At 36.8% G+C, this 249,106-nt stretch overlaps 1 protein-coding gene, 1 long non-coding RNA gene, 1 other non-coding gene and 2 pseudogenes across 10 annotated transcripts; 2 read left to right on the forward strand and 3 right to left on the reverse strand.

The window, feature by feature from the left end:
* Positions 1 to 6,115: 6,115 nt before the first annotated feature.
* ITCH (itchy E3 ubiquitin protein ligase) lies at positions 6,116 to 178,872 on the reverse strand. 8 transcript variants are annotated; one of them, XM_074212123.1, is made up of 25 exons: positions 178,799 to 178,872; positions 156,611 to 156,765; positions 136,810 to 136,900; positions 115,045 to 115,186; positions 112,471 to 112,595; positions 111,535 to 111,672; positions 109,699 to 109,741; positions 93,743 to 93,900; positions 92,528 to 92,750; positions 84,121 to 84,216; positions 83,370 to 83,544; positions 81,492 to 81,561; positions 55,210 to 55,294; positions 38,277 to 38,405; positions 37,564 to 37,636; positions 36,141 to 36,212; positions 34,320 to 34,408; positions 32,327 to 32,486; positions 31,510 to 31,643; positions 31,007 to 31,147; positions 17,192 to 17,312; positions 13,326 to 13,430; positions 11,828 to 11,924; positions 8,750 to 8,822; positions 6,116 to 6,354 (listed from the first exon to the last, which is right to left on the reverse strand). In XM_074212123.1, the coding sequence occupies exons 3-25, from the start codon at positions 136,877 to 136,879 to the stop codon at positions 6,255 to 6,257; spliced, it is 2,619 nt and encodes an 872-aa protein (XP_074068224.1). In that variant the 5' UTR covers positions 136,880 to 136,900; positions 156,611 to 156,765; positions 178,799 to 178,872; the 3' UTR covers positions 6,116 to 6,254. The 8 variants fall into 8 exon arrangements, with proteins under 8 accessions (XP_074068224.1, XP_074068225.1, XP_074068223.1 ...); XM_074212124.1 differs by lacking the exon at positions 156,611 to 156,765 and having other exon boundaries at positions 178,799 to 178,868; XM_074212122.1 differs by lacking the exons at positions 156,611 to 156,765; positions 178,799 to 178,872 and adding an exon at positions 170,296 to 170,397.
* LOC141505872 (uncharacterized) lies at positions 178,830 to 223,990 on the forward strand. The gene is made up of 3 exons (XR_012473718.1): positions 178,830 to 179,159; positions 219,738 to 219,874; positions 223,730 to 223,990. It is a non-coding gene; the product is annotated as an uncharacterized LOC141505872 (long non-coding RNA).
* On the reverse strand, positions 205,349 to 205,452 carry LOC141510375 (U6 spliceosomal RNA). The gene has a single exon (XR_012474871.1). It is a non-coding gene; the product is annotated as a U6 spliceosomal RNA (small nuclear RNA).
* Positions 223,991 to 227,771: 3,781 nt separating the features above from the next.
* Positions 227,772 to 228,864, reverse strand: LOC141517821 (putative monooxygenase p33MONOX pseudogene; annotated as a pseudogene).
* An 8,524-nt stretch (positions 228,865 to 237,388) lies between these two features.
* Positions 237,389 to 238,424, forward strand: LOC141505871 (14-3-3 protein theta pseudogene; annotated as a pseudogene).
* The last annotated feature ends 10,682 nt before the right edge of the window (positions 238,425 to 249,106 follow it).

Raw genomic sequence — 249,106 nt, forward strand, 5'->3', positions numbered from 1 at the left:
AAGCCACCCCAGGATCTTGGCCAAGAAAACCTCAAAATGGGCATTAAGAGATACACAACTGAAAAGGCTGACCACGAAGAACACCAGTTAGCGCAGCATCCAAAACAAAAGATTAAGCCTCTTTGTTTTCTACCCTAATTGGACCATGCCTAATATATGATGAACTTCTGCACGTGACTTTAGAGAGAGTAAGAACAACTAAGCCAGTGAAATGTATAGCCTGCTCTCCGCAAGAAAAGGCTGGCCTGGAAAACATGACTGCTGCTGCAAAGTATCTGAAGGGCTAATAGGGCTAAATCAAGAGTGGCAAGTGGAAATTAAAGGGCCAGATGATCAGCCAAATTGCATAGAAGGAAAACGGAGATACGTGTTCCTGGACGTGGTTCCTGGAGGTTTTCAAGCAGTGGCAGCCGGTCTGGGTCTGTCAGGGATTATATTTGTTATATGTGAATTGTGTGTCCTGGTTCTGCTTCTTGCCATCTGTGTGACCTTGGGCAAGTCCTTTGACTTCTGTGGACCTCAGTTTCCCCATCTTTAAAATGAGAGACTTGACCTAAGTGACATCTGAGTTCTCCTGTTGATTAGATCTATGATCCAGATTTTCAGAATATACAAAGCACTGTTAGGAACTGTCAATAAAATGTAAGAAAAGCAACAGTAGACTGAAGGTCTTTACATTCTACTGGGGTCAGGGAGAGAGCTACATACACATAATACAAGGTAAAAGGATAAGGGGCTCTAAGATAGAATGTTGAGATTCCTGAAGTACTTTCCAATTAATAGGATTCTATGGTGCATAGATCAAAAAGATGATTTTTCCCTCTGATCCTGGCCACCTTTCCTATGACCACTACTCTAATCCAGGCCCTGATCACCTTCTGGAATGTTATAATAACCTAATTGTTCCTTCTAATATTTACATCTTCAGTCTATCCAGCACTCTCTATTATCTGATAATCGAGTAACAAGAGGATGACCCTTCCATATATTAAATTTTCAATGAGCTCTTTTTCCTACCACATAAAGGCCTCCAACTTCTCTTGCAGGCAGCTAAAACCTTGCTCATGTACCATCCTGCCTTTTCTAGCCTTCCCTTGTGCCTGAAATGCACTTTATTTTCCTGCCTCTGCCCTTGATTCAAAACAGGATCACAGATTCAGAGCTGAAGGGGATGGTCACCTAGGCCATCCACTTCACAAATGAGAAAACTAAGGTCCAGAGAGGCAGGGTGATTTCCTCAGCATCACATAGGGAAGTAACAGAATTAAGTTTCAAAGCCAGGTCATTTGACTCCAAACCCAGTACATTTTTCTGCTGCACCAACTGCCTCCCTTCCACCAGTAGCCATGTGAAATGCCATCTCCTCCAGGAAAAACATTTCCTGATATATTCAGTAATAATCTTTTCTTCGGGGACCTCATAGAGTTCTTTGAAATAAGGCGATCCCAGCTAGGTGGCGTAGTGGATAAAGCACCAACCCTGGAGTCAGGAGTACCTGGGTTCAAATCCAGTCTTAGACACTTAATAATTACCTAGCTGTGTGGCCTTGGGCAAGCCACTTAACCCCGTTTGCCTTGCAAAAACCTAAAAAAATAAGGTAACCCAATGCTACACTTTAGAGTCTGAACCCAAGTTGAAATCCTGCCTGAGATGCTTACTAGCTGTAGGACCATGGACAAGTCACTTAACTGCTTTATGCCTTAGGCTATAATGCCCAAGTGTAAAATGGGACTGATAGCAGCACTGGTTGTTATATAGATAGCATTTATTTTACAAACCTTATTATGTTTTATCTATTTCTGATGCACATCCTTTTTAGATTAATCTTTGAGTATTTCCCCCTCCCCACTATCTCTTGAAAGACTCTTTAAAAAATTTTTTTTTGTTATCTCCTCTACTGCCTAGTAACTTGTTCTGCATATATTAGATGCTTATTGAATGTTAGTCAAATGTAACTGGAGGTCTTTTGACTCTCTGAACCAGTCTAAAGTTTAGTCTCTTGCAGAAGATGGTATGTAAAACAACTATGAAAAAGGAGGGTTTCATAGAGATTAATTGCTGTCCCATTTATTAAGCCTTGAAAAGAGGGAAAGATGCTATCACTTTTATGAACTGACTTGTCCTAATTCCTTTATCCCCTAACATACTATTAAAATACAGAAACTTTAACACTTAGTCTCCTAACTCAAGAGAAAGAACCGAATTCCTGAACAGATCAGTTCCATGTTGAAAGGTGATCATCCTATGTTAAGTGGTCACATTTCAATGAAGCATTCCCATATTGAATGAACTTAAAAGTTGAGCTCTGCCATGGAACAAATTACCTTGTTTAAGCCTTAATTTGCTCGTGTAAAAACAGGGATAATGTACCTCACACTCTAGTGATAATGCTTTGTAAACTGTGAAGGGCTATGGAAATGTTAGTAATTATTTAAGAAAAATACTGAAAATAATCAGCACTAACCATTGTCATTAGTAACCCTTGAGGTTCTTACCCATAAACTCACTGAAACAGAAGCAATCTTGTTCTTTGGAATGAAACAGTAATATTAATAAGGAGAGAACAAAAGTATTTTTCCTTCTGTGTGTCCTTAAAATGAACAGACAAAATCAGATTACCATTGTGGTCAGAGAACCACCTCAGAGACCCAATTCTGAAGGTAATGAGCAGTGACCCTTTGCCCAGGACTCAAAAATTTTCACTTGAAGGAGCAAAAAAGGTTTAATTACAAAATCAGACTTAAGACTTCGTAAAAAAAAAATAAGCCAGCACTTGAAGGAACTTTATGAAAGTGCTTGAAACTTGTTCAGATACTTTTACAGTTACCTGGGTATTGAAAATTACAGTAAAATTCAACAATGAAATTTCAATATAGTATTGTATAATCCAGTGATGCTAGTCCATGATTAGTTAATGAGAGCATATATACAAATTAGAATTTTTTGGGGGGGAGGGAACCCCTAAATAACCCCCCTCCCAAAGGGGCTGGAGATGCCAATATTTGGAAAAGAGGTGACATTAATGATTATCAGGGAAAAAAGTATCAAAATTGAGAAAGAACAGAATTAAGGATTATCTTCATTAGAAATGGATAAAAAAGTTGGATAAAAAGCACATGATAGTATTTCCAATTACAAACTGGATAAGTATAAAAGGATAAAATTTTTGGTTGTTTTGACTGAAATATGTACTCTGGGGCTTTCATGTGACTTCCTTGGAGACATGCCCTAGTCATGGATCATAAATTTCTCTTGTCAAATAAAAGGTAAGGCTTGTCATTGGTTAGTTAAAATTCACTAGGGTGAAATTAAAATCTGAAAGCTAAAACTGAATTCTAATAGGGTTATTTGAAGTCCTACATACTTAATAGGCTTGGGTATTCTGACACAAAAATCATATAAAAGGAAGAATAGTTTTATTTGATATTTTATAACTATTATATTTGGATTAATTTGTGCTAACAATTTCCCTGGTCGACCCCTTCTCTTGTCTAAGGTTCAGTATTGTGCTCCCCAATTTCCCAGTATAGAGCAGAAGAATGCACCAACTGCTTATTTTACTTCCTTTTTATTTCAATATAACATGCGGTAAAAAATTAACAGGATATGTTAGCATTTATAATGCTTACAAAGAAAAAGGACTTTCTAAAAGCATTTTTAGTTAAGATTTAAGAAATCTCTCTAATTAAACACTTACAACAAATCTATTTTCAAATGTTTAGTTTGGACCCAAATGTAAGGTTTCATTTGGTTAAGTATTTGTATTTCCTGTATATCTTCAGTATTTTCACATAACCTCTGGTTCTTGGGATATCCAGCCCCCAGTTCCCTAGTACAGCAGGAAAGACATATACATGTGGCCACTTAAATTAAAGGAAGAAATGGAATAAAGGAGACCCCCCAGGCTGCAAAAATATATACAAGCATTTACCTTTTCTGGAACTAAACATTTCATCCATAAAAATATTTAACAGCCAAACCCTATAAAACTAGGGCTATAGCTATTTCAAATATAACTATTCTGTATCTTAAAAATATAAGGCAGAAAGCCTCTTGGGTGATATTTATACATTTTAACACAATATTTCTATGTAGATGAATCATGATGTTTTATGTAGAACAAAAAAAGTATTTTCTTACATTATCTCACTTAATTTTGTAAATTTCTTTAAATCTCATAGGTAACTAAATTTCAATATGATAATTCATCTCACCAGGAAATCTTTATAAGGCTTTGTCTCCTGCAGAGCTCATCACATATTGCAAAAATTTGGTCTTACAGAACTGTATTTGAGTAGTTGGTAATTATTTCCTCTTCTAACAAACAGAATAAAAATGGCAAATCTCTGCTATAAAATCAACTATGGCTTTTAAGAGACAAACTGGAATTTCCCAGGATATATGCAAGGGATGTGTAAAATTTATAAAATAATAAAATAAATTGAACAGGATTTGGAGAGCCTCTTCTCCCTTTTATTGCTGATGGGCAATTACTAGACAGAGCAGCCAATTCACTCATAGCAAATCTCTGTTTTGACATTCTAATCTCTTAAGAGAACCTAAATACATTTAATTTGATATCTTTACAATTTTTTCTTGTTCCATGATTCACTTGTGAAGGAAACAAAAATGTTTTCTTCCTGGTAGGATTGGATTCTCTTTCTGACAAGCACCACATTTTACACCTTACACTCCACACCTGTCTCCATAGGTTAAAACCCTTAACTGCAATTCACTTCCACATAGGCTCCATGGGGGAAGGTTGAGAAAAGAACATTTATATGAGTGTATGTATACATACACACACACACAGACACACACACACAGACACACACACACACACACACACACACACACACACACATATGTAAAAGACCCAAAGTGCAATTATTAATAAAAATCAAGTCTAATCTTAAATATTAACGGAAAATAGAAATTAAAACTGCTTGATTTTAAAATGATAGTAATAATTCAACTAAGCTCAGATACAATAAAGATCTGAAATGACTACTTTAAAATGTTGGGGAAATGATCAATCTGAATACAGAGAGAGGACATTTCACAGGTAAATGAGTAAACACAAATGGGCTTTCTGCAAGCCTTTTTAAAAACCAAAAAACCTCACATTGTCCTTAAAATGAAAATATAATTTCTGGAGATGTTTTTTATAGTTTGTATTAGAAGGTAAACAACATAATTTGGCCTGTTCAACACAACTTAATTTTCTTTTTAAAGGAAATTCATTTGAATATGACATAAGAGCAAAGGTCAAGCCTAACTTCCATCTCTCCTCTTCTACCACCAACATGAATCTGCAAAAGTATTGGACATATTCAACCTAGCTGATTTCAATTTCAGGTGAACTGCTATTATTAGCATACAACTATGGTGTTTATTAGAGGGATTCTTTTTGGCTACATAGCACCTCAGGATGCCCCTTCCCTCAATTAAACTGCATGTGATCAACTTTACTGGATCTGTCATACATATACAACCAATGTGAACAATTCATCCCATTCCCCAGCCTCTTTCCTAGAGTGTTAGCGATGTCTGGGCAGTTGAGCATTTATACTAAGATGAAAATTCCAATGAGGAGACAAATTTATAGTGTCATGTGCAGGCTGGGATTTAGTTCTGTCTGAATTCATTTTTGAAGTGGCACTGAACGGTAGAAGGTATTTGTGAACAGATGCAAGAGTTCTGAATCACTTCCAGAGGTAACATCAAAATGTTGTAAAATGGAAAACAGTCAAGCCAAGCTGCAGTGAGAATAGGCACATGAGCTGGACACTTAGTCTTGGTACCTCGGAGCTGGCTTAAGCTTGAACTGATAATCCCTCTTTATCAAGAGGTTTAAGATGAAGAACCTGCACATTGCAGAGATAAAGTGATTTCCCAGAATGTCGGCAGCTCCCCCAAAGAAAAACCTACCTCCAAAGGAAAGACTTGACCCAAATAAAAGGTTAAAGAAACATTCTTGTTGAGTAAAACGAGGCAGGTGTCATTGCTGTGTTAAATCTCAAGTTTAGTCAGTTTTCATCTGTAGCCTTGTCACTTGAAGATCTTATTTCTGGAAGAGCTCGGTAGAATTCCAGAATCACCGGGGCATCAATCGCAAGGATAACATTAATTTACTTACACACAAATAATTCTTTAAACAGTCAGTCCAATTTACAAGATGTGCAACAAGCAGAAGAGGTGAAGGACAAACATTGCAAATGAATTCGTGTCCTTCAGGGGTGCAAATTCTCAAGTTACTCTTGTCCAAATCCTTCTGTTTCCTCAATAGCAAATAACAATTTTTCTTTCAGTTGTTCATAGCTCTTGTAGGGTGGTAGATCCAAGCGGTTAAAACTAAAAGAAAGAATGAATCAGTATGAGGAAAACAAACTCTTAAGGAAATACAATAAAGTAACTGAAAAATGCTTTACTTTGGAGGCTTAGAGGTTGCTAGGGGAAAGAATGTTCCCTATGCAAAGATTTACATGATCCGTCCAGATTTTAGACTTTTCTCCCTCCTCAGTATACCCTGTATTCACTTATCAGAGTACGTATCCTGATAGTAAAATGTAAGCTCCTCGAGGGACTGTTAGAATAAGGAATAAATGTGTGGTGCATAGGTGGCAATCAATGAACAAGCATTTATTGAGGGCTTACTATGTTTAAGACATTTTCTCTACAAAGGCTGAGATTACAAAGAAAAAGCAAAAACAGTCCTTGCCCTCAAGGAGCTGCCATGATGGGAGATAATGTAATAGGTACAGACAACAGAAATCACAGAGCAGATATAACATAATAGAGAAAGGTATACTACATGCCTTGATTATGAGTTCTCTTGGCTACCACAAGGAAGTACTTGGCTAAAGTACTGCAAATTGATGTAATTAATAATGGCATTTTTTTCTAGACATTTTAGTCTGGACTTAGTGCCTTGTCCTCTGGAGGCAATTCCAGGAACTTAATTAAACTCATATGAAAATAGCTGTGCAACGCTAAGTCTCTTTCCCATTTCAGTTCTCAGTTTCAGAAGCAACAAAATGAAGAATCTGGAATGACCTGAATATATTTGTAGGCAGCGGGGAAGATGTCAGTAGATAAGGACAGAAAAAGATGTGAGAGGGATGACTAATGGGTAAATTGAATGAGATGGGAAGGAACAAGATACAAGGAGAGAAATCAGCCTTAACTAGGAGAAAGATCACCTCTTTTTCAAAAACTTAAGCGAAGAACAGGCTGGGTAAAGAAGTAATAAGGATTTTGAACTGTGGGGATAAGGAAAGGACTCCTGAAATGGCATAAAGTAGGGGGGGAGAATTCATTTACTGGGATAGAGCAGGCTACCAACGGAAGGGAGGCATCAGAAAATGAGCAAGTTTTCAATAGCTGCTGCAGACAATGTGACAGAATCAAGAAAGAATAAAGACTTTTCTATGCATTGGGCAGGAGTCAGTTGAGATTAAAAAATGAATCTGTAATGAACCCCAATTGATCTTACACATGTATTAAGCAGCAAAGAGGAAATTTGAGATTAGATTTTCTGACTTCTTGATTTCTTTCTATGAAACCTTAATAAATGTGATTATTTTCTTACAGAATAAAGTACCATGAAAAATAGAGGACTTCCTGCTTCAAGGTTAGTCTAGATGATTGCTAAGGTCTTTTCCAATTCTGCTCTGGCAGATTCTATTTTTTCCTTCTTCAGGAAAAAATATTTTTTCTCAGCATCTTATGTACCTAGCACCTACCTTTTCCCAGCTTGATTCATTGCCTTGCTCTGTCATTAGCTGAAAATTCAGTACATGACTAAACAAGTTGTGGCATGTGATTGTGACAGAATATCATTGTGTTATAAGAAATGACATTGCAGGATGATTTCAAAAAAGCATGGAAAAGACATGCATGAACTGATGCAGAGTGAAGTAAGCAGAACCAAGAAAACATTTTACAGAGTAACAGAACTGTGGATGACTTGGCTTTTCTTAGCAGTATAATGATCCAAGGTGATTAAACATGCCATCCACCTAGAGAGAAAGAACTGATATTGCTTGAACATAGTCTGGAGTACTCTATTTTTCTATTCTGCCTTCCTTTTTTTTTTTGTTTGAGAGTTCTTGTATAAAATGACTAAAATGGAAATGTTTTACATGATTGCATATGTAAAACCTATAATGAATTGCTAACTATCTCAGGAAGAGGGAGGGGTAATAGAAATTCGAACTAATTTTTTTTTTCAGGTCTTTGCAAGGCAAATGGAGTTAAGTGGGCTTGCCCAAGGCCACACAGCCGGTGCACCTGAAGTCAGGAGTACCTGAGTTCAAATCCGGGCCTCAGTCACTTAATAATTACCTAGCTGTGTGGCCTTGGACAAGCCACTTAACCCCATTGCCTTAACTAAAATTGTTTTTAAAAAATTAAAAAAAAAGTTTTAGCATATAATTGGGGGAAAATAAAGTATTTTTTAGAAAAGAAATGTCCTTTGTTGAAATATAATTAAAACAAACCAACAACATGTTATGCTAATATATGTCTCACCCTGATAGTTCCTCTCTTCTCAGGAGTCAGTATTAATCAAGGAACTTCTTATTATCTTTAAATCTGAGACTTACTTTTTTATGATATTATATATTTTTCTAAAATTCTGTATATTAAGAAATACCTTCAGTGGTATAATTTTTTCATTTATGATAAATAATTAGTATATGCCAAATTATCAGAAAGTTTTTTCCTTAGTTTGAATGATTTCACTCACCAGGTATGACTTCTAGGTAACCAATTTTCTTTCCCAACTTTTTCAATGCAAAACTTTTGTGGTCCATTGCTCCCTGTAACAGAATAAAATATTTATAAATTTTTGGTCTTTGCCAAGAAAATGAGGCCATATGCAACAGTTTACATCTGGGATAATATATTCTCTAACTGATAACAGAAAATACAGAAGTAATAATATATAATAAATTCATATAGTAATGCTTTAGAAAAAAGGAGAAAATAACAAATTCTTGTAATTTACTAGGATTAGAGCTACAATTACTCAACTTTTACCAAGAAAATTTAGAGAGCAACGTCAAAATTACTTTGGAAATTTGAGGTTTTTTTTTCCTTTCATGAACAGCATCATCCTTCGTAAGCTCAATAGTAACCCTACCTACTTATGGATGAAGAACATCCTTGTTAATCAATGTCAATCCAAACTTAAATTAAGTTTTTGCTATGGGGCAGGTAGACGGTGCAGTGGATACAGCACAGACCCTGAAGTGAGGAGGACCTGAGTTCAAATGCTGCCTCAGAAACTCAGAGATATATTGCCATTTTCTATTCAAATCAAAAGTGCTTATGATATACAAGATATCTGATAAATATGCTAGAGTGATAAGGATAAAAAAATGACAAAAAATGAAAATGTCTGTGACTTGAAGGAGCTGATAATTTTAGTTTTTAGTCCAGGATCTGGCACTGAGTGAGCATTTAATAAATGCTTGTTGACTTTCAATCTTTAATCTCTTCCCATCCATTCTCGTAATATTTGCCTTTAAACTGACAACTTTCCCTTGTAAAGCAAATGTGATTTTAAAAATTACTTGGTTTGTGTTTTTTTTCCTTCTTTGTCTCAAGATTCTCCACCCCCCCTCCCCGTTCTGATTATTTTTTCACAGCTTGATTAGTGTGAAGGTATGTTGAAAATAGTTGTACATTTGTGACCTATGTCAGAATGCTACCTGTCATGGCGGGGAAGGGAGGGTAAGGAGAGAGTAGTGGAAGGGTATGGAACACTAGGAGCTTGCAAAGGGGTGAGTCTTGAGGACTTGTCTTTCCATGAGGTTGAAAAAATATAATAACATTAAAAAAAAGTACATGCTTGACTCTACTACTCCTTTCAATTTCTGTCCTATTTCTCTTTCTTGTATCCATCATATTATTACAAAGATTATTTATCATCTCCCTTTCCTCATTATCCATTTTCTCTTTCATTCCCAATAATTCTGTTTCTATCCTGTCCTCCCCCAGGCTCAACTCAAATAATTTTCTCAAGATCATTCAATGACCTTTCCAACATTCTCCTCTTATGCTGCCTTTCTAAGGCCCAAGCTTTCTTTTTAGCACTGTCTCCCTTTTATAGCTCCTGTCCTACTGCACCATCTTGGCTCTTTTCCTTCTCTATGAGTTATTCTCCTATCTCCTTCATATGTTCTTCATTCTTAGTCTTCTGGATTCTGCTCTACTTAACCCTGGAGAGCAAATCTATCCTTCTACTTTCAATGATCAAATCCTCTATGTGAATATAACTCCAAAATCTAACCCTGACTTGGAAAGAAGCATGTACAATAAGCACCTAATATAGAATTAGGGGATCTGGGTTCAAAAGAGCTCTGCTATTTTACTTCCTGTGTGACCTTTGGCAAGTCACTGAATCTTTTTTTTTGTTTTGTTTTTTTAGGTTTTTGCAAGGCAAATGGGGTTAAGTGGCTTGGCCAAGGCCACACAGCTAGGTAATTATTAAGTGTCTGAGACCGGATTTAAACCCAGGTACTCCTGACTCCAGGGCCAGTGCTTTATCCACTACAGCACCTAGCCGCCCCAAGTCACTGAATCTTTCTAAAGTTGAGTTTCCTTTGTAAAATGAAGGTTAGTCTTGGTAATTTCTAGTGTTCCATTCAACCTAATTTTTATAATCTTATGATCTTAAATGATCTAACAGAGAGCTTTCCACTTGCAAGTATTATGACTTTTTTTAAATTTAGCATCTTCCCAAACAAATTCACCATTTTTCTTCTTTCCCTAAAAAAAATGAGGTTCTCAGAATAAAAAACAATATATATATATATCTATATCTATATATATATATATATATATATATCAAGAGCTAAAATAATGTAAATTCAGTCAGTGTTTAGAGGTGATAAAACTCTGGTCCAACTAAAGCTAAGAGATCCATCTTCCTTTTGATTACAACTAGTAAATAATTTTGCAGGTGTCATAGAAGATTTTTTTGGGGAGCATTAAGTGAGAAGTTTGTTTTGTCAAAACAAATTATCAATTTTTTAACAAAGCAATGCAATGATAGGGGATAAACAAGTTCCCCTTCTCATTTTCCTTCCCAGTTCCTGTCATGTACTCTACCTCAAAACCTTAAAATTGCTATTAATGTGCCTCTCCCTCTATTCTCAACTGTGTAATGACTTGTACTGATTTATCATTGCTTGCATGTGTCCTTTTTTTTTTGCAAGGCAAATGGGGTTAAGTGGCTTGCCCAAGGCCACACAGCTAGGTAATTATTAAGTGTCTGAGACCGGATTTGAACCCAGGTACTTCTGACTCCAAGGCCAGTGCTTTATCCACTACACCACCTAGCCACCCCTGTCCTTTTTTCTTTAAGTCTTCTTTAATTATTTCCCCAATGACTTCTGTCACTAGCAGCACCTAGCACAATATTAAGCCAACAAATGCTTAATAATTAATACTTTTTAAATTGAATTAAATAATTTTCCTAGAGATTAGTGTTATGTTAAGTCCTTAACATTATTTCGGTAAACAATTTTGACAAGATAGGTAATCACATTCAAATACTGATGTGAATAATAGGGTTTAATGTCTACAATGAAATAGAAGTGAGAGTTCAAAACATAAGGAAAACATACATAGAAAGGGTTATTTTATGCAACCCAATTAAGTCAAAATTACCTAAGAATGTTATTTCTTTATATTTAATTTCATTATTTATGACAAGATAAATACATACACATACATACATATGTACCTATATCTAGATCTCTATATATAAAAAGAGCTGCTTGCTTAACCAATTTCTGTATTGGAAACATTCGCTTACCCATGAGGTCAGCAAATCCCCCAACTGGCAACCTGCATGTTCCAGTAACAAACTGCAACAGCCTCATTCTCTTCTCATTGTCAATTTCTTTCACAAACTGTTAAAAGTGAAAAGGCACTTTTAAACATATGGAATTATTGTTCTTTTGAAACAACAAACATTGTATCAAGCTCATAAAAACCACAACATGTAAGATAACAATCATCCTGAAAAAATACTTCAATGCTACCAGTGATAAAACTAACCTCTTTCTAACTCACCCATGCATGTGTGCCATAAAAACTATTTATCCGGCATAATTTCTATGCTTTTGACTGCTCTTATCTCAATATTTTCAGCTATTGAGATTTTCAGGAACCATTTTAGGCTGCACAGAAACAGTCAAGAACAGACTAGATGACTCCTCATCAAGATGATACAGAGAGGATTCCTTTTTCAAATACTGGTTGGACTAAATGACCTCTTAGGTCCCTTTGAACTCATTTTCTATAATGGCCTCTTCTGCCACTCTCAGTGGGAAACAGCTTTGCCAGATGTGTCTTAGGCAAAACACTCTGGACCTTATTTTTCAAGATTCCTCTCTTCCCCCCCCAATCCCAGATACATGAGAAATGTTGCAGAAGTGCCCTCTGGCATTTCTATGCAAAGCAACCTGGTTTAGTATAGATTTTGTTTTATGAAAGAGAACTCTGATCCAGAAGGATTAATTCTGGTGCCCCTCTATCTTAAGGGGATGCCAAGAGATGGCTGCTGAAACATGATGTGGTTGACAGATACTCCATGTCTCCTTCCCCTCTTTTCTTTTTCTGGGATAGGAATATGACAGAGTTTAATATCCAATGATAATGTTAATTGGGAGCCACTCATTTGCAAATTAACCTTTTCTAATATGCAGCCTGATTTTCTTTTAGCTCTAAGAAATGTCTTTCAAAAAGAACAACTTATGTATTCTCTTTCTCAAGAAATTATTTCAGCCATTTTTACATTATGCAAGTTTCAATATTTTGATGAAATTTTCAATTCAAAATGCTTTATATAAACACAACCTCCCTCACATACACCCAGAGGTTTTTTTTATAATAACTATTCTTGTTTCAAAATCAAAGTCCTATTTATTTTGTGGAGAGATCCCAAGCCTCCATAAATTTTGTAAATAATGAAAAACTGGCATCACAAACAGTAAACAATGCTTTAGATAGGAATTCAATAGTCTTAAACACAAGTAAATGTCACAATATGGAAGAATATGGTATAGTTATATCTTATACCATGTAAAAAGAGAATGAATTACCCAAAGTCCTATAAGGATCTTATAATATGCCACCCCAAAAGAATAGATCAAAGGTCTGCAGTACAACCAGAATTCAGTGTATTTTGTTTTGTGACTGAGGTTCTCTATGATATAACATTTTTTTGTTTTTTTTTTGCAGAAATAACATTTTTTTAATAAATTATAAAATACTGACAAAAAATAAAAGTGAAGAAATAAGCTACAAACCTGCCAAAACCACATGATTTGTTTGCTTGTCCTAGTATAATGTCGGTAGATAGCATGTCTTTGCCAATCATTTAAATCAATCTCTTGCATTCCACACAAAAGTACCTTTGGTGACAGAAAATACATGGTTTTTTAAAGGATTTTAGAGACTTATTATGAGCATACTTGGCCCAGTCCCAACCGATAATAAAAGTGTGAAAGAAAATGACTAGCTCGACATGATAGCCTAGTACTGTTTGATAATTATAGTTTTCAAAGAGCCAAATCTTCTCAGAAGTATTTCAATTTTAAAATCATACACCAATAACTATCATCTGCCTGTGATAAAAGTTTCCAGGATATGATACTAATGGCAGAAGAGGAATATTCAGAGAAACAAAAAGTAACTTATCACAGACTTTACATACTAAAATTTACCTTTTACTTAAGGACCCAGTTCAGTTAAATGAATACATTTGAATAAATATTAAGCATATAATATGAACAACAAACGAATGGATAGTCAAACAATGTCAAATGCCACAGAAAGGACAAGGAGCATGAGGACTAAGGAAGCAACACTGGAGTAGATCAAGATCAATAGGAAAAGGGGCGGCTAGGTGGCACAGTGGATAAAGCACCGGCTTTGGAGTCAGGAGTACCTGGGTTCAAATCCAGTCTCAGACACTTAATAATTACCTAGCTGTGTGGCCTTGGGCAAGCCACTTAACCCCGTTTGCCTTGCAAAAAAAAAAAAAAAACCAAAACACAAAACAAAACAAAACCTAAAAAAAAGATCAATAGGAAAAAGAGACATGATTTTTTCACTAGAGCATATAACAGACAACTTGAATATTAAAAGAGGAAATGATGAGGAATAGTAGTGTGAGAGACTTTTAATTATCCAGACATCTATAAAAGCTCTGCTTAAAGGAGAAGAGGTAAAGGACACTTGCCTTTACAATAACATCATCTTTCAAATATCAGATGAACCAGCAAGAGCAAATTCCATTTTGACTCTGATTCTCACTGACAAGGAGGACTTTGTTGGGATGAAAAAGATGGAAGCAATCATGTCTTCTTGGAGTTTGAAACAGAGAGAGAAAAAATCTTTGGGCATCATCTGATGTATTCTAGATTTGGGGAAAGTATATTACAAAGAATTCAGAAGAAAGATACATAGCATTCCCATGACTAAAATTCTGTGCGAAAATCAGCCTGAAGTGAATGGAGAATGCTTAAGAATGAAATTCTGAAAACAAAGAAGGAAATAAACCCATGGAAGAGGAAAGGGAAACAAAGGTATTTGAAGGGGTGGCTAAGTGGCCCAGTGGATAGAGCACCGGCCCTAGAGTCAGGAGTGCCTGAGTTCAAATCCAGCCTTAGACACTTAATAATTACCTAGCTGTGTGGCCTTGGGCAAGCCACTTAACCCCATTGCCTTGCAAAAAAAAAAACCCAAAAAACAAAACACCCTAAAAAAAGTTATTTGAAATTCATAAAAGGGATGCAGAGACAATTCACCGAACAATTTGACTTTAAAAGAAATGGACAAAAGATCAAAGCATGGGTGGGTCACAGAAGATGAATCAAATTGCATGGCATAATCCTGTAAAAATGGTCAGGAGTACTAAAATTCACAACGAACTGAAGCTGATGAGGAAATAAAAGGACTACAAAAAAAAATGAAGTCTTTCTAGCTATATTGTGAGAAAGAATGTTTACTTATAGTGGATGGACTGATAACCGATAGAAGATCAGAGCAAAGGCTGGGCTGCTCAAGTCTTACTTTGCTTGTTTTCTTTGCCAAAGAGAATGATCTTTGAATTAGAAATGTCAAAACAAAAATGGCTAATTCAAGAAATGTGGCCCAAAATAAATGAGATAGTAAGAAAAGACCTAGTTATGGACAAATTCAGGTCCCCTGGCCCAGATGAATGACTTTCTCAGGTGGTAAAAGAACTGGCAGATAGAGTAGATAAACACTCATCAGTGATACTTGAGATGTCATAGGAAATGGGAGAGTTAACACGAGATTAGAGAAGTGCAAATGTCTCAATCCACGCCCCCCCCCCAAAAAAAAGGGAGGGAAGGAGAGGCATTTTATATAGTATTCAACAATGAACACTGACCCCTGGAAAAGTTAAGATCAGGTGAAGATCTGGCAGGTGAACCTCTAGAAAGGGAAGGGGTGATCACAAAGAGCTTCCTCAAGAACAGATGATGTATAATTGATCTTATTTCTTTTTGGTTTTGTTGGCGGTGTTATTATATTGATAGATAAAGGGAATGCTGTGGATATAGTTTACCTGTAGTTTAACCAATGTTGATAAAACATTTCATTCTTTTCTCATGGAGAAGACAGAGAAATGTGGACTGAATGACTGACCAATCATTTATGTTCAAAAGCTGCTCGATGATAACTCAAAGTGGAGTTATTTGTAATGTGATGTCATTGTGGCAGGAGATATCCAACAGAATACTCCAGGGATCTGTGCTATTAACAGTTTTATCTGCCATTTGGATAAAAGATGATCTGGATTGCAGGAGATTCAAAGTTGATAACTCACCACCAGAATCCAAAAAGATCTTATAAGCTAGAGCACTGAGTAAAGTCTAATAAATAAAAAATTCAAAATTCAATAAAATTCAATATCATGTTTTTATTTAGTTATAGAAATTCAACTTCACAAATACAAGGATGAAGGAGGCAGAAGAAAGCAGTTTGTTTGAAAAAGAACTTGGGGTCCTAGAAGACCATCAACTCACTGAATTAGCAATGTGCTTCAAAAGCCAAAAGACCTAAAGCAATTTTGGGAAGCATTAAAACAGACATAATAACTAGATATAAGATTGTCTTTTTTTTCTTTTTAGTTTTGTTTTAGCTTTTGCAAGGCAAATGGGGTTAAGTGGCTTGCCCAAGGCCACACAGCTAGGTAATTATTAAGTGTCTGAGGCCACATTTGAACTGAGGTACTCCTGACTCCAGGACCAGTGCTCTATCCACTACACCACCTAGCCACCCCTAGATATAAGGTTGTCAATCTATACTATAATCTGTCCTTGTAAATTTTCATCTAGAAATTTTGTTCAGTTTGTAAAGTCACAATTTAAGGCACTGACAAGGTGGAGAGGGTTGAGAGGTAGGCAACCAGTATGTTGAGTTTGTACTAAAATCAACTAGGAATGTTTAGCTTGGAAAAGAGAATATTGAGCATGAACTTCTTCAAGGATCTTAAGGGCTGTCACATGAATATGGATTATATTTACTATGGCCACCATAGGCAGAACAAAGAGCAATGGGGAAGAAATTCACAAAAAGGCAAATTTAGGGTTGATGTCAGGAAAAATTTACTTACAATTAGACCTATAGGACTGTATTGAACTATCACTACTTCATATTGCACTTGTTATGGTTGGGATTGCTTTCAGGTATGAATTGGACTAGTTGGTTGCTGAGGTCCCTTCCAACTTCCAAATTCTATGATCTGGCAATTAAGAAGTTTATATGTGACTTCTAAAAGTGTAATATGAAATAGTGATATATTATAAAGAGGTGATGGCAAGTCTATTAGTTAAATACATAAATGTGTCAGGCACTCTGCTAATTCCAAACTTTATACAAAAATATCCCCAAATTTTTAAGCTTTTAAAGTTTAAAAGTTATTAAAAGTTTTGGCACATCCTATAGAAATTAGAATCTACCTATATATATATAGCATTTATTTTACAATAGAGGTTCATATACACTATCTCAATTGAACTGATCCTTATAACGGTCTTTAGAAGTAGGCAGAAATAATTAGAAATTTGAATTGTTGGCTTTCTTAAGTATCAGAATCTATAATTCTTTATATGTCATCAAAGGAAAAAGAGCTATTTCTCACCTCTAGCTCCTTAGCATCAAAGTATTGCAGGTACTGCTGGGGAAGAATTTCATTGAAACCTTCAAAGAAAGCTTGTGTCTGTTCTTCAACACCACGAGATAATCTCCATTCAGCTACCATTCTGAAGAAAACGAAATACTGTGACTGAAATGCTCACTGACATTCAGGTACATAGTTTTAATGACTATTTAGAGGCAAAAGGGAAGAGAACAGAAGAGGAAAAGTATAGATCAAAGACTCTGAATATTATGAAAGTTTGAAAATGTTGGAGTGATAGCAATAAACCACCTATTCAGTAGGGTTCACACTCACACAGAGTCAGGATGATTTCATCTCAAATTGATTAAGGTTAAAAAAAGGCAATCAGAGGCATTCACTTCTAAAGTAAGCATAGTATTATTTTTTTTTTAGGTTTTTCAAGGCAATGGGGTTAAGTGGCTTGCCCAAGGCCACACGGCTAGGTCATTATTAAGTGTCTGAGGTTGGATTTAAACCCAGCTACTCCTGACTCCAAGGCTGTTGCTCCATTCACTGTGCCACCTAGACACCCCTCATAGTATTAATTTTTAAAGAAAGATTGTAGGATTTGTAGGGAAACCCTTTGGGCTGGGAGTGAGAAAGAATGGTCAATTTTTAAAATTTTAAACTAAATTTTATTTTTTTCAATTGACAAAAATATAACTCTTCTCATTCTACCTTCTCCTGGTTTCTTTTGAAAAAAAAAAAAAACACAACCCATGTAAGAAATTTTAGAATCAAGTGAAACAAATTACAGCATCAGCTATATCCAAAATACTATCTTAAATCAGTACTTCAAGTCAATCACTTCTCTCTCAGAGAAAAGTGACCTGTTTCATTATCATGCAGCCTCTGGAATTTTGGTTGGTTGTTATTAAGAGTATAGAAGGCTGGGGGCGGCTAGGTGGTGCAGTAGATAGAGCACCAGCCCTGGAGTCAGGAGGACCTGAGTTCAAATCCAGCCTCAGACACTTAATAATGACCTAGCTGTGTGGCCTTGGGCAAGCCACTTAACCCCACTGCCTTGCAAAAACAAATAAATGAAAAAAAAAACCACCTTAAAAAACACTTTAAAGAGTATAGAAGGCTGGGGGATTCTGGAAAGATGGCACAGTAGGTCATAAAATTCAAAGCTCTCTAGATTTCCACCATGAACTAGTCAAAAAAGCACCTTGGGATAGAGCAGCAAAAATATAAACAAGAGTTGCAGCAGAACAGTGGTCCTTCTAGGTCAACCCAAGAAGATGAGAAAAAAAGAATGTGTAGTGAAATGTGACGTGGAATCACTTCTGGGATAGCTCCTGAAACAGCTAGAGGCAAGCTCTAGGGGCAGTCAGATTTGGGAAGTAGCCTCAGTCTAAGCCATAGGAATTTTCACCTCCCCAGCAGTATGCAAAGTCCAGCATGTGAACAAGGAAGAAAAGGAACCCTTGCTGATAAGGAACTCCAAACCTAGTTGTGCTGCCAAGATGGTCCTGAGCAAGAAGCACCTGGCACAAGTCAAATGTGTACAGGAGCAGTGATGCCGTGATGCTGCTGGCTGTGGGCACTTATAAGAGAAATGAGTTCTCAGGGACTAAGATCATTTTGAGCAGTGTGTGAAGCACTTGTGGCTTGGGGGAGAAAGGAGTGCAGAATTGGGCCCAGGACAAAGCTCCTGAGGTTAGAGGTATCATCCCCCATTCAGCAGGATTAGAAATGAATATAATAAGAAGATGCCAATTTTTTTTTTAAATGAGTAGGCAAAAGGAGAAAGAACCTGAACAAAGACAGTTACTATGGGAATAAGGAAGACCAAGGCTCATCTTTAGAGGAAGATGGTAAAGCAAAAAAAAAAAAAAAAAAAAAAAAAAAAAAAAAAAAAAAAAAAAAGCCTTTCCTACCTTAAAGAGCCATCAAATGGCTCAAAAAGAATTAATATAAGAATTCATATAAGCCTTTAAAGATCAAATAAGAGAGAGATTGAGGAAAAATTAAAAAAAAAAAAGAAAATAAGAACAATTCAAGATAAACAAGATTATAAAAAGAGTAGACCAACTGGAAAAGGAGCTCCAAAAGCTTAAGAACAAAAAATGACTGACTTGAAATTAGAACTGGTGAAAGGGAAGTCAGTGAAGTTATAAGAGACCAAGAAATGATAAAAAAAAATATTAAGAATGAAAAAATGGAAGAGAATATGAAACCATTAAAAAAACCCCAACTAATCAGAACAGATCAAGTAGAGAAAAGGTAAGAATAACTGAACTGCATGAAAATGTCAATTAATCTTGATACAATAATATAAGAAATAATTGAGGAAAATGAACCTGAAGTGTTAGATTAGGGGTGATGAATCCTTTTCTGCCAGAGGCCATTTGGATATTTATAACATCATTTGTTTGCTGTATTTGGTCAAATATTTAATTATTCCTAAAAAGTTCCTAGAAATACTGAATTTTACATCCTGCCTGCAGTTACCATGGCATCACAAGACTAAATGACCCATAGGTCAGACATTTTTCACTCCAGTGTAAGGAGACTATATCAAAAGCAGAAACAAAAAATAAATTTAAACATAATGGAGCCACAATTAGAATTACACATGACCTAGCAGCACCTACTTTAAAAGGCTGAAGGTCTTGGAACACTTCTTATCAAAGAGCAAAAGAAGGAGGGCTGAGGCAAAAAACATCATATCTAGCAAAGTTAAGTATAATCCTGAAAGAAAAACTGGATGTTCAATGAATTGCTAGATTTTCAGAATTTTGTTGCAAAAAGACAACATAATAAAAATTTGACATCCAAGAACTAAGAGAAATAAAAGATAAACATCAAAGACTAATTACAAGGGATTCAATTAGGACAAATTGTTCACTATCCATACATGGAAACATAAACTACATATCCAAAATTTTTATTAGTGATTGGGTAGTTCAAAGGAAAGTTTGGAACAGTTGAATAGGATGGGATTCTTTTTTTTTTTTTTTTAAGATTTTTGCAAGACAAATGGGGTTAAGTGGCTTGCCCAAGGCCACACAGCTAGGTAATTATTATTAAGTGTCTGAGGCTGGATTTGAACTCAGGTACTCCTGACTCCAGGGCCGGTGCTCTATCCATTGTGCCATCTAACCACCCCTAAGATGGGATTCTTAACAAAGAAAAGATAGACAATTTTGAATACAATGTATTCTATACATTATTCTATACATTATACAGACTTTCTTGAAATGGAAATTTTTTGATTCATATTATGAACCCCCTCATTTTTTTTGCTGCACACATAACTTTTTTCCTAATAAAAAATTTTAAAAGAAAATGAAATAAGAGTATATGAGGTCTACAAAGTTGATTCTTTATAATATTGTTACAATTTAGATAGTTCTTGGGTTTTTATTTTGTTTTTTGCAAGACAATGAGGTTAAGGGACTTGCGCAAGGTCACACAGTTAAATAAATATTAAGGGTCTGAGGTGGGATTTGAATTCAGGTACTCCTGACATCAGGGCCAGTGCTCTATCCACTACATCACCTAGCTGCCCCAGTATAGATTGTTCTTGTGGTTTTGCTCCTTTACTTTGCATCAGTGGATAGAAAAACTGTTTCAAAATCATTTTTCATAGCACAACAATGTATGTGGGAAGGGAAAGAAAGGGTACTGAGTTACACAACAATTGTATGCTATCATCAGGCAAAAGCTAAGAGGCCATCACTAACATTATATGAAACTTACTTGAAAATATATCTGTGTTGAGGAGATCAAAGCGATCCATACTCATGAAAAATTTCTCTAAATCATTACTTATTAGAGAAATGCAAATTAAAGCTTCTCTGAGGTACCACCTCACACCTCTCTGACTGGCCAATATGACTAGAAAGGACAATGATCAATGTTGGAAGAGATGTGGGAAATCTGGGACACTAACACATTGTTGGTGGAGTTCATCCAACCTTTCTGAAGAGCAGTTTGGAACTATGTCCAAAGGGTAACAAAAATGTGCATACCTTTGATTCAGCAAAACCACTACTGGGTATATACCCTGAAGAGATGATGGAAAAGAGTAAAAACATCACTTGTACAAAAATATTCATAGCAGCCCTGTTTGTGGTGGCAAAGAATTGGAAATTAAATGTCCTTCAATTGCCGATTGGCTTAACAAACTGTGGTATATGTATGTCATGGAACACTATTGTTCTATTAGAAACCAAAAAGGATGGGAAGCTTGGAGGGATTTGCATAAACTGATGCTGAGCAAGATGAGCAGAACCAGAAAAACACTGTACACCCTAACAGCAACATGGGGGTGATATTCAACCTTAATGGACTTGTGTATTCCATCGGTGCAACAATCAGGGACAATTTGGGGCTGTCTGCAATGGAGAATACCATCTGTATCCAGAGAAAGAATTTTGGAGTTTGAACAAAGACCAAAGACTATTGCCTTCAATTTAGAAAAAACTCATTATCTTATTATGCTATTTTGCTACCTCTTATACTTTATTTTTCTTCCTTGAGGATATGATTTCTCTCTCATCACATTCAATTTTGCTCAATGTATACCATGGAAACAATGTAAAGACTGGCAAACTGCCTTCTGTGGGGTGGGGGTGGGGGTGCGGGAGGGAAGTAAGATGGTGGGGGGGAAATTGTAAAACTCAAAATAAATGAAATCTTAAGAAAAAAAAGGAAATCTGCCTGTGAGGGCAGAGTCAAGGTGGCAGCATGAAGGCAGAAATTCCTGGAAATCTGTTCCCCAAAAAACTCCAAAAGCCATCAAATTATGACTCTAGACAAAATTTTGAAAGGGGTAGATCACACATAAAGACTGATACAGAAGGCGGAGCCAAGATGGTGACAAGAAGGGATCGAGTCTTAGGCGCTCTCTGATAAAACTTGAAACGAAGGACTCTAACTAAACTTTCGAGAGACAGAACCCACAAAGGGACCCAGTGAGGCAGTTCTCCTACTCAAGGTAACCTGGAAAAGAGCAGAAAGGCTCTGCTCCCCGGGTTGGAGGGGCTGCCCGCCAGAGCGAAAGAACTTCAGCCTCCTGGAGGCAGCCCCAGGGCGCTGGAAGTCTCAGCTCACAGCAGTGGGGGAGTCTCCTGAGCTGCACCCTGGGGAGCACCGGACACAAAGTGGGGGAACAACGGGGGACCTCTGCCAGAGCAAGCATGTGGAGCAGGCGGAGCTGGTAAGCAGGAGCCTCCAGGGCATGAGCCCATTGAGCTGAGGGAGGGGAGTGAAGAGAGACTGCAGAGCTCTGTCCTCTGACCCTGGAACAGGACTCTGGGGCTCTGACCACATTCAGATCCTGATCGCAGTCTAGGCCCCCCATAAAACAGCAATCAAATGAGGGAGTTGTAAGAAAAACTGGGAAAAGAAAGGAGAGAGATGCAGGAAAAACATGAAAATGAAGTCAGCAGCTTAGTCAAGAAAATCAAAAAAAAAAAAAATGCTGAAGAAAATAGCATGCCTAAAACCAGCTTAAGTCAAATGGATAAAATAGTTCAAAAAGTTATTGAGGAGAAGAATGCTTTAAAAGCAAAATTGGCCAGATGGAAAAAGAGATAAGAAAACTTTCTGAGGAAAACAAATCTTTCAGACAAAGAATAGAACTCAGGGACATAGATGAATTTACCAGAAATCGGGAATCAATACTTCAAAACCAAAAAAATGAAAACTTAGAAGAAAATGTGAAATATCTCATTGAAAAAACAACTGATATGGAAAACAGACTTAGGAAAGATAATTTATAAATTATTGGAATACCTGAAAGTCATGATCAGGAAAAGAGTCTTGACATCATTTTCAAAAATTACTACAGGAAAATTGCCCTGATATTCTAGAAGCAGAGGGCAAAATAGAAATGGAGAGAATCCACCGATCCCCCTGAGAAAGAGATCCCAAAAAACCAACCCCTAGAAATAATATAGCCAAATTCCAGAATTCCCAAGTCAAAGAGAAAATATTACAAGCAGCCAGAAGGACAAAGTTCAAATATCATGGAGCTGTAGTCAGGATCACACAGGACTTAACAGCAACTACATTGGAAGCTCATAGGGCTTGGAATATAATATACCGGAAGGCAAAAGAGCTTAAAATGCAACCGAGAATCAACTACCCAGAAAAAATGGAATGTCCTCTTCCAGGGAAAAAGATGGACTTTCAATGAACCAGGGGAATTTCAAATGTTCCTGTTGGAATGGCCAGAGCTGAACACAAGGTTTGATCTTCAGATACAGGACTCAGGTGAAGCATGGAGATTGGAGGAGAAGGGGAAAATATGAGGGACTTAATGATGATGAACTGCATGTATTCCTGCATAGAAAAATGACACTGATAATACTCATATGAACCTTCTCAGTTAATAGAGCAGGTAGAGGGAGCTTTTATAGTTGAAGCACAGGAGAAAACTGAATTTGAAGATAAAATATGGTGTAAAAATGGAGTCAATAGAAAAAAAGGGAAATGTAATGGGAGAAAGAAAAATGAGAAGGGGAATAGGCCAAGATAATTCATATAATACGAATTTTTTTATTACAATGAGCTATTGCAATGATATGGAAGGGGGGAGGCAAAGGGGAATGAGGGAACCTTTGCTCTCATCAGAGATGGCTAGGAGAGGAAATAGAAAATATACTCAATGGGGTATAGACATCTGGATTAAGAAGGAGGGGGGAGCAGGGGGAAGGGGTGAGGATGTGAATAAAAGAGGAGAGGATGGACCATGGGGGGAGAGTGGTCAGATATAACACATTTTCTTTTTTACTTCTTGCAAGGGGCTGGGATTGGAAGGCCTGTCCAGGACCATAGGGCCAGGTAGATGCTGGGCTTAAGGGGTGGTATGGGGGCTCAGGGCTTCTTGGCCCCAGGACCAGGGATCTGTCTGCTGTGCCACTCAGCTACCCTACAGCAAAGTCAGAGTGAAAGAAGAGAGAAAATATAGTACATGGTAGTGGAGAAATAAGAAAGGAGGGAGCTGCGATCAGCAATGGCAACATTGGAAAAATATGGAAGTAACTTTTGTGATGGACTTACCATAAAGAATGTGATCCACCTATGACAGAGTTGTTGGTGTTGGAACAAAGACTGAAGCACATTTTTTGTTATTATTTGGGGGAGGGTGCAGGGCAAAGGGGGCTGGGTGGCCTGCCTGGGGCCACATAGCAGGGTGATCTTTGGGTGTCTGAGGCTGGATTTGGACCCGGGTGCTCCTGGCTCAAGGGCCAATGCTCTGTCTACCACCCAACCACCCCTACTATTACTATTTTATTTTATTTTGAGTCTTTTTTTTCCTTCCTTTTGGTTTTTGCAGGGCAGTGGGGATCGGGTAGCTTGCATGTCACACGGCTGGGTGATTGTTGGGTCTATGGGGCTGGATGTGGGCTTGGGTGCTCATGGCTCCAGGGCTGGTGTTTCGTCCATTGCGCCACCTGGCCATACTTACAATTATTACTATTATTTTTTTTAATTTTAATTTTTTTTCTCTCCCCTTTACTTTATCGCCCAAAGAAGTCTATATTCATGGGGAGAGGGGTATTTTGTTTACTCTTAAACAAGAATATTTTATTAATGTAAAAAAAACATTTGTACAAAATGAGAATAAAAAATAAAATAAGTGACAACATTTTAACATTTTTACTGTAGTCTTAGTCATTATTGTAAAAGTTCAAATTAAATAAAGTAATTTGGCTTAAAAAAAAAAGACTGATACAATTTCCTGGTCTAAGACAACTTAGAAGTTCTGCAGGAAAGGTCTGTTTCAATGGGAGCAGGAATTGGAATGAGGGGCTGCTGCAGCTGCAGCACAGCACAGTAGGGCTGGGTGCTTGGGTCTGTGGCAGAGGGTCTGGTTTTCAGACCTCTTAGCCCAGGGATCACCAGGACTGCAGGTGGTGAGCAAAGTCTGCCGCACCAGAGTGGAGCATCAGCCTTAGAGCAGCCCTACAATGAGAACCTGCAGCAAGAATCAGTTGAGTCACCCAGCACTTCCAGAGCTCTTAGCCCACAGATTTACTGGTAAGAGGATTGGGGAAGACTGCAGAGGTCTCTCTGCTTTCCCTGGGGCAGGACTCTGTTGGTTGCCCACATTCATATCCAGGTCATAGTCATCCTAACAAAGCCAAGCATGGATCATTCTCACAACTCCAGGGCAGAGGGGTAGGCCTGTGGTCATTCACATCCCACAGCACAGACAAGAGAGCCTCTCATAAGCCCTTGGAGGAATTAAGAAATAATACAATCGGGGGATCAGCTTGAAGGGGCGGTTGAGAGTGTGTGGAATGAGGAGCACCAGCCTCAGAACAGCCCTGTGGCAAGAATATGCAGCAGGCAGGAATCTGGGGAAACCAGCCTGTACCTCCAAAGGACAGCCCACAGACGGTAAGGGGGTCGGGGAGACTGCAGGACGACTTTCCATTCTCCCTGTGGCAGGACTGTGCTGTTTGCCCACACTCAGATCCAGCCTGCAGTTTGGCCTTCCATATAGCAGGGCCCCTCCTCATGGCTCCAGGGCAGAGGGGAGGGCCTGTGGATATCTACATATCAAGGCACAGGCAAGAGAGCATAAGACCTTGGAGAAATAAGGTCCCAGTGGGGTATTCCAAAAAATCCCACAAATTGGGTGCAATAATACTCAAAAACTCAGGAAGCACTCCATAACCAGGCACAGCCTGGAGAAAGGAGACAAATGAGGAACACCATTGAGAAATTCTTTGTCTATGATCCCAAGAAGGATCAAAATACTCAATCTGAAGATGAGGAAGTACAAACTCCTGCATCTAAAGACTCCAAGAAAAATGGAAGTTGGGCTCAAGCTCTGACAGAGTTCAAAAAAGATTTTGGAAATCAGGTCAGTGAGATAGAGGAAAAATTGGGAAAAGAAATGAGAGAGATGCAGGAAAAAAATATGAAAACGAAGTCAGTAGTTTAGTCAAGGAGATCCAAAAAAGTGCTGAAGAAAATAGCATGTTAAAAACCAGCATAGGCCAAATGGATAATAAAACAGTTCAAAAAGTTATTGAGGAGAAGAATGCTTTAAAAAGCAGAACTGGCCAGATGGAAAAGGAGATAAGAAAGCTCTCTGAAGAAAACAAATCCCTCAGATGTAGAATGGAGCTAAAAGAAGCTGATGACTTTACAAGAAGTCAAGACAGAATATTTTCAACACCAAAATAATGAAAAATTAGAATAAAATGTGAAATATCTCATTGAAAAAATAACTTATCTGGAAGACAGATTCAGGAAAGATAATTTAAAAATTATTGGGATACCTGATAGTCATGATCAGGAAAAGAACATTGACCTAATTTTTAAAGAATTCCTACAGGAAAACTGCTCTGATATCCTAGAAGAAGAGGGCAAAATAGAAATTGAGAGAGTTCACCAATCTCCCCCAGAAAGAGATAAAAAAAAAATCAACCCCCAGGAATATTAAAGCCAAGTTCCAGAACTCCCAAATCAAAGAGAAAATATTACAAGCTGCCAGAAGGACAGAATTCAAATACTGTGGAGCTGCAGTCAGGATCACATAGGACTTTGCAGCAACTACATTAAGGGTTCATAGGGCTTGGAATATAATATTATGGAAGACAAAAGAGCTTGGAATGCAACCAAGAATCAACTACTCAGCAAAACTGAACATCCTCTTCCAGGGGAAAGAGAAAAAATGGACTTTCAATGAACCAGGGGAATTTCAATTGTTCCTGTTGAAACGACCAGAGCTGAAGAGAAAATCTGACCTTCAAATACAGGCCTCAGGTGAAGCTTAGAGAGTGGAGAAGGGTAAATTGAGGGATTCGATGATGAACTGCATAGAAAAATGATACTGATAATACTCATATCTCATATGAACCTTCTCATTTAATAGAGCAGGTAGAAGAAGCTTTTATAGATGAAGCACAGGAGAGAGCTGAATTTAAAGATATAATATATTGTAAAAATGGAGTCAATGACTAAAAGGGAAATGCACTAGGAGTAAGAGAAAGGAGAGGTGGAATAGGCTAAGTATTTCATATAAATAAATAAACAAATATATATTCACAATGAGCTTTTGCAATGATATGGAAGGGGGGAAGGTGAGGGGGAATGAGGGGACCTTCATTCTCACCAGAAATGGCTCAGAGAGGGAACAGCATACCCACCCAATAGGGTATAGACATCTAGAAGAAAAAGGAGGGAAGGGGGAAAGGTGGAAGGGGGGGGGATGTGGATGAGAGAGGAGAGGGTAGATCATAGGAGAGAATAGTCAGACATAACACATTTTCTTTTTTCCTTCTTGCAAGGGGATGGGATTGGGTAGCCTGCTGGGTCTCAGGGGTGGTATGTGGGCTCGGGGCCTCTTGGCCCCAAGACTGGTGATCAGTCTGCTGCACCAGTCAGCCACCCTACAGGAAATTTTAGAAGAGGAACAGAGTGAAAGGAGAGAGAAAATATAATATATGGTAGAGGGGAGGAGCAGATGGAGGGAATTACAATCAGCAACAGTGGGAAAATATGGAAGTAACTTTTATGGTGGACTTATGATAAAGAATGTGATCCACCCGAGACAGAACTGATGGCATCAGAATAAACTGAAACAGATTTCTTTTCTCTTTCTTTTGCCTTATTTCTCATAAGGGTCTATATTTTTTGGGGGGAGGGGTATTATGTTTGCTCTTAAACAAGAGTATTTTAGTAATGTATAAAAAAAAATCACTTGTACAAAAATATATAGCAGCTCCAGTTGTGGTGGCAAAGAACTGGAAATTAAGTAAATGTCCTTCAATTGGGGAATGGCTACAAAACGTGGTATATGTATGTGATGGCACACTATCATTCTATTAGAAGCCAGGAGGGATGGGAATTCAGGGAAGCCTGGAAAGACCTGCATGGACTGATGCTGAGTGAGATGAGCAGAACCAGAGGAACATTATGCACCCTAGCAGCAACATGGGGTTGATGATCAACTTTGATGGACTTGCTCATTCCTTTAGTGCAACAATCAAGTACAATACTTTATTTTTCTTCCTTAAGGATATGATTTCTTTCTCATCACATTCAACTTAGATCAATGTATACCATGAAAACAATGTAAAGAGTAATAGACTTCCTTCTATGAGGATTGGGGGGGGGGAGAAGCAAGATTAGGGGAAAAATTGTAAAAAATTCAAAACAATAAAAATAAAAAATATATAAGACAGTAAAAATGCCCTCAGATCCTAGAAGTAGAGGGCAAAATGGAAATTGAGGGAATTCACCAATCACTTCCTGTTAAGAGATCCCAAAAGAAAAACTTCCAGGAATGTTCTAGCCAAATTCCAAAATTCCCAAGTCAAAGATAAAATACCAAAAGCTGCCAGAAACAAACAATTTGGCTACAGTGGCTCTACAGTTAGAATTACACAGGATGTGGCAGCATCTACATTAAGGGCTCATAGGACTTGGAATATGATATTCAGGAAGGCAAAAGATCTTGGTTTATAACCGAGAATCAACTACCCAAGAAAACTGAACATCCTCTTTCAGGGGAAAAGATGAGCTTTCAATGAAACAGGAGACTTTCAAATTTTCCTATTGAAACAGCGCTAAACACAGTCTGATCTCCAAGTACAGGACTCAGGTGAACCACAAAGGAGGTGGATGAGAAGGACTAATTATGAGGAACTTAATGATATTGAACTGTTTGTATTGGAAGAAGATACTGATAACTCATATGAACTTTCTCATTTACAAGGGCATTTAGAAGGAGCTTAATATAGACAAGGCACAGGAAGGAGCTGAATATAATGGTATAATATAGTAAAAAAGATGGGAGTCAATAGGTGATAAAGGAAAGGAAGAAGGGGTTAAGATATTTCATGTAAGAGTCAAGAAAATGCTTTTACAATGTAGTGCAATGGGGGAAGACGAGGGGGCAAGTGAGCCTTCATTCTCATCAGAAATGGCTCAGAAACAACATACACACATAATAGGGTATAGGAATCGATTTTACCCTAGAGAAAAATGAGAGGAAAGGGAAGGGATAAGGGGGAATGGGGGAGTAGGTGATAGAAGAGAGGGGAGATTGTGAGAGAGGGTACTCAGATAAAACATTTCTGAACAGGGAGAGTATGAAAGGAGAGAGTAGAATAAATGAGAGTGGGAAGGAATAGAGTGGAGGGAAATACAGTTAATAATAGCAACTGTGGGAAAAATATTGAATCAACTTCTCTGGTGGACTTATGATAATGAAGGGACAGAGCAGTTGGAATCTGAACACAAACTGAAGTATACTTTTTTTTTCTCTCATCCTTTTTTTTGGGGAGGGAGGTGGAAAGATGATGGTGGTTATGTTTACTCTCTACAACAAGATTATTATAAAACATAAAATAACCCCCACAAAAAAGAGAATATACCTGTGAATCATAATCATAAGACAGATAATTCTGCTTACATAAAATTAGTACATTCCCCCTTACCCCCTGAAACAAAACCAATGCAATTAAATTTTGCCGGGAAATAGCTGAAAAAATTCTTTGCAACAAGTTTCTCTGATAAGGGTCTCATTTCTAAAATTTAAGAAGTATTGATTTAAACTTATAAAAAGAAATGCCATTTCCTAATAGATAAATGATACAAAGAACAAAATAGTTTTCAAATGAAGAAATTCTAGCTATCACCAACCATATAAACAAATGCATCAAATTTGTAACAATAGAGAGATTTTTCATCTCTCAACATTGTTGAGGTTCAAACTAACACTCATCAATTTGATAAAGATGACAAAAAAGAAAATGCAATGCTAATGAGGTTACAGGAAAAGTGGCACAATAAAAAACTGTTGAGATATAAACTGTTTTAATCAGTCAGTAAAAAGCAATTTGGAACTACTGTTTAATAAGAAGTTACTAAAACTTCTTTGACTCTAAAATATGACTATTTGGCAAATGAGTCTGCCTATCTTCCTATGACAAGAGATCAAATGATGGAGGAAACGGATCCAAATATATAAAAATATTTAGAGATATTCTTTTTGTTGTAGCAAAAATCTAGAACTCAAGGGAATGCTTGTTGTTAATCAGGAATGGCTGAATATATTCCATTGAACGGAATACTATTATGCTGTAAGGAATGCTGAAAAAGATGATTCTAGGAAAATTGGAAAGACATTCTGATGAAGAATAAAGAGAGAAAAATGAGAACACCAACATTGACATCAGCATTGTAACAGTAATTCTGAAAGATTTAAGAACTTTGATCAATATGATGAGTATCATCTGAAGGAGAGTGTAATAAAGCATGCTCTCACCTCCTGACAGAGATTGACTAACTTAAAATACAGAATGGGACATATATTTTTGGACATGTTCAAAGTGAGAATTTGTTTTGTTCAACTTCATATTTGTTACAAGAGTTTTGATTTTGGTGTTTTTTCTTTTTAATTCAGAGGGCTGGGAAGCAGAGAAAAAAATGCCTATTGATTGAAAATTTTTTTAAAAAACAAACTATATGTGGTTAACAATAAAAACTCTTCAGTTTCAATAATTAAAAGACTTCAAAATATCAAAGTCTACCTTAAAATTAAAATTTTAATATATTTCTAAAATTGTTAGATTTAGGTGAACTGAACAGACATGTTAAAAATCTTTCCCAACACTTTGTCTGATAATCTGTGACAATCTGGTCCCTCTAATGAACATTTAAAAAACAACAGTAATCAACCCTTTACAATTAAATTAATATTATTGATTTAAAATTTCCCCAAAGACCATGTGTTCATTTTTTAGTTAACTTGCTGAAGTCCTGAGAAAAGAGTCAAGGTGATAAGAACAACAATATGAAGAGTATGTTTTCTCTTACCTAATGTATTCTTCTTTATTTTCTTCTGTTACTAGAATATTACTGCCATTGGGTTTTAGTTCATGACTCTTAATTTCACCAAGAATTTCCTTATCAACTGAGAAGTACATCTCTAAACCACATTCTTCGATATTGTTTTCTCTGTTAAAAAAATTAGCATAACACAGAATCCATTATTTCTTTCTGGAGCAACTCAACTGTGTTTTGGAATGACTGCATTTCTAACAACTGATCTCTTGCTATTAATTGGTAATTAAATCATATCAGCAAAATAAAAGAATTAGGAAATTATGTTCTTTAATCATTACACCTTTGTCCAAATCAAGTTCTTAGACACATTTCTGTCAAATTTATTGTAAAATATAATGATACAAAAAAAGTTTAGTGTAGGAAAGACTCAATTCCAAAAATAAATTATACTTCAATAGTTCTGGTAGGAAATTAGGAAATGAACTAAGGTATCTGGACAGCAATTTCAGAAAGCAAACTTATCAGAAACTTACTTAACCCAGATGAGAGAATTGTAAAATTCTGGATCGATAGATTCTAAATCTTTGAGTCCAACTGGTTTGTTCAAGATACGTTTATAGAATGGTAAAGAAAAGCCTGTATCTATGAATTTTCCATGGAATAATGCCTGAAGAATAAGAAAAAGAAATGATTAAATTCACAGAATTCTTATAATATGAATTCAGTATTCAAAATGTTAAATGCCACCATAACAATGTCATACAAACTGATATACAATGCCTTGATGATTAAGCTTGTTTTACTCTAACTCCAATGATCAAAGTACAGGGAAGCCAACTCAGAGAAAAACTTAATGAGAGTTACTCAAAAGTGAAATGGACATCCCTAACAATAACTGGTCACACCAATCCTATGAAGAAGGTAGTTACCATTATGTTTAATTTACAAATTAATAAAATGTTGCTCAGAGAAGGTGAATACTTTGTCCTGGCATATAAATAATAAATTTTCTTCTCAAAATCTCTCAAAATCAGTCTTTTGACTCTATTCTCCTGTTTTATCCACTATACCTGCCTCTTAGTACACAGTGACTGGCAGTTTTCAAGCAGAGAGTAGAGACCATTTTTTGCGGATTGTAGAACTGCAGAGGGGATTCATGCTCTAGTCTGAATATGTATTCAGATGTTCTAATTTAAATATTTTGTGGTAAATACAAAATTCTGGAAATTCACTCTCAAGCCCTATGTTAGAAGTGTGTAGTAATAATTTTATTGCTTTCTTGGAAATTTTCAAATAAGAGAGTTAGAAAACATGTCCTGTGAATATGCTATGCTTTCAACTTGCACTTACCATGGCAATAAACCTGCCAATAAACCGGAAGTATTTTAGATGATCTGGATTGATATAAGAAGCTGGGTTTATCTGCAAACAGTAGTTATCCTTCCCTGCATATTCAAACAGGCAATACATTGGATTCAGCACTTCATGTGACAACAGAAAGAACCATTCTCTGAAATTAAAAGAAAACTTAAGGTAAAAACCTTGAAAATAGCTCATTTACAAATCCAAAGTATAGACCTATCCTATAACAAATGGCTGACTTGTTAGCATCCCCCCCACCCCCATCAGGATGTTGACTTTACAGGCTTCCAATGAGATTTCAATTTCAATTATTTTTGTATGCATATATGTGGATGTGGATGTATAGACATAGCCAAGATTTTACCAACTTATTATTGCAAATATAAACTTATAAGTCTCTAAAAAATCGTTAAAACTCCCACATAGGTAAAGTGGGTCCTTGTCACCTTCACCTCAATGCCAATCAATATGGCTGGAATATGAATTCCCCATCCTCCTCTACCAATTCACTTTCTCTACCTGTCTTCATACACATCTTTAAAGGCTCCATTCAATCACTTCTTCCTTGACCCTAACTGACCTCTCTGTGGTCACATCTTCCTCAGAATTTTCACAACATTCTGTTTGTACATCTTTCCTTATGCAATTATTGTGTTTTTATATTTACTATTAGTTTCCTTATTCATCATTTCTACCAGAAGACTCCTTGAATGCAGAGACCTACATCTTAATAACTGCTGCATATCTCTGTACACAGTTCTGTACAATCATTTGATAAATTTTTATCAAATTGTGGAAAGGCACATGCGTCTTATTAGCCTTAACTTAGCTGTGGACTCGCAATAAGACTTCTGGCAATTTATAAATTTCTTATGCCTAAGTTTTTCTAACTCTAAGATAAATATGACCTTCCTTGTTATGGTAATATGGAAGCCCAAGTTCAAAGACTAGTAAGAAGACCAATTTGGTTAGAATATAGCAGTAAAGAAGAGTAGTGTAAAGTGAGTCTGGAAAGCCTGTAGAAGGACAGAATTTATGAGGTTTTCAATGCCATGCTTGAAGAATTTGCATTTTGTCCAAGAAGCAAGAGGGAGTGACTACAGATTCTTGAATAGATAAACAAAAGGATCAAGCCAGTAAATGAGGAAACTGTAAGTGGGAATATCATCAGAAAGCTATTGTTAACAGATGGGTGAGAGCTGATGAAGGCCTACATTATGGTGATGTCCATGAGAACAGAAAGAATAGGATGAATGGAACAGATGATAAAGAAGGAGAATGAACAAAATTTGGCAAATGATTAGATACAGAAGGGGAAGAAAACTGAAGAATCAAGGATATTTCTGAGGCTAAAAGTCTGGGTAAATGTGAAAGTGCTGGTACTGTTCAGAGAAATGGGAAATTTTGTAGAGGTGTTTGGAAGAGAAGATAATAATATTTTGGATAAATGAATGTGACAAGCTTAAATAAAGGTAATTGTTGCTATTATTCCATTTACAGCTGAAGAAACTGAAGGAAAGGGTTGTGACTTGCCCAGGGTCACAGAGGTAATGTCAGTATCTTGAACTCAAGTGTTCCTGATCCACTGCTCTATGCACTATGGTGTCAACTATTTGCCTAGACAGGCAGGAAGTGAACCAAGAAAAGGTAATATCACAAAAGCTGCAGAAGAGACTAAGAAGGATAAGGACTTTTTGGGAAAAGGTCACCCAACTTAACAACAGAGCAATAACTTCAAGAAAGCAATTTTTAGTTCACAAACTGTGTTGTTGGTTTTTTTGAGTGTAAAACATCGTATATACCTTTGATCAGATATTAATAAAGTAACTAAAACAGGAAATACAAGAAATTGAAATTTTTTAATTCTTATTCCTCAATTTTCCCACATCAAAGATGGGAGGACTATCCTAACAAAAAACAAAACAAAACTAATTCCATTGAAGAAAAGGAGATAAATTCCAAGTTATCAGGTTAACACTACCTCGCCACTCCTCCATAATCTAAACCTTCTTCTCCTGGAAAAATAACCCACAAACGTCTTCGAAGATCCTGGGGATTGAAACTCATTATCTAGGAGAAAAAAAAGAATATTTTGTTATTAAAAGTTTCTTAAAGAATTATGCAAATAACATTACTATTTAGGAGGTCTAGCTTCCTCTTAAAAGCTACTTATCTTCAGGACAGAAAGAGTAATGCTTAATATGTACATATACACACAAGCACATTAAGTGAGTATACAAGTTTGTTTTTTTTGTGAATCTACTAGTTTAATGTGACCAGTTGGTTTCTTTGATCAGAATATGATGCCAATTTAACCAGAATCATGACTTTGATTCTCTACAAGAAGCAACTAAAAGATAATCAGTAAAACAGCAAACAAACCACCCAAAGGAAACAAAGACAGATAATCAGTACCAAAGCCACAAATGACACCCCTAAAATTAGGTTGTTTTATGTGTTTGTGCCCATGGCTCCAGTGTATGGGTACTTACTTTCATCAGAATTCTATCATAATTGCAAAAATACTCTAATAATATATATCTTATTTAAGATCAATAATTCTTCAAACATGAAGTATAAAACATTATTGTGTCACAAAGTCCACAATATTAACTACTGTACCTTAGTTTTTTCATTTGTAAAAAAGATTACTAAACCTGCTTCAAATCTGATTGTAAAGTACTAAAAATTCTTAGAAGTCAATCAAATATCATTTTTTCTTAGAAAAAGGTCTAAGGGCAGCTAGGGGGCACAATGGATACAGCATGGGCCCTGGAGTCAGGAGGACCTGAGTTCAAATTCAGCCTCAGACACTTAATAATTGTCTAGCTGTCTAACCTTGGGGAAGTCACTCTTAACCTCATTGCATGAAATAAATAAAAAATTTTTAAAAAAGAAAAATGTCTACCAGGAATTGTGGTTGTAGTTTGTCTACAGCATATTAAGAACTAAAAATATAGTTTTTAAAAATCAGAGTAGATTTAAAAAAAAATTCTATTCACAAACCACCTGATAATGCTAGTGAAAAAATATTAAATTTCAAATATAGATCCATATCAAAGTCAAATAAAAAAACTAAATGTTAAAGACAATCAGAAAAGCTATGATAAGATAACACCACGTATAGAAAAAGTTTTAGGGAAGGGTCAATATGATAAATGTCAACATTAAAAAGAGTTAAGTCAGTATTCTCCATTAACATATCTAATACTTTTTTTTTTTAGATTTTGCAAGGCAATGGGGTTAAGTGGCTTGCCCAAGGCCACACAGTTAGGTAATTATTAAGTATCTGAGGTCAACATATCTAATATCTTAAAAAAAATTTATAAATATATTTTCCTCATGGTTTCTTTTAACAGGTAGATGCAATATATAGTAACAAAATAAAACCTGGTTTGTCCAGTTCATCATTTATCCTATTAATGTTAATTTTCATGTCAAATTTTTCACCTTTGCACTCTTAATAATGATCTGACGATTACTAGGTTCTTCCTTAAGAGTTTCTTTTTTTAAAAAATTATTTATTTTAAAATTTTAATTAATTTATTTATTAAGTATCTGAGATAGGATTTGAACTCAGGTCCTTCAGACTCCAGGGCCAGTGCTGTAATTACTGAGCCACCTAGTTGTCCCATTCCCTAAGAGTTTCTAAAAATATATATATATAGTAATACTTTATTGTTTTCCTTCTGTCCTTGGTTGTTCTACCAATCTTCAAAGTTTCCAAGAAATAAGAGAGGGAAAGGAGTTGTTCCTATACATGAATCCTGTTTCCATGCATTTAATGATGCACCACAAATACCTGCTGAAATGAATCTTCAAACAAAGTTTTTCTTGTCACTGTAATCTTGATGTGTTGTGGCATAGCCAATTGCTGAAATACAAGTAATTCAAGGAAAATAAAGTCAATTATCAAACGGAGGTGAAATTTACTTTTCATGTTTAAGAATAAAAAATAAATGTATGAATTTGATTTTTTTCAAAAAATCTAGTTATGTATTTAAGAGTCTCAATGAGAATTAAATTATATGTGCAAGAAACATATGTAAGTAAAACTCAAAATTACAGGTGCTTTTAAACTATTAATGATCAAACTATCAGTCAGTATTGGACCAAAGGTCTGAACAAATGTTTTATATCATCATTGATGGTAATGCCATAGAGTGATGAAAACTCCCAAGCCTAATCAGGTCAAATTCTATCAACAGATCAGGGAAAAGTTTCTTTATAATTACATAAGGAAATACTTTGCAGATTTTTACAAGGGTAGGAAGGTACCCAGAAGTGAAGCTCTAGTTACATAATTATCTTCCTCTGTGAAAAAAAACAGCCCCCCCAAATAATCTCTTGCCCTCTTTAATTTCTTTTGCAGTTACCTGATCCACATAATTTGTACGTGCAGAATGTATATTTGGCACTATTTTCTAAGAAAAATTTTATATATATATATATATATATATATATATATATATATATATATATGAAACAAACTGCTGAAATATTTTAAATGAGCACTTAGATAAAAACATTACCTATTAACATGATGATATATTAATTTGTACAGAGCTCAATTTAGTTATTACATAACTATAATATTGTCACTGAACCTAATACTGTCTTGTCCACTATTAATTGTATACTTCTTTCTGTGATAGGTAGTAACCATATCATTGATTTCTTTTGTACTCAAAGCATTAAACACAAACATTATTGGTGCTCCATAAATATCTACTGATGGACTGATACCGTAGGCAAATTAAATTTTTAATTAGAGAATAGCATGTTCACTTCTGGTACTAAATTTCTCCTGACAATCACTGATATATTGATCAATACTTGTGATCTAAAAAATAATGGCAAATGTGAATAGAGCTGGTAAAAAATACTTTGTAGGCCTTAAAATACCAACGATGATGATGATGATGATGATGAATGTTTCTATAAGTCTTATGATTTGAAAGAATCTAATCTCAAAAGTCTGACCTGGTAATGTGAAAAGATGCTTATGTACCCATTCACTTCTATACTATCCCAGATACTTTTTTGCTTAAAAAAAAATGAAAAAGGATTATCAAACTGGGATGGCATCTCCTCCATAAATCAAGAGCGAAAGAAAATATTCTATCAAATTCTTGTTTTCCATCTTTGTATGTGACAGTTATTACATAACTGCCTAATTATATGTAGCTTAAAAACAGCTATGAAGAAGCATTTTTGATACTGACCTGACACCAGAAACGAAAATAGTGAACTTTTGCCTTGAAATCCCTGACATAGGCTATTTGGGGTCCATTGTCTCTGAGAACAGAAATAAAAGAATTGAGAACATATCATTCCTGTCATTAATATACCTGTTTATTCTGATATAATTGAAAGAGAATTTATTTAGTAGCTGTAAAAATAACTAAATTATACAGTTTATTGTCTCTACATGAGTAGTATAAATGTCAAACTAAGAAAAACACAAATATCCTATGTGCAATTCAATCCCACCTTTAACCCACCCTTCTCAATAAGAGGTTTTGTAACTTAATTCCAAAGCCTTAGTTATATCCTAAAATAAGAATACTTTGGCATGTAATAGGAAAAATGTAATGAATATGCTAAAAATTTAAGAGACCCAGAGTAGAAATCAGAGAATTTGGATTCTTTCATTGAGTAGTAGTATGATAGTGATTTCTACAGAATGAAATGCAGTACTTTTTTGGAAGATGGTGGTTAAGTGGGTAAAAACTTAAATTTACAGTTTACAGTAAAATCAGATAAAAATATTAAATACTTAGTAGAAAGATAAATTCTAGAATATAGTTTCCCTAGGAAATAAAACTCCCAACCCTATAAATCAAAAACTGAAACAAAAAGCAAACAAAAATTTTTCTATACTGCAACATGCAATTCAAAGAGTTTAATATTAATTTGCAATTTTTAGAATGCTTACAGAGCAGATTTTCCTGTTCGGGGATCTATATATGTTGTTGTCCTCCTATTATGATCCACAAAATATGGAACCCCATCCACTGTAAATCTCATTTCCCAGCCTTCGGGTAAAGGCTTCTCATTTAACTGACTGAAAAAAATGAAAATATAAAACCAGTTAGACAACAATAACACTGTATGGCTGCCAAGTGCAGAAATGAGAAACAAGGGCAAATGAGCAGAAAAATCTTCTAGAATGCTGTCTCTAAGTTGTAGTATTTCTGTGACTGGCTTCATTCTATGGAAAACTCTTATTATTCCAACAAACAAATCTGTCCAATGAATTCGAGCATTTGGGCTTTTTCATGTATAGTCTGTAAATGAAGAGGGAATATGTAACACTTTCAAATGGTATTTGTTTTGCCTTTAAATACTAAAAGAGCATTTTGCTAATGCTGTCACTGTCACAAGAGTGATTTTTACATGGACTAATACAATTTTCTCCATTGTACTGCACAGATCTTACAGTCTCAAAGTTGGAAGAAAACTTAAGAGCTATAATCCTACCTAAAACAGGAAAATCCTCTTACGCTCATCACTAATAAGTCATCCAACTTCTTTTTGAACACTTCCAGTGACAAAAGAGCAGCTTAATTCATTTTTGGACAGTTGTGATCATGAGAATGTTATTCCATTTATGGAACTGAAATTTTTCTTTCTGTAACTTTTCCTACAACTTCTATCCTCCAGGGTCAAGCAAAAACAAGCTAACAAAATAATTTCCTATTTCATATGATACATTTCCTTTCCCCTTCCCCCTTGAAAGTTTCTTTTCTTAAAGTTACACACTCCTGATTCCTTTTTCACAGATCATCTGTTTCAACAAGCCTTCTCTTTGAATTAGGAGGACAGGGTTTAAAGAATAAGGACATACATAAATGCATATTGATTACTCTTATTGGAAACACAATTACAATTGTTATACCAATCAACAAGCAACTATTAAGACCTATTATGTACAAAGCACTAGGGTGAATGATTGGACTAAGTCAGAGATAATTAAGAGAGGAAACACAATAGCATTAAAGAGGGGCTGGAAAAGATTTCTTGTATAAGGCTGGATTTTATCTGGAACAATTAAGGAAGAATGAACCTAGATCAAAGTTCTTAAATGTCTGAAAACTTTTTTTTAAGTTCTTAAATAATTGTATTCCAATGTAATTGATTTCTTTTGCAACCTAAGAATTTTATTTTATTATATTTTTAAAAATTATATTCTGGAAAGGTTTTTTCAGATTGCCAAAGGTTCCATGACACAAGGATCCCTGCCCTAGACTACAGAATTCTCTAAGCAAATAAGATGTTTAAAAAGTTACTATATCTCAAGTAGGTTATCTGGTGACATGACTCATCTACCCTTTTCTTTATGCCTCATTCCTCTGACATCCTTAAGTTAGTCTCTAATAACGAGATGGGTTCATCTCCTTGTCAAGGTCATCTATTCCCCTTCCATGTACTCTTTTTTTTTGATTTTGCAAGGCAATGGGGGTTAAGTGATTTATACAAGGTCACACAACCAAATAAATATTAAGTGTCTGGGGCCTGATTTGAACTCATATCCTCCTGACTCCAGAGCAGGTGCTCTAGCCACTGTGCCACTGAACTGCTCCTCCATGTACCCTTGATATTATCTCTTTTTTTCTTGAACAAACTGCCCCCATTATCATTCCCAAACCTCTCTCTCTCTCTTTTTTTTTTAGGTTTTTTGCAAGGCAAATAGGGTTAAGTGGCTTGCCCAAGGCCACACAGCTAGGTAATTATTAAGTGTCTGAGGCCGGATTTGAACCCAGGTACTCCTGACTCCAAGGCCGGTGCTTTATCCACTACCCCACCTAGCCGCCCATATTTTTTTTTTTTTAGGTTCCAAACCTCTCTTAAATTTTTAACCTCTGCCTATCTACTGGATCTTTCCCTACTGCCTACAAATATTTTCAAGTTTTTGCTACCTTTAAAAAATTCCTCTGGGGGGGGTGGCTAGGTGGTGCAGTGGACAGAGCACTGGCCCTGGAGTCAGGAGTACCTGAGTTCAAATCCGGCCTCAGACACTTAATAATTACCTAGCTGTGTGGTCTTGGGCAAACCACTTAACCCCATTGCCTTGAAAAAACATCTAAAAAAAAAATTCCTCTCGGACAGAGTGAAAGGAGAGAGAAAATATAGTATATGGTAGCGGGGAGGTATGAATGAAGGGAGTTGCAATCAGCAATGGCAATGGTGGAAAAATATGGAAGTAGATTTTGTGATGGACTTATCATAAAGAATGTGATCCACCAATGACAGAGCTGGAGGTGGTAGAACACAGACTGAAACACATTTATTATTATTATTTTTTTGGGGGGGTTTGCAGGGCAAATGGGGCTGGGTGGCTTGCTTGGGGCTGCACAGCTGGGCGACTGTTGGGCATCTGAGGCCGGATTTGGAACCGGGTGCTCCTGGCTCCAGGGCCAGAGCTCTGTCTGCTGAACCACCTGGCTGTCCCTATTATCATTATTATTATTGTTATTGTTGTTATTATTATTGTTTTATTTTGGGTCTTTTTTTTGCAGAGCAGTGGGGTTGGGGTGGCTTGCCCAGGGTCACACAAGCTGGGTGACTGTTGGGTGTCTGGGGCTGGATTTGGGCTCAGGTGCTCCTGGCTCCAGGGCTGGTTCTCTGTCCACTGTGGCACTTGACTTTACCTATTATTATTATTATTATTTCTAATTTTAATTTTTTTCTCTTTATTTTATTGTTCATGTAGGTCTATATTTTTTAGGGGGAATTATGTTTACTCTTAAAACAAGAATATTTTAGTAATGTATGAAAAAACATCATTTGTAAAAAATTCCTCTCTGGTTGTCATCTAATAGGTCTCCTTTGTTTTTCACCTAAAATTCTTCAAAGAGTGTGATATTCTCAGTGCCACCACAACTTTTCACTCTTTTGAACACTCTGAATCTGACTTTCAGCCTTTCATCAGCAGATGTATTTTGTTTGACTATCAAAAATCAAGAGGACTTTTTTTTTGGGTAGACAATCTCTTGGCTTTTAACTGAGAGGACATGTAGAGATGGGAAGTTAGTAACACTTATTCCACTCCTGAACCTTGAAATAAAAGAAAAGACTAGATCCCATTTTTGTGCACAGGGCCCATTGGTTGGCAAAGGAGCTTTCCATGTGCTCCATTTTCAACTTAGGCCAGTCCAACCTCCTTAAATGACCTTGGGGTGCCCTAATATCTATGGACTTAATATATTAATGATTAAATCAATGAGGCTACCAATAAATCAATTAATCAATTGTTAAGCACATACCTATGTTCTTAATACTGTACTAAGCCTTGAAGATATATGAAGAAGCAAAAAGTAATCCCTGCCTTCAAGGTGTTCATAATCTAATGGAAGAGACAACATACAAACAGGATACATATATAAAAATTAATATATATCTATATCTATCTATCTATCTATCTAAATTAAGCAGGAAAGCATTAAAATTAAAGAGGGGATGAAGAATGCTTCCTATTGAACATGGAATTTTGGTTGGGTTTTAGGAAGCCAAGAAGGAGAAAATTTCAGGAATGAAGGATAGCCCAAAAAGCCTGGACTCAAAAGATGAAGCATTATGTTTGAGGAACAATCAGGAGGTCATTGTCCCAGGATCAAAAAGTACCTAGCATGGACTAAGAAAATGGAAGAGGGAGCTAGGTATGTGAAGCAGAGAATTTGATATTTGATCTGGAAAGTGATAGGGGACTTACGGCCAATATGGCTGAGAAGACAGGCACAGTTCTAAAGTCTCCTGGTCTTTCCCCCATCTATCACATGAAACAAACCTCTTAAAAGACATCCGACCCACAAAACCCAGAAAGAAAAGCCAGGAGAAAGAACATCTACCTCAGGGTTTGTCTCTGGCAGCAGCTTTGACCAAATTCGGGTGGGTAAATCTAGGCTCAGAGGGAGGATCAGTCCCGGATCAGCCAGATTAACAGCTGAATTGGAGCTGGGAGTCTGAGGACCCAAGAGCTGGACCTGCTGGATCAGCAGTGGGGCCCTGGTCGACAGGGGCTTGGATCGGCGGGGGAGCCAAGGTGCCGGTGTTGGTGCTATCCCCCTGGAGCTTGGGGACCGGGGGGGGGGGGGGGGGGGGGGGGGAAGAGAAGAGTTCTGGTGCAGGAGAGCTGCATACACCATCCTTGGGCTCCTCTGGTCTGAGGAACTCTGAGCCCACGCCTCCATTGCACTGAGGCCTCTTCCCAAACAAATGCAAACTACTTCTGCCTCAGGCCCAGGTGTGTGAGCAGAAGAACTAGCCCAGCTGAGGAATGACCTCAGGCCAGGGTAAAGCCCACCATTGATTGAAGGCAAAAGAATTCAATACCTCCAACCCCTCCCTTCAAGCAAGGGGAGAAGGCCTCTCAACCAAGGTCACAGACACCCCAGAGAGGGCAACCAGCACCTCCTACTGGCCAGCCAGAGAAACTGCACTCAGTAAAGCCTTTAGAGATCCCAAGCCCAGGTGAACCAGCCCCCCCCCCCCCCAACTCAAGGTCTTAGCAAAATGAAGAAGGGTCAGCGGAAAGGTGGATCCATAGAAAAATTCCTGGAAGGGAAAGACCCTAACTCAGAGAGACCTGGAACCTCTGAGGAGAATACAATCTGGTCTCCAGCACAGAAAGACTTCCTTGAAGAAATAAGAAAGGAGCTTAAAAATTTGGGAGAGACAATTAATACCTTGCAAAAAGAAAACAAAACCTTAGAAAGTACAATTGGACAAATACAAAAGGAGAATAAATCTCTCAGATCATCAATTGCACAATTACAAAATGAGAATAAATCTCTCAGATCCTCAAATGAGCAAATGCAAAAAGAAATTAATTCTTTCAAAACCTCAATTGGTCAAATGGAAAGCTCTTTCAAAAGTAGAATTGACCAACTGGAAAAGGAGTTGCAAAAGGTTAATGAAGAAAACACCTCCCCCCAAAAAAGAATGGAGTCTACAGAAACTAATGACTCCATGAGACAGCAAGAGTCAATTAAACAAAATCAAAAAATAAGAAAAAATAGAAGCAAATATAAAATACCTCATCAACAAAACCACTGACCTTGAGAACAGATCGAGGAGGGGCAACCTGAAAATTATAGGACTTCCTGAAAACACTGAAGAGAAAAAAAGCCTGGACTTAATATTACAGGATCTAGTGATGGAAAACTGCCTGGATATCATGGAATCAGAGGGCAAAGTAGTTATTGAAAGAGCACATCAATTCCCACCAGAAAAAGATCCTAAAATGAAAACACCAAAGAATGTTGTGGCGAAACTCCAGAACTATCAGATAAAAGATAAAATCCTGCAAGCAACCAGAAAACAACAATTTAAATATTAAGGAGTCTCAGTAAGGATCACGCAGGACCTGGCTGCATCAACATTAAGGGATCGAAGGGCCTGGAATGAGATATTTCGAAGAGCAAGGGATCTTGGAATGCAGTCAAGAATCTATGTTCCTGCAAAGCTGAGCCTTTTCTTCCAGGGAAAAAGATGGACATTTAACGAACTGGAAGAATTCCAAAAATTTCTGATGAAAAGACTAGAGCTAAACAGAAAATTTGAACATCAAACAGAAGGTTCAAGAGACACATGAAAAGGTAAAAAAAAAAAAAAAGGAGGGGGGGTGGTAAAAAAAAAAATGCAATCCAGTAAGTTGAAACTAGCTATATCCCAGCATGGGGGAAACAAAGATTCTCATAAATCTTGAGAATTGTAACTCTAACAGAGATAATACACCTAGCCAGAAATGATGGATATTCATGACCTATCCATGAGACTGCTATCTAAAGAAATGTAACTGGCTTTAACCCCACTTGGGAGAAAGACCCTAATAACTCTCATGGATTTTGACTCTATTCGATAGAATATACTGAATTAGAAGGGAAAGACACTCAGAATTTTCTATGACTTAGATAGAATGATCTAAACACTACCTCCCTAAAAAGGGGGGGACAGGAAAGAGACTGGAGAAGGGAGGGGATTGAATGGGGTAAATCTCATACTAAGAGGTACAAAAAACCTATGGTAATAGAGGGGAAGAAGGGAGCAGAGGAGGAAACACCTGAATCTTCTCATCAGACTTGGCTTAAAGTCAACCTACACATACTAAGTTAACCTATAAAACATCTAACCTTTCAAGTATTAAAAGGGGAAAAGGGGAGGGGGGGACGGAGAAAGGGAAGGGGAGTGGGGGGAAAAGGGGAAATAACAAAAGGAAGGGAAGGAAAAAGGGAAAGGGGAATGAAAGGGGATATAGGAGTGCAAACACACTGAAGGGGGTGGTATTCAGAAACAAAATACTGGGGAATATGGATAAAGGGGGGAAAGGGGGAAAATACAAACAGAGGGAAGATAGCACGGAGGGCAATAAAGAATTAGTAATCATAACCTTGAATGTGAATGGGATGAACTCTCCCTTAAAACGTAAGCAAATAGCAGAGTGGATTAAAAACCAGAATCCTACAATATGCTGCTTACAAGAAACTCATTTGAAGCAGAGAGATACATATAGAGTAAAGGTAAAAGGTTGGAGCAAAATATATTTTACTTCAGCTGAAGTAAGAAAAGCAGGGGTAGCAACCCTTATCTCAGACAAAGCAGCAGCAAAAATAGATAGCTTTAAAAGAGATAAGGAAGGAAACTTTATCCTCCTAAAAGGTACCATAGACAATAAAGTCATTTCAATATTGAATATATATGCACCCAGTGGGACAGCACCCAAATTCTTAGAGGAGAAGCTGAAAGAACTACTGGAAGACATAGACAACAAAACTCTAGTAGTGGGAGACCTCAACATCCTGCTATCAGATCTAGATAAATCGAATCATAAACAAGAAAGAAGTTAAGTAGGTAAATAGATTGTTAGAAAAATTAGATATGGTAGACTTATGGAGGAAACTGAATGGGGATAGAAAGGAATATACCTTTTTCTCTGCAGTACATGGAACTTATACAAAAATTGACCATGTACTAGGACATGAAAACCTAATGATCAACTGCAGAAAGGCAGAAATAGTGAATACATCTTTCTCAGATCACAATGCAATAAAAGTCATATGCAATACTGGGCCAAGGAGATATAGACCCAGAACAAATTGGAAACTGAATAACTTCATTTTAAAAAATGAGTGGACCAAAAAACAAATTACAGAAAGAATTAACCATTTTATCCTAGATAATGATAATAATGAAACAACATACCAAAACCTATGGGATTCATTCAAAGCAACTCTCAGAGGATATATTATAGCTCTAAATGCTTACATGAATAAATTGGAGAAAGAGGAAATCAATGAATTAAACATGCAACTAAAAAAATTAGAGAAAGAACAAATCAAAAATCCCCAATTAAATACCAAATTAGAAATTCTAAAAATTAAAGGAGAAATCAATAAAAGCAAAAGCAAAAAAACTATTGAATAAATAAAACCAAAAGTTAGTATTATGAAACAAACAATAAAACTGATAAACCTCTGGTCAATTTGATTAAAAAAAGAAAGAAGAAAACCAAATTGCTAGTATCATTAATGAAAAAGGTAAACTCACCACCAATGAGGAGAAAATTAAAGTACTAATTCGAAATTATTTTGCCCAACTCTATGCCAATAAATTTGACAATCTAAGTGAAATGGATGAATATTTACAAAATATAAGTTGCTCAGGCTAAATGAAGAAGAGATTAAATACCTAAACAACCCTATCTCAGAAAAAGAAATTCAACAAGCCATTATTGAACTCCCTAAAAAAATCTCCAGGGCCTGATGGATTCACAAGTGAATTCTACCAAACATTTAAGGAACAATTGGTTCCAATCCTATATAAGCTCTTTGGAAAAATAGGGAAAGACAGAACTCTGCCTAACTCTTTCTATGAAACCAATATGGTACTGTTACCTAAACCAGGGAGAGTTAAAACAGAGAAAGAAAATTATAGACCTATTTCCCTGATGAATATAGATCCAAAAATCTTAAATAAAATCTTAGCAAAATGATTACAACAAGTCATCACTAGGATAATACATTATGATCAAGTAGGATTTATTCCAGGAATGCAGGGTTGGTTCAATATTAGGAAAATTGTTAGTATACTCAATTATATCAACAACAAACCTATCAGAAATCATATGATCATATCAATAGATGCTGAAAAAGCTTTTGACAAAATACAGCGTCCATTATTAGAAATGTTAGCATCAGCAATGAGAGAAGAAAAAGAAATTGAAGGAATTAGAATTGGGAAGGAAGAGACAAAACTCTCGCTCTTTGCAGATGACATGATGGTCTACCTAGAGAATCCCAAGAAATCATCCAAAAAAACTACTGAAAACAATTAGCAATTTTAGCAAAGTTGCAGGTTATAAAACCCTCATAAATCCTCAACATTTCAATATATGTCTAGCAAGAAACAGCAGGAAGAGCTAGAAAGAGAAATCCCATTCAAAGTAACTTCAGACAATATAAAATATTTGGGAGTCTATTTGCCAAGACAGACTCAGAATATTTTGAAAACAATTATAAAACACTTCTCACACAAATTAAATTAGATTTAAATAACTGGGCAAATATCAACTGCTCATGGATAGGTAGAGCTAATATAATAAAAATGACAATTCTGCCAAAACTAAAGTCTGTTTAGTGCCCTACCAATCAAAATTCCAAAAAAATTACTTTAACGAGTTAGAAGTTATAAGTAAATTCATATGGAGAAATAAAAAGTCAAGAATTGACAGGAGCTTAATGAAAAAAAAGTGCAAAAGAAGGTGGCTTAGCCCTACCTGATCTAAAATTATATTATAAAGCATCAGTCATCAAAACTATTTGGTATTGGCTAAGAAATAAGAGTGGTGGACCAGTGCAATAGACTAGGTGTAAAAGCAGGAGATGATTATAGTAATCTGCTGTTTGATAAACCCAAAGAGTCTGGCCATTGGGATAAAAACTGCTGGGATAATTGGAAGTTAGTATGGAAGAAACTTAGATTAGACCAACACCTCACACCCTTTACCAAGATAAGATCCAAATGGTTACAAGACATAGACATAAAAAAAATACTATAAGCAAATTAGAAGATCAAGGACTAGTCTACCTGTCAGATCTATGGAAAGGGGAGCAGTTTATGACTAAGGAAGAGTTGGAGAACATCACCAAAAACCAATTAGATGATTTTGATTACATTAAATTAAAAAGCTTTTGCACAGATAAAACCAATGTAACCAAGATCAAAAGAAATGTAGTAAATTGGGAAACAATCTTTACAACTAATGATTCTGACAAAGGACTTATTTCTAAAATATGCAGAGAACTGAGTTATATTTTTAAAAGAAAAAGCCATTCCCCAATTGACAAATGGTCAAAGGATAAGCAAAGGCAATTTACAGATGAGATCAAAGTAATCCATAGCCATATGAAAAAATGCTCTAAATCATTAATTATTAGAGAAATGCAAAGTAAAGCTTCTCTGAGGTACCACCTCACACCTCTCAGATTGGCCAATATGACCAGGAAGGATAATGATCATTGTTGGAAGGGATGTGGGAAATCTGTGACACTATTACATTGTTGGTGGCTCTGTGAACTCATCCAACCCTTCTGGAGAGCTATTTGGAACTATGCCCAAAGGGCAACAAAAATGTGCATATCCTTTGACCCAGCAATACCACTACTGGGTCTATACCCTGAAGAGATGAGGAAAAAGGGTAAAAACATTACTTGTACAAAAATATTTATAGCAGCCCTGTTTGTGGTGGCAAAGAATTGGAAATCCAGTAAATGTCCTTCAATTGGGGAATGGCTTATCAAACTGTGGTATATGTATGTCATGGAACACTATTGTTCTATTAGAAACCAGGAGGGATGGGATTTCAGGGAAGCCTGGAGGGATTTGCATGAACTGATGCTGAGTGAGATGAACAGAACCAGAAAAACACTGTACACCCTAACAGCAACATGGGAGTGATGTTCAACCTTGAAGGACTTGCTCATTCCATCAGTGCAACAATTGGGAACAATTTTGGGCTGTCTGCAAAGGAGAGTGCCATCTGTATCCAGATAAGGAGCTGTGGAGTTTGAACAAAGTGCAAGGACTATTCCCTTTAATTTAGAAAAAAACAGATATCTTATTGTCTGATCTTGTTACCTCTTAGACTTCTCTTCCCTAAGAATATGATTTCTCTCTCATCACATCCAATTTGGATCAAGGTACAACATGGAAACAAAGTAGAGACTGACAGAGTGCTTTCCGTGGGGGGGAGGGAAGCAAGATTGGGGGGAAAATTGTAAAACTCAAATAATATCTTTAATAAAAATAAATTTTAAAAAAGAAGAAAGTGATAGGGAGGCCCTGGAGTTTACTGAGAAGAGGAATAACATGCTCACAACTTCACATTAGAACTCAATAGAGGATAGAGTGGAGACACTGGAGGCAAGTCAGCCCAGTAGCAGGCTAGCGCCAGTGGTCCAGGTGTCAGGAGATGAGGGCCTGTACCAGAATAGCAGCTTTGTCAGAAGAGAGGGGATTTCCCCTCATTGCCTTGGTAATATATTGTCTTAGCCCACTGCCCATTATAATCTCTCCACTCAAGAGACTCACTCAATTTGTAAACCTCAATCTCCTCCACACTGCCCTCTTCCCCCATGCTCAATGCATCACAATAACTGGGACCACTGAAACTTTTAAACAAACATACAGAAGAAAACAGAAGGAAATTCAGAAAAAGTACAGAAAAGCAAGATTTAGAAATTAATGGGTGAAATTTTATGGGCTTTTAAAAATAACAAAGTAGTATGAAATAGAGACATAAAGTTTTATATATCATCCCCTTTTTGTTCTGCCATATATATGGAAATTCTTTTTCAGAGTGTTCAATTTAAAACTTAAAAAGAAAAAAGGAAATGATTCTTCAAGATTAAACAAATTCTACAGTCATTTGAAGTTTCAGAGACAGAACCAAGGTATCAGAGAAAAGGTAGGGATTTGCCTGAATTTTCCCAAATTCTCCTCCAAACAACTTTAAATAATGCCTCAAAATGAATTCTGTAGCAACAGAACCCAAGCAAGGTTGGGGTGAAATAATTTTCCAGGGGTGGCTAGGTGGCACAGTTGATACAGCACTGGCCCAGGAGTCAGGAGTATCTGAGTTCAAATCCAGCCTCAGACACTTAATATTACCTAGCTGTGTGGCCTTGGGCAAACCACTTAACCCCATTTTCCCCTGCAAAAAAAAAAAAAAAAGAAAAAGAAAAAGAAAAAGAAAAAAAAGAAACAATTTTCTAGTCCAAGAAAAGACAGCAGGAAAGACGTCACAGCAGAATGATAATGTTACACAGACTGTGGCCTGGAACACCAGAAGCAAGCCATGGGTGCAACTGAATCAAGTGCTCCAGTGGCAGTTTCAGGACCTCTCAGTCAACAGAAGGTAAGGTGGTTAGAGAACTGGTCAGAAGAAAAATACAGAGTTTCCTTTGCTGGCATGGGTGCAGGAGTCTGTTGCATTGCTCATATGTAGATCCAGGTTGCTGTCATCAACTGCATCAAGGGCAAGAAGCACCAGCAGCCCAAATTCTGCTGCAGCAGGAAAGCCTGATCACAGTTCCAGTGAAGAAAGGAATACTTGTGGATATTCACAGATAAGAACACAGGTCAGCAGAGTAGTAAACATATTTCTCCTCAGGTCATGCTACCTGAGAAGAAAAACTTACAGACCTCCACAAATGACTGAAAAACAATTGCATTAAAAAACAGAAGCTTGGAACATTTACCTCTCCACCTCAAGAGCAGAGCTAAAGTCAAGAAACAGACGGAAAAATGAGCAAACAACAAAAAGAATCTGATGATAGATTTGTGACAGAGAAAATCAAAAAATATAGTCAAAACTGCTACATCCAAAACCTCAAAGGAAAATAAATGTAAATTGCTCTCAAGTCATAGAAGAGTTCAAAAATCAAATAAGAAATGGAGGAAAAAGTGGGAAAGAAATTAAATAAAAACATGAAAAAGAAGTCATCATTTTGCTAAAGGAGAAAAGAAAACTTAAAAGAAATTAACACTTAAAAAACAGAATAGATCAAATGGTAAAAGCAATGCAAAAATCCACTGAAGAGAAGAATGCCTTAAAAAGCAGAATTGAGGGATGGCTAGGTGGCGCAATGAATACAGCACCAGCCCTGGAGTCAGGAGTACCTGAGTTCAAATCTGGCCTCAGACACTTAATAATTACCTAGTTGTGTGGCCTTGGGCAAGCCACTTAACCCCATTGCCTTGCAAAAAAAAAAATCCCCCCCCCCCAAAAAAAGCAGAATTGGCCAAATGGAAAAAGCTACTCAAAAGTTCACCGAAGAAAAGATTCACTTAAAAAGTAGAACTGGCCAAATGAAAAAGGAGGTACAAAAGCTCAATGAAGAAAATAATTCCTTAAAAGTTAGAATTGGGAAAGTGGAAGCTGATGACGCCATTAGACATCATAAAAAGAACAAAACAAAATCAAAAGAATGAAAAAAAAGAAGAAAATTGAATTATCTCATTGGAAAAAACAACTGATAGGGAAAATACATCAACGAGAGATACTTTTAAAATTACTCAACTACCTGAAAGAATGATCAAAGAGAACATATTGTGAAATACTGTCAATAACCAGAACGAAACAATTCAAATTATCACGGAGCCACAGTCAGGATAACACATGATTTAGCAGTTTCTATATGAAAAGAATGAAGAACTTGGAATATATATTCCGAAGGGCAAAGGAAGAAGGATTACAAGCAAGAATCATTTACCTACAAAACAGTATAATCTTTTTTTTTGGGGGGGTGGAGAAATCGATATTTAATGAATTTCTGATTTAAAAAATCAAGAGGTGAATAAAAAAATCTGACTTTTAAATACAAGAGTCAAGAGAAATATAAAAAGGTAAACAGTAAAGAAAAACCATAAGGAATTCTGTAAGATTAAACTGTTTACATTCCTATATAAGAATATGTTATTTATAATACTAAGAACTTTCTCATTAAGGCAGTTAGAAAGAGAATGCATAGACAAAAGACATGGATGTGAGGAATCACTCCACACCTATCAGAAAAGGCAAATGAAAAATGTTGGAGGGGATATGGGAAAATTGAGATACTAAGCACCGTTATGAACTGATCAGACATTTTGGAGAGCAATTTGGAACTATGTTAAAAGATCTATAAAAATATATATAAAAATCCAGCAGTACCACTAATAGGTCTGTATCCCAAAGAGATTTTTTTAAAAAAAGGAAAAGAATCTATTTGTACAAAAATATTTTTAGTAGCTCTTTTTATATGGGCACAGAATTGGAAATTAATGGTATGCTCATCAATTGGGGAATGGCTGAACAAGTTGTGGTAGAGTTTGAAAAAGCTGGTAAGGTCTACATGAACTAATTCAAAATGAAGTGAACCCAGAACACAGTAACAGCAATATTTTATGATTACCACCTAGGAAAGAATTAGCTATTCTCAAGACAATGCCAAAGGACTTTTGATGAAAAATATCCCTTTCAAGAGAAAGAACTGATAATAGTCTGAATGCAGACTGAAACATATTTTTTTTTAAACGTATTTTTCTTGTGGTCCCCCCACCCTTTGGTCTATGTGTTCTTTTATAATATGACCAATATGGAAATGTTTTGCATGACTGCATATGTATAATATATAAAATTGCTTGCATCCTCAATATGGGGGGGGGGGGAGAAAAGCAAGGGAGGAAGAAAATTTGGAACTCAAAATTTTAAAAAGCAAAAATTAATGTGACAGCTAGGTGCATTAGTTACCTAGCTGTGTGACCTTGGACAAGTCACTTAACCCCATTGCCTTAAAAACAAAAAACAAAAATTAAAAAATTGTTTTTAAATGTAATTTGGGAAAAAATAAAAAAAAAATTTTCTTTTAAAGAAAGGTTTCCTTCTTCACGGTTCTTACAAATCTTGCTTCCCAAAATGTCTCGTGTTGCAAATATATCAATTTGAACATTTCTCTCTAAAGCAAAACAATGATTGGATTTAGAATTATGAACAAGTAATAAAAACTATTTCCAGCAGACTTATGCCTACAATATAGTATTAACATTCTTTTTTACCTTTGACAACATGTTCCCCATCCCACCCTTCCTTTAAAAGTCTTTCTGAGGGTATCACCATTTCCTCAGTTACTCAAGTATGAATTCTCAGAATTTTTACCCCCCCTCCTTTAAACTCTATCCTACAATCATATTCTTTCAGTTGCCTGGTCATACTGATTTTGCTTCCACATCATCTCTTACATCTATCCCATATTCAACCCTCTAAAGACTCAGAACTTTCTCACCTCTAATTTGTATTAATAGCTACTTAACTTGGGGCAGCCAGGTGGTACGTGGATAGAGTACCGGCCCTGGAGTCAGGAGTCCCTGAGTTCAAATCTGGTCTCAGACACTTAATAATTACCTAGCTGTGTGGCGTTAGGCAAACCACTTAACCCTACTGTCTTGAGAAAAAAACCCAAAAACCTAAAAAAAAATAGCTACTTAACTGTTCTTTCTGCCTCTGAACTTTCCATTTTCCAAGTCAGCACTGACACAACTTCCTAACTAACCTTCATAAGGCAAAGTTCTGACTATGGTAACTCCCTGCTCAAAAAATTTAGAGGTTATCTATTTTATTTAAGATAAAATGCAAATTCCATAACTTGGTACCCAAGGTTCTTAATAATCTAGCTCCACTCTATGTCAATAGATTTAATTCATGATTTCCCTTAACACAGTCCATGTTCTAGACAAATTGAATTGATATGTTCAATATCCCATCACATAGGAAATGTAGCTAATAAATTTCCTCTCCCTCCTCAAATACTTCAGAGAAGTCTATAACATTGCCTTGTACCCAGTTCTATATTCTAACTTACATTTTGTTTATTTATGTACAAATTGTACTACTTCTCCTCAGTAGGATTTAAGTCTAGGAGGGCAGGGACTGTTGTGTTTTTGTATCCTCAGTGCCTAACATAGTGCTTTGCACATACTAGGGACTTAACTGTTAATGCAATAAAATTGTGCTCTCTCTATAACTAGGAAATAGAATTCAGATTAGAAACACACTTCAATAATGGATCAAATCTTAATTTTTTTAAAAAAACTGAAATTTACAAATGTATATTTGAATGTTTTCATGCATACAGCTCAAGTTCTTTTTCTTCCAACTGTTCACAGATAAATATCTCCAACAAAATCTTATCAGTACAAATAACTCTTAATACTTTTTTTTAAACGTATTTTTCTTGTGGTTCCCCCCCCCTTTTGGTCTATGTGTTCTTTTATAATATGACCAATATGGAAATGTTTTGCATGACTGCATATGTATAATATATAAAATTGCTTGCATCCTCAATATGGGGGGGGGGGAAGCAAGGGAGGAAGAAAATTTGGAACTCAAAATTTTAAAAAGCAAAAATTAATGTGACAGCTAGGTGCATTAGTTACCTAGCTGGGTGACCTTGGACAAGTCACTTAACCCCATTGCCTTGCAAACAAAAAACAAAAAAGTGAATTATGTGTGTAAAGCCAACATTTCTTTTTGTTTTATTTTGTTTATGCAAAGCAATGGGGTTAAGTGATTTGCCCAAGGTCACCCAGCTAGGTAATTATTAAGTGTCTGAGGCTGGATTTTAACTCAAGTCCTCCTGACTACAGGGCCAGTGCTCTATCTACTATGTCACCGAGTTGCCCCAAGACAACATTTCTTATAAAAAAAAAATCTGGTCACAGGGCATCCTGGGCTTGAAATATGATGCTATGCTTTATATATTTTTGTTTTTTTTTAAAAAATGATAGTGTTGGGTCTTCCTACCTTGCTTAGGCAGGAAACAGGGACCAATCCTTCTGTATGGTCAGGGAGTTTAGAGCTTTTCTTTTCCTAATCTGGATCAGTCTGCCTCTCTTTAGACAACCTACCTAGTAGATGATCCTGTTGCCATCCCTTCCTCTTTCCCTCTCATCCTTCCCCTTTTGGGAGCTCATAACACATAATGGAAGACTAAATACAGACATATGTTCTGCTCAGTCCACTGAATCAGTCTTCCTGGCAGTTGAAATACCAGACATGTGCCCTCAGCCCTGACTTCATATTGATAATGTGAAAACTTTTTTATGAACTCCTATTCAAATTGAACAATTTGGAAAACACTACTCTAAGCCAAAAAAAGGAAGAACAAGATATGATTTTTATCTAAACAGTTAAGTAGAACCATAGATAGAGCCCTGGATCTGTAGTCAAGAAGACCTAAATTCAAATTTAACCACAGATGCTGATTAGTCACATGGTGTGTTTGCCTCAGATTCCTCAACAATAAAATGGGGGTGATAATTCATAGGCTGTTTTGAGGATCAAGTAATATAGAATCTTTAATGCACTTAGCACAGTGCCTAACAAATAGTAGTTATTTAATAAACTCATTTCTTCCTCATTCCTCCCCCTCAAAGATCTTCAAATTTCCTAGAAAGAACTGATGAAAATAAATAAAAACTGGGGTCAGCTAGGTGGCGTAGTGGATAGAGCACCGGCCCTGGAGTCAGGAGGACCTGAATTCAAATTTGACTTCAGACACTTAATAATTGCCTAGCTAGGGGGCAGCTAGGTGGCACAGTGGATAAAGCACTGGCCCTGGATTCAGGAGTACCTGGGTTCAAATCTGGTCTCAGACACTTAATAATTACCTAGCTTTGTGGCCTTGGGTAAGCCACTTAATCCCATTTGCCTTGCAAAAACCTAAAAAATAAAAAAAAATTGCCTAGCTGTGTGAGCTTGAACGAGTCACTTAACCCCATTGCCTTAAAATAAAAAAAAAAAGAAAAAAGAATCTGTAAATTAACATTCTTACCCCTGATTTCTGGGATCTTCCCATTGTGTAATACGTGTGTTGTGATTGACAAAATATACTCTGCCATTGTTGTCTGTTCTCTTCTCTAAAATAAAACAAAACAGAAAGTATTTTAGGACAGTTTTATATTTCCCCCTAAAATAATGATTTCATTTCTCAATTTTTTGCATCAGAGGTAAATTTAATAGACTTTGTTTCAAATGCTTATAAATACTACTTCCAAAACTGAGATAAGGTTATCATGAAAATTTATTTTTTCTGAAAGTTAATATTACAAAGTAAAAATGATTTATCTAGAAATAAATATCTTTAGAATCTTGAAGCACATTGCCAAAATGTAATATGTGGAGATAATCAAAGAGATAATGCATTTGATTCGCATCTGCTGCTACATACTATGATATAAAAAAATCTACTTATCTGTTTCTAATTAATTTACCATGTTCAAAACAAATTATCAATGGTACTGAAATATAAACCAAGAAGAAATAAAGCTAAGGAAAGAAACTATGGGTCAACATTAATATTTTTGATAGGGAAAAATTTCTAATCACATAATAGAAGTGATCATAAATGTTGTCTTATGTTTTCCTACATTCCAAATTTTGGAGTGTGTGTATTTTGTCCATTTTAGGTATAAGTAAGGTTAACTCCTTTCTCTCCTCTGAAAGCCATAAAAATATGTGTGCTCTACAGTATTTGTGGAACTCCTGCCTCTGCTAAGGTGTGGAGTTAAAGTGTCTTCTCACAACTCTTCTTTGAAGCCATGCTTGTTCATTATAATTGTGCAATTTGCCATTTAAAATTTTTTTGGTCACTTTTCAAATCAAAATGTTCTATCCATTGTGTCTTGTTTTCAAGAGCCTGATTATTCTGTATCAATTCTGCAGATCTTTCCATATTTTTCATTTTTCAAGTATTCATGTCATCCCTAAGGATAAATTTATTGTCCTTTAAGCTACTGATTGCAGTTGCTATATGAAGCTGCACTCTGCATTTACATTGGATTTCTGACTATTTTCACAGCTCTAAAATTCTATTTTTTTTTTAAGGTTTTTGCAAGTGACTTGACCAAGACCACACAGCTAGGCAATTATTAAGTGTCTGAGGCCAGATTTGAATTCAGGTACTCCTGACTCCAGGGCTGTTGCTCTATCTACTGTGCCACCTAGCTGCTCCCTAGCTCTAAAATTCTTAACAATGATCTGTATCATCTTGTTTCTATATATCCTTCAACTCCAGTTCCTGAATTGGGCTATCATACTAGGGTCAGATCTGTTTCTTGTTCAGTTTTTAGATGGGGTGGTTACCCCACTTGATCTTGCCTAGGGTCACTGGGCACCAGCTGACATCAACCACCTCAGGTTTAGCTCCCCTGCACATTTCTGGTTTACAGCACTGCATCTGCAAGGTCCTCAATGACAGCTCAGAACTGAATGCTAGGCCCTTAGAATCCTTGGACCAAGTATGTTTTGTTCAAACACTTGTGTTTCAGATTGATCAATACCATTATAGCTAGGTTCTATGGAATACTTAATGGATTTACAACCATAGGCTTTATGTGGTGGCCCTTCATTCTCACTAGGTCTAGATACTAAATACTTATAGATTCTACAAGTCTCCAGTTGACAGTCTCTGATCTCGCTGGTATGCAGAAGGTTTTTCTTAAGATTCCATTCCTTTATTGCATGTTGGCTTTTAGATGATTTTTTTGCAATGCTGGGAGGGAAGAAGTAATTAACTGTGGATTCCCCATTGGAATGGTACAACTATTTTGGGGGGAGGGATTCCCTGTAGAAGGATTATGGAATCTGGGCTGCTTGCCATACAACTAGAAATGCCAGAGAATACACTTTAAAAGTTGGAAAGTTTTTTTTTTAATGACAAAACACAATGTATCTAAATTTTTTTTTAAAAATTGTCCTTGGGGCAAATAGGTGATGCAGTGGATAGAGTACAGGCCCTGGTCAAATCCAGCCTTAATACTTGCTTACCTGGCTGAACTTGGGCAAGTCACTTAACTTCAATGTCTTGCAAGAAAAAAAACAAAAAATTGTCCTCCCTTCCTATCTAGTTATATATCTTATGTCCTTTTAGTCCAATAATCTTAAATTTATAACTGGGCTTAAATCATTTCGGGGAGAAAGTGGGAAGAAGGGTAACATTCATAGAGACACATATATACATACTTAAAAAATGTTTTTTAATTTATTTAAGACAATGGTTAGGTTAAGTGACATGCCCAAGGTCACACAGCAAGGCAATTATTAAGTGTCTGAGGCTGCATTTGAACTCAGGTACTCCTGACTCCACGGCAGATGCTCTATCCACTGCTCCACCTAGCTGCCCTTCAAAACATTTCTTAAAAAAATTTGGAGTTTCAAATTCTCTCCCTCCTACCACTCTCTCACCGAGGAGGCAAGCAAAATTATATCGATTATACATGTGAAATCAAGAAAAGAATATTTTCATATTAGCCATATCACAAAAAGCAAGAAAAATAAAGAAAGGGAAGAAACTATAATTCAGTTTCCTCTCAAAAGTTTATGGTTTTTTCCTCTAGAGGATAGTGCTTTTCATCATGAGAGCTTTAAAACTTTCTTAGATCATTGTACTGATAATATAATAAGCTAAGTATTTCACAGCTGATCACTACTGCAGTATTGTTTTAACCATGTAAATGCCTTACTGGTTGTGTTCATTTGACTTTATATCAGTTCATATAGGGCTTCCCATATTTTCCTGAAATTATACCCTCTCATCTTTTAAAAGCACTATTGTATTCTCTCTGAATCATATGCCACAATTTGTTCAGCCATTTCCTATGATGGATAACATCTCTACTCATTTTCAACTCTTTGCCACTACAAAAAAAAAAGTTGCTTTAAACATTTTTTTTTTGTACCTATAAGCCCTTTTCCTTTTCTATTTTTGGGACAAAGATCTAGTAAGTAAAATTGTTGGTCAGGCAAAGTTTTATGACCCATTGAGCTTGGTTTCAAATTAATCTCTCAAATGACTGAACCAGTTCACAACTCTATAAGTTCATTACTGTATCTATTTTTCCTCAATGCTTTTAGCATTTCTGATAGGTTTCAGAATTTTTTTAAATTGCATTTCTCCAATGAAGTGATTTAGAGCAATTTTAATATGATATTGATAACTTTGATTTCTTCATCTGAAAACTGCCTGTTCATACTCCTTGACAATTTATCAATAGGAGAATGGCTCTTACTAAGAATTTGACTCAATTCCCACTACATTTGAGAAAAGCAGCCTCTATCACAGAAACTTCTTGTAAAGATCTTTGATATTTGTTTTCCTGATTCCATTTAAATTAGGTTTATTTATGAATCTACTTTGTCTGAAATCACAATTGTTATCTCTGCTTTTTAGTTCAACTGAAACAAATTTTCCTCTATTTCCTCAATCTAACTCCTGAGTCCCTTTCAAGTATCTTTCAAACAAAATATCATTGGATTCTTTTTCTTTTCAATTCTTGTCTAGATTCTGCTGTTCGTCCATTTTTATAGATGAGCTTATCTGAATCACATATATAATTATGATTACTCTCTTAGATCATTGTACTGCTAATATAATAAGTTTCTTTTGTTTATCCCTCTTTTTTTATTCTATTCTTTCTCAAAAATCTGTTTTTGTTTCTGACCACTGCCTTCATCTGCCCTTTTTATAATCTATCTCCTCCCTTTTCACTTATCCCCTTCTTTTCCTGTTTCTGTGTTAGGTATGAGAGATTTCTATACCCAAATGAATGTGTGTGTGTGTGTGTGTGTGTGTGTGTGTGTGTGTGTGTTTGTGTGTACTTTTTTCTTCCCTCTTTGAAACAATGAAAGTTAGGGTTCAAGCATTAATGCTACTATGTCCCCTCATTTTCCCTTCCATTGTAAAAGTTCTTCCTTGAGTACCACTTTAATGTGAGATATTTTCTCCATTTTAATTCTCCTTTCCCCCTTCTCTGTTTTCTTTTTTGAATCATCCTAACATAACTCCTTTCTGTGGCTTCTATGTAGACTGCTTTTAATTATCCTACTGATGATAAAGTTCTTAGGTGTTGCATGTATTATCTTACCATATACGAATGTAAACTTTAATTTTATTGATTCTCTTATGATTACTCTTTCATGTTTACCTTTTTATGTTATTAAGATTTTTTTTTCAAGTCTTATGTTTAACCATTAGATTGCCTATTCAGTTCTGGTCTTTTCATCAGAACTTCTTGAAAGTTCTCTATTTCCTTAAATAATCATTTTTTTCCCCATGAAGAATTATACTCAGTTTTGCTGGGGTAGCTGATTCTTGAACGTAATCCTAGTTCCTTTGCCTTCTAAAATATATTCCAAACCTTTGGTTCCTTTAATATGGACACTGCTAAATCTTATGTGAGGACTGTGGTTCCACAGTATTTTAATTGTTTCTGTCTGGTTGCTTCAAGTGTTTTCTCCTTGACCTGGGGCCTCTGAATGTGGCTACTCATTCTGAGAGATTTCATTTTAGGATCTTTAAGGAGGTGGATTCTTTCAATTTCTATTGTACAATTTGGATATAAGATTACCAGTTTTTCTTTTATAATTTCCAGAAATATGATGTCTAACCTCTTTTTCTGATCATGGCTTTTAAGTAGTCAAATAATTCTTAAATTATCTCTCCTTGATATATTTTCCAGGTTAACTGTTTTCCAGTTGAGATATTTCATATTTTCTGTTATTTTTTTCTTTTGATTTTGCTTTATTATTCTTAATGGCTCATAGAGTCATTAGCTTCTACCTATCAAATTCCAATTTTTAAGGAATTATTTGACTCTCTGAGCTTTTTAATCTCTTTTTTTCATTTGGCCAATTCACTTTTTAAGGATTCCTTTTCTTCAATGAATTTTGTGCTTCTTTTACCATTAGACCAATCCTCTTTTTTAAGGTGTTATTTTTTTTTTAATATCTCTTTTAAGGTGCTGTTTTTTAAAAATAATTCTTTTTACCAAGTTGTTAATTCTTCTAGGAATTGATGTTGGACTTTGGGTCAATTAGTATTTCTCTTTCAAGTCTTGGATGTAGCTGTTTTCACACTGTTGTTTTCTTTTGAGTTTTTATCTTGGTCTTCCCTACCACCATAATTACTTTTTATAATCAAGGGTTTTTGGCTTTTTTTTTGTTTATTTGTTTGATTTTTCTCTTTTTTCCTGGCTTATTTTTTGACTCTGAACTTTATGTTTAAGTTCATCTCTATTCACCTTGGAGTGAAGGTATGTGGTAGTGCCTCAAAACTGAGGGTTTTTTTGTGATGCTGTTTTAGTTTTAGAGGGTTTGGCAGTGTTTCCAAGTTGGTATGATCCAGTGTGAGGTGTGATTACTATTTTCCTAATTTAGTGTTACCCAAAAAGGACCCTTGCTCCTTTGAAGCTACAAGTGCTAGCATTTTTTTTTTTTTGGCCTTGAAACTGTGCCCAGAGCCCTTGTTCTCTTGCAGGCACAACTGCTAGTCTCCTCTATGTCTTGGAATTGTGACCAGCTTCTTTTAGATGGTAAGTTCTCCTCACTGCCCTGGAACTATGACCAAGAACTGCATATGGGCAATAGAGTTGCCAATCAGCATCAACTACAACAAATGCCAGCAAAGGATTTCCTATAATCTTTTGCTGATTATTTATTGTTTACCATCTCTATGCTGAACGCCCCCAAATGTGTTTCTGCTGTTGTCCTAGTCATCCCAAAGCCTACTGCTTGGTGCTGCAAACATGGTCTATGATGGCCTCTATTCTTGTGTCAGAGACTTCTTCCACCAACCTCTAAAAGTTGTCTTAAGCTGCAAAAATATCTCACCCTGACCTTTTGTTGACTCTGCTACTCCAGAATGCTATTTAAGATGTTATTTTACAGTTATTTGGAGGGGTACATTGAGAGAATTTGGTTGGGTTGTTGCCTCTAATTTATGAGCTTCGTCCACCCTTCATTTTAACTTGCATTTTTTCCCTTTCCCTCATTCCTTTTGCTATTAATTTTTGGAAAGTGGTTTCATTTGAATTTTTCTTTTTGTAAAATGATAAGTCATTTTATTATACAAACTGAATTTCAGTTCAAAGAAACTACACCTTGTTTTTAACCATCCCTGTTTTATTAATTAGTTAGTACTTACAAATATGAGCACCTCTGTAACTTAGCTAAAAATATCTTAAGCTGATAAGTATTTTAAAGATAACAGAAGAGATCAAAATAACCATTTGGGAGGGAGTATGATAAAGTAGAAAGAGGGTTGTACTTGAAGTAGACAGAAACTTGAGTTTGAACTTCAAATAAGATATTGTGTGACTCTGAGTAAATCATCAACTGTCTAGTATTAGTTAGCCCATAATTTGTTATGAGGGGCAATTAAGATAATGTATGTTGAGTGCTTTGCAAATCTTAAAATGTAATGATAGTTAAAGCACTATAAAATTTGTATTTTCAAGAGTAGAGTCAAGATGGCAGAATAGAAGAAATCAATGCAATTCAATGTCTGTTCACAATTCCTCCAAACAGATCCATAAAATGCATCAGATCAAATCCCAGTGGAGAAATTCAACAAAAGAAATAGTCTTTTGTCTAGCCTAGTTCAACACAAGTGAACAGACAGAAAGTCTGAACATACTGAGGACCGGATAAAAGTAGGAACATCCAGCATGCAGAGAAAAGAGCCACTGGAATCTGAACATAGACTAAAGTACATTTTTTTTCTCTCTCTCACTATTCTTTAGGTTTCTCATCTTCTTGGGGCGGGGGGAGAAGGGTTTATGTTTACACATAACAAAATTATTGTAATATAAAATAAACCAAAAGAAAGATGTATCTGAGATGGTTGTTATGGAAACAAATGAATATAAAATTTATTTTTCATAACTAGGAGAAAGACAGGAAAAAGGCAGGATTCAAAAAGAATCAGACAAAAATGGATAAAAACTTAGTTGGCAGGAAAAAGGATCATAAAACACTTATGTATTATAATATTATATATTATTTATATATTATATATACCACTAAATAAATTGCTTCATCATAAGATAAAAAATATAAGCCTCATATCTCTCGCCACATTAAGCTATCCTTTACTCTCCTGTCAAGGGAATACAACAGAGGCATTCTTAGTAGAACACAAATGCTAAGGAAGGCTAAATTTTCTCAATCTGTGATTTTGTTTTTTATGATACTAACTCTATGGATGTCGATTGCAGAACAATTTTATGATTTTGAGGATGATCTTGGAGAGTTGCTATGTTTGAAAAATTCTATTACCTTGTAGTCTATTGATGATGAGCCATTCTAAACTGAAACAGAGCAGTCTTAACTGGGTCGACATGCCAGAGATCTAATATTTTAAGCAACAGCCCTAAAAGCAATTAAGCTCTATAATGTGATTTAGGAATAATACTTCATTGAAGGTCTCAGAATATTAATAAATAAAAATGCAGTAAATATAATAACAGTTAAAAAACTGTCCCTCTCATTTGCTTAACTAATCAGAAAGAATAAGAGGTCTGTGGGTATGATAAATTCTTCAACTACACTTGGCATAGTGTGATATCGGATCATTATACAATACCAACATAGAAAACAGTGAATTCAAAGATTAGCTCATTCTACAATACTTGAACAGAATGGTAGACAGAATCCCTCAAACTACTTAATTTCCTCCCACTTTTTTTAGCTAAGAACATAGCTGAATTTATATAAATGTGTATTTAAAAACATTATACTGAACGGTCCTATGATACAATGCCTAATTCTAAGACACAGAGGGGTTCTAACAGACATTGCTAGAACTACCACAGCAGTGTATAGTTCTTTAGAGCTATTCAAGTCATTAAGACTCACAAAATATCAAGCTATAAGGGACTTTAGTAATTTCCTAACAAATCTAAACTCATATAACATCTCAAGAAAGTGAGGCATAAGAAACTGAAGTGCCTTCACAAAAGTTGACAGTCACATAGTTCACACAGCAAAACCAAGGTATGTTAGTAGGAAACAAGCTTTCATTAAACTCTTACTATATGCCAGCTGCTGCACTAAGCACCAAAAATGCAAATACAAGCCAAAAAAAAAAACAAACCAATTCCTGCCCTCAAGGAACTTACATTCTAAGGAAGGAAGAAAAGCACCTAAAAGGAGCTATAAAGGGAGTGGAAGGGGATAGGGATGGGTACAGGTATGCTGGTGAGCTATCTGAAAAGGAATGAAGTTTGACTGGTCTGGGCCTTTAGCCAATTTAGAGGCCTCTGAAGGAATTCATCAGTGGGAGAAAGGTGTTGAAATGTTAGAGAGATGTTCCAGGGTGAGAATGCTTTAAGAATTAGAAGACAGACTGAGAGGTAAATTGGGAATTATGACCTACATCTTCACCTCAAAATTCACGGATCCTTCTATATTCCATACTATTTTAGCATTAGAACTATTTTATTTAGCTCCTATGCGATAGGTAAAAATTACAATTTTTTTTTGTCAAAATGGAATCATATAATACTGTATAAAGTTCTACTTCCCACACCAGCTTCCTATTTGCAAACAGGAGTAAGGAAAATGAAGAATACTGATGCTGCTAACAATGCTCCTATTTTTACGCATTCTCAGAAGCAACTCAGCATAGAGCAAAAGCAGAATCAAAGATCCACAGAAATTAATTATACAGAGAAGGAAGGGAGTCCGGCACAGATGATGTGCCCACCCTGATTTTGCTGAAATTCTAAGGACTGATTCTAGTTCTAATGAAGAAGACATACTGTAGTGCAAAGTCAGGCTACAAAGTATTTTATTCTATTTACTTACTTACTTGTTCATTCATTCATTTATTTATTTGTTTGTTTGTTTGTTTATTTAAGGTTTTTGCAAGGCAAATGGGGGTAAGTGCCTTGCCTAAGGCCACACAGCTAGGTAATTATTAAATGTCTGAGGCTGGATTTGAACTCAGGTACTCCTGACTCCAGGGCCAGTGCTCTATCCACTGCCCAACCTAGCTGCCTGCTACAAAGCATTTTAACTGAAATTTCACAAATCAATTTAGAGAAATTTTGACCATTTTAAACCCTACCACCATCAAATTTATATTTCCAAACACAGTTCTTAACATGAAGATAATGTAAATGAAGCTCAAAGGAGATAATGCAAAACTTAAAGCACTACATAAATTTCAATTGTTACATTACTCCCCACAAATTCCCTTTTTCTAATTCCAAAGTAATTACTCCAAATGCATAGTTAGTCCCAATACCTCCTTTACTTGCTATCTATTCCCAAAATACAGATTAAAGTATCTCTCTCCAAGACTGAATTGCAATTAGATTTGCTCTACATATGTACAGTGGTTATTAACGCTTACAAGAAGAAAATTTCTAATTTGACATCACTATAAAGTTTTCAAATAAAAGAAATGAAATTGAAGCATTTACTGAAAACATAAAGTTGATTTCTTACTGTCAAAAATCACAGCATGAATAATGTTGAAAATTACAAAAAAATGAAACTATATAGATGAAAATATTTCCCAATTTGATAACTAAAACAGTAAAAAGGACAGCTTCTAGAAAACTGTCATTCTAGAAATAACTTTAAATGTGAAGATGAGAAAATATCTTTGTACCTCCTCAGCAAGGCAATTGCATAGTTCAATTAAAGGATTCTTGGATCTCTGGCAGGAAGTATCCATCCCAGTGACTTGAACCACATTAAAATGTAATTGGGAAATGTTTAACAAAATAAACACAGATATAATACAATATAAATAATGTTAAGTTGTAGTTTTCTAAATCAATATGAATCTGTAGGGATCCCTTTCTATTTGAATTTAACACTGGTAAAACTTGGCAAGCTACTTAACATCTAAGGCTTGTCTCAGAAGAAAATTAATGGATTAAGAGATGAAGGATGATCACAGTCACATTAAAATGATGTTAAGATATTAAGTGCTGGGGCAGCTATATGGCACAGTGAATAGAGCCCCTGCCCTGGAGTCAGGAGGACCTGAGTTTAAATTCTGCCTCACTCTTAATAATTACCTAGTTGTGTGGCCTTGGGCAAGCCCCTTAACTCCACTGCCTTGAAAAAACCTTAAAAAAAATATAAAGTGCTGAAGATTGTCAGATAAGGTCAAAAGTGAGATTATGTTTAGAACTGACTATGTAACTTTGTTATAATGGAGAATTCTGTTTGGGGTAAGTAATGAGAAATGACAGCGATAGCAATAGTGTAGGATGATCAAGAGTGAATGACTTAGCTATTTCCAAGCACTATACAATGATTCCAGGCAACTCTGAAAGACTTAGGATGAAAAATGCTATCCATCTCCAGAGAAAGAATTGATTGTGACTGAATACAGACTGAAGCATGTTTTTCAATTTTATTTTTCTTGACGGTTTTTTTGGGGGGGCTATATTTTCTTTCACAACATGACTATTGTGGAAATATTTTGCATGACTAAACATATATAACATATCAAATTGCTTGTTTTCGCAATGTGGGAGTTAGGGGGAAAGGAGGGAGAGAATTTAGAACTCAAAGTTTTAAAAATGAATGTTAAAGAATCATAATGATTGCATATGCATTGTTAGTTGAGATCAAATATGTCAGTACTGAGAGTTTTGACCAACCTAATAAGATCTAGATCCCCAGGGAAAAGAAATGAAAGGCACACATCAGATTCATATGACAGCTTCAATTCTAAGAACAGGTAACCTAAAAATAAACAACTTGGAAAAAGACAAGAGGGAGAATAATGATGTTGACACTTGAAAAATCTGAGACTGGAGTTGGGTCATATGTCAGGGGGTTATCAGTATTAGCAGAAAGGAGGGAAGGGAAGGAAAGGAAAAAGACAATGATGACTAAGAGCAAGGGAAGACAAATTGTCAGAGACAAGCTAGTGGAGCAGCAGGAAGCAGTGCAGCTGAGTTGCCAGCCACAACTCTTCCAGACAGAACTAGAGAATGTAACATATCAAAAAGTGATGAGGAGGGGGTGAAGCCAAGATAGTGACAGGAGAGGACCATCTCTTAGGTGCGCTCTCTCCAATATTTCCAAACTTATAAACTAAGGACTCTAACTAAATTTTCAAGAGACAGAACCAACAGAGGAATCCACTGAGGCAGTTATCCAACCCAGGTAACCTGGAAAAGAGCAGAAAGGCTCAGCTCCACGGGGTTGGAGGGGTGGCCTGCCCAGAGAGAAGGAACTTCGGCCTCCTGGAGGCAGCCCCAGGGTGCTGGGAGCCTGGGCTCAGAGCAGCGAGGGCAGTTTCCTGACCTACACCCCAGGGAGCACCGGGCACAACTAGGGGGATCAGTGGGGAGAACTCTGCCAGAACGAGTCCGTGAAGCCCAGCCCTCAAGGGCACACAACGAGCAGCATGGCCAAGGCAGTCCAGATCCAGGAAAAAGAAGCAGGTAAGCAGGAGCCTCCAGGGCATGAGTGCTGAGCCTAGGGAAGGGAGTGGAGAGAGACTGCCCAGCTCTGTCCTGTACCCCTGGAACAGGACTCTGGGGCTCTGACCACATTCAGATCCTGATCGCAGTCTAGGCCCCCCCAATGAACAGCAGCCCCCCCCCACCTCAGCTCTGTGGCAGAGGGGTGTGCTTTATGGTCATTCACAGACCAGGAGGGAAGACAGAGCCTCACACATGGAGATCCTTGTGGGGTGTCCCACTAATACTCAAAAGCTCAGGAAGCACCCCAAAACCAGGCACAGGCTGGGGAAATGAGTAAACAGAGAAAAAAGAGGGAACAGCATTGAGAAATACTTTGCCTGTGATCCCAAGAAGGATCATAAAATACTCAGTCTGAAGATGAGGAAGTACAAGCTCCTGCATCTAAAGACTCCAAGAAAAACAGAAATTGGGCTCAGGCTATGACAGAGCTCAAATCTGAAAATCAAGTGAGGAAGATAGAAGAAAAATTGGGAAAAGAAATAAGATGCAGGAAAAACATGAAAAAGAAGTCAGCATTTTAGTCAAGGAAATCCAAAAAAATATTGAAGAAAATAACATTAAAAACCAGCTTAGGTCAAATGGATAAAGCAGTTCAGAAAGTTACTGAGGAGAAGAATGCTTTAAAAAGCAGAATTGGCCAGATGGAAAAAGAGATAAGAAAGCTCTCTGAGTAAAACAAATCCTTCAGAAGTAAAATGGAACTAAAGGAAGCTGCTGACTTTATGAGAAGTCAAGACACAATACTTCAAAACCAAAAGAATGAAAAATTAGAAAAAAATGTGAAACATCTCATTGAAAAAACAACTGATATGGAAAACAGATTCAGAAAAGATAATTTAAAAATTATTGGAATACCTGAAAGTCATGATCAGGAAAAGAGCCTTGACATCATTTTCAAAGAATTACTACAGGAAAATTGCCCTGATATCCTAGAAGCATAGGGAAAAAAAACCCAGGAATATTATAGCCAAGTTCCAGAACTCCCAAGTCAAAGAGAAAATATTACAAGCAGCCAGAAGGACAGAATTCAAATATTGTGGAGCTGCAGTCAGGATCACACAGGACTTAGCAGCAACTACATTAAAAGCTCTTAGGGCTTGGAATATAATATTCCGGAAAGCAAAAGAGCTTGGAATGCAACCAAGAATCAACTACCAGCAAAAACGAATGTCCTCTTCCAGGGAAAAAGATGGACTTTCAATGAACCAGGGGAATTTCAAATGTTCCTGTTGGAATGGCCAGAGCTGAACAGAAGGTTTGATCTTCAAATACAGGACTGAGGTGAAGCACAGAGAGTGGAAGAAAAGGGGGAAATATGAGGGACTTGATGATGATGAACTACATGTATTCCTGCATAGAAAAATGATACTGATATTCATATGAACCTTCTCATTTAATAGAGCAGGTGGAAGGAGCTTTTATAGATGAAGCACGGGAGAGAGCTGAATTTGAAGATATAATATAGTGTAAAAATGGAGTCAATGGCTAAAAGGGAAATGTAATGGGAGAAAGAAAAAGGAGAAGTGGAGTAAGCTAAGATATTTCATATAATAAGGTTTTTTTTATTACAGTGAGCTATTGCAATGATATGGAAGGAGGAAGGCAAGGGGGAATGAGGGAATCTTTGCTCACATCAGAGGTGCTAGGAGAGGAAACAGCATGTGGAGTATAAACAATGGGGTATAGACATATAGAATAAGAAGAGAAAGGGGATGGGGAAGGAGGGGATGTGAGTGATGGAGGAGAGGTTGGACCTTGGGGGGAGAGTGGTCAGATATAACATATTTTCTTTTTTACTTCTTGCAAGGGGCTGGATTGGATGGCCTGTCCAGGACCATAGGGCTGGGTAGATGCTGGGCCTAAGGGGTGGTATGGGGGCTTGGGGCTTCTTGGCCCCAGGACCAGGGATCTGTCTGCTGTGCCACTCAGCTACCCTACAGCAAAGTCAGAGTGAAAGAAGAGAGAAAATATAGTACATGGTAGTGGAGAAATAAGAAAGGAGGGAGCTGCGATCAGCAATGGCAACATTGGAAAAATATGGAAGTAGCATTTGTGATGGACTTATCATAAAGAATGTGATCTATCCCTGATAGAGCTGGAGGTGTTGGAACACAGACTGTAGCACATTTTTTATTACTATTATTATTTTTTTGGGGCGGGAGTTACAGGTCAAATGGGGCTGGGTGGCTTGCCTGGGGCCACACAGCTGGATGATTTCTGGGTGTCTGAGGCCAGATTTGGACCCAGGTGCTCCTGGCTCCAGGGCCAGTGCTCTGTCTGCTGTGCCACCTGGCCGCCCCTACTACTACTATTATTATTATTATTACCATTTTATTTTACTTTGGGTCTTTTTTACTTTTTCTCTTTTTTTTGTTTTTTGCAGGGCAATGGGATTGGGATGGCTTGCCTGGGGTCACACAGCTGGGTGATTGTTGGGTGTGTGGGGCCGGATTTGGGCTCGGGCGCTCCTGGCTCCAGAGCCGGCACTCTGTCCACTGCGCCACCTGGCTGCACCTACTACTACTACTACTACTACTACTACTATTATTATTAATATTAATTTTTCCCTCTCCTTTATCATTCATGCGGGTCTATATTTTGGGGGGGGGGTGGGAGATTTTTTTTTTTAGGTTTTTGCAAGGCAAACAGGGTTAAGTGGCTTGCCCTAGGCCACACAGCTAGGTAATTATTAAGTGTCTAAGGCTGGATTTGAACCCAGGTACTCCTGACTCCAGGGCCAGTGCTTTATCCACTACGCCACCTAGCCTCCCATGTTTACTCTTAAACAAGAATATTTTAGTAATGTATAAAAAAATCATTTGTACAAAAATAAGAATAAATAAATAAACAAACAACAACAACAAAAAAGTGATGAGGAAAACCAGAAAAGGTTAGAGTTGGACCTTAGTATGACCCAGGTTAGTCAGCTGACTGTGGAGACTGAGGAAAGGCAGAAACCATTGCTCACAAAGTATTATACACCAGGGAAACACCAGGACACTTGGAGGCTCAGGATCTGGGACGTAAGTGGGAAGCTTCTAGAGGGACAGGTGTCAATTAGCAGTTTTGTTGCCCATTATCCAGAATCAGAACACAAATATAGGGTAGACTGAGGAGAGGTCCTGGCATGGAGTGACATTTCCAGACTGGAAAGACCTGGCTGGTATATGGGGAAAGAAGCAGTTGCCACAGTGATGACAGGGCTCAAACCCCAGGAGCAAAAGGGAATCTCAGGTTCAGCATTTACTCTAGCCTGCAAAGGAATAACCCAAGGCAGAAATCCCAGACCAAAGGAAAGTCTGCAGTTCTGTCACTTTACCAGAACATCCCAGCTGGCTGACTGGGGCCAGAGTCTAGCATAGACTACTGTTGCTATGACTGCAAACTAGGCCTGAAACTTGCAGAACTCAGACTAGATGGGCAGCAGTCAGACTTTGCTCTGGTCAGACCCTTTTGGGATCACTCAAAGTTTGATCCTTAGCCTATCTGTAAGATCTTGAAATATCACAACACTCAAAACTTTAAGAAAGTAGCAATAGGACCTCCCTACACCTTTCCTTAGAAGTATGGCAAAACACAACTTTATCATCAAGACCAAAGTTAAGAAGTAGGCTAGAAAATAAGCAAACAAAAATGAATCCCTCCATAAAAAGTCTTTATGATATAGCAGGGATGCTCAAGATGCAAACATAGAAGAAAGACTGCAAAACATCTATAAGCAGCAAAGAAATACATTTTGGACAGTTCAACAAGAATTTTTCCTTGGAAGAGATGAAGCAAGATATTTTTAAAAAGAGTTTAAAAAAAAGATTTTATAAATGGAATGAAAGCCCTTGTAGAAAAAATTGGAAAAGAAATGAGAGCTGTAGAAAAACTGGAGATGGAAAATAGCTTAGCATATTATATTAAGTACAAAATCATATCTAAGTAACACTTTCTCTGAAAATTAGAATTTATGACATAAAAGCCAAAGACTCCATGAGTCAACAAGAAATATTAAAACAAAAATATGAATATAGGAAGAGAAAAATGTAAGGTAGCATAGGAAACAGATAAAAGAGAAAAAGATTTAAGAAGCATTCATAATCTGAACATCATAACCAAAAAAAGAGCCTAGACATCCTATTTCAAGAAAACTTAAAAAGAAAAACTGCCCAGATATCCTAGAAGGAAGAGGTCACTAGATACAAAATAAAAACTCTCTAAGATACATAGTCAAATTACAGAGCTTCCAGAACAAAGGAAAAAATGTGGCAAGAAACCAGAAAAAATAATTCAAATACAGAGGAACAATGCTTAGGATTAGATCATATATGATTTAGCAGACACTCCTATAAAGGAGCAGAGAACTTGAAGTATGATATTCCAGAAGACAAAATATATGGGCTTATCAGACAAGAATAACTTACTCAGAAAACCTGAGTATAATTTGAAAATGAGGGAAAAAAGAAACATTAATGAAGTATAGAACTTCTGAACATTCTTAATGAAAAGATCACAATTGGGTAGAAATTCAAGTTCAAATACAGTAGTTAAAACTGATAAACATAAATCAGTAATCATTAACAATAGCTGACCAAACAAGTATAAACTGTTTTAATCCTAATACAAGAAGATGAGACATTTCTATGTCCTGATGACCTTGAGAAAATGGAAAGAGATAGAAAGAGGAATAAATTTAGGGGTGGAGGAGAGGGAGAAGTAAAAGGAAAGTTAAGGAAGATTACCTAATATAATAATGAAGTTGCACATGCAGATGAAATGGGAGGAGGAGTCAACACTTCATTTTCATTTAAACTGATTAAAGGAAAGAAGAATATACATATATACAGAATTGGGTACAGAATACATTTCATTAGAAGAAAATAGGGGGAAAAAAGGGAGAAGAAAGATGGGAAATTAAGGAATTAATCCTAAACAAACTCTAAGGTTGTATAAAAATATTAAAAAGCTCATTTGAGATAAAGAAGCTTGAGAATCTGAAAGCATGCCCATAAATTGAAGAATGGATGAACAAGTTATGGTATAGAAGCATGAGGTTAGTGTTAAGAAATACTGAAGGGGATAATTTCAGAGAAACCCAGTTGCATTTGTATGATCTAATGTTAAGTGAAGAGAACAGAACCAGAACAATTTAAAGGCAAACAACTGGAAAGAATTAAGAATTTTAATCAGTTGTACATGTTCAACTTATATCAGATGACTCTCTGAAGGGGAGGAGGGAAGGGAGGATGGTAAAAAATGTGGAACTCAAAAGCTTACAAAAAGATAAATGTTGAAAACTTATCTTTGCAAGTAATAAAAAAAATAAAATAAGATTTAAAAAATTTTTGATAAGCATAATGACCAACCATGATTCCAGAAGACTAACTGATGAAATATGTTACCTATCTTCTTATAGATGGGTGAAGAACTCAGTGAAGAATGAGACATTTTTTTGAAATGGCAAATGTGGAAACACGTTTGTTAACAAGGTAAATCTTCAGTTCTAGAGAAATGTGTGTGTTTTGGGGTGGGAGGGTAAGAAGGCAGATTTTTATTAACTGAAAATAAAAAATATAATTTTTATAAAGAGTAAGTTGAGGCAAAAATGATTTTCTAAAGAAAAACAGAAAATACTGACTCATGATTCACACTCATTAATATCTAGACAGTCAGTGACCTATACTTTAAGTAAGAAAGACAGTTGGGGGGTAGCTAAATGGTAAGTAGACAGAGCACCAGCCCTGGAGTCAGGAGGACCTAAGTTCAAATCTGACCTCAGACATAATTGCCTAGCTGTGTGACCTTGGTCAATCACTTAACCCCATTGGCTTAAATAAATAAAATTAAAAGAAAAAGAAAGACAGTTGGGTATAGTAGATAGATAGCCTAGCAATATGGAAGGTATAGGTTAAAAATCCCATTTCTGACACATATAGTTGTCTTACCCTAGGCAAATCACTTAATCTCAGTGTGCCAAGCAAATCTCTAAAACAGTAAATTATAAAATAGGTGCTAATCTGTCCTAGTAGATGTTTATTTCCTGGGAGTTGACTATACTAAAGAAATCACAAATTCACTTCAAAAAACACTGAGGCAAAGGTTAAGCAAGTCTTTGCAACACTGGAACAAATGTTGATATGGCCTTGGAAGTGAAGTTTTCATTTTATGTTCCCCCCCCCTTTTTTTTAAGTTTTTGCAAGGAAATGGAGTTTAAGCAACTTGCCCAAGGTCATACAGTTAAGTATGAAGTGTCTGAGATCTTATCTGAACTCAGGTCCTCCTGATTCCAGGGCTGGTACTCCATCCACTGTACCACCTAGCTGTTGCCAAGTTTTTATTTTTATAAGTGTTCACATAGATTCTGGTTTTACTTATATTACCAAAAAGTAACTTCCTAGGAAGTTTTACATAATAACAATGAAACATGTTTTGTTATCAGCGATAATGTTAATATCTCCCCCCACCCAGGTTGTTCCCTCAAAAACCATGTCATATGCTATCACACTAACTCTAAGAAGCTGATTAGAGAGAAACTTTCATGAAGTTTAATGGGAAGTTTTGGTTGGTTTGTCTAGTTTTAGCACTCTACCTGACTATCAGAGGTATAAATAAATAATGTATGTAGCAATATTTTGGATTCTTTAGTTTTGTAGTCTTTTTTCATTAAATACATGTCATTATTATTGTCCAAAGCAATACAACCTAACAATCCTGATACTATTAAGTACAATCAAGGAATCTGCTTCAGGGACAAAAATTCCCAAGAGTTATAAAGTATTACCTATTTAAAAATTTTTTTTATCAACATTTAAATACAAACTATTTTAAATCCTTTTTTTAAAAACTGAAGATCTGCTTTTTACCCCTTTCAAACAAAGTAAGAAAGTAGCAAAAACAAAACCCATATTACAAACAAGCATGGTTTAAACAAATCAAATTCTAACATGGTCTAAAAAAATGAATCATGTTACAATCTGCACTCTATTGTCTACCACCAGGTGGGTAGCCTGTTTCATCATAAGCTTTCTGAAATTGTCACCACAATGATCAGAGTTCTGTGAGAGTTAATTATCCATCCTGTATTTTAGTCTGAAAGTGGTTTAGTCTCTATTCTATGTAACAAACCTAAGTCTCTTCTTTGTCTAAGAATAGGATTATGAAAAAACCAAAATTTTAGCCTTCTCCTCTAAAGTTAAACACATACATTTAAGCTTTCCCACAGCCACTGTTTATAAATGAAAAAAATTCTGTTCTATGTGTAGAGAGACAATATTCTTAAAACATTTTAACTCTATGGGAACTGTTACCTCAGCAAGACCTATAAATCACTCCTGCAAGGGACACCTGTGTAACCTAAGACTTCCATCCAGTCACATTATTTTCTATCTACTATGACACTTAAAGACTGTAGCTGATTATATTTTTTTTTAGGTTTTTGCAAGGCAAATGGAGTTAAGCGGCTTGCCCAAGGCCACACAGCTAGGTAATTATTAAGTGTCTGAGGCCAGATTTGAACTCGGGTACTCCTGACTCCAGGGCCGGTCCTCTATCCACTGTGCCACCTAGCTGCCCCTATAACTCCTTTTCTTTAACGTAATCAATCATAAACCATTAAACCCAGGTCAATTCCAGAACTAATTATATGATTTCTGTTCTTTGTTCTGTACTTATTAAAAAAACCTCTTCAGTTCTGAGTATTTGGCTAGGAAACTAAGGCAGCAATTCACCCTTTTATTAATAGATATGGCACCATATTAATAAACTTTATCTTGCTTAGAGAAAAGTCTTCAGTTTGCCTTTCTTTGTTAAATTTCATTTATGATATTTCTAAGAATTTCAAAATTGATTTTGACTGTTACAATAATAAATGGTTCTTCTGCCCACTTTACATCATATAAATCATCTCAGGTTTCTCTGAAATCCCTCATCATTTCATAGAGTAAAATAGAATTCTGTCACATGTCATAACTTGTTCAGTCATTTTCCTAATTGACAGATACCACATCCGTTTCCAATTTATTAGCACTGCAAACCAAATTCTTATAAATATCTGTTTATACCTGTGTCTTTTTCCTCTTTCTTTAATCTCTATGAATTTAGCAGTATGATCACTGGATCACACAGATAAACACAGTTTAACAACCTTTCAGACACAGTTCCAAACTACTTTCCAGAATAGCTTAGACTACTTCCCAGGTCCACCAACAATTCATACTTTCCCCAAAGTGCTTTCTACATTTTTTTTAAATCAATTTGCCAATTTGAGGGATGCAATCTAGAACTTCAGAATTGTTCTAATCTGCATTTCTCTAATTGCTAGAGATGTTTTTTTTAACGTAGTTTGCATTTCTTCTTCTCTAAAGTAACTATTCATATCTTTTAGTCATTTATCAATTGGGAAATGGATTTTATTCTTATAAATCTGAAGTGGTTCCAGATAAATCTCAGAAATAAACTATTGATGAGCCAAGTTACTGCAGAGATCTTTTTCCCATTTACCTCTTTCTAATCATTATTGCACTGGGATTTTTCAATAGTTTTTTTATTTTGAGCAAAATCTTTTAAGCTTTATGTAATCAAAATTGTCCCCTTTACTGTCTGTGATCTTGAATACTGTTGTGGTCATGAACTCTTCCCACCTCTTTAGATATCTTAGGTTTCCTAAGCTATTTTAATTTGTTTATGGTATCACCCTTTAGGCCTAAGTCATATACCCCCCCCCTTTGGTATTTATCATGGTATACAGAATGTATATAGAACACTTATTTTCTAATCTGGAAAATCAGACTTTTTCCAGTTTTTCCAATAAGTTTTAGTTAAATAATAAGATCTCATCCTAAGAGCTAGGACTTGTTCATTTTTCAAAATGTTAGTCTCATTTGCTTCTGTACCTTTTCTGTTCCATGGATAAACTTCTCTGTTTCTTAACTAGTACTATATATTTTTTTAAAGGTTTTTGCAAGGCAATGGGGTTAAGTGGCTTGCCCAAGGCCACACAGCTAGGTAATTAAGTGTCTGAGATCAGATTTGAACCCAGGTACTCCTGACTCCAAAGCCAGTGCTTTGTCCACTACACCACCTAGCCGCCCCTACTAAGTACTATATTGTTCTGATGATTACTACTTTGCTGTATAGCTTGAGATCTCAAACTGCTAGGTCTCCTCTCAGTATACTTTTAAATTTTTTCCATTAATTGCTATGACATCAGTTCCTCCAGATGAATTTTGTTGTAAATTTTTTTTCAAGTTCTGGAAAGGTAAACCTTTTGTACTCTTGACTGTGATAACACTGAACAAGTAAATTACTTGAAGTAATATTTTATAATATTGTTTCAGTCTACCCATAAGGAAATTAATTCTTCTCTTAATTATTTAGATATATCTTTATCTGTATAAAATGTTTTGTAATTGTGCTCATATATTTTCTCTGTCTTCCAAGTACTTTATGCATCTGGTTATTTTAAGTGGAATTTATTTTTCTTTCTCTTACTGTTAGATTTTGTTGACAATATCCATAAATGATGATGAATTGTGTGGTTTTTTTTAATGTATCTTCTAACTTTGCTAAGATTATTCATTCTTTTAATTACTTTTTTAGTTGACTCCCTAGGACTGTTGAAGTAATTCAACATATCATCTGCAAAAGGTGATAATTTTTTTTGTTATCTAGGCTTACTCCTTCTATTTCTTCTTTTTTTCCCCTTGTCTTATTGTTATGCCTAATAGTTTGAGAACTATAATGAATATAGTATTGGTGATAAAGGACATTCTTCCTCTACCTCGATCTACCAGAAAGGCTTCAAATTTATGCTCACAACTGTTAAGATACTGACATTCAGTTTACACTGACATTTATTATTATATTAAGGAAATGTTTCTTTATTCTTATATATTCTAGTGTTTTAAGAGGAATGCGTGGGGCGGCTAGGTGGCACAGTGGATAGAGCACTGGCCCTGGAATCAGAAGGACCTGAGTTCAAATATGAATCAGACTCTTAATAAAATTACCTAGCTGTGTGGCCTTGGGCCATCGGGTTAAGTGGCTTGCCCAAGGCCACACAGCTAGGCAATTATTAAGTGTCTGAGACCGGATTTGAACCCAGGTACTCTTGACTCCAGGGCTGGTTGCTTGATCCACTGGGCCACCTAGCCACCCCTCAATCTATTTTCTAAGACTGACTTGGTTATTTAAGCCTTCTTTTGTTTTATTACTCTGAGCAATTAATAGTTAATTGGTACAAAAGTGGAGAAAATAGTTCCTAATAATTTTTCATTTCTTTTTTATTGGTTCTGAATTTACCCTTTTCATTTCTGATACTAATTTGTTTTTTTCATAAAGTATTAGTTTATCTGATTTATTTTTTAAACCAATTCCTAAATTTATTCAGTTTTTCTTTCAATTTCCATATCTTCTTGAATTATGATGTTTAATAACAATTTAAAATTTATCAGTTTGCTGTGGTTTTTTTTTTTTGGTTGCACTACCAAATTTATTGACTGGTTCTTTGTCTTACTGATTGAACTGTTTATTTTTATTTTTTTAGGTTTTTGCAAGGCAATGGGGTTAAGTGGCTTGCCCAAGGCCACACAGCTAGGTAATTATTAAGTGTCTGAGACCGGATTTGAACCCAGGTACTCCTGACTCCAGGGCCGGTGCTCTATCCACTGCGCCACCCAGCCGCCCCCATGAACTGTTTAGATATATAAATTTCTCCTAAGGACTATGCTGTATTCCACATTTTTTTATATTTTTATTCCACATATTTTAATTATGAATCACATTGCTGTCGTTATTTTTAACAAAATCATTGATACATACTTTTTTTTAATCTGCTGATTTTTAAGATTAAGTTATTTAGACTCCAATTAATCTTACTGGTTTCTTCAGCATTATTTTAATGAATACATTTAAAATCCATTATGGTTTCAAACCATAATTTATACTTTTCTATACTTGTTTATGGAGTGTCTATGTCCTCATACATGGTCATTTTGTTAGTGGAGGAGTGATACAGAGCTGAAAAATATTCATATTCTTTTCTATTCCTATTCAATACTCTCCAGATGTTTATCAGTAGATTTCAGATCCTTTTTTCTTAAACTTAAGTCTGAAGAGGGGGGTAAATTTTGGTCTTTCAATATTAATTTTGCAATAATTAATTAATTTCCAATAATTGTTTTCCCCTACAATTCAGCTACCATTTTCTTTAAGTATTTAGATAACTAGGATATTTGATATATATATGTTCAATATTAATATTAATTCAAAATTTATGGGTACCTTCTAGCAAAATTAATTCTTGCTTATCTTTATTAACTGAGTCTATTTTTGTTGCTGCTTTGTTTGAGGTCATGATTGCTCTGCCTGTCTTTTTTTTAATTACAGCTGAAGCATAACTGATTTTGTCTCTATTCTCTTATTTCGAACTCTGAATCTATTTCAAATGTCTTTCTTGTAAAAAAATCCTTCTCTTCCTTTTAGCACCTTTATCCCACAATATAATCCATTTAGCCTGTCTTTCCTTCTTTTAAGATCATCAGAACAGAACAGAGTAATTCCCATGGCTTCTGTCAAATTAGATTCCTTCTTTGACCCTGAATAACAATATATGTATCAGCTGTCTATATTAGAATATAAACAATTTTCCTTTTTTATCCCCTAATGAATCGTTTCTTGTCTTTGTTCTTGTATTTCTTTTGACTCCTATTGTTTATATTTCAAAATTTCCACTTAACTCTTTTCATCAGTAATGATAGGAAGTCCTCTATTTCATTAAGATCTTCCTTCCCGGGGTAGCTAGGTGGCTCAGTGGATAGAGCACCTGCCCTGGAGTCAGGAGTACCTCGGTTCAAATCCGGCCTCAGACACTTAATAAGTACCTAGCTGTGTGGCCCTGGGCAAGCCACTTAACCCCATTTGTCTTACCAAAAAAAAAAAAAAAAAAAAAAAAATCTCCCCCCCCCCCCACATAGGATTATATGCAGTATTATTGGATAAATTATTCTTGGTTTTAAGCCCATATGTTTTGCCTTCTGGAAGACTGCATTCCAAATTCTCTACTTCTTAAAAGTTGATGGCAGCTAAATCTTATGTGATCCTGATTGTGGCTCCTCAGTATTTGGGTTTTTTTTTAACCTTTATTTTGCTTGCAGTATTTTTTTTTTCCCCTTTGACCTGGAATTTCAGGATTTTAATTATAATATTCTCTGTAATTATCACTTTGGTGTGTCTTTCAGGATTTTATTTTCACTTTTCTCTCTGATTCTAAGAAATCTGACAAAAAATTTTTAATGACTTCCTGAAATGATATCTAGGTTTCTGTTTTTCTTATTTTTAAAATGACTTTCAGTTAAAACCAGGGACCTGTAAATTACCTCTCTTCTCAATTAGTTTTCTAGATCAGTTGTTTCTCTATGAGATACTTTATGTTTTCTTCTATTTTCTAACTTCTTTTACTACTTTTTGTTTCATGGAAATATTCTTTCCATTTGTCTCATTCTAATTTTCAAGGCGCATGCTTTTGTTTTTCCAGTCAAACTGTTCGTTTTCCTATGAATTCTATAGCTCTAGTCTAGTATTCTGCATTGTCTCTCTAAGTTTCTATGTCAAAATGCCTCACTTAGTGAACCCCTGACTAGACCCTATATCTCCCAGATCCACCAAACTTTCTATTTGTCTTCCTATGCTGTTCTGGAACTGCAAAAAAAAAAAACAAAAAACAAAAAAACAAAACAAAAAAAAAACAAAACTGATTTTTTTCCTTAAGATTTTCTATTTAGGATTTGGTAAATATTTGGTTAAAAAAAATTCTTCCTGTTACTGGTAGCAGTTTGGATCTAAATCCCCTTCACCATAATTTTTAAGTTGAATTATAATGCACATGAAACCAATCCATCTGTTGATATGCAGTTTTATGACACTATTCAGGTTCCCATATTTGCCTAACTTTTCAATTTTTTCTGAGTACATTTTGCTGAAATTTATTGTTGTAATAAAACTATTCTAAGTACTATGAAAGAGAATTTGGAAGGTGGGCCCCAACTTTTATCCTATCTACCTCATTATAATTGCCAAAGGAATTCCTTATGTCACATCATTGTTTGGCATAAACTTACATTCTAGCAAGTATTCAATTATTAGTTTATAAAAGGTAAAAAGGTTGACCGGTTTCATATAGTCACAATAACTTTATAAAATAGAATAAACTTAAATCCAATTAAATTCTTTTAAATTCTTCTAATCTGAGAAACATTTACAATTTGAGACCTTATAATATCTATTGCCTATCTGTTAAGTTTAAATTTCGTAATCTGATATTTATGGCCCTCCAAAATATTGTGCTACTTTATCTTTCCCCATTTATATACAAGTATTTCCATTTATATTTCACCCAATTTTAACCAAAATAGACTATAAACTATTTTCAAATTACATAAGAAGACAAGTAAAGTGATGTTTACATAATGTGAATTTGTTATAGATGTGGGGAAGGGAGGGAGCATGCCCATGGAAGGTGGGCCCAGCATTCACTTTTCAAGGTCATGTGAGGACTAGGAATAGAGAAGGAAGATCAGGAGGAGGAAAACACAGCAGGGTTAGAGATTAGGTCGGGGAGCGCAGACATGATGGGGATGAACATCAACAGGAGAGGATAGGCATCTAACAGGAATTAGGGACACACACACACACACACACACACACACACACCCTCAAGTGTGAATGGATAGAAGACAGACATGCAGGAATAAACACAGTTTGAGTGGCTGAGTAAGGCAAAGGTCTCCTCTAAGTATTGAAGGTCTCAAGTCAAGCACCCAAACTGGTCGCAATAGTAGTAGTAGTAGTAGTAGTCTGTCTGCCCATCTTCTGATTTCAGTTGGAGGTTAACACAGCCATGGTTTAGGAATGCAGATGTATTTCCAAATTCTTTTCCATAAAGTTGAATTAGAGTAATGTAAATTTAAGTAAAGTGAGAACTACTATACAAGTTTCTGACTATTCTCTGATGATTAGAATTTTTTTTAACCACTTCTGCCTAGTGAATTCCTATTCATCATTTAAAGCTTACTTGAAAGATCACCTTCATGAAGCCTACACCTTAATCTTTCTCAGTCAGTAATTACCTTATCTCCTTAGGCCTAATGCAGTACTTTTGTTTGTACCTCTCTAATATACTTATAGTGAGACTCTATGAATATGTACAGAAAGTAGACCTTAGTAATCAAGAAGAACTGAGTTCAAGTTCTCTCTTTAACACAAACACAATATGCAACTCTGGTTAAATCATTTAAGCTGTCACTGACCAAATAACTTCCTGAGATCGTAAGTGATCTTCAATAGTGGAGTTAGTGGAGTAAATTTTTTACAACAATGAAATCACAACTCTAGACCCAAAAAAATACACATATCAATTTTGCTTTGTGTTATAGCTATATGTCTTTGTGTTCAATAATCTTAGTAAGCCTCTAAAAAGAATATAATCCATGTCATCTCAATTAATATTTCTTTCAGTATGTAATACACTGTTCTACAACAGAAGATATTTGATAAATGTTTGTTGAACTGAATTAGGGATACAAACCTATATTTAAAATTTTTTTTTTTTTAGATTTTTGCAAGGCAAATGGGGTTAAGTGGCTTGCCCAAGGCCACACAGCTAGGTAATTATTAAGTGTCGGAGACCAGATTTGAACCCAGGTACTCCTGACTCCAGGGCCGGTGCTTTATCCACTACGCCACCTAGCTGCCCCCTATATTTTAAATTTTAATTTTTATTAATGCAAGAGCAAAGTAATAACCATAAAGAGTTAGCAAACACAATTTGAATTAAACTTACCCCAACCTGGTGGCAGAGGTCCAAGAGGATCAAATTCTTTATTTTGAGTTGAAGTAAACAAATCTTGATTCTATGTAAAAATGAAAAGGATATATTAATATCTCAATATTAACATGCAGCATTTAGAAATTCTAAGAACACCACTCATTAAAAAAAATCATGTTCATAGATCTGCTGAAGCCTATGATGCCACTAAGACTTTATATTCCACCATATAGAGGAGAAAATGCATGGTACATATATTAAGTGTAATAAAGTTTTTAATCTCTTGGCACCAATAGTCTAAAGATTATAAAATAAAGCATTTATATATTTTGGTACACTTATACAATATGCCATCTCACTGCCAAGGGACTAAAAATAAATATAAGATCTTTATTTTCAGATAGCAAAGATTCTTTACCAAAAAAAAGAAAATTCATTTCTGAAATTTAGATGTAATTTTTTTTGTCCTGGTCTGTGATTTCATCAGTAAAAGGGAATTCCTGTGAAGAAACCCTCCCAATGGCCATCAACCATTCTCTACCTCAGAGCCTTAGGAATTTATCTTGGGGAACTAAAATGTGAGGTGACTAGGGTGACACAGAAAGTATTGGAACTAAGACATGCAAACCAGGTTTAAATGACTATAAGGCTGGTTCTCTATCACTATACCATGCTAATTCTCAGGATATTGTTCTTTTGGGGAGGGGGTTAAGTGACTTGCCCAAGGTCACATAGCTAGGTAATTATTAAATATCTGAGATCGGATTTGAACCCAGGGCCAAGGCTCTATGCACTGAGCTACCTAGCTGCCCCAATATCTTTTTAAATGTCATTCCTAAACAACTTCCCAGATTCTTACAATCAACTGGTACCACAAATAGCTACCCTTTGGAGGGTTTTTTAAGTTTTTTTTTTTTGGCAAGACAATGGGGAGTTAAGTGATTTGCCCAAGATCACACAGCAAGGCAATTATTAAGTGTCTGAGGCCGAATTTTACTCAGGTCCTTCTGACTCCAGGGCCTGTGCTCTATTTACTGTGCCACCTAGCTGCCCCTAATAGTTATCCCTTGTAAAAAATAATTAAGATTTTTATCAACAACAATTTCAGGGTTAGATATTTTGGACTAAAGCCCTTACTCAAAATAAGGTAAGAATGCTCTTTATTAAGAATTACTTAATTATTTCCCCCCCCAGTTAGACTACATTTATTGTGTTTTTTAAAAAAGAAGAACCAACTCTGTTCTAATCTTTTGGGACAATTTCTTTTTAATTAAAATTTTTTTTGTAATTTTTTTTTTTTAGGTTTTTTGCAAGGCAAATGGGGTTAAGTGGCTTGCCCAAGGCCACACAGCTAGGCAATTATTAAGTGTCTGAGACCAGATTTGAACCCAGGTACTCCTGACTCCAGGGCCGGTGCTTTATCCACTGCGCCACCTAGCTGCCCCTTTTGTAATCTTTCATGTTAACTTCAGTCCCAAAAATATTGTCCTTATTTCTTCTCCCCAGAGAGCCATCCCTTAAAACAAAGAAAAAAATCAAAATGATGTAAGAGAAACACTCAACAAAATGAATCAAAAAATACCACCTGAATCTAACATTGTTTCAAATCATTAGTCTATTTTCTATATAACCAGTGAAGAGAAGACATAAGGAGGTGACATAGAAAAGGACAAACCTATCACTTATGTTATATCTAGGATATGTAAAACAAAAATCTAAAATACGTATATTAAAACTCCACCAGTAAAAATGCTGACTTATGATCTTGCTTGTGAAATTTATCACTATTTTTGTGCTTTTCTCTCAGTGCTTTCTACAATTACTTTGACACATACAAAGAAAGAGGCCATAAGGAATATTTTATTAGTTTGCAGCATAAAGACTACTGCTCACCCCATAAATGAATCTCTGGTTAAACTGCTGCATTGCTCCTTGGAGTTGACTTCGTTGTAATTGCCACTGCTCATAGTTTCGAACTGACTCCAAAGTTGGCCGCTGCCAGGTGGTAGTTCTTGTGAAGTGGTCAACATAATAAACACGTCCCATGTTGTCAACTCGACGTTCCCAACTAATAAGTAAAACTCTCAAAATTAATGTCAGCTGCTAGGATAAACATATATCTGGATATCCCTTGGGTCAAAGAATAGGAATCTCTAAATCTTTCTTAAGGAAGGTGTAATTGTAATGTGTATGCAGAACCACTACCACTGAAAATACTCATTCTGTTAAACTATTAAAGAAAATGTTTGGCATACATGCTTTAAGAATACAGAGAGATCCAATTTTAACCACGCTTACAAATATATTTATGTCTGGTTCAGTCAGAAAAATAATGATTTTTTTAATATATGGGCCTAAAATAAAAACATTATATAATCATAAACCCAAGAGAGCAAACTTTTTTTTTTAAATGACAATGAAATATGTCATAGAGGCAGCATTATCTAAACAACCTCTAAGTTACAGATTCGACAAATGAAAGCCATTCATCAAATTCCTGCCTACCTCTGGTAATATTTCAAGGTTTGTGGAAGCAGATAGGAGTGACAACAAATCAGATCAAAAAGAAAGTAAATGGACTTGAAAAGATTTAAATTCCTGTCTCTGAAAAATTCTTCAAAGTTTTTCATTATTTTAGACTTACCCAGGAGGAAGAGGTTCTGGTCTATCCCATGATGTTCGTTTTTCAACATGATCAACATAGTAGACTCGTCCGTGCTGGTCCACTCTCTGTTCCCAACTTAAACAAGCAAAAATAAAATGGTTAGTGTGGCTTCAAACAAGGAAACTATTCCAAATATTAAATTCTTCAAACTATTTCATTAAAAAAGTACTCCTTTTGTATTGGGGGGGATGGGGAAGGGAAGGAAGAGAGGAGGAAAAAATTGTAAAATTCAAAACCTTGTAAAAAATGATTGGTAGGAACTACTATTATATATATAATTGGAAAACAAATAAAATATTTATATTTAAGAAGTTCTTTTGTTAAACTTTGGGAATTTTGGATAATAAACAATATAAAAATTTATATAAAAAGACTATACATTTCTTATATATTCAACAATTAGAGGTATCCTAAGTAATCCTTTTTTTTTGCAGAATCTATTAAATATTTAACCTTCTCAAATAATCATAAGTCTAGTTCAGTCTCGTCATCACTATCCTGCCCACTTGGTGATGAATACCTTTAATCGTAACAACTCATGAAATAAATAAAAATACAAAATTATTCTCAGTCTTGTGTAGCCAGCCCCTTTCTATTTCTGCAGTAATTGTATTAGTATGTCAGTAAAGAGTACAAACAATGCAAAGAATCATATAATTCTTACTTCTTCTTTAAACATTAACTTAGCTGCTGATACTCTAAATATGAGATACTTTCTTAATGACCAATCAATAAACATATCAAATAGAGAAATCAAATCTTATAAATCCTGATAGTCGTGCTATAAATAAAACCAGGAAGAAGTTACAGGTAAATGAGATGATGGTGTACAGATTTGGAGAGGCAAAAAAGGAATTTGAGAAGTTAGCTTTATTATATATTGAAAGGTGACAGGCTTATATTGCAGTAGTTATGGTAAGCATCTGGAAAAAGACCCTCAAGAAAATAATTAGCATATCTGCTCTAAATAATGAGGAAGAAAATTTCCATGGAGAACTACATAAGATCAACCAAGTTCAAGTAACATATACTTTGATATTCAGTGACTGTATTGCAAAGGCAGATGTATGAAAAGATGATAAAATGGGAAAATAAAGAGTTCTGGGGGGCAGCTAGTGGTGCAGTGGATAGAGCACCAGACCTGGAGTCAGGAGGAACTGAATCAAATTCGGTCTCAGACAAATAACTGCCAAGCTGTATGATCTTGGGCAAGTCACTTAACCCCATTACTTTAAATAAATAAAAAATTTTTGAAAATAGTTCTGGAACAAGAAATAAGAAAGTCCAAATATAATTCAGAGGCATCATACTGATAAGGAAATAATATTTTGAAATAAAAGATAAAAATGTTTAAAAAGAATCGAAAGTGATAGTCCATAGGAACCCCTAAGAAACTTGCAAAAATGAGAATAATTTTATTTTAGCAGATGGGAAATGACTCAATACTGGTGTAAGAAACATTGTCTAACCACCTTTTTGCTTACACCAATTTGCTGAGTTAAAACAAAGTAAAAACAAAAATTGAATAAAAATGGAAAAAAATCATCCATGTCAAAAAATTCTAACTTTACCTATTCAAACAATTTGAGAAATGAATGAATATTTGAATTAATATCATATCTCACCACCATTTCCTAAAGAAGAATAACTGACTTAAGTCAATTACTATAGCAAAGAGACAAAAAAGACAAAAAGATACATGGGTGGGGTGTCCAACCTTTTAAGTCTTCTGAGCTGCATCTCCCAACAAATCATGACAAGTGCAAATATAGAATTTAATACTTATCTATGACTACAATGTAACCCATATTACCAATGAATATAATAATAGAATATGATAATAAAATATAATAATGCTGCTTGAAAGGATTTTGAAGGTCACACACCTGTTAGAATTTTCTTGGCTACCAGACCTTCTACTCAAATAAAGAAATAATACAGCCTGGAGCAACAGCAATTTAAAAAAACTCACCTAAAAATCTTATGAAAAATAAACAGAAAATTATGAGTAATATCATCTGATAAAATAGTGAGAGAACCATTGGACAGAAAAACAAATCAATCAAAAGTTTGTTGTGAGATCCAACCAAATTAATCTAAGGACACTTAAGGATATACTTAAAAAACAACAAACAGAGGTAAAGTGGAAAAGATTTATAAATGTTTATGTAACAATATCTTTTCATCATTCAGAAGACTGAAACCACTACACCTGCCCTTAAATCATAGTCCTGGATGTATTGAAAGTAGTGAACATGGCAATAAAGAAAACAAAGCTAAGAACCTACATTGATGGATCTCCTGAAGTCAGAAATAAAATTCAAATGTCATTAGCCATAAATACCAAGTCAATGTTTAACATCTGTATCTTTTTTTAATCTACAATAACCATGGTTTGCCTAGTCCTGGTGCTGTCAGGAAGAACATTTCAATGGTTCCATTTCTGTTACATGGGAACTCGAGAGGATCAAAGGAGAAATATACACAATAAATGCACAGAAGTCATTTTGTCAACCACAAGTTGAGACCCCATTCAAATACCATTTACTCCATTATCACCCTATCCAAAAAAGCTTTCTTCTTAAATTCATAATTCTGAACTTCACATCAAATAAAATGGGCATTTCCATATACAGAGAAGAAAAAAAGTACATGATTCTAAATCAGTTCTATACTGCTTACTTTTCTTTCTATAGCACAATTCACATCATTTTAGTTCTCAATATGTACAATCATAATGCTATTTTGCCATCTTGTCTCATTTTCCTTAATGAATTGTCCATTCATTAGTGTTAAGAACCCCGGCTTTTCATTCTCTTCTATCTTCCACATTACTGTGTACATATTGGGTAATCAGTTCAATTCATCTGAGATTTCAGTAAGTCATATCTGGTCACCAGCATAATACCCAACAGTACTATGTAAACAGAAAAAGTGAGCTCTAGTTAATTTTTTTCTTCACCCAGTTCTCAGATATGAAGTCTTAAATGTAAGTAGGTCAAGAAGTCTACTTCAGAACTGGTCCTGGGATCACTTCAAATCAAGATTCTCTGATTCTTGGAACAAAAGTACTCTTAAAATTCAACAAGAATAATTTATATTTTTAAAAAGACCTCTAATTTATGTTTTTGTTTTTGCAAGGTAATGGGATTAAGTGATTTGCCTAAGGTCATGCAGCTAGGTAATTAAGTATCTGAGGCTAGATTTGAACTCAGGTCTTCCTGACCCCAGGGCCAAGTGCTCTATCCCCTGCACTAGCCAGCTGCTTGAAGGCCTTTAATTTATAAAGAGGCAATATGACATACAGAAAGAAAGTGCTTTGATTAAAGATGTGAGTACGAAGGCTCCCTCAGTCATGGGACCAGAGGCAAGTCACTTAACATCTCATGATTTCAGTCCTCTCTTTTTAAAAAAAAGATATGATATGATTAACATGGAAATATGTTTTACATGATTGCACAGACGTAACCTATAACAAGTTGCTTACCAACTTAGGAGGGAGAAAATTTGGAACTTATAATTTTATTTAAAAATGAATGTTAAAAATTATCTTTACATGTAATTGGAAAAATACTATTTAAAAGATAAACTAAAAAAAACCCCAAAATGGACATAATATTTCTACTACCTACATCAAAGAACTGAGAAGAAAGTACTCTGCAAGCCTTCAAGGAGCCATATAATTCTGAACTATTCACATTATTATGAACTAATTTTGATTTGGTTTTATTTAATGGCAATTTACTTTTTTTTATCCTTAACTTTAATCCAAATGAACATGTGCACAAAAGAAAAAAGATGATTTTATACAAAATGCCAAATCCTTAGTATGAACCATTCTTTTAAAGAATATAATAAATTTAACATGAAACTTTCAAAACTGATTTCCTTGTATATGAATCTCTCTAGTCTTACTTTTTTCTTTTTGGGGAAGGGAAGGGACTTCAAATATTCTCTTTGGTGTGGAAGGGTACGGGGCAGAGAGCAGAAATCCTGACCAAGTCTCCCTCTCCTGTTACCTCAACCTCTAATTTAGGGGTTGAGGTAAATAAAATAATACCATTGCATAAATAAAATACCATTACTGACTACCACTGAAGACATATTTCTTGTTCTGCATCTTGAGTCCAAGATACAGGATACAGACTAATTTTACTTTCACCTTAATTTCACTATGCCTGTGGGCAAGTGTTAAAAGTGATACATGCTTTAGTCACAAAAGAAAAAAAACATTTTAAAGGAAATGTCTTAAAAGTTCACAAAAATAAGATGTTATTTCCACAAAACTGTCCTAAGATTGTATCTTCCTTATGTACCTTCCTTATGTACATGTGTTAGTCTTTATTCTGTCTCCTTCTTCCTTCAAATATTATAACTTTAAAACTACATAGTGAACTCAAAAATTCAATATTTAAATAGATGTGATCTTACTGATTTCAATACTCTTCCTAACAATGAATACTGGAACTCATCTATGCCTATCCATCTACGATACCCTATTTGCCAAGTTGTCCTCTAAGTTCACCACAAAGGAGTAAACTCAACAAATTAAAGGTCTTCTTTTTCCTAACATCACACTAGTCATATAACTGGACTATCTTTTTTCCTACCATGCATCATTCGAATGATATCTAGGTAGTATGAGTGACCGAGTTCAAATCTGATCCCAGTACCTAATAAGATGGGAAGTTGGGCAAGTTACAACTTCTGTTTACCTCAATTTCTTCATCTAAAATTAAAAATAATAATAGCACTTATTTCCCAGGATTTTATTTTATTTAAGATCTTAAGTGGTATATATTCCAATTATTTAGTATTTTTTAATCGTCTTTCATGACTGTTCATTAAAGTTTCTCATTTGTTATAGCTTGCTCAAACCAAACTTGAACCTCTCTCTTCATTGATCTCTATATGATATCCACCTTCATTTATTTTAAGATTTTTGTGTTTCATGTCTCATAGTTATGCTGCACTGGTAGACCTAGTATTGAACAGATGGGATTTTTGCTTCTGAGAAAAATTTTTAATCAGTGTAAGAGTATGCAATTTCCAGAAAGCTATCTGGCTTGCTTTCTTCTTATTATTTAACTTTTGGTCCAATCCACTGTCCATTTACATTGTCTATCCCAGTAGACAATGAGGCTGGAGTTAGAAAGAACTGAGTTCAAATCTAGTCTCTTTTTTAGTTTTTTTTTTTTGCAAGGCAATGGGGTTAAGTGGCTTGCCCAAGGCCACACAACTAGGTAATTTTTAAGTGTCTGAGGCCAGATTTGAACTCAGGTACTCCTAACTCCAGGGCTGGTGCTCTATCCACTGTGCCACCCAGCTGCCCCTCAAATCTAGTCTTAAAACAAGTATTAGCATGTGTGACCCTAGGTAAATCACTTAACCCATTTGCTTAAGATTCCTAAACTATAAAATGGGGATAGTAACAGCACTTACCTCACAGGACTGAAGGAATAAATGACATATTTATAAAACACTTAGCACAATTTGCTTGGCAAATATCAGGTGTTTAATATATATTTATTCCCATCCCAGGGAGCTGTAATTATAGATTCCCTATATTGTCCATTCAGATGTTATAATCTGAGCAATACCTTTCCTACAAGGATGGTCATGTCAATTTACCAACACATTTATTATCTACTTTGTGCAAAGCATCAAGCTAGGTGCTGAGGAGAAGAAGGCAAAAATGGAACAAGTACTTCTGAGTCGTTATGGATCTCTTCCAGCAGTTTTCGCAAAATTCTAAGGCATGCTGCTATCTGCACATTATCATTCACAAACCCCGAGTATATGGAGTACTTCAACATTCATAGAGAATCTCTCTTCAACTTGGACTTTTTAATCGGATCTTCTTAATCACTGTGGTGAATGCCTCTGGAGAATACATGTCTCCTTTTTAGTCCTCACCTGATGGTTATGATCAGAGAGCAATAGAACAGAATGATCTTCATATGGACAAGAGGCCTTCTGTTGGAAGAGAACTTTTTGTTCTATTGAATAAATATGATTTACTCAATATAGGATTTTTCATAACTCACAAAAATTTAACACAGTAACATCTTCATTTCAATTCATCTTTCAGTTAATTGAGAAGTGGTAAACAGGGGTTTCAATGTTGAATTATACCTTACAAAGGCCTGCTTATTTACTAGTCATGCTTCATCAATTCATAAATGAATATGTCTCAAACAATTTCTACAGATGAGAAAGTCTAAAAGGTCAGTAGTTGCTGATGTTCTTCTTTTACTTTTTTCAGTATTATAATAAAAGTAAAGTTTTTTTTCCCAACTCTTTTGCATCTTCTCTCCTTTAAATCCTTCAATACTTTCACAGCTGTTACTTCTAACATAGATCTCTTTTACATATGATTCAATCTAGATGATTTTCTTGACTGTTCTCTTTAATGACAATCTTACCTCCCTTATAAATAAATCTGGCACAGTGGTGTTAAAATCCAAGTATGGTGATTCTATTGTCCTTAAAGGCGATAAGTTTGTTTTGTAAATCTTTGCTGATCTTTTCCATTTATCTTCTACTTGCTGTACTCCTTCCACATTTGTCTTTATATATCCTCAAGGTGACTTCAATTAGTTGATATTCTTGCCAAGTCTTCTTTAAAGTAGTTTTACCTTCCAATGCTTCTCTCTGTTTAATGAGGCAATAATGCTCATAATCATTCATCATCCATCTTCATAAAATTTTACATGTGAGTTTATATTCTAATACAGTGTTGCCTTTTGCTTCCATCTCTCTCCTTGTTGCAAATTAGTCAAAATAGTTGACTTGCTTTATGGATTGTTTTGGTCTTCCTGCTATGACAATTGATTTACACAGATTAATCATGGCATGAAATTATAATCGATGTTAATGTGATGTAGGTTGTCCATTACCCAGTCTTCATTACCAAATTTTTATTCAAATACTTCAAGACTGAGTTGTCTCAAATATATGAGCATTTTTTGTGTATTAATATTATTTCATTTAGCTTTTATCTCCGACCTTTTAACAAATATGTGGTCTAACTGATTGAATATGTGTACATTATTATTACTGTTGTGTTTGCTGGGTAATATTTTATGTCCCTGATTAGCAACTTTAAAATGTGATAACTGAAACCAACTTTAATTCTACACACACACACACACACACACACACACACACACACACACGAGTTAAGTTCACTCCTAGGTGAATTCAACTGTGGAAAATGTATATATAAGGACCACTTTATTGAACAGGAAACTTGTGAGGCCTTACAGAACTTCCAGGCAGACAAGTATTATCAAAGTCCCTTGGCCTGCAGACAACGACTTCGAAAGTCTAGAAGCACTGAGAGTGAGGAGGATAGTATGAGGAGGACAGTGTTCCCAGAGGCAAATAGCAGTGGAGTGAGCAGCAGTGATGCAGATTGGGGGTTCTTACAGAGTGGGGAGCATCACGAATATATGAGGCAGCAAAATAAAATAGAGCAGCAAGAAACAAGGGAATGAAGATGGGTAGCAGAGAAGGATCATAAAAAGAGGAAGAGATATGATAGGGAGCAGAAGAGGAAAGAAAACAAGCAGCAGAGGAATAAGGATGATGAGCAACAGAGGAAGAAAAATGTCAGGCAGCAAATAAGGAAGGATGAAAGGAAACGGAAGAGGGATCTTTAGAAGGTTACTTTCTTTGTGGTTTCTGGTGTACTGAGGCTCTCTCCAATTGGCTACAAAGATGAAGAGATGGTCATTTTTCTCATAAGCTGACATGAGTGAATCCTGAGGGTGCAGGGGGTATATAGGCCAAGATTCTAGGATCAAGACTAGAGACAGCTTGAGTTAACTCTTCATAATGCAGCCTCCCATGACTGCAGTAAGTCAGGTTTATATGATACAAATTCAGAGCAGTATGAGTTTATTCTACTCCCAGGTAGACCTGTGGACCCTTTGGGCAGTAAATATAAAGAATTGCTCTGTTGACCTGGAATTCTATGAGACCCCACAAAAATTCATTGAAGTCCACTTTTATCTGGAAGTCAATAGTTGTGTTTTGGGTAAGACAAAGGGAAGTGGGCAACACTTTGAACCATTGTATATGAGGCAGCAACATGGAATAGAGCAGGACATATAACTCAGTGTGGTAAAGGGCTTTAAGTGGTCCACTGAATTGAATGGGGAAATCTTTCTTGAATCATGGTTCACAACAGAAAAAAAATTACCTCCCTGAAATTTCATATTTAACTTGGAGTCTCTTAGAGACCTCATGACTTAGAGTTGCCAGAGATCCGCACATGACAATACTCAAAGGCAGATTAAACAATAAGTCATTTAAAATATGGAATTACCTTCAGAGGAAATAAAGGCAAAGTAAATAGGAAAAAATATATAAAAATACTCACCCAGGTGGAAGGGGACCTTGATTAACTGTATTGAGTTGCTGAGAAGCTGAATTAACTGGCTGAACTTGTCTAGAAGTTGGAGGAGTTGTTAAAGTCCCGGTGGTGGGAACCACTGCTCCAGCTGTTGCTCCTTCAGGAATAGCACTCATATTTGTTGACGGTGATGACTCTGTACTAGACACAGGAGTTTCAGAAGGTGCAGATGGAGAACCATTGACAGATGCTATAAATAGGTTGAATGACAAAAATTTTTAAGGTGCTATTATGTTTTTTTTCTTAAAACTGTGAGTGCAATTTTAATTTTTTTAAAAGTCAGTGAAGTCCAAACACTAGCAAACATTTAAAAGCAAGTGACCAAAAATTTACAAAATGAATCACAGGTTTACAAGTCTAAATCTTGAAGGGATCTACAAGGTCATATAGTACAATACAAGACGAGGAATTTAAGTTATTTTCACAAGAAAGACAGGATTTGAAACTAGTTCCTCTGAATTCAGTGCTTTTTTTTTTTTTTACTCTATCAATCTAGATACCAAAAAAACTGAAAGTTTGACATACAAACTTATACGTGTCTCCAAATCAAAATGTCTGTGGAAAAGCTGTTACCTTTTTCATTTTAAAAGTGATCATTCAGAATTTTCCGAAGTATATTACTTGCCATTTACTCATTCTACTTTAAAGAAAGATAATAGAAATAAGCCAAAGGACTTGATGATTTGATCCTCTGTGGTGCTGCAACCAAGTTATGGATCATACAACCCCCAAAGCAAGAAGGAACCTCAGGGAATTTTCAGTCTTTTTAACTCCTTTTAGACCTTTTTTAGTGCAAATGAAACCTGAATAATAATAATATTCTAAACAACATAATTTACTGAATCCAAAACTGAACACCCTGAGCAGGAGACACCATTATCTACAAAGATATAATACAAATCTAATTGTCACCTTTCATGGTTGCCTCGCTATAAAAATTTCAACAGTCCAAGAAAAAGTTATGAAAAGGCTATGAAATAGCTCATGATTCTGTATGGGAAGATCATTCTTGTTAAAAAAATGCAAAAGGGCAAAATCAGTCATGAAAACACTCTAGAAATAAGAAATGATGATTCTACTGATACAAAATAAATGAAAAATAGAATAAAATAATAATAAAGATCATAATCATCAAGTTATAACATTAACAGCTAATCCTTCATATCTCTTAACAAAACCAACCTGGTTTCCGAGGAGTGGGAGGAGGTGGCCGTGAAGGTCTTGGAGGTCTAGAAGGTTTAAAACTTCCATTTGTGAGTGATGGAGAATTATTGCCATTGACCTTCCTATTTTCACTGGGTCCTGGTTCCTCAGCATTTTCAGGTCCACTTGCATTTGATCTAGATGAAGGGTTTGGAAGAAGGAACAGAAAGAAAAAAATAAAGAATCCCCTCTAAATTTTGCAAAGCATGTTAGGAATAAAATCTTCTTTCTCTATCTGGTAAGACTCCTCATTTAGTCTTATCAAATATATATCAGGATGGTTTTTGTATAAACAAGGCTTCTTATAAATGTATAAGCCAGGTTTCTGGGTAAGAATAGCTTATCTGCAAATGAGCTGAGTGATTCTGATTAAATATATACACATACCATATACTAAAAGTATAGTTTATACATAGTAATATATAAAGTGCTAAAACAAAATAGAGGCCATCAAGCTAATTGTGAAGAAAAACTACTTTTTATTACCCTAATAAGTTTTAAATAGTATTATCTGGAGGGAGATATAAGGGGTGGGGGGGTAGCTAATATTAAAGTAACAAAATGGGAAACAATTTTGGTAATAGTTGGACTCCCCTCCCAGCAAAGTGTCACTCAAGGAAAAATTGAGAGCAAAATATGGCAAGTCATGGAATAATGGTGAAAATAACTGGCTTAGAAATCTATCTAAAGGATAAAGATCTTTTTTTGTTTTTTTTTGCAAGGCAATGGGGTTAAATGACTTGCCCAAGGTCACACAGCTAAGTAATTATTAAGTGTCTGAGGCTGCATTTGAACTCAGGTTCTCCTGACTCCAGGGCCTGTGCTCTATCCACTGTGCCACCTAGATGCCCCACATGGATAAAGGTCCTTAAAAGAACAAAATAAAGTGAAAAAAGGAATATACAGTAGGATCTCACAACATAAGAGAGGAAGCACAATGTGATGGGAAAAAAGACAATACACAAAACAATATTTTAGCTTTACTAACTAGCAAATATGACTTTGGGCAAAACACCATTATCCTAGGTCTCAATTTCTCCATTTGAAAGTTTCAGGCTTGACTAATTTATAACTTTAAAATTCTATCAGTCTATGCAAATAAAATGATTACAATCTCCACATATATCAAATATTATAGTAGTACTTTTTGTGAAGGCTAAGATGTCAGCTAGGTGGCACAGTGATGAGAGTACTGGGTCTGGAATCAGCAAGACTCGTCTATGTGAGTTCAAATATGACCTCAGATATAATAACTGAGTGACCCTGGGCAAGTCATTTCACCCTGTTTACCTCATTTTCTTCATCTGTAGCTGGAGAAGAAAATGACAAACCACTCTATTATCTTTGCCAAGAAAAACCCAAATAGAGTCACACAGAGTCATAACTGAAAAACAACTTTACATAATATTGGAAACAAAGAAAAGATGCTTTTTAAAAAAATTAATGTATTTATTTACATGTTACTAAAAAGTCCTATAAAAATAAACATAATCCTTCTCCCCCCCCCCCCCCAAAGGTAGAGAAAGCTCATGAAACGTAGAGAGAGAAAAAGGAATAAAAACATTGTACTTCAGTCTATGTTCAGATAACATCAACTCTGGCTCTGGGATGGATGGAATTTTTTTTCATAAGTTCATCTAAGAAGTTAGGAGACAGATTTCTTAAGAAACGATGTAGGAGGCCAAGATGGAAGAGAGAAGAAGCCAGGCATTATAATAAGGTCTCCTGGCTTTCCCCTCAGAATTAATATGAAAGAAACCTCTTAATGGAAATTTGATCAACAAAACCCAGAAAAAGAAGCTAGAAGAACATCATCTCCCAACAAGGTCTGTCTCAGGATAGTGTGGGCCAGCTGGGGGCAGGGGGCAGAGAGCCAGCCCAGGGGCAGTGGGGTGAAGCAGAGAGCCAGGCCAGGGGTGGTGTGAAGCCAGAGGACCAACCTAAGCCATGGAGGCTTTGACTGCAGGAGCAGATTCAGGGAAGATAATTTTAAAATTATTGGGATACCTGAAAATCATGACCAGGAAAAGAGCCTTGACATCAATTTTTTAAAAATTCCTACAGGAAAATTGTCCTGACATCCTAGAAACAGAGGGCAAAATAGAAATTAAGAGAATCCACCGATCTCCCCCAGAAAGAGAGTATAAAAAAAATCAACCCCCAGGAATATTATAGTCAAGTTCCAGAACTCCCAAGTCAAAGAGAAAATATTACAAGCAGCCAGAAGGACATAATTCAAATATCATGGAGCTGCAGTCAGGATCACACAAGACTTAGCAGCAGCTACATTAAGGGCTCATAGGGCTTGGAATATAATATTTCAGAATGCAAAAGAGCTTGGAATGTAACTGAGAATCAACTACCCAGCAAAACTAAACATCCTCTTCCAGGGGAAAAAATGGACTTTCAATGAAACAGGGTAATTTTCAAATGTTCCTGTTGGAATAACCAGAGCTGAACAGAAAGTTTGACCTTCAAGTACAGGACTCAGGTGAAGCATAGGGAGTGGAGAAGGGTAAATTATGAGCAACTTAATGATGATGAACAGCAGTATTCCTGCATGGAGAAATGATACTGATAATACTCATATGAACCTTCTCATTTAACAGAGCAGGTAGAAGGAGCTTTTATAGATGAAGCACAGGAGAGAGCTGATTTTGAAGATATAACATATTGTAAAAATGGAATCAATGGCAAAAAAGGAAAACATACTGGGAGTAAGAGAAAGGAGGGGTGGAATAGACTAAGATATTTCATATAAAAGACTTTTTTTGGAATTGTATGGAAAGGGGGGAGGTGAGGGGAATAAGGGAACCTTCACTCTCATCAGAAATAGCTCAGAAAGGAAACAACATACACACTCAATAGGGTATAGACATCTAGAGAAAAAGGGAGAGAAGGGGCTCAGGGGGAAGGGGGAAGATGTGGGTGATAGAGGAGAGGGTAGCTCATAGAGAATAGTCAGATATAACATATTTTCTTTTTTACTTTTTGCAAGGTGCTGGGATTGGGTGGCCTGTTTGGGACCACAGAGCCAGGTTGTTGCTGGGTCTCTGGGGTGGTATGTCAGCCCCAGGGCTGGTGGTCTGTCTGCTGTGCAACTCAGGTACCCTATAGCACATTTTAGAAGAGGGACAGAGTGAAAGGAGAGTGAAAATATAATAGATGGTAGTGGGGAGAAATGGACAGAGGGAATTACAATCAGCAACAGCAACTGTTGAAAAATATGGAAGTAATTTCTGTAATGGACTTATGATAAAGAATGTGATCCACCCAAGACAAAGCTGATAGTATCAGAACATAGATTGAAACACATTTTTTTCTCTTTCTTTTACTTTATTCCTCATGGGTTTAATATTTTTGTGGGGGCAGGGGTATTATGATTACTCTTAAACAAAAATATTTTAGTAATGTGTAAATAAAGAAAAAATAAAACTGACCAATTGGAAAAGGAGTTGCAAAAGGCAAATAAGAAAATTCTTCTTTAAAAAAGAATCTGTGGGGTGGCTAGGTGGCACAGTGGATAGAGCACCAGCCCTGGAGTCAGGAGTACCTGAGTTCAAATCTGGCCTCAGACACTTAATAATCACCTAGCTGTGTGACCTTGGGCAAGCCACTTAACCCTGTTTGCCTTGCAAAAAAAAAACCCTTAAAAAATAAACCAAATAAAAAAATAAAAAAGAATCTGTGGAAACTAATGACTTCATGAGACAACAAGAAGCTATTAAACAAAACCAAAAAAATAGAAAAAATAGAAAAAAATTAAAACACTTCATTGGCAAATGACTTCAAGAATAGATCCAGGACTTAAGAATCATTGGGATTCCTAAAAACAATGAAGAGGGAAAAAAAGCCTGGACTCAATATTACAGGATTTAGTGATGGAAAATTGCCCTGATATCATGGAATCAGTGAGCAAAATAGTTATTGAAAGAATACATTGATCCCCTCCGGAAAGGGATCCTAAAATGAACACACCAAGGAATATTATGGCCAAATTCCAGAGCTATCAGATAAAAGAGAAAATCCTGCAAGCAGCCAGAAAGAAACAATTAAGATAGCAAGGAGCCACAGCAAGGATTATGCAGAATCTGGCTACATCAACATTAAGGGATCAAAGGACTGGAATGAGAGATTCCAAAGAGGAAGGGAGCTTGGAATTCAAGCCAAGAATTCACCATCCAGCAAAGTTAAGCCTTCTCTTCCAGGGGAAAAGATGAACTTTAACAAAATAGGAGACTTTCAACTTTTCCTGATGAAAAGACCAGAGCTAAATAGAAAATTTGGACTTCAATCAGGAGACTCAAGAGACACATGAAAAGGTTAAAAAAAAAAGGGAATAAAGAAAAAAAAAATGCTAACCAAGAAGATGAAACTGCCTATATCCCCACCTGGGAAAAAGATTCTCATAACTCTCAAGAACTGTAAATCTATTAAGAAAGAATATGCTTAGCCAGAAGTCAAGCACACTCATGACTTATCTGTGACTCTGATAGAATGATTTAAAAACAGTATCTCAGGGAAGCTAGGTGACACAGTGGATAGAGCACCAGCCCTGGAGTCAGCAGTCCCTGAGTTCAAATCCAACCTCAGACACTAAAGCACTAAAGCAAGTCACTTAACCCCAATGCCTTGAATAAAAAAAAAATAAAAACAATTATCTCCTTAAAAAGGGGGGCCAATAAAGAAAGACGGAAGGATGGAAGAGATGGCGTAAATCACAATACATAACGAGGTACAAAGGACCTATTGCAATAGAGGGAAAGAAGGGAGGGGGTGAGAACTGACTGAATCTTACTCTCATCAACTTAGGGCTAAAGTTATCATGCATGCTCTCAGTTAAGAAACTTATCTTACCTTTCAAGTATTAAAAGGGGAAAGGGGGAAGGGGGAGGAAAAGAGGAACTAACAGAAGAAAGGGGTGAAGCGAAATGAAAAAAAAGGGGAGAGGGTTGAATACAAGGGGGCAAACACACTGAAGGTGGGGATATTCAGAAACAAAATATTGGGGAATATGAATAAAGTGGAACTATGCCCAAAGGGCCACAAAAATGTGCATACCAGGGGTGGTTTGGTGGTGCAGTGGATAGAGCACTGGTTCTGAAGTCAGGAGTACCTGAGTTCGAATCCGGCCTCAGACACTTAATAATTACCTAGCCGTGTGGCCATGGGCAAGTCACTTAGCCCCATTGCCTTGCAAAATCCTTTAAAAAAAATGTCCATACCTTTTGATCCAACAATACCACTACTAGGTCTATACCCTGAAGAGATAATGAAAAAGGGTAAAAACATCACTTGTACAAAAATATTCATAGCAGCCCTGTTTGTGGTGGCAAAGGATTGGAAATCAAGTAAATGTCCTTCAATTGGGGAATGACTTAGCAAACTGTGGTATATGTATGTTATGGAACACTATTGTTCTATTAGAAACCAGGAGGGATGGGAATTGAAGCCTGGAGGGATTTGCATGAACTGATGCTGAGTGAGATGAGCAGAACCAGAAAAACACTGTACACCCTAACAGCAACATGGGGGCAATGATCAACCTTGATGGACTTGCTCATTCCATCAGTACAACAGTCAGGGGCTCTCAGCAATGGAGAATACCATCTGTATCCAGAGACCAAGGACTATTACCTTAAATTTTGGGGAAAAAACCTGATATCTTATTATCTGATCTTGCTATCTATTATACTTTAGGTTTCTTCCTTAAGGATATGATTTCCCTCTCATCACACTCAATTTGGATCAGTGTATACCATGGAAACAATGTAAAGACCGACAAACTGCCTTCTGTGGGGGGGGGGGGGGGAGTAAGATTAGGGGTAAAAACTGTACTCAAAATAAATAAAATCTTTAATAAAGAAACAATATTATAAGCAAACTAGGAGATCAAGGAATAGTTAACCTGTCAGATCTATGGAAAGGGAAACAGTTTATGATCAAGGAAGAGATGGAGAACATTATTAAAAACAAACTAGATAATTTTGATTACATTAAATTAAAAAGCTTCTGCATAAACAAAACCCCTGTAACCAAGATCAAAAGAAATGTAGTAAATTGGGAAACAATTTTTTACAACTACTATTTCTGACAAAGGACTCATTTCTAAAATATACAGAGAACTGAGTAAAATTTGTAAAAAAGACAAGCCATTCCCCAATTGAGAAATGGTCAAAGGAAATACAGAGGCAATTTACAGATGAAGAAATCAGAGCAATTCATAGTCATAATGAAAAAATTTGTCTAAATCATTACTGATTATAGAGAAATGCAAATTAAAGCAACTCTGAGCTACCACTTCAAACCTCTCAGACTGGCCATTATGACCAAAAAAGACAACGATCAATGTTGGAAGGGATGTGATCAATCTGGGACACTAATACATTGTTGGTGGACCTGTGAACTTATCCAATCTTTTTGGAGAGCAATTTAGAGTTATGCCCAAAGGGCAATAAAAACATGCATATCCTTTGATCCAACAATACCACTACTGAGTCTATACCCTGAAGAGATCATGAAAAAGGGTAAAAACATCACTTGTGCAAAAATATTCATAGTAGCCCTGTCTGTAGTGCCAGAGAATTGGAAATCAAGTGAATGTCCATCAATTGGGGAATGGCTGGACAAATTGTGGTATGTGTATGTTATGGAACACTATTGTTATGTTAGAAACCAGGAGAGTAAGGAATTCAGGGAAGCCCGGAGGGATTTGCATGAACTGATGCTGAGCGAAATGGGCAGAACCAGAAGAAGGTTGTACAACCTAACAGCAACATGGGGTTGATGATCAATCTTAATGGACTTGCTCATTTCATCAGTGAAACAATCAGGGACAGTTTTAGGGTATCTGTGATGGAGAATACCATCTGTATGTATCCAAAGAAAGAATTGTAGAATTTATTTATTTATTTATATGCATATTTTTTAGTTTTTGCAAGGCAGTGGGGTTAAGTGGCTTGCCCAAGGCCACACAGCTAGGTAATTATTAAGTGTCTGAGGTAGGGTTTGAACTCAGGCACTCCTGACTCCAGGGCTGGTACTCTATCCACTGCGCCACCTAGCTGCCCCATGAATTGTGGAATCCAAACAAAGATCAACGACAACTACTTTTAATTTAAACAAAAAAGGTATTTTATTATGTAATTTTGCTATTTCTTATATTTTATTTTTTCCTTAAGGATATAATTTCTCTCTCAACACATTCAATTTTGATCAATGTATATAGCATGGAAACAATGTAAAGGCTATCAGACTGCCTTCTGTGGGAGATGGGAAGTGAGATTGGGGGGAAAACTGTAAAATTCAAAAAACAATAGAAAGAAAGAAAAGAGAAGGGGGGAGTGGGAAGGGAGGGGGAGGAAGAAAGAAAGAAGGAAAGAAATGATGTAGGAGCAGCTAGGTGGCCCGGTGGATAGAATACCAGCCCTAGGGTAACCTTGGACAAGTCACTTACCCTCATTGCCTTACAAAAAACAAAAACAAAAAAATGATCTATATGAACTGATATAGAGTGAAGTATGCAGAACCAAGAAAGCAATGTACACAGAACTATAACAAATTTAAATGGAAAGAACTATACACCACCCCCCCAAAAAAATCAAAAGTAAACCTAACAAAATTATAAAAATCAAACAGGGCTTAAATGAAGAGATATAAAGGACACTCCCAATCTACCCCTAGTACTTTGTGGGAGTAAGAGGTCCATAAATATCATCACTGTTACATATATTCAGACTTTTTGAAATGCATTTTTCAGTTGTATTATTATTTTTTCTTCCTCTCTAAAAAGTGCTATTGTTTTATGAGCTGGCTCTCTGGGCAGGGGACAGAGAGGTAAGTATACCTAGGATAACCGTAATGATGTAATGGAACAGAAAAGAATAATAAAACCATTTTAAAAATTGTATCACTCTTTTGTGACTGAGCTTCTTGATAAGTCCATTCTACAAACAATGCTTCCACTTCCTTTCTGCTCATCCCTTTCCTTAATTCTGTATCTGGTCTCCAAATTTCATCATTCAACTGCAATTCCTTCTTGACTGTTAATAACAATTTCATCTCTAGTTTTTTGGGTTTTTTCATTGTGACACTATTCTCTTCTGCTTCTCTTTCTACCTGATTGTCCCTCTCAGTCTCCTTTTATGTACATCATACCCACTAATCATGGGCTTCCCATAAAACTCTATCCTGGTGCATCTTCTCTTTTCCTTCTATGCTTTTTTTTCACTTGGTGATTTTATCAGCTTCTAAGAATGAAATTAACATCACTTTGCAGATGATCTTCTGGTTTTATTTGTCCAGCCATAACATCTTTCCTGACCTCCACTTATATACTGAACATTTAGAAATGGGTATCTTATAGATATTTAAATTCAAGGTATCCAAAACTGAACTCATTATCTTTTCTCCAAAGTCTTCCCCCTTCTTCCAAACTTCCCTATTACTGTTAAGGGTACCAATAACCTCTCAGCCTCAAAAGCTAGTGCCACCCCCAATGAATTAGTCTTACCACCCCATAACCAATCGTCAAGTCCTGTTAATATATCTTTATATGCCCCCTTTTCTCCTCTGATATTGCCTCCATCCTGGTGCATGCAAACCTTCATCATCTCATGAAATAAACTTTTGGATGGTCCCTCTAGCTTAAAAGTCTCTCTCCTCCCCATTCATTGTTGATCTGTCTTACAATCAATGGTCAAATTGAGCTTCCTAAGACATAAGACTGGTCATGTCACCCTTCTATTCAAACAACTCCACTAGCTGCCTATTCCCTCCAAGATCAAATATGCAATCTGCTGTTTGTCACTTAAAACCCTCCTTAACTTGACTTGTTCCAATCTTTCCAGTCTTTTTACATCTAACCTTTAACTTCCCACCATATATGGGATTCAGTCAGTCTATAAGCATTTAATAAGTGTATACTATATATCAGGAATTGTAACAAAGCTCTCCTTCCTGTTCCTCATACAAGATACACCATCTTCTGACTAAACACTTTCACTTGTCCCCTTCTGAAACTCTCTCCCTTCTACATTTTTGCCTCTTAGCTTTCCTGGCTTCTTTCAAATCTAAAAACCAGAAAATGGCCTTCAATGCTACCAGACAATCCTACTATAGCTCATTATTCCATTCTTTATAGTAGCTCTTCCAAAGCTTTTCAATAGTCCTCAAAGTTCTCATGGCTCCCCCTCCTCCCTCTTGGCTAACAACCTTGCTTTATGCTTTACTGAAAAATATTGAGGCCATTTGCCATGAGGTCTTCTCTCCTCTTTATCCTGCAAGTATTCTGCTACTATTTGCTAGAAAATAAGGGGGAAGGGGTAACCATCAATTGGGTAATAGTTGAACAAACCTGTGTTTTGATGAAATTGGAGACCAGATACAGAATTAAGGAAAGGGATGAGCAGAAAGGAAGTGGAAGCATTGTTTGTAGAATGGCCTTTTCAAGAAACTCAGTCACAAAAGAATGATACAAAATCAAATATTACTGCACCATAAGTGACTAAAGAGACAAGTTAAGTGAATTCTTGGTAGTACGAATTGATATAAAGTGAAGTAAGCAAAACCAGGAAAACAATTTATAGAAGGATAACACTGTCAAAGAGGGGAAAAACTTTGAAAAGTTTATGAAAATGAATAATGTAATTATCAACTGTATTTCATGAGGACCTATGATGAAGCTGGTAATCTATAAAGGCTCATAAAAAAAGACACCCATATTTTTGGACATGGTCACCGTATGGATTTCATTTCACCATGCTTCCCCCCCCTTTTTTTTCTAAATTTTTAATGGGGAAGGAGGAGGGTTGGCAATAGGGACACTAAAAAGAGAAGCCAGTGATACATTTTAAGGAAGTTCTAAAGAGCATAAAGTTTCAAAGTATCATGAAGAATTTATTACACACTTTTAAAAAAAGCAGTATGAGAGGTAAGGACCAATATGGTGGAGTAAAGGCTCCCCCAAAGCTCTCCAAATATCTTCAAATAATGATATTAAACAAATTCTAGAATGGCAGAACCCACAAAAAGACTGAATAAAACAATTTTCCAGTCCAAGACAACTTGAAAGATCCCTGGGAAGGGCTTATTGCACTGAGGTTAGAAAGGACCCACAATGCAGTGGTGACAGTTTCCTGACCACTCAGTCCAAGGATTACAAGGACAACTAGGAAGGTCAGCAGGAAAACTCTGCTGTACTAGGGTGACAGGGGAGCCCACTCTAGCATAGATCTGACTCCAATGGACCAAGAGTAGGCCTCATGAATCACCCAGCAACAGCTTCCAGAGCACTCAGCCAACTGGGTAAACGGGTCTGGGGAGATTGCAAGTGTTTCTGCTATCCCGAGGCAGGATTCTGTTGCTTTGGCCAGACTTAAATCTGGGTTGCAGTCTGGGAACCCCAGTCTCAGAAAAAGGACAACAGAACTTACTGCCTTAACAGAGCGGGAACCATTCTCACAGTTCCAGGGCAGAAAGGAGTGTTTGTGGTCATCCACAGACAAAGGCACAGGCTAAGAGAACAGCCATAATTTGCATGAACTGAGGCTGAGTGAGAGGAGCAGAACCAGAAAAACACTGTACACCCTAACAACAACATGGGAGTGATGTTCAACCTTGAAGGACTTGCTCATTCCATCAGTGCAACAATCAGGAGCAATTTTGGGCTGTCTGCAGAGAGTGCCATCTGTATCCAGATAAGGAGCTGTGGAGTTTGAACAAAGTTCAAGGACTATCCCATGCAATTTAGAAAAACACAGATATCTTATTGTCTGATCTCTAAGGATATGATTTCTCTCTCATCACACCCAATTTGGATCAAGGTACAACATGGAAACAAAGTAAAGACTGACAGATTGCTTTCTGTGGGGGAGTGGGGGGAGGGAAGTAAGATTGGGGGAAAAATTGTAAAACTCAAATAATATCTTTAATAAAAATTAATTAAAAAAAAAGAACAGCCATAGCCTCTCATAAAACCTTGGTAGAATTGAAAACTGTCAGGTTCATGAAAGTATCTCTGAAAATAGCTGCAAAAATGCTCAAAAGTTTGGGACAGTGCATCTTCTACCTTAGAAGCAGAGCCCCACCTTAACAAAGAGATAAAAAGTCAAGTCATAGGCGGGGGAAATGAGCAAACAACAGAAAACAGAAGAAAAAAAATCCAAACATAGAAAATTACTTTAGTCATATGGAGAAGCATAATACACATTCAGAAGATGATACCTTCTGCATCCAAAGCCCCCCCCAAAAACATGAATTGGTCATAGACCACGGAGAACTCAAAAAAGGTTTTGAAAATCAAGTAAGAGAGGTAGAGGAAAAATTTGGAAAATAAATGAGTGATGCAAGAAAATCATGAAAAACCAAGCCAGCAGCTTGATAAAGAAGGAACAAAAAATATCAAAGAAAATAACATCGGAAATACCAGTCTGGGCCAAATGGAAAAAGTGGTCCAAAAGGCCAATGAGGAGAATGCCTTAAAAAACAGAATTTACCAAATGGAAAAGGAGATACACAAAGTCTCTGAAGAAAATAATGCCTTAAAATATAAAATGGAAGGGGCAGCTAAGTGTTGCAGTGAATAGAGCACTGGCCCTGGAGTAAGGAGGACTTGAGTTCAAATCTGGCCTCAGACACTTAATAATTGCCTAGCTGTGTGACCTTGGGCAAGTCACTTAACCCTAATGCCTTGCAAAAAAAAATACAGAATGGAGCTAAGGGAAGCTAATAATTTTGTAAGAAATAAAAAAAAACCAATTAAAAAAACTAAAAGAATAAAAAAATAGAAGAAAATGTGAAATATCTCATCAGAAAATATAGTGACCTAGAAAACAAATCCCAGGAGAGCTAACTTAAAAATTACTGGACTAACTGAAAGTCATGACCTAAAAAAAGAGCCTAGACATCATTTTTCAAGAAATTAAGGAAAACTTCCCTGAGATTCTAGAAGCAGAGGATAAAATAGAAATTAAAAGAAGTCACTGATTACCTCCTGAAAGAGATCTCAAAATGAAAACTGCCAGGAATATTACAGCCAAATTTTAAAACTCCCAAGTCAAGGAGAAAATTTGCAATCAGAAAGAAACAATACAAATATCATGGAATCAGGTATATAACACAAGATATAGCAGCTTCTACATAAAGAGAACATAGGGCTTGGAATATGATATTCTGGAAGGCAAAAGAGCTTGGATACAACCAAAAATCAACTATCCAGCAAAACTCTTTCATGGGAAAAAATGGATATTCAATGAAATAGAAGACTTTCAAACTTTCCTGATGAAACAACCAGAGCTGAACAGAAAATATGATCTTCAAATACAAAGCTCAGGTGAAGTATAAAAAAGGTAAACAGGAAAGGCAAATTATGAGATATTTAATGATGCTGAACTGCTTATATTCCTGTATGGGAAGATGATACTGATAATTCATATGAACTTTCTCATTTATTAGGGCAGTTAGGAGCAGCATATATAGAAAAGGCAGAAGTGGAAGTTGAATTCAAGGAATGTACTAGGAGAATGGGAAAGGAGGGATAGAATGGAGAAAAGAAGCAAGAAAAAGCTTTTGCAGGAAGTGGAAGAAGAGGGAGGTGATAGAAGAGTGAGGCTTAATCTCATCTGTATTGGCTCAGAGAGGGACTAACAATTGCATAAAAAAAATCTGTCTAATCCTAGAGGAAAATAGGAGAGGAAAGAGATTGGAGAAAGGGGACAGAGGGAAGGGAGGGGGGGAGTGCAGGTGATCAAAGGCAGGAAGATTATGGAAGGGAGTAGTCATATACAAAACACTTTTGAGGAGGGATGGGGTGAGAGAAGAGAGAAAATAGAATGGAGGTGGGGGAAAATAGGATGGAGGGAAAATACAGTTAGCAAAAGTAACTAAGAAAAAAATATTGAAACAAGTATCTCTGATAAAGAGAAACTTCATTTCTCAAACACAGATTTTAAAATAAGAGCCCTTCCTCAACTGATAAATGATCAAGATATGAACAGTTTTCAGATGAGGCTATTTTTTTTTTTTTTTTAGGTTTTTGCAAGGCAAATGGGGTTAAGTGGCTTGCCCAAGGCCACACAGCTAGGTAATTATTAAGTGTCTGAGACCAGATTTGAGCCCAGGTACTCCTGACTCCAGGGCCGGTGCTTTATCCACTGCGCCACCTAGCCACCCCAAGATGAGGCTATCAATGAAATCCATTTAAATTATTTTTTAAATGTCCTAGCTCTATTCATTTGGGTTATTTTTTTTTTGGTTCCTAACTCACTATTGATAGAAAAAATGTGGGTTGGAACATTTGGAGGTATTACCTTATATCTACTGGATTGGTTAAAAGGACAGAAAGAGAAAATGACAAATGGTTAATTGAGATATTGATGCATTGTTGAAGTTGTGAAATGAATCAATTCTGTAGAGCAATTTGGAACTATGCTCAAAGGGCTATAAAACCATGCCCACCCTTTGGCTTAGCAGTATCATTACTAGGTTTATATTCCAGAAGAGAAGAATTATGGGAAGAAAAGAACCTTTATGTATAGGGTTACTTATAACAGCTGTTTTTGAATGGCAGGGATGTCCAGCAGTTGGGGCATGACTGAACAAACTGTGGTATGTGATTGAGATTAAATTCTGTTCTGTTATGAGCAAGGATGAACAGGATACTCTCAGTAAAAAAACTTACATGAGCAGATGCAGTGTGAAATTTATCCTATACAAAGTAATAACAATATTGCAGGATGATCAGCTATGAATGACCTACCTTTTCTCAGCAATGCTGTGACTCAAGAGAACTCTGAAGGACTTATGATAACCAAGATGGAGCTGAGGGTGTGTGAATATAGATTGAAGCATGCTTTTATTAAACTTTGTTTTTCTTGAGATTTCTCTTTTTTGGGGGGAGGGGTTATGTTAACTTTTCAACATGACTATTGTAATGTTTTTCATCACTACATTCTTTTAAATTTATTTATTTTGAATTTTGCAATCCCCCCCATCTCGCTTCCCTCCCCCCATGCCCCACAGAAGGCATTCTGTTAGTCTTTACATTGTTTTCATGGTATACATTGATCTAAGTTTAATGATAACTATACTTTTTTTTTTTCAGTTTTTGCAAGGCAATGGGGTTAAGTGGCTTGCCCAAGCCCACACATCTAGGTAATTATTAAGCAACTGAGACCAGATTTGAACTCAGATACTCCTGACTCCAGGGCCGGTGCTCTATCCACTGCACCACCTAGCCACCCCGATCACTATACATTTTTAATCTACATCAAGTAATTTGCTTTCTCAATGAGGGGGAGTAGGGTGGGAGGAAGGTAGAGAATTTGGAACTCAAGGGTTTGGAAGTGAAAGTTGAAACTTGGTTTTTGAATATAACTGGGGGGAAAAATGAAATTTAAAAAATCCTAAAAAAGCAGCATGAAATGGAAATGTATAGTGTTATATAAAATATTTTTAATATTCTGCTACATTTATGGAATCATCCTGTTTTTAAAGAGGCGCTTAAGTTTAGAATAAAAAAATTTTAATTCTTTTTTTGATAGTACTGCTTCTCTGCTCCTCCAAAAACATCAAATCCATTTAAACAAGAATTCCTGATGACTACTCCAAATAAGTTTTGTCCAGTCATGTTTGCCTAGACCAGCAATAACTGAACTCTGTATGATAAGGAGAACAAATTATCAACAGATTTTACAATATCAAAATTCTTATTTTCCACAAGCAAACTATAAAATATATTGTGTAATCATTTTTAACCTTTCCACACTGATTACATTTTGAAGTTTCTATGTTGTGCTATGACAAAAGACTAAAAATTTCTTGACCATCAGGGTCCAGATAGAACAATATATGTAAAACTTCAGAGAATATCTAAGGAACCCATGCATAAAAATTTCCATTTCACTAAAGGATTCCTAAAGAACACCTAAAGGTGACATCAGTGCCAATGTTTCAGAAGTTGCAATTGTATTATGTAATCTCTAAATAAGATCACAATAAAAGACTCAGTCAGATAACATGAAGAATTTCTCTAGATACAACATCAATACTATTCAACTACTGTAAGAAGATCTCAAGGCAATTAGAGCTAGGGACACTTCAGTGAGTTGCCTCTCTACCTGTTAAACATGTATTCTCCTCCCAGTTTACAAACTCATAGGAAACAGAAGACATTACCTTATAGCATGTCAAGATGTGGAAAAATCAAGAAAAGTGCTGAAATTTTAAAATTTCCTTTAAGATTGTTTTCTTGTCAGTTTAACTTTATTTTTTCCCCTTCTAGATGACAACCTTCTCTATATGACAACCTTCTCTATCCCAAAGACAAAAGTCATGACCTTTTCTTATTTTTCCATCCCCTGGATCGTACTAGACCCAAAAGCTGCTGAAAATTTATTAAATGAAGCAAAAAGAAATTGTTCCCTATGACCATCTAAATCTCAGAGCATAAAAGTCACCTAATGCAGTTACTATCCCTTCCAATAAGAATTAACTAGTACACTCAATAAACCAATGCCAAGAAGAGAATTCTCTTTGATTTGCCTATGCTCATATTCTCAGTTATAAATTTTAATTCATCACCAAAAAAAAAAAAACTTTCAAATGTCACAAAAAGTACTTACATTTCCCTTTCTTAGTAATACAGGTCATAGTGACTGCTATATTTACTCTTCTGTACTTGATTATCAACAAATTCAATTTTAAGTAGAAACCTGAGCATCTTCTAACACCTTACAATCCTGAAGTTTAAATCATAAATCTTTCAGAGTATATCTGAATTCATATGAAATTCTCCCCTTTTTAATCTTTACCACTCAATTCATTTGCTACAGTGTGAGTCTGAAAGTTGTTTTCTGTATTGCTTCATTATTAACTTTCCATCATCTAGTTCTGCAGTCCAATAATAACCACTCATATGCTCATGTGATATATCTTACCTTGCATCTTTTCTGGTTCTGGAATCATCACTCTGTGAACTACCTTTATCATCAGCAAAAACAAACAAACAAAACCCATGAGATTAGAGTCTTGCTTTCAAAATCTTGTTAATCTTAGATTGTGGTAACCTAAATGTATACTTAATCATTCTGATAAAAAACAAAAAAACTTGATCAAGATTCTAAGGTTAAAATCAAATTTAATAATTTAAACTGAGAGTTAATTCAATTAATTTATCAATAACAAACTCTTACTAAAATTTATATGTAACAAAAATATTTTTCTATTGCTTTTAAGAAATAAATTATATGTGGGTTACAGAATTAAAATGTTCTATGGACCTTCAATAAAACATATTACTTTTGGTTTTAATCTAAACCTAGTCTATTATCCTTTTACAAAGCAATAGTGCACATCAAAATGTGAGTTCATGAATTTTGAATATGGTAATGCCTCACTTTGTCTGGAAGTCATAAAATCAACTACCAAGAAAACAGCTGAGAATCAAAATAAAAAAGGCTTTGTTGCAACTGAAATGGATGACATAAAGTACATAACAATAATGAATTAACAACCATAAAACTATTAACAACTGTAGCTTATCCAAGCAAAACAATTCTGATCACAGAGATCATAAATAAGTTTCATTATGTGGGGCTTAGGACCTTTAAAATCCCTATTTAGAAAAAATATTTAATAATAAAGAAGTAAAGGAAAAATCTTAAGGGAATTCACAGGTAACATCCATTACTGAGGCAGTTACTATGTAGGAACTTAATGAAAGTAGTTCACATGACACTGAAACTGCCACTTAGAAACAATCTTGACATTTACATCATTATAATCTGAATTAGTTAAGAGCAGACTATTTTATTGAAAGCAATGACATACACTGAAGGGTTTTTAATAATTACATTTCCATTACAGGAAACAAAAAAGACAAACATAAAAATGCACTAAAGGTTAAGAAAACTAGAGAATCATAAATTCTCGTGGGGATTACTGAATCTTATTGGGACCTTACAGATCACTTAGTCCTAGTCCAACCCCTATCTGGAAGAGGAAGTTCTTCTACAATATTCTTCACAAGTGATCACACAATCTCTGTTTGAAAAACTTCAAAAACAGAGGAATTCACTATCTAATCCCAGGTGGTAAGAATGAACAAATTCTTCATTAATTAGGCATTAGGCTAGAGAAACTTTAAGCAGTAATATTCTAAAGTGCAAATTAATGAGGTCTGGAAGTAAATGGATTCAAAAGTCCTACTTGTTTAAGAAATACGACAATTTTAGAGTCAAATTATGATTTTACTAAACCATATGGATGAGTAGTTAGGCTTACATCATTCTTTTATTCCACATACAGTACACGTTTGTATATTTACTGAGGACTATAACTACTTATCCAAGTAACTTAATACAGTTTATTTGTATATGCTTAATATGCATATAGTAAATACGAAAAAGTAAAATCTTAAATGCCATTACATGATACTTAATAAAGCTTAAGTGACCCAGACTATAAACACATGAGACATAAAAACACATACCCTAGACTGAGAAAGCAAAAAGGATAACAGAAGTAAGAGACAAAATAAGCTAAAAGAAAACTAGAACCAAAAGAAACAATGTGGAGTCAAATTGCCTAAAATCAATTAGTTCATAATACATGGAAACTAACCAAGAGAAAAAAAGGGAGAATATGAAAAGTAATTTCAACTTGTTTAAAAAAATTTATGTTATTCTGACAAAATGATTGGAACTGAAAAATATCATTTACCCTTTGCTGGGAGAAGAGTGACCAAAGAGACTATATTATTACGTAATAGTTACCTTCTGAACATGTAGCATAGCCATTTGTTAGAATCTCAGGATCTACTTGGAGTCCATCAAGACAAACTGACAAGTCTCCTATGACTTCTGTTGGCTCCTTGTCACCCAGAAGTTGTAATGTCACAATCACTTCATCAACTAAGGAAAAGAAAGAAATCTTTATCTTTCAAATATCTTACAGAAAGTCTGTCATAAAAAAGCATAATATGACATTCATCAATTGGATACATATAAACTGTAATAATTTACTTAATGGTTCTAGTCCTTTGTAAACATCAAAGCATGTACTGTATATGGACTAAAACTAAAACTGGCTACTCATCCATATTGGCATCCATACCTTAAAAAACTGAATGTAGCATAAACTTAAATGCCTAAAAGCTATAAATTTCTTGGGCCAGGAAGGAATAGCAGAAGTATGAAAGTTTGTTTTCAGATGTCTTCATTTTTATAGCCTATTTTCAAAGTCACCATTTAATCTTTTTTTTTAAATCTTCTTCAGGCTTGTCAGTGATACAAATAATTCGAGCAAACAGGAAACTCAAGATCTTTTACCAAATTGAATCAGATTAATTTAATTAAAAGAGAAAATGAGACAATAGATTTACATAAAACTTAAGCTTGTCTCACACAATATCTTACTAGATCCAATGGAGAAGGAAGATTCTAGAAATGTTTTAGACAGGTAATATAAGAGACTTTCTTATGATTATTATTACTTTAGAGTAATCATTCACATATTTTTTTTGGATCTAGAACTTTTCAGTTTCCTTAATATGTGTGTTAAATTTCTTAAGTTTTTTCTTGTTAAGATTATATCCAGGTAAACACTGACATGCTTGCTACATTACAAGTTGTTTTGTAAGTTTGGTACAATACCTTATAGGCTATAACAAAGTACACATAAGTTAAATAAATTTTCATTTACATACATACGTTTCATATTATTTGACTTTAACGTTTCATGAATATCTAGAGCAGCACTTCCCAGTAAAACATCGGATTTTAATGTCTGGTGACTCCATACACGAAAATTTAATTTGCTGATTGGTGTGACAATTCTAAAAGGAGAAAAACAGTGAAGGAAAATGCAATCTTCACTAAACACCACATTGTGACCTGAACAAGTAAATTATAGTTTACATCTTTGGTAAAACATAACTCTTAATAATACCACTTGGATTATCAAGATTTAGACTGTAAACTCTACATGCCTTTATGGCTAATTTCACTTGTAGAGCAATCACCAACAAAAACACGTTTTTTCCCCTTGAAATAAACTGTTATTCACAATTTCACTATGTATTTGAAGAAAGCATCATACTCTGAAAGGCTGTCAGTGAATGATGCTCTCTATATGTGGGGTAGGAATTATAGGAATTATAAATGACACTGAATGTAACAAGAAAGCACAGCAATTCTCCCTCATATTGTTCACCATTCAACTCTTGAAAAATACTGGAGAGGATAATCATGGATGAGAGAGCAAAGGAAAAATCAAGTTCTGAAATGTCTTTTTCAGGTGGCACTTTCCACCTCTTTTTCACAAAACTTCAAAGGTCAATCGTGGCCATTCCTACTAGAATTTATTAAAACTCATAGATAAAACACATGCAAAAAATGTTTACTTCATAGCTCTTCCTTCTTTTTGTTCAACCTGAAGCTTTCACAGCTATAGGTTACTCCTCCTGAGACCACTCACACATGTAGATTAGCAATTATTCATCAAGATATAGTCTTTGGAGTTGCTTGGGGCACCGGGAGACTTGCCCAGGGTCATATATCCAGTAGGTGCTGGAGGAAGAAATCTGAACTTAAGAATCTGAGCCATCCTGTCTCACTTTACTTTCTTAACTTATCTCCATGAGTATGTCTTATGCATACACACATGATCATTTGGAGCATCACACTAAAGAAAACAATAACCCAACAAATACACTTTTTCATATCTAATGTACCCTGCCTCTATATAGAAAATACTGAATTATCCCAAATCAATTATGGGGGGGGGGCAACTAGTATAATTTCCTCAAACAAAAAGAATATAAAGAATTCAGACACTTGCTTTACTGTGCCTAAATAGTAAAAGAAATTATAAGCTAAGTCTCTAAAATATTTTAACTACAGAACAGCTGTGCAACTATCTAGGTCTGGTTACCAGACTATGCTTTCTTTCCTTGTTATGTTCCAATTATTAGGAAGTAAAAAGTCTCATTTCAGTATTTAAGATAGCATATGTCACAATGGAATTGGAATAAAAGTCAGGTTTAGAAAAAACTAAATCTGAATGCAGACCAAAACATACTATTTTTACTTTTTCAAATTGGTTTTATGTTTTCCCCCTTTTATTCTGATTCTTTTTTTACAACATGACTAATATGGAACTGTGTTAAACATGACTGTACATTTAAAGGCAGGAAGGCAAAAAAAAAAGTGGAACTCAAAAAAATCTTACCAAAAAAAATCACTGTTGAAAACTATCTTTACATGTAATTGAGGAAAAAATTTAATTTAATTTAAAAAAGACTTAGGTTCAAGTCATGGCTCAGTTTCTAAAATACAATCTCGACCAAGTCATGTGCCTTAGTTTGTGTAAAATGTTGATATGGTTTATAAGGTCTATGATCCCAGAAAGACTATAAGGTGGGTTTTATTTATTAATGTATAACCTTATAATATAATGATTTGGTGCTTTTATATAATAATTCAATCCCTTCTGCTTGGGGTCCAATAAAGACTACTTATATGAGAAATTCCATTCTGGAGTGCTAAACTTGTAAGTCAATATATTAAAAAAATGGAACATAACTATCATCTAGCTGCAATTAAACTTTTAGAGAATCATCTAAGCTGAGACACTGTGGCAAAAATAACCTAAGATTAAAGTTTTTTCCCCCCAAATTAATAAGTTCTAAGGAAATTGGAAATAGGTTGGACATTTTTATTTAAGCTGTAAATAAGTCATAATTTGTTCAGTTAATGCTATAGCATCTTTTCATTAACAGAGATTAAGTGTCCAGTGAGAGCTCCCCAGATTTGCATGTGTTAAGAGCAGCACAAAAAAAACAGGGAAGACTGCTTCCTACCAATCCTAATCAAGAGCAAGAGGAAAGGGAGAATCTGTTCTACAATGTCATGTATAATTTTCAGATACTCAAGTTCTTCCAATTCCTGAGGTATTACCCAATAGTGACAATAACTACTTGTTGTTGCCTCCACTTCCAACTAAGACATGCAAAGAGAAGAAAGAGATAGTAAGTGGAAAAACAGAAAATGAACACTCTAATAAGAAAAATAAAGGAAATAAAGGCTAATGACAGAAAAAGAAAAGACAAGTGAAAAAAAGGATAAGGAAATTTAAGAAAGAAGAGGAAAGAATGGAAAAAAGAAAGGGAAAAGTAAAAATCAGAGAGAGAAAGAAAAGATTGCATTTATGCTTACAGGCATTTAGGATTATACTTGTTATTACCTGCTAAGCAATTGTACTCAACAAAATATTTGCAAACCTACACAGTAAGAGATTGCTTCCACTTGGGACTGTTGGTATTGCTGCATTTTTCTGTCTTCTTTGACTGTCCATCTACTGAGACTTCCACATAAGGACTTGGTCCAAACCAGTTCTTTTTATTTTCTTTAAGTTTCGCTGAGATGACTATTTAAAAAGAAAAGAGAAATGTTTTCAGAGATTCTTCTCAAAAAAGGTTAAGAAAATTTCAACTGACTGCTCAAAAGAAAAAAATAAACCTTACATATTTAATAACCAATTTAATTTGCAAAAAATAAATGCAAAACTATCCATTTTACCAACAATACTTAGGAATACCAAACTGACTCATGTTGACTCATAAACATTTGATCTCACAGACTTTGCATTCATTTTGAGAAAAAAAAAATGAAGGTTTTTTTCTCCTCCCTCTATATTTCCTTCTGGTAGGTTACTTTTAATAAAAATAGTGCAGGATCTCTGAGGTATGTTACCTTGGGGCTGCAATGTTAACAGATATATCTCATTTAACATTACCCCAAGTCATTTTGTAAAACTATTGATGCAGTCAATATACCGAACTCTTAATATCATCCTCCTTTTCTGATTGCCTTTTCATTCCTTTGCATGAATGACCAGTACAGAGACAACTAGACACTTAAAATTCTAAATTGGGTTATATTGTACAACTGCAAAGAACTCTGCACAGAAAGATTCAGGTTCAGAGTCACCTATCAATCATTAAAGAAATCTCAGGTTTGGACTGCCAATCTGGCTTCTTATTCCTGGAGTTCTAGTCTTTGATGAGTTCTAGTCTTTGATACCTTCCAAATCATGATTATGAGCATATATGATTAAATAATGTATGCTAACTGAATGCTGTAAAATTATAAAGATCACACTTGGTTCCAAAGAAGAAACATTAAGAATGAATGTCCCTTTCCTTATAATAGGTATGGAATTATGGCTGTGGAATTCTCCACTTGACATTGATACAGATGATGTGTGGTTAGTTTTAAATTTATTCTTTGTTACTGTGGTATATGTATGTTATGGAACACTATTGTTCTATTAGAAACCAGAAGGGATGGGAATTCAGGGAAGCCCAGAAGGATTTGCATGAACTGATGCTGAGCGAGTTGAACAGAACCAGAAAAACACTGTACATCTGGGGCAGCTAGGTGGTGCAGTGGATAGAGCACCAGCCTTGGAGTCAGGAGTACCTGAGTTGAAATTTGTCCTCAGACACTTAATAATTACCTAGCTGTATGACCTCGGGCAAGCCACTTAATCCCATTTGTCTTGCAAAAACTTAAAAAAAAACCCCACAACATTGTATACCCTTAACAGCAACATGGGGATGATGAGCAACCTTGATAGACTTGCTAGTTCCATCAGTGCAACAATCAAGGACAATTTTGGGCTGTCTGAAATGGAGAATACCATCTGTATCCAGAAAAATAATTGTGGAGTTTGAACAAAGACCAAAGACTATTACATTTAATTTAGGGGGAAAAAAACCCTTATCTTATTATGTGATTTTGCTATCTCTTATACTTTATTTTTCTTCCTTAAGGATATGATTTCTCTCTCTATTACATTCAACTTAAATCAATGTATACCATGGAAACAATGTAAAGACTAACAGACTACCTTTTGTGGGGGGTGGGGGTGGGGGAAGAGAAGCAAGAATAGGGGGAAAATTTTAAAATTCAAAATAAACAAAATCTTTCTAAAATTTTTATTTACTCTTTGTTTCTGAGAGGAAGAAGCTATACTGGGAGATGAAAATAACATTAAAAAGAGATCATTAAAAATTAAAAATAAAATGTGCACTTAATTAAGCATTCCAATATCCAAAGAATTAGAAAAGTGATTTATTATAAATTAGGAAATGTGTAAGCCCTGGTTCTTTAGATACATCCATTCTTTAACTGAATTATTAGCAACTAAATGTTGGCTTGGCTTAGATCCCCTAGTAGAAAATACAAAATTTAAAAATTTAAAGACACAAGAACACCAAGAGAATTAATGGGAAAAAAAATTGGAGGAATATAGCCTAGTAACAAATCTGAAACTACTATAAAATAATATTCATCAAAACAACCAGCTAAGAAATAGTGATGGATCAGTAAAATAGATTAAAGTATAGAATACATAGTAGTACATGACCATAGTAATCTAGTGTTTTTGATAAACCCCAAAATCTAACCTTTTGGAACAAGAATTCACTATTGATAAAAAAAAAACCTGTTGGAAAAACTGGAAAAAATTTGGCAGAAATCAGGCATAGATCAACATCTTATACAATATGGCAAGATAAGGTCAAAATGAGTCCATGACATGGAAATAAAAATAGGAAACACAAATAAATACAGAGACCAAGGAATAATTAACCTGTCAGATCTATAAAGAAAAGAAGAATTTAAGACCAAACAAGATTTAAAATGGATAATTTTAATTATATTAAATTTAAAAGATTTTGTACAAAAAAACTAATATAACTAAGTTTAGAAAGAAAGCAGAAAACTAGGAGAAAATATTTTAAAGCAAGTATTTCTAATAAACTGTCTCAGATATATACAGAATTGAGCCAAATTTATAAGAATACAAGTCATTCTCCAATTGTTAAATGGGTCAAAAGATATTAATAACTAGTTACTATTGATTAGGGAAATGCAAATAAAATACTTTGCTCCTATCAGATTGGTTAGTAAGACAGAAAAGGGAAATGATAAATGTTGGAGGACATTTGGGAAAATTGAGACACTGATGCACTGTTGGTAGAGTTGAGAATTGATGCACCTGTTCTGGGGAGCAATTTGGAGCTATGGTTAAAAAGGCTATAAAACTCTGTTTGTCCTTTACAAAAATATCACTACTAGATCTACATTCCAAAGAGATTTTTTTTTAAAAAATGAGGGGGGAGAGGAAGGATATATTTGTATATAAACATTTTTTGTGGTGACTAAGAATTGGAAATTGAGGGGATGCCCTTCAATTGGGGAATGGTTGAACAAGTTGGGGAACATGATTGTGATCAATTACTACTATGCTATGAGAAAGGATAAGTAGATGGATTTCAGAAAAAACATTTAAAGATTTACATGAACTGGAGAACACTGAAACAATAACAGCAATATTGGATGATGATCAACTATGATAGACTTAGCTCTTCTAAACAATACAGTAATCTAGGACAATTCTAAAAGATTCATGACCAAACAAAGGAAAGAACTATCAAAGAAACAACCAAAAGAAAGAACTATGGAGTTTGAATGCAGACTGAAGCATAGTTTTTACACTTTGCTTTTTTTTTTCCTTTCTCAGTTTTCCCCTTTTGTTCTGATGCTTCTTTCACAACATAAACTAATGTGGAAATATGTTTAACATGACTATAAATGTTTAACCTATATCAGATTGCTTGCTGTCTTGAGGAGGGGTTGGGGAGGGAGTAAAATTTGGAATTCAAAATCTTATAAATATTAATGTTGAAAACTAATTTTACAAATAATTGGAAAAATAAAATACTATTAAGCTGAAAAAATATTTATCATTCTTTGTAAAATTTATCATTTAGAACAAAGACATAAAACTTGTGGTCCAAAAGCTAGGAAACTCTGGAGTGGGGTTTGAACTGGATTAAAATGTAACTAGGAAACATTTAATGACATTTACAAAAATAAAATACAAGCATCATGTTAATTAGTTGTTTTCTTTTTTCTTGTTTAAGATTCATTTTTAAATTTTGAATTCTAAATTCTCTCTCTCTCCCTTCAGCCCCTTTCCCACCCATTGAGAAAGCAATGAAATCATTTAAAACATTTTTTATATTAATCATGTTGCCAAAAAGAAAGATTAAAAAAAGTATTTTTTAAAAATATGCTTCAATTTGCACATAAAGTTCATTTCTCCCTCTGGAGATGGAGAGTACTTTTCATCATGGAGTCAGTCCTTTGGAATTGTGCTGTTTTTTTCCATCATTGTTTGGATAGAGTAACTAAGTCTTTCACAGTTGTTCATAATACAATATTGCTGTTACTGTGATTAATGTTCTCCTGGTTCTGCTCACTTCAATTTGCATAAGCTCAAAAAAGTTAATTGTGATTTTAAGTCAATATGTGTCTGGCAGCTTCTTTTTGAGTTTGATACCACTGTTTTAGAACATTTCAAAAGTATGGGGGCAACTACATGGCAAAGTGGATAGAGTACCAATCCTGAAGTCAGGAAGACTTAGTTCAAATCCGACCTCAGTCACTTTAATAATTACCTTGCTGTGTGACCTTGGGCAAGTCACTTAACTCCACTGCCTTGCAAAAACAAACAAAAAAAAAACTGATCAGTTCTACCTTGACAAAAGCTAAGCTTTATAGTAAAAGTTTACCCATGTTTTTTATCTGATTTTTTTTATTGAAGCTAAGTTTATAATTTTTTTAAAAAATTCAAAGAGATGTTCTACTGGGAGGAATACATCAAATTTAAGCAGATCTGGAGTCATTTGTTTAGCTTTGATCACTAAACCTAACATGACTAGTTAAGTACAATAGCAGTATAACTTAGAAGCTTTAATTTTTCACGACAAAACATCATTTATAGTCAAGGAACCTAGGTTTTATTTCCATAGCCTTCTAATGATTTTTTTTTTTTGGCAAGGCAAATGGGGTTAAGTGGCTTGCCCAAGGCCACACAGCTAGGTAATTATTAATTGTCTGAGACTGGATTTGAACCCAGGTACTCCTGACTCCAAGACTGGTGCTTTATCCATTATGCCACCTAGCCGCCCCTTTTCCAATGATTTTGTAATCAAAATTGTCATTTTTGCATATCTATGGTTTTTCTTTTAGTCCTTCTCATGACTTAAGATAAGGTCAGGGAAGATCCAACCCTATAAGGCTCCCAAAATCATTTGGTCTGGTGCTGCCATGGCAACTGCAGGCTAAGAGCTTTTTTGGGTGAATTAATCAGATATCTGACCAACTATAGCAGGCTAATTTTTAAGTTGATAATTTTGTATGGCCCATAAATAAAATATCCAAATGGCCCTTGGCAGAAAAAAAGGTTCCATATCCATAATTTAAGATAAAAATATTATTGATCAAACACTAAGATCAATACTGACTTTCTTTCAAAAACAAAATGAGTGGAGATCATAAAGCTTAACCAAATTCCAATAGTGTTTGTGGAGATTTTCTCATGAGTGCCTTTGATTTATTATGAACACTTTGCACAGAAGTCAGAAATCACATTGTTTCTATTCAATCTAAGCAGGCTAGAGCTTATATTGCTTTTATCCTTGATCCTATTTCCAGAAGGCAAAGAGAAGTAGTGAAAAGAAACTCAAAATATTTATTTATAGTAGTGAAGAAACAGAAACAAAAGTAGATGTTCACTGACTATGAAATGGCTAAACAAATTATGGTACATGAATATAATGAAATATGACTGAACAAAACAATGAACAGGCTGTCCCAAAAATCTTAAGTATACCTTTAAGTTTTAATGGTTTAAAAAAAGTACATAAAAGCAAGGACTAATGGAAAAGTAAGAAAATAAAACTGGGAAGGAAGCATAGTAACTAAAACAACACACTAAAGTTTCCACAAACGAAAGAGGAACTAAAAGAAACAATGTACAAAATGGTAACGGCCAATTTTTGTCCCAAAGAAGAGACAAGATCCAAGTTAAAGCTATCTATAGTCATATGAAAAAATGCTCTGGTCCCTGTGGGCCAGTGGGAGCAATTTCCAAACCTCTCAGCCTAGGGATCACCAAGGACAACTTGTGAAGTCAGCAGGAAATTTCTTCCACACCAGAGTGAACATGGAGCCCAAGTCAGCACAGTCCTTGGCTCAGGCTTGTCTAGGAACTGGAAGCAGGACTGCAGAGTAACACAGCAGCAAGCCACCTGGTAGCTGCTTCCAGAGTGCTCAGCCCACAGAAGGTAAGGGGATTGGAGGAGACTATCAAGGTCTCTCTACTATCCTTGGGACAGGACTCTGTTGATTTGTCCATACACAAATCCAGACTGCAGCCTGGGGCCTCATCACAGCTCCAGGGTAGAAGGGAGTGCTTCTGACCATCACAAACCAGCACACAGACCAGAAGAGCAGTCAGAGTCTTTCATAAGCCCTTGAAGGAATTAAGGTCCATGGGGAAGGATTCCCAAAACACTCAAAAGCTTGGGAAAACACGTTAAAACCAGGTCATAGACTGGTGAAACAAGTAAACAACAAAAGAAAAAGAATCTGACAGATAATGACTCTGGTCCCATGGAGGATCAAAAACACAGACTCAGAAGATGAAAAAACTCAAAGCTTCTGTATCCAAAGCCTCTAAGAAAAATATGAATTTGTCTCAGACTTATAGAAGAGCCCAAAAAAGATTTGGAAATTCAAGTAACAGATATAGAGGAAAAATTGGGAAGAGAAATGAGAGTAATGCAGAAAAATCATGAAAACCAAGCCAGCAACTTGGAGAGAGAGTTCTAAAAATATACTGAAGAAAACATCATGTTAAAAACCAGTTTAGGTCAAATGAAAAAAGCAGTCCAAATGGTCAATGAGAAAAAGAGTGCCTCAAAAAAGCAGAATTGACAGACAGAAAAGGAGATAATAAAGCTCTCTGAAGAAAATAACTCCTTCAAATGTAGAATGGAGATAAGAGAAGCTGATGACTTTTTGAGAAATCAAGAAACAAACAAAAAAAACTGAAAAATGAAAAACTAGAAGAAAATGTAAAATATCTCATTGGAAAAAACAAATGACCTAGAAAACAGATTCAGAAGAGAATTTAAATATTAGGCTAACTGAAAGTCATGAGGAGGAAAAGAACCTAGACTTCAGTTTCCAAGAAATAATCCAGCAAAATTGCCCTGATATCCTAGAAGTAGAAGGTAAAATAGAAATTGAGAGAATCCACTGATCACCTCCTGAAAGAGATCCCCTCAAAAAAACTCCCAGGAATATTGCCAAATTCCAGAACTCTCAAGTCAAAGAGAAAATATAACAAGCAGCCAGAAAACCAATTCAAATATTGTGGCAGTACAGTCAGGCTTTTGTAGCATCTACATTAAAGACTCTTAGGGCTTGGAATATGATATTCTAGAAGGCAAAAGAGCTTGGATTACAACCGAGAATCAATTACCCAGAAAAACTGAACATGCTCTTTTAGGGGAAAAGATGGACTTTCAACAAAACAAGGGACTTCCAAACTTTCCTGTTGAAACAACCAGAGCTGAACTGAAAGTTTGATCTACAAGTACAGGACTTGGGGGAACCATAGAGGAGGTGGATGAGGACTAATTATGAGCAACTTAATGATGTTGAACTGCTTGTACTCCTGCATAGGAAGATGAAGCCTATGAGCCTTCTCATTTATTCAAGTAGCAAGGAGCATATATAGACAAGGCACAGAAGAAAACCGAATATGAAAGTATAATATATTACAAAGATGGAGTCAATGTGTGAAAAAGGAATGCACTGGGAAAAGGGGAAAGGAGGGGGTAGAATAGACTGAGATATTTCACATAAAAGAGTCAAGAAAAAGTTTTTGCAACAGAGTTGGTGGGGGAAAGTGAGGGGGAATGAGTGAGTCTTCATTCTCAGCAGAAATGGCTCAGAGAGGGAAACAACATACACACTCAATAGGGTAGAGAACTCTATCTCACCCTAGAGGAAAAAGGAGGGAGAAAGAGGACAGGGGAAGAGAAGGGCGAGTTGCAGGTGGGAGACAGTAGTCAGATACAACATTTTTGGGGGGGGTTTTTTGGTAGGGCAGTGGGGTTGGGTGTCTTGTTCAGAGTCTCATAGCTAGGTGGTTGTTAGGTGACTGGGGGATTTGGTTTTGGGTCCTCCTGGCTCCAGAGGCCAGTGCTCTGTCCACTACACCACTTGGCTACCCCACAACACACTTTTGAGGAGGGACAAAGTGAAAGGAGAGAGAAAACAGAATAAATGGGACTGGGGAGGAATAAAATGGAAGGAAATACAGTCAGCAATAGCAACTGTGGGGAAAAATATATTGAAGCAACTTCTCTGATGGGCATGATAAAGAAAGCAATGCATCGCAAAGACAGAGCTGATGATATCTAAACCCAGACTCAAGTACATTTTTTCTTTTTCTCACTTGATTTTTCTTGGGTTTTCTCTATTTTGGGGGGGGGGCGGAATTATGTTTACAACAAGAATATTGTAGTAATATGAAAATTAAAAAAATTGTTTCAAATCTTTAGAGAAATGTAAATTAAAACAACTCTCAGATACCATCTCACACCTATCAGATTGGCCAATAAGATTAAAAAGGAAAATGATTGCTATTGGAAGGCATGTGGGAAAACTGGGACACCAATGCATTGCTGGTGGAGTTCTGAACTGATCCAGCTCTTCCTAAAGCTCAAATTGGAATTACACCTAAAGGGCAATAAAACTATGCAAATCCCATGACCCAGCAATATTACTACTAGATTGGTAACCCAAAGAGATCACAAAAAAAAGGGTAAAAAAAACCTCACATGTACAAAAATATTTATAGCAGCTTTCTGGAAATTGAGGGGAAGTCTGTCACTTGGGGAACAGCTAAACAAATTGTGGTATATGAATGTGATCAAACACTACTGTTCAATAAGAAATAATGAGGGATGGGGCTGTTAGGTGAACAGTGGATCTTGGCAAAAAAAAAAAAAAAAATCTGCCTCAGATGTTTACTAGCTGTGTAACCCTGAGCAATTCACTCAGCATCTTGGAGGTGAATGGGAAACAGAAAAGAACAAACATTTATTAAGTACTACTCTATGCCAGCCATTATGCCAACGCTATACAATTATCTTATTTGATCCTTAGAATTGCTATTATCCTCTTCATTTTTTAAAGCTGAAGAAATTAAGGCAGAGTGGAAGTGACCTCCCCAGGGTCATACAGCTAGGAAATATTTGAGACTAACTTCCTCAGTGTCTTCCCAACTCCAAGTCCAGTGGTTCTATCCAGTGCACTGCCTGCTACCTCAAATCTCCTAACTTATAAAAGGAAGGATTTTGAGTTTGAAGCCCTTTAAGATCTCTTCCAGTTCTAAATCTATAATCTTATGAGTGGCTGTATAAGACTAGGAATCCACTATGAGAAGAAAAGCAGTTGGAGTTGGAAACTGGTTCAGTCATTCTGTAAAGAAATTTGAATGTATACTCAAAAAAGTCATTAAAACATACATATATATATATATATATATATATACTACAAATAATCAATCCCGTGAAGTGAAGTGGTTGCATTTATATGAATCAGAACTGTATCTTTCAATTGGGATAGACTCAATTATCATATTTTACATAATCATAACTTCAAATAGTATGAATTCAAAAACTCATAATCCCTTTCCATCGATTCATTATTCACATTAATCAAGACCTAATTATTTAATACTAGTACAAACAGAACAAATTAAGATGGAAAAGGGATTAAGAGAACAAAGATGGAAAAAATCTATATAAACAAAAACATTTATGTGCCACTTTTCATTGCTAGAAATAAACTGGATACTCATCAATTGGGGAATGGCTAAACAAATGAGAAAAAGGATGGATTAGAAAAATCAGGGAAGATCCAAGAATTGATGTGAAGTGAATAGAACCAGAACAATTTATATAATAAAGAACAATTTATATAATACAAATTTGAAAGACTTAAAAATTATGATCAATGCAAAGATCAACCATGAATTCAGAAAGGTAAAGATGAAGAATGATACCTACTCTCTGACATAAAGACTTTTAAGAGATACATTTTCAGATATGGTCAATGTGTAAATTTATTTTGCTTGACTATGAATATATGTAAGAAGCAATTGTGGTGTTTTGTTTTTTATGTATATACATACATACATATACATATATATATACATACATGAAGCAATTGTGGTATTTTGTTTTTTAACAGGAAGGGAACATAGAAGAGGAGAGACAATAGTGATAATAGTTATGTAGGAAAAAAGAGTCATTGTATAATTTTTTTTTTAAATGAACAGAAGCTTCAGAAGAAAATGCAGATAAGCCAAATAACTTTGAAGCATACTGAAATCATTTTACAATTTACAAACTATATGTGATAAAGATGTGGGCTCTCCCTTTATTGTTTTTTTATATATGGAAATATTTAAGTTGCTGATATTTGCCAAAATCAGAATAAAAATATATACAAAAAGAAAAACTTTTAAAAGACCAAAAAATGATAGAAGACTAAGTGAATCTCTCTTTCCTTAGGAAGTCTTTCATGAAGGAGAGGGATTCATCTACAATTTTCGAGGCTGCCCAGTGATAACTTCAATTTTAATGCCCTTCTTTTAAGTACAAACCATGAAATGGAAATGAGTGCGAAAAGTTTTAGAATCTTGATGGAAAAACTAGGATTCACCAGAGGAGAAGAATTATGTAGATTGAAGATAGGCCACCGTGAGTAATTTATACTTTTTCTGAATTTGAACTCCTTGATTTCTTTTGAATCTTCTGCATATGGTACACTTTACTAGACATTTATTATCTTCAGTCCTATATAGGAGCAGGGAATCCTGTTTCTATACATCTGTAGAAACATAGACATGAGTTATATCTAAATCAAAGAAACCTAAGAATAAACCTGGGGCATGGGCAACAAACCAAAAAAGAATAAAGAGCCTTTTGTGGGAGAAGTCCCAAGTTTGAACCCAATCATTATGAGTTCAGAGATTTGGGGTCAAGGGTCCCAGGCTGAAAAAGAAGGTGATACTGCTTCTTGTATGATACCTCTAAACATGCTAAGTGTAATGATATTAAAAAAAAACTATCCATTATTTTAAAATGCAATTAATTTTTTAAACATTAAAAAATTACTGTTTTCAAAACATTTAGGATTAAGTTACTTAATAAAGTGCCATGACTGTTCCATTACAACTCTTAAATCCTAATGTTAGCAGTGACAATAAATTTAAGGGTTCCTTTGGTTCAGAGAAAATTGGTTATGAAGATTAATGTGACTTCTCTAGTCATCTCTTGATATTCACAGGGATTAGGAGCACAGAACTCCCACAAAGGTGAAAAACCAAGAATAACTCTAGGCTCCACCCCAAACCTTTATTTTTAATAATTCTGATCACATTTATCTGATATACAAACAAGTAAAACAATGTACTGCACCCCCCAAAAAAGGTTAAAGTTTCTACATGAGAGCAATTAATATCTCACTCACTATATGGTGCAGCTGCAGCAACTGCTTCACAGATTTCCTTCTACAAAAAGCATAAGATATAAAGATCACTGTGGAGGGAAAAAAAAAACCCAAAATCACCTGAGTCTGGATGATAGACATTTCCAAAGAGAGTGCACAGCCTGCATTTAGCTCTTTAGTACTCTAAAACTTTTAACAAAATTTAATTATTTATAATGAATTTATGTATGGATACTTATGTAGCAAATGATAAAAACCAATTAATAATATGCAGTATTTATGCATCTATGACAGTAACTTTTTTTTATTGATTTTCTTTACAAACACGAGTCTTCCGCATGAATTTTCTGCAGTACATTACAAATCTCCACAAATTCTCATTTAATTATTGATTAGTCAACCCAGGAATACTCAAAACTGTGAGTGAAATACACGAAAAGTGGAGGATCAGCTATAGTATGAATTTTCCCTGAAATTAATTTATATTTGCTATTTTCTTAAATAGTAGCAGAATTTTTTTTTTTCTTTTTTCTTTTCTGTAATGGAGAAAGAGAAGTCAACATATAGATGTCAAGATGAAAGTCTAGTTTTCTGAATGATTCAAAACCAACTGGTAGTTTTTGTTCCCTACCACTAAGAAATGCATTACTACCATAATTTCATTTTTTAAGAAATGATTAAAAACAATCAAACAATCTGTTAAAAATCTTATGCTGCTGGGGGCGGCTAGGTGGTGCAGTGGATGGAGCACCGGCCCTGGAGTCAGGAGTACCTGAGTTCAAATCTGACCTCAGCCATTTAATAATTACCTAGCTGTGTGGCCTTGGGCAAGCCACTTAACCCCATTGCCTTGCAAATAATAATAATAATAATAATAATAAAAATCTTATGCTGCTAACTTTCCAAGGAGGAAATTACTTTCCAAGGAGTTGCTACTCCATGACCAGTGAATTCAGTATTTTACACCCAAGACCAAATATGCTGGGGAATTATTCAGGATCCAAGATGGATTCTTTTCATCCTGCTTTTATATCTCTTTACCCAAAATAGAGACCCAAGAGACAAGTCAAACAAGAAAAGGAAGTATAAAGTCTTATTCTGCATAGGCTTCCTTTTTTGGTACTCATCCCTACTGGATTCAATCTCAATAGAGACAACCTACTTGCCTACTTTCAATCTGTCTTCAAACTGAAAGTCAATGAGCTGTAAATCTAACTGGACATAATTAGAAACAAGTTTGACTGATTCCCCAGCCTATTACACTCAATTTCAAATATTATATAAGGTAGGATTTTATAATGCAAAATAAAATTTTAGTAATAAAAATGTTATACTTACTTAAGTTGTCTAGTATAGACCTGGGGTTTTTTTGTAAGGCAATGGATTTAAGTGATTTGCCCAAGGTCACACAGCTAGGTAATTATTAAGTGTCTGAGACCACATTTGAACCCAGGTCCTCCTGACTCAGGGAGGTGCTCTCCTCTGTGCCACCTAGCTGCTCCCATTTTTAAATTTCATAATCTGCAAAATATTTAACAATTTTATTATACAAGTCACACTTTTGGTAAAAGATCTTAAAAATTAATGCACAACCCACATATACTCATCTAATGAGTTCATTACAATGTATATCAATGATATAGAGTAGTTGTATCTATATTGCTTTTGGACTTCTCTGCGTATGTCTATTATGCCTTCTCTTTCCAGAAAATCCATCAGTGGGAAATTTCATTATCCTACAAAAATGAATTTGCTTGTAACTTATATCCCAAGAATATTCTCTGCCCTCTCTGATTCTCACAAAAAGAAAGGACCAGGGGCAGCTAGGTGGCGTAGTGGATAAAGCACCGGCCTTGGAGTCAGGAGTACCTGGGTTCAAATCCGGTCTCAGACACTTAAAAATTACCTAGGTGTGTGGCCTTGGGTCTTGGGCAAGCCACTTAAGCCACTTAACCCCATTTGCCTTGCAAAAAACTAAAAAAAAAAAAAAGGACCATGGACTTGGACTCCATTCCATATCCTCTATTTTTAAAATTCTGAGTTAAAAATTCTCTCCCTCCTACTTATTCCTCCTCCATCCATTGAGGTGATCAATATGATACTCATTTATACATAAGTCATGCAAAATATATTTTAATATTATGTGGCCAAAACAGGCAACAAAAATAAAAGTAGAAAATATGCTTCAATTTGCACTCAGAATTCATTAATTTCAGTAATTTTTCATAAGTCCCTTAAACTGTCATAGTAATTGTACTGATCAAAGTTGCTAAGTCTTTCCTGGTTAAGCGGTTACTATGTACAGATTCTCCTGGTTCTGTTCACTTCACTTTCAAATTAGGTCTTTGAAGCTTTTGCTGAAAGTCTTTATCATTTCTTATAGTACAATAGCACTCTATCTCAATTAAATACTACAACTTGTTCAACTATCACCCAACTGATGGGCATCCCCCACAAATTTCCAAATCTTTGCAATCGCAAAAAGAGTTAGTTATCCCTTGACGTTCATGTTGCACATTTTCTGGTTTTGGCTATTCTAATGATTAAATGAGAAATTTTTAAGATTTGTGGTACACTGAAAAAAATGCTAAAAAACAAATTTCTACATCATAAATATTGTATATTATTCATCTATTTTACCATTCACTACCAGAACTATACATACATAAATTTATTATAAGCAATAAGTTTAGGGGTGGCTAGGTGGATAGAACACCAGCCCTGGAGTCAGGAATACCTGAGCTCAAGTCTGGGCTCAGACATTTAATAATTACCTAGCTGTGTGGCCTTGGGCAAGCTACTTAACCCCATTGCCTTGCAAAAAAAAAACCCTTAAAAAAAAGAAGAAATTGCAGTGCATTAAAAAAACTACAGGCTAAGCACTTTCTTTGGGAATGCCTCCTATTTTTTTTCTATCATCTAGATTTAGTCAGCTGATTTTTCTCCCACAGTGATCATTGTATTTTGTGCTTTCTGTAGGAGAAGGAAATCTATGAAGCAGTTATTAAGGCAACTATATTAGTGATTGTGAAGACTCCAATCTCTCTCACAAAGAAAATGAAACTTTCTTATGGGCGAAAGGTGTTGTTGTACTTGTTTTGTGTATGTAATAAATATGACTAGAATTATTAAAAAATAAGGTTTGGGGTAGGGTCTTGAGTTATTCATGGTTTTTCACAGTCATGGGGGTCCAAAAGCAATATAGATACCAATATAGATACCAATATAGATACACCCCAACATTCCTTTGAGAAATGACTACATCTTAAATATTTTTATATATAATGGTCTTTGTCCTGTTTCTTTGATCTCTTAGGGATTCAGATTTAGCACTGGGTCAAAGGGGATACACAATTTTATGTCCTTTTGGGCATAGTTCCAAATTGTTCTGCAAAATGGCTGGACTGGTTTACAATTTCACCTACAATGTACCCATTTTTTCAAATCATCTCCAGCATTTTTTCATTTTATTTTCTGTCACATTAGATAAATCTGATAGGTGTAAGATGGTACTATCAGTTATTTTAATTTGCATTTCTCTCATAGTGATTTGGAGTATTTGGCTATTGATAGTTCTAATTTCTGATTCAGGAAAACTCCTATATCCTATGACCAATTATCAGCTAGGGAATGGCTCTTATTTTTATAAATTTGGCTCAGTTCTCTATATATTTGAGAAATGAAGTAGGATTTCTATTTAAAGAAGGGGCTCAGCACAGTTTTTCTTCCCATTTCTCACCAGCTACACTAATTCCATATATCTATGGAACTCTCCATCAAGCCTTCTCCCCTTTCCCAACCCACCCATTTTTTATGCTTTCCTTTTCCTCATTTGATTGTAAGCCCCTATATTTGTATGCCATAATACCTGACATACAGCAGGCACTTAATAAATATTTCTTGAGTGATTTTTTGAGTGCAAGTGGCATATTAACAGAAATTTATTCCTGTATCCACCATATCTTAAATAAATGAAGGTCTTCTGTTTCCAGGGCAGCTAGGTGGTATAGTGGATCAAGTCTAAAGTCTGGAGACAAAAGATTCCTCTTCCTAAGTTCAAATCTAGCCTCAGACACTTACTAGTAGTGTGACCCTGGGCAAGTCACTCAACACTGTTTGCTTCAGTTTCTTCATCTGTAAAGTAAGCTGGAGAAGGAAATGGCAAAAAACTTCAAATGAAATCATAAAAAGTTGGACATAACTGAAATTTCTGTTAAATTTCAGGAAATCAGAAAAAAAGACCCATTTCTTCCCTTCCCAAGGAGACTCTAGTTTTAAATTTTATTCTTGGACACAAAGATACTTTGTCATCTTATCTCTTCCTAATAACTCACACCCCTCAAACCTCTCATCTAGGCACTCTATTTATCTACCATAAAAATAACTGAATTCATATGTCTTTTAACCTTTTCCAACTGAAGAAACAGATAAATCAACAAACTATATCCTACACAATTCTTACTAGTTTAAATTACTTACATCCTATCTAAATTTGGATAATATGTTCTCCTTCATAAGAGCAAAGCTCTAACCCCCTTACTGCCCAATGCTCATCTGTTATTCTGAGTTAACCCAGCAAATACTTATTAAGAACCATGTACACTGGGGGGTGATGATCAACCTTGCTGGACATGCTCATTTCATCAGTGCAACAATCAGGGACAATTTTGGGCTGTCTGCAATGGAGAGTATGTGGAGTTTGAACAAAGTCCAAGGAAGGACTATTTCCTTTAATTTAGGAAAAAAAAAAAACCTGGTATCTTATTGTCTGATCTTGTTATCTCTTATACTTTATGTTTCTTCCTTAAGGATATGATTTCTCTCTCATCACACTCAATTTGGATCAATGTACAACATAGAAACAACATAAAGACTGACAAATTGCCTTCTGTGGGGGGGGGAAGTAAGATTAAGGGAAAAATTGTAAAACTCAAAATAAATAAAATCTTTAATAAAAAAGAACCATGTGCACAAAACTGTCAGATGCTGAGGAGGATATTATGATAAAAATAAGTCGCCATCCTGTCTTCATGGATTAGACTTTATAATCCAGTAGAGGAATAATGAATAACCAATCAAGTAATTAAAGGACAAAACAGAACATGACAACTGTCTAAAAGAAACAAAATGCTATTTGAGAAAGGAAGAATAATTTTTGAGAGCTGAGAAAAAGGAAAAGGAGGAAGAGGGAAGATTTTATGAAGGAAGTGATACTAGAAGTTAGGTCAAGTGTCTGAGTAGGATTTCAAAAATGGAAATGAAGAAAGGGATAAGGATTGTCAAGGGCAATGGGACAAAGCTAGTAAAACAAAAGGATTGGTAATGGAAGCAGCAAGTAATCATTTTTTAGCTCGCACTTAAATGTACACTGTAAGGCAAAATAATATAAAGCTGAAATGATACAGTGGTACTAGATTATTCATAGCTCAATTCATAGGCTCCATAGGGACTTTATTAGGAGGGGTAATAGAAATTCATTGAAGGACTTTCACAACGAGTGAACAAGAGCTGTATATTTCAGCAATGTGAAAGAGACCAGAAAAATGGATTAGAAGGTTATTATGACATTCTGAGGTGAGGGTGGTGATGGTAGAAATAGGAAGGGATGGATGCAAAGAATACAACACAGGGAGAACTGACAAGACTGGGCAATCAACTAGGAGTAAAAGGTAAGGAGGAGAAAAAATGAAATAACCTGAGGTTCAGAGTAGAGTAACTGAATAAATGGCACTACTTCTAATCGAAATAGATAAGTTAGAAAAAAAAAGCAAATTTTTAAGGAAAGTTCCACAAGACAAGGCCCCAAGGATAGAAACATTAAATTTATAATTAATAACAAGGCAAAAATTATATACACATATTTATATACATACATATAAAATAGTATCTGCAATTTTATCCAAGTTTGATAAAAGGAAATTTCCAATAGAAATTTTTTAAAGGATATAGGAATCATCAAATTTTAAGGCATAGAGAAATAGCTACTAATATGGTTTTAGTTTATAAGATTTTAGCCATCATTTTTATATGACCAATTAAAATATTCAAATATCATTTTATAGATTTACTAATAACTAAAAAATTAATATGACACTTTAAAGTTTATATAGCATTTTACATAATTTTACATATTTATTATTACATATCATTATTACATATATTATATTTGATTCCCACATTACTGAGACAAGTAGGCACTATAGGTACAAATCCCATTTTACAGATAAGTAAAGAGGAGCTCAGAGATAAAATGATCTGTCCAGATTCATGGGTTTTAATTGCCAGAGGGAGAAAATCAAAGTTAGTCATTTCCTTATACTTCACTGCCCTCTGATCCCTCAAGAGAAATAACTCCAAATTAAAATAATTTTTAAAAAATCTTTATTTCTTCAACAGCTTCAAGAACCTTCAAAAGAGTTTTTGTTTGACCACGATTAACCTATAAAAAGAGAAGAGGGAATTTGACTTTTTCAGGGATTCCCTTTCATTCAGTAGCTTGGGGTAAGGAGAAAATGAGAAGGAACAGGAGTTTGCTAACTATTGCCTTCCCTAGCCTCTAACACTAGTAGGAGTTCCCCATTCACCTGCAAGTAAAAGCCTAGAAATTAACTAGTAACATCAACAGTTTAAGGATTATTTCTGAAGGCAATGAGAAATTACTGAAAATCTTCAAGTATTTCTAATGAATCATTCTTAGTGACTTTTGAGAACTTTATTTGAAGTATTTACTGATGTTTATATAAAGTTGAGTAACAAATTATTTATGTATTACTATATGGAGAAGTATACTAATAAAATTATGAATGATAAACATTCCTGTTGACAAAAAGCTTCTCGAAACTATTTCCAAAGCTAAATAAAATCTTCTCAATTACCTATACAAAAATATCTACTTTTATCTAATTTACTAAACCCTATTTACTAAACTGTCACCTTAGTACAGCATTCATTAAACTTCCTAATTCTTAAGAATTAATCATGCAGGGGCAGCTAGGTGGAGCAGTGGATAGAGCACGGGCCCTGGAGTCAAAAGGACCCAAGTTCAACTTTGGCCTCAGACACTTACCTAGCTGTGTGACATTAGGCAAGTCACTTAACTCACTGCCTTGCAAAAAAAAAAAAAATCAATCATGCTTCAGGATTAGGGCCCTAAAAAAATCAACCTAGAGCTAGTCTGCCCAATTTAGCCAATTCAACAAAGAAATGTCTAAGTGCACAGAAAGGTCATTTTACCAAAGGAAAATGGTGGATCTTGGTGCTAGAAGAGACCTTAAAGATAATCAGCTGGTCCTAATCTTTTCTACAACATGAACCACATCTTTTGGAAGCAGATTACATAACAATAGATATTGAAAAAGCATGAAGAAGTGAAGAAATCTTCAGATCTCAACAATTCGTCCAGAACAAAATCTCTTTAGTATTCTTCATTTCATTCTTAAAAAATTATCTGTTAAGCATCTCTTTGATGCAAAGAAATGATAGGAACTGGGGGTGGGGGGATAGAGAACTTTAAAGTTCATAAAGTACATACATTCTCACAACAATCCTAGGAGACAGGTGCTACTAATATCCCCATGTGACAGATAAAATGTAACTGAAAATCACAAAAGTTAAGTGCCTTGCCTAGGATATCATGTGAGAAGTGTCTTGAGGAAGGATTCAAGTCCAGACCTTCCTGAATCCAAGACAATCAGTCTAACATAAAAAGCTGTCTCTCTATAACAAGTGTCAAACTCAGGGCAGTCTTAAGTGCCCCAGAACCAAATTAAAATGTAATTGGGAGGGGGCGGCTAGGTAGTGCAGTGGATAGAGCACCAGCCCTGGAGTCAGGAGTACCTGAATTCAAATCCGGCCTCACTTAATGATTACCGAGCTGTGTGGCCTTGGGCAAGCTACTTAACCCCATTGCCTTCCAACCCCCCCCCAAAAAAAACAGACTGAAGAACATTTTTTATTATTTTTGGGGGGTTGCAGGGCAAATGGGGCTGGGTGGCCTGCCTGGGGCCACATAGCTGGGTGATTGTTGGGTATCTGAGGCCGGATTTGGACCCGGATGCTCCTGGTTCAAGGGCCAGTGCTCTGTCTGCCACCTGGTCGCCCCTACTATTATTATTAGTATTTTATTTTATGTCTTTTTTTTTTTTTTTTTTAGTTTTTGCAGGGCAATGGGGTTGGGGTGGTTTGCATGGGGTCACACAGCTGGGTGATCGTTGGGTGTATGGAGCTGGATTTGGGCATGGGAGCTGCTGGCTCTAGGGCCAGTGCTCCATCCACTATGCCACCTGGTCATACCAAATAATTATTACTATTATTTTTTATTTTTTTTAGTTTTAATTTTAATTTTTTTCTCTCCCCTTTACTTTATTGCACATGTGGGTCTATATTTTTTTGGGGGGGGTATTATGTTTATTCTTAAAGAATACTTTATTAATGTATAAAAAACATTATTTGTACAAAATAAGAATAAATACATTTAAAAAAACCTAAAAAAAGTAATTGGGGACAGATAAATAGTAAAAGGATATGATCAAATAGTTCTCAAAAGAAGAATTGCAAAGTATTTGATGATGTTTGTCCTTCATTGTCATCAGGGAGGTGCTACCATGACAAGTTCATGAACTGAATTTGAGTGAGGGAGTACTGGGCTAAATCACTAGCCTCACTTACTCCAGATATGAATGAGGACAACTGGAGATGGTCCTGGATGTGAGGCAATCAGGGTTAAGTGACTTGCCCAATGTCACACAGTTAGTAAGTGGCAAGTGTCTGAGGCTATATTGGAACTCTCATCCTCCTGACTCCAAGGCAGGTGCTCTATCATTCTGTGTCATCCAGCTGCCCCTTGCAAAGTATTTATAACCACATGAAAGAATGTTCTAAAATCACTAATAAGATAAAAGGGGCAGCTAGGTGGCGCAGTGGATACAGTACCAGTCCTGGAGTCAGGAGTACCTGAGCTCAAATCTGGCCTCAGACACTTAATAATTACCTAGCTGTGTGGCCTTAGGCAAGTCACTTAACCAGACTGCCTTGCAAAAAAAAAAAGTAAAAAAAAATGAGAAAAGCACATCAAAACTACTCAAGTTTCACCTCACACCTAAGATTAGCAAAAATGACAAAAAAAAAGCAAAAGTCGATGTTGAAAGAGTTATATGCTAAAAAGTGTATTAATATGTTGTTTGTAGAATATGGTACAATCATTTTGCAAAGCAATTTGCAATTATTTAAAAAGTACCTGAAATATCTCTGTATTTTTTTGACCCAGAGATTCTATTGCTAGGCTCATATATATATATATATATATATATATATATATTTAAAACACGCATATATAACACGCACACACACACACACACACACAGTGGTCAATAAGAATTATGTGTGTGTGTGTGTATATCTATATCTATCTATCTATACCAAAATATTTATAGCAACACTTTTGGGGACAATTAAAAAATTGAAAACAAGATAAATGTTTATCAGAATGTCTAAACAAATTGTGGTACATGAATGTAATGATGTATTACTGTGCTGTAAGAATGATGTATATGATAAATACAGAGAAGCATGGAAAGATCTAAATGAACTGATACAGAATTAAACAAACAGAATCAAGAAAATACTATGCACAATAATTAAAACATTGTAAATGGAAAGAATGAGACACCAAAAAAAATCAAAAATGAATATAACAAAATTATAAAGATTAAGCAGGACTAAAATGAAGAGATATGAGAATACATCCTTAACCAATTTCTTCATAGAGGTGGGAAATCCACAGGTAAATGAGGAGGTACTGAGACAAAACATTATTTTCAGACCTTTTCAATGTATATAATGGGATGGCCCTCTAGGAAGAAGAAGAATACTTGGGAAACACAAGACTAATAAAAAATTATGAAAAAAACCAAAAATGTAATTGGAAAATATTTATCAAAATAATAAAAAATACAAAATAGATAATGTTAATTTGCAGTTTTCTAAGTCAATATGCAGTCGTCAACCTGTAACATTTAGGGAGTTTCTAATTGATCCTAGTACTCTAGAAGACCCAGACCCTATTTTCAAGAAATTTACAATAAAACAGAAAACAAGGAAGAGTGCAGCAATTGCTAAGTAGAGATCCAAGCAAAGTGCTAGGAGAAGAAGATGTGAACTAAAATGGTTCAATGGGAGTAGCAAGAAGGAAAAACCTGAATCATTGCAGAATGTACACCTACAGAAAAGGTCACACTGCAAAATAATTACAGAACAAGATCTTATTTTAAATTTATTTTTTGCATGTATTATGTAAGAAACAAGAAAATTAAACTTTCAACAAGAAATAAGCCAACCTACAAATATTTACCAAATAGCTATCACATACAAGGCCCTCTGTTAGGTATTATTAGAAATATAGAGAACATGAGTCATCCTTGCCCAGAGGAGCTTACAATCTAGTTGAGAAAGCTAAAATATATACACAAATTACTTTCAGCCTTTTCATAATTTTATCATAATTTATACCAGAAAACATTTAATAATGAGGAAAATAATTCCTCTCAATGTTATTTTTCAACTTAGAGAGAAAAAAAGTAAATGACTATCTTTTCAAAGACTTACCAATGATCTGAAGTTGTGATTTCATGGTCAATCCCCCCACAGACCCTGACCGTGAACTACTGCCAGACATGCCACCAACTGGGCTATGGACCTAGATGTGGCAAAGGAGACATTTTAAACATCATCATACACAATCTCATTTTAATAAATAGCATCATACCAGCACCAACAAGGCTATTCTCCATGACCTAGCAGATGGCCCAGAGTATCTATTCCACACTGACCTAGTTATAATTAATTATATTAAGTGATCAAACCTATAGAAAAGATCCTTTTACAAGTCCTCATCATCAAAGATGTTTTGGCATGGTATAACTGTATAGGCCTATCAGGTTTGTCCTTTATATATGATTCATTCAAAAAAAATGGCATTAAATGAAACAATGTTAGAATAATTTCAAGTAAATTAATGCCAAGCAATATTCTAGGACTTGTTTGGGTCATGGCTAATGATACAATTTACATTTACAATAAACATTTAAATTATATTCAGGAGGATTTCATTATGCTAATGATGTTACTACAAAATAACACTGGATTGAGGCCACATTATACAGGGCATGCCTGTACCTGAGTGTAGTATAAAACATTTTTCAAACTTCCCATGTTTTACAAAAGTTTACATGGAGAAACGGATAAGTACTTTTCTATGAGAACCATAAAGAAAGTGGAAGAGGAAAAGAATGATTAAGTTGGGGTCAATTAACAATAATAATAATAAAGAAGTAGTTGAACTTATAAACAACAACTCTGGTTGCATACTTCAGTAGTTTTCATTTCAATTTCATTTCAACTACATGTATACATGGGAGGTCATGCAGTTAATATTTTCACCTCAGCCATGCTGCCAAAAAAAAGCTCAAACAAAACAAAAAATTCTTCATTCAGAGTTCATCAGTTCTCTCTCTGAAAGTACATAGTATTTTTTCATCATGGCCCTTTGGAATTGTCTTGATCAGAGTAGCTAAATCTTTCAAAGTTAATAATCCTTACAAATTGTGTAAAAGTTCTCCAGGTTCTTCTCACTTCAATTTACATGAGTTCATATAAATCTTTCCGGGGTTTTTCTGAAGCTACCCTGCTTGTCCTTTCTTATGGTAGTATTCCATCACAATCATATACCACAGCTAATTCAGCTGTTCCACAGTTAATGGTCATCCCCTTAATTTCCAATTCTTTGCCATTTCATATTACACAGATAAATTATCAACTGAAACAAAATTTGTCTTTCATTTTGATATGCCAGAAAATTCATCATTTACCAGCAATCAGAATATAGTAAGATTATTAGGTAAAAAAGGCTTATTTTAGTGTGCCATTATAAAGTAAGTCAGTTCACTGTACTCATCCAGATGTAGTAAAAGTAAATTGGTCCTGGGAAAACAGGGTTTTCATTTTTAGAAATATTTGTATCTTTATAAAATGAGAATTACTTCTGTTGACCAGTCAACAGAAAAGAGAGCAGAAATGGGGGACAGAGACAATAAAGGTTCCTAGCATGTTATTTTGAAGTCTAGAAAGTCATAAACAAGACAAACTCCTTTACAAAAATGGAGGCTCTGGGAGGAACTCATCAATAGGAAAAAGGGGAAAGGGGAAGGATATTCATGAGCACATCACAGGAGTGATACTATGTTCCAGGACAAGGAGGACCCAGCTGCTGAAAAAAAAGAAGTACCAGGAAGAGAGAACAGCAGAAACATGATTTAAGTCCAGAAAGTCAAGATGGACAGAGGAATGAATATGAAGTCAGAAAGTAGAGGTAGTATGACTTTTCAATTATGAATTTAATTCTATGTCCATACCATCTATCAAAACTCATTCCTTTCTCTGTATTCCTGCTGAAATTAACCGTGAATAGGTTTTTATTAACATTTACCCTGGACTATAAATCTTCCTGTCTCTATCTTCAACCTCCTCTATACTATTCTTTTGTATGTTTCAAAAGTAATCTTCCATATGCCTAGATTTGATCAAGTAATTCCTTCTCTCATTCCATTCCAATTCAAAACCAACTGAGTGGGTAACAAAGCAGCAATGTAGGCAGCAGCAGAAGAAAGCCCATCATAGATCTTTGCTGATAATCAATTTCACACCACTTCCAGGACAGCACCCAGAGTCAATCCTTTAACTGTCCTCTGCCCAAGGATGAGAGGCTGGAAAAAGAACCCTGAGCTAACAATGAAATGGACTCCTGAAACATCTGTCATCATGCCCAACTACTGGAATTGGATATACTACTACTCAGCAGCCATTTGAGAGATGAATCTACTACCCTAGGATTATAGAAAATCCTCTCCAGTCTAGTAGTTTCTTGGATCCAGTTGTTAAAAGACTTAGGCTGCTTATACATTCCCAACTGATCCTTTTCAATCCTTTCTCTCCCCTGCTCCCCACCATAAAACTGATATGACCTTGAAGTCTCTGACCACTCAGAATAACCAGGACAAAGACTCAAGGTTAATTCAATTGGTAATTATTCAATTGGTAATGATGGAATTATTTGAAAAAGCCTTGCTTTCTAAGCATTTGGGGGAATCCCTGATCTATGAGGATTGATGACTATACCAAAATCATCATGTGTTCTATGGTCTTGATGTTGCTTTGTCCCAATTTCCATCAGTAGACCCAATGTGAATCACTCTGCACATAACATAAATTATCAAAAATCTGGGAATGCTTCTTAAAGTAAAATCTGGAATTTCTGATCTTGATTTTCTAAATTTCTTCAGGGAGTGTTCTATCTTTTTTGAGGGGTAAAGGGTAGAGTTTTTATCTCCTCCTCCAATCAACCTACAAAAGACTTTAAGAACCTCCAGGCTAGGGATATCTAGCTGTGACTTAAGGCTCCCATGTATGTGGATAAAGGAACTCAAAGTCCATTAGTGTATTTGGTGTATTTAGCCCCTGCTTTTAACAAAAAGACTGGATAATCCTTTTGGGCTAATTTTTCCCCTAAAATGTTTAAGCAAACATCCTTTAAAATTTTTTTTTTGAAAGGCAATGGGGTTATATGACTTGCCTAAGGTCACATAGCTAATTAAGTGTCTGGAACTCAGGTCCTCCTGAATCCAGGGTTGATGCTCTCTATCCACTACATCACCTAACTGCTCCCTTCCTTCTTTTTTTTGAAAGTTGACTGGAGGGGGAGGCTAGGTGGTGTAGTGGATAAGGCACCAGCCCTGGAGTCAGGAGTACCTGGATTCAAATCTGGTCTCAGACACTTAATAATTACCTAGCTGTGTGGCCTCGGGCAAGCCACTTAACCCCGTTTGCCTTGCAAAAAAAAATTAATTATTAGAGAAATGCAAATTAAAGCTTCTCTGAGGTACTACCTCACACCTCTCAGATTGGCCAGTATGACCAGGAAGGATAATGATCATTGTTGGAAGGGATGTGGGAAATCTGGGACACTATTACACTGTTGGTGGAGCTGTGAACTCATCCAACCTTTCTGGAGAGCTATTTGGAACTATGCCCAAAGGGCAACAAAAATGTGCATACCCTTTGACCCAGCAATACCACTACTGGGTCTATACCCTGAAGAGATGAAGAAAAAGGGTAAAAACATTACTTGTACAAAAATATTTATAGCAGTCCTGTTTGTGGTGGCAAAGAATTGGAAATCCAGTAAATGTCCTTCAATTGGGGAATGGCTTAGCAAACTGTGGTATATGTATGTCACGGAACACTATTATTCTATTAGGAAACCAGGAGGGATGGGATTTCAGGGAAACCTAGAGGGATTTGCATGAACTGATGCTGAGTGAGATGAGCAGAACCAGAAAAACACTGTACACCCTAACAGCAACATGGGAGTGATGTTCAACCTTGAAGGACTTGCTCATTCCATCAGTGCAACAATCAGGAACAATTCTGGGCTGTCAGCAAAGGAGAGTACCATCTGTATCCAGATAAGGAGCTGTGGAGTTTGAACAAAGTGCAAGGACTATTCCCCTTAATTTAGAAAAAAAACCAGATATCTTATTGTCTGATCTTGTTACCTCTTAGACTTCTCTTTAAGGATATGATTTCTCTCTCATCACACCCAATTTGGATCAAGGTACAACATGCAAACAAAGTAAAGACTGACAGAGTGCTTTCTGTGGGGGTGGGGGGAGGGAAGCAAGATTGGGGGAAAATTGCAAAACTCAAATAATATCTTTAATAAAAACAAATTTAAAAAAATAAAAAATAGGTTTAATTTATTCTAAAAAAAATAAAAAAAACTTCGTAACTTAAAATTAAACATTTAAGTCTTCCAAAGACTTAATTGGTGAATGAATTGATTGTGACACAGGAAAACAAATGTTTTGTTTTTCCAATTCATTTTATATATATAAAAGCTCTACTCTGATGCCTCACTAAGTGAGGAGGGCTCTATTCTAAAGCAGTAATTGATAAACTACCAAAAATGAGAAGGCTCTAAAGATGGATCCAGCACCAGACCACAGTCTGCTACCCAAGAATCAGACAGGCTAATCAAAGAACTTTGTAGACACTACACATCAGTGATTCCCAACATTTAAATTCCTTTCAACAACAAAAATGAATCCCAGGGGGGTAATTTATTATACTATTCATAATACTAAACAATTATTTATTGCTTAAGGCATCATTAGAGCACCAGCCCTGGAGTCAGGAAGACCTGAGTTCAAATCAGACTCAGACACTTAATTTACTTAGCTGCATGATCTTGGGTAAGTCACTTAACCCTAGTGTCTTGCAAAAACCAAAATAAACAAATAATTTTAGCAGAAACCCTTTGGACTATATCACAAGACACTAAATGGGAACCACCATACTCAGTGATAAATTTTGTAATTCCTGTGTACTACTCTATCCATTCTGCTGAGACAGTAGCAGAAAAGATATATGGCACTAAGAATCATACAGTTCTTAAACTACCTAGTAATTTTCTAGGAAGATTTTTGTCCAGTGACATACAAGTTTATACACATTAGCGGAAATGAGCAACAGTCATATTGAGATGTCCAATATAAACATAAATTAAACTGAAGAATAAAGAAGTTGCATTTTAATAAAACAATAGCCAACAGGTTCTTCTTTGAAGAGGCAATTATTAGAGAAGCAGAAGTATTCTGCCAAAAAGAATCATTTCATAATATACCTGGTCATCTCAGCGTGCAGTGCTCTTGACAACATCAATAATCAGAAAATAATTACCAACATCTGTGACAAAAGATAAAGAACTAAAGAAATTCTACTAATTTCTTCCTTACTGCTTATTACAACAATACTAAGTTCTCCTCAATCCTATGAAAATCTTTACAAACCCAGGAACTATACAAAAACAATCATAAAATACTTTTCACACAAATAAAGTCAAACAAACAATTGGGTAGGCTGAGTCAATATGATAAAATGACAATTCTACAAAATATCAAGGAAGTTGGTCTAACCATATCAGATCTCAAACTGTATTATTATAAAGTAGTAATTATCAAAACCATTTTTTTCTGTCTAAGAAAACAGAGTGGTACATGAGCAGAACAGATTAGATACACAACACAAAATAATAAATTACCACAGAAATTTAGTGTTTGATAAAACCAAAAATACAAGCTTTAGTGACAAGAACTCACTATTTGACAAAAACTGCTGGGAAAACTGGAAAACAGCGTAACAGAAAGTACAGACCAATATCTCAGATCAAATGTCAAAATAAAGTTAAAATGAGTATGATTTAGACAAGAGTGATACCATAAAGCAAATCAGGAGAGCAAGGAATAGTTTTATCTGTCTGATCTATGGAGAAGAATTTAGCACCAAACAAGAGATAGAGAATATTCTAAGATGTAAAATAATTTTGCATTACATTTAATTAAAAATGATTTGCACAAACAAAACTCATGCAGCCATGATTTTTTTAAAAAAGAAAAAAGACCTATTGTAATACATAAACATACACATCACATATATGATATACACACACACCTATCAGCTTTTTTTGTGGTGGCGAAGACTTAGAAGTTATTATGTTCATCAAATGGGGAATGGCCAAATTGTGACATGAGAAATGACAAAAAGGTTGATATAAGAAAATCCAGAAAGACTTATATGAACTGATACAATGTGAAGGAAGTATAACTAAAAGAACATTGTACCAAGTAAAAAACAAAATTGTAAAATTATCAAGAGATATCACTTTAATCCCTCTAGAAACATTAACTTCTCTATCTTGGTTTCTTTACCTGTGAAGATTAGATTAGGTGAATTTTGAAGTTCCTTCCTGCTCTCATAATAATATTCTACGCTTTAAGAATAATTTAATTGGAAATCTAGCAATTAATTCAAACACATAAATCCAGGTCTCCTGAAGGTCAATAAGTCAAAAAATCATCTTTATACCATTTAATTTTTTTTTTACTTTTGCCCTTCATATAAATTCCTAAACAGAGAGTGATTGTATAATTGCTAAGACTACAGTTAAGTAAATAATTTAGAAAACAATATTGTACAAGGACAGCTAGGTGGCGCAGTGGATAGAGCAACAGCCTTGAGTCAGGAGAACCTGAGTTCAAATACAACCTCAGACACTTAATAATTACCTGGCTGTGTGGGCTTGGGCAAGTCACTTAACCCCGTTTGCCTTGCAAAAAAAAAATGTTAAAAATTGTTTATGTATTTGGGGGAAATGTTATTTAAAAAAAATCACAACTGTACATTCCCTTTGACCCAGCAATATACCCCTACTAGGTCTATATTCCAAAGAGATCAATGATAATCAATGTTTTGTCCTTCATTTTTTTAAAAAGGTTTTTGCAAGGCAAACGGGGTTAAGTGGCTTGCCCAAGACCACACAGCCAGATAATTATTAAGTGTCTGAGGTGGGATTTGAACTCAGGTACTCCTGACTCCAGGGCTGGTGCTCTATCCACTGCACCACCTAGTCACCCCTGTCCTTCATTTTCAAAGAAAGGTGGTGCCATGACAAACATGTGAATTGGATTTGAGTGAGGGGGTGCTGATATAAGTCATCAGACTCACTTTCTCCTCCAGAGCCATCTGTGTCCAGTGGCCAGATATGAATCAGGACAACTGGAAATGACCCTGAATGTGAGGCAGTCACACATAATACCTACCTATATGATCTTAGGCAAAGAGATCAAAGAAAAGGAATCTGAATAAAAATATATATTGCTGTTGTTATTCAGTTTTAATTATGATTGACTCCATTTGGGATTTTTCTTGGCAAAGATACCAGAATGATTTGCCATTTTCTTCTCCAATTCATTTTACAAATGAGGAACTGAAGCAAACAGGGTCATACAACTAGTAAATATTTGAGGTCAGATTTAAACTGAGGACTTCAGGTCCAGTACTTTATCCATTGTGTCATCAAGCTTCCCCAAACATGTGGAAGCAAAGAACTAGAAACCAAGGGGATGTCCTTCAATTGGGAAATGGCTTAACAGAATATGATATATGAATTTGATGAAGGGAATGTTTTCTGAAAAATCTGGGAAAACTTGTATGAACTAAGGCAAAATGAAATGAACAGAACAATTCATACAAAACTGCAACACTAAAAATAATCAACTGAAAAATTAAGTATTCTGATCAACACATAAGTTCTTCACAACCTGTCCAATTCCTATCTTTTCAATCTTTTTTTATTCTACTCCATTCTAGTCTATAACTTAGGCATAATGGTTTACTTATCATTCTTTGCATTAGATATTCCCTCTGCCATCATCTCCATGTTCATTCATTTACTATTTCCCTTATTTACAATATTCTCCTTCCTAACCTCTGACTCTTAGACTCCCTGGTTTCCTTTAAAAGTCTGCTTGAACATCACTTTCTTTCACCAGACCTTTACTGGTTCTAGAGTTAGGAAAATCACTCTGGCAACTGAGGGGAAGCCAGAATGAAGTGAGAAGAAACTTAAGGCAGGGAGACCACTGCAGCAATCGAAGATGTACTAAACAAGGATAGTGGTGGGTCTAGCAAATGATTGGATATGTAGAGTAAGATGAATCAAGGTTATGAGAGATATATACTCTAACAAAGGACTATATTTCTTTTTTAAAGAATTCTAATCTATAGTATTTTAAGTGCTATCTATCATCACATTAGGAAACTATGGCAAATAGAACTTCCAATATAAGGAAATAATGCATAGCTAAAGATAAGAATTTTATACAGTAACTTTAGTGCATCTTCCTGAGAAAAAGAAAAAAAAATGATATAGTGCTCAATATTTTTTAGTTGAATTACCTTTCCCAAGAAAAAACAAAAACGATTTTCCTAAAATTTCTTATGAAGGAAAATAGGAGAAGAAAGGGATGAAGAAAGGGGAGGGGGAGGAGGTGAAGATTGTGGGAGAGAATAGTTAGATGCAACACATTTTTGAGGAGGGATAGGATGAAAGGAGCAATGCTATGACCCAAGAGAACTCTGAAGGACTTATGATAAGAATACTATCCAACTCAAGACAGAGCTGATGGTGTTTGAATAGAGACTGAAGCATATTTTTTCCATTTTATTTTTCTTGAAGTTTCACTTTGTGAAGAGGGAAGTTTATGCTTACTTTTATAACATGACTATCGTAATGTTTTTCATAGCTAAAAATTTTTAACCTATTCCAAGTAACTTGCTTTCTCAATGAGGGGGAATGGAGTGGGAAGAAGGTAGAAAATTTGGAACTCAAGGCTTTAGAAATAAATGTTGAAACTTGTTTTTGCTTGTAGCTGGGGGTGGGTGGGAATTAAATAAAATTTCTTATGAATTGAAATCTCTATTTACAAATAGAACTAATAAGATATGAAAGTGATATTACAAAATTTAGTTGAGCTATTTTTAGAAAAGACACATCCAATATAACCAGATATTTTTAGAGTATCATATCTGCTTATGCCATATCCAGTCTTTAGAATAAATGTCTTTCAGTCAGCTATTTTTAAAGACAAATATAGCCTTGAAGTATTATTTATCAAACCACTTATCAACAATTAAATCATGGTAAAAATACTGAGAAAAACAGCATGCTAAGAAGAAAATAGTAAATTCAAAAGTCAAGAGAACAAAAAAAAAAATCTAGAGAACATGGTGTTTAGAGAAATGGAACCTAAGTCAACTTTCAACAAAACTGACTAAAGGAAGAGATTATCCACATATAATTGAAAACATTCAAGAGATAAGGTCATTCAATTCATGGTCCCAAACCAAGGGAATGAGAACCAGGGATTCTGGTGTGAGGAATAGCTTCATTATGTCTGACATTCACTATGGAGAATGGGACTCCAGCACTCATCACTCTGGAAAACTAAAGAGGGTGAGAAGAAGTGTCGGGAAGGAGGTAAGGCTCCTCTTCCATGGAAAGGGAGAATATTCCTATTACAGATTTCCAAGCAGTCAACAGTCACACTTGTGTTAAAACTTTGATCTTGGGGCGGCTAGGTGGCGCAGTGGATAAAGCACCAGCCTTGGAGTCAGGAGTACCTGGGTTCAAATCCGGTCTCAGACACTTAAAAATTACCTAGCTGTATGGCCTTGGGCAAGCCACTTAACCCCATTTGCCTTGCAAAAAAAAAAACTAGAAAAAAATCTTTGATCTTATTTTTCTATAAGAGCCTGATAATTCCATTTGGAATTTTGGATACCATTTCCCAGAGTTGCAAAAAGTAAAGAGTTTGCTCATCTTTTCGGGGGAATTAAGAGCATCATTTTACCAAGATGAATCCATTAATCAATGAACAAGCATTTATTAAGTCTCAAAGAGCTTATATTCTTTGGGGAAAACAAAGTTGTACATATATATATATATATATACACACACACACATATATATAATATGTATTTATATAATATGTATATGAGAGAGAGACAGAGAGACAGAGATAGATAGAGAGAGAAACTTACAAAACAGATAAAAGGCAAACAGGGGGCCAGCAGGGTGGTACAATAGAGAAATGGCTTTGGAGTCAGGAGGACCTGAATTCAAATCTAGCCTCAACAACTGCCACTTACTATGTTTTCCTTGGGCAATTCATTTAACCTAATTGAAAGGCATCCATGGCCATCTCCAGTCATTCTGATCCATTATCTAGTCATTAGACTTAGATGACTCTGGAGGAGAAAGTGAGATTGGAGACTTAGCACAGCAGCCCGCTCACTCGAATCTTATCATGGTATCACCTCCCCTGATGTTAGGATCTTCTTCAAAAATGAAGAACAAACATCACAGAGGGCAAGTCACTAGAAGTTGGGATAAAAGAGAAAATCCTCTTGTAAAAAGTATTGCTTGAAGGGATAGCTAGGTGGCGCAGTGGATGGAGAACCAGCCTAAGTCAGGAGTACCTAAGTTTAAATCAGCCTCAGACACTTAGACCTAACTGTGTGGCCTTGGGCAAACCACTTAAACCCATTGCCTTGCAACAAACAAAAAACAAACAAACAAAAAAGTATTCCTTGAGCAAAGCCTCCTAAAAGAAGCAAGGGATGTTAAGAAGCAAGTATGAAAAGAGAACAATGCAGATATGTAAGTCAACCAATGCAAAGACAAAAAGAGAGATGTGTAAATAACATTAAGTAGACTAGTAAACAGAATGTGTGTATACAGAGAGAGAGAGAGAGAGAGAGAGAGAGAGAGAGAGAGAGAGAGAGAGAGAGAGAGGAAATACATAAAGCCACTGAAAAAACAGTAAAGGACCAGGTTAAGAGTTTCAAATGCCAAATAGCAAATTTTCTATTTGATCACAGAGGTAATAGGGAGTCACTAGCTTCTTGAGGGGGGGAAGTGAGCATGTGATATGATCAGTTGTGGAATGAAAGGAAGATGAATGGAGAGAAATTTAAGGCAAGGAAACTTGAATCTTAACCAGATTTAGAGTTCACTGCAATAGTGCAGAAAAGAGGCAATATGGTCCTGGATTATCATGATCATGTGAAAAGTGGAACATATGACACATGTGGAGAGATGTCAAAATTTGGCAATTAACTGGAAATGTTAGATAAGTTCGAGTGAGTAGTAAGAATGATACATAGTTGTGAACTTGTATAGATGTGGTACCCTCAATAAAAATAGGGAAGTTAAGAAGGAAGAATCTAAGGGAAAATGTAATTGTTTCTGTATTAAGACAGAGTTTGAGATGCTTAAAATACATAGAGTTCAAAATGTTCAATAGAGTTTTGATGGAGGACTGGAGCTCTGGAGAAACAACACCTGAATGTAAATAAATGATGTGAGCCATCTGCATAGAGATGATAACCAATCCATGAGGAATGGATGAGATTAAGAAGTGAAGAATATAACAAGAAAAAGCCTAAGACAAAGCCTTGGCATACACCCAGGTACTGGAAATGACATTAATGAAGATCCAGCAAAAGAAACTGAGAAAAAGAAGCCATATAGGAGAACTAATAGAGAGTAGTAAAACAAAAATCTAAAGAGGAGAGAGTATTGTAGGAAGAGAAAATGGTTAATATGTCAGAGAAGTTAAAAATGAAGATGAAGAAACAATTTCTGAATTTGGTAGTTAAGAGATCAGTAACGGGAGAGAGCAGTTTAAGTTGAGTGATAAGGTCAGAAGATCTAGAAGAGAAAGATTTTTTTTCCACAGAGTTTAACAGAAAAGGGGAAAAGAGATATATAAAATACAATCTTCAGGGATGATCAATTCTAATGAAGAATTTTTAAGGATACAAGAGTCTTGAGTGTGTTTATAGGCAGCAAGGAAGGAACCATTAGAAAAGACTGAAAGATGGGGGGGAGGGGGGAGAACAGAGGTAACTGGAGTAAAGAAATAAATCAAGAGTTTGTGAGATAAAGAGAAAAATGAAGGCAACTTGTGTTCTCAATTTCAGGGATGAAGTATGAGAAAAGATCCTCCAACTGAGAAAATGGGGTTAGAGTTGGCATGGATCTCTAAAGAGGGTTTGAAATATCCATTGTAGTGAGAGGGAAAGATAATCAATTAGAGGGTAATAGCTTTGCTATGGTGAGATTATATAAGATAAATTTGTAGTGGACCCAGTCACCATAATTGTGACTTTTTCAAACATGGTTCAGCATTACATGAGCAAAAGCAAAGAATGTAAATAATGGGAGTAATCAGGGTTAGAGTTGGACAAAGTATGTCCTGCAACAGGAAAAAGCAAACAGTTAAAAAAGGAGAATAGTGTATCACTGAACTAGTTCACCAAGGAGTAGTGATTTAAGAAGGAAAGAATGGTATAATCTTAGCAGGGGTAATGGACTGGCACAGTCCCAAGGAATGGAGGAATTGGAAATTGTAGTAAGGATGAAGAATAAATTTAGGTGTAATAAGGCATAGAGAATATGGGATGATAAAATATTTTTATTAGAAAAAGGGTTGGGGGAAGCTAGGTGGCACAGTGGAAAGAGCACTAGCATCAACCCTGATGTCAGGAGAACCTGAGTTCAAATTCTACCTCAGACATGGGACAGCTTACTAGCTATGTGACCCTGGGCAAGTCTCTTAACCCTGACTGACTGGGGTGGGGGGGAATAGAAAAGAAAAAGGGATTTAAGATGGGAGTAGAACACTTGAGGGATGTGGCAAGATCAAAGCTATCCCTGTGGATACCTGAAGCATAGTGGAAGAATAAGTCATGAGAGCTAAGTAGATTATCAACAGTCTAGTGAAGGCTAAGTAAAGAAAGTCAGGTGAGTTACAAGAAATTCAGAGAAACTCAAGGATGACTTAAATAAACTTTAACAATAAGACTGTCCACTTTAAAATAGACTGTAAAAAAAGCAAAACCAAGAGAACATATACAACAATATAAAAGGAAAACATTAAAATTCATTAAATGTAAAAACAAATATTGACTCAAGCAATTGGTCAATAAACATTAAGCATCTCCATGTATCAGGCACTCTGCTAAACACTGAGGAAACAAAGAAAGGCAAAAGATTGTCCCATCTTTCAAGAAGCTCCTAGCAAGGGCAGCTAGATGGTATAGTGGATAGAGCACCAGCCCTGGAGTCAGGCGTACCTGAATTCAAAGCCAACCTCAGACACTTAATAATTACCTAGCCATGTGGCCTTGGGCAAGCCACTTAACCCCACTGCCTTGCAAAAAAAAAAAAAGCTCCTAGCAGAAGGGAGGAGACAAACAACTATATACAAAGAAGTTATATAATAAATCAACTGGAAATACTTAATATAGGCAGAACTTGAATGCAGGTATTCCTGATTCTGAGACAATAACACTATACATTATATCTAACATTGGTTCTATTTAATTAATAGGTCACTCTGACTCTCAAGAATACATCTTCTGGATACCACCTATTGAACATCCCTCAATATTTCCTTCAAATTACTAAGTATTAAAGAACATATTTCTAAACTTTAACAGTGCAAACATGACTCATTTTTCTTTCAATCAACCTCCTCTTAATTGGCAAATCTTGACACATGATCTCCACAATATCTTGGGCATATTTTCTCCACTCAATTACCAGTGTAATTCAGACTCTAAATCACCTTTTACTTCAACTACTGCAATAGACTTCTTGTTTTGCACTGTTTTTTATTGATGTCTTTTAATATTTTTAATAACATCCAATGAAAGAGATGATCTCTCATGATGTTTCCTCATGAAAACCTTCTTCATACAGTTTCTGGGTTTTGCCTTGGGAGGTAGATTCCCAAGGATTTAATGTTCTCTGCAGTTTCTTTTAATGGAATTTATCTCTTGCCCTTGAGCTTTATTGTTCATATATAGAAAGGAAATACTCTTATGCACATTCTGGCAAGAATGACCCCCCAATGAAACTTCCTGACAAATGTTATATTTTTTAAGTGTTGTTCTCTGGGAGAGAACAACTGACTCTCTTTCTGATTGGACATCTCTAAATTTGGTCAATGGAAATGTAGGTTGTGATGTTGTAAAAATATTTTAATAGGGGTGGCTAGGTAGGGGTGGCTAGGTGGTGCAGTGGATAAAGCACCAGTCCTGGAATCAGGAGTACCTGGGTTCAAATCCAGTTTCAGACACTTAACCTAGCTGTGTGGCCTTGGGCAAGCCACTTAACCCCATTTGCCTTGCAAAAACCTTAAAAAAATATATAGATTGTATAGTAGACATTCTGTATACAGAGGATGTGGAAAGGAGGGAAAGAAGACCACACACTTGTGGAGAGCATGTGATTCAAGGGCACAAGAGAAGCTTTAAGAGCCAGAAGGAGGCCAACCACATGGAGCCCTGAACCTTGAAGAATGTGTGTGTGTGTGTGTGTGTGTGTGTGTGTGTGTGTGTGTCGGGGGACAGGGAGAAGCATGGCAGTCAGATGGAAATCAGACAAGGGTAAAGACAGGAGAGAATGGGTGACAGTCAGGAACAGACATGGAGTTCTTGAACAAGGACAGAAGGAAGACAGTGACATAAGGGCCAAACAAAGAAACAGGTGGATGGTATTAGTCAAAGGTCTCCTCCCTAAGTACCTGAGATCTTAAATTTAAGTCCCTTATCCAGTGCCAGCAATGACACCATGATTTATTCTGCTTTCACCTGAAGGGTTTTTGTTTTTTATTTATTTTTTGGAGGAGGCCACAGCCCCACATTGAGAGGCAAAAACAGAGAGAACACAGAAAAGTTAATTTTTTTATGGAATACAGATTTCTTTTGGAATTTTTTACATAAAATCAAATTTGCATAATAATGCAAATTTATGTACAGTGAAATTGTCCTTGTATGTGTTTATGTTAGATACCAAATCCTATCAGAGAAATTTGATACAAAGATCCCCCCATTTTATTGCTTCCCTTATTCTAAGTGCATTAATTTTGTCTGTGCAGAAACTTTTTACCTTCATATAATCAAAAATGTCTATTTTATCTTTCATATTGTCTCTATTCCTTTAGTTAAGAATGCATCTCCCATAGCTGAGAAGTATATGTTCCTTTTCTAATTTTTTACAATATGATCTTTAAAGATCATATATCCATTTAGAACCTATTGGGGAATACAGTGTAAGTTGTTAGTCTGTGATCTCAAAGTACTATTACTCCTCCATCCCTGCTTCATTATTACCCTTGATAATTTAGATCTTTTTGTTTGCAAATGAATTTTATCAAGTTCTATAAAGCATTCCCCCTTATTAGCTATTTAAGTTGTTTTTATTTCTCTAAGGAGCACTTAATTACTGAATCTATACAAGACTTTTGTATGTTTTGGTAGATCAATCCCCAGATATTTTATTTTGTAGTTATTTGTAATGAGATATTCATTTCTATTATTGTTTCTTGGATTCTGTTATTATATAGAAATGTGATTGATTTTTGAGGGCTTATTTTAGCACTAACAATTTGATTAAACTATTGTCTCAATATATCTTTGCTAATTCCCTAGGATTTTTCAAATTATACTAGCAGCAGCAAATATTTATAGCTATTATCTTTTCTTGATCTTTATTCCTTTGATTTTTTTTCCTCATCTTATTGCTATTGTTAAGCTTTTCCAGAACCATATCAAATTAGAATGGGGAGATGAGTATCCTTGCCTTATTCCGTTATTAACTGGAAAATATTCTGGTGTATCACATTATTACATATTAAAACCTACTTTTGGTTTTAGATATTGAATATATAATGTAATATAATACATTGCTGCTGCCACAATTTGGAAAAAATTTTTGACCCTCCCTTTGTATCAGAAAATAAATCTGTATTATGGTATTAAAAGTTAAAATATATTGATGTTATACAATACTATACATATATATCTTATGCATTTATGAGTTTCTAAACTTTTTCTGTGTTGTCTGCTGGCCTCAGGTTGTTTTTCTAATGCTGAAATATCCTTGCATTCCTGGTTCATTTAGACCATAATGAATGATTTCTTGGATAAATCTCTTTAATATACAGGAATTTGTTTAAAAGTTTTAAACTGATATTCACTAAAAATATTGGTCACTTATGTATAGCCTTAGGCAAATTACCTAGCCCCAATGCCTTGCAAAAACCAAATAATAATAATATTGGTTAGTTTTTCATTCTGTGTTTTATCTTTTGCTGGTTTAAGCATTAGGGGTATATTTGTATCATAAAAGGATTATGTTCTCTTATCTTCTCTAAAGTTAGATAGGATTCTCTGGCCATCAGTCTCACAAAGGTTTTTTTCCCCCCCTTTTAGTAGTTCCTTTTACAGTCGATTCAATTTTCTTTTCTGAGACTGGGCTATTTAAGATCTCTATCTGGTCTTCTGTCTTTACTTTAGAAAACATTCCTCTATTTCTCAGTTTTGTTGGCATATAACTAGGTATAACAGGTTCTGATTATTTTTTCTGCTGGTTTTGTTCAGGTTCTTCTGGTTTCTTCACCTTGCTCATTTGCTATTCTACTCTTTTGATTTTTTAAAAATCATATAAGCTGAAGATTTATCAATTTTTTTAGTCTTTTCAAAGAATCAGCATTTATGTTTATCATTTCCTTGGAGATTTTTTGGTTTCCACTTTATTTTTCAATCTAATCCATTTCTCACCAGGGTGTTTCCTGAAACTACTTCAAGGTCTCCAGAAATTCATCATTCTTCAAGATCACATCACCTCTGAAATTCATACCTGTTCAACAACCCCAGCAGCTGGGGCTCTTCTCACCCTTCTCATTGGAAAGAGTGATGGATGAACACTGAAGAGCTCTTCCTAGATCCTCTATTTTTAGGAGGGTGCTCAGGACAATCATCTTGCTATTTCCCACCTTGCTGAAGCCTTAATCATAATCCCCTTACTGGGAATTCTCCTCCTTTCAGATTTTTGAAATGTGTTGTCTTCACCCATTAGATTGTAGGGTCCTTCTGAACAGGTTTTGTATCCACAGGACTTAGCAAGTGTCCAACATTTAACAAATGATTATTGACTAATTTTTAATAGCAATTTTGGTATACATATTTTAAGTTCATTTACTTGTTGACTATTTTTTAAAATGAATATTAAGTTTATCAATCCTCTTTTTCTATTTTCTTAATATATGTCTGCAGGAACATGACTTCTCCTGAGTACTATTTTAACTGCATCCCAGAAATTTTGGCATATTGTTTCATTATCATTTTCTTTTCACATAATTATCAATTATTTTTCTGATTTGTTCTTTGAACCACACAGTATATATAATGTTGTCATTTGAGCCCATGTCTTTTGTTTGTGGTCTCTGAACCAATTACATTTATTACACTATGGTTTGTAAAGGATTATATGTACTATTTCTGCCTTTTTAATATTTGTTTGTAATATCTCTGTGCCATAAGAATTGATCAACTTTTGTCAAAGTTCCATGTGGTGCTGAAGGACACACACATACATGGGGTTACATGATATGTCCAAGGTTACACAGCTATGAAGTATCAAGTGTCTGAGGCCGCAGTTAAATTCAGGCCTTCCTGACTGCAAAGACGGTGTTCTATTCATGGTACCACCCAGATACCCCCCTTGGAATATATACACTCTTTTATAGTTCCATTTAGGAGATGTCAGAAGTTTTTTAGCTCTAGTTTCTCCGGCAATTTGTTCAGTTCTATATTTTCCCTTTTCATCATCTTTTACACTTATCAAAATGTATGGGACATTAAAGTCTTCTTTTACTGGTATTGTATTCTTTGCAGCTTTGTAGCTTAATATTTCCATGATGAATTTGGATATTAAGGCATTTGGAACATATAAGTTTTATAATGTCTATGTCCCTTTTAGCACAACAGCATTTTCTTGTTTATCCTTCTTTGATTTTATCAGATAGAGTGATTACAACAACTGTGCATCTCAAGTATAGTAAATCTTTTCCCAGTTTTTTCAGTTTTATTCCTGTGTATGACTTTGCTTTGCAATTTTTTTTTTTGCAAGGCAATGGGGTTAAGTAGCTTGCCCAAGGCCACACAGCTAGGTAATTATTAAGTGTCTGAGACCGAATTTGAACCCAGGTACTCCTGACTCCAGGGCTGGTGCTTTATACACTGCACCACCTAGCCGCCCATCAAATGTATTTCTTTTAAGCAACAGAGTGTAAGTTTTATTTTCTTATTAAACTTGTCATTCTTTATTGGTCTGTTTAAACTGTTAACACTTAAAAATCAGTAAGTTTATATTTTCCTTCATGTCTCTAATATTGAGGGTTTTTTAAAATTGTGATTTCCTCTCTCTTCTGCTATAAACAGAGGAAATGTGTCTTTCATTACCTTGGCTTAATCTTTTCTTTCTGTGGTCCTATTCCCACCTTCACTATTCTATGAACTCCTGCCCCCTTCTCCCCTTTTATTTATTACTCCCTTTTCTCCTTTGGACTTTTGGTTCTTTTTTCCTTTACTTTTTTTATTTGGTTATTTAATTCTTCTCTTTTTTCCTCTCATTTAATCAAGCAGAATACATCTTCCTACCTTCTCCTTCAACTTCTATTCATTAGGGGGGTTTTTTATATTCATTAGTTCTTTAAATTTCATTTTCTATGTTCTTTGCCAAAGAGGATTTCTCTCCCTCATCCTCTTCACAATCTATCAAGATCTTCCCTTTATGTCTACATATGTACACATATGCCTTTTTCTAGCATCTCTCATGGAATAAAAATTTTTGAGGTACTCATTCTGAGGGTCTCCCTTCTAATAGTTTCTGCTACTGCCTTGTAGAATTTTCCCCAGGTTTCCCTATTCTATTGTGCATCACTCCAAGAAAAATTTCAATTCCTGCAGGTAATTCTACCTCAGGTTATTCTACTTCCCTTCCATATCCTCAATTATATAGCCCACCACTGACTTTGGTCTTCTCCTCAGGTCAATCTACTTCCCCATTTACCTCAAAAACTTCCCCCATTTGCCCATATACCCTCCCACCTAGAGATTCTGACTCTATCGAGATAGGCTTGAGTAGTCTCTCCAACCAACAAATCCCTACAAACAATATTCAGAACAAGTAATTCATCTCCTTTTACAGAACATATCTCTTCACACACAGTGGCATCCCTCCCACCACCAAAATAAGGCACCCCCTTGCAACCCTATTCTATTCTTTCCCCTCCCCTCCTCTTCACTGACTCCCTGAATGCTCTCCTCTTCTTGAAAGATAAGTTGTTGCCTTCCCCTTGTTAGAAACACATTTGACATAGTTAAGTATCAGCAGTTTATGCAGCAAGAACTTAAGAGAAATCCTACAATTCTGGCCAAAAACGGGTTCCACCTCTCAAAGCAGGTGAGAGCATTGGGTACAAAAGTGAGAAGGCTTTTATGGATTAGTATAATACATTTCTTTCACCTCCTCCCTTTCAAGAGTTATACTGGTCTAACTCTCTTCCAGGTTATAATCCTCCCGATACATCTTTCTTTAATATATTTCTTTCTCCTCTTCATGCATCCCATATTATGTAAATGAAGCTTAATTTTATGAGGGGGGCATGCAAAGTAATATGTATAAACCTTTTTAAGTAGGTACAGTTCTTTCTTGGGTCACTGCTAAGTTAGGACAAGCTCCCCCTTTATCCTCCTCCCCCTTTCTGCTGTCTTTGTTCATTCTTTAACTGCAAATTTAACTTATTTGACCTTGTCTGATCCTGATTAAATGTTTTTCCAAGCAGTTATGAAAAGTTAACACTTACATCAGCCTGACCTTGTCTGTCTCATGATTAGATGTGCAGGTGTGGAAACTTAACTTTTTATTGCTTACACCCTTTTTGCTAGTCCTTTAAACAAGGCACTTCACATAACCCTTTCTACCTTTCTCCTCCCCTCCTTTCCATACAACCTCCCATTTTGTAATTCAGGCCCATCAAAAACAGTGATTAACGTATAGGTGGTATATGAGATTCTAACCATAATGCACCAAACTCACCTCTCCATCATCATCACTACCTGTCTTCCACCTTCATTTCTGTCTCCTTGTGTATATTTAGAAAGTTTCTTAATGATGGTCTCACTGTTATCACTGTTGCTGCTGCTGCTGTCCTTGGCTGCTGCATTCGTTCATACTTTCTGCATTTCTGCTGTCTGGGGTTTTCAAAAAGTAAAATAAAACAAAACACAAACACAAACCAAAAAAACGCTTCAAGTCCAGTTTTCTGAGAATATTTTGAATTCCTCTATTACTGATCTGTCTTTTTTCATCTATGTTTAACCTCAGAATGCAAGGTAAGTCACCTTGGGCTATATTTGAGCTCCATTGTTCTTAAGGATATATCATTCCATTCCATTCTATGTTTTCTGTAGCAATCTTGTATTACCGAAATTTCCTTTCCTTTCTATTTGAAGGTCTTTCTCCTAGTCACTAGCAGAATTTGTTGTTTCTCAATATAATTGTTAAATTTAATCACTATGTGTCTTGGAATTGGAAACCTTGTTTGTTTTTGTTTCTGGAGACCATCTCAGAATTCTTTCAATTGACATTTTGTTTTCTTTTGTTTAGAAGTTGTGAGCAGTTTTCTTCTATTGGTTTTTATAGCAAGGTGTTCACTTTTGATTTATGGTGTCTTTGGGTGACCAATGATCCCTAAATTGTTTCTATACACTCTGTCTTCAAAACCAATATATTTGCTTGTATGGAAAGAATATTTTCTTATCATTTATTGATTTTTTTTCTTTCTCTGCTTCCAGACTGTTCTTCACTTTTTTATATTTGCATTCTTAATCAGATGTTCTTTCCTTTGTTTCTATGGTGAAAGTTGTTACCAGAGATTCAGAATTTTCTATTCTGCCAATTATTTCTGCTGTAGAAGGCTGTAAATTATACTCTCACAATTTTCATTTCTCTTTGAAACCACTTAGGAATAGCATATTATAGTTTTATGCTCTCCTCAAAATCCAGAGAATACTCTGCTTCATCAGATTTTTAACAATTTTTCTTTGTTTTACAATCTTTATTCAAAGATAATTGAACTCATTTAATAGACCACAATTTCCTTCTACTGTTATTATCTTCCCTGTTGGTTTGTCTATGCTCAAAGTCTCTGAGTTTTCTTCTTCCTATGATCTTTAGCAATCTCAGTCTTTTCCCCTTTATTCCCCCCCCCCCCCCCCACTGCTCACTTTCTGACTCCCTCCTTTCTGATAGTAGTTTCTCTGGAGGCTAAATCTCAAAGTAGCATCTCAATCCCCTTCCACACTGGGCAATTCATAGATGAGTAACTTAGCTTTCTGCAGCAAGTGGCTATTTATTTAGAGAACAAAACTGGATGTAACTGAATGCCACACTCTTTCCCTCAGATTTATTGGAATATCACACAGCCCCCCCCCCCAAAACTGGTATATGGTCCTATTCCCTCTGTTCCTCAGTTTGCTTGCTCAGCATTTTAAAACACTACAATGTTTCTTTCTATCTGGGAAAAGTTCTACTAATTGGAGTTTGGATCTTCATCATACTGGGAGTAGGCAAGGATCAAAGTAAAGAGTTAAGCTCTAGAAAGTAGAGTTAAGCTCTATTACAAACCCAACTTGTGCTCCTCTCCTATCCCAAAGGGCTCTGTTGCAGCACAGAAAGCTACCATAGTGCTGACTATCCCAGTCCTAGCTAACATCTGCAGTATGGAGTTTGGATCTTCAGGCACTGAAAAGAGGGAGTGGTGAGGAAAGTTAATGTCAGGATACCAGGCTGTATTCTGTTGCAAGCCCAAGGGTTGAGTCTGCTTTTGCAGCCTTGAAACCAGGTGTGGTTGGAGGTGGGAAGAAGTCAGGGAAGTGGGGTGCAGATGCTCAAATGAGGCATAATTTATGGAGGGTTTTTTGGTTTGTTTTGCCATCATTGGGTTTTTGGTGTCCTAGATCCAAGGGGACAGCTAGATATATTTTATTTCTAGTACATAATTTGTATTTTGGAAAGATGTGAGAGGTTGTTAAGGATCAGAGAAAGTCTAGCTCTCATCTTGTTGGTCACATATGTCACAAAAGCTTACAATTAGTCTCCCAGTCCCAAGTTTTTCTCTATTCCAATCTATCCTTTCCTATTGCAAGCAAAGTTATTTTTCTAAGGTAAAAAAAAAATCATTTTTTCACTCCAATAGTTCTCTATTACTTGGTATAGGATCAAATGTGAATTCTTTTGTTTGGTGTTTTTAAAGTCCTTCACAACCTGACAGTGTTCCTCATATATGACACTCTACCCTCCCAACTCTATACTTTTGAACCATCTGTCCCCCTTAACCTGAAATGCACTCACTCTTCACTTCTGCCTCTTAGAATGTCTAGAGTTCTTCAAGGATCAATTCATTTTAGACTCCTTCAAAGCTGTGAATGTCTTCTCTCTCAAAATTATTTTGTATTTATTTTGCGTGTATTTTGAAGTAAATAAACACTTGGAAGATAAGAACTGATCACTTTTGTCTTTGTACTCTCAATGCCTGGATTAAAGATGGTACTTAATAAATGCTAAGATAAATTATGTTATACATAGTATATATTTTTGCAACATATCTCACATATGTAATTAGTATAATATTTATATACAGTTTTAAGATTTGTGAAGACCTCCTCACAGAATTCATTACTTCTTTTACAAATAACTCATTTGAGCTAAATAAGAACAGTAGGAGGTAAGTTATTCCCATTTTACAGATAGGGAAATTGAAGCAGAAAGCAGTTTAATGACTTGCCCATAGTCACACAGCTAGTGAGTCTCCTGGTCTAGCCACTGTACACCCTAGCTGCTTTGATAAACAATCATCCTTTTCTACAGTGGAACTTGTAAAATATAAGGTTTAAGATTCTTAAATATATAGTGACCAATGACAATTCCAAAAAACATGACTGAAAATACCATCCACATTCAGAGAAAGAACTTTGGAGACTCAATGCAGATCAAAGGATACTATTTTCACTTTTAAAATAATTTTTTTGGCTTTTTTTCTTTCTTGTGTTTTTTCTCCTTTTTTTCTGATTCTTCTTTCACAACATGATTAATATATGGAGATATGTTTGACATGATTGTACATGAACAACCTATATTAGATTGCTTGGGAAGGGAAAAAAATTTGGAACTCAAAATCTTATCCAAAAATGTTAAAAACTATTTTTACATGTAGTTAAAAAAAATTTTGTAAACTCTCTCCCCAAATTAGAAAACTGGGAAAAGAATCATGTCAATCAGTGCTCTTAATTCCAAAGGGAATGGAAGCATCACCCATCAATAGCAAATTGAAACTGGTTTTAGTCTGCAACTCTTCAATGAAGACCTAGCTTAAGATGACCTTTCCCTGATATGACTGAATCTAGTGAAAGAAAATAGAATAATCTTAATATAGTCACATTATTATCTCAAGCTTTTCAACATATAATTAATTTATTCTTACATTTAAACAATTGAAATTCACAGAAAAGTCCAAAATCTGAGAACTGAAAGGGAACTCTGAAGGTTATCTCACCCAAATCATCAGAGATACAGAATCCACTATTTTCCTGATGGTCTTTATTTTGCTTTTATTAAGAAATTTTGCTTCAAATTAAGTTGAAATTTACCTCTTTCTAACTTCTACCCTCAGTTCTAGTTCTACCCTAGGTCTGGGCCTGAGAACCCTGTTGACCTGGGTTAGTCTGCAAGAACTTTGTGGTTGAGAATGCTAAATTTTCAGGGTCATCTCTGGCTTCTCACAGAGACCCAGACTGAGAGCTGTGGTCAGCACATGGCAGAACTTCCTACCACCCCCTTGCTGAGCAATGCAGAGTCAACTGGTTCTCATAAGGTCCCTACTCTTGGGGCTTCTTAGAGAAGTTCTTTGCTCTTTTGGTCTCCAGACAGATCCTTGCAGGCCTATTTGTATCCTATATCTAGTAGTATTGCTGTAATCTTTGAGGGGTCATTCTGTGCAGAAACAAAAAATCACTGAAGTGAAGTTTCTAATTGGATTTCATGATCATTATTCAAAATGGAACAAACTTTAGGGTTTGTTGGAGTAGATATGGAGGAAGTCTCCCATTCAGGCAGTCATCCTCACAGGAAGTCCAACAAGGACTCTAAACTGAAGCTTTAGTAGAATTAAAATCTCTTTAAAATCCCCATTTGCCACCAAAAACTGCACATAATCTATACTGCAGTAATATTATTGTGCCCCAAAAAGTCTAGATATACATTTTCTTCTTAAACATTATCCCATTTAGGGGCGGCTAGGTGGCGTAGTGGATAAAGCACCGGCCCTGGAGTCAGGAGTATCTGGGTTCAAATCCAGTCTCAGACATTTAATAATTACCTAGCTGTGTGGCCTTGGGCAAGCCACTTAACCTCATTTGCCTTGCCAAAATCTAAACCCCCCCCCCAAAACCCCACATTATCCCATTTGAAGAATGTTTAAGAAGGATAATTTAAAGAAAGAAGGAAGAAACACACACAATTCTTCTGAGTCTATAACATGAATAAAAAATGTTCTAATAGTTTAAAGGCAAAGAACAGGGCCATTTATTTTCGGCATATATGCTTTCCATTATGAACTTACTTAACTCCTTTTCCATCAATTATTTGCTGAGAAAAGCATAATTACCATTGTACTAGATGCTTTTACTCATTAACAACAATATAGAAAGAATGCTAAATGCTTTTACTTATCAATAGTAATATAAAAAGTAACAGCAACAGAACCAAAAACTGAAGATATTAAGTCTCAACATATGTCAATAATTACTTTTGGAAGCTTAAGTGCTTATCAATATGAATAATCACAAATATATCAATTTCAATTAAGTCATGAACTTCCATTTACCATTTAAAAAGTCCCAAAAGTTTAAAACTGTCTAGAAAGCTGTATATTTGACACTATAAACTTCTCATAATTAGTTAGCCTCATTAAGCTAACTTGAAGGCATAAATGTTTTTGCTCATCTGCTAAAGGTTTGTAAAATTCTCAGGAATCCCCTCATCTATAAATGGGAAAAATGCCAATGTCTGCATTATAGTGGTATGTGGAGAATGAATGTCTATAAAAGCTCCTTTCATCTTATAAGGAAACAGAGGTATAAAAATGCTTGTTCTAATTTATTATTACTTTATTATAGACAGCAAATGTATCCTCTAAATAATTTGAGAACTACTCAAGAAAGATTTTTTTTTTTTAGGTTTTTGCAAGGCAAATGGGCAGTTAAGTGGCTTGCACAAGGCCACACAGCTAGGTAATCATTAAGTGTCTGAGGCCACATTTGAACTCAGGTACTCCTGACTCCAGGGCCGGTACTCTATCCACTGCGCCACCTAGCTGCCCCTCAAGAAAGACTTTTAAAATAAAATAAAAATTTCAAAACAAAAGAAAAAAATGCTTGGTTCAAAATCCCAAAGATCATCCTCAGGATAGACAGACAAATTCCATTTTTTACAATACTATTTCTCCTCAGTTTTTTAAACATTCTGACACAAAATAATTATGACATGTTTCCACAGAAAAATTATGTATCTTTTCAAAACAACCTTTTTAATATACTTAAACCTCAGAAATTCAGTATATAATATGGATAATAAAACTTGTAAAATTACCAATAATGTATAATCTAAAATGCCATAAGTACCTAAATTTCTTGGGATTTCAATTGCTTTCTATTTTGCTCATGCAATCTAGTAATGTTTGTCCTTCATTCTTGAAGAAAACCATGACAGCAGGGGAGGTGATGCCATGACAAGCACATGAATTGGATTTGTGAAGGGATGCTGTGCTAAGTCACCAGCTTCACTTTCTCTTCCACAGCCATCTGGTTCCAGTGAATCAGGATTTAAGGCAATCAGGGTTAAGGACGTCAAGGTCACATAGTAAGTAAGTGGCAAGTGTCTGAACTCCTGCCCTCCTGACTCCAAGACCAGTGCTCTCTATCCACTGAGCCACCTAGCTGCACTAGAGCAGAGAATGAAGGACAAACATCATAAATTACTTAAAATCAAGATCTTTCCACTTTTAGAAGCTGATCTTTAAAAAAAATGCTATCCAGTAAATCACAATATATGTCAACTAGAGGGTGCTGAGACTGGAAACATGGTCCAGCAAAATTTGTATGTGATGAAAAAATTGTGATTGCTTGTACAGTACCATCATCAGTCAGCCAGTCTTTGTTTTGCAAACAAGTAAAAGAGAAAGCCTTCCTAGTACTGTGGTTCATTCAATAACTGCTATAAACTGAATGTCTTAAAATAAAAATTCCTCCAGACATTAATACAAGGCTTTTCATATTTACTATTACCCTCATATAAACCCTCCTTTCATACCTAAATTATTATACCAGCTTCTGAAATTTGCCCATTTTCAATTCCTTCTCTTTTCAGACTGATCAGGTAAACTATAATTTGATACTGGAGCTTATGCCTGAGAGAGGTCTTGAGATACAGGAAAAATTCCCCTCTGTCTTAAGACACAGAACTTGAGCAACTTCTTTCCTACCCATTTGACCTTGTGATAAAGGTATGCCAGAGAAGGACCTTGTGATATAGAAAAGCAACCTTGAGAGAATTCCTCCCATCTGTCCCTGCATGATTGAAGATGTCTTTCATTATCTAACTTCCTACCTCATTCCCAGGTTAACCCCTAAATGAGAATCACCTCCCCTCTTTGGTCTCACCTGCAACTCCTGGCCTCTAAAACTCATTCCCCCAACCCTTTCCCCTAGGAAAGCAGCAGATCCTAACATTTAAATATCTGTTAATTAAGGGGGTAGTCAGATTCTTCTTAAACTCATCCTGCTCTCCCCAAGACAGACTTTCAACTTCACCTATTCTGTCTCACATCACTCCTGATCTAAATACTATCAAATAATTAAAACTTGGTTTTAGAGGATCCTGCCTCCCTTGCCTAAGGATAAGAATCCCAACAAGATTATAAAACTCCTTGAGGATAGGAACTGTTAACTTTCATCTTTGTGTCTTCAACACAGAGCTTTGCACATAGTAGACATTAAAGTCTACTGAGTTCTTCTATTAGTTGACTCCATCCTGTGTTGCTCTCCCTCTCAAAATTTTTCAAATTAAAATTCCAACTCCTCTATAATCTAATTCCTATCTTTCCAACCTTCCCATTCTTCCTCTATGAATCCTAGACAGACTGGTTTACTGAATGTGCAAGAATACATCAAGAACATTACAATTCCATCTTTACACATGCCTCTTTTATTTTCTATCTACACCTAGCAAACTTCTACCTGGTTAGTTCAGATCCAGAGCAGTATCTACCAGAGCAGTATCTACCTTTTAACTCAAGATGCCTTATTGGACAATTCCAACCCAGAGATTTGTCTCTTCAAAGAATTTATCAATGCCATTCTGTCATTTAATTATATACTGCCTTATTCCATCTCATATTATTGTATCATTATTTGACCTTTCATGTGTAATTTTGTCTCATGTTAGCCAGCAAAGTTCTTCAAGAACAGTGAAATCTGTGGGAAGTTTTTCTATTTCCCTAACCCCTAGCACAATGAAAGATGTAGTAAGTATTTATTGAAAGGAATACATTTCCCATAAGCCTTTTAGATCTGAAGTAAAGGTCTCATATTAAAGCTCCCAGGACTAAAGTCTTAAAAGATTCAGCACTGGTAGTAAGAAATTTCACCATCAATTTATTAGCAAAGCACAAATTTGCCACTAAACAGTCACTACAGTAAGCTATGATTCCAAATAAGGATTGATATAGTATTTTTAAAGACAAATGAAGGAGAATCCAAAATAAATACATGACAACATCATAGATGTGAGATACAGTGTGATTGGTTACAAAATCAGAATAGTAACAATCCCTCTTTCCCTATCTTGTCACTAGAAAATTAACTGATTGAGTCCACTTGCAAGAATAACTGAAGTTATAAAGATTTCATCTAATTGTACAAGGAGAGCTGGAACTATAACAAAAACAGGTTTCTTTTAATTAAAGTGATTTATAGGGAAATTACTTTTAAACAACTTGGAGAGGAAAACTGAACTTCTGAACTTAATTCAAAGACAGTTATACAAAATGTCAGCAGTGCTACAGAATAGAATCAATTACAAAATAGAATTGATTTTCTCAAATTATGTTCACACTATTCTGGTTCCAGAAATTGAAGAAGAAGAGAAACCACCAAGGGCAAGTCCAGATGAAGGAGAGAGACAGAGCTAGGGCTACTCAAGACAGAGCTCTGTCTACTCAAAGCTGTCCTGGCTGGTTTACTGAACCTAAGTTTAGGAGACCAGAGAGAAAGTACTTCCTGCAATAACTAAGATGGTTGAAGATTCCAGGCAGTGATTTTCCCTATATTGAACATATAAAGATTTTTTTTTTTTAGCATTTTCTGAAATCATAAAACATTAGTTTTTCAGGCATTTGTTTATTTCTCACTATTCACTTAAGGATAAAACTAATCCCTAGAGTGAGAAAGTAGATTCCTTCTCTATTTCTTTAATCCTAACTAAAGGTTTTACTTTTTAAAAAGCATATTTCTTATATTGATTTTCCAGTAAGGAGCTGTGACTGAATTTGGGTGATTACTAGACTTTTTATCTATAGCTGGATGACAATTGGAACAGACTGAAATACAATTCATACTGCCTCACTGAATACAGTAATCCATGGAAATTTCAGAATGAGCAGAAAAGTTATCATGCAAACTTCCTAGCACACTGTTCAAAGGCACAATAAATATCTATTGAATGAATTAACCCATCAAGTTAAGAAGACTCAAAATGAAAAGATCCAATCAAAGAATAGCATGTTTCCTTTATAAAAAGAGAATGATCAACTGGCTTTGTTCTTTGGAATATATAAAAGAACATATTTTATGCAGACTTTGTCAGCTGCCTGAACAATTAGCTGAGATGCCTGAGGTTTTGAGTTTTTTTTTTTAAGTTATAGCTAGCATTTCTGGAGTTTATTTTTGTAGTTAAAAACAAATAATCTAGAATCCTGATTATCCCTTCTTCAAAACAAAGAACAAAAAGTTGATGAAACATCAAACATCCTTTTCCCTTGAAAAGTAAATGTCATAATGTGTTAATACAATGTTTCCAAAATGAGGTAGAGTTCATCATAAACATCTTAGAACCACAAATTTATACAAGGTGCTAAATGTTTCTTTCTGAACATAACAGAATGGTAAAAAGCACTGACCTGAGTTGTCATCAAGATTTTCCAATTACCAAAAAAGCTGGTATTTCATAATTTTGTGTAGAGTAAACCAAAATACTAAAGCAGTATGGCACTCTGGGGGGAAGACAAAAGTAATCAAGTATGTATCACTTAAAATTAAAATTACTTCCTCAACGACCACTTCTCATATGATGGCATCCTAAGACCCTTTATCCAAGAGCTCTGAGAATCTATCCAGATCACCAACTCTGATACCCCAGCCAGGAGTTAGTGAAGCAGTTCTGGTGAAGGGATCAGTCATCTATATCACAGAGCAAGTGTCACCCACAGAGCAGAGGCAAGCCAACCTAGCCCAAGCATCTTGGTATCCTGAAGCCAACATGGGCCAAGAGAATCAAACTACTACCACCAACATCAGATCCCATTAAATACCAACAATCTAGATCCCTGAACTCGCCTTAGAAGCTTGCCTTCAGACCCCTCAACCACAAGCCCTACAGAGTCAATCTAGTTAACTGCTTCTGCAAATGCCAATGTTAAACCTCCTCAGCAATACAGTTACTAAAGACCCAGAAAGTTTCTGACATCCTTTCTGCATTGTCAAATGATGTAAAATGAAAAACAGATAAGTTTTTATCAGTAGAAATGATAGTAAATAAAATGCATTACCATCTACTTTGCTGCTACACCCTAAAGAACATGGGTCAATTTGATTTGCAGCTGAAAAAGTCCTACATGTGTTGTCTCCCTCAGACTGTGTTCCTTAAGAATACAGGACCTTTTTTTTAAGCACAGTGCTTCACACATGGTAACAGTTTATAAATGCTTTTTCACCAATTCCCATTCATTCATTCATTCATTCATTCATTGTATCTAAATAGTGTCTTATATATAAACATTAAATTATTAATATTAATTATTATTACTTATCAATTTTATACTGAGTAAAGAAATCAAAGACCATAGAAACAAGTTTAGATCTGGAGATCAATTATTAATCTTTAATATTACTAATGAGACTCTTCAATTGGGTATTTTTCTACTATGTTTAGAACTAGATTTAACATGACACCTTGCCCTTGGCAAGAATGATGTATTAAAAACTCTATTATAAGACAATTTTGTGTACCAGATGGCAAGTGTAATCAGGAATGTCAAGACAAATGGATACTATGGTGGGTATTTAAAGTTCTTCTATAATCTTTTTATAAACTATTTCATCATAATTGCTACCCTTGGGAAAAAATTTTATCTTGTCCTTTGTTTCCTATATGGTCACAATTCCTTCTGTTTCATCTTTTTGCTTTACCTACTTCTCTCTTCTTTCCCCACTTACCAATTTCTTGCTTCTTATTCTATCACTATTGTGGTGTTAGAAGTTAATTAAGATAGACTGAGGTTCAAAATTTCTGAGTTACAGCGGTCTATTACATATGTGTGTACATACATATATACATATATTATATATATATGTGTGTATATATGTTTATTATATTATTAGGAATGCAGGTTGAAAAGGCTGCCTTGGTTCAGGCAAATGACACAAAGTCAGGACTGGCTATGTTTTTTAAACCCAGATCAATCCCTCTAATTGATCTAAAGGCAATCCCTCTTAGTAGATGGTTTAATGAGGTAAGGGTTAGAATAAGAATCACTTCAGATCCTTCCCTTCAGAAAAGAGAATTAGGGAGCTCAGAAACTTTGGTTGAATTCACTAGAATTTGGGGTTGAGTGGTGATGGGTAAGGTTACAAAGGAACCTGCATTTGAGCTAAATGACTGGTGGATAAGGTTACAAAAGTGGACAATACCAAGGTAGTAATGCAAATTACAAAAACAAAACAGACTCAAAATGTCAGAAAGTTACCTAAAGTAAAGGATGGAGATAATATAAGACAAAAGCTTGTATTTATTTTTTTTTTTAGTGTAATAACTCTAAGAAATTCATACAGGAAAGACCAAGTAGATGAAAATGGCTATTGCTCAGATTTCAATATGCATTTGAATGAAATCTATAGAACTTGTCCAACAGTATGTATATATCTAGGATACCAGTATGGATGGATATGAATGAATATGACCAGAGATGACCAGGAGGATTGCTTTCAGAAAACTGCAAAGATCTCTTACTGACTCAGAGTTTCCCTTAAAAGCAAAGGCACATTTTTTTCATTTCACCAGTGTTCTATATAGCAAAGCAAGATATGGACTATAACTGTCTCTAAAGAACTCAGAATGAGTAGCATAGAAAGGATAGTAGAAGAGTTCACAGTATTTGTGAACAAGCTACAACACTTACCCAAAAAGAACTCTAAAGAAGAACAGGAGCAAAGAATGTTACAAAAGAAATGTATGAGAGGAAAAGATGCTTTGTCACATGGTAAAATCAAGGGATTACAGTGGACAGCCAGAGTGTTCCACAAGTACCCTGTTGATATCAAGACAAATAGAGACTCCAACCCACTGGGTATAACCCTGTGAAGAACCTTTAGAAAGCATGGAAAAGTTGCAAAAATGGCTATGTATTAATAGATTACAATCTGAATCTTTGGGCAGCTAGGTGGTGCAATGGATAGAGCACTGGCCCTGGAGTCAGGAGTACCTGAGTTCAAATGCGACCTCAGACACTTAATAATTACCTAGCTGTGTGATCTTGGGCAAATCACTTAACCCCACTGCCTGACAAAACCAAAAAAAAAAAAGAATGCCCAAAGTCTTGACAGCAAAGATTCATTTGAATCTTTTCTGGTACATATCTATATTTCCTCCCCTAATAGACTGTAAACTCCTTTAGGTAAAGGGCTGTTTCATTTTTGTCTTTATTCCTTAGACAGAGGTTAGCACATAGCAGAAACTTTAAATAAATTCTGGCTAATTGCTTGATTGGAGGGATGTTAAATAGAAGATGCTTCTCAGTCCATGTAAGAGGATACTTGATCTTCATTATCCTTCAATCTAAACTGCTGCTTTTCCTCAAAATCCAAACTGATGTGGTACTAATTGGTGGTGTTTCAGACCAATATTAAGGAATGGTTCCCAAGGAACTGAACTCAAGGATAATCCACTATGTTATTTAGACTTCTTAATGAGCCTCTTTGACCAATCTGATAGAACAATCACTTAGTATTATTTTTTCTGTATAATGAAACTATGTAACAGTCTCTGAAGCCATTGTATTTGCCATAGAGTCCCATGCGTTCAGAAAAAAATACCTGTACATCAGCTGAAACCAGAAAACAGGATAGGATTTCACTACATCTCAAATCTTTTCCTTTTGGCCTGTGAAAAGGTGCTTAGGACATAAATCCCCATAGCTGGTGTATGAAGTAGATGCAAGTAGTGAAAATGAACTACTTTATATTCACTGCCTTGTGGATATAGCATTTCTTGATAGATTAAAAGCTACAAAAGTATAGAGGCTTGGGGCGGCTGGGCGGCTAGGTGGCGTCAGGAGTACCTGGGTTCAAATCCGGCCTCAGACGCTTAATAAGTACCTAGCTGTGTGGCCTTGGGCAAGCCACTTAACCCCATTTGCCTTGCAAAAACCTAAAAAAATAAAAAGTATAGCGGCTGGGCGGAACAACAATCCTAAAAGAAAACATACCTATAAAACCTAAAGCAGAAATTAGAAAGCAAAAAGTTAGGGATAAAATTAAGATATATAGATATCGCTATCTATGCTCTGAATCAACTTTAACTCTGTGCAGAAATGTGCCTTTTTGAGAGCTGAAGTGCACCTGCTCCCGCACAGCACGGCACCCTATCGCCACCCCACAGAACTGGCACTTTTATCTGCTGAAGTCACAAGTCTTACAAACAAGCTACGCTGCACCCCTTTCCCCACATCCGCCAGCATCTTCATCACGAAGGACATCCTGTTAGGCTTGCCCTGGACTCGCGTGGGTCCGCTACGGCCCAGGGCGAGGCCCCCGCGGGCGGCCAGGGAGGGCAGCGGCAGCGGCAGCCGCGGGGGCTCGGGCTCGCCGCCTCCCTTTCTGCCGGCCGGGGAAGCCCGGCTCGGGAAGCGCGGCTCGGCGCGGCTGGCACACCCCGGGCTGAAGCGGCAGGAAGGGGGCGGGCCCGCGAGGGGCCCCTCGGCCTGCGGGGGGGGGGGGGGCCGACAGGCGGCCGCCGGGTCCCGGGCCGCGGGCAGCAGCCGGCCCGGGCCGGAATGGGGCGGCGCGGCGCGGGGCGGGGCGGCGCGGCGCGGCGCGGGGCGGGGGAGACGCGTCCCGCCACCCCCACGCTCCCCCTTCCCCGCCTCCTCCTCGCACAACTTCCCAGCCTGGGGGCGGGGGGCTCCCGAGCCCCGGCGCGGCCGCCGCTCTCGCCTCGCGCCCGCCCGCCCCGCTTGTCCCTCTGCCCCGGGCCCGGCGCCGAGGGGGGCTCGCAGGAACCGCGGGTACCACCCCTTCCTCCCCGCCCTCCGCGCCACGGCTCCGTCCCCGTCCCCGAAATCTGCCCTCCGCCTGCCCTGCTCCTACCCCGGCCGCCCTCCCGCGAGTGTTTACCGGCTGGGGGGAAGGGGAGACGGCGGCGGCGGCTCCTCGGTCCGGCGGCTAAGATGGCAGCCACTCCCGAGCCCAGACCACAGCGAGCAGCCAGAGGCGGCAGTCACTGCGCAGGCGCGGCCGCCGGGAGCCGCGGAGCCGGGGAGCGGCCGGGACTCCAAGTCCCAGCAGGCCTCGCGGCCACGCCCATCTCCCCGCTAGAGGTGCCGGGTTTGGGGGCGGGCAAAGGAGGGGGATCCCGAAGCAGCGGGCGTCCCCGGGCTCCCCGCCTCAAGGGCGGCTGGTCACAGAGCCAGAGGCTCTTCCCTGGGAGCCCCAAGTGTGAGACGCTACGTTGTAGCGTCGGGTTGGAATTGCGAACGCCGGCGAGTGCCCCGCTACCCTGGGCAAGCCATGGCTTTTGCCAGAACAGGTGACATCTTTATCCGTAAGACGGGCACGTTAATGCCGGTGGTCCTCGTTCCGTGGCGGTGCTCTAGCAGGACCAGCCACATGCATAATAGCGATAGCCTGGACGGTTATTTGCCACCATCAGAGAGCCGATGGATGCCATGAAAACACGTGAATCAGATTTTTTTTTTTTTAGTTTTTTGCAAGGCAATGGGGTTAAGTGGCTTGCCCAAGGCCTCACAGCCGGGTAATTATTAAGTGTCTGAGGTCGCATTTGAACTTAGGTCCTCCTGACTCCAAGTGCTCTATCCACTGTGCCACCTTAGCCCCCAATGAATCAGGTTTGAGTGAGAGGGTCCCATGGCCAGATGTCCCTGAATGCCAGACAGCCAAGGTTAAGTGACTTGCCCAAGGTCTTATGGCTAGGCCCTGTCAAATGTCCGAGGCTGCTTTTGAACTCGGGTCCTCCTGACTCCAGAGCTGGTGCTCTGTCCGCTGCACCACCTAGCTGCTCTTTTGCAAATAAAGGAAAGTGGTTGTATGTTTACATAAGACTAAAAGAAAATAAGCATGCCTGAAGTCCTTCCAGTAGCCAAGGCACAATGTTAAAAGAATAAAGTTACCTCTTACACTATACAAAGTTTTACATAGTGCATCAAGACCTAATCACAGTCTGTTAGTGTTAGAAGGGACCTCAGATTGCCAAATCCAACCTCAGTTTTTAATGATGGGGAAAGTGGTTTGCCCAAGGTAGGTCACACTTGGATCTCTGGGACTCATTCTACTGAATCTACTGAATCTACTGAATCTCCCTGAGCCCCAAAGAGTACTGTTTTGTCCATTTGTGGGGGAGATGATGCCAGGACAAGCATAGGAATTTGGATTTGAGTGAGGGGGTGCTGTGCTAAGTCACCAGCCTCACTTTCTCCTCCAGAGTCATCTGGGTCCAGTGGCCAGATAAGAATCAGGACAACTGGAGATGACCCTGGATGTGAGGCAATTAAATATAAGTGATTTGCCCATAGTCACACAGCTAATAAGAGTCAAGATCTGAGACTAGATTCAAATTCTGTCTTCCTGAATCCAAGACCAGTGCTCTATTCACAGTTCCACCTAGCATATAGAATATAACTGATGGTAAGGAATATAACTGAGATTGTCTTAGCTTGGAAAGGCAGAGTCCTCTTCTACTCCTATGACATGTCCTAGATTTAGAGGCCTCTGGGACTGGCACAGGAAAGCCTCTGATCAGAGTTCAAAGATCTATGCCAATCGGTAGTGACTAAAGCAACTCTCCACCTCTCTGCATAAAGGAGAATTCATGGTATGTACAATCAGTAAGAGCCAATAAGTTCAAAGCTGCTACTGCCCCATACCCTTCTTCAAATATCTAGAGGGGTTTATTTAGGCTGGATAATGGCAAAGGGGGAAATTGAGCCATGGGATATAAAACTGGAAGAAACCTTTATTGGCATCTAGTTTGATGTCATTTTACAGATGAAGAAACTAGAGGTGAAACAAGACTTGTTGATGCTAAACAGAAAGTGTATTAGTAAAGCCAGAAGTCTAATCCTGAGTCTTTTGACTCCAAATCCAATGTTCTGTCTGATGTTCCTTTTCAAACATAAGAGTAGAGATACATTGATTATCCAACTACTAAAAATAATTACCTTTGTTAGAGTGAATTAATCAGAATCTGATGTGAACTAGGTATTTATAGTTTCTTGAATCAGTCCAAGCCATTGCTTGAGACTTGGTTATATCCTAAAGAAATTATATAAAAGGAGCTATCTCAGAATAAAAATTCTAGGAGAGGAAGAGGTAGGCATGAAAGAACTGATATGGTAGGAAGCATCCAACCAACAAGAGGACAGAGAAGACATCCAAGGGGGCATTAGTTCTACAGGCTATCAGTGTACCTCACCTACTCAAGGATTGAGAGAAATACTGGAAAAAAAAAGTTGATTCACCACTATAATATAACATTTTTGCTACCCAAGTATTTCCAGTATTATGAATTTTGCCCCAATCTCAGACCAAAGCTTAACTAGAGATAAATATAAATGTAAATTGAAGCAGAGATCAATTTCTGCCTAAATCTTAGGAATTTTTCTACCTGGGGATGCTCAGAGAGATTATGATTGATATTTGTAATTTTTCATCTAAGATAAAGTCCTTCAGTCTCAGAGAACTTTGTGATTGTCCTTAGGTTTAAAACAAGCTAATTATTTTAACAGTGTTAAAGAGAAGTTTTGAAGAAGATAGTATAGAATTTTTCTATTTAGATCCAGAAGGCTGAAATGGTAGCAATGGATGGAAGTTGTGGAAAGGCAGATTAAGATGTAATATAAGGAAAGACTAACAATCAGGGATATTCAAAAATCTAATGGGCTGCCTTGGGAGGTAATGATTTCCTCATTTTCAGGAGTATTCAAGGAAGGATTGGATAATCACTTTTAATGAAGGTATAGAGGATATACATGTAGATTGAACTAGCTGATAGCTGAGGTCCTTTCCATTCTCAGATTTAGTAGATCTCCTCTTGATTTCACAAAGGAGCCATTTAAGGTCACTAGCACTGTGGCATAATGGCAAATAAGATAATATTTTTCTCCATACTGTGTATCTACCTCAGTGCCAAGAAGAGCAGGTATTTAATGTCGACTATATGAGTGAATGTGTGGTATTTCCAGTACACCCTGGCCCTTACAGCAGTCCTGGGAAGACCAGAAAGACCTGCAATTTTTTTTTTTTGGGGGGGGGGTCTAAGGCAGAAGTAGAGTCCTAAATCTGGCAGTATTTATAACAATAAACCTTTATACAGCCCTATGAAGTATATACCTTATCTCATCTCACTGGATCCTCAAAGTGACCTCTGTGAGGTTATCCAAATATTAACTCTATTTAACAGAAGAGGACACACAGAGGGAAAGGGAATGACCACTTAGGTTGTTCAGTGAATAACAGAACTGGGAACAGAAACCAGGTCTTTTGGATTTTCCTTGCTTTTTCACTGCATAATGCTGATGCTTATAAGATGAAACCAGGCTTCTGCCCAATTCATCCTCACTCCTCTTCTAAGTTAGGTTCTGGGCATTCTGTAAGAATGCCTAGCAAGCAACACATAATTAATTAATGACACTTTCTCTTCCTGGTAGCCAAGAGGATGGAATGGGATGGTCTGGGGGGGAGGGTCAGCAAGGGTCAGAGTTGGGTTAGATTGGCATTAGAAATGGCAAATTATTTCTCTGACCATCTGACCAAAGGTGAGCTGTAGCTAAGGGTTAGGAATAATTATTGGAGAACAAAGGGAGCAAAAAGAGGGAAGGAAGGAAGGAACAGAGGGAGGGAGGCAGGGAGATTGAACATTTCATGACAGAAGCAGCTAAGGAAAGGAGAAAAAAGCAGATGTAAGAAGACAAAGAGCATAGAGGGAAGCAAATGATTGAAAAAGAGCCAGATGCTTTCCTTACAAAGTCCTGAGTCACGCTTCCATTTCAAAACTCACCAGATCATCTACCCTTTGAGTTTCTTACTGTGGTAGAGAAACCCCTTTTAAAGCCTGCAGGATCAAAGGGAAAGTATACTGGCCCTGGGGTCAGAAAGATATGTGTTCAAATTTTAATTCTGCCTCTTTATTAGCTACTTGTTGTAGGGTAAGTCATTTCTTCCCTCCCCCCCCCCCCCATTTCTGGGCCTAAGTTTCTTTCTTTGTAAAATGAGGGGGCAGGGGAGCAAATGATTACAGAAAAAAAATTCTCCTTCAGACTCTTTGAGATTCTCTAAATAAACTCAGTATACAGTTAAAAGTGGCATGAGGAATTAGGCAAACGACCAAGGAAGAGGTTATTATTCAAAGAGTCCCTGAAAATGAAGAAACTGGAGGAAGAAAGGTTAAGATAGTTATCCGGGTGACATCAGAGAGGCCCATGGGCCAAAGTAGTCATGCAGTACCAATATTTCAGCTCTCCTAGAGACACCTAACACCCAGCATTTGACCTTTTCCCTAAGTAGCCCTAGTTCTCAATGCTATTTAGAATCAGAGAATGACAGTGCTGGGAGTTGCCTTAGGCTGTTTACACTTGTTGACCTCAGGGACTATCATTTTTAAGTTTCTTGTCGATCTCCAGGTAGGGAAGACCTCCTCATAGTAGGTGCTTAAGGAAGCTTTTGTTGAATTAAGACTTAGGAGAGGAACTTGTCTTCAAATATCTTTGGGGCTGTCATGTGGAAAAAGCATAAGACTTGTTCTACTTGTCCCTGTAGGGCGGAACTAAGAATAGTGAGTAGGAATCAGAGAGAAATTTCAGCAAGTCAAGTGAAAAAAAAACTTCCTGTCTATCAAAGCTGGAATGGACTGGCTCACAGACAGGAGCTAAGTGACCTTTAATCAAGATCGTTGCTCTGCCTCTAGTCTTTCCTCTTTCAAATCTGTTCTTTCGGCTGATATTTCCTAAGTACAGGTCTTACCCTGTTATGCCATTACTGCTTAAGAAATTTCAGTGATTCCTTATTGCCACTAGGATAAACTATAAACTCTCTTGATCAAGCTATCTTGTAATTGCTTCACAATCTGGCTCCAACCTAGTTGGATTTCGTCCAGCTCCCCCTTGCCTCTACTCATGATGGTTGTCCTTCGTTCTTGTAGAAGACCATGACATCAGGGAGGTGATGCCATGACAAACATAAGAATTAGGTTTGAGTGAGGGAGTAAGCTAGGCGGTAAAAGAGGTAGGGCACTGGAGTTCAGATTTGACCTCAGACACAAATAAAATAAAAAATTAGCCTCTACTATATTCTAGTTAAAGGAAGGAAGGAGAGAATAAGCATTTTTAAGCCCTTATTACATGCATGCCAGGCCCTATGCTAAATGCTGTACAAATACTTTCTTTTTGCTGATCCCCAGACACAAAATTCCATCTTCTGATCTGTCCCCGGTGTCTGAAAAATACTCTTAACCTTCTCCTCTTGACCTCTTGGAATACTGTCAAAGCTCAAGTCAAGTGTCCTCTCTTCCCCAAGGTCTTTTCTGATCACTTCAGGTTGAGAATGCATTCTGCCATCTCCCCCCACCCCATGACTTCCTCTCCCCAAATTGCTTTGAATTTGCTTCACATTGTCAAAGTGTAATAACAATAATAATAATAAATCAATGATAATAATGTTTTTCACAGCTATATTCCTGGTAAAAAAAAAAAGCTGATTTCTTTAGAACAGTAGTCAACCTTCACTTCATAGTCACCTTTGCCAGTAGGTATTGACTAGCTCCCCCTATGTTAATTATAAATTCAAAAAGACAATGATCAGGATGCTGGAAGACTTTTCCTTCCCTCAAGATGCTTAAAGTTCTGGAAGAAATAACAATTAATCATTTAGTATTGTATAAGGATGATAGGCTTTGAGGAACAATTGGGTAACTTTAAGATTGTAACCTTCATTATCAGACCATCAAGAAAGTTAATGATTTCCCCTTATTCTTTCTTTTTGGATAAAAATGCCTGTGTATCCCTCAATTCTGGGTTATCATCTTGGAGAGATGGTCTCCACCTATAAACTATAAATCCCAGAGAATAAAACTTCATGTCTAACCTATATTTTCTGTCATTTTATTTTAAAGTTTATAGTTTTTAGGGTTCACAACATATATTTTATATATATTTATCTGAGTACAAGTTGTCACTCTCTCCCACACTTTAAAAACATTATTCTGAGAAAGGGTCCACACACAGTCTTCAACAATCTGTCTATTGCAGATCTATGACACATACAAAAATTCTGGATTAGTTGTTGTCTCAGCTACATGGTCTATACCCTATGATCATCTGAAGTGATTCATGGGGGGGAAGGGGTGAGAAGAAGAAAAAAAGTGCTTTAGTTGTTTGAAAGTCTATTAGGCAGAGTGATGTTTAGGGAAAAGATTTTTAAAAAGATTGCCCCTGACAAAGACATCCCTTGAGTTTGAAAAAGGTATTCCTTCACAAGACCTTTCTTCAAATTCAAAAGCATCAAATCTCTGTATACAGCACTATGCAGGGGGTGATACAAAATGATAACTAAGGCAGGATTCCATATCCTCTGAAGCTTATAGTCTAATAGGAGGAAAAACACAAACATAAAATGGCATTCTAAAACCTAACAGCACATATAATTGTTTGTGTGTGTGTGTGTGTGTGTGTGTGTGTGTGTGTGTGTGTGAGAGAGAGAGAGAGAGAGAGAGAGAGAGAGAGAGAGAGAGAGGAGAGAAAGAGAATGCTTTTATTAAGAGCTGCCTATGGTCAGTGAGGCAGAGAAGTGGATAAAATTTTAGACCTAGAGTTAGGAAGATTCATCATCATGAATTCAAATATGGCCTCAGACACTTACTAGCTGTGTGACCCTGGACAAATCACTTAACCCTGCTGGCTTCAGTTCCTCTTCTGTCAAATGAGCTGGAGAAGGAAATGACAGACTACTCCAAAAACTTCACTAAGAAAGAGTCAAACACAAACTGAAAAATGCCTGAATATGTGCTAGGTCCTGTTTTAAGCACTGGAGATACAAAGGGGAAAAAAAAAAGACAGCCCTTGGTCCTCAAGGAGAGGAAAAATGATTATATGAGTTCGTCCTTATTCCTACAACGATTCTTACAATGCCTTTACTTATACCCTACACCTCTATCTAACCTTTAGCTAGATGATTTCCTTGAGATGGACCACCCTGCAAACCAAAGCACTTCAATGCGTTTGTGATCTCATTGACCTGGCAGTGCCCCCAGTGATACAGCAACCTCTCATGTCTGCCCACCTTCTCTGTGTCTTCCTATGAATGTAGGAGTCCTTCCAACATTCTAGGAGCCAACCTGGAATTCTCTTGACATTGAGAGTATACCAGTAGTAGAACATGTGCATTGTCCATATTTATTTTTAGTGCTTGACTCAAGACTAGTCCATCTAACTTTTTTAATGATACATTTCTTTGATACATAATTAACATTTCCATAGCACTTTTAAGATTTTCAAAGCATTTTACATGTTATCTGATTCATTCAGCAACTGTGAGATGGGGCTATTTTCCCCATTTTACAGAAGAAACAGGTTTAGAAATGTTGCAACTTAACAGATAAAGAAACTGAGGCTCAGAGATTGTGACTTGCAAGTTCACATAGCTAGTGAGTCTGTGAGACTTGATTAAATCCAGGTTTTCTTTGCTTCCAAGTCTATTATCCTAACATGACATTACCCAGAGTATCCTGTAGAAGACCTAATACATAGTAGGTGCCAATAAATGTTTATTGAATGAAAGTTGAATAATCCATAAAGCATCTTTGACGATCTTCATTCCTACTCTCCCTGTTTTGATCACAGAATTTGGACTAAGTAATAAGATAATAGAGTATTATTACTCTGTCTCTGTCATTGACATCTTATGGGATTTGGGGGCAAGTCACTTCACTTTTCTGGGCCTCAATTTTCCCACCCATAAAATGGGAGAAGAGAGAAGGTTGCGAACGATCTTTAGGTTCCCCTTCAGTTCAAAAGCATTCTTAGAGGTTACCTAATGTATTCATGGATGAGAAAAAGGATTTTAAAAAGGCTAATTTATTGCCTTTCTCTAGGTTCCTCTTCCTCCCCTACCTAAAAGGCCTTACCTTCCTAAGATTCTTGTTCTACTTTTCCAACACATCCTTAGGACCTCCCTCTCTGCTTTATTTTATGCCTGCTAATTTTTGAGTATCACTTGGATCACAAGATCATCAAATCAGTTAATATTTAAAGAAATTAATTCAGGCTTTTCACTGAAAAGTCAAATACTGAAGTTGAAATTTATATACTTTGGCCATACAATGAGAAGTCAGGATTCATTGGAAAAGACCTTGAAGTTGGGATAAATTAAAGTCAAAAGGAAAAGGAGAAAGCAGGGGATGAGATTTATAGATGGCATAGAAATAATTAACAAGGACGTGAACCGGCTTCAAGAGATAGTGGAGGAAACAAATGCCTGGTGTGCTGTGGTCCATGGGGTCATGAAAAAATTGGACAAACAAGTGAATAAACAACAATAAATGTAACCTTTTACTTAAGTATGGGCAGGCAGGGTATGCCCCTTGGCCCCAAGTCCCCCCCTTTTTTTTTACCTTCCAGAATCTCTCTCAAACAGGAAGAACAGGTAGAGATGTATACATCAAGTGTGTCCAGAGTAAGTCTCCTCTCTGACCCTTTATGCACAATGCAGAATGGAGGAATGTCACAAAGAAGGACCTTCTACCAAGGCTTGATGAGTCACAATTACAGAGGAATGCCCCTAAGGTCTGAGTACCAAAGCAGGTCCCACTGTAGGGACTCTTCCAAAGTGGTTCTTCTTCCTCTTGACCCCCACAAAAAGTTTGTACCCAGAGGAAATCAAGAGCCATAGATCAGGATATGTGAAATGGGGGAGGGGAATCCTGGACTTTATCTTGGTGACCAGGAGAAATCCTAAATGTTCATGGAATGCAGGTCAGTCATAGGTCATTTTTTTTTAGCAATGGAGAAGTCTTGTCTTCCTTCCCTACTCCTGTCCTCAATTTACAAAGTGGCCCAATTCTGGAAGTCCAGGTTCAAATCAAGTGTCTCATTTGTCAGAGACCTAAATCTAAACCTAAGTTCTAGTTCTTCCTCTTCTAAGTCATTGTGTGACCTTGAGTAAATCATTTCCGCTTCTCTGGACTTCACTTTCTACCTCTTTCAAATGGAAGTGAAGTGTAGGAAAATGTCTATAGATGGTCAGCTCTCACTGCCTTAATTTTATTCTTGTTTTATGATTGATAAGCAATAGTATCCAATCATTATGAACATCAAGTCTTAGTGGATAGAACCATGAGAAGTAAAATATTGGGTTAAATGTATACTGAGTTCCTTGGGAAAGTTCCTCTCTAAGTCTCAATTTTCTCATCTGTGTAATTAGCAGGTCTGCTACTAAGTCTTTTCCTGGTGGAATGTGCTTCATAAAGTTTCAAAGGAACTATTTTCATCGTCATTGAAAAAAATAACCTTGTTTTCCAGTTTTTATCTTTTCTGCCAAATAGTTATCAGAGTACTGGAGTCCATAGGCTCTTGGTGCCATTGGAGTTCACCACCACCAGCAGAATGTCTGCAGCAAAAGTCTGCAGAAAGTAGGTTAGCAGCATAGAATAATAAAGGAGGGAGGTGGAGAAATATGTGTCAGGAGGCAATACCTAGTGTTAGAACCTGTCAAGTTTCTCCTCCCTTCCATTTATGACCCTTTGCTCCCCAGCCTTCTGCATGATACTGAAGATAACCCTTAATGTCAGAGAAGCTGAGCTGAGGACCAGATAAAATAGAAGGTGGTGTCCTGATTATGCAAACCCCAAGAATGCAGCTTCTGCCCCTTCCTCCACCTTTTTTTCCCACACACAGTCACTGCTTCCTTTTCAGCTGTCATCACAACCAAGCCAGGATAAGAAGGATAAAAAATTTCATTAACCCAACAGAGAAAAATATTTCCTGTGTATGAGTATCTGCTTGTGTGCAGGGTCAGTGAAGGGAAGACCAAGGCCCAGTCTAGTCACTGTCCTCAGAAGCTTATAGTCTAGAAGAAATGAAAAGCCACACCCAAATATAATACATAGGCCAAAATAAAGGGCAGAGTTTCAGGAAAGGCAGGAGGATGCAATAAGTTCTCAGAGGGAAGGGAACAATTCTAGCTAAAGATCAAGGCAGACCACTGAGAAACCATTCAGTTCTATTGAAAATGGTCTTGTGTCTTGTTTCCCCAGCAGTGAGTTTAGTATTCCTGACCTTTTCATTCAAAGAACAAGTCTTCTACTCAATAAACTCTGGTTGCTTCCAATTACCTTTCAGATCAAAAGCAAATTCCTACATCTGTTATTTAAAGTTCTTCATAAATACTTTTCCAGCTTTATTACACATTAGTTCCCTTCACATATATGATAGCCCAGTCATAATGGCTAAGGGTCCCTCGTGCATGCAGAAACTTCATCTCTCAGGTCCATTAACTGTTCCTTTGCTTGGATTAAGCTACCTACTCATCTCTAAGAATCTTTATGCTCCTTCAAAGCTCAGCTCAAGGATTACCTTCTCCATGAAACCTTTCCTGATCCTTGATCCCCTTTCTGGTAGTAATACCTTTCCTTAAAATTTACCTTGTATAACATTTCTATTGTGTATATATCCATCTGTGGACTAGAGGTAAACTGCTGTAGTAGGTAATGAACTAGCCCTGGTATCAGGAGACCTGCCTGTGGATAGTGAGATAGCCTTGGCATCACCTTTAGCATGACCTGCCTTTGAATCTTTCCTGTTTGGCACTTCCTGGCTGGCTATATGACCCTGAGCCAATCACTTAATGTCTTGATGCCCCCAGGCAACACTCTTAGACATATTATTTGCAGAGCAGATGAATATGTACATTGGTAGAGGGAGTTTTCTTGCTGTCCTCACACCCCACACCTGTTCCTTGAGGGCTTTCATTTTTTTCTTTGAATACCCAGCATTTAACACAGAGCCTGGAACATATGAAGCTCTTTATAAATTCTAGGCTAAACAGGTGGAAGTGTGCACAGGAGGTTAGGAAGAACACTGAACTTGGATTGAGAAAACCAGGGTTTAAATCCTGCCTTTGCCCCTCTCCAGCAGGTCTATTGATCAATGAGTTCACTTCATCTGTTTGGACCTCCATTTCCTCTTCTCTAAAATGCAAGGGCTAGACTAGAGGACCAAATAAGGACCAAATGAGAGCATATTTGTCTTGGACATAGTAGGCACTTAATAAAGGCTTATTCCCTCCCTCCTATTGACAAAGTGGTTGTTTATGAAATGTTTGCTCACTCTAAGAAAACTACCCTGTACTTTCTCCCACAACAACTTTATAAGAGATCTGATAGAGATAGTATAATTCTCATTTTACACATGAGGAACCTGAGGCTTGAAGAGATAAAGTGATTTGTTCAAGACTGTAAAGGTCAAAACTGGTAGTTAAACCCACATTTCCTGATTCTTAGTCCTTGTTCTATTATGCTAACATTCCAACTCAACTTACCTTTCTGGTCTTATCTCTTCTTACACTCACTCAACATGTCTGATGTTCCAGTAAAACTGGCCTTATTTTCCATTCCCGGAGGCAGCAGGGTACAGGCAGAGGTGGGCTGGTAAATGTTTAAAAAACAGATCTGGGAAGGAGGGGGATGGTTACATCCAGGACATACTTTTAAGTTTAATCTGTGTTATTAACACTTAAGTCTAGATAATAAGACAAGGTGTAAATCCTCACATTGGAAATTTAACAATTAACTCAGGTATGGATTGGCTCCAGCATTGCTGGGTACAGTGGAAGAAAAGCATTGACCCTCCAGATTCAAAAGACCTAGTTCAAATCTTGCCTCTGATGTTAACTACATATGTGATTTTTGTGGGATTAAAATTGTTCCTCCTTCAGTAAAAGAGACTGGGGCAGAGCTCTGATCCAGTGGCACCTTATTAAAGGGTCCATGGTCCCCTCTAATGAAATGGACCTCAGAATTTCCATTCCTCATAATCTCACATTACTCCTTCTTCTGGAACCTTGTATTTATAGAGTTTGATACCTTGTATTACCTGGATTACCTAGAGCAGCTATATAATATGTGTTGAAACATGACACATATGCTAAAATTAGGCAAGAACAATACATTAGCAGGGTCACAAGTTGAGTGAAGCAAGGAATATGTCTGTTGACTAGGTGGTCACAAGATGGTGACTTGCTCATGTTGAACAAGAAAAAATGGTCTGGAGGTATAAAAATAAATGGGGGGACTTTTCATGGAATTGAGTCACCTCTGCCACACTGGGCTTGGTCACTATGAGAAGAAAAAACAAGGGTGGAGGGCCTCTAGCTAGCTTCCTATGATTATGCAAATAATCTTACAATCTGCAACTCATAGTACTGGGGTTTGATATATAGAATTTATATTCTTATAATCACTACCCCTATGAAATCATGGCAAATTGATTGATACTGATTAAAATAGAGTAGAGATCCAAATGTCACATTTTGGATAAATCATATGTCACTTCCCTGGGCTCAGTTTCTTCATCTGTAAAATGAGGGGATTAAACCAAATGAACTGTGGTACTTTTAACCATGATGTGTTTTTGCTTTTAGAAGGTCAACAATGTAAATATGAGGTTTTCTGATTCAACCCAAACACTTTACAGTTGAGAAAAATGAGCCTAGAGAGGTCAATTACCTTGAATCCAGGTTCTCTGACTCTCAATCAAATATTCTCTTTCTACTACACCAGGCTTCATACTCTATGATTGTAACAGCCTGCCCCCTTCTCTCACCCCCACTATATCTTTTCAACCAACTCCCTTGTTTGAAATTCCTCCTATCCTTTAAGAGCCAACTCATGGGTTACCTCCTCCATGAAATTTAGCCTGACCATCCTCTTTTCCCCAACCCTCACAAATACAAGATGAAAGCACTCTTTTAATTCTTCATATTTGTTAGAACACTTTGCCTAAACTACATTTCTTTTTCTTACTCCTTACATTAAAGAAGCATAGATGGAGCTCTATGAGACTTCAATGCCATTTAGTCCATTCCTTTATTTTATGAGGAGGAACCTGAAACTCAGGGAAGTTAATTCCTACTCATTTCTGCCATTAGATTGTCAGTACATTGAGACCAGAGTATTTCCAGCACTGAGCATAGTCTACAAAGAGTTTATAGTAATAATGAGGATGTTAATTATTTTAATAATTGTTTCCTTAATTGAGAGGCAGTGTGGAGTAGTGGATAGAGGGATCTATCCCTGAAACCAGAAACAGTCCTGAGTTCAAGTTCTATATGTAACATACTTGGCCATGTGACATTGGGCCCTTATGCAGCCCACAACATTCAAGAGCAACCCAAACCAGAAATGTAATTGAGAAATATTTAACAAAATAAATAAAATACAATAAAACAGTTAATAGTTTTTCTTTTAGCAAGCCAGTGCTCCAGTCACTGTGTCACCTAGCTGCAAAGTCCAGCATAATCAACCAATATAATAGAAATTCAACATAAGTCAATTATATTTAGAGAGACTGCTGACCTACATTGGTAGATACAGTTTCTTAATGAAATCACAGTATCAATACCTATTATTTGTTAACTATATTGAATTAACTTTATTGACTATATTGATTAAGTTGTCTGTGTCCAGAAGGTAGATCATAGTCTTCATGATGATGATGATGATGATGATGGTAATGATCCAGTCTTCTTAAAATTACCAAATGACAAATCCCTATACCACAAATATAAATCTCAAAAATATCCTAGTGAATTCAACAGATAAGCTATACCAAAAAAACAGACCATCATCACAGACAACTGTTGCCCATGATTGCCTAGACACAACATTGACCCACAGAACAACTTTTAAAATATCACAACCTCCAAACATCATGTGAATAAAAAGCTCTTGAAATATAAACCCACAGAAGAAATCAAAACCACACAGGAAGAGGAGAAAGCTCCAAAATAATCATTCCTGTCACCTTTTTGCACTCCTAGAACTATCCCAAAGATCCTTTCAACAAGATGACAAGGCTATATCCCAGTATTTTTATACAATTAAAAAAAAAGCCACCCCTCTACAAAGAAGCTGGACATAGAAACTGAGAGACCTCAGAAGACATCTAGCCCCACCTCCTTCATTTCATAGAGGGGACGTAGATCCATATCCTCTGACTCCAAAGTCAGTACCCTTTACATTCTGCCCTCTTGCCTCTTGACATAAAAGAAAATGATATCAGGATAGCAATTTGTCCAAGAGTCATTTGAACATGGTCTTTATTGAATATAAAGATGAGAAGAAAGAAATCCAAATAATAGGGGGGCGGCTAGGTGGCGCAGTGGATAGAGCACTGTCCCTGGAGTCAGGAGTACCTGAGTTCAAGTCTGGCCTCAGACACTTAATAATTACCTAGCTGTGTGGCCTTAGGTAAGCCACTTAACCCCGTTTGCCTAGCAAAAAACTAAAAAAAAACAAAGAAATCCAAATAATATTAATAAATGAAATTTATGTAGCACAGGTAAGGTTTACATAATACTTCTCCCACAAAAACACTCAGGAGGAGCAGGTAGTGCAAGCATTATTAACCACATTTTACAGGTGAGTAAACTAAGGCAAAGTTGTTCATAGCCAGTAAATGTCAGAGCCACAGTAACCAGTTAGGCCACAGTTTTTCCCCTCCCCCCTGCTCTGTGATCTTCTTACCTTCTTGAGGATCTCAGAAAGTCTACTGAGCAGGGATTACCAAAAGGCAGGTGCCCTGTTCCCTCTCCTGTGGCTCCTCCAAGCTGCTCCGGTCTGCTTCTGATGCAGCTGGCTGGTACCATTGAAAATGTACTTATTGTTCCCGGGAGCCCCACTGGCTTTCCTTCCAGCTGCTAGGACTTCATGGGCAAAAGACTCAATGGGTCTGGTTGTCCAGCCTATCCCTCCCACTCAGAGCCACCCAGCTTTGTTCCACAGCAAGACAAAGACGCTTGTCCCACTTGAGGGGGGGCATTTGTGTGTCTTCCTTCTTCAACCAGTGCCCCTCTTGAAGCAGGGAGAAAATCATAGATCACAGAAGCCCAGAAAGAACCAAGATAATGTGCTGTAATTGAAAGAGCAATTTGGAATCCGAGACTTGAGTTCAAATCCCAACTCTTCCACTTAACATATCCATTTAGATAAGCTATTCTTTAAATTTTGGTTTTCCTCTTCTGTAAAATGAAGAAATTGGATTATATAACCCCTATAGTCTCTTCCAGATCTAAATATAATGACCTTAGAGATCATCTATTCCAATCACTCACCTAAGGTTCTCTTTCTTTAATATTCCCAACCTCGTACAGTTCCAGTTATTTAAAAGCTTCCTTATATTGAGCTGAAATCTGCCTCCCTCTAATTCTTCTACGATGGCCCTTTTTCCTCTCCAGGAGATAAGCAGAATAAATCTAATGTTTCTGCTCCATGACAGCCTTCTAAATACTGAAAGATAACAATCAAGTCTTTTCTATAACACTAAAATATCCCTAAGACCTTCAACAATGAACTTATAAGAATGAGGTGACAGTAGAAAGAGGCCTAGCCTTGGAGTCAGGAGATCTAGGTTCAAATTCCACCTTAAAAATGACAATCTGTGTAATAATGTAATAATAATGTAATTTTGGGCAAGTCCCTTTATCAATCGGATTTGACCTAGATCAACTATGAAGTCTCTTCTAGTTCTATAAACAATCTAGCTGATCTTATGTCTCTGAATTTTCCATTCATTCCCAGCTGGAATTTCTACCCAAAGAATTGGAACTGTATGAAATAGGCAAATTCCATCACCAAACAAGGAGGCATTTCTGAAAAGAGGGTTCACTGATGCATGCCTTCTGATGACAGACAGCCCTGGGCTGTGTCTTTAGGTTCTACCACAACAGAAAGAGCACTGACCTTAGAGTTGGAAGAGGACAGTTTTCTTATCTGTAAAATGAGGGGGTTGGACTTGGCTTCAGGACCTGATGCATATCACAGCTCTGCTATTGATTTATTTGTGTAAGTTATGTTGAGCAAGTCATTTCACATAGCTGGGGTCTCAATTTCTTCTATAAGTAGTGAGGGAGTTGGACCTTCCCCAATATCCTTTCTAGCTTCAAATCTATGATCCCATGACCTCTGAGGACCCTTCTACTTTTAAAACTATGATGTCATGAGCCTATGAGTTCATGTCCTGGCTCTGAAATTTACTATCCAAGACGTTGGGAAAGTCACTTCCTCTCTGAATCTCAGTTTCCTGACTTATAAATTACAGCTAATAATGTATGTGCTATCAACTTTATGGGATTGTTATGAAGAAAGTGCTTTTGTAAAACCTGAAAGCATCAAAGAAATGGGAGTAACAATATTTATGATTATGTAATATACTCATACACTCATACAATATATAAAACTACTATGCATATTTTGGGGGGAACAATAGGAAGTTAAGTGACTTGTTCCATGTTAGCCAGTAAGTAAATATAACTGAATTTGAACTCAGGTCCTCCTGATTCCAGAGCCAGTATTCTATCTTCTATGTCATGTAGCTGCCCAGGTATATATTTTCTTATTTTGTTTATTTATTTTGGTTTTTGCAAGGCGATGAGATTAAGCGATGTGTCCAAGGTCACACAGCTAGGTAGTTATTGTCTGCGGTCACATTTGAATTCAGGTCCTCCTGACTCCAGGGCTGGTGCTCTATCCACTGTGCCACCTAGCAACCTAGCTGCCCCCAATACTTTCTAATTTTAAACTTCTGCTGCTGACAATGAGTACACAATGATTATGCATTTTTCATCAACATCAAGGAATTTGGTTGATCTTTATCTGAATATGTTATTGAATGCTGTTCAATTTGCCTTAGATCAGGGAATGTTCAACAATTCAGATGCTCAGGCTTTTACCAAGAAAGACTATTGTATTAAAATACCTGAAAAGGGAAAGATTTGGCTTCACTTTTTATTTCTCCTTTTCTGCCCACTTTCTTCTCCTTTCAATGAGCATTTCCCCCATTGAGCATCCAGAGTTCTCTTACTCTAAAATGCTTCTGTTAGGGTAGAAAGTGATTTGAGAATTAATATAATTCAACAGAGTCAGAAAGTCTGGGTGGCCAGTGGTTCTACCACTAACTCAGTGTCTGACTTTGAACTATTTCTTTCTCCATTATGACCTGTTTCTTACTCTATATGATGAGGGCAGTCATATTAATAAACCTCCGTGCTCCCAGTTGCCTCTCCAATTGAAAAAAAAAACAAGCCTATTTTTTAGTTTAGTGCCTTTCGGAATCTGGCCACAACCTATTTATCTAGTCTTCTTATCTATTACTCTCCTTTTCAAGCTCTTCAATCAAGTCCAGATGGACATCTCTCTTCATCAGTCACTATCTTATAAAGTGTTTGTATCTTGGCTCTGGCTATCCTGGGATGTCTGGAATATGTTTGCTCCTCATCATCTCTTTTTGTGAGGAGATCAAATGCCAGCTTCTACCCAAAGCTTTTCCTAATTCCCCTCAAATTGTTAATACCCTCAAATCCCCACTATTTTATATTTAACTACTTTATATTTATCCTCTATGTATGTATTCTATATAAACATATATATATATACTAATTATCTTCCTCATTAGAATGTAAATTCTTTGAGAATAGGGATTATTGTTGTTATTGTTGTTTTTGCTTTTAAATTTGTATCTGTAGCCCCTGGCACAATACATAATAAGCTTACCCCTTGTACACAGTACTCGATAAATACTGCTAAAGTGATTGATGGGAGTGATTCAGATCTTTGCTAAGCAACTATCCAACTCTTAATTCCTGTGATGACAAGGTCTCTCTTTCTACATACCTTCTTCATCCTTTTGCTCCCTTGTCAATGAAATGAGGAAGCTGGGAGTAGCCAGAAGTTCAGTTGTTTACTTGAGCAACAATTAGTCATCTATGAATCACCCAATCAGGGTAGGTGGGTTTCGAAAACAGTCTTCAACTGGTCACTGAGGTTGCAATCTTAACAGCCAAAAAAACTTCCATGGAATAAATTTGATCTTAGTATAACTTGAAAAGTATGAAAACTTTAAAAAAATTTAGATTTAATTAATTTAATAAACAACCAACCGCCTCCTTAACCCTGGCTCTACTCCAAGACTACTCTAGAGAGTATGACATTAATTCAAAAAAAAAATCATTAAAACCAATTAGATGATTTCGATTACATTAAATTAAAAAGCTTTTGCACAGATAAAATCAATGTAACCAAGATCAAAAGAAATGTAGTAAATTGGGAAACAATCTTTACAGCTAATGATTCTGACAAAGGACTCATTTCTAAAATATACAGAGAACTGAGTCATATTTTTAAAACAAAAAGCCATTCCCCAATGGACAAATGGTCAAAGGATATGCAAAGGCAATTTACAGATGAGGAGATCAAAGTAATCCATAGCCATATGAAAAAATGCTCTAAATCATTAATTATTAGAGAAATGCAAAGTAAAGCTTCTCTGAGGTACCACCTCACACCTCTCAGATTGGCCACTATGACCAGGAAGGATAATGATCATTGTTGGAAGGGTTGTGGGAAATCTGGGACACTATTACACTGTTGGTGGAGCTGTGAACTCATCCAACCTTTCTGGAGAGCTATTTGGAACTATGCCCAAAGGGCAACAAAAATGTGCATACCCTTTGACCCAGCAATACCACTACTGGGTCTATACCCTGAAGAGATGAAGAAAAAGGGTAAAAACATTACTTGTACAAAAATATTTATAGCAGCCCTGTTTGTGGTGGCAAAGAATTGGAAATCCAGTAAATGTCCTTCAATTGGGGAATGGCTTAGCAAACTGTGGTATATGTATGTCATGGAACACTATTGTTCTATTAGAAACCAGGAGGGACAGGATTTCGGGGAAGCCTGGGGGGATTTGCATGAACTTGTGCTGAGTGAGATGAGCAGAGCCAGAGGGACACTGTACACCCTAACAGCAACATGGGAGTCATGTTCAACCTTGAAGGACTCGCTCATTCCATCAGTGCAACAATCAGGAACAATTTTTGGCTGTCTGCAAAGGAGAGTGCCATCTGTATCCAGATAAGGAGCTGTGGAGTTTGAACAAAGTGCAAGGACTATTCCCTTTAATTGAGGAAAAACCAGATATCTTATTGTCTGATCTTGTTACCTCTTAGACTTCTCTACTTTAAGGATATGATTTCTCTCTTCATTGCACCTGATTTGGATCAATGTATAATGTGGAAACAAAGTAAAGACTGACAGAGTGCTTTCCATGGGGTGGGGGGGGGAGGGAAGCAAGATTGGGGGGAAAATTGTAAAACTCAGATAATATCTTTAATAAAAATAAATTAAAAAAAAAGAAAATCATTTATCTCTTTCTTTTCTTCCCTCTGTTTTGGGACTATTCTTTTCTATATTCAGTCTTATGTGTGTTTTGTAGCTCCATCCTTGAACAATGAAAGTTGTCATATAGATCACTCCCCAAGACCTAGCAAGATTCTTGGTCATCACTAAACATATATTACATTAAGGTGTTCTAGTGCTATTTAATGAAAACAGACCAGGCCTAGTTCCCAAGAGAGGTACTAATCCCAGCCCTGCCACCAATGTGCTATATAACCTAAGAAGCAAGTCCCTTCCCTTCATTGGATCTCAGCCTCTCCATCTCTAAATGAAGAGGTTGGCATTCTGAAAAAGAATCGTATAACAAAAATGATTTAAATGTCCATAACTTTTTACCCCATTACTAGATGAATAAATTCCCCAAGTAGGGTCAGTGTTAAAAAGAAAATCTCCATATTCAACAAAACTTTTAGAGCAACGCTTTTTGTGATAGCAGAGAATTGATTCATTCATAGCTAAAATAAACATATATATTAGAGAAGCACAGTAAGACTTATTTGAATGAATGCAAACTGAAGCAAGGAGAACCAGGAAAACAATGACCACAATAATGTAAATTTTAATGTAAATAGAACAACAAAATATTTAAAACTAAATGTGAATTTATAATGACCAAGTTTGGGTTAAAAAAAAAGATATGGTGCGGCTAAGTGGCACAGTGGATAGAGCACCAGCCCTAGAGTCAGGAGTACCTGAGTTCAAATATGACCTCAGACACTTAATAATTACCTAGTTGTGTGGCCTTGTGCAAGACAGTTAACCCCATTGCCTTGCAAAAAAAAAAACAAACTAAAAAAAAAATATGTGAAGATACCATCCCCTACTTTTTTTTTTTTTCAGAAGTCAGGAACCATGGTGGTAAGTTTTGTTGAACTTTTTTCCTTTCTCTCTTTTTTTTATTCTTTATTAAAAGGGATGGCTTCCTGGGAGAGAAATATAGATGATGTAAAAAAAGATAATCAACAGAAATCTTTTTTTAATAAAATGATTTTACAAAATAGACTCTGAGGTTCCTTACAGCTTAGAAGCTCTATTACAGTTATTCTGTGTTCTTAGAATGCAGAGTTATAAGTCTTCTGAGATATTAGGATGGGCAGGAGAAACATTCCAGCCCACAAAGTTCCTCTGCCTTAACACCGGACAGTTTTTCAGGTAGAGGACTATGCTCCTTCCATACCTTCTACTTGTGAGAAAATCTATTTCACAAGTATATTGGAGCTAGTTGAACCAGTCTGAGGGAGAGCTGATTGTTAAAATTTCAGTATAAGCTTATACATCAGAAGAGATCATCCAATGCTATAATATCAGGGCTTGATTTATCATTGTATTGGTTGTCTGGACTTAAGAAAGCGATGAAGAAAATGTTAATAATGCTGATTAAACTTGAGTTTTTACTACATGTCCACCCCCCCCCCCCATCCCCACTGGTAGTTGTTAAACAATTTGCCAGAATATGTGGGGAAACCAAGGAATTGATAAAGAGCATTTCTAAGGAATTTCAATAGTTGGCAACCTACAAGTCTTTATCCCCATCTGCTGGAGACTAAGCTAAAGTGGTGTGAGCTCTGCCCAAATTTGACTGTAGCCCACACTCAAGCCCAGCCAGCCCTTCCCAAGGGCATCTAATTTGACTATTAGGAAGAGAATTCATAGTGTTACCAGTGTGATGACTGGTTCACCTCAAATTTAATGTGACCACCATAGACCCAATATTGGTATATTTACTGCCAAATAAAATACATTTAAGTCAATTTAATTCAGCAAATATTCTCTGAGTATTATGCTTAGCATTTGGATCTCTTGGGGATTAGGGAAGACAGATATAGAAATAAATAATACAAAGTTCCTGTCTTCTCTGAGCTCAAAGTCTATTTGAGAAGCAGAATAACATAGCAGATAAAATGTATGAACTTTGAATCCGGAAGATCTTACCTTCTTCCTCTGTAAAATAAATAAAACAACATCTCTAAATTAATTATCCCTTGGATTGTAGCCAGAATCAAATAATATCATGTACATAAAGCACTTAATAATCTTTTTTTAAGATTTCATTTATTTTGAATTTTACAATTTTTCCCCAATCTTACTTTCCTCCCTCCACCCCCCACAGAAGGCAATTTGCCAGTCTTTATATTGTTTCCATGGTATATGTTGATCCAAATTGAATGTGATGAGAGAGAAATCATATCCTGAAGGAAGAAACATAAAGTATAAGAGATAGCAAGATCAGACAATAAGATATCAGTTTTTTTTCTAAATTAAAGTTATTAGTCCTTGGTCTTTGTTCAAAGTCCAGTTCTTTCTTTGGATACAGATGGTATTCTCCATCGCAGACAGACCCAAATTGTGCCTGATTGTTGCACTGTTGGAATGAGCAAGTCCATCAAGGTTGATTATCACCTCCATGTTGCTGTTAGGGTGTACAATGTTTTTCTGGTTCTGCTCGTCTCGCTCAGCATCAGTTCATGCAAATCCCTCCAGGCTTCCCTGAATTCCCATCCCTCCTGGTTTCTAACAGAACAATAGTGTTCCATGACATACATATACCACAGTTTGTTAAGCCATTCCCCAATTAAAGGACATTTACTTGATTTCCAATTCTTTGCCACCACAAAGAGTTGCTATGAATATTTTTTGTATAAGTGATGTTTTTACCCTTTTTCATCATCTCTTAAAGGTATAGACCCAGTAATGGTACTGCTGGGTTTGCACATTTTTGTTGCCTGTTGGGCATAGTTCCAGACTGCTCTCCAGAAAGGTTAGATGAATTCACAGCTCCATTAAAAATATTAGTATCCCAGATTTCCCACAACTCTTAAAACAATGATCATTGTCCTTTCTGGTCATAGTGGTCAGTCTGAGAAGTTAATTTGCATTTCTCTAATACGTAATGATTGAGAACAATTTTTCATATGGCTATGGATTGCTTTGATCTCTTCATCTGTAAATTGCCTTTGCATATCCTTTGAACATTTGTCAATTGAGGAATGGCTTTTACTTTTTAAATTTGACTCAGTTCTCTGTATTTTAGAAATGAGCCCTTTGTCAGAAATACTAGTTGTAAAGATTGTTTCCCAGTTTACTACATTTCTTTTGATCTTGGTTACAGTGGTTTTGTCTGTGCAAACGCTTATTTATTTATTTATTTATTTGCTTTTTAAGTTAATTGCTTAATATTTTATTTTAATATCAGTTTTCTTAAAATTAAAAAAATAAAGAACCAAGTTCTTTATTTATAAAGAATTTATAAGGGGTAGCTAGGGGCAGCTAGGGGTGGCTAGGGGTGGCTAGGTGGTGTAGTGGATAAAGCACTGGCCTTGGAGTCAGGAGTACCTGGGTTCAAATCCGGTCTGAGACACTTAATAATTACCTAGCTGTGTGGCCTTAGGCAAGCCACTTAACCCCATCTGCCTTGCAAAAACCTAAAAAAAAAAAAATTCATAACAAGAACTAAAACTTCAGGAAAGACCTGACTTATAAATGGATTGTATTACAAACTTTCATTTATAAATTGGCTCTTTGGATCTTGGAACATATTTTTAATATTTAATATTTATTCTCATTTTGTAAAATTAATATTTTTTTATACATTAATAAAATATTCTTGTTTAAGAGTAGACAAAATACCCCCTCCCCCAAAAAATTTAGACTTGTTTGAGTGATAATGTAAAGGGGAGAGAAAAAATTAAAATAAAAAAAAGTAATAGTAATAATTGTAGGCATGGCCAGGTGGCGCAATGGATGGAGCACCAGCCCTGAAACCAGGAGCACCTGAGCCCATATCCAACCCCATACACCAAACAATCACCCAGCTGTGTGACATGCAAGCCACCCCAACCCCACTGCCCTGCAAAAACCAAAAAAAGAGAAAAAAAAAGACCCAAAATAAAATAAAATAGTAATAATAGTAGGGGCAGCTGGGTGGCAGACAGAGCACTGGCCCTTGAGCCAGGAGCACCCGAGTCCAAATATGGCCTCAGACACCCAACAATCACCCTGCTATGCAGCCCCAGGCAGCCCACCCAGCCCCATTTGCCCTGCACCCCCCACAAAATAATAATAATAATAATAATAATAATAATAATAATAATAATAATAATAATAATAATAATAAATATGCTTCAGTCTTCCAACACCAACAACTCTGTTGCAGGTGGATCACATTCTTTATGATAAATCCATCACAAAAATTACTTCCATATTTTTCCACCACTGCCATTGCTAATCGCAACTCCCTCCTTTCGTATTTCTCCACTACCATGTACTATATTTTCTCTCTCCTTTCACTCTGACTCTGCTGTAGGGTCGCTGAGTGGCACAGCAGACAGATCCCAGGTCCTGGAACCAAGAGGGCCCAGCCCCCATACCACCCCTTAGGCCCAGCATCCACCTGGCCCTATGGTCCTAGACAGGCTATCCAATCCCTGCCCCTTGCAAGAAGTAAAAAAGAAAATGTGTTGTATCTGACCACTCTCCCCTCCATGGTCCATCCTCTCCTCCATCATTCACATCCCCCCCTTACACCTGCTCCCCCCCTTCTTACTACACATGTCTATACTCCATTGAGTATATATGCTGTTTCTTCTCCTAGCCACCTCTGATGAGAGCAAAGGTTCCCTCATTCCCCCTTGCCTTCCCCCCTTCCATATCATTGCAATAGCTCATTGTAATGAAGAAAAATCTTATTATATGAAATATCTAGGCCTAGTCCCCCTCTCCTTTTTCTTTCTCCCATTACATTTCCCTTTTTTGTATTGACTCCATTTTTACACCATATTTTATCTTCAAATTCAACTTTCTCCTGTGCTTCAACTATAAAAACTCCTGTCTGCTCTATTAAGTGAGAAGGTTCAAATGAGTATTAGCAATGTCATTTTTCTATGCAGGAATACATGTATTTCATCATCATTAAGTCGCTCATATTTTCCCCTTCTCCCCCAATCTCTATGCTTCACCTGAGTCCTGTATTTGAAGATCAAACCTTCTGTTCAGCTCTGGCCATTCCAACAGGAAAATTTGAAATTCCCCTGGTTCATTGAAAGTCCATGTTTTTCCCTGGAAGAGGACATTCAGCCTTGCTGGGTAGTTGATTCTTGGTTGCATTCTAAGCTCTTTTGCCTTCTGGTATATTGTATTCCAAGCCCTACGAGCTTCCAATGTAATTGCTGCTAAGTCCTGCGTGATCCTGACTGCAGCTCCATGATATTTGAACTGTGTCCTTCTGGCTGCTTGTAATATATTCTCTTTGACTTGGGAGTTCTGGAACTTGGCTATAATATTCCTAGGGGTTGGTTTTTTGGGATCTCTTTCTCAGAGGTATCAGTGGATTCTCTCCATTTCTATTTTGTCCTCTGCTTCTAGGATATCAGGGCAATTTTCCTGTAGTAATTCTTTGAAAATGATGTCAAGGCTCTTTTTCTGATCATGACTTTCAGGTATTCCAGTAATTTTTAAATTATCTTTCCTAAATCTGTTTTCCATATCAGTTGTTTTTTCAATGAGATGTTTCACATTTTCTTTTTTTTTGTTTTGTTTTGTTTTTTTTTTTTAGGTTTTTTTGCAAGGCAAATGGGGTTAAGTGGCTTGCCCAAGGACACACAGCTAGGTAATTATTAAGTGTCTGAGACTGGATTTGAACCCAGGTACTCCTTACTCCAAGGCCAGTGCTTTATCTACTATGCCAACCTAGCCACCCCGACATTTTCTTCTAATTTTTCAATTTTTTGGTTTTGAAGTAATGAATCCTGATTTCTTATAAATACATCACTCTCCCTGAGTTCTATTCTTTGTCTTAAGGATTTGTTTTCCTCAGAGTTTTCTTATCACTTTTTCCATCTGGCCAATTCTGCTTTTGTTTTTGTTTTTTTTTTAGGGTTTTGCAAGGCAAATGGAGTTAAGTGGCTTGCCCAAGGCCACACAGCTAGGTAATTATTAAGTGTCTGAGACTGGATTTGAACCCAGGTACTCCTGACTCCAGGGCCAGTGCTTTATCCACTATGCCACCCAGCTGCCCTCAGTTCTTCTTTTTAAAGCGTTCTTCTCCTCAATAACTTTTTGAACTGTTTTATCCATTTGACCTAAGCTGGTTTTTAGCATGCTACTTTCTTCAGCATTTTTTTGGACTTCCTTGACTAGGCTGCTGACTTCCTTTTCATATTTTTCCTGCATCTCTCTCATTTCTTTTCCCAGTTTTTCTTCTAACTCCCTCATTTGATTTTCAAAGTTTTTTTTGAGCTCTGTCATAGCCTGATCCCAATTTCTGTTTTTCTTGGAGTCTTTAGATGCAGGAGCTTGTACTTCCTCCTCTTCAGACTGAGTATATTGATTCTTCTTGGGATTATAGATAATGTATTTCTCAATGGTGTTCCTTTTTTTTCTCTGCTTGTTCATTTTCCCAGCCTAAGCCTGTTTGGGGGTGCTTCCTGAGCTTTTGGGACACTCCCACAAGGGTCTTAGTGTGTGTGAGGCTCTGTCCTCCCTCCTGGTCTGTGAATGACCATATGCACCCCCCTCTGCCATGGGGCTGATGTGGAGGGGGTCCTGCTGTTCTATTGGGGGGCCTAGACTGAGATCAGGATCTGAATGTGGTCAGAGCCTCAGAGTCCTGTTCCAGGGGCAGAGGACAGAGCTTGGCAGTCTCTCTTCACTCCCTTCCCTAGGTTCAATGGGCTCATGCCCTGGGGGCTTCTTCTTATGGGCTCTGCCTGCTTCTGTTCCTGGATCTGGAATGCAGTGGCCATGCTGCCCGCTGTGTGCCCTGAGGGCTGGACTTCACATGCTTGCTCTGGCAGAGGTCCCCCACTGTTCCCCCAAGTTGTGCCCAGTGCTCCCTGGGACATAAGTCAGGAAACTCCCCTGCTGCTGTGAGCTGCAGCTCCCAGCACCCTGGGGCTGCCTCCAGGAGGCTGAAGTTCTTTAACTTTGGCGGGCTACCCCTCCAACCCCGGGGGGAACAGAGCCTTTCTGCTCTTTTCCAGGTTACCTTGAGTAGGAGAACTGCCTCATTGGGTCCCTCTGTGGGTTCTGTCTCTCAAAAATTTAGTTAAAATCCTTAGTTTCGAAGATTTATGAGAGAATGCCTAAGACAAGATCAGCTCTTGTTGCCATCTTGGCTCTGCCCCCAGCTTTTTAATTTAATGTAATCAAAATCATCTAGTTTGCTTTTAGTGTTTTCCATATCTTCTTTAGTCATAAACTGCTTCCCTTTTCATAGATCTGACAGGTGAACTACTCCTTAATCTTGTAATTTGCTTATAATATTTTTTTATGTCTAAATCCTTTATCCATTTGGATCTTATCTTGGTATAGGGTGCAAGGTGTTAGTCTAATCTAAGTTTCTTCCATACTAACTTCTAATTTTTGCAGCAATTTTTATCAGAGAGAGTTTTTATCCCAATAGCTGGACTCTCTGGGTTTATCAAACAGCAAATTGCTATAATTGTTTCCTGCTATTTCACCTAGTCTATTCCACTGGTCCACCACTCTATTTCTTAGTGAATACCAGACAGTTTTGATGGCTGATGCTTTATAATATAATTTTAGATATGGTAGGGCTAAGCCCCCTTCTTTGTACTTTTTTCTTTGAATCCCTGGAAATTCTTGACTTTTTAATTTCTCTATATGAATTTACTTACAACTTTTTCTTTCTATTTTTTTTTTAGGTTTTTGCAAGGCAAATGGGGTTAAGTGGCTTGCCCAAGGCCACACAGGTAGGTGATTATTAAGTGTCTGAGACCAGATTTGAACCCAGGTACTCCTGACTCCAAGGCTGGTGCTTTATACACTACGCCACCTAGCCACCCCGTTACAACTTTTTCTAACTCATTAAAGTAACTTTTTAGAATTTTGATCGGTAGGGCACTAAACAAATAGTTTAGTTTTTGGTAGAATTGTCATTTTTATTATATTAGCTCCACCTATCCATGAGCAGTTGACATTTGCCTAGTTATTTAAGTCTGATTTTATTTGTGTGAGAAGTGTTTTTTAACTGTTTTCAAAAAGTTGCTGAGTCTGCCTTGATAAATAGACTCCCAGGTATTTTATATTGTCGGAGGTTACTTTGAATAGAATTTCTCTTTCTAGCTCTTTCTGCTGTATCTTGCTAGTCATATATAGAAAAGATGAGGATTTGTGAGGATTTATTTTATATCCTGAAACTTTGCTGAAGTTGCTTATTTTTTCCAGTAGTTTTTTTTGGATGATTTCTTGGGATTCTCTAGGTATACCAGCATCATCTGCAAAGAGTGAAAGTTTTGTCTCTTCCTTCCCTATTCAAATTCCTTCAATTTCTTTTTCTTCTCTTATTTTTGAAGCTAATATCTCTAATACTATATTGAAAAGTAGTGGTGATAATGGGTGTCCTTGTTTTACCCCTGAGCTTATTGGAAATGCCTCTAGCCTTTCCCCATTGAATATAATGCTTGGGGTTTTTTTTAGGTTTTTTTTTTTGTTTTTTTGCAAGGCAATGGGCTTAAGTGGCTTGCACAAGGCCACACAGCTAGGTAATTATTAAGTGTCTGAGGCTGGATTTGAACCTAGGTACTCCTGACTCCAGGGTGGGTGCTTTATCCACTGCGCCACCTAGCTGCCCAAAATATAATGCTTGTTGATGGTTCCAGATAGATACTGCTAATCATTCTAAGGAACAATCCATTTATTCCTATAGTCTCTAGTGTTTTTAGCAGGAATGGGTGCTGTATTTTGTCAAAAGCTTTTTCAGCATCTATTCATGTAATGAAAATGAGGGGCGGAGCCAAGATAGCAACAAGAGAGGATCATCTCTTAGGCACTCTCTCATAAAACTCATAAGCTAAGGACTCTAACTAAATTTTCAAGAGACAGAACCCACAGAGGGACCCAGTGAGGCAGTTCTCCTACTCAAGGTAACTTGGAAAAGAGCAGAAAGGCTCTCCTCCCCCAGGGTTGGAGGGGCAGCTGCCAGAGGGGTGGCCCGCCAGAGCAAAAGAACTTCAGCCTCCCGGAGGCAGCCCCAGGTAGCTGGGAGCCCCGGATTACAGCAGCAGGGGAGTTTCCTGAGCTAAGCTCTGGAAAGCACCGAGCACAACTTGGGGGAACAGCGGGGGACCTCTGCCAGAGTGAACATATGAAGCCCAGCCCTCAGGGCACACAGCAAGCAGGAACAGTAAGCAGAAGCAGTGAGCAGGAGCCCCTAGGACATGAGCCCACTGAGCCTAGGGAGGGATCTGAGAGAGACTGCCCAGTTCTGTCCTCTGTCCCTGGAACAGGATGCTGGGGTTCTGACCACATTCAGATCCTGATCGCAGTCTAGGCCCCACCATAGAACAGTAGACCCCCCTCCACCTCAGCCGCATGGCAGAGGGGGGTGCATATGGTCATTCACAGACCAGGAGGGAGGACAGAGCCTCACACACACTAAGAACCTTATGGTAGTATCCCAAAAGCTCAGGAAGCACCCCAAAAGCCAGACTTAGGCTGGGAAAATGAGCAAGCAGAGAAAAAAGAGGAACACCATTGAGAAATATTTTGCCTGTGAATCCAAGAAGGATCAAAACACTCAGTCTGAAGATGAGGAAGCACAAGCTCCTGCATCTAAAAACTCCAAGAAAAAACAGAAATTGGGCTCAGGCTATGATAAAGCTCAAAAAAAGACTTTGAAAATCAAATGAGAGAGTTGGAAGAAAAACTGGGAAAAGAAAGGAGAGAGATGCAGGAAAAACATGAAAATGAAGTCAGCAGCCTAGTCAAGGAAATCCAAAAAAATGCTGAAGAAAAATAGCATGCTAAAACCCAGCTTAGGTCAAATGGATAAAATAGTTCAAAAAGTTATTGAGGAGAAGAATGCTTTAAAAAGCAGAATTGGCCAGATGGAAAAAGAGATAAGAAAGCTCTCTGAGGAAAACAAATCCTTTAGACAAAGAATAGAACTCAGGAGATTGATGATTTTATAAGAAATCAGGACTCAATACTTCAAAAGCAAAAGAATGAAAAATTAGAAGAAAATGTGAAATATCTCATTGGAAAAACAACTGATAAGGAAAACAGATTTAGGAAAGATAATTAAAAAATTATTGGAATACCTGAAAGTCATGACCAGGAAAAGAGCCTTGACATCATTTTCAAAAATTACTACAGGAAAATTGCCCTGATATCCTAGAAGCAGAGGGCAAAATAGAAATGGAGAGAATCCACTGATCCTGAGAAAGAGATCCAAAAAAAAACCAACCCCTAGGAATATTATAGCCAAGTTCCAGAATTCCCAAGTCAAAGAGAAAATATTACAAGCAGCCAGAAGGACAAAGTTCAAATATCATGGAGCTGTAGTCAGGATCACACAGGACTTAACAGCAACTACATTGGAAGCTCATAGGGCTTGGAATATAATATACCGGAAGGCCAAAATGCTTAGAATGCAACTGAGAAGCAATTACCCAGCAAAAATGAATGTCCTCTTCCAGGGAAAAAGATGGGCTTTCAATGAACCAGGGGAATTTCAAATTTTCCTGTTGGAATGGCCAGAGCTGAACAGAAGGTTTGATCTTCAAATATAGGACTCAGGTGAAGCATAGAGATTGGAGGAGAGGGGGGAAATATGAGGGACTTAATAATGATGAAATACATGTATTCCTGTATAGAAAAATGACACTGATAATACTCATATGAACCTTCTCAGCTAATAGAGCAGGTAGAAGGAGCTTTTATAGATGAAGCACAGGAGAAAGCTGAATTTGAAGATAAAATATGGTGTAAAAATGGAGTCAATACAAAAAAGGGAAATGTAATGGGAGAAAGAAAAAGGAGAGGGGGAATAGGCCAAGATATTTCATATAATAAGATTTTTCTTCATTACAATGAGCTATTGCAATGATATGGAAGGGGGGAAGGCAAGGGGGAATGAGGGAACCTTTGCTCTCATCAGAGGTGGCTAGGAGAGGAAACAGCATATATACTCAATGGGGTATAGACATCTGTAGTAAGAAGGGGGGGACAGGGAGAAGGGGTGGGGTTGTGAATGATGGAGGAGAGGATGGACCATGGGGGGAGAGTGGTCAGATATAGCACATTTTCTTTTTTACTTCTTGCCCAGGGGCAGGGATTGGATGGCCTGTCCGGGACCATAGGGTCAGGTGGATGCTGGGCCTAAGGGGTGGTATGGGGGCTCAGGGCCTCTTGGCCCCGGACCAGGGATCTGTCTGCTGTGCCACTCAGCTACCCTACAGCAGAGTTAGAGTTAAAGGAGAGAGAAAATATAGTACATGGTAGTGGAGAAATAAGAAAGGAGGGAGTTGAGATCAGCAATGGTAGCGGTGGAAAAATATGGAAGTAACTTTTGTGATGGACTTATCATAAAGAATGTGATCCACCCGTAACAGAGTTGTTGGTGTTGGAACAAAGACTGAAGCACATTTATTATTATTATTATTATTATTATTATTATTATTATTATTATTATTATTATTTTGTGTGTGGGGGTGCAGGGCAAATGGGGTTGGGTGGCCTGCCTGGGGCTGCATAGCAGGGTGATTGTTGGGTGTCTGAGGCCAGATTTAGACCCGGGTGCTCCTGGCTCAAGGGCCAGTGCTCTGTCTGCCACCCAGCTGCCCCTACTATTATTACTATTTTATTTTATTTTGGGTCTTTTTTTCTCTTTTTTTTGTTTTTTTGCAGGGCAGTGGGGTTGGGGTGGCTTGCATGTCACATGGCTGGGTGATTGTTGGGTGTATGGGGCTGGATATGGGCTCAGGTGCTCCTGGCTCCAGGGTCGGTGCTCTGTCCATTGTGCCACCTGGCCATACCTACAATTATTACTATTACTTTTTTTAAAATTTTAATTTTTTTCTCTCCCCTTTACATTATCACTCAAGCAAGTCTATTTTTTTGGGGGGGAGGGGGTATTTTGTTTACTCTCAAACAAGAATATTTTATTAATGTATAAAAATCATTATTGGTACAAAATGAGAATAAATAAATATTAAATAAAAAAACCATGAAAATGAGGGCGACTAGGTAGCTTAAAATATTATTTGAAAAATCATTTAAGAAATAATCAGTGGTGGCTAGGTGGCACAATGGATAGAGCATCGACCCTGGAGTCAGGAGTACCTGAGTTCAAATCTGGCTTCAGATACTTAATAATTACCTAGCTGTGTGACCTTGGACAAATCACTTAACCCCTTTGCCTTGCAAAAAAAAATATGAAAATGTCAGTTTTGATAAAAGGGCTAAGACAGTTATAGGAAAAAAATAAAATACACAGTAAAATGTGAATAGTTCCTGAAGAAATTAACAAAATGCGATGAGGAAATTGAAGGAGGAAGAAATGATCCCTAGGGGCGACCAGTATCTAATCTGATATTCTTTAAGATGGGATTAATATTTCTTTATCTATTTATTTCTGATCAGAAGATAGTCTCTTAACCTTTAACTAATGGTTATAAAATGTCAGTCCTGCTACAGAAAGTCTGTCTTCCTACAATGTTGACTTCACCTCTGTTATTACTAGCTGGTCCTCTCAATGTTAGTACCTTATCAACAAACTGTTTTTTTTGTTTTGTTTTGATTTTTAGATTTTTGCAAGGCAAATGGGGTTAAGTGGCTTGCCCAAGGCCACACAGCTAGGTAATTATTAAGTGTCTGAGACTGGATTTGAACCCAGGTACTCCTGATTCCAAGGCTGGTGCTTTATCCACTAACGCCACCTAGCCGCCCCCCAACAAACTGTTAAGATTAAAAAAAAATCCTGGATGAGCAGAGAGAAAATCCTATTATTTGTAAACATTTATCTTTAGCATAAGTGAAATTCTTGTCAATAGGTATTTCAGGTAAATATTATAAGGTTAGAGAATAATTTCGTAAAACCATGTTATCTATGCGAAATCTCACTGGTTGACCACCAAAATTTATTTGTATAAAATTCCCCCAAAATATTGTATCATTGTTGGCATTGGTAAGGATGCCATCAACCTATGGGTTTTGGTAAGATCCTAGAAAATTAAACTTCATATATATATATATATATATATATATATATATATATATATACATATAAATGGCTAAATATATGTCTTTGATTTATATAAGCATATTTTTATATTGAATAGCAAACCTCTCAACCTTTAGATATCCTATTCATCCAGGATTATTCATAATCAATAAAAAAATTCAGTGGGATTTTATATTTGATATATTTAATCAATTATATGACTGCAAAATTGATATAACATAGAATATTGTTGGTGAAAGCTTTCAAGTTCCCATGTAAAAATTTCATGGATATACTTGACATGTGTATTCAGTAATCTTGTAAAGATTATACTCAGAGATGAGAAAGTCACTATGAGTTAGTAATCACTTGTGTGTCTCAATTGGTTTTTGAATAAAAATACTTTCAGTGCAAAAAAAAAAGAAAATTAAACTTCATTTATAAAACTGTGTTGTTTCAGTTTTCACCTAAGGTTAATACCAGGAAGACTTTATGGAAGTTGAGACAGATGGGAAGGATTATAGCAGGTGGAGATGAAGACTAAGACCTTCAGTCTGAGACACTTCTAAGCATTCCTGTACCACCCACTGCAGGGAGTTAGGAAAATTGACCCCATTTCATAATATTTTTGTTTCTAGTGGCTGTTCCCTTCTTAGCTGACACTCTAGAGTAGAGAAATGGGATCAAACTCAAAAAGAAACTAATCCTTGCAGGCTGTATATTAACCTTAGAAAACTGCAATTCATAATATCTGTGTTGTATTTTTATTTTGTTAAACATTTCCCAATTCCCTGTTAATCTGATTGACTCAAGTTTGCAGGTCACATGAAAGAGCCACAAATTTAGTACCTTTTCTTGAGAATACAACAGGGATTCACTTCCCACTGGTATCTGAGTTCAGATTTTACAGATAAGAAAGTGAGTTCCAGTGATATAACTCAGGGATAGAGGCAGTAATGAAATAGCTTGTGAGGATTTGTTAGGATTTATTTCTGCCACAGGCAATTGTCTGCAGGCTCATCAAACAGATGGAAAACTTAACATATTTTGTATTAAATGAAAAGCCTTGAGTGAATATTAATCTATCCACTGTCTCTCTAGTATAGTTTAGAGGCTGCTCAGGTGGGTTAAAAATAAGATCAGAAATTTAGACTATGAACAAATTTTGGCTCTTTGTTCTTTGCATGATTTCAGGTGGTCATGAACTCAACTTGATTACCAGGTCTCTTGTTTGAATATTTACATAGTTTCAATTGTTTCTTACTGTCTTTTGCTTTCACCTCTAAAACTTCCAGTAGATGGGGGGGTGCATTATAATCCTGTGACTCTTATATCTCTCAATGAAATACAAAATTTTCAAAGTCCCAAAGCCTAGCCCAGAGCAGATTCTTAGGGTAAAGCTGTCTTCATTTTCTCTGCTCTGTCCTGAGCATGAAAGATTGGGCTTGCAGCTATCCCTGAAGCTTGGGGATTCAATTGTTATTGTTAATAACCCAAGGTTATATAGAAATAAATTGAAGCCAGAATCCATCTATCCCAGCCAATTTCTTACTCAGAGAGAGAAGACACTTCACTTGAGCGCCCCCATGTGAGCATCTGTGAAGACTGCAGAGAACAACACCTTGTCCTGAGTCAGTATCCTGGGAAGAGAATATTGAGCTGGGTGGATAGGAGACTTCCCAGATCTGACATACTGAATTCTATGAATTCTTTTAGGCCTGGACTTTACCAATGATCCTGTGTGACTTTGGGCAAGTTCTTTCCCCTCTCTGAATTTCATTGGCCCTATCTATTGAGAAAATCAAATACTGATTTAGCATTTGATTTCATTCTGTAATTGATTTTATTCTGTAACTGCCTGAGTCATGTTTCTTTGTCTCTGAGTCAAGTTCAGAAGTTCATGAGTCTAGAAGTTGTTTTCCTCTTTGACTTAAATTTAAAAGTTGTTTCCCTATATATTACGTTAATCAAAAGAAAATTGTTGGGGGCAACTAGGTTGCACAGTGGATAGAGCACCAGCCCTGGAGTCAGGAGTACATGGGTTCAAGTATGGCCTCAAACACTTAATAATTACCTAGCTGTGTGGCCTTGGGCAAGCCACTTAACTAACCCCATTGCCTTGCAAAATCTAAAAAAAAAATTGTTGTCTCTCTGCCATTAGCTGCCCTTGAACAATTAGAAGAAATCTATTATCTTTGAAGGGTGCAGTTTGGATGCACCTGGGAGTCTGGTTGGTCATCTCTGAAACCCTGGATGTCCTCCAAGAAGGTTTGGTTTATCACTCTGATACTAAGTAGCCTACAGGTAGATACCACCCATGAGCTTTCCATAGAGAAAAGATAGGAGGGGTTGTTGCTAATTCTGCATCCAGACTTCCATCCAGTCACATTATTTTCTATCTACTATGACACTTAAGACTGTAGCTGATCATATTCTTTTTTTAGGTTTTTGCAAGGCAAATGGAGTTAAGTGGCTTGCCCAAGGCCACACAGCTAGGTAATTGTTAAGTGTCTGAGGCCGGATTTGAACTCAGGTACTCCTGACTCCAGGGCTGGTGCTCTAACCACTTTGCCACCTAGCCGCCCCCATATTTTTTTTTTAAAGAAAGATTTTTTATTTATTTTGAGGTTTACAATTTTACTCCTATTCTTGCTTCTCTTCCCCCACCCCCCACAGAAGACATTCTGTTAGTCTTTACATTGTTTCCATGGTATACATTGATCTAAGTTGAATGTGATGAAAGAGGAATCAAAAATATGGAATGCTTCATGAATTTGCATGTCATCCTTGTGCAGGGGCCATGCTAATCTTCTTTGTATCGTTCCAATTTTAGTATATTTGTTGCCAATCATATTATTTTTAATCTGTGTTTTTGTTCTTTGTTCTCTTGCACTTACATAAGCTATATGAAGGCTAATAAAAGTCTTACTTTGTAGGCTTTTGTCTGACTGAGCTAAAAAACCTCTTTTATCAGCAATCTATAGCCTTACCAATAAATTGAACGTGCTCAGAATGTTGTACTCAGTTTACCTTAATTTCAGTCATCACACTGTAAAATGAGGGGGTTGAACTAGAGGAACTCAAAGATCTGCTGCTAATGCCTTATGACTTTGGACAAGTCACTTTTACTGTCCTTGGTCTCAATTTCCACATCCATATGTAAGGAGGAAGTGGCAATGACTTTTTTTTATGTGGCAATGACTTTTAAGATTTTAAATAACAAAGCCCTGGAATGAGTTTCTGAGGGCACTCTGAAGAGGGCAAAAGATATTATTCCTTGTTCTTGCCTACCATTTTTCATGGTGTTTAGCAGCAGATCTTCTTAGTCAAAAGAAGACACCCCATCCAGAAGCTGGAGAATCAGCTATATAAGTATAATTAAGGATAAGAGACAACTCCAAACAAATATGAGTAACTCAAGGTAAGAAACAAACTCTGAGGACAGGGATCTGTAGCAGCAAAAAAGAGAGCTGGCTATGGACTCAATAGTCAGCCCCGGCAACTGAGAGTTGAATTGTAGGGAAGAGCAGACCTAGGAGCCCAGTTGAATAACCTGACTAGGAGAAAGGAGCTTTGTAAGAATACAAATAAGAAAGAAAATCTTCAAGACCCTACAGTAATACAATAGTGCATTGGCCACCTTCGTTTCCTATATGTGGCCTTATTGCTATTGCATTGTTTCTGCCCACTATTTCCAAAGATGCCACGTGCATTAATGGAAGAGTGAACTTAAGGTTTATTAGGGAGCATATTTTTTGTGTTTGCTATTGTATCTACAATATTTTAGTAAATGCCTTTGATAAAAATCTAGTTGGGTCCACAGACTGATTGTTAATATAAAACACAGTGTTAGGGGTTTTTGAGATACATTATTAGGAGTGCAGGTCTGCAGTATTAATCCTAGAATATAGAATAGATACTGCCCACTGAGGATGCTTTTGTACTCTGTGGGTGCAAAATGAAGTTTGGGAAGTATATCATAAGGGACTGTAATATGTAAAACAAAGAAGTTAGAAACTACCTTTAAGATTCCTTTCAGTTCTAAACCTATGATTCTCTTGTCCCTTCTAGCTTTGAGCTTCAGATACTATGAATCTTTCCTTGTGTTTTCTCATTTTCACCACTGCCTTCCAACCATTGCCTCTGGATCTTTGTTCCTGGAACAGGGAGGAACTAGGATACAAGTCACAACCTGGATCTGCTTCTTCCCTAGTAATGCCCTGAAGGCAAAACTGTGAAAGTGGTTAGTTTGTAGAAGCACTGGGCCCTTTCTAATCTAGGCTCTCAGAATTTTCTACTCATTCCCTAACCTTATTTCTACTTGGTTGTAAATGTGTGGTATTCCTTCTCAGGGATTTATCAAATTGGCCCCAAAGCTAGGATTAATGTGGTCTAATCAGTAGAAAGAGCACTTGATTTAAGGGTCAAAAACTGAGTTCATATCCTGGCTCCAACAGTTACTAGTTGTTGTAACTTTGGGCAAATAAATAATTTAAACCTCTCCAAGCCTCGGCTTCCTGATCTATAAAATCGGAATGAGAATGGTTAGAGATGATGATTAGAGAGCTGACCTAGGTTCAAGTCCTTTATTTGATACTTACTCATTGTAAGACCATGTCAGGTCACTTACAATCTTTTAGGGCTTCGTATTACTCTCCAAAAATATAGTTACAGTCATGGTGCTCACCTGCACCAGTAGAGGAACTTTCAACACTTGGAATGCTGATGAAATCAAAGAACTGAACCAAAAAAAACAATAAAACTAAAAAACTTTATATTAACTACCTGTTATGAGGAAAAGGTTTTGAAAACTCTAAAGGATAATAGAAATGTGATCAATGCAGTATTAAGTTGTTGACTAGAGCCATTGAACTTATGAGTCAGAAAGACCTGGGTTTAAATTCCATCACAGTTATTTATGAATTCTATGACCCTAGGCAAGTTACTTAATCTCTATGCCTCAGTTTCCTTATCTATAAACTGAGGGGGCTGCACACAATGATCTCATCCTTTTTAGACTTCTCTGAAGCATTTCATACTGTTTATCATTACTCCTCTTAAATAATTACACCTTTCAGAGTTTTCTCTATGTAGCGTAAGAACATTTCTGGTTCTCCTTTATTTTATTTATATATTTTTTATTTTTATTTATTTAAGGCAATGGGATTAAGTGACTTGCCCAGGGTCATATAGCTGGGTAATTATTAAGTGTCTGAGAACCAATTTGAACTCAGATCCTCCTGACTCAGGGCCTGTGCTCTATCCACTGGGCCATTAAGCTGTCCCTTGGTTCTCCTTTGACCTGCCCAATGGCAGTGTCTTCTGTGTGGAAAGTTGCATCAGCCAAGCAAACTTATGAGGTTTGCCCATGTACCAGACTCCTATTAACATATCATGTTAATCACTTTTTTGAGTGTTATTGCTAAATTAGCACTTTCCTCAAGCTTCATACATCATATAATATTGTTACTGAATACAATGTCCTCCTGGTTTTGTCCATTTCACTTTGCATCAGTTCATGCAAGTCTTTCCATGTTTTTCTGAGCACATTCTACTTATCATTTCTAATAGCAAAATAGTTTTCCAGGTCAACCATATTATTACAACTTGTTTGGCCATTTCTCAATTGATGGGCATTCTCTCAATTTCCAGTTCTTTGCCACAGGAAAGGAGCTGCTATAAATATCTTTGTACATATAGGTTCTTTTTCTTTTGTTTTTTTTTTTTTTTTTTACTTCTTTTGGAATATAGAGCTAGTAATGGAATTGCCAAAAGGTATGCTTGGTTTTATAAGCCTTTGAGCAGAGTTTCAAATTGTTCTACATAATGGTTGAATCAGTTCACAACTCCACCACATGTTATCACTTAGAATTATACTTAGGTGTTTGTATCTTATACCCCCCTACTATATTACAAGCTATGTGAGGGCAGGGATCATATCAGAACTGGAAAGGACCTTATAGAGCATCTTTGTCCAACTTTATAGCAGGACTGAAAGGAGTGGAACCTGGTGCCTAATATAAAAGTTCTAATTTAGCAACTAAAGTTAGACAGTAAATCAATGAAATCCCAACCAATAGCAAACATTATTGGAAATCTAATTCCATAAAGACTAGATCCACTACATAATCTCAACTGTGTCTTCACTGAAGTAAGACAATCTTTTTACACTTCCTAATACATTTACTATCCCTCCCACTCTCCATTATCACCTTTTCCTACTCTCTTCAGACATTCCATACCTCCCTCTCTACCCTCTTACCTGAAAACCTTGTCTCATGTTTTACTAAAAAAAAAATCAAAATCCTTACTGATAACTACCTCCTTTAATATTGGGGTCCATATCTTGCCCTTCTACTTCTAATATGTTGCCCATTTATTTCCTCTGAGGAGGACCAGTTTTCAGATTTAGACATGGGAAGCCTACCTTGAGTCAGAATTTTTGTTCTGTCATTAACTTCCTTTGTGATCTTGGGGAAACTACTGACTCTCTTTGGGCCTTCTTTAGCATCATCATCTATGAAATGGAGTTAATAATCTCTGCATACTTCCATGGGATTGTTGCAGGGCTAAAGTGATATCACTTTGACTTGCTAGCCACATATAGATAGGTAGCATTGTCTTTTTTTTTTTGCAAGGCAATGGGGTTAAGTGGCTTGCCCAAGGCCACACAGCTAAATAATTATTAACTATCTGAGACAGATTTGAACTCAGGTCCTCCTGACTCCAGGGCCAGTGCTTTATCCACTGTACCACCCAGCTGCCCCAGCATTGTCTTTTATTGAGTAGAAAGGCTGCTATGCTTAGAGTCAGAGATTGTTGTTTGGTCATTCAGTTGTATCTGACTCTTTGTGACCTCATGGATCACACTGTCCATAGGATTTTCTTTGGCAAAGATATTGGAGTGGTTTACCATTTCCTTCTCTAGTAAATCAAGACAAACAGGTTAAATGATTTGCCTGGGATCACATAGCTATTAAGTTTCTGAGGCTGGATTTGAACTCAGGTCTTCCTTACTCTGGACCCAGTGTTCTATCCCCTGAACCCCTACTGCTGGGATTCAGTGAACTTACATTCAAATCTCAGCTCTACCCCTACTACAATTATGAACCCGAGTTTCTGAGTCTTATTTACCTTTTCTATAAAATGATGAGGTTATAGTAAATAGTCTTTGAAAATTCCTTCTAGCTCTAAATGTATAATCCTATATGCTAAATATGTGTTTGATTTTATTTTTGTGTTTTGTTTTTATTCCTTTTTTCATATGGAAAAGAAAAGAGGTTAGCGGTAAGAGAAAGTTTACAGGGTGAGAGGGACATGGATGACTAGCTCCTAAAATCTTTTTTTAAAATTTTTCTTTATTTAAGGCAATGGGGTTAAGTGGCTTTCCCAAGGTCACACAGTTAAGCAATTATTAAGTGTCTGAGATCGGATTTGAACTCAGGTCCTCCTGCCTCCAGGGCCATTGCTCTTTCCACTGTGCCACTTAGCTGCCACAAGTTCCTAACATCTTAAGTCACCTGGTCATCCCTTTCCTGAAAGAGGAATCCTTTTATGACATTTAAAATTGCCCCTACTCCAACCCCCATGCCTGGTCAAACTTCTTAAGATGCTTTTCAACCAGGGGCGGAGCCAAGATGGTGGTGTGGAGGCAGGAATTCCTGGAAACTCATTCCCCCCAAAATCCAAAAGCCATCAAATGATGACTCTAGCCAAAATTTAGAGGGTCAGAAACCACAGAAAGACTGAATGATATAATTTCCCAGTCCAAGACAACTTGGAAGTTCTGTGGGAAAGATCTATTTTACTGGGACTGGGGGCTAGAAAAAGCTGCTTGCAATTGCAACCAAGTACCAAGATCCCACACCTGGGTCTGTGGCAGAGGGGGGGCAATTACCAGACCTCTTGGCCTAGGGATCACCTGAAACAGCTTGATGGGGTGGTGAGAGGACTCTGCCTAACCAGAGTAAGTGCAGAACTAGCACCAGCCTCAGAGCAACCTGGCGGTGAGACCTGCAGTGGGAATCGGGGAAGCCAGCCTGTACCTCCAGAGTGCAAACAGTAAGGGGGTCAGGGGAGGGGCAGGACTCAGCTGTTCGCCCACACCCAAATCCAGGTTGCAGTTTGGGCTCCCACATGACCATAGCTGAGCAGGGAACCCTCCTCACACCTCCAGGGCAGAGGGGAGCGCCTGTGGGCATCCATATATCAAAGCACAGTCAAGAGAGCAGTTAAAGCCTCTCATATTACCTTGGAGGAATTAAGGTCCCTGTGGGCTATCCTCCAAACCCCTTAAAACCTTGGAAATGTGGTAAATCAGTCATAGGCTGAGGAAATGAGCAAAGAAAAGAAAAAGAAGAATCTGTCCATAGAAAATTACTTCGGACCCATGAAAGATTTAGAAGATGACAAAATCGAAGCTTCTGTACCCAAAACCTCCAAGAAAAACAGAAAATGGGCTCAGGCTTTGGATGAGCTCAAAAAAGACTTTGAAAAGCAATTAACGGAGGTAGAGAAAAAATTAGGAGGAGAAATGAAAGCAATGCAGATAAATCATGAAAACCAAATCAGCAGCTTGGTGAAAGAAATAAGAAAAAATACTGAAGAAAATAATGTTAAAAACCAGTTTAGGCCAAATGGAAAAAGCAACACAAAAGACAAATGAAGAGAAGAATGCCTTTAAAAGAAGAATTGGCCAGCTGGAAAAGGAGATAAAAAAGCTCTCTGAAGAAAATAACTCCTTAGGGGCGGCTAGGTGGTGCAGTGGATAAAGCACCCACCCTGGAGTCAGGAGTACCTGGGTTCAAATCCGGTCTTAGACACTTAATAATTACCTAGCCATGTGGCCTTGGGCAAGCCACTTAACCCCATTGCCTTGCAAAAACCTAAAAAAAAAATAACTCCTGGGGCGGAGCCAAGATGGTGACAAGAAGGGATCGAGTCTTAGGAGCTCTCTGATAAAACTCATCAGCTAAGGACTCTAACTAAACATTTGAGAGACAGAACCCATAAAGGGACCCAGTGAGGCAGTTTTCCTACTCAAGGTAACCTGGAAAAGAGCAGAAAGGCTCTGCTCCCCAGGATCAGAGAGGCGGCCTGCCAGAGGGGTGGCCCGCCAGGGCAAAAGAACTTCAGCCTCCTGGAGGCAGCCCCAGGGCGCTGGGAGTCTCAGCTCACAGCAGCGGGGGAGTCTTCTGAGCTGCACTCTGAGGAGCACCAAGCACAAAGTGGGGAGACAGTAGGGGACCTCTGCCAGAGGGAGCACGTGGAGCCCAGCCCTCAGGGCACACAGCAAGCAGCTTGGTCTTTCGGAAGCCCAGACCTGGAAACAGAAGCAGGTGGAGCCTGTAAGCAGGAGCCCCCAGGGCATGAGCCCATTGAGCTGAGGGAGGGGAGTGAAGAGAGACTGCAGAGCTCTGTCCTCTGCCCCTGGAACAGGACTCTGGGGCTCTGACCACATTCAGATCCTGATCACAGTCTAGGCCCCCCCATAGAACAGCAGGGCCCCCCCACCTCAGCCCCGTGGCAGAGGGGGGCGCTTATGGTCATTCACAGACCAGGAGGGACAGAGCCTCACACACTGAAACCTTTGTGGGAGTGTCCCAAAAGCTCAGGAAGCACTCCAAACCAGGCCCAGGCTGGGAAAATGAGCAAGCAGAGAAACAAAAGGAAGACTATTGAGAAATATTTTGCAAACTAGCCCAAGAAGGATCAAAATACTCAGTCTGAAGATGAGGAAGCACAAGCTCCTGCATCTAAAGACTCCAAGAAAAACAGAAATTGGGCTCAGGCTATGACAGAGCTCAAAAAAGACTTTGAAAATCAAATGAGGGAGTTGGAAGAAAAACTGGGAAAAGAAAGGAGAGAGATGCAGGAAAAACATGAAAATGAAGTCAGCAGCCTAGTCAAGGAAATCCAAAAAAATGCTGAAGAAAAATAGCATCCTAAAAACCAGCTTAGGTCAAATGGATAAAATAGTTCAAAAAGTTACTGAGGAGAAGAATGCTTTAAAAAGCAAAATTGGCCAGATGGAAAAGGAGATAAGAAAACTCTCTGAGGAGAACAAATCCTTCAGACAAAGAATAGAATTCAGGGAGATTGATGAATTTACCAGAAATCAGGAATCAATACTTCAAAACAAAAAAAAAAAAAGAAAAGTTAGAAGAAAATGTGAACTATCTCATTGAAAAAAACAACTGATATGGAAAACAGATTTAGGAAAGATAATTTTAAAATTATTGGAATACCTGAAAGTCATGATCAGGAAAAGAGCTTTGACATCATTTTCAAAGAATTACTACAGGAAAATTGCCCTGATATTCTAGAAGCAGAGGGCAAAATAGAAATGGAAAGAATCCACCGATCCCCCCGAGAAAGAGATCCCAAAAAACCAACCCCTAGGAATATTATAGCCAAGTTCCAGAACTCCCAAGTCAAAGAGAAAATATTACAAGCAGCCAGAAGGACACAGTTCAAATATCATGGAGCTGCAGTCAGGATCACGCAGGACTTAGCAGCAACTACATTGGAAGCTCGTAGGGCTTGGAATACAATATACCAGAAGGCAAAAGAGCTTAGAATGCAGCCAAGAATGAACTACCCAGCAAGGCTGAATGTCCTCTTCCAGGGAAAAACATGGACTTTCAATGAACCAGGGGAATTTCAAATGTTCCTTTTGGAATGGCCAGAGCTGAGCAGAAGGTTTGATCTTCAGATACAGGACTCAGGTGAAGCATGGAGATTGGAGGAGAGGGGGGAAATATGAAGGACTTAATGAGGATGAACTGCATGTATTCCTGCATAGAAAAATGACCCTGATAATAACTCATATTAATCTTCTCAGTTAATAGAGCAGGTAGAGAGAGCTTTTATAGTTGAAGCACAGGAGAAAGCTGAATTTGAAGATAAAATATGGTGTAAAAATGGAGTCAATAGAAAAAAGGGGAAATGGAATGGGAGAAAGAAAAAGGAGAGGGGGAATAGTCCAAGATATTTCACATAAGATTTTTTTTTATTACAATGAGCTATTGCAATGATATGGAAGGGGGAATGAGGGAACCTTTGCTCTCATCAGAGATGGCTAAGAGAGGAAACAGCATATATACTCAAGGGGGTATAGACATCTGGAGTAAGAAGGAGGAGGGAGCAGGGGGAAGGGGTGGGGATGTGAATAAAGGAGGAGAGGATGGACCATTGGGGGAGAGTGGTCACATATAACACATTTTCTTTTTTACTTCTTGCAAGGGGCAGGGATTGGATAGCCTGTCTAGGACCATAGGGCCAGGTGGATGCTGGGCCTAAGGGGTGGTATGGGGGCTCAGGGCTTCTTGGCCCCAGGACCAGGGATCTGTCTGCTGAGCCAGTCAATGACCCTACAGCAGAGTTAGAGTTAAAGGAGAGAGAAAATATAGTACATGGTAGTGGAGAAATAAGAAAGGAGGGAGTTGCGATCAGCAATGGCAATGGTGGAAAAATATGGAAGTAACTTTTGTGATGGACTCATCATAAAGAATGAGATCCACCCATGACAGAGTTGTTGGTGTTGGAACAAAGACTCAAGCACATTTTTTGTTATTATTATTTGGGGGAGGGTGCAGGGCAAGTGGGGCTGGATGGCCTGCCTGGGGCCACATAGCAGGGTGATCCTTGGGTGTCTGGGGCTGGATTTGGACCCAGGTGCTCCTGGCTCAAAGGCCAATGCTCTGTCTGCCACCCAGCCACCCCTACTATCTCATTACTATTTTATTTTATTTTGGGTCTTTTTTTTTCTTATTTTTGGTTTTTGCAGGGCAGTGGGGATCGGGTGGCTTGCATGTCATACGGCTGGGTGATTGTTGGGTTTACGAGGCTGGATATGAGCTTGGATGCTCGTGGCTCCAGGGCTGGTGCTTCGTCCATTGAGCCACCTGGCCATACCTACAATTATTACTATTATTTTTTTTTAATTTTAATTTTTTTCTCTCCCCTTTACTTTCTTCGCTCAAGCAAGTCTATCTATATTCATGGGGGAGGAGGCATATTTTGTTTACTTGTAAATAAGAATATTTTATTAATGTAAAAAAAATTTGTACAAAATGAGAATAAAAAAATAAATAAAAAAAAGAGTCAGCAGAGAAGTGAAAAATGCTTAAATCACGGCTCTTCAGTTCTGTATGTTGTGGAAAACAATTGGAAATCAAGTAAATGTCCTTCAATTGGGGAATGGCTTAACAAACTGTGGTATATGTATGTCATGGCACACTATTGTTCTATTAGAAACCAGGAGGGATGGGAATTCAGGGAAGCCTGGAAGGATTTGCATGAACTGATCCTGAGCGAGATGAACAGAACCAGAACACTGTACAACCTAACAGCAACATGGGGGTGATGATCAATTTTAATGGACTTGTTCATTCCATCAGTGCAACAGACACAGTTTTGGGGTATCTGTGATGGAGAATACCATCTGTACCCAGAGAAAGAACTGTGGAGTTTGAACAAAGACTATTACCTTTAATTTTAAAAAAAATTATCTAACTTATTATGTAATTTTGCTCTCTCTTATACCTTGTTTTTCTTCCTTAAGGATATGATTTCTCTCTCATCACATTCAACTTAGATCAATGTATACCATGGAAACAATGTAAAGACTAACAGACTGCCTTCGGGATGGGGGTGGGGAGCAAGATTAGGGGAAAATTATAAAATTCAAAATAAAATCTTCCTTTATTAAAAAAAAAATAACTCCTTCAAATGCAGAATGGAACTAAAGGAAGCTGGTGACTTTGTGAGAAATCAGGAAGAAATAAAACCATTCCCCCCCAAACACCCCAAATCAGAAGAAAATGTAAACTATCTCATTGGAAAAACAACTGACTGTGAAAACAGATCCAGAAGAGATGATTTTTTTAAAACACTTTAACATTTTATTTGTTTGCCAATTATATACAATAGTAATATGTACCCATCATTTTTTGCAAGGCTCTGAATTCTACAATTTCCCCCCCTCATCCCTTTCCTTCCCCCCCCAGAAGGCTGTCTGACAGTCTCTACATTGTTTACATGCTATACATTGATGAAAATTGAATGTTATAAGAGTAAACATAAGAATAAACATAACCCCCCCCAAAAGATGAGAAACCTCAAGAATAGAGAAAGAAAAAAAATGCGCTTCAGTCTGTGTTCAGATTTCAATGGCTCTGTCTCTGGGGTGAGTTGCTTTCTTTATCATAAGTCCACCAGAGAAGTTGCTTCAATATTTTTCCCTCAGTTGCTATTACTAGCTGTACCTCCATTCTATTTCTCCCCACTCTCATTTATTCTATTCCCTCTCTCCTTTCATCCTGGCCCTGTCCAAAAATCTGTTGCATCTGAGTACCCTCTCCCTCAGTCTTCCCTCTCTTCTATCACCTATTCCCCATTCCCTCCCCCCATTCCCCCTCATCCCATCCCTTTCCTCCCATCCTTCAGGGCAAGACAGATTTCCTCACCCTATTAAGTGTGTATGTCATTTCCTCCCTGAGCCATTTCCAATGAGAATGAAGGCTCACTAATTCCCCCTTGCCTTCCCGGCCCCCTCCACTCCATTTTTTTGGCTCTTATGTGAAATCTCTCAGCTTCTTCTTCATCTCCTTTTCCTTCCTCCCAGTACTTCCCCCATCGCCCATTGACTCCATTTCTTTACCACATCATACCATTATATTCTGCTCCTTCCTATGTCCTGTGTATATGTGCTCCTTCTAACAGCTCTTATAGATGAGAAAGTTCATATGAGTTATCAATATCTTCTTCCCGTGCAAGAATACAAACAGTTCAACATCATCAAGTTCCTCGTAGTTAGTCCTTCTCTACCACTCCCTCTATGGTTCACCAGGTGTCCTGGACTTGGAGATCAAACTTTTTGTTCAGCTCCGGTCATCTCAATAGGAAAGTTTGAAAGTCCCCTGTTTCATCGAAAATCCATCTTTTCCCCTGAAAGAGGATGTTCAGTTTTGCTGGGTAGTTAATTCTCAGTTGTAAACCAAGATCTTTTGCCTTCCAGAATATCATATTCCAATCCCTATGAGCCCTTAATGTAGATCCTGCCAGATCCTGTGTAATCCTGACTGTGGAGCCTCAGTAGTTGAATTGTCTGTTTCTGGCAGATTTTAGAATTTTCTCTTTGATTTGGGAGTTTTGGAATTTGGCTATAATATTCCTAGAAGTTTTTCTTTTGGTCTCCCTTTCAGGGTGTGACCTGTAGATTCTCTTGATTTCTGTTTTACCCTCAGCTTCTAGGATCTCAGGGAAATTTTGCTGTATTATTTCTTGAAAAATGAAGTCTAGGCTCTTCTCCTGGTTGTGGCTTTCAGATAGTCCAATAATTTTTAAATTATTTCTTCTGGATCTGTTTTCAAGGTCAGTTGTTTTTCCAATGAGATATTTCACATTTTCTTCTAATTTTTGGCTTTTTTTGGAAGTGTTTTATTTCTTCCTGATTTCTTGAAAAGTCATCAGCTTCCTTTAGTTACATTTTGCATTTGAAGGAGTTAGTTTCTTCAGAAAGCTTTTTTATCTCCTTTTCCAGATGGCCAAGTCTACTTTTTAAGGCATTGTTCTCCTCATTTGCCTTTTGTTTTGCTTTTTCCATTAGGCCTAAACTGGTTTTTAACATATTATTTTTTCAGTATTTTTTTGCATACCTTTCACCAAGCTGTTGATTTGGTTTTCATGATTTTTCTGCATTGCTCTCATTTCTCCTCCCAATTTTTCCTCCACCTCCCTTAATTGCTTTTCAAAGTCTTTTTTGAGCTCATCCATAGTCTGAGCCCATTTTTCTACTTCTCTTGGAGGTTTTGGATATGGAAGCTTCGATTTTGTCATCTTCTGAGTATGTGTTTTGATCTTCCATGGGACTAAAGTAATTCTCTAGGGTCAGATTCTTCTTTTTCTGTTGTTTACTCATTTCCTCAGTCCAAGACTAATTTACAGCACTTCCAAGATTTTGGGATTTTTTTTTGGGGGGGGACACCCCACTGGGACCTTTTGTCCTCCTAGGTCTTATGATCTCTAGCCTGTGCTTTGATATGTAGAGGACCACAGCACTGCCCTCTGCCCTGGGGCTATGAGAGATCCAGCTTAGTTATTTAGTATGGAGGCCCAAACTGCTATATCTGAGTGTAGGCAAACAGCAGAGTCCTACCCCAGGGAGAGCAGAGAAATCTCTGTAGACTTCCCTTACTGTCTCTGGGAGTGCAGGCTGCTTTCTCCTGATTCTTGCTGCAGGTTCTGTGGCTGTGCTCCTCATTCCATACTCACCCAGGTGCAGTAGAGTTCTCACACCACCCCTTCAAGCTGTTGCTGGTGATTTCTGGGCTGCGCTGGACTGGGCTGGGCTGGGCTGGACTGCCAAGCAGCTTTTTTCCAACCCCTGGTACTGGTGAAGCACACCTTTCCCGCAAAAGTTCTAAGTTATCTTGGACTGGGCAAATGTATCACTCAGTCTTTCTGTGGGTTCTGCCCCTCTAAATTTTGGCTAGATCTATCCTTTGTTTTTTTGGGTTTAGGGGGTCAGAGTTCTCAGGAAATGCTGCCTTCATGCTGCCATCTTGGCTCTCCCCCCCCCCCCCAGAGAGATAATTTAAAAATTATTGGGAAACCTGAAAATCACAGCCAGGAAAACAGCCTAGACTTCATTTTTCAAGTAAAATTGCCCTGAAATCCTAGAAGCAGAGGGTAAAATAGAAATTGAGGGAATTCACTGATCACCTCTGGAAAGAGATCCCAAAAGAAAAACTTACAGGAATATTATAGTCAAATTCCAAAACTCCCAAGTCAAAGAGAAAATACTAAAAGCTGGCAGAAACAAACAATACAACTACGGTGGCTCTATAGTCAGGATTACACAGGATCTGGCAGCATCTACATTGAGGGCTCATAGGACTTGGAATATGATATTCCGGAAAGCAAAAGATCTTGTTGTACAGATGAGAATCAGCTACCCAGAAAAACTAAACATCCTCTTTCAGGGGAAAAGATGGACTTTCAGTGAAACTGGAGACTTTCAAACTTTCTTATTGAAACAACCAGAGCTGAACAGAAAATTTGATCTCTAAATACAGGACTTGGGGGAACCATAGAGGGGGTGGATTAGAAGGATTAATTATGAGGAACTTTAAGGAGCATATATAGACAAGGCACAGGAAGGAGCTGAATATAATGGTATAATATAGTATAAAGATGGAGTAAATAGATGATAAAGGAAAAGTACTGGGAGGAAGAGAAAGGAGAGTAAGGAAGGGCTAAGATGTTTCACATAAAAGTCAAGAAAAATGGAATGGGGAAGGCGAGGGGGAATGAGTGAACCTTCATTCTCATCATAAATGGCTCAGACAGGAAATAACATACACACTTAACATGGTATAGAAATCTATCTTATCCAAGAAAGGGATGGGGCAAGAGAGAGTTTGGGGGGGGTGGGGAAGGGGAGAGTAGGTGATAGAAGAGAGGGAAGTTCGTGGGAGAGGGGACGCAGATACAACACACTTCTGAATAGGTACAGGATGAAAGGAGAGAGAGGAAAGAATAAATGAGAGTGGGAAGGAATAGAATGGAGGGAAATAGTAATATCAACTGTGGGGAAAATATTGAGCAACTTCTTTGGTGGACTTAGTATAAGGAAGGCAATTCATCCCAGAGACAGAGCCATTGGAATCTGAACAAAGACTGAAGTACATTTTTTTTTCTCTTTCATTATTCTTGAAGTTTCCCATCTTTTTTTGGGGTGGGGTGTAGGAGGGTTTTACAACAAGATTATTGTAATAATACAAAACAAACAAACAAATAAATAAAAATAGATGCAGAAAAAAAAAAGATGCCTCACAACCCCTAGGGATCCTCTATAGGGCTTTTCTCTATTTCTCTTTGTCTCTATTCTGATTTGTCTCTATTCTTCACTTTCCCAGGACCTGGGAAAAATCTCCCATTGATCCTGGGGTGCTTAGGTTTGAGACTTCTGGAAAAGTGACCACACCAAAAATAAGAGTAGTGGGTTTGTTGTCATTTGTGTTTCTTTCTCAAAGAGGACCAAGATATCAGGAAGATAATGCCCTGACTTGCGAGTGAATTGGATTTAATTAAGGGAGGGCTGTGCAAAGTCAATAGCCTCACTCTCTCCTCCAGAGCCATCTGGGTGCAGTGGTGGAGACAAGGCAGTAAGAAGAATGAAGAAGGAACCTGGAGTTGCCCCAATTTTAAAAGGACCGGATTGGCCAAGGCAAGAGGCAGGACCTGATGACACAAGCCAATGGGAGACTTTGGTGAGCTCTCCCTCCCCTTTCTTCTCAACTTAGACAAACATTTATTAAGTCTACAGTGTGTTAGGCCCAGTAATATGCTGGGTCTGAGGGGTGGGGTAGGTGATGAATCAGACTTGGCACCTGCCTTCCCTTAGTGCCCAGGTCAGAAGAGGATTTGACACAGATAACAATTCCTCTGACATTCAATTACGTGTGACCTTCCCCTGCTTTACCTTCTCCTTATAGAGTTTTGCTGAGAAAAGTAAATAGTAAATGAATAGAACTAAAGGTCATGTGGCATGTGAGACCTGGAGTGTTTGTATGTGTGTGTGAGGTGTGGGGGTGGAGGTAGAGGAGTCTTCCCCACCTCCACTATCATCTCCTACAGGCTCCCTAGTCTGCCAACACATGAGACGCTGGGTTTACAGAGAGGTGAGGTGTGGGTTGGTAAATATTTAACAACTGACTCTCCAGAAGAAAAAAGTATGTATGACACATTTTTAAGTTCAATCTCTCATTAACACCCTCCCCATCACTTTTCTAAGTATTTAGACTTAAGAACATCAACAAAACAATAAAGTTCTGATTTATAATATTTGCTAATTTCTGAAGTGTTGTTCTTCCCACTGAAATGTTTATACTTGGCTGGGCAGGTTCAATCTCTCCCCAACACACCCCTGGGTGTGTGTCAGAGGTTGAGTCAGAGAGACAGATTTTTCTAGCTATTTGGAGGTAGCTGAGTTGGGCACTTAAGTCCACTCCTCAAGGCCAGTCTCTCACAAGAGGAGCAGGGACTACAGTGTCTACAAAGAAAAACTTGAGGCTTGGCTGCCCCTTAATCCCTCAAAATATCCTTTCCCCCCTCACAAAGGTACAGACTAAGACACTGGGCTAAGACATCATCACTAGAAGGTTCTTGTGAATTGCAGTGCAATGTGGTGGGCAGACTAGGAGAAAGGAGAACTACCCAGCTTCAAATCCCATTTTAAATCTTAGCTTTGTGATCATGGGCTTATCACTTAATCTTTTAAAAGTCTTAATTTTTTCATCTGTAAAGTGGAGAAAGCATTTGTACTACTTACTCTCACAGGGTTATTGTGAGGAAGTGATTTTACAAATCTTAACATACCATACAAATATGTTATAAATTGGAGAAGAGAGTAATGCTTAGGGCATCAGAGATTGGGATTCAAGATATGTGGACTTTGGAGGCAGTCTTCTGGGAACATCCAGTTCAGCATGATAGATAGAGAGGATAAAACCCAGAATAAGGAAGGAATCTGCTAAAGGTCACACAGCAAGTGGCACAGCTGAAACTAGAACCCAGAGCTCCAAACAGATTCCAAGATTCTGTCCACCACATCATGGGTCCATGAAATTTTATCCACTACTCATTTTCACCCATGCTTCACTTTCCCCTTTCTACTATTCCCTAAGCATCCTCAGACACCAAGCTCAAGGCGAAACACATAGACATTTTCCCACATATTCAAAGTTCCAAGCCTAACTCTGACCTTTCTTGAATTCTTTGTCTTGAAAACAAATCTATCAACAACATTAACTGAATGCTTAGATATGAAACTCTCAGCATTGAAGAGTAAAACAAGGAAGGGTGAGACAATAGTTCCTATCCTAGAATCCAGGATCCCAAAGCTGGAAGCTTCCTCAAGTCAACCAATAGCTGAACAGTAATCCCATTTACAATATCTCCAAAAAGTAACCAAGACCTCTAATCTTAGAAACTTGCTTTTTTTTTCCAAATAATTATTTTTAATTTATTAACCATCAAGTACAAGAGATAAAAAAATGTAAAAAAGGGGGAAAATGGTAATTACATATGTTTATGTATGTTTGTATATATAAAATTTTCTATACTTGTTAACAGATAGAATAAAACAATTAAAGTTTGCTCTTTATCCCTTTCTGATTCCATCTGAAACTGTAACCTTTTCAGCATATTCCAAAGTTGGATAACTGGTTGCTAAGTATTAATTCCTATAGAGCTGAAAAATGCTGTCTTTGAATTCTAATCAGTTTCTACTTATACCCTCATCAATCTACCAAAAATCAACCAACAAGTATGCCAAGTACTATCTCAGGTACTGGGGTCACCAAAGTACAATATATGTAAAAAGGTAATGGGGGGGCTCTAGATAAGCTCCCTTATATGTGACAGTCTTTCAGTATTGTTAGTTATTATATGACTTCAATCTGGAAGGGATCTTAAAAATCTGGAGTCTCTTTCAATTTGGAAAGGATTTTAAAGACTTTGTGGTCCAATACTTTCATTGTTCAGCTGGTCAGGGGAACAGTCTAGACTCTAAATCTGGCCCTCTGAAGCCATACCCCAAATTCTTTCTAGTAGAATAATTCAAATAATGAGAGCAGCATTTTTGGTCTTCATCTCTTCCCCAGGTCTCTTCCTCAGATCTATTAGAGCTTACTATAAGGAAAGGGCTAAGGAATGGTGATAGTGCTGAGCCCCAAATGGAGAGGTGGGACCACTTATGGCAAGGGGCTGTTCTTGTGCAGCTTGAAGGGAGGCATAAGAAACATCTCTGTTCTTTTTTCCCCTTCACCTTCTCTAAGGGAGATGTTCATTCCTGCTTAGGAGGGACCACTCTTCTTCTTGTGACCACTCTTCTTGAGGGAGAGGGCATACTGGATTAGGATTCTATTTTCTCCTTTAAATATTGTTCATTTAGGATAAGGATGGGGAACCTTTTTGTTGCCAAGGGTCAGTTGGATATTTTTAACATCATTTGTGTGCTATATTTGATTAAACATCTAATTCACCCACCTCTAAAAAGCTCCTAGATATATTGAATTTCAAGTTCCCATCTGCAGTTGCCTTATCAACTCCAGAACAATACAGCCAAGGCTGGAGGTTTCCCACCCCAATCTAGGAGATAAGATCAGATTTGAGCTAACTTTTGATTGTTTTGCCATTATGGCAGTGGGGGAACCTTCTATTACTATGTCTAAGAGCTTGACCTCTTTTTCACCAAATAACAGTTATACAGTGAACACTCATAAAGAATAATATAGAAGCTCACTTATTCAAATCACAGCAAAACAGAAATTAAAGAAGGTTTATAAGATATATGTATATTTTATATATGTATATATAATATGTATTTATATATATATATATATATATATATATATATATATATATATATATATAAATAAAATTACCCAAGGGGCACCTCCCCAAAATCTTTGGAGTGGCAAGCTGGGAGTAGGGATATGATGAAAACTGCCCATTCCTCTAATGTCTTCCCAGAGTCTTTTCCTTCAGCAACCTGAAGTGACATTGGCTTCTTCCATCTTCTGTATTGAAGCTGAAAGCTACATTGATGCCACACTCAGAGAAGACTCCAAAAGAGTACTAGCTGAAAATTGAAACTCCCACATCTCACCAATTCTATCTCACCAATTCTGTCTCACTGCTCCTGCAGGACAGGGCCTTTATCTCCACCAATAAGGACAGAGTCCTTTATCAATAGGTTTTTAGACAAGAGTTAAAATATGGTCTAGCAGAACTAATAAGAAAGAATCAGATTTTCAGGGATGGAAGGAATGTGGGTAACATGTAGTTCAAACCTATTATTTTGCAGAAAAAAAAGCTAAGACCCAAAGAGAGGAAGCAACTTATCCAGGATCTCACAGGGACAGTAGGCCCCTGAAGAGTTAAAAAAAACAATATATATACTTGTAATTTCAATGGGTCTGTGATCTTATTAATGTGGGTGTCCTTCCCCCAGTGGTTCAGATAACAACCCTTCCACACTTTTTCACCCTTTGATTCTTGCCTAGATTCTCTCATAAATCCTCTACACATTATCTACCTAACATATTGGGACTTTCTTTTAGGTCTTTTAGTGTTACATGGATCCAAAAGAAGAAAAAAAAAATAGAATGCTGTATAATGACTAAACTTGGACCTGAGAAGAGATGAGAAAATGGACTTCTCTCCCTTCTTTGCAAAGGTGGGAGAGATTATAGTTGAATACTACTTACATTCTTAAACATGATCATGGCATTGACTAATTTTTCTCAAATGCTTTTTTTATCTCTTTTTAAAATCTTTGTTACAAGGGATATGACTTATTGGGAAGGAAATGGGGAGGTATATGTGTGTGTATAAGTATATATATATATATATGTTTGTGTTTATATGTATATATGTGTATATATATGTATATATGTATACATACATATAAACAAAAGACCAATGAAATATTTTTGAAACACATGATAGGGAGAAGCTAGGTGGTGCTTTGGATAGAGCACCATCCCTGGAGTTAGGAGGACCTGAGTTCAAATCTGACCTCAGACACTTAATAATTACCTAGCTGTGTGGCCTTGGGCTTAACCCCACTGCCTTGTAACAAAAATAAAAACAAAAACAAAACACATGATAATGATTTGCTGCACATGGATGACAGGACTCCATGTTGGTTCTCCATCTTTATATGCCACATCCTCATACTCAAATAGTCCAGCTCTTATTCCCATCAAAATAATTTTGAAAGACATACTTTATATCTATCTATCTATCTATCTATCTATCTATCTATCTATCTATCTATCTATCTATATATTTAGTTATTTTAAAAGGCAATGGGGTTAAGTGGCTTGCCCAAGGCCACACAGCTACGTGATTATTAAGTGTCTGAGGCTGGATTTGAATTCAGGTACTCCTGACTCCAGGGCCCGTGCTCTATCCACTGCGCAACCTAGCTGCCCCCAACATCCAAATTCTTAAACGAAACATTTTCTAAACTTCCAGAAGACAGTAACATACGAGTGACAGGAGACTTCCAGCAGTTTTGAATAAATGTAACAAATAAGAGAAAATATAGAATTGAATAAATTACTGGAGAAACTATGCTAAAAGGCTTATGACTCTTTTAAATGGGGCAACAAAAGAATACACATATTTCTCAATATCACATGGGGTTTTTACAAACACATATACTGGAACATGAAGATATTACAAAAAATGTTAAAAGGCAGAAATTTAACATATCTTTTATTTTTTAATCTTTATTTTTATTTTATTATTTATTATTCTTATTTTATCATGTATAATTATTATAATATATTATATTATTTTAAATATATATTTATTATATATTATTTAATTTACTATTTAATTTTTATCTTAATAGTACTACTTTTTTCCAATTACAAGTAAAGATGTTTTCAACATTCATTTTTTTTTTTTTTTAGGTTTTTGCAAGGCAAATGGGGTTAAGCGGCTTGCCCAAGGCCACACAGCTAGGTAATTATTAAGTGTCTGAGACTGGATTTGAACCCAGGTACTCCTGACTCCAGGGCCGGTGCTTTATCCACTACGCCACCTAGCTGCCCCTCAACATTCATTTTTGTAAAATTTTTGAGTTCCAATTGTTTCCCTTCTTTTCCCTCTCTCTTCTCTAAGACAGCAAAGAGTCTAATATGGGTTATATGTGCACAACAATGTTGTGTGTATTTCCATATTAGTCATGTTGTAAAAGAAGAATCAGAACAAAAGGGAAAAACCAAAACAAAGTGGAAATAGTATGCTTTCATTTGCATTCAGACTCCACAGTTCTTTCTCTGAATGTGGATGCCATTTTCCATCACTAGTCTTTTAGAACTCTCTTTGATCACTGTATTGCTGAGAAGAGCTATGTCTATCATTGTTGATCAGCACATAATGTTACCATTATATATAATGTTCTCCTGATTCTAACTTCATTTAGTATCAGCTTATGTAAGTCTTTCCTGGTTTTTCTGAAATATGCCTGCTCATCATTTCTTATAGACTACAATACAACAAAATGGGAATTACCAAAAAAAAAAAGATAGAAATGGAGATATAAAAATGAAATTATAAATAATGAGTGGGTCAAAGAACATATCATAGAAATGATTAATAAAGGGGCAGCTCGATGGTACAATGGATAGAGTTCAAATCCGGCCTCAGACACTTAAAAATTACCTAGCTGTGTGGCCTTGGGCAAGCCACTTAATCCCATTGCCTTGCCAAAAACCTAAAAAAAAAAAAAAGAAATGATTAATAAGTGTTTAAAGAAAAATGATAATGATGAAACAACATGCCACAATTTCTGTGATGCAGATCTTGGGAGGAAAATTATATCATTACAAAAATATTTAACAAAACAGAAAAAAGAGAAGATTAATGAACTAAATATACATTTTATTTATTTGTTTGTTTGTTTACTTATTTACTTTTATTTTTAGGTTTTTTGCAAGGCAATGGGGTTAAGTGGCTTGCCCAAGGCCACACAGCTAGGTAATTATTAAGTGTCTGAGACCGGATTTGAACCCAGGTACTCCTGACTGCAGGGCTGGTGCTTTATCCACTACACCACCTAGCTGCCCACTTTATTTAGGTTTTTGCAAGGCAAATAGGGTTAAGTGGTTTGCCCAAGGCTACACAGCTAGGTAATTATTAAATGTTTAAGGCTGGATTTGAACTCAGGTACTCCTGACTTTGAGGCCAGTGCTCTATCCACTGCACCACCTAGCCACCCCCAAATATACATTTTTAAAAACCCGAAAATCCACAAATAAACAAGTCTAAAATAAGCACAAAAGAGGAGATATTTAAAATTAGGGAGGAAATTAAAAATATTGGAAGCAAAATAATACCCCATAGAAATGACAGACAAGGGGCGGCTAGGTGGCGCAGTGGATAAAGCACCAACCCTGGAGTCAGGAGTACCTGGGTTCAAATCCGGTCTCAGACACTTAATAATTACCTAGCTGTGTGGCCTTGGGCAAGCCACTTAACCCCATTGCCTCGCAAAAAACCTAAAAACAAAACAAAACAAAAAAAATGAAATGACAGACAAAATGAAAAGCTGTTCCTTTAATAAACCTTTAGCTACTCTGATTAAAAAGAAAGAGCAGTCAATCAAATAAATGAAATAGAAAATGATGAGAGGAAATTCCAGCAAAAAAAAGAAGAAAAAAAATAACATATAATAGATATAGTTGTTTGTTAACAAAACTAAGAACACAAAAGGAATAGAAGAATAGCTTCAAAAATATAAAATATGGGGGCAGCTAGGTGGCACAGTGGATAGAGCACCCACCAGCCCTGGAGTCAGGAGTACCTGAGTTCAAATCCGGCCTCAGACACTTAATATTTACCTAGCTGTGTGGCCTTGGGCAAGCCACTTAACTCCATTGCCTTGCAAAAAATCTAAAATATATATATATAATATGCAGTTTATCAGAAGATCAAGTAGAGATATTGAATAATCCAATGTTAGAAAAGGAAATAGGTCTACTGGTAAAGGAATGGCCAAGGGATGGGGATGGGGTAGGGAAGTCAAAGAATTCTACTGTGAATTCATTAAGATTATTAAACTTTTTTTTTTTTTTTAGGTTTTTTTGCAAGGCAAATGGGGTTAAGTGGCTTGCCCAAGGCCACACAGCTAGGTAATTTTTAAGTGTCTGAGGCCGGATTTGAACTCAGGTACTCCTGACTCCAGGGCTGGTGCTGTATTCACTACACCACCTAGCCACCGCAAGACTATCAAACTTTTTTTTTTGGATAAATATGCAGAACAAAGTCTACTAGCTTTTATTTCCCTTGCCCCCTACAATTAATTTAGTTCTATAGTTCAATAATTGGCTGTAGTCAACTGTACTCTGAGAAGTTATTTAAACCAACTTTGGGACATTACAGAATACATCTTCCTGCATTAGAAAGATTTAAGCGTTGTTACAAATTTAAAGAAACAATCACCAACTCCCCAGAAATATCATCCTTATTAGAAATGTAAATGGATGATATCTTTCCTATGTCAAGTGCAAGGTAGATGGAAAGAAAGAAAAGTGTAAGATAACAGAGGATCACCAGGGAAAACAATATTGCTCATATGAAAAGGGAGATTTAGAACCCTGTAGGTGTCAACACATTCATGTCCCTTAGTTTGAGGTTATGGGTCAGGTGAGATTGTTTCTTTCCTTCCATCCCTGGAAGATCCATTTTAGGTGGCTTGAAGGCTGCTGGATTGTCTGCAATTTTAGTAGCCTGAACTCGAATAAGTTCCATTGGTGATAGCTTCTGATTACCTCTGAAGGACTGGACACTGAAACCTGAGTCAGATTTCTGAAGGGTTCTTGATCCAAAAAGGTTCCATTTTTCAGATGAGGGTTTGTCTCTGTCTCCATTCCCAGCATCCATGCTGCTAATGTCTAGGCCAGGTAAGGAAGTAGAAGATCCATGAGAAAACCAACCTCTGGGTTTTTGCTTAGGAGAAGAATGGGGTGTACTACTTGGAGTGGACTGGGCTGAAGCAGTCAGTCTATCTTCTTTTGTCATATCTCCACTTTGAAACTTCAATTTATGGACTGCCTCCGCCACACGGTGGTATTTGGTTTCTTCTGTGGTGAGGCCTTTATGAGGAGTGTACCCTGCGTCTCTCAACCCTGCCTGTTGCTCAAAGTGCTGGATGCTCTCTTGTGTCTGCTTTGTAATTAGAGAATTCATGATGACATGAGTAGCCTTGGCCTTCACCACTGGGACTTTGTTCATTTGGTCACTGGAAGCTGAGGGGGTTATGGAGAAATTATTGTCTCCCTCCTCAATTGGTACTTCCGATCTGGAATGACCAGCTTTTCCCAAAGAACCTTACTGCACATGTCAGATGAAGACGGAGTCATCTGTGTGGGATCCTCCAGGACATCATCATAACTGAATGCCCACCGCTGCATTCCAATTGGCAAAGTCATCTTGCCTAGAAGCCCACCTGTACTGTGCTCAATAGCAGGCACATCTGGCTCTCTGGATGATGCCATGAAAGACTGTGATCCAGATGTTTCTCTAGATAGATATCCAGAATCCTGATTCCCACAGGTGAAAGTCTATGGAAGTTATGTAGTTAGGACAAAGATGTCAAAAGGGAACATTCTGCAGCTAGTGATGACACTAGCAAAAGTCCCAAGCAGCTCTCATGCAGAGGTTCTACAGACGGTGAGAAGGGGGTGGGATGGGGGAGGGATGGGGGACAGCCCATCCGCAGCCCGGGGCTCTGGTACGGACAGGAGGCTGGCACTAACAAGGCTCCAGGGCCCCGGCACTCCCTAGGCGCTGAAGCATGGGGTGAAGCGAGGCCGGCAGGAGCACCACCGACTATCAAACTTTTAAAGAAGAATTGTATCCATATTTCACAAATCATTCTCAAAAATCTAAAAAGAAAGCTCTCTACCAGAATCCATTGATGAGACACATATGATCCTAATACCTAAACTAGGGGAAGATAAAACAAAAATAAAACTATAAGGAATATCATTAATGAACTTTGGCTTAACAATTTTAAATAAAATTCTATCAAATAAACTATTGAGATTTATCCAAGAAGTCATTTGCTATAATTAAATGTGATTTATACCAACAGGTACAAGGATGGTTCAACATGAATAAAACAATGAAAATAATCATATTAAAAATCAAAACATCCAAAACCATGTAATCATCTCAATATATACTAAAAATCCTTTGACAGAAACAATTTTATGCTATATAGCATACAGCATTACATTTGCTCATCTGGGTCAGAACACTCACAAACACCAAGACTGGTTGGATGAAAATGATGGGGAAATACAGAAGCTACTAAATCTAAAATAAGGACTTCATGGGATTTACCTTCAGGATAGTTCTTTATTTCTAAGAAGGAACCATTTAATTCCATCAAAAGTAAAGTACAAGTGAAACTTAGAAAGATGCAGAACTCTTGGCTCATTAAGAAGGCAAGTGAGGAGTGGCTAGCTGGTGTAGTGGATAAAGCACTGGCCCTGGAGTTAGGAGTACCTGGGTTCAAATCTGGTCTCAGACACTTAATAATTACCTAGCTGTGTGGCCTTGGGCAAGCCACTTAACCCTGGTTGCTTTGCAAAAAAAAAAAAAAAAAAAAAAAGGCAGATGAAATTCAGGTTTATGCAGACAGTAACAAACCAAAATGCTTTTATGATGCCCTGAAGACTTAAAGACCTACTCAGTGCTGATGGATCCTTATTGATTAATGATAGGGACATGATCTTAAAGAGATGGGCTAAAGACTTCCATTATGTTCTTATCAGACCTTCATCAATGATTCTTTACCTCAAGCTGAAGTCAATTAGTCCCTAGCTGAAGTTCCAAGTGAAGAAGAGGTTTTGAATGCCATTAGGCTCCTTTCAAGTGGCAAAGCACCTGGTGCTGATTCTATTCCAGCTGAGATCTACAAGAACTGGGGGTCCATTGCTCATCCAAAAATTGACTGAAATTTTCCAGGTTTCCATGAAGAAGTTATCCCCCAAGAATTCAAGTATGCCTCCATTCATTATCCATCTCTACAAAGGTAGCAGGAATAGATTGTCCTGTGACAATCACAGAGGTATTTCTCTTTTAGTCATTGCTGGTAAGATTTTTGCTAGAGTCCTTCTCAGTAGACTCATCCTTCACCTGGAAGTTGATCACCTCCTTGAGAGACAGTGTGACTTCAGAAAGGATTGAGGAAAGTCGATATAGTGCTTACTGCCTGACAACTCCAGGAAGAATACCAGGAACAGAACAGAGGTCTGTATACAACATTTGTAGATCTGACCAAGGCCTTTGATACCATTAGTCACAATGGTTTATGGAAAATTATGTCAAAACTTGGTTGCTTAGAGAAGTTCATCAGTATTATACTTTTAATTGCATAACAGCATGAAAGCCTGGGTTCTGGATAGTGGACGAAGCTCTTGAAATTTCCCAGTCACTGGATGTGTCCTTGCTCCCATATTCTTCAGCATGTTTTCAGCCATGTTATCAAATGCATTCAATGAGGATGAATATAGTCTCAAGGTCAGCTACCACACTGATGAAATTCTTTGACTTGAAAAGGCTTCAAGCCAAGACCAAAGTGTTGGTGCATGATCTTCTGTTTGCAGATGATTGTGTCCTCAGTGCAGCCTCTGAAGGTGAGATGCAACAAAATATGGATTGATTCTCTACTGCTTGTGCTCACTTTAGTCTAACAATTAACACTAAGAAAACAACAGTGCTCCATCAGCCAGCACCACCATTCCTATGTGGAACCATCAGTTACAGCAAAGGGAGTTGTGAGAACTATGGATAAATCCACTCATCTTGGAAGCATTCTTTCCAGGGAGGTAGACATTGACAATGAGGTTGACACATGCATTGCCAGAGTTAATTCAATATTGGGGAGGCTCCAAAAGAAAGTGAAAGAAAGAAGAGATATTAGACTAACTACCAAGTTGAAGGTCTCCAGAGCTATTGTGCTGACCTCACTGCTATCTTCCTGTGAAACCCTGACAGTCTACCAGTGCCATGTCAGGGAATTGAATCACTTCCATTTAAATTGTCTTAGGAAGCTTCTGAAGATCACCTGGCAGGAGAAAATACCAGACACTGAGGTCCTTTCTTGAGCTAAACTACCTAGAATTTCAATATTACTACAGAGAGTGCAACTACAATGGACTGGACTCATTATTAGAATGCCAGAATTACACTTGTCCAAAAAACTATTTTATGGAGAGCTCACACAGAGGAAGCACTCACAAAGGAATCAGAGGAAGCAATACCAGGACAACATGAAGACCTCTCTTAAGAACTTTGGAATTGATTGTGCAGTATGGAAGACGCTGGCAGAGGACCATCCAGCATGGCATGCCCTCATCAGAGAGGTGCCACACTCTATGAGTGAGAATTGAAGCAGCTCAAAGTAAACTTGATATATGTAAAATTAGAAAACCCACCCCAGGTGTTCACATGGACTATTTGTAACCTATCTATGATAGAGCCTTCTGAGCTCATATTGGGCTGATTAGCTGCAGTCAGACACACTGTAATTTGTCATTCTGGTGATTTTTGATAATGAAGGACAAGAAGCAGTATAGGCACAGAAGGACCTTTTTTGAAAAACATAAAACATGTCTATTTAAAATGAAAAGTAAGCATCACATGCAATGTAAATATGGGAATGAAGCAAAGATGCCCACTCTCCCCACTATTATTATGCTAGCAATAACAAGAGAAGAAAAAGTCATTAAATGAATACATATGTTATTGTTGCTAAATCATTCAATTGTATCTGATTCTTCATGACTTCATGAACTGTCCATAGGGTTTTCATGGTGTAGTTTGCCATTTCCTTCTCTAGTGGATTAAGGTAAATAGAGATTAAGCGACCTGCCTAGAGTCACACAGCTAGTATCTGGGTCAGATTTTAACTCAGGTCTTCCTCAATCCAGGCCCAATCCTCTGTCCATCAAGACACTTAGTTACCTCCTAAATATAAGTAAAGAGGAAATAAAACCATTACTATATGTTGCCAATGTGACAGTTTATTGGGAAAATTCTAGAATTTGAGGCAATTAATAGCTTCAGCAAAGCTCCAGGCTATAAAATACTCAAAAATCAATAGCATTTCTCTATAATAATAATAAAATACAAGAAGCAGTAATAGAGAGGGAAATCACATTCCAAATAACTACAAAATGCAGTGAAACATCTGGGGATCAATCATGCAAAGCACATGAAAGAAGTGTATAAGTTCAAATACAATGTGCTCCTTAAAGAAATAAGAATCAAATTAAATAACTGGAGGAATATTTAGTGCTAATGGCAAGGTGATGTCAATATAATACAAATGATAATACTACCAAAATTAGTTTACCCTTTTAATACTATACCACTCAAATTACTAAGGGTATAACTTTATAGAACTTGATAAAATAACAACAAAATTCATTTGGAAAAATAAAAAAAAATCTAACATATCCAGGGAAATGATGTAAAGAAGTAGGGATAAAGGGGAAATAGCATTTCTAGACCTCAAACTATTATTAAGTAGCAATTGAGGAGGAGTCAAAATGACAGAGTGAAGACAAATTTGAAGTCTCCCAAATTTCTCTCCAAACAACTTTAAAACAATACATCAAACAAATTCTGGAAGCAACAGAACCATTAAAAAGACAGAATTCAACAATTCCCCAGTCTAAGACAACTTAAAAATTTATCAGGAAAGGTCTATTTCTCTGAGATAAGAGTGAAGGTCTTAGAGCTGACTGAATGTGAAGTGGTAGTCTCAGGAGCTCCCAGACCACAGTTAGATCCATTGATTCAAAGGAGATTCCTGGGGACACTTTACAAGCATTGGGAATGCTATTACAGGTTGCAGGTTCAGAATGAGGAGAAGCACTAGCACATGAGAGCTCAAAGACCAAAAGGGAATAGGGACCTGGTCATAGTTTCAAGGCAGAAGAGTGCTTGTGGTTATTTACAGATTAGGGGACAAGGCCAGGAGAGCAATGACCACACCTCTCCTTAAATCATATCACCTTAAAAGAACTGAAACCTTAAAAGTCTCCTGATTCAGTTCTGAAAACAAAAGCACCAAAAAAAATCTTAAATGTGAGACAAGACCCCCTTCTATCTCAGGAGCAAATCCCAACTTTAACATAAAGTTAAAAGTCAAGAAATAGGCTGAAAAAAAATTTTTTTTAGGTTTTTTTTTTTTTTTTTTGCAAAGAAATGGGGTTAAGTGGCTTGCCCAAAGCCACACAGCTAGGTAATTATTAAGTGACTGAGGTCAGATTTGAACTCAGGTACTCCTGACTCCAGAGCTGGTGCTCTATCCACTGCGCCACCAATCCACTGCGCCGCCTGAAAAAATTTAAAAAGAAACAAACCTGGCCACAGAAAGTTACTATAGTAACACAAACTCAGAAGAGGACAACAATGTCAAGAAGGCTACATTCAAAGAAAAATGTGATGTCAGGCAAAATCAATTCTTGGAAGAACTCAAAAAGAGCTTTAAAAATAAATTTAGAGAGGCAGAGGAAAAATTGGGAAAAGAAATGAGAGTTATATAAAAGAATCAATAGCTTGGTACCAGGAAGCAACAAAATGTAAAAAGATGTACAAAATTCACTGAAGAAAACTAAATAAAAAGTAGACTTGGCTAAATGAAAAAAGAGGTACAAAAACTCATTGAAGAAAAGAATTTTTTTTTTTGGCAAGGCAATGGGGTTAAGTGACTTGTTCAAGATCATTCATCTAGGTAATTAAGTATCTGAGGCCAGATTTGAACTCAGGTGGTCCTGAGTCCAGGGCTGGTGCTCTATCTAATGTACCACTTAGCTTCCGCCCAAATAATTCCTTAAAAAATAAGAATTGGGTGAGAAGAAGCTAATCATTACATGAGGCATCAAAAAACTATAAAATAAAATCAAAAGAATGAAAAAATAGAAAATGTGAAATATCTCACTGGAAAAACAACTTAACTGGAAAACAGTTTGAGGAGAATAATGTAAAAATTATTGAGCTACCTGAAGGTCAAGATAAAAAAAAGAGTTTGGATATTATATTTCAAGAAATTATCAGAGATAAGTACCTTGATATCCCTAGGATCAGAGAGTAAATTAGAAATGGAAAGAATCCACTGATCATCTATCCAAAAATTAAAACTTCTAGGAATATTATAGCTAAATCCCAGAAATTCCAAGTGAAGGAGAAAATACAAGTTGTCAGAAAGAAATAATTCAAATACTGTGGTGTTGCAATGTGGATAAATCAGGATTTAGTAGTTTTTATATTTAAGGATCAAAGGGCTTGGAATATGATGTTCTGGAGGGCAAAGGAACTAGGATTTCAATGCACCCAATAAATCTGAGCATATTCCTTCAGGGGGAAAATGAACACATAATGAAGTAGAGAACTTTCAAGCATTCTTGAATGAAAAAACTATGGCTGAACAGAAAATCTGATTTTCAAATAACAGTCTCAAGAGAAGCATAAAAACATAAACAGCAAAGAAATCATAAGAGATTCAATTGAGTAAAATTATTTACAGTCCTATATGGAAAGATGACACTTATAACTGCTAAAAACTTTCTCATTATTATGGCAATTAAGAGTATGCATAAAAGAGAAGGCATAGGTTTGAGCTGACTATGATGAAATGAAATAAAAAAAACAAGAATGAGAATAAGAAATGCACTGGAAGAAAGAGAAAAGAAAGATAGAATGGGCTAAATTATCTCACATAAGAGACACAAGTGAGTTTTTACAGTGGTATGGTGAAAGTGGATGCTTGAAATCTCATTGGAATTGACTGAAAGAGTAAACATACATATTCAGTTGGGCATAGAAATCTATCTTATGGAAGTAGGAGAGGAAGGGGAGAAGAAAAGAGGGCAGCTCATAGAAGAGGTGGATTGGAAGAGACAGTGGTCAGAAGCAAAACCCTTTGAGGTCCAGGGAGAGAAGTGAGGGATAGGGAGGAAGAGAGGGAAAGAGGGAGAAAGGGGGGGGGAGGGAGAGGCAGAGAGAAAGAGACAGAGACAGAGACAGAGAACGAGGGAAGGATGGGGAGAGAAAGAGAAGAAAGGGGAAATTTGAATGGAGAGAAATACATAGTAATCATAACTATGAATGTGAATGGGATGAACTCCTTCATAAAATTGAAGCAGATAGGAAAGTGCACTAAAATCCAGAATCTTACAAAATATTGTTTCTATGAAACACACTTAAAGCAGAGAGACAGACACAGAATAAAGATAAGGGACTAGAGAAGATTCTATTATACTTGAGTTGAAATTAAAAAAAATAGGGAAAACAAATATGATCTCAGAAGAAGCAAAAGCATAAATAGATTTAGGTAAAAGACATAAGCAAGAAACTATAGATCTTCCTAAATGGTACCACAAACAATGAAGTCATATCAGTACTAAACATATATACACCAAACAATATAGTATCCATATTCTTTTTTTTTTTTTTTGCAAGGCAAACAGGGTTAAGTGGCTTGCCCAAGGCCACACAGCTAAGTAATTATTAGTGTCTGAGATCAGATTTGAACCTAGGTACTCCTGACTCCAAGGCTGGTGCTTTATCCACTGTGCCACCTAGCTGCCCCTAGTATCCATATTCTTAAAGGCAAAGTTAAATGGAAGAAATAAAGAGTAAAACTATGCCAGTGGGAGACCTCAACTTCCCCCCTCTCAGAACTGGATAAATCTAACCACAAAATAAACAGGAAGTTAAGGAAGTGAATTTAATTTTAGAAAAGTTATATATAATAAACAGGAAAAAATTGAATGGGAATTGAAAATATACCATTTTTCAGCAGTACATTTCACTTATACAAAAAATTGACCATGTAGTAGAACAGAAAAATCTTATAACCCAAATGCAGAAAAGCAGAGATATTAAAATATATCTTTTTCAGATATAATTCAATAAAATATATATATTTTAAGGACTGTGATAATATAGATTATAAAAATTAATTAGAAACTAATTTAAGCCTAAAGAACAAGGGGGTCAAAGAACAAATCATAGAAACAATTTCATCAAAGAGAATGACAGGGGCGGCTAGGTGGCACAGTGGATAAAGCTCTGCCCCTGGAGTCAGGAGTACCTGGGTTCAAATCTGGTCTCAGATACTGTGTGGGCTTGGGCAAGCCACTTAACCCCATTTGCTTTGCAAAAAAACAAAAAAAACCCCAAAAACAAAAAAAGAGCCTAAAACAAAAAAAAGAGAATGACAATAATGACACAATGTACCAAAATTTATGGGATGTAACCCAAATAGAGAAAGAACAGATTAATGAATTGGACATGCAACTCAAAAACTAGAAAAAAAGAACAAATTAAAATCCCCAATTAAATATCAAATTGGAAAATAAAAGAGAAATGAATAAATTTGAAAGTAAAACCATCGAATGAATAAACTAATTTCATAAAAAAATAATAAATCATTGGTCAATCTGATTAAAAAAAAAAGAAAACCAAATTACCACTGCCAAAAATGAAAAAAAGTGAATTCACCACCAATGAAGAGGAAATTGAAACAACTATTAGGAGTCATTTTGCCCAGTTATAGGTCAATAAATCTGACAAACTTTGCCAAATAGATAAATATTCACAAAAAATATAAATTGTCCAGATTAACTGAAAAGGAAATATAATACTTAAATAATCCAATTTTAGAAAAAAGAAATTGAACAAGGCATCACTGAGTTCCCAGTTAGATTCACAAGTGAATTACTCCAAACATTTAAAAAATAATTAATTTCGGGGGCGACTAGGTGGCGCAGTGGATAAAGCACTGGTCCTGGAGTCAGGAGTACTTGGGTTCAAATCTGGTCTCAGATACTTAATAATTACCTAGCTGTGTGGCCTTGGGCAAGCCACTTAACACCACTTGCCTTGCAAAAACCTAATAATAATAATAATAATAATTATTATTATTATTAGTTTTCAATACTATAAACATTTGGAAAAATAGGCAGAGTCCTACCAAATTACTTTTAGTGTCAAAAATCTGGTGTGGATACCTCAATCAGGAAGAACAAAAACAGCAAAAGAAAACTATAGACCGATTTTCCCTAGTGAACATTGATGAAAAAGTTTAAACTAAAATACTAGTATAAAGATTATAATAGTTTATCACAAAGGTTATCTACTTTGACCAGATGGGATTTATACCAAGAATGTAAGACTAGGAGCGCTACGACGACATGGCCACCTGCATGAAGGCGGTGACCGAGCAGGGCGCCGAGCTCTCCGACGAGGAGCGCAACCTGCTCTCGGTGGCCTACAAGAACGTGGTCGGGGGCCGAAGGTCGGCCTGGAGGGTCATTTCAAGCATTGAGCAGAAAACTGACACTTCGGACAGGAAGATGCAGCTTGTCAAGGACTACCGGGAGAAGGTGGAGTGCGAGCTGAGGTCCATCTGCACCTGCTGGAATTGTTGGATAAGTTTTTAATAGCCAATGCTACTAATCCAGATTGCAAGGTCTTCTATCTGAAAATGAAGGGAGACTACTTCCCGTACCTTGCTGAAGTAGCCGGTGGAGATGACCGAAAACAAACAATAGATAATTCCCAAGGAGCTTATCAAGAAGCATTTGACATCAGCAAGAAAGAGATGCAACCTACACATCCAATTCGCCTGGGGCTAGCTCTTAACTTTTCTGTATTTTACTATGAGATTCTTAATAACCCAGAGTTTGCCTGCACATTGGCTAAAACAGCTTTTGATGAGGCTATTGCAGAACTTGATACTTTGAATGAAGATTCCTACAAAGACAGTACCCTTATTATGCAGTTGCTTAGAGACAACCTAACATTATGGACATCAGACAGTGCAGGAGAAGAATGTGATGCTGCAGAAGGTGCAGAAAATTAAAATTCATACAGGGTGTCATCTTCCTTTCTCTCAAGAAATCTTTTTACACGTCTCCATTCCTTATAGCTCCACTTAGATTTCCTATAGAAAAGAACCCATTCATGTGTATGGAAATCAATCGTTTATAGTCTTTTCACACTGCAGCTTTGGGAAAACTCCATTCCTTGATTTGTGTTTGTCCTGGCCTTCCTGGTGTGCGGTTACTGCTGTAGAAAAGTATTAATAGCTTCATTTCATATAAACATAAGTAACTTCCAAACATTTATGTAGAGGACTAAAGTGTATCTGGTATTCAAAAATCTGAACCAGTTCTGCAAGTGATGACTGTGTTTTGTATTACAGTGAAGATATGAAAATGTAGTTAAATACAACTCAAGTGTTTTACATAGCTTCCCCTGCCTACCCCCATAGTCTCATCTTGTTTTTCAGGGTTTTTCTTTCAGCAAACAACTTTCACATACTCTTAAATATTCCTTTTAAGGAGGAATCTGGAAGTATTTGGGTCAAATGGAAACAAATTTGGTATTATAGAGTTAGGGATCACAAGCTGAAATAGTTCTCCTGTAAGATATGTCCTGTGACAGCACGAAATTTTCTTACCCTTCAGTTGCTGCTGTTTCATTTGATAATTTCTTCTCAATAAAAGTTCACTCACACTCCTGCCTTTGTAGTTCTGGTGTCCACTTTACTATGTAATAGAAGTAGCATGTAACTACCAGAATACAAATGTTGCTTTTTGGCAAATTAAAGTGCATGTCATTTCTTAATACACTAGAATGGGGGGAACCATTGGAAATACACGAATCCAGGCCTAATTTTTTAGTACTTTTCCATGCAGATTTGTGCACATGTGAGAGGGTGTCACGTTTGTCCAGTGATTGTTTATTAGAAAGTTTGGACCACTATTGTGTGTTGCTAATCATTGATTGTAGTCCCAAAAAAGCATTGTGAAAATGTTATGCCCTATGTAACAGCAAAGTAACATAAAATAAAACTGCATTTTATAAACCATTAAAAAAAAGAATGTAAGACTGGTTCAATTCATATATATGTAATAACCATATTCTAATTGGCAAATAGTCAAAGGATATATACAAATAATTTATCAAAAAACTATGAATTATTTACAACTACATGAAAAAAATGCTTCAAATCACTGATAATAGGAAAAATACAAATCAAAACAACCCTGGGGTTTCAGGTCATATACTACAAATTGGTAAGAGCAACAGAAAGACGGGCACAATAATACTTTGTTGATAGAGTTGTGAAATGACATCACCATTTTGGAAACAATTTGTAATTACTGGAAGAAATTAAGTAACTGAAATGTTTATACCTTGTGATCCAGATTCCATTCTATATTCCAAAGAATCCATCAATAAGAAGACCTATGCTCCAAAATATTTATAACAGTATTTTGTGATATTTAAGAACTGTAACAAAAGTAGACATTGATTGGGAAATGACCAAATGAATTTTAATAAATGAATATAATGTAATATGATTGTTCAATAAGAAATTAGGTATGTGATAAATAATCTAGATAAACTGATGCAGAATGAAGTAGAGCCAAGAAAACAAACAACTACAACAATGGAAATGGAAATAACTATATGCCAAAAAAAGTAAAAAATAAACATAACAAAATTATAAAGATCAAGAAATACTCAGAATTATGAGAAGACACTCTCAACTTACTCTGTGGTGGAGGTTTGAAGGTCAAGAGGTATGAGACATTGTACATGTTTTCAGACTTTTTCATTGTGTCAGTTGTGCACATTTTTTTTTCTCTCTAAAAAGATACTATTGGGGGCAGCTAGGTGGTGCAGTGGATAGAGCATCAGTCCTGGAGTCAGGAGGACCTGAGTTCAAATCTAAACTCAGACACTTAATAATTGCCTGGCTGTGTGACCTTGAGCAAGTCACTTAACCCCATTGTCTTAAATAAATAAATAAAAAATACAATTAGTCACAGAGATGGCTCTGTGAGGGGGGAAGGATAATTGGTATAACTATAATAATTTAAGAAACAGAAAATAAAAATAAAAACTTTTTTTTTAGAGCAAAAGAGCAGGGGTGGCTAGGTGGTGCAGTGGATAGAGCACCGGTCTTGGAGTCAGGAGTACCTGGGTTCAAATTCAAACTCAGATACTTAATAATTACCTAGTTGTGTGGCCTTGGGCAAGCCACTTAACCCCATTGCCTTGAAAAATCTAAATAAAAATTAAAAAAAATAAAGCAAATGAGCAGTAGGAGGACCATTTCTAAGGGAAATCTTCAATTTAGAGACAACCAGGAATGAATGCATAGAATGCTGGCCCTGGAATCAGGAAGACATGAGTTTAAATCTGGTCTCAAAACATTTCCTAGCTGTAACACTGGAGAAGTTACTTCACCTCGACCTCCTTCAGTATTAATTGTCAAATAGGGATTGTTAACTCATAGCATTGTTGTGAAGATCAAGAGAAATATGTGTACCCCAGTACCTAGTACATGGTAAGAGCCATATGTACACATTTCCTTCCTTTCAATTTGTACTCTGAGCTGAATATCTTTCACTATGGTGGTAAACATCTTTGGTGAGTAAACAGCAACCTGTTTGTCATTCAGAGGCCTTTATAACTAGGATTTGCCCTACCACTCCTTTTCTACTAGCTCTTGTACTCTCTTCTATGTTGTGACACTCACCTTTTCCTTGCTGGTACTCAAACTAGACATAGGCATTTTCTTTTGGTTATCCACCATGTTTGAAAGGCTCTTAACTCTGCCTCCTGGCTTCCTTCAAGCCCTAGCTAAAACCCACCTTCTACTGGAAGATGGTTCCAGTCCTCTTAATTCTAATGCCTTCCCTCTATTCATTATCTCTAATTTATCCCATGTCTAAGTGATTTATAGCTGCTTGCAGTATGACTTTTCAATTATGTTGTGAGCTCCACGAGGGCAGGGACACTTGTTGGCCTTTGTAGCCCAAATGCTTAGCATATTGTAGATGCATAATAAATGTTTATTTGACATTGAGACGAAAAACTTGAGGTTCTGGGTAATTAGTAATCAGTTTATTATTTAGGCTAGCAAATAATAAATTGATGATCAGTGGTTTCTCTTGGTAATCAAAGACCAAACAATGGAGACCCCTGAATATATAAATTATCTGTGGAAAAGGAGGTGCTCCTGAAAGGTGAAAATAAACCCTGATTGGTAAACAATGAGAAAGTAGATATATAAGTTGGGAGGTGGGCTAAAAGTCTTACTTGATCAGGAGACTTAGCTGCCTCCAACAAACTGGAGAAAGGAATTCATCTCTACCCAGACTACTCTGATGGGTTTTCTCTTTTAAAAGCTGGGTCCGCCTCTTCAAATACAAGACTCAGGTGAAGCATTGGGAGGGTGAATGGGAAGGGCAAATTATGAGGGATTTAATGATGTTGAACTGTTTGTATTCCTGCATGGGAAGAAGATACTGATAACTCATATGAACCTTCTCATTTATTAGAGCAATTAGAAGTAGCATATATAGACAAGGCACAGGAGGGAGTTGAATATAATGGTATAATATATAAAGATGGATCAATGGGGGGCGGGGAATGTACTGGAAGAAAGGGAAAGAAGAGAAGGAGAATGGGCTAAGTTATTTCATGTAAAAGAGTCAATCAAAAACTTATACCATGGAGTGGAAAGGGGGAAGGTGAGGGGGAATGAGTGAACCTTCATTCTCATGGAAGTGGCTCAGAGAGGAAATAAATAAGGTATAGAAAGCTCAAAATTCAAATTTGACCTCAGACAATCCTTACCTAGCTGTGTGGTCTTGGGCAAGCCACTTAACTCCATTTGCCTTGCAAAAAACCCTAAAAAAAAAAAACAAGACAAAAAAACCCCATAAAATGCTAAACAGAATTCAGTCTAGATGAGCTTTTGCTCCAGGGAATTGACCCATTGCCCTTGGTACTATCCATTAAAATTTAGGGTGATACAGCTTTTTTAAAAATCTTTCATGATTTATTTTCACATTACTACATAATCCTGTGAAAGTAAACATAATCCCCCCTCCCCCAAAAAAGATAGAGAAACCTCAAGAAAAATAGTAAGATAAAAAATAAATGTACTTCAGTCTGTGTTCAGGTACCATCAGCTATCTCCAGGATGAGTTGCATTCTTTATAATTAGTCTATCAGAGAAATTGCTTCAATATTTTTCCCCACAGTTGCTATTGTTAACTGTATTTTCCTCCATTCTATTCCTCCCCATTCCCTTTTATTCTGTTCTACCTTTTCACCCTATCCCTCCTCAAATGTGTATTGTATCTGACTACTCTCTCCCATGAACTTCCTTCTCTTCTTTCATCTATACTCCCACCCCTCCCCCACCCCCTTTCTCCCCATCCCTTTCCTCTCCTTTTTCCTCTGGGGCAAGATAGATTTCCTTTTTTTTTTTTTCAAGGCAAATGGGGTCAAGTGGCTTACCCAAGGCCACACAGCTAGGTAATTATTAAGTGTCTGAGACCAGATTTGAACCCAGATACTCCTGACTCCAAAGTTGGTGCCGTCCCCGACTCATGTATGAGCCTAACAAATACACAGTGGACACACTTTTGGCGGGAAGTCTTTAAGGCTACATTTTGCTCCATTGAATCAAATTCTTTTTTAGTCAACAAATAATAAATGCAGTATAGTCTTTAAGTCAATTGTTTGGCTCTAAGAATGTGGTCTTCCATGACATCATGTGAAGAGAATTATGATTTTTATACTAATTAATATTCTATGTGGAATCAATTTAATAATTTTTTTTCCCTGGAGATTCTTTTCACAGGCAGGCTCTGGTCCTTGGAAATAGTGAATACAAAGAAGCCAAAGTAATTTGTTTTAATACTGACAAGTTCTGCATTCTTTTGTTGTGTTTACTGAAGTGAATTAGTATAACCAGATCTGTATTCAAGTAGAATAATGGGGTACCCCCAAGACTATTCAATCAACAGTCATTTCCCCAGGACTTGAGGAAACCAGCGTTGTCATACTTGGATGATAATGACTCCCAAGACTTGCTATAATTGCCCATATGACGGATTTGTCCTGGGAAGAAGACTCAGACCCCCAAACTGATTGTTCTTCCTCCTCTCTTCTCACTTATGATCATGTATATATTTTCTGCCTGGACTACAGCATAGTGGAGCTAAGATCAGGAGTATTCCCATGATTTACAAATCAGCTCCTTTCAAAAAAAGTAATTAAAGTGCTGATTCCTGGCATTCTATGTCTGGCCTGCTCTATCATATCCAGGTTAAAGAGTGGTGAAGGAAAAATTCAGTTAACAATCATATAGGAAAGCTTTTCATCATTTTCTTTTATGTTATAGACTATTCTCAAAAAGATTTTATAGAATTGAGTAGCTAAGCAAATGAATGGGTCTGTGGTTCCTAACATCAGCTCAAGACTTTTTTCCACTGTAATGCTGAACCAAATTTTCTTAATCTGTCAGTATCTCTCCTCTTCTGGACAGTTTTTAGGATTGTTCCTTCAACCCTGTAAAAATTGTGTCCCCTCTGGATGAACTTGTGTGTACTTGATCTGGTCCAGCTATTTTTGCTATCTATATTTTTTTTAGTGCCATTTCCATTTCTTTATGCAACCCAGCAAGAACTAAGGAGTTAAAGTCTAAATGAGGACTCCATTGTTATTGATCAAGAAAATAATTTATTAGAGAAATATTGAAATATATTTTCAGGACAGCTAGGTTGCATAATGGTTAGAGCACCAACCCTGGAGTCAGGAGGACTCCAGAAGGAGGTCAAAAGGTGAACCCTTGGTAAAAAGGAATATAAATGAAAGTGAATGCAAAGCTGTTTATTGAAGGAAGGAACAGGGGTGGACAGAATTCAAGCAGACTCCAGCAGCAGGTAGTGGGGAGAGCAAGTCTTTTTTATAGGGTTTTGGATATAGCAGTAGGGTGTTATGGTTTCTATAGGGACTGGGAACCATTGGGGTCTCCTTGGAGCATGTTTTTTGGGGGGTTCATCAAGGTGAGATTTTGTGTTTCGTTTAGAGTTTTTATGGAATAGAGTTCATGTCCTTAGGATAGGATAATCAATGGGGCTTTATTAGGTAACAATGAAACTCAGACCTGGATTCAACATTCCAGCCTTTTTATTTTAATTTTACTAAAGGGGGGGATTGGGGTTAGAGGTCACTTCTTCTAGAGCCACTTCTAGTTGAGTGGAGGCGATGATGTCATCAGGTAAGCAAAGGGTAAAGGATGGAACTGTTGGTATCCTTGTGCCTGAAGTAGCATCATGGATTTGGCCACCTGAGAAGTTACAGTGTTCACAGTTTGATGGATGAAGGATGTAAGCGGGGTTAATATGGGAAGGAGCCAAGGAAGTATGTGAGAAGACTGAAATCAACTGGACCAAGTGTCAGCTGGTTTTTCCCTAATACATGAGGCTGTGTCAGCCAATTTTTTAGCAGCATCTCAAACCAAACCAGATTGATTAATATGGCTTAATGAGGATTGGTTCATGATGGTAAGCTATTACTGGGACAGGGATGTCCCAAATGGCAGGGTTTATAGGGACATGAGGGAGAGTGGAAGTATCATGAGTGGGAGAGTCAGAAAGTGAAGAAGGAAAACACCTGTAGGATCCTCATATGGTTGTTGAAGGGCAGGAATTAAGAGCTGAACCTTTAAATGAGAGGATATCCCTGCCCCATATAGGTATAGGACAGCTGGAAACCACCAGAAAAGGATGAGTAAAAGTGGAAGCCCCAACAGAAAAGGGTAATGGAGGAGTAATTAGAGGATTAGAGGTGAGTCCCTGAATCCCCATACTTGAAATAAATGAATTTTGGGGGGGGGTTCTTATATTCTGGCCTGGCAGAGAAGGTAGCCCCTGTGTCTGGGAGAAAAGATGTTGCCTTACCTGTCATTTGTAGAGTTAATCGAGGTTCTGCTTCTGTGATGGGTTGAGGCAGATCCTGGGCACTGTCAGTCATCTATGGCCAAACCCAAGAGAACAGGAAGGTCCTTAGCCAAGATCCTCCCTTTTGAGGAAGAGAGGTGCAGTCTGACTTCGTGTTCTTTTTTGCCACATCTTGGGTAAAGCTTGGAGGTGGGTCTGGGATTTGGGCATTGAGCTGACCAATGTCCCTACCTACCACATTTAAAACAATCACCTCTGGGATTATTGCAATAGCTAAATGCCCTTCGGGGCTCTCAGGACTCATTAATAGCAGAGGCTAACATCTGAGAGATTTGGTCTGGGATATAGCTTTCTCTTCATCTTGATTATTAAATACCAAAAAGGTTGCATTGACTGTCTCCTATATGTGTCTGGGGCCAGCTTCCATCTTCCTCAGCTTTTTATGGATATCAGGGACTGACTGAGAAATGAAGTGGATAATTAGGAAAATAATTTCTTTGGAAGATTCAGGATTAACATTAGTATATTTGGAAGTAGCCTCTTTAAGTCTGTTAAGGAATGCTGTGGGGGTTTTCATTGGGGCCCTGTAAAACCTCCTTCATTTTATCAAAGTTGACAGCTTTCCAAGCTGCGGTTTGCAGGCCAGTCATCAGGCAAGCAATCCTGGGATTCCTAGTATGTAAATCTTGGGAATGCTGATAGTTCCATTTAAGATCATCCCCAGAGAGACGACAGGTGTCCCTACAGGATTGTCTGTGGGATTCTATTTAACATATCTGCATGATCCTGTGCTGTTTTTCAGACCCTTTCCTTCTCATCAGCAGGCACATAAGTGGAAAAAACAACGTAAAGATCTCTCCAGGTCAGGTCATAGGATACAGTAAGATAATGAAATTTTTTAGAAAATTGAGACATATCAATAGAATAGGAACCAAGGTGTTTTTCAATCTGACTGAGGTCAGCAAAAGAGAAAGGGACATGGACTCTGATAAGTCCACCCTCAGGACTGCCACTTCACAAAGAGGGAGGACAGGACCGGGTGAAAGAGGGGAAAAAAGAGGAGGTGAAAGAGAGGGAGAAGTTGTGGTGATTGAAAAAGGTCAATTATCTGAGGTGGGAGGAAGAATAGATGTGGTCACACTTGGTGAAAGACCTGAGGTGGAATCAGGCAGAAGAGGAGGAATGGAAGGGGGGGGGGGGAAGCGGAAGGGGACTGAGAGAAGAGCATCTTCCAGAGGATCATCTGGAGGAGTGATGGAAGGGGCTGAGGGATCTGATGTACCAATTCTGGAAGGTTCTGGTTGAGTGAGAAGAAGAAGAATTTGGGTAGTGGAGATAGATTTGCATAGGGAGGGCAGTGCCTCAGTTCAAAAAACAGTTGAATTTATGGAATCTCACTCCATTTGTATTGCCTCTGACACAGGTTGTTTAGGTCAATGAGAGTGCCGTAATCAAAAGTTCCCTCAGGTGGCCAAGCTTCCCTTATCCAATTTATAGAGGCCACTGTACTGTAGAAAGAAAGACAAGCAGTTTCGACTTGAGTTGGGGATCTATTTGTTTCAGATTTTTGTAGGCACATCCCAGGTGGAGTGTCTGGAGTATTTTTGGAATTTAAGGTCCCATGAAGACAGGTACCAGGAGAGGTGAAGATTCACAGAGTAACCCAGTGGTTATAATTTAGACCCTACATAGGGGGCATCACCACTTGCTGAGTCATTTAGTTTCAGTTTCAACAGAGAGAGTGATGTCCCAGTTCCATTTCTTTATTTCAAGGTAGTTCCCCATCTAGCTAGGATTTTGGAAAGAGCACCCTGGATGTTCTAGGATGGCAGAAGGGGAGTACCCAGATAGAAGTCTTAACCTCTCAAATTAGTCTAGTCTTCTGAAGTGGCCAAGGTGAGTGGGAGGAATGGCAGCAGTCATCCTAGAATAATGAGGGTTCAGGTGGATCCAGGAGAGGTTTGCAAGTGTTCCCTAAGGCAAAATCAGGGAGTTAGCAGGAGCTCATAGTTTACCAGATAATGCACCACATGAAAGGTCAAAAGGTGAACTCTCCGTAAAAAGGAAGATGACACTATAAATGGAAGTGAATGCAAAGCTGTTTATTGAAGGAATGGCTTGGACCAGGTCTAAACAGACTCCAGCAATGGGTAGTGGGTAGAGCAAGTCTTTTTATAGGGTATTGGATATAGGAGGCAGGGTGGTATGGTTTCTTTGGGACTGGGAGCCACTGGGGTCTCCTTGGAGGATTTATTTGGAAATTCACCAAAGTGCGATTATGCGATTATGCATTGTTTGGAGTTTCTAGGGAGGTTAGGGTTCATGTCCTTAGGAAAGGATAACCAATGGGGATTTACTGGACAACAATAAAACCCAGACCTGGTCCCACTAGGACCTGAGTTCAAATCCAGATTCAGACACTTAATAATTACCTGGCTGTATACCCTTGGGTAAGTCACTTAACCCCATTGCCTTAAATAAAAAATATTAAAGATCTTTTCTATTTATCATCTGTCATTGTAATTTAATTTTTTTAAAAAATTGTATTTATTTAAGGCAGTGGAGTTAAGTGACTTGTCCAAGGTCATAGAGACAGGCAATTATTAAGTGTCTGAGTTCAAATTTGGACTCGTGTCCTCCTGACTCCTGGGCTGGTGCTCTATCCACTGTGCCACCTTGTTGTCCCTCTAATTTAATCTTTAAATACTTTTAAATTGAATTTCATGCCAAGCTTTCTGCATCCTCATTTTTCCCTCCACTCTTTCTTATTGTTTTGTAGACTATATTAATCATAATTTTTCTGTAAGGGTCATGGGTAGAAAGAAGAAATCCCTGTGAGCTGGACCTTGAAGAAAACAGGAAGTGGAGGATTCATGGATTCTGGCTATCTCTCCTCTATTTGTCTCTCTCTTCCTTACGTCTGTCCTTTTGTATCTCCATCTCCCACTAAACTCAGGGCTAGGAAATCTGGTATATTGAACCTGAGTCTTTATTTGGTCTAATGAGGATTCTGACCCAAACCCAGGCTGAGAGGGTGGAAATTACTAAAGGCATATTTCAACTCAATCAGTACAAAGAAGGTCTTTCTAACAAATGGAGCTGTCTAGCAGTGGAACAGGCTGCAGCAGCACATATTGATTAATAGTCACCTGTCAGAGAGGCTGTAGAGGGATTCAGGTATGTTGAGGAAGACTGGGTTAAATTAGATGGGATTAAATCCCTGCTTTGAAGTTATTTGAAATCTAAGGCCTTGGTTGCCTCAGGCTCTAGATCAAAGTCCAAGAGAGAAGCCCTTTCTTTTGGGAATCCTGAGGGTCAAACTAAAAGGGAACTAGGTCCACAGACCAGATGAGCTCATTACTGAGAGATCACAATAAGTATGTGTGAAAGTTTACTGAGAAATGGGTCAACTTTCTATTCAGTTCTAACACATTCATGCTACATTGAAGCTAGGAAACCAAGACCAAAAACAAATTGGGGGTGGAATCTATCTCCCACAGATAGGCCTAGAGGAAATGGGAAAAATCCCAGATTTCCACAATACCTTTAAGTTTGATGAAGCCTTAAATGTGATCCCTCAGAGCCCAGAAGGAACTCTTTTTTTTTTTCTCGAGGCAGTTGGGGTTAAGTGACTTGCCCAGGTTCTGCAGTGTCAAATGTCTGATCTGAACTCAGATCCTCTTGGCTCCAGGGATGATGCTCTATCCACTGAGCCACTTGGTATCCCTATAGAAGGCACTCTTCAAAGTCAATTGACAGCTGGGGACCAACAAACATATCTACAATTGTTTAAAAAGCACAAAATGCTTTCCAAAGCACTTTGGAGGGAAGGAGTACAAGCATCATTCTCATCTTTCGAATGAGTAAGGTTAATGATCAGCTGATGACGTTATTGATGGAACTGGTCTTAGAACCCATCTGATTCAATTCTCATTTAACAAATGGGGAAACTAAAAGCCCAGAGAGGGCATCACTTGCTCATAGTCCCAGAAAGAGATGGTTGGTGGCTAAGCAGAAACTGGAGTCTCCAGACTCCATAGCCAGAGACCAGCAATTTAGTTCAATAGGATTTTATCAGAGGAAATGACCTTAAAGAGGCTTTTCCAATGCTTTGCACCCAAAGGA

This window comes from Macrotis lagotis, chromosome 1 (assembly GCF_037893015.1).
Source record: "Macrotis lagotis isolate mMagLag1 chromosome 1, bilby.v1.9.chrom.fasta, whole genome shotgun sequence".
Lineage (NCBI taxonomy): Eukaryota > Metazoa > Chordata > Mammalia > Peramelemorphia > Peramelidae > Macrotis > Macrotis lagotis.

What these genes read in the sequence shown, in the direction of transcription:
- ITCH (XM_074212123.1), bottom strand. Translation starts at nt 136,879, where the DNA reads ATGTCTGGCAGTAGTTCACGGTCAGGGTCTGTGGGGGGATTGACCATG. An exon ending in CGAACAGGAAAATCTGCTCT is followed by an intron (nt 37,637 to 38,276) that starts GTAAGCATTCTA and finishes TTCTGTTCTCAG; the next exon opens with AGACAATGGACCCCAAATAG. An exon ending in AAATCATGTGGTTTTGGCAG is followed by an intron (nt 11,925 to 13,325) that starts GTTTGTAGCTTA and finishes CACTTTTAACAG; the next exon opens with TTTGTGAAAGAAATTGACAA.